The 274,986-nt window shown below is 46.5% G+C and overlaps 3 protein-coding genes across 8 annotated transcripts; 2 read left to right on the top strand and 1 right to left on the bottom strand.

Annotated features, from left to right (window-relative positions):
• The first annotated feature begins 8,736 nt into the window (after nt 1-8,736).
• Nucleotides 8,737-35,473, top strand: KMO (kynurenine 3-monooxygenase). 3 transcript variants are annotated; one of them, XR_016442003.1, is made up of 16 exons: nt 8,737-8,880; nt 10,355-10,424; nt 13,731-13,828; nt 15,097-15,186; nt 16,984-17,032; nt 20,586-20,673; nt 21,769-21,934; nt 23,038-23,109; nt 26,242-26,363; nt 28,389-28,536; nt 29,457-29,514; nt 29,978-30,060; nt 31,917-32,018; nt 32,117-32,176; nt 32,597-32,801; nt 35,399-35,473. XR_016442003.1 is itself a non-coding variant. In XM_090045066.1 (15 exons), exons 1-15 carry the CDS (start codon nt 8,827-8,829, stop codon nt 32,720-32,722), a joined length of 1,386 nt encoding a protein of 461 aa, XP_089901192.1. In that variant the 5' UTR covers nt 8,737-8,826; the 3' UTR covers nt 32,723-35,391. The 3 variants fall into 3 exon arrangements, 2 of the variants coding, with proteins under 2 accessions (XP_089901192.1, XP_089901193.1); XM_090045066.1 differs by lacking the exon at nt 35,399-35,473 and having other exon boundaries at nt 32,597-35,391; XM_090045067.1 differs by lacking the exons at nt 8,737-8,880; nt 10,355-10,424; nt 13,731-13,828; ... (1 more) ...; nt 16,984-17,032; nt 35,399-35,473 and adding an exon at nt 18,278-18,397 and having other exon boundaries at nt 32,597-35,391.
• An 8-nt stretch (nt 35,474-35,481) lies between these two features.
• On the bottom strand, nt 35,482-85,333 carry ITGB2 (integrin subunit beta 2). Of its 3 annotated transcripts, none has more exons than XM_090045064.1 (16): nt 85,198-85,333; nt 62,206-62,269; nt 59,663-59,751; nt 57,561-57,741; nt 56,179-56,349; nt 53,951-54,192; nt 52,656-52,811; nt 49,872-49,967; nt 49,579-49,668; nt 48,183-48,323; nt 46,753-46,937; nt 43,275-43,519; nt 41,532-41,751; nt 40,446-40,651; nt 37,302-37,468; nt 35,482-36,821 (listed from the first exon to the last, which is right to left on the bottom strand). In XM_090045064.1, exons 2-16 carry the CDS (start codon nt 62,264-62,266, stop codon nt 36,756-36,758), a joined length of 2,316 nt encoding a protein of 771 aa, XP_089901190.1. In that variant the 5' UTR covers nt 62,267-62,269; nt 85,198-85,333; the 3' UTR covers nt 35,482-36,755. The 3 variants fall into 3 exon arrangements, with proteins under 3 accessions (XP_089901190.1, XP_089901189.1, XP_089901191.1); XM_090045063.1 differs by lacking the exon at nt 85,198-85,333 and adding an exon at nt 67,391-67,500; XM_090045065.1 differs by lacking the exon at nt 85,198-85,333 and adding an exon at nt 66,825-66,977.
• An 18,614-nt stretch (nt 85,334-103,947) lies between these two features.
• SLX9 (SLX9 ribosome biogenesis factor) lies at nt 103,948-220,537 on the top strand. 2 transcript variants are annotated; one of them, XM_090045060.1, is made up of 6 exons: nt 103,951-104,112; nt 113,091-113,199; nt 201,465-201,533; nt 209,691-209,835; nt 217,419-217,487; nt 219,875-220,537. In XM_090045060.1, exons 1-6 carry the CDS (start codon nt 103,999-104,001, stop codon nt 219,996-219,998), a joined length of 630 nt encoding a protein of 209 aa, XP_089901186.1. In that variant the 5' UTR covers nt 103,951-103,998; the 3' UTR covers nt 219,999-220,537. The 2 variants fall into 2 exon arrangements, with proteins under 2 accessions (XP_089901187.1, XP_089901186.1); XM_090045061.1 differs by lacking the exon at nt 201,465-201,533 and having other exon boundaries at nt 103,948-104,112.
• Nucleotides 220,538-274,986: the final 54,449 nt, after the last annotated feature.

Genomic DNA, 274,986 nt, shown 5'->3' with positions numbered 1-274,986 from the left:
CCCCACAGAAGTTGGCCATCATTTCACTGGAGTAAATGTTCTTTAGGATTCTTTCTTTAAAATCTGGCCAATGGGCAACCTGATGTAGAAATAGCTACATCCCACAGGTGAAAGAAACAGAAACTATGGAAATACAAAAATAATTTATGGAAATGCAAAAAACTTAACATGTACCTTTGGTCAGCTCACAGTGTCCACTGTCTAATCTCACAGTGTTCAACTGTCTAAGCCGTCTCCTCAGAGCCTATCATGCCTACCACTGAGCAGCTACAAATAGTCACCACTTTTAGAAAAAAATTTCAAAATGTTTTCTTCTGCTCCCCACTACATGGAATTTCCATCCGTCCCCTCACTCAAATTCTGTAAGCCTAAATTATCGAGACAGTTCTGGGTCACCAACAGAATTAAAAATCCAGAAACTCCTAATCCACCATGATTAGAATCAGGTGAATTGTTATCTAAACAGGTGCAATATCTTTCTTTCAAAGGCAATTGAGGGAAATGCACATTAGAATACAGAGAGTGGTCCTGCCTGCTAGGAAAAGGACACTGCAAATACAGATCAGAATTAGAAAGGAGACCTAATACACCCTGTTCTTTGCATCTTAAGTATCCTCAAGTTAAAACACCCTCCTTTCAGGTTTCCCTGCTTTACACTCAGCACTCCAGCAGAGGGTAGACAGACACCAAAGTAGCAGCAGTCTTGTAACTTTTAACATAATGGCAAGCAGATGAAATGCATTAAGAAGCAGCCCTTTTAGTGAAGGAGAGGCTTTCACTTGCTTCTGCTCCCACTATCTCCCATTCTCATGTTGACAAAGAGAGTAGAGCTGGGGAAGAGGGACTGGCATTCCCTATTATTGTTCCTTAATGTAAGAACACAGGATTTTCATAATATCCAGTTACAGATAGTGAATAGGTTTTTTTCAGTACACATTTTATTGTGGGCCTTCCATTTCCTTAGCAAAACTGCATACATCTACATACCTTGTGTCCTTTTATTCTTCTTCTAAATCAGTGGTTCTCTTAGTTTGTTATTATCTGTTCAAGCAAAGGAAGAAGAATGAGCAGACCCATCAGTTTTCCCACATGAAACAGCAGTTTGCATATTCTAAATGTTATGGAAGCACTGTAAAAGCTTTTCTTATATTATATACCCATTTTGATCCCCAGTTTCTGGATCCCAGGTTTTTTGTATATACATTTCTGGTATGTATAAACAACTATGTACTCCCAGCACTGCTCCTTTCCTAGCACTACCTCACTCTTCTCATGGATGGTACCACACTCAGCTGAATGAAATGGACTACCAGCTATTTCAAGTATGCTCAGATACCTCCTTTTCTAACCAGATGCAAACAGATGGCTATCATACACAAAGGACTCCAGATGACCAATCAATTCTGTTCTACATAACACACAGCCTAGTTTGACAAACTGTATTTCATTCTCTCTGAGAAACTGAGGAACCACCTTATCAGTGTTTTATACAGCAAACAGGAACAGATCAACCTCAGGCTTGCAGAACTAACAAATAACATACAGAACCACTCTAACATAAAAGCCATTTACCAAGAGGAGATCTCTGCATTCAGCCAAATGAATCTTATCACAAACACCTTCACTCCCTAACAGAAGATGAAAAAAGCAAGTGCTACATAAATAAGACTATATAATTTATAGTGTGGTAAACTACCTAGGACGTAAGTTTATCACTCTATTCACATATTTCTCTAGATATGTGTTTTCTAAATCACTTCTGTCTTCAGGATTGAGGACTTGGCCTATATCCCAGCCCAGAAAGAGCTAATACTACACCCATAAGTCTCTTTAGGGCACAGTTTAATTCCTTAAATACTGAGTCACATAAACAACAGTATTCCTCTAAAGAGATCAGACTATTAGAGCCCAGAGGCTTCCCTCTTGCGTCTCTTTTCTTTACTCCAAGATCAACCACCCTTATTTTCCATGAAGTCTTCCTTCACCTGAGCTATCTCAAACCTTAGAACTCATCTGACTCCCTGCCCAGGTGGACCTGAAAATGCTAGTTTATCTCAGGCCCTCTGGACCAAAAAGTGGCAGACAATCCAGCTATAGTAATGTTCTACAAAAAGATAAGTGGCATCATGCATACAGTACTTTTTCAGATTTGATGGAATAAAATCATAAGGTGGGAATTGCCTCAGTGCTCCAAGCTTATGCATCGCTGGTATAAAATGAAGTTTTGAACATGTCAAGCATCATTGCAGCAGGTTATACATACATTTGGTGAACCACCATCCTTGTGGAAAGAGCTGCTGAAGAGACCAGAATTGCTCTGGAATAAAGTGCTTATCCTGTTGCTTAGGGTGATCCAACTACAACCAATACTGGCACTATAGTTATCCAGATTACACTGAATGAACTGCTAATTTAGAAGATGTCCCTGGGATTCTTTTCAGTGTACCTCCCTGAAGGCTGCACACTGCCCTGGCTGCTGGAGGACAGTGTTTCCCAATTGCAGAATATGCTATTGTGATAGTGTCACAGGAGCACCAAGGTGTCCTGTGCCATGGAAGTAAAAGGAACTGAGCTGCCAATCAACTGGGCAGCTCAGGTGCTGGTTGCCAGGGCAACCAGGCGGGTCAGCTGGCCAGAAGGGGGCAGGGCCGGGCCTTTATAAACAGCCCAGGCCAGAGCTTTGCAAGCAGTTTCCTTCTGGTAGCTGCAGGAGTAGGAGCTTTGTGGCAGAGCTGAGCAGCCTGGGTGGTGGGTGCAGCCTTACATTGCTGACTGGCTGTGGTGATGCTGGGAACAAGAATACCCTGAAGGGAGGTAGGATTGAGAGCCCTGGTGGGGGCTTGGTGTTTATGTGTTATGAGCAGGGGGTTCTGTTGTTTATGTTGTGGCCAGGTGGCTTAAGTTTGGTTGTAGTTACTCTGGAGGACTGGGTGAGGCTGTAGGGGAGTGAGGAGGCCTCACGGGGGCTCCCCAGCAGCTTGGGGGTTCCTGGTGCCCAGCAGGGGCCCTGTGCCAGTAGGGCATAACTGTTTGTGCCGGGGAGGTGCGGTGTGCGGGGTTGCAGACCCTGGCCCATAAGGGCAGTGGGGTTGCCCAGTGGGGCAACTGACCCAGAGAAGGGTCAAGGGGATGGGCACGGCGGTGGTTGCCTGGCCCCCTAGTGTGAGGAGCGCGGTATCAGCCCCAGAGAGGGCAAGGCCCAAGAGCGGGGCAGAGAGAGAGTGCGAGGAGCGTGGTATCGGCCCCCGAGGGGGCAAGGCCCAGAACAGGGTGGCGGCTTTGAGCCCGGCCCGAGAGAGAGAGGGAGCACCAGAGAGGCGAGGGACTGAACAACGTCCCACGGAACAGCTGCGAGGCTTGGGGCATGCTAAAGGGGAGGTTTGGAGGGGCGTACGGAGGTGCCCTACTTGGAGTTGAGGCAAGAACACACTTACCGTTCACTAGGGGAACAAAGGCAGCCTCCCATTTAACCTATTAAACAGCAAAGTCATGGCGGGCGAGATTCTGAGGGTACTGAGTCCACCCTAATGTGACAGTAGGGGGTGCTAGGGAGCTCACAGCTGCTCCTAGGCCCCACTCCCTCACAGATAGTCAGATAGGTGACTGCCGCGCCCCCCCCCCCCCCCAATAGAACCACTGACTTTCCCCAAAAGAGTAGAATTATCTTACACTGTTTTAAAGCAGATACAGATGAAGGAAATGAATCAATCAGTAACTGAAAAATCAAGTACCACATGCATATAGACAACACAACAGACCTCAGCTTTGATGAAACTGTCATAATTGTACTGACCTGGGCACATCCTGGGAACTGCAATTGGTTCCTGGTTTCCCACTGGCTCTGGAGGAAGTGATTTGGACCCATGTGCCAGCTGTTCTGCCCCTTTTCTGGAAAGGCTGTTCCGTTTTGCCCTGCTATGAGCAATACTGGAAGCCAGATACTGGCTTGCAGGTTCTGGACTGACCCAAAAGCAACTTAAGAATGGCAGACACTTTACTACGTCCCAGAGACTTAACAGAAACACTGACTCTTTCATTGCTGTTCAGAGCTGCAGTCATATTCTTCTTTGCCACAGAGAGAAACAAATATGGCTTGTGTGTATCCAGGTAACAAGAATCCTTTATCTCCTCTTCCCTTGGTGCCTGAGCCAGCACACCCTGCAGTCAGTGGGACTCCTTCTGACTTCAGCAATTTAAAGATGACTGGTACATGAATAGAACGTTAAGGGCCTCAACACACAGGAAAGTCTCCCTGTAATGTTCCCAAACTGTAAGTTGCTCCTTCAACTTCCCAGGTTTCAACTGTTATGCTGCACCGGGTTGTAGAAACCAATGACATCAGCAACATTGCTACCGTTACTGATGCCATCTTTTACTGGTGATCTTTGATTGGCATGTGATAGCCAGCCTGGCTTCACCATGTTGCCTGCTGATTGCCAGAGCTGTCAAAAACTGTACCATAATCCATATTAACATCCCACCAAGTATCAAATGGGATAGTGAGCAGAGATGAAAATAGAAGGGTGTGCGTCACACAGAGCTGCTGCTAACACTCCTCATTCTTGAATGAAGAGAATCCTTTTTTCACACACAAGTGTATGAATCAGTACATTCAAGCAACAGAACAGCCTGTCAGGCTCCCCAAATCTGGTCCAGCATCAATGGTGGTGGCAACCGTCAGTCCTCCTGGATTACGGTGTATGCATGAGCCACCCAGACCTTCGATGCATATGCCTGGGCAGGAATTTTTGGAGGAGTGGAAGCTGCCCAGACCTTCCATCATCCTTTTAGGCCACTGAGAAGGAATCCAAAGACCAGACTGAGTCCAGATGTTTGGTGCCTCCATGGCTGCATGTTGTATAAGTGTCTGGGAATTGAGCCCAGGTCTTCTGTGTGATAGACAAGGAGTCTACCACTGAATCACAGAGGACTCCTTCCAGCATCAATAGGAATCTTTTAATTGTCAGGTTTCTTTGGATCAGGAACCAGATCCATAGAAAAATAGTTCTTTGACAGCAAAAACACAGACAAAGTGGTCATGTTATCCACTGAAAGATCTATTTGTCATTACTCCAATGGATGAGCTCTGTGGGTAAGTCTGCACTAAGGCACCCACATGGTCTATGGCCTCTTCTGAGAGTGCACCATGTTATCCACCCTTCTCCTGCGCAGGTTATTTACTGTAATGAATCTGAATTGCCCACGGTTCAGGGAACTTGCTTGTAGTGTTATGATGGATTCTAGGTTCCCCTGAGAGGAGCTCTTCTAGGAATGGGATTTGTCTTTCCTCAGTGGTCCTAAAGATGGAAAGTGTTTGGCCCCCTCATGGTGTTCAGCCTTCATAGTTGGAGGTCATTGACGCTGACCCACCAGCCTGCTACTCGGTTGAAAAGGTATGTAGCAGACCTGGAGCCAGTTTGGAAGCTATTCACAGATGTGGTCCAAGTGCTCATGACATAGGGCAGCTGTTTAGACAAAAACCGGAGGGCTTTTCAGAAAGCAAATACAATGAATCGGCTTAATACACTGTACATCCTCTCCCTTCTAAACTTTGTGTAATTCTTTTGTCACTTTGTACCCTCGTCCTTCAGAGCAGGGGTGGTCAGCCTTTAGCCTCCAAGCTGGATCTGACCTATGGACATTGTGGGCTTCAGCAGTGTTTTATCATCAGGGCGCTGCAGTAGTGGCTGGGCAGTGGGGAGAAGTGGTGGTGGCAGCAGCCAGGTACAGAAGTGCTAGCCTGCCTTTGGACCTAAGCTGGGCAGTTTTGGCCTGGCATTTGTTAACCACTGATAATGGCTGCTTTAGACCATTATTTAGGTCAGCAGAGAAATGCTTCATGCATTAGCTTCATTCCTTGAAAGAGATGTGGATTCATTTGTACTCAGCTGAGAAACATGTTTATCTTGTGCTGGTATTTTCATTCTGCTCATTTGAGATGAGTTTGCTGCACATCCCTGCACAGTCATAGAAAAGCAATGAAGCCTGAGAAAGTTTCAGTACATTTCTCTTTTGCTCAAATATTGTTCTGAGATCTTCTACTACACAATGGTGTGTCTATATGAGATGCTTTACTGCATAGTAAGCATCACCATTTACACATGCTGACCCTTACTGTGCAGTAATTTCCTCTACTCAGCAGTTAATTTGCTACCTGCAAATGCAAGTAGCAAATTAACTGCCGAGTAAGTATACTGTGCAGTACAGCATGTGTAGATGGCCACCCAGGAATAAATTTGTTTCTGGTCAGCCAGGCAGCAGAGGCCAGAAGATTGCTCCCTGCCCACAGGAGGTGCTTGCTGCCCGGGTGTGCTCTGCCACCAGAGCCCGGGCATGGACAATGCCTGCCTGCCTGCCCCAGCAATGGGGAGCTCCCAGCCCCTGCTCTGTAATCAAGCTCCCAGCCCCTGCTCCTTGATTGTGGAGTGGGGGCTGGGAGCTCCCTGCATGGAAAGAGTTCCCTGCCCAGCCTGGAGCTGGCTGAGACCTGCCCCGGGCTGCATGAGGAAGTCTGCACATGCAGTATGGAGGTGGCTGGGGACTGTTCCATTTCAGGCAGTCCCCAGCCAGCTCTAAGCTGCACATGCAGACTTCCCTGTGCAGCCTGTGGCTGGCTGGGAACTGGTCCAGTCAGGGGCAGGTCCCAGCCCCGTGCCCTGATCAGATGATCAAGGCTTGGGAGCTTGGAAAGAACTGCAGGGGAGGGGCAGGTCCCAGCTCCCTACCCTGCCCTGCTGGTGGGGCAGCTAGCTTGGAGTCCCTGGCTGAGTGGGGAATCCCCAGCCAGCTGGGGCTTGTTGCTAGTTACCACACCAGCAGATCAGGCCAGGGGCTGGGATCTGCCCCTTCCCTGCAGTTCTTTCCAAGCCCCCTGTCCTGATCAGGAAGCCAGGGCTGAGAGCTCACTGCTGCCAGGGGGATATTGTCCCTGCCCAGGCTCAGGTAGCGGAGCCCACCCTGGAAGCAGGCAGCTCCTGGGGGTAGGGAGCAATTTCCCAGCCCTCACCAGGAGATGGCTATCTCCTGGCCCAGTGCTCCCTGCCAGCCCCTGGGCAAACACTCTGGGGGAGCCTAGAGCTCCCCCTGGATGCTGCAAGGGGCCAGTGCAGGGCCAGAGGGGGGAGGGAGCAAACTGCTGCCAGGAGCAGTAAATCTGCTCCCGCATCCCTGCATGTGTAGAAGTCTGCCCAGGATAGATTTACTCTAGAGTGATTTGCTCTAGAATAAACCCACCCCACAACATTTGCACATATAGACACACCCAGTGCCTCTTAGTGTTTATATATAGTCTAAATCAGAGGTGGACAATTATCTGGGCTTGGGAACCACATAAGTTTTGATGAGTTGTTGAGGCCATGTCACTCCTTCCCCCCCCCCACCAACCCCACCACACCCCAGTTACTTATGTGGGATGGGACCATGGGCAGGGAGCAATGTTCAGAAGCAGAACAAGTGGGTAAGTCTGGGATCATAGGGCAGGGTTGTGGGATGGTGACAGCATGCTGTGATCTGCTCCCTGCATGCCCCTGCCCTGTGGGGGATGTATGAGGTGGGGGGTGGGGGGGGGCTGCCTGGGTGCTAGGTCCTGGGAGCTGGATGGGAGAGAGAAGAGGGGGAGCATACAGCTGAGCTCATCTGGGTGGTGTGGTCTATGCCTGCTCCTGTGGCACTCCACATGGCGTGGAGCCCTACCCAGGGCAGCCCGCGCCATGCTCATGCCCATGCTTGCTGGTCTAGACCCAGCCGGAGCACACAGTTTACTGGAGGGGCTGCTCCTGCTTGCAGCTGCCTGGGTGCTGTTCAGCTCCTCTCCCTCCAGCAGTGGCTCATCCTGCCATATTGTGCCCACCCCGGTCTAAATAGTTCATAAAGACAGTAGTCTGTGTTCATTTGCTATATAGCAACTTAGCAGTTTGATTATGATAGATGTTGATTTACATACTGGTGAGGTGGCAAAGGGCTTTATTTTGTTCTGGCCTTAAACTTCTATATTCTTAGATAAGAAAACATACTTACTTGTTTTCGGTAAACAAAACTTCTAAGGACACAATTTTATTCCTATATGTCATTTATGAGAGGACACATTGGTAAGAGAGTCAACAAATTTGGTAAGAGAGTCAACAGATTTGTTTCACTCTTTAAAGGTCGCTGCATGCAATTTGTCTTATCTTTTTAGTGTAGCAATCCATTTGATTTAACGGCATGCTAAAAATTGCAGAGGCAGTGAAGGCTTGCTACCGTGTTATTCATGGTGGGGAGGGAGCTTTGCAATTTAGGCATCAGGCTTATGCTCCAGAGCAGAATGACATCCAAAACATTGGCTTCTGTGGAAAGGGAACACTGGGACGGGACCCTTGGGAGAGGAGCAAGTGGTCTGTTCTTCCCCAGAGAAAGGTATCTGTGAAGTTATCACCTAATTGCTGGAAAGGCTTCTTCGTTTTTATGAGCTAGCTGAGTGCTAAGCAAAAACCAAACTGGTGTAAATCCCACTTATTTGAGATACAAACATGAGAAATATTTATACACCAAACACTTGTTTGCCCACACCAGGCACAAAGTATGCAGAGGGAAGCTGCAAACACAAACATGTCCCATCATGCATATCGCATCACATTAGCACTAGGTACTTGAAAGGAGTTGGGCCCTTGGCTTGGTGTAGCTTTGTCACAGGGTCATAACTGATAGCAATGTGTGTTGACTCAGCTGTCTACTGCCCCTCCCCTCTGACTGCTGTATCTTGTGGAGCATAACAGTGAGCAGAGATACTCTTCCCTCTGGGCACAGAAGACGGTGAACGCCATACTTTGGACAGCAACTGCTGCAGTCATGAACTCTACTGATGTTCAGGACACGAAAGTGGCCATCGTTGGCGGGGGTTTGGTAAGAAATGCATGCTTGTCTCAGTTGTGGTTTTATTCTTTTTTGCAGGCCATGTGGGGTGAAGGTGTGGTGCTTTTCATACAAACAGTCTTATTTTTACCAAGGAGTAAAAACAGGAAGAGGTATAACAGAAAGAGCTTTGTTTTGGTTGTACATATGGTCAGTTTTGGCTTGCTCTTAAATGCGCTGATGCTGATCGTTATAGAAGTCAGCCACAGCTGATAAAACTGGACTCCACCACAGAAAGCAAATGTACCATAGACCAGGGAAGTGACTGCTGGGGAGACTATCTAGGCTTATGAAATGCAGCCAAGTTCCCTTGCCTGCTTAATCTTACTCCTTTGCATGGTATTTTCTTGTTTGTGGCCAGCAATTTGATTTGTAAATCAAGATGATAAGAGCTTAACTAGTGAATTTAAATTTCAGTCCTACTTTTTACCTGGCTTTATGTTGCCTGCCTTTTTAGAAGCCTGTGGACAAATATGGGTTTAGCTGAGTTAGGACCAGGGAAGGAAGTGTAATTGTTTGTGCAGCCAGGACTTTGTACCAGCATTACTGTTTTTTGTGGGAAACTTTGTACCAAAAGCATTACTGTTTTTTGTGGGAAACTGGTGTTATGGATAGAGTAGTAGGCTTGGAGTGTTGTTATAGGCATGATAGTCCCAGAAATATGTGAGAAGGAAGAGCTTTTTAGTGATCTCTTCCATTAGCCCAACTGCAGAATTAGGAGAGATGTTAGACAAGCCTTCATAAAATGCCCTTCTTCAGGTCTGGGGAAGAAGGAAATGCAGCTTAAGCTAAATACCAGATTGTTTTCTGTCTACCCTTAACAAAGATGGCAGAGACAGACATCAGGCAAAGGTATGGTATATATACTACATATGGTATATACTTGCCTTTGCATTTCTAGGCAAACTTGTACACTGTGTAGCTTCCCTAGAGTTGATTCAAAAGAGAAGTCTATAACACCCAATTTCCTTCCAGGTAGATAAATAGTCTTCACAATGGATGCAAAATCTTTCCAGTCCTGGTGTATACACAAGGGTCACTGTTAGTGTAGGTACTTCTGATGCTGAGTCAAGGCTCTTCCTGAGCCATGAACAGGCACTAAACTTTGCTGTGATTTAATCTGAGAACTTTGCTGGAGGACTTGGAAAGTCTTGGACTTGAAGGCTTCTTACTCTGCATAGGCATTTTTTAAGAGAAGAGAAGTGGTTAGCCATGTTAGTCCAAAATCAGGCAAAAGGCAGGGTAGGGTGGCACCCTAGAGGCTATCATGCCCAACATTCTGCCTAAAAGAGATCTCCCAGATGCTTTGTCAATGTGTGTTCTTTTTCCTGATGATCTCTGTGTCAAATGATTGTCCCCTTTTGCTTGAGAAGGACCTGTATTTTAGTGGCGCTGTGTGCTTAAAATTAACTATCCAACCTAAATTGTTCTCTAACTGTAGAATACCTTGGTGACTCTTTTGTAGGTGGGTGCTTTAAATGCCTGTTTCTTTGCAAGAAGAGGGTTCCAAGTTGATGTTTTTGAAGCAAGAGAAGGTAAACCCAGATTGACTATATTTATAATATTACTATGCTCATCACTTCATTTCCACCACAGCCAGAGAAGTGTTTAAAAAAAGGAACCGCAGACTGGAACTGAATCGCACACTGTGGGCCTGTCTAGGGGGGGGGAGAACATTTTCACTCTGAACTTTCTTGCCTAAAATGACATTGTTAGAACTTACACGTGCATGTAATACTGTGATCCATGTCATAAAAGGTTAATCACCAAATTAGAAACATATGATTCGATGTAATTCTGTGGAATATTCACTGACTTTCTGTATCTGCAAAAACTGAGCATGTAGCAAGGTTAGAGAACCCAGTACAACATCATCTGTGCCAGGTGGATGACCACAATGATACTGAGAGAAGAAGTTACTGCATACACACAAAAAATTGCATGTTTAACTTTTAAAGGAAACAGGCCCTCTTTTATCAAAGAGTTTGATTTTAGCTTACTTTATTTAGTGGCAAAGGTGAATAAGCTTCATAGTTGGAAAGCAATAGAGAAAATTGGATGTACTTAAGTTAGTGAATGAATTCCTATTGTTGCCAAGGCATTTTCCCAAGTGTAATATTCCCAAGTATAAATACCTACTTGCAGATATATTTACACTTCCAAGATGTACTTATACAAGTTCCTGAGGCTCACATGGGCAAAGTGCATGGGAAGAGACTAATGAATAATACAGGAGTAGGGACAAAATCTTGTTCTCTAATATTCATGGCAATACTGCATCACCTAGTGATACAATTTAATTTCTCCTTCAATAAACAGAGCACTAGCATTCAACCGCTTAGAGCATGTGAAATATAGTTATATAATTTATGAGACCATTATGCAGAGCTCTCTAGACAAACATAACCACTCAGATGGCACTGGATCTGAGCTTCAGCCTGGGACCAAACATGAAGGATGGTGACAAATGTTTTACCAACACCTAATCCAATAGAACATCTGTGCTTACCTTGCTAGAGCAGTAAGTAAAGCTGGTTCACCTCCCAGGACTTCAGGGAGTTGGTTTGCTCTGACACAGCAGGTTGTCCAATTACAAGGTTAAGGATGCTAATGTGTTGGTAAAAGATATGCCTCTTACTGAGTCATACCATTAATTGGTGCCAAACTGCCCTTACCTTCCCTCACTGCCTGAGACAGTCACTGTGGTTCACTGAGAGACTTGGGTGGAAAACTGAAATGCGAATGGCCCCAAAGTCATTCCAAATCTAGCCCCCAACGGTACAAAGTCTATGATAAGTTCTACCCTCAGCCTTGGCTGTTCTGCATAGTGGTCTGGTCGATAGTACAGACTGCAAAGTCGTGTTATTGGCTCAAGAGCTAACTGCTGCCTTGAGCTCCAAGGGCTTTGCTGGAGGTCAATTAAATGCAAGTGCAACCCAATACGGTAGCAAATGCTGAGGTTAGCTTGCTATTCGCTCCAGTGTCCATGACAGTTTGGTCCCGTCACACTCAGTGAAATGCATCAGGCCTGGGCAATTTATGTAGACGATTGTCTGGGTGGCTGGAGAAACAAATGTACTCAGAAAAGTGGTGCAGTATAAGAGTTCCTGGCATGGTGTGAACTATAAAATAGGAACTGCCTGCTAATTCTGTGCAAAATGTTAACCTGCTGAATGCAAATGATGAGAAACTTTCTCTTGGCTTAGGGTAATTTTGAGAGGAATGGCCCATGACTCACCCCGTGATTCTGCGTAATTAACACAGCCTACCATTTCCTGTGCAACACTCAGCTGCAGCTGCTGCTCTGAGCCTGAGGAAACCCCATGAGGAAGTGTCTCTAAAAATCTTCTGTTGTTTGTTGCCTTATTTGTGCTCTTCAGTCAGCCCTCAGAAGAGCTAGTCAGGCTTTTAGAAGCTTGATTTCTTTGCTACACCGGTAGAGGGGCAGATGTGGTTCCTTCCCTGTAGCCTCCACTAGCAAAATACGGCCTTCAGCACTACCTGTGCTCCATGGCTTCTATTCCACTTCATGGTGGAATAGAAAACACACAACACTGGCAGACTCTCCCTGTGCCTGAAGCAGGGTGTTTGTGCTCGCAAGCTTGCAAAGAACAGTTTTTTCCAACTATTTAGTTTGTCTAATAAAAAATATCACATTTACCCAAAGAACTTTGTCTGTACTGTACGAGAGAGCTCTTTTTTTCATAAATGATGTAATGGCCTGAAATTACTCATCTGTGTAGAGGTCTGTGGAAGGAATGTGCTTCAGCTTCTGTAAGAGAAGACAACTCAGAAAAAGGTGATTAATGTGGCCAGCAATTAATATATTACAATTAATGGTTCTAATACATCCAAACCAGTAAGTGGATCTAGTAATGTTTGGGTGGTGTCTAGGAGGGGTCTTTGATACCTCTCTTAGATGCAAAGCACATGGAAGTAATAAAGAAATAATGATCTGTGAGATTACAGAAACAACTACAGTACATGCACTAGGCAAAGCTGATCTGCACTGTGACCCCAAATCTTGGCATTACCTCCTATAGCACTCCAGAGAGTGCTAGTCTGTCTGTCCTCCAGAGAGGTACTATCTGCTGCCATCCAGTGTTACAGGTCTGGTGGAAGAGCCTGTGTTTCTTCAATAGGAGAATCAAGGTTTTGTAAAGCAGGGAGTTGAGCTGCAAGTCACGCTCAGTAGCCTGCCTTTGGGAGCACTTGGAAATTGAGCCTGAACAGGGGCTCAAGGCTGGGTCCACATGTACTAAAGGAAAACTTTCAAGCACTAAGGGCTTGCCCCAAAGCCTATTGAAATCCCCAGGAGTCTTTTCTTTGCCTTAAGTCAAGGCCATAGGGTCCAATTCATCCATCCTTATTAATGGCAAGTAGCTGAGTCTCTCCCCCCATGAGACTAGTCACTGACTGAGGCTGTACTCAGAGAGCAAAAAGGTAGCAGTTGCTCCCCTACTGAAATGCATCCCATTGATCTGTGCTGGGGCAGGGTGAAGAAAAGTGCTCCTTAATGACTTGGAGGGCTAAAATACAGTCTTGGCAAAAGTCCTGGGGCCTCCTGTGGGGGCAAAGCCCCTCAGCTCACATGCAGAATTACAGGCAGGGCAGCTCTAGAGCTAACCCCCGCAGCTGGTTTTAGTGGGGAGCGCTCAAGCTGTGGCAGAAACCTGAGCTTGGTTTTCTTACTTTTATGCAGCTAAAATGGTCTGTCTCGGTGCTGCTGAAAGCTGTGTTTTGAATCTGACCTCTAGAGTATGTTCCATGTGCACAGCCATTGGCTCTTGTGCATGAGCCATCAGTGCCCCAGTAACAAACCAGTCTCTATCTTGTTGCAGATATTCGTGTTGCCAAAGTCACCCGTGGCAGAAGCATTAATTTGGCACTATCTCACAGGGGACGCCAGGCCCTCAAAGCCATTGGAATGGAAGAGCAGGTAGCCACCCTTTCTTTTTAAGCCTGATGGCCTTTCCAGTTAAGTGCTGGTGTATAATGTTGATTGCTCGTTGACTAGAACCAGGCTGAAGTCCCAAGGGGAAGCCATAGCTGTCATCCCTAGGCTGTCTCCATGAGATGTGAAAGATCACCGCAAAAGCAGGGGTAACATCTCCTTTTACGGTATGCTGGGAGCTGACACCTTCCTCTGCTGCCTGGCACTGGAACCAAGGCACAGAAACACCAGCAAGGGTTACACTAATATTATGCGGTTAGGACTCCGCTGGGTTTTTGTCAGATCAGGAGATCTACAGATACACCGTGCTTGTTTTGGAAAACCTTCAGACAGCTATATGGGAGACAGAGCTGCTCCTCATGACATTGCTTTTCCTTATTTTAATTCCTTTCTCCCTTCCAGAAGGAGTAAGGGCAGGAGTGATAGAAGTCAGTAGAAGTGAGCCAGGAGACTAGAGTGGTTATCCAGAAGTTGTACGAGAGGACTGACTTCCATGTCTAGGCCCCAGACATCCAGCTTGAGATCTGGATTCTCCTATAAATGCTCAAGTTTAAGGTGTTCTTTAAAGAGAGACAGTTAGCTGTTGTAGGCTTAAGTCAGGTAGAAGGCAAGGGAGATTTGCACCTCATAGACTAACCAAAGTCTGTTGTCTGTCTATATATAACACAAGGTTTTTGTGGGTTGAAGCTCACAGAATCAACTTACAAAAGCTTGGCTGTATATATAATTTCAACTGTAGTTAGTCTATAAGGTGCATATCTACCCTGCCTTCTGCCTGCTTTAAAGCCCAGTGAAGGTAGATGCTACAGGAGACTTTGGCTCAGGGTATGGACTTGCAAAAAACTCTCAGCCCCTGGCCTGACTCCAAGCCCAGCCCCACTTGAAGGCTGGCTATGGTCTAAACTCCAGACATTCAGATTTATAGAATCACAAAGATTGACAAAAACTGAAAAACAGGACTTTTTGCTGTCCATTCCTCGTTCAGAAACAGACGGGACAAAATGTTTAAAAACTGGATGGTCTGGAATAAAGCAGGGCCAATGGTCACCCTAGTGAAATGTGGTGGTTTTACGTCCGTAACTGTAAATGTTTCCTTAGTAACTCACTAAAGGACAAAATAGTTTCAGAGTGAAAAACCTCACATGTTGCCTGAAGCCAGATAACATATCTCCTGAGCAATCTGTTCCATTGCATTCAATGGGCCTGTTAATGGGAGTTTGAGATACCTAAAACTATTTTCCTTCTGATTGCAGATTGTGTCCAAAGGCATTCCCATGTTTGCAAGGAGGATACACACACCTTCTGGCAAAAAGTATTCCATTCCCTATGGGACAAAACACCAGGTATTTTCCTTCTTAGAACTTTCCCCAGATCTGGCTTTGAGTCAGGTCCTTTACTTGAGATCACCGAGCCTGAAGTAATTGCACACAGATTATGAATTAAAGCAGTGGTTCTCAACCTTTTTGGACTCGAGGCCCCCCTCATTTCTGACCTGCAGCCCTCTGGCCCTGCTGGTGCCCCTCACTCACAACCCACAGCTCCCTGGCCTTGCCAGTGCCCCTCACTCCCAACCTGCAGCCCCACTGCCCCCCAGCTCCCCTTAGGCCACCCATGCTGCCCTCCACCCCATCTCCCATCCTGCAGCAGAAGGAGGTAAGGGCAGCACTGCCCCGCCAATCCATTACTCATTGTACTGCTGGTGGTGCAGCTGGTGTGGGGGTCCCAGCAGTGACGGTGGCAATGAGGCTCACCATCCCGCTCTGCCCTCCAGCACTGGTTCCTGCCCACTGGAACATGAAGGTGGCTTCTGCCCGTGGTGATCCAGCCAGGCTGCAGCCCTGTGCCCACTATGGGTGCAGAAATCTAAGGGGGGTGTTCCCCCTCAAAGCCCCACGTGTTACCTATGCCCCCCCTGCCCCAGGCAGGAGTAAAGTGCAGTGCTGCAGCAGGTGCACACGAGAAAGTGCACTCAAAGAGCGGGCTGAGCTGCTACGCCAACAGCACTGTGCAGCTTGCCACCTGCTTCTGCAGCTCATGCAGTGCCAGGCTCAGCCAGTAGAAGTCCAACGTGAAAAACACCTGGCCCGACTCTCCGCCTGGAAGCAGGTGGCACCCAAATGCTGCTCTCCTGCCTCCTTGGCCCTCAGGCATGATCCCCCTAAAACTGCTTGCAGTCCCTCAGGGGGCCATGGACCCCCTGGTTGAGAACTCATGAGTTAAAGGATTCCCACTAGGAAGAAACTCACAGCATCCTTGGAAAAACTCCAGGTTACCCCTCCCTCCCGCCCATCATGGATTTTCCATTGCTTCTGCTCTTGGCAAAGCCATGCTTTAACAGTGTGAAGTCCTCAGTGGATGGACTCTATTTATTGCATACATTGCACATCATCAACATTAAGTAATTGAACACTTCCCAGATTTTGGGCTGATGGAGCCACTAGTGCAGCCAAGTAACCATGTACTTTCTTTTTTTGTAACTATAAAACAAATATCTTTACTCCCTTAAGCCCTCACAAAAATTGTCCCAATGGTGTAGTTCTGACAGGCCAATCATCTAAATTCAGATTTAATTTCCTGCAGCCCATCACATTCCCTTATTCCAGGGGTGGGCAAAATGCAGCCCGCAGGGCTATTCTATCCAGCCCACAGGGCCCCTAAAAAATTTAGAAAATTATTATTTATCTGCCCCTGGTTGCCTGCCATGTGCCCCTCGATGGCTGGCCAAACTCAGTAAGCAGCCCTCCTCCTGAAATAATTGCCCACCCCGGCCTTATTCTTTCAGCCACCCCTCACCCTCAGTCTCCAAGTCTTTGTCCCACTGCATTTTCCTTTCTTGCTTTCCCCAAATTCAGTCCGCCTCCCTATTCTAATCCTCCCTTCCGTCCAGATTCCTCCTCCCCGTTTCCCCACCATCCCTTCTCCACAGTAGGTAAACCACTGCTGAACTGCTAGGGCCAGATCACATGTTCACACTCTGAAAAGGACACTGTGGAGTAAGAGATGTGTCTTGACTTCAGGGGGACTAAAGTGCTTGCAGTTATGTTTATGTGGAGACTCTTGGAAGAACTAGTGCTTGTCATACCATCTGTTTAATATTTTGTGCAAAAAGTCTTCAGAAACATTCACTATTTTTCTTGCAGTACATTCTGTCCGTGGACAGAGCAAATTTAAACAAAGAGCTGTTAACTGGTAAGTGTTCTAGCCTTTTTTAAATACTCCTAGTCCCTCTTCACTGTCGTACTTTCAAAAATTTAGGGTTTGAGCCAAAAAAAATTAAGTTTTTACCATATTTTTTTTTGAAAGTGTAGTTTCTCCACGGGTTCTGGGTCTACTGTGATACTAAAAACTGACTTCAAGTGTTTGTAAAATGGCCTAATATGTACCTCTGATAACACAAATAAGTATTAAAAATCAGTTAGAGCCTTTTTATCCAAGGACAGTAAAGCATTTGACAAACATTGACTCCATGGCACCCTGGTATGACAAATAAATGTTATGCACACTTTATGGGTGAATAAACTGGGACAAAGAGGAGTAGGATCCAACTTTATAAATGTGGCTGCTGAATGTTGGATGCCTAATATCATCTCAGATTAGGTGCCTGGAATTAGTAGATACTCTTGAAAACTGGGATTTAATTATTTTTCTAAGCTTTTTCTCTAGTTCGATGCTAACTTAAAAAAATACATTCTAGGATTTTATGAAAGAAACCAGCAGCAGCATTTAAAACAAAGGTCTATGGACCTGATATACAAATTTGTTTTAAGAATTATTTTTAAATACAACCTCAAAGGCCTGATATGGCCTCTTTTTCATAGGGAAGCAAAAACTATAGATGAGAAGTTTACTGAATACTGATAATGGGAGATTAAAGAGTATAAGCAACCTTAAACCCCCATCTCCTCAGTGTTTGAACTGTACTGCGTCAAACTAAAATGCAGCATGGAATGCATTTAATACATTTAATAGGAAAGAATTGTTGCTACCTCTTTCTAATTTGAGGGCCATTTAAAACTTGGGGTCGTGTGTGCTGATTAATTTAAGAGGAGGAATTGCTGATGGAGTCAGGCATTTCTCTGATGCATTCCTATTTACATACAAAGAAGATACAAAGTCCTGTTTCCTTGAACACAGGAGGAATCAAACAATGGCAGATAGTGGTTTTGCTCACACCTCCAGAACTAAACCTACTGGCTTGCATCCAGTAGTTAACCCCAAAGCGCAAGTCTTTAGACTTTTCCCAGGATCATGCTAACCAATGTTTCTGTGACCATCTGGTGCTTGATTCCTATTCTGTCTCCTGCTCTGTTTCTCCTGCTTTTATTTCACACACAGCTCCATTAAAATAATGCTCAGAGGAATCGCCTCTCCTTACACAGTTCAGATCCCTGATCTGGTAGGAGATTCTATGGTCTCAGTTACCTGGATCAACAAAAGAGCTCAAGGATTTCTCACAACTATCTTAAATGGGAGAGAACGGACGCAACTACCCTCCAAGTTTCAATTATTGGTGTATTATCAGAGTGAAAAATAAGAACTTGCATGTGTTAAAAGGTATCTGTCCATAATCCATCCAGCTGCATGTCAGGTTCGGCTGGTACGTGCCTGTGTCTCCCACTAGCTGCATGCAGGCCCAGATTTTGGCTGATGATGTTTTTCATGGAATAGTATCCATGAAGTTTGTTTTTGAAAATTATGATTATTATGGTGAATACAAATACTTTGCCAGGATCATTTGATGTGGTCTCACACAACATTCTCGAGGCAAGCTAAGAAAGTACGGGCTAGATCAGTGTTTCTCAACCTGTGCTACGCATATCCCTGTGGGTACATGAGACACAGGCAAGGGGTACACGGGTGCCATGTTTTGAGTTTGGCATACCCTCTCGCCCAGTGGGTTGGAGGTATCTTTGCCTGGTTGGGCCAGAAGTTTTGGCCGCTGTCCCGCCCACCGCATCTGGGTCACTGGGGCTTTCACTCTCCAGCATCAGTGTGCCGGGGGACTGGGAGGGAGGCCCCATGCAGGCTGCTTTGCCTCAGGCCGTGGTCCATGAGGAAGAAGTGGGATTTGGCTTGCGGCGGCAAAATCAGAAGTGCCATGGTGGGACTTCCGGTTTCACTTTTGCCACGTCAATCGGCAGGGGGTACGTAAGCTACCAAAGGTTGAGAACCACTGGGCTCGATGAATGGACTGTAAGGTGGATAGAAAATGGGCTGACGCATCAGACTCGGAGAGTAATAATCAATAGCTCGATGTCTAGCTGGCAGCTGGTATCAAGTGGAGTGCCCCAGGGGTCACTCCTGGGGCTGGTTTTGTGCAACGTCTTCATCAACGACCTGGAAGATGGCATAGACTGCACCCTCAGCAAGCTTGCAGATGATGCTAAGCTGGGGGGAGTAGTAGATACACTGGAGGGTAGGGCTAGGATTCAGAGTGACCTAAACAAATTGCAGGATTGGACCAAAAGAAATCTCATGAGGTTCAACAAGGACACGAGCAATGTCCTGCACTTAGGACGAAACAATCTCAGGCACCAGTACAGGCTAGGGGCTAACTGGCTGGGCAGCAGCTCTGCATAAAAGGACCTGGGGGTTATAGTGTACAATAAGCTGAATATGAGCCAGCAGTGTGCCCTTGTTGCCAAGAAGGCTAACAACATACTGGGCTGCATTGGTAGCTGTGTTGCCTGGAGGTTCAAGGAAGTGACTATTCAGCACTGGTGAGGCCACATCTGGAGCACTGTGTTCAGTTTTGAGACCTCCACTACAGAAAGGATGTGGACAAATTGGAGAGAGTCCAGTGGAGGGCAACAAAAATGTTGAGGGGCCTAGGGCACATGATTTATGAGGACAGACTGGGGCAACTGGGCTTATTTAGTCTAGAAAAGAGAAGGCTGAGTGGAGATTCAAAAGAAGATGGAGCTAGGCTGTTCTCAGTGGTGGCAGATGACAGAACAAAGAGCAACGATCTCAAGTTGCAGTATGGGTGACTGATGCGTCTTGAGTCATGGGGGGCATGTGCCCTCCCTGACATCAGTCAGCGACTGGGGGGGGTCCCCCAGCGGCCAATCCCACTGACCGGGGACAGGGAGGCCCATGGCCGATCTCACTCACCAAAAAAGTGGCTGTGCCACTTCCACGGTCACTTCCAGAACTCCCACAGCCACTTCCAGAAGTGGTGCAGGCGCAGGGGGAGCACTGGTGCTGTGGCCTGCCCCCCTGCCCGCTGGCTAAACAGGGAGAGCGGCCTGACAGGGAGAGCACCGGTCTCACAGGGGGTACACATGCACCCCCTATGCTTCGCCACTGAATTGCAGCAAGGAAGTTTAGGTTAGATATTAGGAAGAACTTTCTCACTAGGATGGTAGTAAAACCCTGGAACAGGTTGCCCAGAGAGCCTGTGGAATCTCCATCCTTGGAGGTTTTTAAGATCCAGCTGGACAAAGCTTTGGCTGGGATGATCTAGCTGTGGATGGTCCTGCTTTGAGCAGGGGGGTGGACTAGATGACCTCCTGAGGTCCCTTCCAACCCTAATTTTCTATGATACTATGATCTGTTGCACTTTTAAATATCTTCTCGCAAGATTAAACCAAAACACAGCTGTCACACCTTGCACCACACTCCTATTAAAAGAGATCTAATTTGTTCTAAAAATGAAAGTCTCAGTATCCTAAATGATTGACTGGGGTTATTTGTGCAGGTGAATTTCACCTTTACCTTTAAACAACTTTTCTTTTTGCAGCTGCTGAGAAGTACCCCAATACTAAGCTGTACTTTGAACACAAGCTTTGCCAGTGCAATGCTGAATCAAGAACATTAACTATACAAAGGTAACCCACAGCATGACCTCCTAGTGCTGTCTTCCTTTAGTTTTTGCTTACTTATTAATGAAAACTCAAACAACTGGGGCAGGCCATTTCAAAACAGTTTTGTTGTTTTTGAACTGACAATTGGCATCAGTTTTAAAAAGAATCAGACATGTCAGCCCTTTCATGAAGAGTTTAAAGAGAGCCAAAGCAACTTCATAAACCAAAATTCAATCAGCAATAAACCAAACACATGTTAGTTATTTCTGCAAGTAACAGATGTTTCTGCCAGGACTGTGCTTGATTTCAAGCTGTCTGGGGTAGACTGTTTTTCCAGAGGCCGATTTGAATTGCAGCCCAACATGATTTGAATAGAACCAGTCCACCTGATTTCTGATGCATTTCCTCTTACAAAATTTTAGTGGCCATTGTGCCAAAGTGTCTGTGAGATTATTCAACTACAGATGGTTCCAGCTGAGATTGGAGTCAGGTGTGTGTAAGCAGACGATGAGCAGGGGTATGTGAAGGAGGAAAATGGGCTGAGCATTCATTACAATTGCAGGCCTTTGCACTAGAAACTCTAACAAGTCTCTGGCATTTCCTGTCATGTCTGAAAATAATGAGGGCTTGTATACAGCTTTTTACCTCCAGAGGGACTCCTTGCTCAGCACTAGTTTCAAGAAAGGCTGATTTGACTTTTAAAAGTGTTGATGAATCCCAAACAAACAGGCTGGACTCCCAAGCCAGTGATGGAGCATGACTGTGTTAAACCAGTGTAGTCCTGTAACAGTGAACACTGTTACACGTAGGGCAGAGTCACCTGCTGGTGTCAGCAACCTCTGTTTCCACTCCACAACTGAGATATTTGATGCAAATCTCTCATTATTTTACATGCACCAATTTTTACAACCTCCGGTACAATTCTGCATCCCAGCCCTGATCTTATTCACTAGCATTGAGCAGGCAGCCAGCTCACACTAGAAAAGATTAAATGGTGCAGAAGGTCCAGTCAAAGAATAGGCGTAGGACTTCAGCAGCAAAGTGCAGGGCCCCTGGGGCTTTCTTGCTAAAAGCCCAAAAGAAACAGCATTATTCCACTAGATTTCTCTGTTTTTTTAGACGTGATGAAACAACTCTGGAAATCACTTGTGGCCTCATAGTGGGATGTGATGGAGCCTTTTCGACAGTCAGGAAGCAGTTCATGAGGCAAACTTGTTTTAACTACAGCCATGAGTATATTCCTCATGGCTACATGGAGCTAACTATCCCCCCCAGGGATGGAGATGTAAGTAAGCTCTGCCCTGTGCTCTGCTATGACGTTAGTGTTCCCTAGCCCCAGTACATAAAATCCCTGCTGCAGCAGCCCTTGGGGAAATCCTTGCTAAAAAATGTGGCTCTCAAGGATGAAAGAGGCTGTTCCTTCCTCTCAGAGCCATTGTTTCAGGCTCCTTGCAAATTCAGGCAGACATGACTGCCATTTTTCTTGTTTTCAAGGCAATGTATATGAACACAAGGGCTAGACTGGTATTTTTAAATCAATTCTAGGCTGCATGTCTGTAGCAGACTGAGCTCTCTAGAAAATATTGGGGCTTTGTGTACACAGAGCTGAAGCAGCAGACAGGCCTTTTCTGTTGAAGATGCATGTCCTTTACTTTTGCACAAAGTAATTACTTGGGTTGAACGTTATGAGCAATGTGGGCTCAAGAAGCAGCTTGTAATTTTGTCCCCATTGTCCTCTGAATACTGACTGCAGTGAAATTTCAATAGATGCCTTCAGTGAATGTACTCTAATCTTCCCATGGGTTAAACCTCTTGAAGGAGCAAACTTTTAACTCCTGGTTGTAGGCAATGGTGATGCACCAGTTTGCCTTTGTTTTACCACTGACTGTATAATAATGCAATTCCTCATTTGCAAAGGGCTAACAGTGCATATAGTGGATACCTCCATTCTGGTCCATGCCTGAAAATTTCTGGAGCATGTGGTATAGCGTTTATGGGACCACAACTGACCACAGACTATCAGCTTTCTTCCTTGCACCCTTCTCTCCCTCCACTGCTTGGGATTAGATGTAGTTTACCCTGAACTGTCAGCTTCTTATATGGGAGGGATCTTGCAATCATCTTATATGCTGAAGGAAAAAGGAAGGAATTGCTGCACTAGCTAAGAAGGCAGGAGGTGATGATTCCAAGGGCTGGTCTAAGGGGGCTGCATGGCTTTTGTACTGGTAGAGAAAGGAGGTAACAGCAGGAGTAAGTGGTTTGGGAATGAAGAAGCAGCCCCTCCTTGCTGAAACTTTACCGTATTCTTCTGCTTGTCCTTCTGCAGTGCTGATTCTTTGGTAATGAGCTTCCTAATGAGGTGCTGAAAAATCTTCCATTCTCTTTCAGTTTGCCCTGGAACCAAATTATCTTCACATCTGGCCCAGAAACACTTTCATGATGATTGCTCTGCCGAACCTGGTAATGACCTAGAACTGCCATTCATTTCAGACTACAGGGGTGACTTTGGTTTAAGGCACTGTATGTACTGGAACTCTTGGTGAGGTTTATTTTGCAGAGCTATATAGTCTCCTGGCGCTCAACCGGGAAGGGCTTTGCCTCGTCTGTGAAGTGGCTAGTGTACCCTTAATCCAGGGAAGTAAAGGCTTGGAACTGCCAGAGCTGGGGCTAAGATACAGGGTGGAGGGTTCCTCATGTCCTCTCCTTATTGGGTACCACTTCATGGGAAAGGGAAGATGTGATCTCATCCTCTGTGCCATAGTGAAAGTACAAACCCTGTTTGAAAAGGCTGTAGTCTTGATTTCCACAATGAAGCCTGGAATGAGGTCATAGAGCACAGTCCAGTGGTAGCAAGTGACCAGATGGTGGGGGGATGGAATAGCAGTGGTAGGTGATAGAAATAAGCCAGGGGCAGGTTTGAATACCCAATCCAGCCCCAGATTGTCTGATAAGTCTTACCTGGCATTCTCTATCTCCCCCAGAAACCCTACAAGTCAAAGGTATCAGTATTAAATGCACCTGCTAGGAAAGCTCACCCTAGCTCAAGGGCGGGCAATTACTTTGGGTGAAGGGCTGTTCACTGAGTTTTGGCAAACTGTTGAGCGCCTCATGGGTAGCCCTGCCCCTTGACAGGTGCCTTGCCCCTAGTTGCTGTCTTGGGACCCGAAGTCCCACTCCCTAATCCCTGACCTTTGCCACCAGAAGTCTCTCTTCTTGTCCCTGGAAATACTCCTTTCAGCAAGGGGTTTTGCCATCTCAGAACCAAAAAAACCCCCAAATAATATTCTAAAAAAAAATCAAACATCTACAACATTAATTCATTTGATTTTTAAAAAAATGTTTGTCCTTATTTACATGTGTTTGTGTAGCTTACATAGAGGTGATCATACAATAGCTTAAAATTAAGTCTTACTCTTGTATACTGTGGAGGAGGTGGGGGCATAGGGGGTGGGTACTGTATAGGTTTGTTGAGGGCTGTGGGGGTGTGGGTATGTTGGGTATGGGTGTGTGTGTGGGTGGATAGGTGTGGGTGGGGTGAGGGAGCATATGGGTGTGTGTGGTTATGTGGGGTGTGGGTGGGTATGGGGTTTGTACAGGGCTATGTTGGGGGGAGGGTGGCTGGGGTGTGTGAGGGGTTCTGGCCGTGGTGGTCTGTATGTATGGCAGTGCAATGGGGGGTGTGAGTGCATGTGTATGGTGGGGTGTGCATGTGGGACTCACCCTGTGAACACACACACACACACACTATGCCTCCCTCACTACACATGCACACACTTTTTCTCTCTCTCTCTCTTCTTCCCTCATTGCTTTCTCTGTCTCTCTCCCCCTCCCTCATTGCAGGGACACACACACTGTCTCTGTCTCTGTCTCTGTCTCTGTCTCTGTCTCTGTCTCTGTCTCTGTCTCTGTCTCTGTCTCTGTCTCTGTCTCTGTCTCTGTCTCTGTCTCTGTCTCTGTCTCTGTCTCTGTCTCTGTCTCTGTCTCTGTCTCTGTCTCTCTTCCCATTCCTGGCCCCAGGGTACTGATGTAGCCCTGTGCTCTTGGTACTGGAGCAGCTGTGCTGAAGCAGGCATTCAGGGAAGCAGTGAAAGCTGCAGCAGGTAGAGGTTTCCAGGCTGGGGGGTAGAGGTGGGAGAGGGATTGGGGGGCAGGGCTGAGCCCGGCTAGACTTTGTCCTGAGTCTTGCCAGCCTCCCCTGGGTCCTACTGCCCCCAGTTCCTGTCATCTTTGACAGGCAGAGAGAAGCAGATAATTATTAATTTTCTAAACATTTTAGGTGCCCTGTGGGCTGGGTAGAATGGCCTAGCAGGCCAGATTCAGCCCACAGGTGATTTTTTTTGCCTGTCCCTGCCCTAGCCTGTGTAGCTCCTGCCCTGCCAAATCATTGCCTTTCACAAGATGACATCATGGTGCAGTGAAAGATTCCAGGATAAATGGCCTAAGCCAGTCAGCCACAGCCTAGTTTGTCCTCTGAGAGGCTGGAAGCAGCAGTGTTATGGGAACACTGTCTATTTATCTCGTTACATCATCCCTGGATGCATCTACGCAAAACACTTAACAAGCAGAATACTAATTCTACTGCACATTAGCACAGTGGGCAAAGACCATGCCACCATGCAGTAGATTTAGTCTAATGCTCATTAATGTCACTTAAAAAGCATTCATCTGTGTTAATGTGCAGTAGTGCCAATTACGGTGCATTAATGAACATGTAGGTACACCCCCTAAGTACTAATAGAAAAGACAAGGCCCAACTCTGCCCACAAGCCAGGCCATGCTCCTTACCTGTCCTATGGCATGCATGAGGTATGTGAGAGTGCTCACGGTGGTACACAGAGCTATTGCTTCAAGAACACTTGTCACCAACAAATACATTGTAGAGATAGAGCTTGACATGGCAATGAATGCTTCGCTGACTCTAAGATTCATGGGAAGAGTGACTGGGTTAGGTTTTCAGCCCAAGACAGGTATTCCCTAGCCGACTAGAACCAATACTCCAAAGTATCAAATTATACTAAGCCTAAAGGCCTTATCCTACCTACCAAAATAAGGATCAGCTCAGCCAGTGGTTTTACTGAGAGCAAGTTAAGACCCATAATTCTGGCAGAGGGCTGGGGGAGCAAGTTGGGCTCTTCACAGCACTTCTTCACTGCTGGTGTGACTTCTACTATGCTGCTGCTGCAGTGAAGAAACATCAGCAGCCTCCTGACAGTCTCACCAAATGATCCCTGCATTACATGTGCTTCTCACTTCCCTTTTCATTTCTCAGTGCCTCCCTCTTTCCATTTCTGCTATTTCTCCACTTTGTCTACCAGGAAACAATCCCTTGCAAATGTGCCTTGTACTGCAGAATAAATAGCCTAACAAGAGGATTAAAGCTATGTGCCCCAACCATATTTTGAACTTTAATTAACATAATAAAAACTAGGAGGAAAAAGGGGCAAGTAGCAGCTTCAGCAATCTTTGTTCTACCACAAGACTGTCAGCGTCACCCTCAGGATATCTCAGGTTGAGCAATATATTGTAGGTCAAAGTGTTCAATGTTCATGTCCATCTTTCAGGGTTGTCTGAAGTCGTCTTTTTAACCTGCAGGATAAGTCATTCACTTGCACTCTCTTCATGCCCTTTGAGGACTTTGAAAAGCTCAGGACTGGTGATCAAGTGCTGAATTTTTTCCAAACCTACTTTCCAGATTCAGTTCCCCTCATTGGAGAGTAAGTGTTACTTTTGGTGTTTCTTTTTTTTTTAAATTGATGTATTTTTCTAAAACACCATGGAGGTGCCTCATACACTAGCATGCAACTGTGGACTGCTGACTTCAAGTTTTAATGATGATCACCATTCTCTCTGCCTACACTGCGAAGCCCAGCATGTTATATATTCTTTGGGAGAAATCTTCATGTTTCTGCAGACACTCGATGCAATTCAAAAGGGTTGGAAAGAGAAAAGACAGAAGTTTTTATTGTCCTTTCACTGGGATAGTATAAGGCAGAAGGTAATAAAGTCCTTCACCAGATCAGTTATAATGAACTGTGCTGTCTGTGACAATTTGGGTGCACATTATCTCCTCAATGAAAATATAGAAGTATGTGGTTTGAAATGCCCCCCTAATCCTGGTCCTTTAAGACAGGGCTTTGCTGGCAACTATGTGTTAGATATCTAGTGGATAAATAAGGTTTAGCCCCCTGCAGGGTCTCTGCCTTAATTTAGCCCTGCTTTGGACATATTTCCTTCTGTATAGGAAATGCATCGCTTGGATTCCTTTGGAATTTGTAATCTTTGCTCTTAGTAAACAGAACACAAGAAACATGAGACATGATGAGCCATGCGATTTTGATATCACATGTTGCATTGCATCAAATGAAGTAACCGTAGCTCAGATGAGCTCCTGCTGACATTGTTGAGCCTATAGAATTTACTTGTCTAGTCAAAATTATTGTGCAAGATCCCCTTGATATCTACATTGGTATGTCGCAGTTAATTTTGTAGCATAATTATAATAATGGAATGGGGCAGACACTCTACTGCTCAGTCAAGTTACCCATATGTATTCTAAACCATGGAGATCTGCTCAAGAATAATGAAGAAGAGTAGGCTGTTCATTGCAGGAAGACTTCCTGCTCCTTTGCTGATCAGTACAACTACCTAGTACTACTGAATGCTGGGACACATGATGGACAAGGAAAGGAAGCTATATTAAGGCTTCAGCTTCTGGAATTTCTAAATGAAAGAGGGGGAAAATAGTGATGTTATCTCAGAGTTCAGATTTGCTAACTAAATGGTTTGCGTCATTCCACAGCTGGAACTAATGTTCCTGTGGATAGTAAATACTGTGTCCATATAAAGGGAGAACTATTTAGAAACTCAGCACACCTGGCTGACAATTACTGTATGTTAATGGTTCTCAACCCTTCTAGACCTGAGGCACCTCTCCTTAGACTCAAGGCACTCATTGGAAAAGGCCAACTCTTAGTTTTCACTCTGCTCTATTTTTTCTGCACTCAAAAAAAAAAAAAAAAAAAAAAGTTTTTGTATTGTAAAGAACTCAGCCCACAACAGACCAGAAGGTTTTTAACACTATGGATTTGTATTTGAATCTCTGGGTTTATCTTGGGAATCATGTTTGCACGACTAACAGTGGTAACATTGTGTGGCACTTCACAGCACCTTTGAAAGGGTCTCAAAGCACCCTAGTTGAGAATCACTGCTGTAGCTGAAGCATTCAGGTAGGTACTTAGTCCATATCCCTATTCATAAAAGACCATAAGCACATGCTTAAGCCTCCTTTAAAGTCAACTGGTTTTAAGTATATGCATAAGTATTTGGGGGAGTAGAGATGGACTGTTAAAGTATGGCCGTTATAATGCAAGGTAAGCCCACAATATCAGGAGGAAGGGGGAACATGGTTAGTAGGACTATTAATAGGAGGCATAATAGGAGTGCTAAATAAATACTCAGATTTAAATATACAGTAAGCCATTGCCTGGTGGGTAACAGAAGATACCTTCCTCTATGAAATCACATGTACCCACTGTGGTATGTGGCTAGTTGAAAGTTAATGGTCTTGTTGTTTTGGTTTCCAACAATTTCCCAAGGAGACAGTTTGATTTTCCATCCTGGGGTTGACATAAGCAATTGCTTTCCTGACCCTGCAATTGCCATAGCTGATTCTCTGGCTGTCTCTGATAGTGACACCTGGTGTTCTGTGCAAACTACTTTATTTACGTTTTTCGGTGCAGGCGAGAGCTGAAGCACGATTTCTTTTTGCTGCCAGCCCAAGCCATGATATCTGTGAAGTGCTCGTCTTACCACATTGGCTCTCATTGTGTCCTGATGGGAGATGCTGCCCATGCAGTTGTACCTTTCTATGGACAAGGCATGAATGCGGTGAGTTCACAGTTCCCCAGGCAGTGCGTCTATCAGGTCTGCCAGCTTTAGGTATGTCTGTAGGGTGTAAGACAGTGCTGCACGGAGATAAAGCCGGTTGTGTGTATCCTAGTTCCAGAGTGGAATGCACTGCCACTCTTGTTACCACTGGGGCTAAAAGCCCTACCTCTGAGCAGCATTAATTAGCCTGAGTGCAGTACTTTGTCAGCATGGCACTGGATTGTATCATATAATTACATCTTTTGTGTTCAAAATACCTTATGTTAGCTTAATACATTTGAAGAAAAGACCTGTACATCACAAGCAAATACATTTCATAGATACCCCTATATGATACCCAATGACTCCTCCTTTTCTCTAATGTGCCATATTGCAAGCAGGCCAATCAAGATGGCCATAATATGCCAGCTCTTTAATTCTCATGTTAGTGAGAGAGAGGCTCCAAGCAATGCTCTACAGGAAATCCAGCCTCAAGCCCTCAGGAAATATCTGACACCATATTGTTCTCCTTGGCCGACTTCCTTCTCTGTGACAGTGCCCACCTCTAGTTGGCTCTTCGTTGCAGGACCATTCCCTTAAACACTGCTGTCAGCCTATCTAGCCACCAGTCAGGTCAGGTACCACAGCTGCTGAGAGTTGCATCTGAGAAGAACACTCAGAGGTGAGCACAACCCAACCTGTTTGTAAGGGTTTGGAGATTAAAGCTAAGAATGAACAGACAGGTTCTTCCCTTCGCCGTGAGAAAAAGATTCAGATCCATCCCCACTGTCCGTAGAATTTGAAGTGGCCGCTCAGACCTGCTGAGCTGTGGCAACACATTCTGGCCCACAACAATGTGCTACAGTCTGCATGTGAAGCCCTGGTTAGGAAACAGTAAGGTTTTCAAATTTTGGTTATTTTCCCCTTGCTGTGTCTTTCAGGGATTTGAAGATTGCCTGGTTTTTGATGAGTTAATGGACCAGTTTCACAACGATCTTAGTGAGTAAAATCCTTGGGAATAGACAATAGGCCCTAGGGTGGGGATTTGGAGCAATTCTACCCATCAGCAGTCACCAAAAACACTGGCGTTCCCAGGGGAGTGCCTGTGAAACCAGAGGGAAGCACCTACTTTAGAAGAAAGTGTGAAATTAACTGATTGTGCATCTTCCTGGACAATTAATTCATCCCCAGGGTTACCAGGACTGCCCCTTCTCTGCACCCCTCTTCAGTACAAGGGGTGTACATGCCATTGCTTTTCTCACATTGTGTATGGGTGTGCCCTGATCTGCAGTCAACAGGATGAGCACTCTCCTCTCCTCTGCAGTGAGGTGCTGCAACAGAATGCTATAGGATACACACTTACTGGCTTCAAGAGAGGGGAGGAAGATCAGAGACTGATGCTAGAGCCCATGAGCAGGCAGGAGAAGCAGTGAACCCTAATGGACTGATTACTCCTCCCCAGGCACCTGCCTCCTGGAGTTCTCCAAGCTGAGAGTCCCTGATGACCATGCAATTTCGGATTTAGCCATGTACAATTACATTGAGGTAAGAGCAATAAGCCAGGTGTAGAGTCTGCACACAAGGGATGGAGGTTCTTCATGTGCAATGCTGGGACCTCAGCTGAGCCAGTGAGGAGCCTGGGGTCAGGCAAAGCCTTTTGGCGAAGGGGAAAAGAAGGAGCAGCATCTATGCTTTTCTACTAGGCTATGCCAGTTCTGCTGAAATGAGGCGTGGGTGTTCAGTTTAAGGGACAGGTTTGTTTTGAACAGTCAGCAGACCAGATCTTCCTGGTCCATGTGTTTTGCCTCTGGGAAGTTAGACCTGAGGCCTATACAGATTTGACCTCTGAGAAGTCCCAGGACAAGAATGTATTACTTGTCACTCTCTTTAACTGACATCGTTGACATCTCCCACTGGAGCAGATATGTTTCATCCTGGCACAACAGAACGAAACCTATTTTATGAGACCTGACCTATTCAGGATTAGTTTACATGACTTTGGAACACTAAACTAAACTCTGAAGTTGCCCTTAACATTCTGGAGTGACAGTGTCTACAGAGGGAGTTTATCTGTGTATCTATGAAGATACTGGCAGAATTGTACCAATAGAATTGTCATGTGTAAGCAAGGTTGTCAACAGGATGAAGGGGAAATAGAGACAGAGAAGTGCCACAATTCATCCAGTCACATAGCAGTCATGTGACAGAGCAAAGACTAGGACCCTGCTCTTCTGATACCCAGTGTAGTACTTACTGGGCCCTGGCACATCTCCCATTACACTTTTACTATACTACCGTGACATATTTTGGCCTGGCACTAAAAGACATTTGCCCCAGAGCTGCTTTCAACAGATTCCCATGCAATCTTACAGGTTAGCAAGTCTCTTTCATCCACAAGTACTGACTCCCAGAGGTAGGAAATAAGAGCTCTGGGCATGAAGGCTAGGGACAGACAGTCAAAAAGCCTGGGCCTGAATTGATTCAATCTTTGCAGATTAGTCTAACCTGGCTAGGCTAAATCAGTTTTGTAACCAGACCAACATCCCAGAAATCCAGGCACATGCCTGCAGTGGATCAGGCTAGAAACCAGGGGGGTTGCTAGAGCAGCCCTTCCTTCACTTCCACAGGGCTGAGCTGAGGGGGGCATAGCCAGGCCCCAGCAGAATGCTCTGATTATTCCCCCTCCCCCTAAGCAGCCCAACAAGGAATGTTAATCACCCCTAACTCAGTGTTTATCAACTGATTAAGAAAACAAAGCCTTTTTCCATTAACTAATAGAGCTCTTTTTAAACAGCTCTTCCAAGGAAGGACATTAAGCTACCTGTTGATTAGCTCCAAAAAGCCCATCCGTCTGTTGTTTCACACAGCATGGGCCGTAGCCAGCATGTGGTCTGCTAGCTAATGCAGAGGTGTCTGTGTAAGGCAGAGGGGCAGGGGAAATAATCCCTGCTTAGCAGGGAGAAGCCAGGCAGATGCTCTGTGCCTGCAAGTCTCTGCCAGAGCTCTGGCCAGGGAGCAGAGGGGAGTGGGCAGCCCTGCTGTGAAGCAGAACCCTACCCAGCCCAGAGAGCATGCTGGGAGAGTCTGGTTTATCTTAAACCAGCAAGGGGTCTGGGACAGACATTGCATAAACTGGTTTGAGCCAAATCAGTTAAGTCTGATACTACATTCAGCCAGGTTTTATCTCAAACCAGTTTCAGCCATCTTCAAAGTGGTTTATGTGCACTGGACACCTGTTCTGTTACAGGTTTAAACCAGTTTCTGATCACTCAAGCTGGTTTGTGTGTAATGTCTGTCCCTAGCCAGAGAGGCTGAGGAGAGCCATCTCAGAACAAGTAGCCACAGTAAGGGAGCATGTACCTGTAACAGCTGTTTTTTGCATGCATGTTGGTTTGTTGCAGATGCGAGCACACGTTAATTCGAAATGGTTTATATTTCGAAAGCATGTGGACAACTTCCTTCACATGCTTATGCCTTCCACCATTATCCCGTTGTACACAATGGTAAGACCCTCTGTTCCTTCCCTGACTGCCGGATCCTCCCTCTCCTATTGGTTGCTGTGTTCACTCCTGAAGAAATGACCTACTTTTGTAATCTCCAGGTCACATTCACAAGAATACGCTACCACAAAGCACTGCAGCATTGGAAATGGCAGAATAAGGTGAGGCTACATCCCAGTTGGCTTCTCTGGAGCCAGATATCCAGTCAGCTTCAGGACCAGCCTGTTCACTTATAACAAAGCAGGCTAGGACTAAAGAGTAATTTGTCCTATTTAGTGGCCTGTGAGGTACTGAAAGAGCTCCTGTTTATAAGTAGGCACCTAGACCCATGAGGATACCTAGAGCCAGCTTGATGTAGTTGGACCACTGATAACCAAGTTCACTTGGGTAACCAAGGCCAGCTGGGAGCTATTTGGCTTGCCTGCTGCCCTGACTCCTGAAACTTTGTTGCTGAAGCGCTTTAATTCCTCAGGGAAAAAAATAATGAGGAGGAGGACGGAGTATTAATAAAAATGAGATTTTTCCTTTGTGGTTTAGCAAAACTTCTGCATCACAAACTGAATTTCTCCTTATCCCTGTAGGTGATTAATCAAGGGCTCTTCATCACTGGGGCAGCAGCTGCACTGAGTAGCACCTACCTACTTATAAAATGGATAACACACAAAACTGACTTCACTTCACCAGCACTGTGGAGCTGGACAATTTAGCTCAAGAAAATTGGAAGCATCTCACCAGAAACATGCCTGTGAAGTGGGAACCCAACCCTGCCCTTGCAGCTGTGAGGAGGTGTGCAGTTCATCAGGCTGCTTTGAGGTTCTCTCCAGGAACCAAGCGTCCTTCATTCTTTAATAAGAATGGCCTTATTTCTGACATGATGTTACACTGCACATATTATTCAAACAAGTCAAGGGGTCACAGTCATTACTAAGTCTTCTCCCTCCTCCCCCACTGCCCATAGTCCAGGATGTAACCACAGTCTTCCCTTATTATCCTCCAAATACACCTTTGGGAGTTGCTCATCTCTACCAGCTTCATAATTTCTTAACACGTACCAGGTCGATTACAATTATATCTGTGAGGTATGACTTAGACTTACTACTTTGAAATGGAACATTGGTTCCTGAAGGCAAGTCCTTCCAGTACACCTGTGCTTATAGTGCTGAACAAATACATAGATTCTTAGGGAGTTACTTTTGGGCGAGACAGTCTAGACTAAGGGTGAGCAAAATGGAGCCTGAAGGCCAGATCTGCCTGCCAAGGGATTCCATCCAGCATGGAAGGGGTCCCTCAGCCCCACCTGGCTCAGTTCTGCTGTGCTCAGGCACATGGCAAGGTGATGGCAGTGCCAGCACTGGATCCAGCCCTGCTGCCCTGAACCCACCACCAGGGGCACTAGAGAATGGGTAGGCAGATAGGGCACACTCAGCTGGGCAGATGGGATGGGGCCATGGGCAGGCAGAGAACTGCATCTGGAAGTAGAGTGGGTAGGCAAATCTGGAGCCAGGACCTGGATTTTAGGCTATATGTCCCTGACCATGATCCTTGCCTCTCAGGCACTTATTGTTTTTCATGGGCTGTAGGTCCTTGACTCTGGTTTGTACCCTGCTTGGGCATTGGGCCTCTGGCCCTTTTTCCATTATTTTTGCTGTTTATTAAACCCCTGGCTGAGCTTGAGGCAGGCAGTCACATGCCTTACAGGCATGGCTGGGACCTCCGCTTCCCCAGTAGTCCCAAATTTAAGGTACTGGTATAAGCTACAACACAATAAGAAAGCCTCCTGGCTATAACAGGGAACTATCCCCATACTAGGACCTAGCATAGACTCTAGCTGCCTGGCTGTAAGAAAGCTTCCCCTCTCTGGGTTATATCATCAGCTCCCTGGCTGAACCCCCACTTCCTCCAATACTGGTTCCTACTTTCCTGCAAGCGGTAAGCATCTTGCTTGCAGATCTCAGGGTCTCTTGCATCAGTCAGACAGTCCCCTTTAGATTCCCTGCTCAAGAACTCCTTCCCTTTCAGCCAGCAGAACCATACTGGCTTACCTGCTCTCATGCCCTAGCTTTATGCACCTCCTAAGCCCTGCCCCATACAGTCATATGGCCCTGCAGCTCCCCACAGCTGTTCCCTCCCTGTGGCTGATGACTTGCCTGCTTTCTCAGATAGGGATTAGCTCAGCAGTCTGCAGCCCCTTGTATCTGGCCTGCTTACCTGTCTGCCTGGTGTAGCGGTCTGTTACTCTGCTTCCACTCCTTGGGTGAGTCACCCTCCCAGTATTAGTCCTTGGCTGTAGCTGGCCTTCTGTCCACTTGCTGGCAGCCAGCTCATCAACAGCTAACTGGTCTCCTGGCTGTCAAGTCTACTACAGCCAGCCTGTTCTGTGCAGTGGGCCCTAAAGTGGCCACGGGTATTCCCCTTTTCTTAACAAGCTGATACCTGCTAGGTGCAGTAATTCTTGGCTGCCCTGCCCTCTATTCCACTGTCCAGGGCCCCAACTGTGGAGCTCTTTCCCCATAAAATGACAATAGCCCCCAGGATTCAGTCATTTTTGCCCCCAGTCTTTGAGATTAAAAATGCTAAATGTTTAATATTTTGCCAATGCTTTTTTTCTGATTTTTCTCCAAAACAGTCTCAAAACTCTGCCTGTCTTTGTCTGCCCAACTGATAAGGTTCCTTCTTTCTCCCTCTCTCCACCCTTTAAATCTCTGCTTTATACTCCAGCAGAGGTTTTTATTAGACAGTGCTCTACTTTGCTGCCTGTAACCTCCCTCAGAATTTGAGGGCAACGTTGCAGATTTAAATACCGAAAAGGCTCAAATTTTGAGCCTGGATCCTAAAACAGACCTTTATAGCATGAGCCTTTCCGCTATACCACTGTTGCCCATTGTCAGCAGTCAATATCAACTTTATAAATATGGCTATTATCCAGGGCGGGGGCATTACTGGCAGGAGACCCTGGATCATTTTAGCTTCCAGGGTGTATTCTCTCCAGGATGCACTTTTTGAATAACTTAATTATGCTTATAACTCTACAATCAAATTCAGGGATGGTATGTCAAAGTGGTGTAACTAACTTAGGCCCTTGTTGACCTGCACTGCTGAAGGAATTTAATGTGAAGCAACACACGTGCTGAAATGGGGAAGTTAGAATAAACCAAACCGATTTGCCTAGCCCCACATGGCACATATAAATGAATTGACTGTAAGTGGTTCTAAGTAAGTTTTGAGCAGTGTATGGGGGGTGGGGTAGGACATGGGGTCTGGCTTGCACCGTGTTGTGAGTCATTTATGAAAATGGTCTTGTCTTCATGGGAATGGATATTAGGTCCTGTTCTAAAGATCTGTGTGAAATGAACTTGGTTGAAAGCTTCAGTTTCTCTCTACAGGTGTCAGCTGCTGGACAAACTGATAACAATAACTGAAAACTATCACGTGATACAGATTTCTGCTACTGCCCTTACACTGACTGCAGATCAGATGGTTGTGGTTTTCTTTATATTACTTTTTATTAGTTTTAAACAGAGAAGGGTAGAGATGTGACATGATAACAGGTACAGACCAATTAATCCTGTATAGAAAACATGTACAAGGGTCATGCAGACATTTTACAGAAGCCAACAAAATAAGAATGAACCACTGGAACAAACTGCTTCTCAATAGCACTGTGTGGAGAGAAACTCCTTAAGAACTGCTGTCCTGCTTTACCAGCCTCCTTCTTCCATGAGTATGTGATGGATTCGTCATATAGGACAGGGAGGTCATTTGAGGGGGGAACAAGTTAGGACAGAAATCTATGCTGTGGGGTTATAGTCAGAGCTCTTTGTTGCACTGCTTCCTGCTGTGTTTACCATTTTCAATAACGTCTCCCTTCCCACTAACCCCACACTCAGAATAGCTGGAGTTTACAACCTTTATGTGTGTTCGAGGCGTAGAGCAGGCTGTGTTGTGTGGTGCTCCAGACACAAACAAAAAATAAACAGTTAAGAGCCCTGATTTAGGCTTGAAAAAGACTTAGTCGCTGAGGAGGGGCTGATGATTTGGCAGGAAAACAGTTCACTGCACATTCCAGGACTGCTCCCTGTTTCTAGCCAGAGGCATAGGCAAGCATGGCCCCACAGTTCACTGCAACCTTCAGTATCCTCCCCTGAGAGGTCCTTTAGCCTGAGTAGCTTAGCCTGTGGGTTTAGACTAGATTAAATTTAGCACCGAGTGGTTTAGAGCTGAGCTGTTACTGAGAAAGCAAGATACAACAGAGAAAGGCATTAAAGTCACCAACGCCTTTTTGAGCAGGGAGCATTAAAATAGAAAGGTGATGACATTTAGTAAAAGCTTAACTCAAGATCCATCTTGGGAGCAACGTGGAGACTAAATCTTCCCTGTTGTATTCTGGAAGGTCAAGATCTTTTCATGTTCCAGTGGTAGAAGCTCCCATCACATGGCAAATATGAGCATTGAGAACTGGTGGGACTGTGATCCTAACACACGTCGCACATCGACAATAATGCTCCATCACTGCTTATGCTGCTTCATTCTCACATCTCTGTCAACAAAGCTTGTAAGCTGTGAAAAGGGAAATTCATGACACTGAATGTTGGGTGAAGCCTGACCTGTCCCTGTGGCTTATTGGAAGAAGCACAAGTCCCAAGAAGCCTTTTGGGAGAGAATAAAACAGGAGAGCCCTGAGGCTGGTATTTCCTTGTCTATCAGTTGTTCCTTCCCAGTGCTGGTCACAGCTGCTCTGCCTCATTCTCCATTGAACCTGGGGTTGACAACAGTGGTAGTAGCACTCTTGAACAGAGGATTGTCAGCCTGGGAAGACATATCAGACATGTTACCTTCTTAGTCCTGTCTATGAAGCTTCAGTTCATATTGCTGGCTAAAGAAACATTAAAGTGACCACAGAAAACAGGACCAGCAGGACTTGATCTGGGTACCATTCACTTGAGCTTGGTGCCTAGTTGTTACCTCCAGCTATGCTTCTACAAGAGGGCACTGAGACCTTGTCACCAGATACCACAAGCTAATTGTGACGAAATGGATCAGCCACCTACCTCCCACCCCTACCAGTGAAGAAAGCTTGTGCCAGCAGAAAGCTGGGTTGCCAGGCCTTGGAGTCACTTTGTCATACCCAATTCAGTGCGGTCTCTGTGGCAGTCAAGGCAAATGGAGCAGATCAACTCCAAGAGCTGGGCTAATGACTCTGCTGTATGTTGTAGGCAAGGCAGAAGAAGGACCAGACCCTCCCTCCTCCCATCGCCCCCCCCCCTTTATGGAGCAGAGCCACCTTACATCGTTCCACTTGGCCTTCGACTTCTCCTTCTCAAATCGGAGGTACTCCCTGCGGTCAACCAGCTCCGTCACCAGCCGCCAGATCACCAACAGCATCAGCCCAATGAGGGCAACTCCTGCAATAGTACCACCCACAATCGCTGCAATGCTAGGAGGCTGTGGACACTCTAAGAAGGACAGAAACAGGAGTCACTTCACCTGGTTCTCAGCAGCCCGGTTTTAGTGGACAGCTCAACTGACAATAAGCTGTATGGAGTAATTTTGTGTCTGCTCCATCCAGCAGCACTTGTACAGGTCTGGACACGTTGTCTGGGAACATGAAACACCAAAAAGCAACAGGAGAGAAAATGCCAGGCTCTCAGGAACTGGCAGGACTTTTACAGCTGTTAGGTTTAGTTCAACGATACCAGAAGACTGTTTAGTGCAGGCACTAAACATTATTTTGTTACAATTGAGGGAAAAGGCTTTGGTTTATAGCAGAGGTGGCCTGTGGAGCCTTATGATCTGGTCTATGGGTCTGTGGCCTGAGTCCATGCTGTACTGCAGCCAGGGCACAGGGCCATTCTGGTGGCATGCTGCACAAAGTACATGCCCCATGCTGGCTCGTGCTGCATGCAGTGTGCACAGCCAGTCCAGTCTACATGCTGCATGTAGCATGTGCCATCCTTAGGGCTTATGCAGTGCATGGGGTGGACCCAGCATTGATCACAGCATGGGGTCTGTGGTATTGTCTGCATGTGGTGCCCTGCCAGACTGATCTCAGCACACACAGGTGGTCTGGAGCCCCATGTGTGCCTCCTGCCTTCAGGAGGCACACCTGGGCCAGGGGATAGTGAGGATTTAGTTAGGGAGCTTCTGGAGGGGTTGGACATATTCAAGTCAGCCGGCCTGGATGATCTCCACCCTAGAGTCCTAAAGGAACTGGCCAAGGTCATTGCCAGTCCCCTGGCACAACTTTACGAGCGCTCGTGGTGCTCTGGTGAGGTACCAGAGGACTGGAAGAGGGCCAACGTGGTCACCATCTTCAAAAAAGGCAGGAAGGAGGACCCAGGAAACTATAGGCTGGTTAATCTTACCTCGATCCTAGGCAAGCTGTTTGAGAAAATTATGCTGGCACACATCCAGGAGGGGACTGCATGCTTAGGGGCAACCAACATGGGTTCATCAGTGGCAGGTCCTCTCAGACCAACCTGGTGGCCTTCTATGATCAAATTACCAGATCATTAGATGCAGGGGTAGCAGTGGATATAATTTTCCTGGACTTCCGGAAGGCTTTTGACACTGTCTCTCACCCTGTTCTCATTAAGAAACTGGGGGGCTGTGGCGTAGACACCCACACAGTCAAATGGGTCGCCAACTGGCTGGAGGGCGCACCCAGAGGGTGGTAGTGGATGGGTCCTTCTCAACCTGGAAGGACGTGGGCAGTGGGGTTCCGCAGGGCTCGGTCCTCGGGCCTGCGCTGTTCAACATCTTCATCAGTGATTTGGACGAGGGAGTAAAAAGCACCCTGTTCAAATTTGCTGATGACACTGTGATGTCGGGGGATGTGGGCACACTGGAAGGATGCAACAGGCTACAATCAGACCTAGACAGGTTACAAGGGTGGGCAGATGAGAATAGGATGGGTTTCAACACAGACAAGTGCAAGGTGATTCACCTCGGGAGGAACAACCGGCACCATACCTACAGGCTAGGGAACTCCCCTCTTGTCAGCACAGAGGTGGAAAGGGATCTGGGGGTCATCACTGACTCCAAGATGAACATGGGCTGGCAGTGTGGGGAGGCAGTTAGGAAGGCCAACCGCACCTTGGCATGCATCCACAGATGCATCTCGAGCAGGTCCAAAGAGGTGATCCTCCCCCTCTATGTGGCACTGGTCAGGCCGCAGCTGGAGTACTGCATCCAGTTCTGGGCGCCGCACTTCAAGAGGGATGTGGACAGCATGGAGAGGGTCCAGAGGAGGGCCACTCGCATGATCAGGGGACAGCAGGGCAGGCCCTATGAGGACAGGATGCGGGACCTGAACCTGTTCAGCCTCCACAAGAGAAGGCTGAGGGGGGATCTTGTGGCCTGTTATAAACTAGTCAGGGGGGATCAGCAGGCATTGGGGGAGTCACTGTTCCCACGAGCACTGCCAGGAGTGACCAGGAATAACGGTCACAAGCTGGCAGAGGGTAGGTTTAGGTTAGACATTAGGAGGCGCTACTTCACTGTCAGGGCGGCAAGGATCTGGAACCAACTTCCAAGAGAAGTGGTGCAGGTTTCTACCCTGGGGGTGTTTAAGAGGAGGTTAGATGAACATCTTGCTGGGGTTGTTTGACCCCAGTACTCTTTCCTGCCATGGCAGGGGGTTGGACTAGATGATCTGCTCAGGTCCCTTCCGACCCTAGAAACTATGAAACTATGAGCCCCAGCTCAGGACTGGTCCACTGTGGTGCTATATGGAGGTCACCCCCTGGACCCTCCTGTGCTTCATGTGACACTGGGTCCAGATGATGTACTATGTACAAAGTGAGCCCCAGAACAGGGCTGCTGCATGTGGTGCTGCAAGAGTGCCACATAGCACAGAGGGGTTGGTCCTGATCCAACCCACAGACTGGCCCAGCAACCCTCCCCTGACAAGAGCTGTCTGAGGTGGGGGAAGGCATTGAGTTTTGAATCAGGAGAGGACCAGAACCTGAGGAAGTAATGGCCAGGGTAGTGGGATGAGGGTGGGGTGAGGGAGGTTTCTGCACCTAATAGAAGAAAAGGAAGGACCAGACCCACGGAGACCTGTCTGCACTCAGAGCTGTATCCAGTGCTGCCCTTGGCTCTGGGCCATGAGGTCCTTTCCATGTATTAGACATGTTCATCTCCAGCATGTTTCCTCTTCACCCTAGTGAGGGAGTTGCTCTAAATGGCTGCAGGGGATTCTCTACTACTAAGGAAGAGACATGCATCTGTTGACATCTCTACCTCTATCATACTCAAGAAACAAAATTCCAAGTACACTTATTCCACTTAAAAGCTGACTTCCTTCTGTGCCTGTAAAAGGCCCTGAAACTTCTCATGTGTGGTTTTTGCACCAATATGCAGGCTTTGGTGGGGAGGATAAAAAAAACCCTTATTTAGTTCACAGTGGGATATAGAACAAGACCTAGGTACCTCTTTCTTTTTTCACTTTGACTAAGTACTGCTCCTCTCCATCATCCTGCACCATCTGGTAGGAAATCCAGCAATTCTCAGAGTCCTTTTCTCTGCAGGACTTGATAGTTCCTTTCAGTTCTTCTTGAACCTTGATATTGGGGCAAGTTTCAGTGCAGTTCTTCTGATATGGACCACTCCCAAATGCCTGGCATTCCACACAGGAGCTAGAAAACAAATACTATATTAACTCACATACTAGTAGCACCTTTTTCCCAAAAATCAGCCCTCCAAAATTGGGAGGACATGTCTTAAGCAGTGACACTGATTTTCTTGGCTGGAATAGCAGCACTGAAATGCTGTGCTATAATGGCTGCCACTTCTCTCTGCACCAGCAAGCAGCAGGGGCACGGTTCAGTTGTAATCCTCCCACAGCTGCTGCTGAATTGGCAGCAATTTTTGGCTGAGCCACCAAAGCCGCTACCAACTTGGTGGCAGCTGTAAACACTGGTTAACACCGTGGCTTTTGCCCAAAGCAGCTAGTGAACAGGCTAAGAGTGAGTGAGCTGCCACATGCAGTCAGCTCTCAGCCTTAACGTTGTCTTCCAAAAACAAAGTGCATGTCTTTTTGGGGCAGGTGCTACTTGAGAAAATACTGTATAAAAGGAGCTTGAGATAATGATGTGATCTTAACTTCAGGAGCATAAGGACCAACACTGGCAGTGTTTGGTGACATACCAAGTAACCAGGCCTAATGCTGTGGTACTTGTTATATGAACCACATGGGAATAGAGGCAGCAGGGAGGTGGACTGTTGGTAAGCAATAGAAAAAACTGTCTGGAACTGGGAACCCATCAACCTCAGGAGCACAGTTACTGCAGCATCAGGGAAACATTGAACCAGCTTCTTCTCCTCTATACTCAGAACTCAGGGGCCACAGTCACTGTTAGCCTTCCTCTGTCAGCACAAGGGCAATCTTCTGTGAGACAGGGGCTGATCATCCCCATGCTGGCTCTTTTGCTTCCCACTGAGTGAGACTAGCACACAGGAAGCTGGCAGGGCTTTGCAAAATACCCTTCCCTCCCCATGCACCCACACATCACTTACACATGTTTGGCACATGGAGACGGGCAGCCAGGGCACACTTCACACAAGGGAGGTTGGTAGCCTAAATTACACTGGCACCGGTTGCACTTGCACTTTCCCCGGTTACTGCATTCCTTTCCCTGGGCGTTCATGCAGCCATCTGTTGTTTTCTGGCACTGACAGGCACTGCCTTCAAAGCCATCTTGGCATTTGCATACACCACAGTCGCATACCCCTCGTTCTGGGAAGAAAGCAGAGTGATTTAGAGCTGAGATCCTTGCTCTTCGACAAATCCTGTGTGTGCAAACCTGTTACAGCAAATCTACAAACCCTTCACTATATCTCACCATTGTATGGATCAGCATCAATCCTGACATATTTATGGTTTGCTACACCAGCTTGGATTTTTGTCTGCACTAGTCTCAGCACAGATGGGTTCAGACCACCTCCGTCCCTTTCACAAGGGGAATTTCCTTCCTCAAAACCATTATGCTTTATCTACAAGGGCTGATTTACTCAACCAGGTTTAGCTGACCTGTGGCTGAGGAAGAAAGTCTTTCAAGTACAAGTCCTGAGTATTCCAAGAGCGAAGGGGACTTTCAGGTAGGAGCTCTACCCACCTGCTTTTCCCTCCGTACAGTATCAGGCATGTTTCAAGGGCATATCAGTGAACTGAGAAGCATGTGATAGATGAAGACAATAGATGAATTCTCTAGAGGAGGCAGTTTCCTCCTCCAATCAAGCTTTCCAATACAGCTAAGTCCTTTGGGTATACAAGGGAGGTTGAGTAGTTGAAAAAGAAGAGAAGCTAGAAACTAGGTCTCTCTCTTCCCTTGCCTGAGTGCACCAGTTCTCTGGTGTTTGATGAAAGGCTACTCTCCAGGGTAGCCTATATGTCCAGCTGAAGAAGCCAATTAAAAGAGACTAGACAGTCATCTTGCTGGGGTCATCTAACCCTCAGTTATATTTCCTGCTTGGTGCAGGGATCTGGACCTGGTGATCTTCCGAGGTCCCTTCCAGCCTTACAATGTATGAATCTATGAACTCTGGGGGACCAAAATTCAGGACACAGAGCTTATGCCCAATACAGCCTTTTGGAACTAGAAGTGGTTTATATGACTTCCATTTTCAGACAGCACATTACACTACCCTCAGTGGTTGCACTATCTCCCAGCAGATGCAGCACAGTGCTATCTGCCCCATGGGACTACTTGGGGTTGACTGGTTCCAAGCCAATTTTTCATACTTGGGACACAATTCACGTTTCAGGAATTCTGTAGTGGGAGATAGCTCCAAGTCTAGGATTGCTTTGTGACATTAATTACACATAGTTGCTTTATTACCAACAGGAGTTCCAAAAAACACACTCTATTTGGACAATGAGGGAACATGCTTCTCTGTCTGCATCCTGAAATCAGTGTTTGAATAATGATCTCTATGCAAATGTAATTCATAACCCAAGGGGAAGCTGGCCATGCCTGCAATGCAGCTACACACCTCTACCTGTCCACTAGATGGCATCACGGGACATCACAGGCTACACAACCTAGCTGTGAAATGGACCTGAATGGATGTTTTTTTCTGGATGACAGAGGCATGGCTTTAACTCAAGATTAGTTACTCAGGACTAATACGCTGCAGCTAAAATTCAGCAAGAGGTGCTAATATTTCAGTGTCATGTGTAGGTTTCCAGGCAGAGCCCCCAGGAGGACCACTGCCTTGACAATGGCCAGAGGGCAGGCAGACCTTGAGGATGTCACTCACCTTTGCCCCCGCACACTTGGCCGTTGTAGACCTCACAATTCATGTTGTCACATTGACAGAAGGTTCCATAGATCTGCTTGTCGGGCACATTGCTGGCGTGGCAGGTGCACTGCCCGCACACACACTCCCCCAGGCCTGAGCAGATGATGGAGGTATTGTCCTTCCTGCAGCTGCCTTCTAGCTCTTTGCTGCTTTTGCCTTTTGTTTCACACTCACAGTTCTTGCCAATATAGCCTTCACTGCAGCTGGTGGGGGCAGACAGAAGTACAGGTATCAGCATCAATAGCAGCAGGAAGAGGTAACAGGGACAGGAAAACATTCAAGCCAGGCCACTGCATTCTCAGATTAATCACAATACTATCACTGGCTGGCACTAAGGAGCTGTTCCTCAGGGATGGGATGGGCCAGCATCCCCTTGTCGTTTTCCATTATTTCACACCACATAGGATTAGGCCTAGAGAAAATACCGTTCACTTCATAGGACACAGGATCAGTTGCAAGCTGTAGCTTTCTCTGTCTCATCTGTTATTTGCTCTCCTTCCCTGTTAAGTATCTCTGCTTTTCTTTTTGTCTTCCTTCCTTTTATTCCCGGGGTAATTCATTCTGTTCCTTAGCCATTCTTATTTTATCCCTACATGCTTGTGCTGTTCCTTTATATTCATTCTTTGTGTTTTGCCTTTGTTTCCACCCTTCCTGCTGCTGCTGCTGCCACTGCTCTTGAGCTGATTGAAGTGATAGAGCAGTGATCTGGGGGTGGAGAGGCCAAATGGGGTGCAGAAGAGGCAATCCAGAGATTTGGGGGCTGATGGGGGCCACAGTGATTTGTGAGGCAGAGGGAGTGATTCAGGGCAATCTGGCCCCTGCAAGCACTTAACAGCAGTGACCTAACACTTATGCATGACTGCAGAGTGCTTCTAAAATGTCTGATGGTGAAAAAAATGAACTCTCGTCTAATCAGGTAAGGGTGCAAGCAGAAGTAACAATTTTTGCATGCTCTTGCCACAGAAGGCAGTTTGTAGCTGTGACCAAACACAAGTGCATGGCTGCAATCAGCTTAAAAATGTCCAGTTGGGTGAATATCTGACCCCTCATTGCATGAGGCATCAGATAAAGGTGTTACAAACTATAGTGACTTTTGCAACTTGTGTCTGCTGAGCTCCCAGCCCATGGCTGTTTTTAGAATGGGAGGGGGGAAAGAGAGCAGAGGGACTTCAGTCTGGGGGTTTGTTCAGCCCTCCCCCCACCCCAGAGGGTGGGGCAGCTATACAACAGCCCCCCAAGGTAGGGGGGGGTGACAATTCAACACCAACTGGGGAGCCCCAAGATAAAGTTCCTGCCGCTGCCTTTCTTCACCTTCCATTCTGAAAACAGGGAGCACTGGCAGAGAGCTTGGCTCTTGCTATGGGAACCTGGCTGAAGGGTCCCAGCCTGCAGCTAGATTCCTTCCTGCCCCCCCTGCCCCAGCAGTGAACTTCTGTTTGGTTGGGGGTATAACGGTGTAACTCAAAATGCTTTGCAAAAATTGTTCTGAGTTTTAGGCTCTCTAAGGTGCTCTCTGCTTTTGAGCACCTTAAGGACTTGGGTTTGCTCAAGGGTTAATTTTTCATGCGGGGGCTGGGCTGTCAGCAGAGAGGAAGGGAAGGGAGCAACAGCAGCTGCTGTGCTGCTACACAGGGCCTGAACTGGAGGGGGTGGGAGGAAGGGAGCTCCCTTGCCTGTGGGCCAGACCCAGCTCTCGCCAGCTGGGGTAGCTGACAGGTGCCTTGAAGTGAGGGACTGTGTTCCACCCTCCCACCCCAGCTCAGGCGAGGTATAGCAGCCTAGAAAGGACTAGCTGCTGCTCCTTTTACTTCCTCTCCACCAAGCTGGGGGGCAGGAGATGGGGCTGGGGAGAGCAGCAGTTCAGCAGCCTCCTCAGAAGCTGCTGGAGGGCCCCTGCCTGCTGGCTAGGAGGGCTGGTGCAGGCAGGCTCAATTCCTCCCACCCAACAGGCGAATGTCGGGTGTGGGGGGGGGCGCGTTCTAACTCATGACGCTTTAAGTAAAGTGCAGTGTGTTAGAGCAAGGTAAGGTCCCTAACGTCTGTCAGTGTCCTCAAGCAGCATGGGGATGGGGGAGCTTCTGCCCCTCCTCCCTGGCATATTCTGTAGCTATAGAGCTGATGAGCAGGGCAAGTAAGGAGCAGACTCTCAGCCCCTAGCCATGCCCCTGCCAGTGCTCACCAGTCTTCTAGCAGCAGGTCTGAGCAGTGCATGTTAGAGTGGGTATTAACCCTGAATATGTGACTGGTCACTAGCACTAGTGAACCTTAATACAGACTAGCGTTCTTTAGAATAAGCACTTGCTAACTCTAACGTGTAATCTCACCCCGAGTGTAATTGCCTTTGTTAAAACCTGTGTAAGAACATTGGGTCAGAATATATGGGGCTGGAGTCTGATCTCTGATCAACTGGTATAAATCCAGAGCAACTTCACTGAAGTGTCACTGTGAATGGGCTCCAGTGAGAGCCTAATATGGGGCTGAGCCTGGTTGCTAATAAACAGAAGAATTCTGACAACTGGGCTGATCAAGTTTTTTCCTCTGAGTCTATGACCACCTTCTCAACTGGTTACATTTCTTACACCGTGATTTCCAAACACCTTAGCATCTGACCTACTAGCTTCCTGGAGAAACCCAGACTCTCTTCCTCCATCTTCCAGCATGGGAGGGGCCATCCAGTGATGACTACCTTCAAGAACTGCCTGAATTGACCTCTCTTTAATATAGATTTACTGAGACAGATTCTATTTGCCCTTAAACCACTGAAAATCAAGAGCCAATATACTGAAGTTAACAGAATGCAACTGGTGTAAAACAGGTGAGAGTGAGAGGAGGGTTTGTTGGTGGGCCCTCACTCTTACTGCCTGCTGTACACATAGAGAGGTCTAGAAATGGCTACATGAAATGGAAGGGGCAGAGGAAACATGATGATATGTATGGGTGATGGTGCTCCTGCCCTAGTGGTGTGGCAGTAAACTGGTGGGAGGATTCTTCTTTCTCATGACACTCTATAAGAATGAACAAGTGGAGACTGGCACTGAGAGCTGAGTCTGTGCAGCCCCAGGGTCACTCTAGGGAGACAAAGCTTGCATGAAGATTAATATCATTGAGCACTGGGGATGGGTGGTCTTTGGAGAAGCAGCAGGTGCTTCAGCCCTGGTGACTCTGCCTCCTGAACAGCATCTCTGTCTGCAAAATTAACCAGCCGTTACAAAAGAAACTAAGTAGGACAAAAGTTCAAAACCTGGCTGCATTAGATTACTTAAGACAAAAGTCCGTACCACACGCCTTCCGGATACCCACTCCCATAGGCTGAAATTCTGCCCCAAGTATTACAAGGAACAAGTGGACAGTCTTGGCTTTGTGCAGCTGTCCACTCCCCAAGGTTCCCAAGATCCCAGTATTACTAGGGAGGATATCACTAGAGTAGCTTGCTTACCTGCAGATCCCACAAACAATGTTGCCCTTCCCATTGCACGCACTGGAGTCGGTTTGTTCTCCGCAGTTGCAGTTGCACTGACTGGTTAAATGTACAGTGAGCGTGTCTGTGAACCCCAGAGGCCGGATGGTAAAGGACTGGTCTTTAATGCAATCCTTTGCAGTAACCTTCACCCGGAAGGTAACCTGGAAGGAGAGACATGACTGGGTTGGAGATTTATTTTCTAGGAAAGCACTGTAGTAGGGATGTGCTATCCACGCTTTACCTAAATTTGTCTCAGCCTTGAAAACTCTTTTTCAAGTGACAGGAATTGTATTAACTGCACACTGCTGTTAAAAACAGCAGGAGGAAGACAGGGGAACACAATAACCGGGAGAGGCTCAGGATGCCTCGATCTGAGAGGCTGGCCAAAAACTGGAAATTTTATCCTATGGGAAATTCTCGTCTTTCTGTTTTTGGGTATAAAACTACATCATCATCTTGAAGCAGCTGCAGTTTTTTCACAAAATATTCAGACTGAATTTCCCATGATGTACTGCAGTCATGGTAGTCCCCATAGTAGGTCAATGGGGATACCCAGTAGTATCACGGAAAATATATGCTGCTCGGGGATCCTGGTCTACTGGGGAGAGCGGAGACATGAAGCACCCAAACAATAGTTTCAGTGATGCATTGCATTGGCTCAAGTGCTGGTATATTGACCACAAATGAAATGTTTTCTTTCAGGTCAATAGTACCCAACAGGATGTATTTTACTTCAATTTTATGATGAAACGAGATATATATATGAGGAAAATGTTGATTTGGCTGACGTATGTGTATATATGCGCATGTGTGTGTGTGTGTGTGTATGTATGTATGTATGTATACACACACGTCAGCCAAATCAACATTTTCCTCAGAGATAGATAGATAGATATCTATCTATCTAGATAGATAGATAGATAGATAGATATCTCTGAGGAAAATGTTGATAGATAGATAGATAGATATATAGATATATCTCATTCCATCATAAAATAGAAGTAAAATACATCCTGTTGGGTACCATTGACCTGAAAGAAAACATTTCATATATACACATACATTAGCCAAATCAACATTTTCCTCAGTGAAAATCTGAGTTTTGTTGAGATGACATTTTCCATTAAAAAAAAAAAAGTATGTGGATGATAAATTCCTGACTGGCACTGGACTCACTCCTGAGAGACAGGGGGGAATCCCTACTATTAATACAATAAGTACCCTCAGCTGTCATAGGTCCTCACAGCTTTAGCTTCCCCTGAGCAAATATTCTGAGGCAGTGAATTGGGCTTCTGCTATAAGAAGACTGTACAAAGATTCAGGCTGAACTTTGAAATGGTAATCTTGTTGCTAAACTTCCTGCAGAAAGTAAAATTACAGAAATAACTGAGCCAGGGATCTCGTACTTTGTCATTGGTCTTGACATTATCACATTCTCCTCTTGGCTTATCCACAGATATTTTTTTATTATTGCAGAAGGAATCATATGTGACTTTCAGATTATCTGGAACAGTACCGTGGTCCACGATCACTTTGGAGGACAAGCTCTGTTAGAAAACAAGAAGAGAAAAGACACAGAAAACAGAGATCTTCCTCAAAAATGAACAGTCAGAAAGACCCTCAAGGATAGCCCATCCATGTCATGCTTCACTGCAGCTCCTATGAGTTGCAGGTTACTGGTTACAATCATCTTCATATAATATATGATTGAAAAGGAACATGAGGAGGTAACATCTCTGCTCTCTGGTGAATGCCACAGAAATGGGTAGCAGCCAGGATTTGGGACAAGAAATCCTTTATTTTTTGGAATAGGGGAAGGAGAGAGTAAATCAGCATTTCTCTTTTTGCTATCCCAGATCCATCACCTCTGCTCTGTGATAAGGCATGACTGGGACTGCGACTGGAAATCTGTAGTGCTCCAGGGTCTGCCCAGACAGGAAAAAATTAACTTTAGTCTAAATGAAAGTGTTCAACAGAATGCCAAGGAGAGGAATTTGGTTCCTGGGCTGGCACTGACCTGTCTTTAACCTAATAGTTTCACCTAGCACTGTCTGTATAAGAGAAAACAGGTATTTTGCATCATAGATTTTCTGTTTACAAAGTAAGTAACCAACAAGTAATGATTCTTTTTCTGCAGAAACACAGATTGCACAAAATTTGAGTTTAACTAGAAACCCTCGTCACTTTCTATTACCTTGAAAGTTCACAACAGGTTTTTGACATGTTGAAGATAGCTTCCGATTTCTTCTGAGCTAGTATTGATGCATTTATTTCTATTTATCTGTACAATGCATGACGGACTTTTCAGAGAAAATCAAAGGCATGTCTGAGCAGCTGTTGAATTAAAACAGGGGTATCATGCTTGTTTGGCACCATCAGCCAGATCTATAGCATGGTGGTCTGTGCAACTAGATCTGGATTTACCACTCGTGGCAGGGTGAGTGGCAGTGCTGTGTCAGCTCAGGGACCTGTGAGGATTAATGTAGCTCTCATTCATCCCACTGCTGCTGAAACAAGTCCCCAGTAAGGCTCCACACCCCAGAATCCAGTAACGGGCTCCATGGGCCAGATATTGGCCTATGAGCCTTCTGTCAGACACCCGTAGCTAAAAATAAATAAAGCATGGTACAAACTTGTGCTAACAAAGTATAACCAATATGTGTAGTACTATGCTGGATGGGCAAACTGCTCTTTCTTTTCCATCCCACCCATCTGAGGAAGTACTGGACGCATATGGTTCATGCTGTGAACAAGCAGGTAATCTCCATACAAGATATATGTGAAGTTTGATATACAACTTACATTGTAGGCTTCCTGGATGAGTTGGATGACATTGCTGGAATCCTTATTCAGCTCCCCCACTGCAGATTTTGGGATCATGTCACTGAGCTTCTACCAATGGAAAGCAGAAGTGTTAGAAGTGTCCTCTATGTCACACCTATGGAGAACATGAATGCTGACCTGTGTTCATGTACTCTGTTTAAGTTATCAATACTGAAAGACTACATTTGGGCTCCCAGTCATTTTGCATCCTCTGGAATTGAATGTGTTAAGTCCCTGGATACTGTTTCTGATACTTTCCAAGTTCTACTTACTTTGTATATGTTAACCACTTTGCTAGTAACAGCAAAAATGGGTTGAATATTATTTTCAGCAAGCTTTTGGATCAGCTGGCCAACAGATGGATAGTCCTGTGGAAGAAAAGAAAGAAAGCAGTGAGTCTGCATGTTCAAATCTTCACCGGCAGAAAGATAAATACCCCTGTTTTTTAGAACCATTTGTGGCCTTATCTGCTATTCTGCTGGAGTGAGATCAATTAGGACCTTCACTCTTGAGCCAAATTGCAGCAGTGGATTAGCTTTTCCTTTTCTTTGTGATCCCAGCACCAGATTTTAACCAACAAGTTTCCTTCATGGGGATATTCCCAACTGTAAAAGAGTGAAAGAGGTGCAGCTCTCAAAATTAGGCATTACAGTGTCTCTGGTTTGCTTTTCTTGCTTAATAAATTTGTAAAAGGATTTTTTTTTCATGGTCAATATTGGAAAAGCCAGCCAGAGCTTGTAGAATAAGGTTCTAACCAAGGGGCAGGCAATTATTTTGGGCAGAGGGCCACTTACTGAGTTTTGGAAAGCCATCAGAGGCCTCATGACAGGCAGCCCAGGGCAGATAAATATTAATTTTCTACACGTTTTGGGGGCCCTGTGGGCTGGATAGAATGGCCTGGCGGGCCGCATCTGCCCCTCCGGCTGCATTTTGCCCACCCCTGTTCTAACCCCCAAATCACTGCTTCATGACCTCATGGCTTAATAAAGGTTTTAGTAGCATAAATCTCTCAGAGACTTTCCACTCCTTCAATCAGAAGGCTCCTGCCTATGCCAGAAATCATAACCTCTGTGATAAAGTAAATGCCTCTGTCGATGAGCTCAGAAATACTGGTTTTAATTGCACATTTCACATTCAAATGCAGTCTGGAGGTGTCAGAGCAGCCCCTTGAAAATGGCCTGGTGCTCAGGTGGAATGAGGAGAACTATCCTGGCACACAGAAGAGCCCCAGGCCTGGGATGGGCCAGGGGAGTGGGACTAGCCAGGCATGGGAGGGGAAGGCCAGCTGCTGGAGTGGAAGTGGCTAGGGAACTTTGGTTGCCTATACATGTGCTTGGGAGGAGAAGGGTGGGGGAGAGGTATTTTAATTGTAGTGGTTCCTGGACAGCCACTCTGATTTAAATGGCTCACTATCATGTGTATTAAGTCTCCCACTCCTCTGTGTTTCAAAATGGCTGTGGGGGTGCTTTAACTAAAGCTCATTCAATGAGGTTTATTTAAAGCACCCTTATGGCTATTTTGAAACATAGTGGGGTTTAATACATATGATGGTGAGGTGATGCTGGAGCATTTGAATTAGAACATGGGGTAGAACTGATGAATCAAGTCTGCTCCAACCCAGTGAGCAAGCACATCTGTAGGCAGCCTTTAGTTCCAGCTCTTGTAACAGAGGACCCTGACCTGTTACTGAGAGCAAGGAATTGAGGACTGTGCCTTTGAGGCAAGCTTCTGGGGGCAGGAAGAGGCAGGCTGTGGGTTATACAAGCCCCGCAATCGAGGCAGAGAGGAAAGTCTGACCTGGGCAGAGCTGAAGGAAGGAGCTCACTGCTGGGAGCTCTCTAAAGTACTGTGAGGAATTGGAGAGAAGAGCCAAGATGAGAGAAGCCAGCAAAGGTGAATATAAGCAGGGGAGAGCTTAGCGCAGGGGTGAGCAATTATTTCAACTGGAGGGCCATTTAATGATTTTTGATGAAATGTCAAGGCCCACAAGGGTAGCCCCGCCCCCTGACAAGTGCCCCGCCCCCGATCATCATCTTGGAACTAGAATTCCCACCCCTGGCCCCGACCCCTGACTTCTGCCACTGGAAGTCCTGCTCCTTGCTCCCAGAAGTACTCCTTTGGGGGGTAAGGGGAGGGGGAGGGGGAGGGGTTTACCATCTTGGAACTGAAAAAGAAACAAAGCATATACTATATTTTAATTTTATTTTTAAAAGATTTTTGTCCTGATTTATGTGTTTGCATAATCGCTCAAATTAAAGTCTTACTCTTGTATCTTGTGTGTAGGGGGTGTGGCTGGGGGGCGAGTGTGGGTGTGTGTATAGGATTTGTAGGGAAATGGGTGTGGGGTTTGTTGTTTTGCTGTCCAGTCATACGCCATTGTCCTCAATGCAGCCACATGGGGCTCCACTCTGGCCTGCCAGCAGCACCACAGAGGTGGAAGCACAGAGCCCACCCAATCTCATGGCATGTGACCTCTGAAGGCCTGCCTCCCACTGGCTTTTAGAGGGGCAGCTGCAGGCCAGTAATAATTGTCTGTGGAGGTCGGACAGAATGGCCTGGTGGGCCAGATCTGGCCTGCAGGCTGTACTTTGCCTGCTCTGGCTTAGAGGAAGGCACACCAGCTGCACTTGATTGCACTTGCATTTGGCTTTATGTTTGCTGTTCAGGCTGTATAGCATGGGGGTGGCTGAAGGGGAGGAAAAGAGGCCACTGAAGATGCCCCACAGAGGGGCCTAACTTATTGCTGAATTGGCAGGCTGGCTGAGGACCACTGAATGGCAGGCCAACTGTCAGAGCCCTGAGAGACAGGCTGGAGGGATGAAAGCCCCAAGAAGCAATGCAGAGCAGGGCACCTAGGCAACCTCCCAGAGTATAACAACAACATCAAAGGCATTGCAGGAAAGGATAGTGGGGTACACGGAGATAGACCAGAGTTTAAGGAATGCGTTTAAAGTGGCCACAAGGAGATGCCGCTGTCAATGCTAGCAGTGCATCCCATTACATCCCATACTTCCACTCTGGAAGTGTTGAGTCTGACTTCTGCCCAGGACACTTACAAACTCATTGCTCTTCTTATACATGTTTTCTTCCAAGTGGCAACGGCCATCATTAGGAGTCAGAATGGCTGCGAGTTTACCATCTCCAGCAAAATGGAAACCATCATCTGTGGCATACACCAGCAAACGAGTTACGTTGTGCCATCCGATCCTGTCCTGAAAACAGAAAAGAAAGAAATTTACCACATGCAGCTCCCACTCCCTAGAAACAGCTGAGAGTGCAGGGCAGTAGGAATAAATAAATGTTCACAAAGCTGGTTACCCATTCATGGGTGTGGCATTGCCAGAGACAGAAACATAGTCCTGCACTTTGTAGCATCTCAAGACCAAAGAGACTCATGCCTGCCTACTGGACATGCATGGAGATGGACCTATCTGAAAGAGAGACAGGGAGAGACCAACAGTAGTGTAATGATGGATGGGTGAGTGGAACACAAACCTTGGGTGCTACCTTTGTGGGGGGAGGGAAGGGGAGAAGAACAGAGCTAGGGGATGCCTTACCCTCCTGTCCTCTCTCCCCACACCCTGCACCTTCCCTGCAGCAGCTCCAGCTCCAGCAGCAGGGAGGACACAGCAATGGTGGCAGTGCATAGTGAAGGAGCAGTGACTAGAGGCTCAGCACTACAGAGTTGGGAAGGGGAGGGGGAATATGTTGCCTCCATTTTTAAATCAGTGTTTAAATGGTTTCTCAACACACATATCTGTAGGAAAGAATGGTTGCCTTCTCCTCTCTGGCAGCCAGGAGTGAACCTTCACCTGATGCTCCTGTCCAGAGCACAGTTCTGGCCAGTTATGCCTCTGGAGACAGAGACAAATTCACTCCAGTTGCCATCTCAGAAAGCTGAACTCATAGGGGCAGAGAGGAAACGTTTCATGGCCAGCTAATGGAGAGAAGAGTGAAGAGGAGTAAGAACATGCATGTGCCCCAAGAAAAGAGTGGACATGGAGATGAACAGCCATCTAAGCCTTGAGGCAGTATGCACATTGGGAAACTGAGGAAAGGAACTAGAGGTACTGTATGGGATTTCACATTGCATGGTGGCTCTTCAGTGCTTTTCTGAACTGCAATTGGGAACCACATGCTAGGTTTCTATGGTGTATTATAAAGGCTCAGGCCCCCTTCTGAGAGATTCTGCTTAAAACTTGAATTAATACAGTTTCTTCTATCTAAGAAAATTCCCTTTCCTTTCTGGTTTTAAGCCTCCTCCCCCTGCCCCCGCCTTCTCTATCTCAACCATGCAGTTGATCCAATGAAAACTATCACCTTCAAATATCTTGGTTATGAAGAGACTTACCCCACACACTGCCACCTGCATCATGGCATCCAACCCCCCTTCTGGAGCATCGAGGTTCCCAGAGATGTACTGTTGGCCAACCTTGTCCTCAAATGTTTTTACATTATCAGTGAGGGAGAGAACATGCTTGAAAGCAAAAGGGGGCTGGCATTGGGTGTCCTTGTTTGGGCAGGGATTCTTCAGCTTCTCTGGGTGTGTGTTCACAAAGGGCAGCACTGTCTTATCCACAAAGGAGCCAAAACCTGGGGAGCACACAGCAAGCAACATGAAGAGGAAAAACCAAAACACATCACAGAAATAACCCCCAAAAGAGGCTTGAGGATTCGAGTGCACATGGGAATCTGGCCCTGCAGCATGGAGCCAAGAATCAGAGTGGGAATCTGCTCATGGCCCTGGATGACTACTGCCTCTGACCTTTCCCTTCCTTCATGGTGGATGTGACTGCCATCTTCCTACTCATTTGGAAGCTTTCCATTTCCTCCTCTTCCCTTAGACATCACTGACTCTTTGTCCTGTTTGCTTCTTTCTGGCAGCTCACTTTTTCTCTTACAACCACTGATGGACCAGCCCTTTTTGCCTCTGCCTGGTAGAAGTCTCTAGCTGCCATAAAGAGGAATGAGGTTCCCAAATTTCTTTCTAAGCCATCCACTCTGGCTAACCACCCACAGCACCACACTAATTCAATCAGTTTCCAGTCAGACTGTTTTCTTTGTGGCCATCAAATCTAAGTGGACTGGAAATCTCAACTTGTTTAAATGAAAGCTTAAATCTGATGGACTCTTAGGCTAGGGACAGACATTATGCATAAACCAGTGTAAGTGATCAGAAACTGGTTTAAACATGTAACAGAACAGATGTTCAGTGCACATAAACCAGCTTGAAAATGCCTGAAACCAGTTTGACATACTACATTCAACCAGGTTTATCAGACTTGACTGATTTGGGACAAACCAGCTTATGTAAAGTCTCTCCTACAGCCCTTGCTGGTTTAAGATAAACCAGACTTCCACAGGATCCTAGCATGCTGTCTGAGCTGGGAAGGGCTCTCTGCTCCACAGCAGGACTGGCCTCTCCCCTCTGCTCCCTGGCTGCAGCTCTCTCTGGCAGAGACTTGCAGGCACAGAGCCTCTGCCTGGCTTCTCCCTGCAAAGCAGGGATTATTCCCCCTGCCCCTCTGCCTTATGCAGACACCTCAGCATTAGCTAACAGACCACATGCTGGCTACAGTCTGTGCTGTGGAAGACAAAAAAGGCAGACAGGCTTTTTGGAGCTAGTCAACAGGTAGCTTAATGTCCTTCCTTGGAAAAGCTGTTTAAGAGGAGCTTGGAGAGAGGCTTTGTTTTCTTAATGGGTTACTAAGCACTGAGTTAGGGGTGATAAACATTCTCTGCTGGGCTGCTGGGGGTGGAGGGAGGGAGAGCGGGAAATACGCTCCACTCAGCTCAGCCCTGTGGAAGGGAAGGGAGGGCTGTTCTAACGCCCCCCAGCTTCTAGCCTGAGCCACTTCAGGTATGTGCCCGCATTTCTACAATTAAAAGGGTATGTCTATCCACCTCCAAATCAGTTCAAGCTTTGCAGGTTAGACTGACCTGCAAAGTTTGAATCAATTCAGGCTTAGGATTTTTGAATGTGTGTCCCTAGCCATAGAGGATCAGGGAATAGTTTACCTGCTCCAGTGAGACCAGAATCATTCCTGAAGACAGCAGAAGCATCTGAACCAAATATATTCAAAAGAAATGCTTCTCCCATTTGTAACCCATTGCCTTCTCTGGACTTTCAACAGAAAATATTGCTGTCAGGTTAGTTTGCAAGGCAGAGCAAGGCTAGGAAGAGAGATACATGTGACCAGGCTCTGGAATAGACTCCCAGCAGGGGTGGTAGAGGCACCTACCCTGGAGATCTTCAAAAGCAGACTAGATGCACACCTTGCTATTTAACCCCAGCAGTCTTTCCTGCCCAATGCTCTCACAAGGTCCCTTCCAGCCCTCAGCTTCTGTGAATCTATGTGAACCCAGGCCCACATTGCCCCAAGTCCTGATGCGTCTCCCTGCCCTCGGTCAAGTACACACAGTCCTGCCCTAGAGGACTGTTTGTGCTTTCTGCAGACCATGCCATTACCTGCATTCTCCAACATTGTTGCTCATATTGGCTTTAACTAGTGGCTCTTCAATGCAGCACAAAGAATGGTAAAGTCAGGGATCACTACCAAATACCAAAGGAATACTCACCTATCCGACCAGTTTTGGTAAGAGTCTTTAGAACTGCAAGCAGATCCCCTCCCAGCTTCTTCACTTTCTCCAAGTCATCATGCATGGAGTAGGAGAGATCCATCAGATAGTACAGGTCAATGGGGAACCCCTCAGCACGGTGGAACGTGACATTGAACTCAGCCGGCTGACCTGCCAGGGGGGACAGAATGACTTAATGGAATTGGACCTTCCCTGTTGTATCAGGTCTCACTTGGCCTCTCAGATTTTAACTCTCATTAGCATTCCCTTTTGACTGAGTGATAAGAGGGCTTGGCACAACAAAAATGTAACAGGAACACTTCCCTGCCCCAAAGTACTTGTAAATACAGTGCATGACCTGCTTATGGCTCCAGCATGGCTGGGAAGGGAACACGAAGTGGGGGAGAGAATGTGGAAGGGAACTGAAAGGGGGTAGGTGTCCTAGGGAAAGGGACTTCGCAGCATTAAGCCGAGTTATCCTGGAGTGGGATTCTGGGGCCAGTACAAAGAGGAGCTATAGGAAGCTGCTACTAGGAATAGCCTCCAGAGCCTAAAGAATATAAAGCAATTAGGCTTTATTTTGGGATCTGTGAGATGAGCAGTGTGACATGGAGCATCAGGGCCATGTGCAGACTCCCGGAGGGGTGTTCAAGCCATTCCTTTCAGGAGAGCAGCTGCCCCCAGAAGCATGGCACTGGCTTCTCAAAGTGTGTTCTGAATCTAAGTCCCTTGTCAGCGCAACACCAGCCTTTCCCACTGGAGCTAAAGTAGCACCTACTGTCCAGTGTAACTGCCCAAGATCTTGGTCTTTTCAGGTGCACCAGCCACCAGTCAGTTAGCTTAGTTTGACCCCCATAAGCAACCTTCTGGCTTCAGTAAAGTCAATTTAATTTGCCAATTTGTTATGTGTGAGGGAACTGAAGTCCCTCAAGACTCCACAAGCTCCCCTGCAACCTAACTGAGAGCAGACTGCAGGGCCTAGAGAGCAGCACGTGTTCCTTGCCAGGCTGCTCTGCAGAAACAGCTGGCTAGATAGGTGTGCTAGGCTATGCACAGAGGCCAATCCTCTGCACACTAACTTCTGAGAACCACACATGACACCTTGGTTTATGACACCTTGCCCAGTGGACAGCTGCTGATGTGGGCATTGCTGTTCAAATTTCTGATTTCGCTTCTTTTCCAGCAGCCTTGCCCATTGCCCCTTGAACCATGGCTCTCACCACACTTTCTTGCACTGCAGTCAGGTTTCCCAAACTGCATTTTTGCCCATGCAAACTCTTTGTCAGAAGCAGTTTGTTCACACATTTTGCCATGACTTTCTTCCCCAGGCTGGGATTCTAACTGTAAACATACCAGGTCCAGGGTTTCACAGCAAACTATACCTTTTCTTAGTTGCAGATTCACTGTTTGAAGATCCAGCTGTGATTTTTCATCTAGCCCATTTCTTTGTAGAGAGGCTTTGCTGTTTGGAAACACAATGTCTATCTCTTCGCATCCCCTCAGCTTCAACGCCAGGATGGTGTCACAGCGAATAGAATCTGGTTCTCCTGGTTTGCTGAAAATCTGCATTTTGCCAAATCAAAATAGGACAAGGCAGGTAAGTTTAAACAAACCCTTCTAAGTGAGCTAAGAACTGAGGGCTACCAATACAGAAAATAAAGTTAGTGAGCTCACTGTCACCTGCTTATCCCAGTCTTAGCTCCAGGAACAGAAGAGAAATATAGGCTCTGGCCATTAATGTGCTAGATTTACCATCAATATGGAGGGACAGATCTATCAAGGAGCCAAGAAATTACCTACATCAGTGACTGTGGCTCCCCACTCCTTAGGCTCCCTGTCTGCCCCAGTGAACTCTTCAGCTGCATATCTTTACTAAAGAAACCCACTGGATTTTGTACTCATTCAGATACTTTTTTCAGAGGCCACACTCGTCAGCTGGTTTCTGGGAACACCTCTGCTTGCATTATGCATGAAACTTTTATTTCCTGATGTCTGGAGCATAATGAGAACCTAGATCACCCCTTCTTGCAGTAGAGCCCCTGGCTGCAAGCTGTGTAAGATAATTATTCTATTTAGAAGTAGGTATTTTTTCAGCTGAGTTGCATCAATGCAAGTAGAGCTAGCTGGCTACATACCTAACTCAACATCATCCTGGACACAATGTAACACCTATAGCAGCTCAAGTGTCAGCCTAAGGAGCCTCAGTGAACCTCAGCTGAGAAAAACACCTCCCTTCCTAAACCAGATCAGGTCCGAATGTGGTGCTTCTAGTGCTGTGGAAAATACAGTAGCACTGATAGTTGAATGAGTGGGACACAAACCATGGGGGCTTTCTAGGGGGATGGGGGCTACAAGAATGGAGCTCAGGATGCTCCTCATTTTCTAGTCCCCCCCGCCCCCATACACCTTCCATGTAGTGGCTCTGGTTTCAGCAGGGGAAGGGCAGAACAACGGTTGCTGTGGGGGAGATGTCACCTTTTTTGCTGCTGAAAACCAGTGTTTAAATAGCGGCTTGACACAAATAGCAGCAGCAAAAAAGGAGGTAACTTTGCTCCCAAACAGCAGGGAACCTCCACCAGCCTTTCCTGCACTATGCACCACCAACACCCAGGGTGTCATACTGGCCAGTTATACCTCTGTGGCTTTTGTCAGGAACCCTAACAGTAGCCCAACTTGGGCTAATGGTCTAGCTAGCCACATCTGCCTTCAGTCTCTAACTGACAAGCTGTACCCCAGCTAATTAACTAGCTGGCTTCCTACTATTTAATCCCAGCAGTGGCAGCAGAAATCCAGGCCAGCCAACAGTTCTAACCAAAGTTTCCTTTGGTAAACCTCCATGATGTGGTAGTCCTAGTTCCTGAGCCTGGTTTGCCTCTGTTCTTGGACACCGGCTTTGAATTTCCTCTTGGATCTGTTTCCTGAACCTGCTTAACTCTGTTCTTGGGCTCTGGCTTGTTTACTGTCCCTTGGATCTTGCAACTCGGCATCCAGCTTCTGGACTCTGACCCTGGCTTGTGTTTTGGACCCTTCCTCTGGATTTCCCTCTGGTTCTCATAATTTGGCTCCCGAGCCCTAACTTAGCCCCTGCCTCCTCTCAGTAGCCTAAACATTAGGCAAGACAGCCTGTCACCCTTACACTGGTTAGCAAACAATAACAGAGGCAGCAAGAGGAAACAACAGAGTTTGCGGGGCATGGTCAGGGGAGACCTGAAGGTACTTGCCTCCCTGAGTCTGCAGATGTTCACCTCCCCAGCTAGAGGAACATGGGGACGTTATTCCCTGCAGCACAGCTTGTTGCAGCCCGACTGTCTGCTGTCCATCCAGGACAGAAAGAATCCTTCCTGGGACCTCCCAGCAGTCCAGTCTTTTCACCCGACAGTAGAAAATCGTCTAATGACCAGAATGTGTGGCCAAGCTCCTGCTAAGGGGTGGGGGCTTAGCAAACCCTGACAGGTGATTGTAAGTGGAAGGCTGGCTGACCTACCGGCTTCTTGCACCAGGCACAATCAGGGCTGGACTGGATGCAGTCCTCGCAGCTGTTCACTTTGGTTTTGAGGCATTCCAGGGAAAGAGCTGAAATAGAGAATGGAGGGAAAAATGCAGTGAGAAGGGTGCTTGGAAAGCTGGTGAGAGAGATACCTAGGCTTCAGTTAGGTTAGCATCACTCACCACAGCAGGGAGCCACCAGTCGGTTATGCTGGTTTTCCTAGTTCAGTTATTTAACCAGAAAGCATGCTCTGTTGCAGAACTTCTAATAACCTGGGGTGAGCTGGAAAGGAGCTTTACTTCCTGTCTGTGCAGCAGCTCAACACAAACCCTCCCTCCGCACCTGGCTGAAATAAGTCATCCTGCACAGGTCAAACACAGACTGCAGTAGAGGGAAATAGTCCTGATAGGGCTTGCTTTGGGACTGGTTGCATGAACTGAGAGAGGAAAACCCAAGTGATGTACCCCAAGTAAAGAAACACAGATCCCTCACACCGATGACTCTTCACATTCAACACATAGCCAGTCCCTGCCAGTCTATATGTGGGAGCACTCATTACTTGGTTTAAGGGTGGCTTATTACTATTTAATTTAATCTAGTCAATAATGTATTCAACCATGTACACCCAAGTGAAATAACGTCCACTAACAAAGTATACCTGGTTCAATGAATCGGTTTTAAAAGCCATTCAGTTAAATCAGTGCCCAGCTACAGGGTGAGGAGGAAGTGCTGTTGCTAGCCCAAAATGGGCTTTAGTGCTCTTTCATATGACTAGGACCCAAAAGCACATAAAAAAAAAGTGCCAGGCTTTTCATTTTGAAATTCAGGTCACCTTAATTTGAGTTCTTGCAGTTTCTGTCTTTGTAAGATCAATGCTACTCACCAGTTCCTGCCTACCCGCCCAGCTAACATCCCCATCAGCTCATCTAAATCTGAGGACAGAAATGGCACATCCCCCTGGATGCAGAACCAAAGTCTCCCATAAGCATGCTCCAGCAAGGCAGTGAACAAATATGCTTTGTACTGGAGTGTAAGCACTGTAGTGGTATAGCTGTCATAGGAAGTGGGCTGGGTTGTGGTAGCAGACTAGCAGATTTGCTCTCTAGTTAACCAAAGCATAACCTGAGTGACTCAAATCAAAGCCATTTAATTCAGTATTCTGCTGCTTACTTCATGAGGTCAAGGCTGCCCCTGCCATCCACATCCCTTGCCTATATCCAACACTCATGACACCTGCCCTTTCTGTCGGAGGGAGACCCTGGTGCAACTCACCTCAAGCCTGCAGACCCTCTACCATCTCCTCAGAAACCTCTTATTAAGGTTCTGGATGCATTTTCCCCACACCTTTTATTTTGTACACACCCAATATGTAGCCCAACTAAGTCCACATTGTTCATTGGTTATGCATGGCAGCTGTTGAGCAGCTGTTGAGTCAGATCCTGGTAATGTTGAAAGTAATCCCAGCAGGAGGCTAAGAAAGGAGCCTGATGAAAGCAATTCATACATTGGTCTGTAATTTATTGCATTGGGCACTGTTGCCACATGTGACATACCTCAAGTCAGGCGGACTGAAATGCCTATGTCAATCAGGTTGTGTATCACTGGCAGGCTTTGCCATCCCAATGCTAGAAGAGGCCGACTGATCAGGAGCCTACAGCAATGCTGTATCCACATAGCAGACAAAGAGCAGAACCAGCTGGAGAACTGACTCTAACATCCAAGTAAATAAAGTGCTTCCAAGAGGCCTCCATTTTCATTGAGTTCTTTCCCTCAGCCATTGTTTTGTTAATAATGTTTTACACTCACAAACAAACAGCATTTTTTTTTTAATTTTGTGTCATGGACCAAATCAGCTAAATTAGGTCCGAATTCTATAGACTGAGCAGAGCTCAATTGTTCAAGTCTGTGTGACACAACCACCAGCAAGTATCCTACATCCCAGACTCTTCAGCCTGGGACTTCAGATTGTGAATGATGCGTGCCCCCAGAGGCTGGGGGCACAGCGACCACCCACACGTGGCCACAGTGGTGTCAGTGGTGAGGGGGGTTTGGTGAGTGCCAACCAGTGGTTGGCAACCACCCACACATGCTGCCAGCAGCATTGGTGATGGCCCGTGGTGTTTGGTAACAATCCACAGACACCACTGGTAGTGTCCCCCGCCCCCATGCACCCTGGCATGTGCCCCCTATGCGTCACCAGTGCTTCAGATACTCCCAAATCTATGAAAGGCATCCTACGTGCAGGTTCCCAGCCTGGAGGCCTTAGAGTTCAATTGTCTCCTAGTCTTGCTTATCCCTAGCCAAAAGGCTGCAGGAGCAAGATTGAGGGAAAGCTTAAGAACAATCTCCCATCACCATAAACTGTGTAGCCAAGATCCTTACAGTTGGAAGCATTTGTAGTGCAAGGGACAGGCCTTCACCCTTTAACTATACCAAGTCATTCAAAGCTGAGAGAAGGTATCTCCCTTACTGGGTAAGTAAAACCACTTGAGCTGAAAACCACCTCTTGGCATCAGCACTAGAGGAAAATCCTAGCTTACCTGTTGCTGTCAAAAGCAGCAGCCCAGCCAGAGCTGGCAGAAGGAAGCAATCACGAATCATTTCCTGTAAGACAAAACACGCCATAATTACATTTCAGTGCTCTGTAATCATCCGGGAACTGCAGAGAAAAGGCCCCTTGGAACAATTTACGAAAAAGCTGCAACTGAAACAGGCCACAGTTGCATTGATATCTGAAAGTGCATCCCGTATTCCACATGTCCCTCCCCAAGCCCCATGCTGGGACCCTCTATCCAGACCATGACTATCCATAGACACAAAAAATATGTAGGGAGATAGATCTTAGACCCACAGCAAATTTAAGGGGAAACTTTAGTATCCAGCAGATTAGGAATTGTATCAGTGAGAGGAATAATCATGGGCACATGCACATGACATTTATGCTCCTGGCCTATTATGGAAATTCTATCAAACCTACCCAGACAGACTGCAGTGGAGGCTGCCAGGAAGCAGACTCCCTGCAGGGAGGAAGGGGTAGTTGGTGTTGTTGGGAGCTGTAATAGGCAACTCTGCCTGGCTGATTGGCTAGCTGAACTGTGCCAAGCTGACAACGCCACCTCCCAATTGACTCTTATTCCCCAAGGGATGGGTGACTGGTCATTCCCAAAATGATTTAAATTAACAGTTCTATGTGTGATTTAAAAAGGCAAACAGATTTACCTCTTCAATTTTATTTGTACTTTTCAATTATTATAGCTAAAGAATGGTTGAGTTTCATTAGCTGGCAACTGTGCAAAGTTGTTCTTCACGGTACGGGTGGCCAAAATTTGGAATGGCTTTCCAAGGGAGGTGGTGCTCTCCCCTACCTTGCTGGTCTTTAAGAGAAGGTTGGATAGGCATCTGGCTGGGGTCATCTGACCCCAGCACTCTTTCCTGCCCAGGGCAGGGGGTTGGGCTCAATGATCTGTTGAGGTCCCTTCCGCCCCCCTAACATCTATGAATCTATGTTGATATGCAACTACATGTAAGCTTTATACCAAATATGAACTTTTTGTTAAACTGGAGTATGCAGTTATCTATGCACATTTATTTAATCATTCATACTTTCACAAATATCTGTCCAGATTCTTAAAATGTACTTTGTTATTACATTTGTAAAAAATGATGAAGGATCCACTTTTCAGTATGATCATTACATTCTTACACTTGATTTGTGTACTAAAATTCAAGCAAAATACACAAAAACCCAGTATTTTAATACATCTACCTTAAATATTCTGGATACATAAAGGGGGAAAAAAAAGAAAATTTATTCAAACGTGGCTTATGTTTACAACTAACTGATATATTAAACAAAGAAAGCATTCACATCTGTGGTGACTTGTTTGCAGTCAATTTGTCTTTGTAGATTTTTGACCTAGTAGATTTCAGTATCTTATGCTCAACTTTTATTTGCAGGGTCAAAACAGACATTGTGCAATAAAGAGTATCAAGCTGTGGTGGGATGTATCCCACCACAGCCGATCTGCTTTGTTGGGCAAAACATTCATTGCCTATTGTCCCCAATGTGAGACAATTGGTGATGTATTTCCCTTGCCTGGAGATTCTCTGAATCCCTCGCTGCCCAGTACCTCCTGGCTGGGATCCAAGTCCTGTGCCAACCCATGCCTCACATGGAAATATGAGCCAGCACTGGTCCTAGTACAGGACAGGAGAGAGGTGCAAGGTCACCTGGGATCTGGGGAATCCCTGATGTCCTGTGCCCCCAAACTGGGACCTGCATGGCCCTGTGACTCCACACTGTGACCTGTGCCAGGTCCCACACCTACCCATGCAGGCACAGGTCAGAACAGGTCCTGGCGTGGAGGCATATGATGCTGGGGATTCCCTGGGTCCCATGCCTCCACACTGGGACCTGAGCAGGCTTACAGAGAGAGACATGCCTCTGAAGATCCCGGGTGGGTCTCCACAAGTAGGGAACACCGACTTTCCCAGCATTTAGGGAGGTGCCCTCAGATTCTAGGACATGTCTCTACAAATGAGGAAAGCTGGGCAGGTGCTCTGAGAGCTCAAGGGGCCTGATCCTGCATGGGAATTCCCGGGGTGCGCAGGATCAGGGCTCTTCAGCCCCCAGAGCACCTGCCTAGGGTGGCTGGAGACTGTAGGCAGCTCTGGGCTGCCTTCATGCTCCCAACACAGAGCAACCAGACATCAGACACAATAAAGTTACCCAGTTTAAAACTACCTTTTGTCCTGGCCACTAAGGCAGTGCAACAGAAGGTAGGCTTGTTTACTTGCTCACCATTTGTGCCTCCATAAAAAAAAATTTGTATGGCCACACAAATGCAACATCAGGCAACGTCTATTTCTACCCATAGTTTGGAGGAAGGGGGAAAAAAGCAGTTATGGGTTTTCTGCTTTGTGCTTAACTTTGAAGGGGTTCAGTCACTGAGCTGAACTAACTGAAATGAAGAAACCACTCTCACCGCACCTGCACAACCAGCTGAAACATAGTTTAGCACTTCAGTGAACTCTGTTGTCAAGGGTGTTGCTTGTGACTTTTACTAACGCAGTTGCTTTACTTTCTTTAGGGTAGCAGCAGCACACATACAACTTAAATATTATTGTTGAAGTTAGCTAATTGCCCTATGCTTAGACCTTAACACAAGTTATTGGGCTTTCAAATTTAACTGCAATATGTTTCTCTTAAATGAGGAAAAATGCATTTTTAATCCAATTTAAATAAATAAAAATGCAATTTTAAGTTCTACATAGTCAAGTTAAGTTCTAAATCATTTATTTGAGGGCTAGAAACTGAAATTGCTAGATGAAGTGATTCAGCTGTGCTGCGATGTGCCGAAAACACTGGGTGACATGCACTTCACCCCTTGTCCTCCACTTGATGGAGGTGATATGATCTCCCTGTTCTCCTCCTTGCAGTGAGGAAAAGTGCTTCCCTACTCAGCCAGCCCCATGAATGGCTGGGTAGGAGAAAACTGCACTTTCCCCACTGATTGGTGAAACACTTTTCCCTGCTGCCCCAGACCCATGGTGTGGGTTTGGGGCACCATGGAAAGCAGGGATTCCTCCTGCCCAGACTGTCCCATGGGGATCTGGGGCAGTGGGGCAAGCACCACAAGGTAACAAATGGTCATTGTAATAAAGCGGGAAAATCTATTGCTACCTTCAGTTGCACAACTGATTTTCCTGTCACGTGGCACAGCAAAGGGGAAGGACACCTATTTGTTCAGCATTTGTGCCACCTCAAATTTTTTAGGTGTTAGATGTCTGTTTCGGCCTTGAGAAAGGCTTCAGTCCTCATGCCAGGAGCACTGAGAAGTAAGTGCTATCAGCCTGCCAGTGGAGAAATGTGCCTCTGATACAACTATTTAATTTAAAGGACCCTTTTCATGCATAATAGTCAGGGCTAGGCTGCATTGGCCCTGTTGTGGGCCATGGTTTTCAGACAGCGCGCAACACAGAGGGGAACTTCCTTGTGGCACAGAGTTCTTAATGATGTGCCGCTGACACTGAACAGCCCTAGGGAAGTCTGCGTGGTGTGAGCTGACAGCTAGAGCTTTTAGGGAGCCATTAGGTGTTCAGAGGCAAAGGGACAGGAAGGATCAATTGGCCAGGATACTGGAGGTGACGGGGACTCAGAGATGTTCAGAGAGAGCCTAGACAGACGGCTCATATTAGTCTGAAGTCAGTCAGACAGCAGGGTAGATATGCACTTTACAGACTAACTAAATAAGATCTTTATAGAGACAGAGAACAAGCTTTCAAGAACCCAAGTTTATTTCATCAGAAGCTGCAAAAGGTCGAGCAGAAAGCGGAGTATAAGAAGGAGATATACATCAGAATACAAAAGGCAAGGGAGGGGGCATACAGAGAGAGAGAAAGAGAGAGAGCAGGGAGGAGCTTGACTCCAAAAGCACATCACTCAGGGGCAGGGTGATCTGAGGCTGAGCAACATTTCCAGGAGGAGACCTGGGTCTCACTGGGTCAAGAGAGATCCTCTTAGACTCAGGCCCAGATCAGGGCATTTTCCTCTATTTTGCTGAAGCCTCCTTTTCCTGACTGGCAACAGGAGTTCTGCAGTGCAGGCTCCAGCCAGTGTCAGCATCTCACTACTTCCTGCCTGGCCCTACTCCTCCCCATTATCTCCTCCATTCCCTCACCCACCCCTTACCCTATTCTGGGTGCTCTGCTCCTTTCTGAGTACAGCCTACCCAACATCAGCCACTGTGGTAAGTCTGTCCGTAGGGAGGAAGGGACAACCCTGCCCCGGTACCCTCTTTATTCAGGATGCATTTACAGCCAAGCAGTCAAAAAGGGCACGTTGATCAAACTTATTACCCTGTGCCTCTGGGTGTAGCTGTGAGCCTGACAAAGCTCACATTTGAGTACCCTGAGTGCATATTAGAGCCCTTCTGAAAGTGTTGCCACACCACACTCCAGTCCTGAGATGGCCCCATTGATGGGTATAACAGTACACCAGAGATGAGACCATGCTGCACTCCAGCTTCAGGATAGCCCTGTCACTAGGTGGGGAACCAGAGACCAGCACCGACCCCACGCACACTCTCCATCTCCTCTTGGTTCTGTCCCTCAGTGCAACCCAGGCCCTGTCTTCAAAAATAGAAAAGTGAATCCATACCAAAAAGCCTGACCTGAGCCCGTTACTCTTGCCCTTATGCCACCATGGGACTGCGCTCAGTACCAAGGAGATGTTGTTCCATCAGCCACAGGTTCCTGCACTTGCTGAACGCGCCAATACGAGGAGATTACCCTGTCCTTCCGTTTGCAGAGGTGGGGTTGATGTGGCTCTCTATCTTTGAAGCGCTGAAGGAAGTCTTTCACTTTGCAGAAGTGTTTTTAACTCACATTGCTTTGCACTGCCCAGAAACTGAAACTTCCGGCTATGAATTTACACTGAGTTTAGAAATTAGACTTCAGTAAACTGCATCAAGCCTAACCACAAAGTACGATACCAAACTTCAAATTCATTTGCTGGATTCAACATCTATCAGCACTTCCTTGTAAGAAGGAGAAACATGGCTCCAGTCCCAAGCTGATTTAGCTGACCAACAACACACCCATGATCCCAGCTCCAGGCAGGATGCTGAAGTTAATTTACATGGCTTTCAGCAGAAGGAAGCTCTGGTGCCAAAGGGAATAGGTTTCCAGGGCATGTTATGATGAAATAAATCCACTACCACTTACAGATGTTGTAGATCTCTCAGGAGGACCCCTGAGGAGTCTTGAAGAGCTCTGTCTCCTAATCATCCCCTTTTCCTGTGTAAATTCATTCAGCTGAAGCTATTCACAGTCTCATGGGCAGTTTACTCACAGCTATAAGGAGAGCTTGTAGAGTGGGGCAGCAGAGGGGAAGTAACTGGGTGGTGTTCCTGTAGGTTGGGCAAGTTGGGCTGAATGTTAGGTCCAGTTACATCAGGAAGAAGACAATTTGCTGGCAGTAGGGAGGGGTAGAGTGAGATTGTTGAAATATTTTAACTGAAAGTTTGATGATATTTTTTTTATTTCTTGAGGGGGAAGGCAGATTGGGGTGACTTAAAAACTATTGTTTCAAATAAACACTTAAATGCTAAATGGGCTCTTTTATATCGTTCTAACCAAGTGGTGTTTTGTTCAGATTTTTTGGAAATGGAATATGGTGATTTTCACCACCTAACTTTTTTGGGGGGTGTGGGGGTATCTTCTCTTTTCCTTCTTTCTCCATTACTTCTTTCTCTCTCTCTATTATTTTCAGAATGTAAAAGGGGGAGAAAGGAAGTAGTCGAGAACAGGGGTAAAGAACTCAGGAAGCTTAGTTAAAAAAATCACTATTGAGGCTAGAAACAGAAGTTGCTAGATGGAGTGATTCAGCTGTGCTGCAATGTGCCGAAAACACTGGGTGACTTGCATGTCTCCCCTTGTCACCCCTTGTCCCTCACCATCAAGTGCAGGACATGATCTCCCTGTTCTCCTCCCCACAAGGGGGGAAAAGTGCTTCCCTACTCGGCCAGCCCCATGAATGGCCGGGTGGGATTGGTGAAACACTTTTCCCTGCTGCCCCAGACCCATGGTGTGGGTTTGGGGCACCACGGAAAGCAGGGATTCCTCTTGCCCAGACTGCCCCATGGGGATCTGGGGCAGTGGGGCAAGTGCTGCAAGGTAATAGATGGTCATTGTAATAAAGCGGGAAAATCTATTTCTACCTTCGGTTGTGCCACTGATTTTCCTGTCATGTGGCACAATAAAGGGTAAGGACACCTATTTGCTCAGCGTTTGTGCTACCTCAACTTTTTTAGGTGTTAGATGTCTGTTTTGGCCTTGAGAGAGGCTTCAGCCTTCATGCTAGGAGCACTGAGAAGTAAGTGCTGTCAGCCTGCCAGTGGAGAAGCATGCTGCTGATACAATTGTTTAATTTAAAGGGCCCCTCTCATGCATAACAGTCACCATGTCTCTGACAAAAGTTACAGGAGGAATTTAAAATGTCTGCTATCCACTTGTTTTGAATTGCCAAGTACTATCCACTTGTCTTTAATTGCCAGCCTGATCCAGCTGTTTTCTGAGCCCACCCAGGGAGCAGCGCCCAGCAGGTTTCCAGAGGGTGAGATCAGGGAACAGCTGGATCAGGCTGGGTGTTGCCTCCACCCAGGCAGCCCTGAGAGGCACTGCCACTGTAAAGGGAAGGACTGGGGCCCCATTCAGCAAGGCTGCTAAGCCCACCAGTAGTTCACCCTCCAGCTCCAAGCAGGCTCTGGCTCCAAACAAAAAAAACAAAAACAAAAAAACCCAGAATCAGGCCCCTTGCTGTAACATGACAAAAAATTGAAATGACATGTTTCAATTAAAAACCTATCGTTTCAATTTAGGGCACATAAAATAAAACCTTGGGGATTAAACCCCCATTACATGTACAAGCACCCTTTGATGGTCAGTTTTGACCCAATAAATAATTTAAGTAACTAACCTCCTGCCAGCCTGGAGGGGGAACCCCAAAGTTTCCCATGTTCTTCTCCTTTAGAGGAGAAAACCTGTGATTTTCCATGTTTTCTTGTAATTGTTCATAATCCTTTCATATATTCTTGCAACCTACTTCTGGGTTGAAACCTATGGGTTGAGGAAACCTTGGCCTGGAGACTGAAACTTGGTAAGAATAGAGCAGCTTCTCTGTGAGACGCCAGGGTTGGGGGAGGACCAGGTTTCTATGCAGAACTTGTGTCTGCTGTTTTCTTTTGAATAAATAAACCTCAAAGCTGCAGAGGAGAGACAAATCCTGATGCAACTGGGAGTGGTCTTTGACTTGGTAGTTGGTGAGCTGGCTCACTGGTTTATGTTTTTCCTTTCAAATATGAGGAAAACTACTCATACACTTAAGGTGTATTAAAGTCCATTTTAAGTGAAGGAGTGAACAGATCCAGTTAAGCTGTGCTACCTCCTCCAGCTAACTTCTATTAAAGTGACTGCTTTCCAGATACCTGAGCATTTTTAAATGTTAGTCATTTGTTTTTAAAAGACATTTTTACCTTTATCATTATCCTTAATGGTGGTATTGAACTGTTCAGGCGTTAAAATCTATGAATTTCAAGTCTATAGACTTGTCCTAGTCTATACTGGATGCATCAACACGTTCATTAATGAGCTTTTAATACTGCATATTAAATTTTGTACCTCTACTGTGAGGTACTAACTAAATGCGCATTAGGCTGCCATAATGTGCAGTAGCAAAAGTGCATGCTTTTTTTAGTGACACGTAATGCTCAGTAGCCTAATTGTACTTCACATTAGTGTATTAGCACAGTTTTTGTTGTTGCATACTAGTGCACCATAAAATAAGCTACTGCATTTAAGCTCACATATAGATGCACCCACTGATGGCTAAATTTGTGTTCATCAGCATTTAAATTAAAATGACAGTTTATAAAAAAATATGAATGTCATGGGCCATATCTGAAAAAATGTATTGTGGCTAAAAAATGATGCTAACCTAAAGTTAATTAGGCTTAGTTGATATTTAGAGCAGGTGCAAATTGTATTGTAAAACCTTGTAAACTGGGACCCTGGGTTATTTTTTGCAGCTTCTAATTTGACTGCCGTTGTCCATACTGACATCAAAATGGTGTTTAACATTGTGTTAGTTCAGGCGTGTTGAAGCTATGGCCATGGGTTATAGCCAACCTGCAGATCTGTATCTTCTGGCCCACCGTGCTGCCTGCTACATGCAGCATATACTGGTCCCAGCCCTGCACACTGCATACAGCATATAGAGTTCACCTGGCATGGGCTGTACGTGACATGGGGTCAGTCTGGGGTGTGTATTACAAGTGACACCCATACTGGACCAGCCCTGCATGCTGGATCCAAGGCCAGTCCAAATTGGGCCCACAGGCAGGCTTTCTGTGCTAAATCCAGTACACAGGGCTTATCTGGCATGACACCACAGGCAGCATGCACCTCAGAGAAGCTCCATGAGCTGCATGCTCTGCCAAGCTGGAGCCAGAGGTATCACAAGCAACATGTGGGACCAGTCTAGGGTGTGTGCTGTACATGGTACCCATACCAACTCAATCTTGTGTGCTAGATCTGGGGCCAGTCCAATTTGGGTTCACAGACCCAAAGTTGCTTGTGACTGGGACAGTCCCTATTCCCATTCACTTTGGGTTGCCTCCCTTAATGCTTGGCCACCATGCCTTGAAATTTGAAAAAAGCGTAAAGAAGAGAAAAAAGGGAGGTGAGATCTTCTTGTATCCTTAGTGGTTAGGACAGAAGTGTAGATTTTCTTCACAGAGCTCCCCTGCCTGTACACCCTGCCCTTACCACGCCTATTCAGGCACTGACCCGTGTTCTGCTTTGGGGTTGCCCTTACAATGAGTGTGATTGTAACAGGTTGTTAGCCAGTTATTCTAGTCTCTGGTTCACAAGAAGCAACCACTATTGGCCCATTCTTTATGGGTTCACAACACCCAGTAAGTTTTTACTTCATTACCCAGGGAGTTGGCCATCACTGGATCCTTCCCTAATCTGCCCTTATTTTCCTTTAAAAGTTTCAATTGAATTGTTTTCCCTCACTCATCAGTTAATGAGTTAATCCATACTCAACTCTAGCCATATTCTTGATCTATCAGTCATTAAACATTATACATTATTTAATTCCAATTAACAAACCCTTTACTGTCTGATGTAGCATCTATTAGTTGGGAAGCACTGTACATTAACTAATATTTACAGTCCATCCACTATCAGACACAATATCATTATTCATATTTTTCCAATTAGCAAATTTCCCTATACCTTGTCAATGCATCCTCTTCCATTACTTAAACTCAGTCATTGATGAGTTACTACATCCACTAATTAATCCATTCCTATATATTTCATACCTGAGCCAGCCAGACAATGAACCAGCTCCTCAGCCTTCACCCTAATTAATTCTTCCACATTTCACCAAATTGATTAAGTCCAATTTGCTTCACTGGTTTCAGTTGCTCCCTTGCCCTGATGCAGATCTCTACACCACCTGACCTGTAGAAGCACTCACTCTCTCCTTTCCTGCCTCTGGCTCTGGCTCTGGCTTATTGGTTCTATTGCTTTTAGTAGGTTCGCGCCTCCATGCAGCATGCGCAAACTTTCGCTTTTTTGTGCCTCCCCTCTCCGAGGAAATATCCTTTCAGCTAGTCAAACTTTATCTTCTAGCCTTGCCTTCCTCAGCCAACAGGAGCCAGCTCTGGGACTCACGTGTCTGCTTCATCCTGCACGGGATACTTAAGCTACCAAGTTTGCCCTGGGCACCATCAGCACGTCCCTCTGCCATTTAATCAGTCCAGTGCTCCCTGGTAAGTCTCCTTTGTCTCTGGGCCCAGAGAAGTGCTCTGGACTATAACAGAGCCCAGGGCTGGTGCCCTGTTACAGCTACATATGGTGCATGGGGCTGGAGCTGGTATACACCCTGCAAGCAGTATATACAGCCAATCCACGGATCATACTGCATGTGGCACCCACGCTGGACCTCATCTTCAGGCTAGATCCACCATGTGGGACCAGTCTATGGGTGCAGCCCAGTCTGGCTCCACCCCCCTAATCTGGTCACAGGGCCAGATGAATTTGACACTCCTGAATTCCTTGCCCCCTATATTAATTTAATTGCAATGTTTGTTAATCTATTTTCTAACACAGCGGTCCTTCTCCAATGCTGGCATAGCCAAACTATAGCTCTGGCCTTATAGGCTGACACCTGTAGGGAAGTATGCATGTAGAAGTAAAGAAAGGGGAAATCAAAAAAGAAAAAGGAAGAAGGAAAATAAAGGAACATTAGTGGTACCCTTCTGAGCTCATGTTCAGTTGATTATCTACCCTCAGTTCAGGTCCTCCTCTGAGTCAGTTCACTAAATTCCAAAATATAATGTTGTCCATCCTTGGCTCCTGGATGTGTGAGCTTGCCTTTAGCTATACTGAAATGCATGTTGTTCAAGTAAGTTGAAATGAAATTATTATTTAGTGCTCCTTTGTCCTTGTCTTTATTTGCCAGACCAACAACTGTCATGCTGTCTGCAAAATTTACCAGCAGATGCTTTATATTTTCGTATAGATCAGGGGACAGCAACATATGGCCCAGAGACCAGATTCAGCCTGCATTGGAGCAGAGGTGGGTTGTTTTAGCACCCGGCTTGAAAAAATTGCAAGCCCCTATTATAGATCATTCTATTACTGAACGGCATCAGGCCAAGAGTTCTCTGTAAAACTCCACCAGCAACAACTACCTCAGAAATGATTTCTCATTTATAATGACCTTTTTTTAGGATTATCAGCTAGAAAGTTTCAGTTCCCTTATGTGCCACATTAATTTTGTATAGTGCTTATTTATTATCCACAATTTCACATGATACTAAGTCAAATGCCTTACAGAATTCTAGACATATCATATAAGCAGTCATTTCTATCATAAAAATCAGCACTCTCATGAAAGCACATTGTAACATGCATTTGACAAGGCTTATTTACCGTAAGAGCATATGAGTGTTATAACTTATGCTGACTTTCTTTAATCCACTACTGATTGCACCCCACATCAGCCTTTCTTTGGTTTTCTCTAGGATGGATATCAGACCAATGGGCTTATAGTTTTGCAGGGGATTTAACTGGGCCTTTTGAAAGGTGGATATGTTAGGTTTTTATCCACTCCTTTGGAATTTCCCTAGTATTCTAAGCACCAAAACCTCAGAGAAGTTATTACCAAATACTTTTAAAACTATTGGGTACAAATTATTCAGTCCCACTGACTTAAGACGTTTTAACCTTAGCAGTTGCCAGTGAACATCTCTAGTTCCTGCAGAAATAGGAAATAGTTCATTTTCACTGTAAGCTGTGGATACACCATTTAGCTTCTTTCAAAAACAGAACAAAAAATTTATTAAATGCCATGACATTGAGAGATTTATCTTCACTATCTAATAAGGGAACTATGCTATTGCCAGCAGTCCTCTTGTTGCTGATATAAGGGTCAGCCAGAAGGTAACGCCTCCTAATCTTTGTCTCCTAAGCAAGCCATAGACATAGAGGGTGTTTTTCTTGATCTCTTGCTGAACGGGTCACAGTAAACTCTGAGGCCTATGTCAAAATCCTGAAGAAACTGAAACATTGCATGCAAAGGGCCTGTTGTAACAGAGACATGTCTGAGGTGCTGCTTCTGCACAACAACATTCACCCAGGCACAAGCACAGAGGAAATCTTATCATTTAAATGGACTGTGCTGCCCTGTCCTCTGTAGAGCCCAGAAGATGAAGGGCAGACTAAGGGAACAACACTTTCTGGGATGACAGCAAAGTGAGAGAGACTACACAATAGTGGCTGCACAACAAAAACGAGGACTTTTACAGTGTCAGGACTGATGCCCTTGTTCACCAGTGGAAAAAGCAACTGATAGAAAGGAAGACTATGTTAAAAAGCAGCTGTGTATTCAGTGATGATATACAGACTTTAAGTTTAAGTTTAATATTCTAATACAATACAGGGCTTAGTCCGTCTGTCTGTCTGTCCATAATGCTCTTTGAGCACTCTTGTTGGTTACTGAAACAACCAATCAGAATGCTCCAAGAGCGTTACAGACAGGAGATGGTGGCATGGCAGAGTGCCGCCATGACAGCAGGGGCAGAGGGGATGGAGCACCACTGGCCTCGACCCCACCCCCCCGCCCCCGGGCCCTGCTGCTTGTAGGCAACAGCATTGCGGGGTGCTGGCGGAGGGGGGCAGAAGGTATGTGGAGGGGCAAGCCCCCGTCCCCCCCATCCTGGGAGGCAGCAGCAGCAGCATGGGGGGGGGGTTAGGGTTAGAGTTAGGGTTAGGGTTAGCAAGCTTCCCCCCACCCTCCATCCCCCCATCATTCTTAATGGGCAAGTCACTAGTTTTTTCAATAATACTTGCCTGAAGGAAAAGAAAAAAGAGGCATTACTTTCTGACTGAGCCTTGTATCTTAAGAGAGTGAGCTAAGATGTTATCCATCAAGCATGTTCAACCACAGTGAAGTAGCTGGAGATGACACTGAGCCTGCATATGGCTGTAGGACTTGTACTTCTACAACAAAAGAGGAGAAATCACAACAAAAGGAAAAAAAATCCTTGTTAAGGAAAAGCTACTGATAGACATGAAGGCTAGAGTCCACTATCTAGTCCCCTATCTCCATTACTGTGTATGATGCTCAGATGGAAGTCCTGGATGCTTTAATGCTCTCAATTAGATCTCAAGTTCTTACAGGCCACTTGCTGTTGGCCTGCCAAGAGCTATCTGCCTACATGGAGCTGATTCTTGTCTTTGTTTCTGGCTGCTAAAAGTGGCATTTCAAAAATGGTATGAAGCAGACTTTACAGGCTCCCTTAATATTTGGTTTTCCAATAAATACAGCTGTTACATGACTGTGTGTGGTTGCAAAAGAGAGGCATGTGACTTCTGACATGAGGGAACCTGGTTCAGGGGTACCAGGCTGAACCACACTATTTTTTTGATTAAAACAAAAGGAAGGGAGAGAGAGGAGCATTGAAATTGATGGTGTCCTGAAAGGGTAAGTATATAGTCATGAAGCCAGGATTGCAAAACTGAGGGTTCAGTGATTCTGCAGAAATGCGTAATAGTTGCAAAAAGAAAAAAAATCCAGTATGATTTCACAATAGGTTAAAGACCTCACCTCTTTCTTCCTACTGTGTTCCATGTTGGTGCGTCTCTGGGAAGGAGGGTAAAGTGGTTGTATGCATTAGGAAGACCACTTCAGCCCTTATCTAGATAGAAGTTTGCAGAGGCCATGACCCTTCCATATATAGGCAAAGTTAAACTGCCAAGCCTGTGTGGTTCCAGCCCCTTAACCATGCAACTTGCTTCTTCTTTTTATGAAATTCACCTTTCCCTTTAGGTACTTTGAATTTAAAACCAGCAGACATTGAATAGCATGTCTGTCCGAAAAGAGAAAAGATGTCTTCCATTTTTCAGTGTCTGAGGATCAGCACCTTTGTGAATTTAGGATGGAGCATCACTAACGTGGATATTTTAGAGGAGTCTTCTCCCTTTGGCCTTTGACTTTCACAGACTGGGAGCTATGAATATGGAAAAGGTAGCTGGTATTTCTAGAACCTCATTCATGTCATTCCCTGAGAGGCAATCCTGCCCATACAGCAAAATGGAAGTGGTTGTCCTGCACTACTCTTTCTGAAATGTACTTTATAGAGTGTGTTATATGCAGGATTTAGAAGCCTGTGAAATCTTAATGGTAATTTACTTTTTTCTCTAAAATGGAAGGAAGTTTCTCTTAGTAGTGACCTGGTGCAACCAGAGGGACAGGGAAATGCCTTGTGCTTTTCATTATGAATTCTCACTTCAGCATGATTAACTGCTGTAAGAACAGGGCCCTTAGTTTAGGGTTTTGGAGTGCAGATTATGTAGAGGATGGATTGCTGCTAGTAGGCAATGAGAGAGTAGTGACGGAAAGTTTCACTGCTTTGGTGTGAAATACACAACTTTGCATGGTGCCAGAACCACAGAGACACACAAAGGAAACAAAATGGAGCTGGTTTCCTCCTTCAACGCAGAATGGGGCAGAAGGCTGATGGCAGTCTTGTTCTCTCCTCATTCTTTGTGTTGAAGGGTCACGTCCATTCCATGTTCGAGGACCCTAAGGTTTCTTGAGAGAGTGTGCTATGAGAAATTCCTAAATGCCACTTGTGTGCTAGCTCCCCAAGGGTAAAGGGGGAAGGAATTCTAGTGCAAGCTATTTAAAACTCTCTCTCTTTTTTTGTTCTTTCAGCACTTCAGAAAACTTCAATGATTAATCAACAGTTTGGTTAAAGGAAGTCTTTATTAACGATTCAACACCCACACTCCTTCTGCTGAGGTGTTAGCAGCTCACAGTATCTCGGAGGTGTTACAAAAGTCTTTACATTCACATTCCAGGCATCTCCAAGGTTAACTCCCTTCCCCATTTCCCCATACAAAAATACCCCACAAAACATACAAAGGTGGGGTTTGATCTTAGTAGAAAAGAAGGAAAAAAAGGTGCCAAGTCTAATTTATTTAATCTCTTTGATGGCTGCACAGCTCTGAGGGTGCAAGTGGGAGCCAGAGTGAGTATAGGCTAGGTTCCAGGCCCTCAACACACCAGTGTAAACATCTTTTCTTTAATCTTCTTGAAGTTTCTCTGAATTCCTCCCTCCACTTTTCTGGAAGATTAGCTGTTCTTCTGGCAGCCATTTCTAATAAAAAACAAAATCTTCATTTTACTTACTTTAACAACTAGGCCTGGCATAACGAACAGCCGTCTGCTGAGTGTTCCCTGTGTAGAGGGTGTTGGCATCCACCCACTGCCATGAAGGAAGGGGCAATTTAGGATAGCCACTCTTCTCCAGATTCTTCTCTCCTCCTCTTCCACCACTATCTCTGCTTCCCTTTTTCTACCCCTAGGACATCTTTACTAATGTTCTCTTGCCTGCTCCTTGCTTTAGGAGAGGCAATTATTTTCCCCACTGTGTTCTGTCAGGAATTGGTGCAGTAGTGATGACTTTGGCATTATCCTTTCTAAAGTGGCATTGGTGTAGGACCTCATGGTCTTTGCAACTACCTTACCTAATCCCAGGGAAGTGCCCCCAGCAGCAGCAGAGCTCTCATAAAGGCCATAGTGCTAGTGGCATGAGGACCCCGCCTATATGGTAGTTAATATCTGTGTGAAGAGATCCATCCCACTGTCTACTCAGCAGACAGCAAGTCTTTAGTTTAGGCTCAGTCTGTTCTTGGGCCAGCTCCATTTCACAGCCACAGACCTTGCACTAAAAATGTTCTGCTGCCTGGGCTTGCAAGGTATACCTTGGGGTCCAGCAGCAGAATTTAGCTGTTGCCCCAGTGTCACCAAACGAGCAAGAGCCTACTTCAGAGGGCTGCATAAATGAGGAACAGGGCACAGGATTTATTGTTAATATGACTGTCATTGCAGAATCTCCAGCATGCTTGACTGCACATGACCCACAGCAACTCCTACCCTGTAAGGCTCTGCAGTATCTGGGTACCAGCACATGGAAGGCATGGTGTGAGGCATTCCCTGTGGTGTTGCCCTGCTTGAGAGACAGACCTGATGCAAGCTAGGCCAACTCTACCCTGACCTTTGTGGTTAGCCAGAGGGTATTGAGGTTAGCCAGCTTATTATATGCATCAGCCAGGGCTGGGCACTCCCTCAAAAGAACAGGATGTAGTCCAGGAAAAATAACCAGGGAAGGTGTTGACAGCTGCTGCTGCTGTTTGCAAATGCAGGAGACGAGCTAGGCCCAGTAAGGCCCCAGTGATGCACCATTTTACCATGACACATATTCCTGACCACTGAATGGAGCCAGTTCCTTGAAATGTTTCACCCAGCCAACAATCTCCAGCCCTGTTTTGCTCAGGTGGAAGCAGAACCAGCTCCACTCCATCCATGTACACCATAAGCACACTGGAACATCTGGGGACTATTGTCCACTCTTAATGCAAAGGAGATGAGGATTGGAATGTCACCATTCAATTGGTGATATCATAGCCCACAGCTTCCTAGGATCACAGAAATATTGAATAAAAGAAGTGACAGCAATGGCCACTCCAGACAGGGCAGGTGACAGTCTTTAGGGAGGCTAGCAGCTGCCCATCACCTTAACTTGGCTTCTCTCAGAGGTGAGAGGGGTGGTTCCCTCTACTCCATGCTGATAGGTAGCAGAACATCCTTACCTACTGTGGAAGGAGGTCAGCTGATGTACCCCACTAAGTTAACAAAGATGTGGCCCCTGCCCACAAGCAAGAAGAGACCAACCACCAGTGCTATCTTTGTCCCAGAGCATGGATCCTAGTTGGTAGGGACATAGAATGGTGGAGAAAGCTAGCCCCTGATGGCGGCTTGTCCCCACCTTCTCAATCCCTTTCCCAGGATAAGGCGGTTGGAGGCAGGGGGGCAACACAAAGCCATGTTTCTTGAGCAAAGGTTGGCAATAGCTTGGCCACTTTTAAGGAGGCACTTGCCTTATCTGTTGGCAGTAAATCAAGGCACCCACTTCCCTTTCACCAAGCTGTTCTCTTGTCTTCATGGGGGCTTTCCTATGAACCATTAATGTTCCTCTATAACAGTGGCCTGGACTTTGTCAGAGGAATGATGATATGTGATTCTGATTTCAGTGGTCCAGATGAGGGCCATTCTTTTTGCAAAGTAAGACATAAGCTCCTCATAACTGGAATTAAGCTCTGAGAGCAGGTGAATTCTTTACAACTTGGGAAAAAGATAGAATAGATCCACTGCCTGTGCTTTTGTATTGGACCATGGCAAGGAATCCATCTTGAAGCACTTGGAGGAGAAGAGGGTGATCAGGAACAGTCAGCATGGATTCACCAAGGGCAAGTCATATATGACCAACCTGATTGCCTTCTGTGATGAGGTGATTGGCTCTGTGGATGTGGAGAGACCAGTGGATGTGATATACCTTGATTTTAGCAAATTTTTGATACAGTTTCCCACAACATTCTCACAGGCAAGCTAAGAAAGTATGCTCTGGATGAATGAACTGTAAGATGGATAGAAAATGGGCTGGAGCACTAGACTCAGACGGTAATAATCAATAGCTCGATGTCTAGTTGGCAGCTGGTATCAAGTGGAGTGCCCCAAGGGTCACTCCTGGGGCTGGTTTTGTCTTCATCAACCGCCTGGAAGATGGCATAGACTGCACCCTCAGCAAGTTTGCAGATGACGCCAAGCTGATGGGAGTAGTAGATACACTGGAGGGTAGGGATAGGATTCACAGTGACCTAGACAAATTGGAGGATTAGACCAAAATAAATCTCATGAGGTTCAACAAGGACAAATGCAAAGACCTGTACTTAAGACGAGACAATCCCAGGCACCAGTACAGGCTGGGGGCTGACTGGCTAGGCAGCAGCTCTGCAGAAAAGGACCTGAGGGTTACAATGGACAGCAAGTTGAATATAAGTCAACAGTGTGCCCTTGTTACCAAGAAGGCTAATGTCATACCGGGCTGCATTGGTAGCTGTGTTGTCAGGAGATCCAGGGAAGTGATTATTTCCCTCTATTCAGCACTGGTGAGGCCACACCTAGAGTACTTATGTTCCGTTTTGGGCCTCCTGCCACAGAAAGGATGTGGACAAATTGGATAGAGTCAAGCAGAGGACAACAAAAATGGTGAGGAAAGACTGAAGGATCTGAGCTTATTGAGTCTGGAGAAGAGGAGACTGGCAGGAGATTTGATAGCAGCTTTCAGCTATTTGAAAGGGGGTTTGAAAGAGGATGGAGCTAGACTGCTGTCAGTGGTGGGAGATGACAGAACAAGGAGCAATGGTCTCAAGTTGCACCAAGGGAAGTTTAGGTTAGATTTTAGTAAGAATTTTCTTTCTGAGAGAGTAGTAAAACACTGGAACAGATTACCCAGAGAGGAGGTGAAAGCTCCATCTTTGGAGGTTTTTAAACCCGGGTAGACAAAACTTTGGCTGGGATGACCTAGCTGGGGATGGTCCTTCCTTGAGCAGGGGGTTGGACTAGATGACCTCCTGAGGTCATTTCCAACCCTAATTTTCTATGATTCTATAAAGGGAGGGAGAGTTCTTGATCTCCTACTAAGAAGTAAAACAGAGTACAGCCAAAGGAGCCTCTGCCTCATGACTCACAATGCTGTTGAAAATAGCTTTGTGGTTAATAACTTTCCAAAGAGCAGCAGTTTCCTTCTCTCTCAGCCAAGCTCCTATATCTCTTCTTCACAGCAGAGTTCTCTCAGTCTGGGCTCCTCAGTCACAGATCCTTAAAGCTGCTCATAACGTGTACATCTGTGCTGCCTCCATCAGTCAGCAGAGTTAGTAACCTCTGAGCTGCCCATCAGGAGAGCTCTGAGTTCGCAAGCTAACACAAAGAAATGAGCAGCACCAAAGAACTGCCCTTCTTGCAGGGGGGATTTGTCAGTGTAGGCACATTTTTAGCTCCCCCATGAAAAATCTAGAGGATGTGTAATGCATAAGTAGGCCTGGGAACTTGCAAAAGCATCCACCACCTGTTACAAACACCTTCATACCACAGAGTATCTGAGCTCCAGAACGAACAGGAAGGGTTCAGCTCTTAGGTATTGAGAGCTATGTGCAAAGTGAGCTGCATCCACAACCACTGCTGCACCTATGTGGGAATTCCCAACCGGGGCAAGCAGGCTGGGTTTTCACATTGCACTTCTTTAGGGGATTCTGTCGAACAAAGGCAGGTTTGCTCTTCTATGGGAGATAGTGAAGCTGCATTGGGAATGCATTGAATCAGTGCACCACTAGACTCCAGCCATTAACTCTCCAGAGGTGGGTTGAAGGCCCTTGACACCTGTGGTAGTTTGGGGGAATTGTGTCTGTCATATGGATCGTGAGTAATAATGGGAACTCTGTGACAGACTACGCACTTCATTTTAGATAGGGCCTTATCTGCCTTCTCTGACATCCTTTTACCTCTGTGTTGGACTGAAATTCTGAGGGCCTAGTAATGGAGAATCATTAAGCCTTGAAGATCCTATAATAACATGGAAGCCCTCTTTCACGTGGAGATGGCTGCTGCCAAGGGCTAAGTAGATTTTGAAGTTTGAACTTCAGGGAGGAGGAAACAAAGCAAAAGATCATTTGGTAGGAAATCATGATCACTTAACAAAGCTAATAATTGGACCACCTGACAAAAAGGACTAGCTATTTTTTTTAAGTGAAAGGGTGTTTCACTAACTTAGGGGGAGGAGTATAGCATAGACTTGACCAGGGAGCAGAAAGAAAGAAACTGGCTGCATAGGACAGAGGCTTGGATTTGGAGTCAGACTATATTCCAGATGAGAAGCAATATGTAGAAGGGCAAGGACTGAGGAAAGATCCAGGACTTCTTAGTGGAATCCTACCTGAACCAACAGGGTGTTCAAGAATGGTATGTGTGTAGACATTTGTTGTGTGGGTGTTTACACTAACTAAAGTAAAATTGTGAATATTTTTTCAAACACTTACAAAATGTGTGCGCCTGTTTTTTGCTTCCACTATCAGGTGTCACTGAAGAGGTAAATTGTAACATGCAGCGTTCACAAGACTGGACCTCTGGGATAAAGTGGGCTAAACTATTGTGAGTTTGGGTTTACCACTGTCCTAGATAAGTGAGCTGCAAAGTCCCACTTCTGGAAAGATGTAGCAAACAAACTCTGTACCCAGGAAAGACACTGTGGTGGCCAAGAAAAGAAGTCAATGCTACAGCCTTCTTAAGCCAAAAGAGACTTAAGAGCATAGAGATTTGATGTTTTGGGACCCAAACTCAGTAGCCTGTTAAGTAGCCAGAAAGGGCGCTTTTCCAGGGCTGTGACAACACCACTGTGCACATTCTCAGAGCCTGTTTCATCACCATAGGCCAGCCGGAAATTTAATTTCTGTATATAAACTTGCAAAACCACGAGTATTTGAAGCTTCAAATGCACTAAATCCTAAAAAACTTTGTTCCAGAATACATTCACCACAACCACAAAAATCCATTTTCTATACTTGAATGTAAGTACACTCACTGAGCAAAATGTGAGTGCATCTGAGCTATTTAACCAGTGGAGCAAGCAGAGGGGGGCCTTTGTCATACATGCAGTTCTGATGGGCACAAGAAGGGCAGGAGGGAGGACCCAGGTAACTATAGGCCAATCAGCCTAACTTCCATCCTAGGGAAAATCCTAGAAAAGTTCATCAAGGAGTCTATCTGCGATAAGCTTGCAAAAGGTTCTGAATGACAGCCAGCATGGCTTCATCACAGGCAGGTCTTTCCTTACCAACCTCATCTCTTTCTATGACCAGGTAACTTGCAACCTGGATATGAAAGCAGGCTGACAGCGAGTCCAAAGAGGAGCCACCCAATTGATCACAGTCTTAAAAGGCAAGCCATACGCAGAAAGGCTGAGGGATCTGAGAATCTTTAGTCTGAGGAAAAGAAGGCTGAGAGGAGACCTGGTAACAACTTACACTTCACTAGGGGAATACATCAAGGGCTCGGTGAGCAACTGTTCAACAGAGCACCAGAGGGGAAAACCAGGAGTAATGGCCGCAAACTCCTGGAAGATCAATTCGGACTCAACATTAGGAAAAACTTCTTCACAGTCAGGGTATCCAGACTGGAATAAGCTCCCTCCAGAGGGGGTGCAATCACCTACCCTGGAAATCTTTAAGAGGAGACTAGACAGTAACCTTGCTGGGGCCACCTGATCATAGCAGCACACCGCCTATGATGAAGACCATTTTTTGTCCATTTTTTCAAAACTCAGATCTCATCTTTAGCTGCATGACTAAATATGTTTCTTCTTCTGTAAAAAGACAAGATATAATCTTTCTCCCCATATTCCGGAAGATTTCCTTTACAGCTTTCCTTTCACTTGCATATAATATATAGATTTCCTGTATTACAGTGTCTCTTAACCTTTTTAAACTCCAGGTACCCCTCACTAAATGCCAGCTTGGTTTTAACTTTTTGACTACAGAAAAATAATAGAGCAATTCTTCTGCTGCAGAGAACTCAGGAAGAGCAATGGGTCAGAATGCTTTTAACACTAAAAAATCCTATTTTAAAAACTCTGGATTTATCTTGTGGATCATGTTTTTGCACACCTAACAGTGCTAACACTGTGTGGGACCTCACGGCATCTGTAAAAGAACTCAAGGTACCCCAGGATGCCACACCACCTGGGTTGAATAACACTTCTCTGTTACAGCTCTAGCACATCAGGTATTCAAAGGACAAATCCTTGGTCATTGCTGAGGTTCCATATATCACCAAGTAGGTTATTGCTGTGTATTATTTCTCTTTCCTGAGTGGGACTTACAAAGCGCAAGCAATACGTGCTCTTGTTTTCTTATTCATGGAAGGATTACAGATTCAATTTCTGGTAGGAATATAAAAATAAAAGTTGTCTGATGTGTAACATAGCAAGGAAAACTGGTGTCATTTCTCCTTCTGCATAATTGTGCAATACTGAAAATTCATATTAATCCTTTAACGAAAGAGCACAGTGGCTTTGTCTGTTAGGTACATATACGGTCTCCTAAATTCGGTTTCAGATCTCAGGCTGCTTTACAAACAGATTAAACCTCATTGCTCCTCCCCCAGAATGCATCATACAGAAAAAAAAAAACAAAAAAACACAACAACAGAGGGCTCCTCCTGGGTCTGAGGTCAGTCCTGGGCCACTTAAGACAACAGTCACAGAATCCCTTTTACAAAAATGCATTATATATAATGATAGTAAATCATATGTAAAAATGGAGCTGGAACAAATGTGACATGCAAAGAGCAAAAACAAGTGATTTTATGACTAAGGCAGGATGTGACATCCATGGCAAAACCCATAACCTTCAGGCTTTTTTCAATCTTATGTTTCTGCCTTCTGACTTGTGAATGAATGCATTTCTGCATGAATATTCACACATTTTGCTCTGTATCTCAGAGGCCTCAAAAGGTCTGAGGGTTTGTTTGTTTTTTTAATTGGATTCAACTATTAATTTAATATTATTCATATGATCAAACCATTCTGACTGCAAAATAAAGCAAATCCTACTTTAATGCTAAGCCCTGTATAGCTTTCTGACAACTTAAATGTTAATCCTCAGCTGCACTGTGGTTCATTATTGGCCGTGTTGGCTATTAATATCAGCATTATGTGTTTCTAAGCAATGTGAGGGCAAGTACGGGGGGAAGATGCTCAGTTATTATTCCTGGAAACATTAGACAATATTAAGCCAGATTACCCTGTACCAAGAAAAAAAAAAACAATTTAGAAGTGTGCTCATGGAAACTAAAAGCGTATAGTCCAGGCAGGAAGCTGATTTCATTGTTTAGCTTCTAGGTATAGCCATAGTAATGTCTGTACTGAAATAAGATCAGACCCTCAACTATTACAGATCGGTCCTACACAGCAAGGAACACAGAGCACTGCAAATTATCTTCTTCTGCATCTGGTCCACCTTCTCATAAAATCCAACCCAGTCTTTTGATATGGTCAATAGCAGCTGAATTTCCCCATCCTTACATATATTAGATGAAACAGAATACATGTGGAAGGGTAAAATTTTCCACTGCCATGTTCCTTGTGCATCCATTTAAACTGCTGCAGAAAGTGCAAAGAGATCAGATCAATGTGGTAGTATTTAAAATGCATGTTATACTCATTTGTCTTACAGCAGTGCAATGATGTGCTGGGTCCTAAGTTTCTGTACATTACACATCAGCGGTCCCATGCTTGTTTCCACCTTCAGAAGCAACTCAATTAAAAAAAATTGAGTGCCCATCTTCTATAAAAGGCTATTCTAACCCACTAGGCAATTAAAGATAGAATGGAAGAGGAACTTGCTGACCGAATGTTCTCAAGTTCCTGGAGCACAATTCAGGCCACAGCTGGTCATTTCTGAAAGGAGCAGAGCAAAACTCAAGTAATACAATAATAGGCACCTATGAGGACATTAAGTTAATAAGCAGCAAATCCACAGATAGAGCAGATGTTGCTCACCCCTCCAAAGGAACAGGATCACCATGCATCTACTCCTCTGGCTGGCTTTCCCACAGCTGTTTTCAGGCAGTGGTGAAGCTGTGCTTCAGCTGGCTATGAAGTTCCTCCAGTGTAGGATCTTTGCAGCATACTACTGCTTTCTTCTTCCTATTTCTGTTATATAGTCACCCTGTGTGAGACAAGGAGGAAGTCAAGAGAATGAGGTGCGAGTGTATACGTTTCCTTAAAAAGGAAGAACCCCCCCCCAAATCAATACAAACAGATCTCTGATAGCAAAGACTACACTCTTACCATACGGTAGTCCCCCTGGTAGCCTCAGTGGAGAGAACAATGGAGCCTCGGTCTCTTGAAGAGTCTGGGACATATTTTTATCCTTTGGGATTTTTTTACCAGGGTATCTGCAGGGCTGGCATGGAAGGGCAGAGCCTCTTGTGCCTATTTGAGCTGTCACATCTTCATGGAAGAACTCATTCCCCTTGGCTCATAAAGAATATGTAGTCCCTTTCAGAAGGCAAAATTGTAGGGAAGTGCTCTTTCTTCAGTGTCTCTTGTTACAGACATATGTCAAATGAAGCAATAAAGGGGGTGGTAGATCTGTCACTGGCTCCATAATCAAGGTGAGCTCCAGTCAAGTGTGATAATTAATATTGCATATCTACTCTTGACTCTGTACTGGCTCTTGATGACTTCCAGGGGATGGTGCAAGCATTGGGATTCACATCTGTAGCCCTGATTAATTTAGGTCCTGGGCTTTGAAGAGCCTCCTGTTGTGAAAGCTAAAGATACACAAGGCACTTGAGTTACCATTCCCATCCTGCTAGCATAAGAGAAAGCTGGGAATAGGAACTTCTCAGGACAAATTTGAATATACTGCAGCACCCATGCAGAGGTAGCTCACAGCTTCGCAGTCCTGGGGCAATCAGGACCTCCAGGACCTGGAGTAGGTTGGAGCAGTTTGGGAGCTTCCTGAACTTGTATTACAGCTCCACAGGTTTCTAAGACCTTGAATCATACAGAACAGCCTGGACCACACCTCACTTCCTGGCTAGGATGTCCCTGAAATGTACCTACTATAACTGCTGCTCTGCAGCTCCAGCTTAAATGTTTGCAGTAAGGCCCTTGTGTTGAGTGTATTGCCAGGAGGCCTCAGCAGCTTAGCTAGTGCTACAGATCATGCTAGCCATCACACTTGGTGAAGGATCCTTGGTTACATTCCCCCTCCCTGATAAACAATGCTCAGATGTGGTAACCTGCAGGCCATGCTGCAAAGTGGACGTTTCTGCTGGCTTTCCTTATGGAAGGTGCAGTATGCATGAGGTAGGAAACAGCACTGGGTGCTCAAGGGAGGGGCAGAGAGCTGTATTGGGAAGGTGGGGGGACCAGGCCTGGGTGCTCTGAGCTCTATTTAAATACTTCTGTTTTAAAGGCATTTAAAGGGCTGGCCTAACACTGCAAAAGGGGTGGAGTTCTCAGTTCAAATTCACTAGAGCCCCTCCCTTCCCAGAACAGGGAGTGGTAAAGCTAGTTGTGTAAACAGGGACAGAAAGGAGGTTGTGGTGGGGCAGGAAGGAAGGAACTGTCCACGGATTGGGCTGAGATATGAAAGAATCTTCTTGGGATTCTGCCAGGTGAAGAACCAGGAGACAAGCCTGGATCCCTCTTCCCCCCAAAAAAGTGGAGCAAGAATGGCCTGAGAGGCCTGCGTGAAAGAGAGAAGGCTTCTGTGCTTTCCGGAAGAAGGAAGAAGATTACCACAAGCACTAGCTTGCAGTAAAATATCGCTAAGTCACCGTGAGATCACACCCTAACCCTCCACTGCAGCCTGCCTGCAATCATCTTGAAACCGAAGAACACTCTTCAGAAGAGAAAGCAATAATTCTCTGAATCAAGAGATAAATGTGGAAAATGGCACTTTGATGTGGGTGCATTGAAACATCAGCCACTGTTTGACCGATGGGGGAATTTCAAAGGCAGGTAGTGATACTCCTCGTCTTCCATTTCCCTGCAGCCAAATCATCCTTGATTACTTAATATCATACATCATTTCTGGTATAGACAAAGTCCTTCTGCTGCTCATTGTCTTAGGAATTTGTAAGTTTGGTATCAGATTGCCAAGACAATCAATTACAGGCCTTTAATTTCCCCAGAACCATGTCAGCCAGCACACATACAATCTGCTTTAGCATGCTAGTGCTGAAAATTTGCCAGTTTTACTGGGTCATTATCTTTTATTTCCAGTACACACACACACACAAAAATACACACATGTGCTCACATGTGTGTATATGTATGTATATATAAACATGTCTACATGTCACCCTATGGTGATGTAGTGACACACTGCACAGAGAGAAGCACCAGCCCCACCCCACTGCTGGAGAGGCAGAGACTGCTCCACCCACTGGCAGCTCACCCTCCCCTTCCCACTGCAAGAGAGGCAGGTAAGTTCAGATGTGTGCATGACACAGGGGCTTAAAGGGCCCTAAATTGAAGCAGTGGGTTTTTAAAAACCCACTGCTTCAATTTAGGGTCCCTATTTTGTTTACACACGCCCTTAGTGCTTAAATACTATAGCGATAAGGGGGATACAAGAATCAACATAGACCAAAACATACCATAGTCCCCCTACAAAAACCCAACCCCTCTAACAGATTTAACCCTAAGAGACTTCTTCTTCTAGCAACTTATGCTAATAATAGCTACACCTTGCAATGCCCCATAACAAACATAACTATTCTGAACTGAGAACGCTATTTCATAGTTTCATAGTTTCTAGGGTCGGAAGGGACCTGAGTAGATCATCTAGTCCGACCCCCTGCCATGACAGGACATAACACTGGGGTCAGAGCCGGGGCAGAGTTGCGATCCGCTATCTACGTGCCCCCAGCCCTTCTCTACGGAAACCAGCCACAGCAACGCAGGCAGGAGCTGCTGGGAAATGGAGTTTACCATGAGCTGGATGGGTTCACAGGGTGGATTTTGCCCGTCTAGACTGCATTTTCTTAGCTTACAAATGAGTATATCACAGGAAACAATGCTGAAAGTCTTGCTGAAGTCAAGAAATACCATATCCACTGCTCTCCCCTATGGAGTCTATCACCATCTTATGGAAGGAAATCAGTTTAATCAAGCATGACTTTTAACAAATCTATGTTGACTGTTCCTGATTACTTTGTTATATCTGAAATGCTAAGAAATGGATTCCTTGATTTATATGATCTGTGATATTTATAGGTGTCCAGGACAAACTGACCATTTGTCGTTCCCAGATCCTCTTTTTCCTATTTTTTAAAGATAGGCACTTTTTTTTTGCGCTTTTTAAAAAATCCATGATCTTATTTGACTGCCACAAATTCTTAAATATGATGGAAAATGGCTCTGTTGGTCAGTGGGGCTGAGAGGAGCCAAGAATGAAAGAAAAAATTCTTGTCTTAAGATGTCTTGTAATGACAAGATTTGATTCCATCCATCCTGACCCTGTGCCCAGTGCAGATTTGCACCAGCTATATAGCTTTGCTGGTGCAGTCTCCTACCTGCTTAAGGCTTTGTTATCTGTTACACTGCAAGCTGCACAAATGTTGATCAGCTTAGTGCTAGCTTGCAGTCACACCTTCAACTTGAGTGGCATATCTGTGGGGAGTGGCCAGACCTTAATGGAACAGGAGCTGGTGGTAGTGTGGATCAAGAGATAATCCTGCCCTGGAGTGGCATAACTTTGAGCCACATAATGAGTGCTTAACAGCAGGGTTTCTCAACCCATGGGTTGCAACCCAAAAGAGGGATGCAAGAATATATGAAAGGGTTGCAAACAAACTTGAAAATGGATTCTCCTTTACAGCAGAAGAGCATGGGAAACTGTGGCTTTTCCCTCGCAGGCTGGTAGAGTTCCAGCCTGCAAGGGGCTGCTTGGGACCCATCTTGCCCCACATACCCACCCCCTACCCCACAAACTGGGGGGGCTGGGGCCTGGGGAAGGGGGACAGTGGTCGGGAGTGAAGGCCACTGACTTGAGACTGGCCATTGATGTTTACAAATGGGTCCTGGTACAAAAAAGGTTGAGAACCACTGCTTTAAGCTACTTAAAGGTTTTAATATGTGGCAAATCCAGGGGTTAAGACTAGAGTTCCAGGAGCTGCCCAAAATTAACGCCTAACAAGGTAGCTTTAGGTTTTTCTGGAATGAGTTTGAACCAAAGCTGTTTCTCCACTGACTTGCTTAAGTGGTTCCCTATGCAGCCACAGCCTCACATGAGGTAACATTTTGCACTGCTTGTCTGGGATTCACTTTCATTCTTTTTGTTTCAGTAAACACTGCTTTTAAAGGACTCTTGCTGCTGCTATTGGGAAAACCATGCTGGGTCATTCTTTGCCTTCATGTCAGCAGAGCACTTAAGCATAGGCTTAAAATCCATCACTGAATGGCAGCCAGCGAAAAGGAAGAGAAACTTCTGATTTATGAGAAGTATGCGAGTACACATCTCCTTGAGTAAGAAACTTGTTACAAAGAAACAAGGAATTACTCAGTTATGAGCTTCAATTTGTAATAAAAGAGTAAAAAAAAGAGTGACTAGGAACAAGACCAGGGGACTCGGTGCAGCAGCCGATAAGATCCTTCCCTTCTGCTTTCCTAATAATAGCCATACTTCCTCTTACTGTTTTTGTGACACACTTTTTTTGGGAAACTGTACAATTATACCAACAAAATAAGAATATGATGAGTCTTTCCCTTATCAACTCCCACATGACCGCCCTGTTGTTCAACTTGATCTTGCATAAATCTTCTTGCTTGGAAGATTTGTTTGGGAGCCAGAGTATCTTTAGGCTGTTTTGTTGCTGAAGGATATTTGTTCCAGTTTAGGAACTGGCACTGGTTTCAAGCAACTTCATGTTACTAAGAAGAGAATTTCAAACCTGCTCAAGATACATATATACAGGCTTCAGAAACAAAGTCTGTAGTCCTTCTTTCAATACATTTCCCCTTAAGAACATGATGTGTTTAGCTCAGGTGGGCTACAATTTCCAAAAGTACCAAATGTCTTAGGAAAGATCCCCTAGGATGGCAGTGGGATTTATCTTCCTATGTAACTGAGACCCATTGAAAAATACAAGGGATTTGCTTTCTTCCATGAATATAGTTGGCCTGTCCCCAGGCCAGTTTCCCTTCCTATTTAAATTATGTAAAACCTTTTCTGCTATAGAAGGTAAAAAGATCTATTTTTTTAGGCTGTACTATGAAGTTCCCTTTCCCCTTTCCTCCCATTTTTCTTTAAGAGAACGGGGAAAAGAAAACACTTAATAAACTGCTTCTATTAATTCTGCGTTGAAGCATTGTGATCTTCTGACAGAGAAATCACAGCTGACTGTTGGCTGTCCTGCCCGCCCCAGAAAGCCTGTGGTGCCTCAGCTTCCTGTAAGGGAGGCCAAGGATCCAGCTCTGTACTAGCAGCGAGACGGCATGCATCTATATTTTGGCCCATTTTGACCCAAGCTGTTAGCCAATATCTGGTGTCTTTTAAATTGCTTCTGTTAGGAAGAGAAATTTCTGATAGAGTCAGGGATTTCTTCATGTGATCCTGTTTCTTTAGAGAGAATTTACAAACTTGTGTTTCATGGAACACTGTAGGAATCAAGCAGCAGGAAGCACTTTCTTTCCTTGTAATTCAAAGTCCTTTACTGGCCAGTTCTTTGCCTAAAATGTTTATTTTTTTTTTTGCCTCCTTTCATGGTCATTTTTCCAATATTTCTCTTACCATCTCCTTGGCTTTGGGGCTGGTTCTCTCTCTCTCTCTCCCTTTTTTTTTTTTTGGCTTCTCGTGGGTGTTTCTGTCCCCCTGCTCCCTTCAGTCTCATCAAACAATATCCTGAAAAAACACCATGTCCTCATAGCCCATTTTCTGACCAGCTTGACACATAGCCTCTGTTCTGGATGACAGTTCCTACAAGTTCAACTGTTCAAATGAAGGGCAGTAGTTATGTCCTCCTGTCTTCATGTTGTGTTCAACTTCCCTATTATTTGGCCAACAGAAAGGGGCCTCAAAACCATATATATATATAAACTATGTAAAACCCTTGCTCTGAACTTCCTCCAGAATTGTTTGCATCTCAAATGCTATTCTTCTGTGAAACCTCTATCCCTTCTGCCTCAGAAGGAGACACAAATCCTTGAACAGGAGAACGAGCCCTACCTGGTCTAGCTAGCAGCACAAAATAGCAGAACAGCATTGTAGCTCTATGCAGGGACTTGGAATTTGACCTCTGTACCAAATCCATAATAAATTAGCTTTGTCCTTGCCTTTGCAGTTAAAATGAGAATCTGTGGAGCTGAATTAGTCTCCAGCCAAAGAGTTTCCTGCTTTCATGGATGTTAGTATTGTGAGGTGCTGTGTTGCTCCTGCAAGTGCTTGGAGTCTTGACTAAAGAAGCATGCTGCACTGTTGATGCTGAGGTATTCTGTAATCCCAGCCCAAACAGTAATGGCTGGTCTCCTGGGCTAGGAACAGACATTACACATAAACCGGTTTAAGTGATCAGCAACTGGTTTAAACCTGTAACAGAACAGATGTTCAGTGCACATAAAACAGTTTGAAAATGGCTGAAACTAGTTTGAGATAAGCCTGGATGAATGTAGTATATCAGACTTAACTGATTTGGGTCAAACCCATTTATACAATGTCTGTCCCAGACCCCTTGCTGGTTTAAGATAAACCAGACTCCCGCAGCATCCTAGCATGCTCTCTGGGCTGGGCAAGGCTCTCTGCTCTGCAGCTGGGCTGGCCCCTCCGCTCTGCTCCCTGGCTGGAGCTCGGCACAGAATGCAGTTATCTGCCTGGCTTCCTCCTGCTCCCCACACTCCCCTCTACCTTACACAGACACGTCTCAGAATTAGATAGAAGATCACATGCTGGCTATGCTGTGGCAGATGGATAAAGGCAGAATCTGTAGGTAGTTGGTGATGTCCCTTTGTTGTTCTTAATGGGGTGAGAAACGCTGTGTTAAGGGTGATAAACACTATGCTATCAATTCTCTGCTGATCTGGTCAGAAGGGGGTGCCCTCCATAATCGGTGTGTCCTGCCAGGGCTTGGCCACACTCCCCTCAGCTCAGCACTGTAGAGGGAATGGAGGGCCGTTCTAGCACCCCCTGGCTTCTAGCCTGAGCCACTGCAGGCATGTGCCTGCTTTTCTGGGATGTCTGTGCATTTGCAAATTTTAATAGCCTAGTCAGGTTAAATTAACCTGCAAAGATTGAATTAATTCAGGCTCAGGCTTTTGGAATATCTGTCCCTAACCCCGGAATCAACTGTGCCCCAAAGTTAGGGAGATGAACAATGAAAGCAAACTCTCTTTCTGTTTTTAACAGCCCCCCACAAAGAAAAGGAATCAGCAAGATTTTTTCAAAGAATGTACAGCAGTTTGGAAGAGCACATGTGCTATCTGGTAACTTATGCTACCAGAATAAGAAATAACTTAATGTTGCTCTTCCCTTTCTGTTTCCACACACTCTATTAGCCTGTGGCTTTGGCTGGCCATCTCTAACATCAAATATATGAGTTCTTACTCAAGTAAAAGACTTCACAATCTTTGTATAAAGCAGGTCCCAATGTTTCTGTATTTTGCATGAAAGAGTCATTGGATAAAACCAATAGACAGTACTAGGGGCATGAGCAAGGGCTTGAACCCAAGGCATGTCCTCTTCTGAGGTAGTACACAGATCAGTCAACTAGTTAGATGCCTTCTGGCTGGCTTTTTTTCTCTTTAAGTCTTTTTCCTCTTGGCTGCCCAATGGGATGGCTTCAGCAAGAGGTATAGAGGGTCCTTATGGCTTTGCCTAGCACAAGGTCTGCAAATTAGGGCACTTTGTTGGGAGGTAAGTGGAGTAGGTTCAAATGTATTCAGGATGAAGGGCACCTAGAATACATTCCTTGGGGAAGTGCCTTAGGCACTATGTTATTGGGCTAAAGGGTAGGAAGGACCTATTCCTCAAATACTTCCTCCTCCTGGATTGTCTTCTCCTCATCTTTCAAAGTCTTACCGGGGTTACATGTCTTCCTAGATGGAACAGAAATGTCTTAGAATATAAAGACAAATCAAGTTGTGAAGGGGCCAGTAGGATCTAAAAACTAGCCCTACATATCACTTACATGTCTCTACTTAGACACATAAGATAACCTAAGCTGCTTATGGGAGAAGTTGGATTTGGGCCTCAGTTTCACTGAACTCCTCTTTGTTGATTTTTCCCCTTATTGTGTACATCTAGTAGTAAAGGACAGGAACTGCCAAACTGGATCATTCCTGAGTCTTGTTTTGTTTTCCAGCTCTGACATTGACCATCACTAGATGCTTCATAATAAAATGCAAAAAAACCTGCTGTGCAGTAGTCTATCCACTGCATGGGTTTCTTCTTGTGTGCTGATAAAGATAGACTTGAAGCAGGAGGCTTAATATCACTTTTAAAGTGGTTGATGGTGTTAATTATAGGTCAGGATATTCTTGTTAAAGACATAAATGTTTGCTCCCCATGGGAAACTTGCTGCATTCAGCTTCAGTGACTTCCTGTGGCACTGAGTAACTTAGCTGATTACACTCTGTGTGAACATATATTTCCTTTTGTTTGTTTTGCATTGGTTACCTTTCATTCCCATTTAAGGTCCTTTTGTTTTTGTGTTTGACACAATGAGACATTCAGCAAGGCATGTAGAGCCATTAGTGCTGCCTCTATTTAAAGTTGCCCGACACACTGTATGTTAAAATTCTACTTGCAGGGTATGACTACACATGCATATTAATGCGAAGCAATAAACTCTGGAACATATTGCACCAGAGTTTATTGCTCCTTGGTGTGCTTTTTGAACATGTGCTTGGGAATGCAGCATGTTGAGCTGGGTTGGAGCAGTGCTGGCTGCAAGATGTCGGGGGCTAGCTGGTGGGCAGCCCATGCACTGAAGCACCCTCATGCCCCAAGCAGCTAGGTCAACAGCTCAGTGAAGGGTTTATTTTAAAAACTCCACAGCAGAATAGTGCTTATATTTAAAAGTACTAACCTGCTGCAGAGTTTGTTTCCTGTGGCCTAATAGGAAGTGTATAGATGTTGTGTGTGGACACTCATTCATTAGTTTAAATGCATCTTATAGACATTTGGTTTGTATGGGTGAATTATGAGCACAAACTAAAGTAATACTACCAGTTTTAAGATGATAAGAAGGTCTACATAGGGATTTGAATTAGTTCTGCATTGTCATTTTTTACAGAATTTTAAGAAGTGCAACATCTCTATATAGGCAAGCTCTAAGGATGACTGCATAGAGGCTGCTGTGACAGACTAGCAAGATTCACATCCCAGGGGCAGGTGTGACAGCCTGTATTGGCCTTATGCCACCTGCCCTGCTCCAGCTCTGGGATCCTCCCCTTCCTTCTTATCTGTCGCACCTTGGAGTGATTGCTTGAAAGGGAGGCTCCCTAATAGGTACTAGAGTGAGCCCCGGTCCTTGTGACAGCAAGCAGGTCCCTCCTGGACCCTGCTACTCAGTTTTGCCCTTGTGCTAAGTGGGTCCTCTCAATCCATCCCCTCAGGGCAACTGTAGCCTTAAGGGCTTAGTCACAGCCTCTGACCTCCCCTAGTCATGTCTATGCCTCCAAAAGCAATACTGTCTAAACCCTCCCCTGTTGGGGTCTTGACCCATTTCCTTTTGCTGGGGTCTCTAGGAACAGTTCACTGTGCCAGACTGAACTTTTGGGTTCCAGCTCCTGTCTCTCCTACTTGGATTATGGGCTCCTTGCCATCAGTCCTTCTCAGACACTGGGTCTTCTGGCCCTGTCCTTGTCCTGCTCTGGGCAGTGACCCTGCTCTGGCCCCATCTGGGATCTTGGGCCTGTTTCCACCCGTTCTAGACACTGAGTCTACTTTGGCTCTGTATGGATTCCCTAGCCCTCCCCCTGCCATCTCTCTCTTTCCTGCTCTGGGTGCTGAGCTTGCTTTGGCTCAGATGCTAGGGCCAGGGGGCCCAGGCATTTAGTCTTTCCTGGACACTGGGCTTTGGCTCTGTCCTTGCCCAGCTCTGGGAAACAAGCCCTGGGCCCCTGGCCCCATCTGTCCTAGGCAATGAGCCTGGTTTTGTGTTCCTGGTGGGCTCAGGATGCCTGTGGGCCCTCATGCACTATTGGGAGTTCCACCAACCCCCAACAGTCCCAGACCACCAGATTAAATTGTAACAAAGGAATAAGCAGAGTAGCTAAAACATAAACTTAACCCACTCTGGATATAAACAGCAACAGTAATCCATTGCCTTGCAACAAATCTTCCCCTTATCTTGAATTGCATTCCTCAGTAAGATATCAGCATCTTACTGGTAGTCCCCATAAGGCAGCTCAGAAGTGAACTTAGTATCCTCCTGCAGCCTTCCAAACCAGGAGCTCCTAACTCTGCAGTTAGCTGGGTCAGACTACCTGAGCTGACCCAGGCTCTAGACTTAAATGCTGCTTAAGCCTTGCCCCTTCCAGTCAAGTGGCACTCATCCCACAGGGATTTCTCAGTGGGGCCTGAAGACTGATTGTGGCAGCTTATGACTGTTGTCCTGGGAGACCTTTGTTGACAACATTAGTTTCTGCCCTATTGCCTCACAGCTAGTTCTGCAATAGACAGTCATAGCCTCTTGCATCAACCTGCTTATTCCCCTGCAAGCTCACCCTAGGCAGAGGTCTCCTGACTGTCTGCAGATGTGCCCTTTTTCTCTCCCTAGGCAGCTCCTTGCCAAAGGAGCAGTGTTTCTTTGTTACCTTCTTCCAGGCAGCTGGTCTGGGGTCACCTGTCTGAGCTCTATCAGCTGCGTTTTCTTTCTTTAAAGTAACAGGGAGTCCTAGGCACTCTGTCACACAGGCACAGAGCTTCTATGCAATACTTGAACATGACTGATCTGAGGAGGCAGACTGCATTAGGTACACGGGGTAGAATAGTTACTATATATGTCTTTTACTTTAATTCAGTAGGAACCAATGGACAGTAATACAATAACTCCCCAGATAAAACTATAGCTCCTGCTACACACTTGAAAGACAAATAAAACTATTGGCTTTTAAGGTTTTGCCTCCTGGCTTCAGCAACATGCAAGTTGTTTTGCTACAATGAGAATCTAGAGATCAAGAGGAAACTTACTGTATCAAATTTCTCCCAGGATCAAAGTGGTCAGCTAGGAGAGAATCAGGTTTTTCCCAGGCAACTGGTATGTCTTAGACATGGGGAGGCATGTTTATGGGCTGATGTATTGTTTTTAGTATGTTTTTCCCAAAAAACCCAACAAAATTTGTTCTACATAAATATTTATTTGCTTTCAGAAGCCTGTAGGGCTATACTGTCACTGCTTTTGGAGGGAATAGAACTGGAGGCACCGGAGAGGTCAAGCCTTTTGAGGTAACCGTCATTGATCACAGGTTGCTGTATTCCCATGCCTGGCCTGCAAACAGGACAACTATGCAGTTTCTTGCCTACAGTGTATACTAACATGAAACACGCGCTCTACTCCTGGCCCTGTCACTGGCCGGCTAAATGATCCTGGCCAAATCCAAGCTCATTTCCATGTCTCAGTTTTTCCACCTGTAAAATGGAGACAGTGACACTGATTCCTTTTATAAAGTGCATTAAGAGCTGATTAAAAAGTCATATAAGGGATGGGCATCTGGTGTTTATCAACAGATATGCAAGTTAGTTACTTTTGGTTCTGAGAGGAGGCATGCCATCTAGTGGTTACTGAGTCTGCCAAATTCCATACAGATTAGCTTAAAGGCTGTCAGTTATCTCTTTGAGCATAGAAAAGAACAGGCAGGCTTTTAGCATGCTCCCTAAAAATGTGCTTTGCAATTAATAGAACATATGTGGAAATGTTGGACTAGAGAAAACTGGTCCAAAAAGATGAGATCAGTTGTTTACAAACCTTTTTTCAGCAACATTTTTAATTGAGCCTCACAAAATTTCAACCATCACTGTAAGCTATACAGAAAAAGGAACAATGGCCCAAAATTTCATTGCAAAGATGTACCACTTGCTGTTGAAATACCAAATAATATCAAACAACTCTAGAAAGCATCCCCCAGGACAGAACAGGAGCTGGCTTCATAGATTTCAGAGGCATAGATTTCATAGACATTAGGGCTGGAAGAGACCTCGGAAGATCATCGAGTCCAGCCCCCTGCCCAAAGGGCAGGAAGTCAGCTGGGGTCATAGGATCCCAGCAAGATAAGCATCCAATTTACTCTTGAAGGTGTTCAATGTAGGTGCTTGAACCACCTCCGCTGGCAGACTGTTCCAGACCTTGGGGGCTCGGACAGTAAAGAAATTCTTCCTTATGTCCAGCCTGAAACAGTCTTGTAGTAGTTTATAACCATTCGACCTCGTCATCCCTTGGGGCGCTCTGGTGAACAAACGTTCCCCCAGATACTGGTGGTCACCCTGATAAACTTATAGGTGGCCATCAGATCACCCCTGAGCCTGCACTTTTCCAGGCTAAAGAGCCCCATGGCTCTCAGCCTGTCATCGTAAGATCTGTTTTCTTGACCTCTGATCATGCGCGTGGCTCTTCCCTGGGCTCTCTCAAGCTTCTCCACATCCTTTTTGAATAGTGGAGCCCAGAACTGGATGCAGTACTCCAGCTGCGGCCTCACCAAGGCCGAGTACAAGGGGATTTGCTTGAGAAGCATCTATGGATGCAAGCCACCGTTTTGGTCACTTTAGTAGCCGCAGCATCACATTGAAGACTCACGTTCATCTTGTGGTCAATGATGACCCCCAAGTCTCTTTCTTCCATAGTGCTAGCCAGCGTAGCACTGCCAAGCCTATAAGGATGCTGCAGGTTTTTCTTCCCAAGGTGGAGAACTTTGCATTTTTTGGTGTTAAACACCATGAGGTTCTCGTCCGCCCATTTGCTGAGCCTGTCCAGGTCAGCCTGGATCACCCACCTGTCTTCTAGAGTGGATGCTTTGCCCCAAAGTTTGGTGTCATCGGCAAACTTGGCCAGTCCGCTTCTGACTCCAATGTCCACATCATTGATGAAGATGTTGAACAATATGGGTCCAAGGACAGAGCCTTGGGGGACCCCACTGGTCACAGGATACCATGATGAGTGACTTTCATCAATTACTACCCTCTGGGTCCAACCAGGGAGCCAATTCCCCAGCCAGCGGATCATGGTGGACCCAAGGCCACAATTGTCCAGTTTGGCCAAGAGGTGATCATGGGATACCAGATCGAAGGCTTTTTTGAAGTCAAGATATACAACACCAATCTCCTCTCCCTTGTCCAGGTGATAGGTCACCTGGTCGTAGAAGGAAATGAAATTGGTCAAGTAAGACCTACCTGCAACAAGCTCATGCTGGCTATCCCTTAGGTTGTTGGTGTTGGCCAGTCCATTAAGGATGGCCTCTTTAATAAACTTTTCTAAGATCTTCCACAGGATAGAAGTCAGGCTGATGGGCCTATAGTTAGCCAGATCCACTTTCCTCCCTTTCTTGAAGATAGGCAGCACATTGGCCTTCTTCCAGTCTTTGGGCACTACACCAGAGTGCCAGGAGTTTTCAAAGATCTGTGCCAGGGGCTGAGCTATGATGCTTGCCAGCTCCTTGAGTACCCTGGAGTGTAGATTGTCAGGGCCGGCTGACTTGAAGGTATCCAGCTTCTCAGGATGTTCCTTCATGAGAAGTCTATGGGCCAACGAGAGGCAAAGCGCTGCTTGACCTGGTACTGGCTACGGGGGACGACCTAATCGGCGACCTAGTGATTGATGGGAAGTTGGGTGACAGCGACCACGAGCTGATCACCTTCACCATCCGCAAGTCAGTCAGCAACACAGAAGTCCTTGACTTCAGAAAAGCCGACTTTGACAAGCTCAAGAGGCTAGTCAGTCAGGCCCTCAGGGACCATGACCCCAGGGAGTTGGGAGTTCAAGAAGAGTGGTTGCTTCTCAAGGAAGCGATCCTCAGTGCACAAGCTAAATCTATTCCAACACGGAGGAAAGGCAGCAAGAAGGCACAGCAGCCCCCCTGGCTCTCCAGAGACCTAGCGGACCTACTGTGGCTAAAAAGGAAAGCCTACAAAGGATGGAGGACGGGATTCACCTCAAGGAGGATTACTCCGCGCTGGTCCGGTCCTGCAGGGAGCAAACCAGGAAAGCCAAGGCTGCAACTGAACTCCAACTAGCTTCAGGCATCAAGGACAACAAAAAGTCCTTTTTCAGATATGTGGGGAGCCGGAGGAAAAGCAAGCGCAATGTTGGACCCCTGCTAAACCAGATGGGGCAACTGACAACTGACACCCACGAAAAAGCCAACCTATTAAATAGGTACTTTGCGTCAGTCTTTCATCAGTCACACGGGATGCCCATGCCTGCTATGGGACAGGGAAATCTGGGTGAGGGGGATCCCCTACCCTCCATCAATGCTGACCTCGTGAAGGAACACCTTGAGAAGCTGGATACCTTCAAGTCAGCTGGCCCTGACAACCTGCACCCCAGGGTACTCAAGGAGCTGGCAAGCGTCATAGCCCAGCCCCTGGCACGGATCTTTGAAAACTCCTGGCGCTCTGGTGTAGTGCCCGAAGACTGGAAGAAGGCCAATGTGGTGCCGATCTTCAAGAAAGGGAGGAGAGTGGATCCGGCTAACTACAGGCCCATTAGCCTGACTTCTATCCTGGGGAAGATCTTAGAAAAATTTATTAAGGAGGCCATCCTTGAGGGACTGGCCCAGGCTAACATTCTAAGGGACAGCCAGCACGGGTTTGTTGCGGGTAGGTCTTGTTTGACCAATCTCATTTCCTTCTATGACCAGGTGACCTATCACCTGGACAAGGGAGAAGAGATTGATGTCATATATCTTGACTTCAAAAGAGCTTTTGCTCTGGTATCCCATGATCACCTCTTGGCCAAACTGCCCAGTTGTGGCCTTGGCTCCACCACGATCCGCTGGCTGGGAAATTGGCTTCGTGGTCGGACCCAGAGGGTTGTGATTGATGGCAGTCACTCATCGTGGTGCCCTGTGACCAGTGGGGTCCCTCAAGGCTCTGTCCTGGGACCCATACTGTTCAACATCTTCATTAACGATGTGGACATTGGAGTCAGGAGCAGACTGGCCAAGTTCGCCAATGACACCAAACTTTGGGGCAAAGCATCCACGCCAGAAGATAGGCGGGTGATCCAGGCTGACCTGGACAAGCTCAGCAAATGGGCAGACGAGAACCTCATGGTGTTTAACACCGAAAAATGCAAGGTTCCCCACCTTGGGAGGAAAAACCTGCAGCACCCTTATAGGCTCGGCAGTGCTACGTTGGTTAGCACTACAGAAGAAAAAGACTTGGGGGTCATCATTGACCACAAGATGAACACGAGCCTGCAATGCGATGCTGTGGCTAGTAAAGCGACCAAAATGCTGGCGTGCATCCATAGGTGCTTCTCGAGCAGATCCCGGGACGTCATTCTCCCCTTGTACTCGGCCTTGGTGAGGCCGCAGCTAGAGTACTGCGTCCAGTTTTGGGCTCCACTATTCAAAAAGGATGTGGAGAAGCTTGAGAGAGTCCAGAGGAGAGCCACACGCATGATCAGAGGTCAGGAAAACAGATCTTATGATGACAGGCTGAGAGCCACGGGACTCTTTAGCCTGGAAAAGCGCAGGCTCAGGGGTGATCTGATGGCCACCTACAAGTTTATCAGGGGTGACCACCAGGATCTGGGGGAACATCTGTTCACCAGAGCGGCCCAAGGGATGACGAGGTCGAACGGTCACAAACTCCTGCAAGACCGTTTCAGGCTGGACATAAGGAAGAATTTCTTTACTGTCCAAGCCCCCAAGGTCTGGAACAGTCTGCCAGCAGAGGTGGTTCAAGCGCCTACATTGAACACCTTCAAGAGTAAATTGGATGCTTATCTTGCTGGGATCCTATGACCCCAGCTGACTTCCTGCCCTTTGGGCAGGGGGCTGGACTCAATGATCTCCCGAGGTCCCTTCCAGCCCTAATGTCTATGAAATCTATGAAATCTATGAAATGAGGTCAGCATTTATGAAGGGCAGGGGATCTCCCTCACCCAGACCTCCCTGTCCCTGTCTCCCTGACTTTTGTGTTGCTGACTGACTTGCAGGCTTTATGGTGGATGGTGAAGGTGATCAGCTTGTGGTCCCTGTCACCCAGCTTCCCATCGATCACTAGGTCGCTGATTAGCTCATCCCCAGTAGCCAGTACCAGGTCGAGCAGCGCTTTGCCTCTTATTGGCCCATAGACTTCTTGAGTCAGGTAGAGGTCATCCACGCATGAGAGGAAGCTTTGTGACCGCTCGGATTTTGCTGAGTAATCTTCCCACAAGATGTCTGGGTAATTGAAGTCACCCATGGCAACCATGGTCCTGGAGCATGCGGCCTCAGCCAGTTCCCGGGTGAACTCCTGGTCAAGCTCAGGACTTTGGGTGGGAGGTTTGTAGTAGACTCCCACTGTTGTGCCCCTTGTGCCGTGTTCCCCATGGATTTTAACCCAGAGGGTCTCCAGTCATCCACCCTGGTTGCCAATATCCGCTTGCAGGGACATGTAGCTTTCCTTAACATAGAGCTACACCCCCGCCCCTTTTATCTCCTGTACAGAGTACCTATACCTAAGGTCCAGTCATGGGTGGAGTCCCACCAGGTCTCCGTTATCCCTATGACATCATAATTATTTGCATTGAGCAGGAGGATGAGCTCCTCTTGCTTATTCCCCAAGCTCCTGGCAGTTGTGTACAGGCAGGCAAGGGTTGCTCAGGGGGCCAGAAGTGGCGGTAGTCCCCTCCACGAGCTTATTTTACAGCCCAGTGGAGCAGGTCAGCCAGTCTGGCTGAGAAGAGCCTCCTCTCCAGGGGAGAGGTGAAGGCCATCTCTTCCCAGCAGCTTGCTGCCTCTCTCGCCAAAGAGCAGGCTGTGGTCATGGAAGCCAAAGCTTTCCCGATGACACCAGCGTCACAGTCTTTGGTTGACTACATGGATCCTCCTCTCCCTCCTCAGCCCATAGCCTGAGACTGGTAGGATCGACGAGAACACCACCTTTGCCCCCAGACCCTTTAGCCCCACTCCCAAATCTCTATAGTGCCTCATGACCCAGCTGGGAGCGCTCTGAGCCATGTCATTGGAGCCCACATGACTAAGGAGCATAGGATAGTGGTCTGTGGGCTGGAAGAGCTTTGGGATCTTCTCCGCAATGTCGCGGATGCAGGCCCCCAGAAAGCAGCAGACTTCCTGGACTAAGGGGCTCACTGATTCTGTCTTGTATTTATTAAGTGATTGGGTTGCCTGGTCATCCTGCTGCAATGGCTGAATTCATGCAGCCCCAGCTGAGAGAAGCCTAGTCAGCTACTACATGTAGGCCTGTTCAGTCATGCAGTGAAAACTGGGAACAGATGAAAATGTGTCTGGTGCAGAAGAACCAGTAGGAGAGCAGAAAGATTGGGCTTGAAGAGATTGCACTGGTGCAGGGGAAAGTAAGTGGTTTTATATTTCATCCTCTCACATAGCCACAGATAAATAGGACTGAATATTTATGCGTTTCATCAGTGGTCTCCATCAGTGCCTGCAAAGCAGGTCATTACAAACTGGAGTATGTGCTTAGACTGTAGTATTATCTCTTAGTGACTGTAGTATTATCTCATGCTCATACATCAATAACTAAAGCATAGTGCCCCCCTTTATTGGGGTGGGTGGAAGGAAGAAAATTGTGTAATAACTCCTCAGTGAAGGTTTAACTTGGAAAGAAATGCAGATCTCCTGCAAGGCACTCTAGCACATCTATTTCAGATTTTGCTGCATATTCCATTTTCTGTCTATAAAATATATACACTGCCTAGCAAATTCCCTGGGAGACCTGACATGCCAAGAATAACAAACATGTTTTGACTTAATGTGTTTCTGCTTTCTTAATTCCCTAGAGTGCAGGAAGTAACAAACAATTTTTCCCCACCCCCTTATTTAAAAAACAAACAAACCAAAACTCCAGAAATGCAGCTTTCCCTTTGCTTGCAATAATCATATTTTGCCTAATTTCTCTATTTCCCTTTTTCAGCATTACTCTCTCAGGTATCAGCACATATATGGATTTAATTCGCTGTCATGTTTTCCTCTAAGCACAGGGTCCTAGGAACCCTCTTCTTTACAATGAATAAGAAATTTAATTTTAGGGCAGTGATACTCATCCCTTCTAGATTCAAGGCACCCAGGACAGACTCACAGCAACCCCCAACAGCCCTGAGGCGGAAAAGGCCGGCTCTCCGTTTTCACTCCACTGTGGAGTGCAGGAAGGGAACAGAGCCATCCCTCTGGTTTCAAGTGGTCAGAAAGGCCACCACCTGTCAGAGTGTTTCTGACTGCCCTGGGGGACCGCAGCACCTGGGTCAATTTCTATTTCAAACCTCTGGGTTGATCTTGGGAACTCAGGTCTGCACCCCTAACGGTGCGAACACTGTGCGGTGCCCCGGGGCTCCTTTCAGTGGATCACAAGGCACCCTGGGGACTGTGACACCTGGGTGGGACTCTCTGCCCATGGGTACAGCCCCCCTCAGTGCGCACCCTGGGGGCATGTCACTCTCAGCAGCACTGATGGCTGCAGCGCTCTGGCCCCTGCCGGGCCCCTCCAGGCACTTCTACCCTGCACCATCGCTGCTCTCGGACCCGGCTGGTGCGTGCGGCCCTTTGTGCGGGGGGACCCCGTAGCGGCGCCGTGTTCCCGGGGGGAAGGTTTAATTGCTGACACGCACAGGCACATACGCTCCTCCTCTCCCCCCGCCCAGACACTGCAGGTTCTAGCCCGGCCCGGCCATGGTGGGGAAAGTGAGACGGCCGCGGCTGCACCAGGCAGCCCCGAGGGGCCCGGAGCCCCTGGGCCAAGACGCAGTGAACGGGGCCGGCGGCTGGAGTGCGCCGCCCGGAAAGGTAAGCGAGGAGCACGGGCCGGGCGGTACCATTCCGCAGGGAGGGTGGGCAGGCAGGGCCTGGTGGGAGGTACCATCGTGCATCGAGGGGCGTGTGTAGCCCGGCGGTCTGTGCCACGCCGGATGTCTGGGGGGAAGGCAAAATGGGCTGCACCATGTCACCCGATGGGGAGGGCAGTGCGCAGGGCTGTGGCCCTGGAAAGTCATATCACGGCTGCCCTGCTATGGGTGTTGTGGGGGGGTTGAACTCAGGAGTCCGGGGAGCTGAGAGCTGGACAAGCGTTGTCGAGGGTGACTGGGGTAGAGCCTGGGAAACGGCTGGACTGGAAGGGACCCCCAGAGCTCATCCAGGTCAACCCCCTGTGTGCGGCAGGAGCTTTCCTATTCACCCACGCCCACCCTCTAGGGTTGTTCTGGAGGCACCAGGAATTGGATATAAATCTCCAGGAGACCGCTGAAAGTTACCCAGGAGATAAATGATCAGGCATTCGTTAAGATAAATATTAAATGTTGAATCCGACTTATACGGTAGTCCCATGGATTTTTTAAATGTAATAGTAATGTGCATTTGCCTTCCTGACATAAAGTCTTTTACTGTTTCTGACAACTGCTAAAGGCCTGCCATTAGCAACCCTGACCAGGAGGGAAGCTACTCAGATTCAGGGCTGCTACTATATTGTCAGTGCCAGAGTAATAAACACATCTTGTTGAGTACAAGTGCCCTCCTCTTTGCCATGGTACCAGCATCCCTGAAACTGGTTAGCTCCTCTTATTTCCAAGGCTTCCAGTAGTCAGTTTTGAAACAGATTATTCCAAACTTTTGGAGCTGGGCTGTTTTCAGGGCAAGATAGTGCTAGAGTGCTGATGGTTCTTGCATTTAGTAAGCATTGTTTGCATCTTTATGGGGCAAGCCCATGGCATTTTTTTCAGTCCCAGTGCTAGGCTTTTAAACAGAGTATATTATATATCACAAATAGCTGTTGCAGTCACCTTCTTGGATTGTAAGCCCATCACTCAAGAGTTTTACACTTCTGAGAAAAGCACTGAGAAACAATCTTGGGGGCCAGAACCACTAGTGGTGCAATAATCACTGAAAAATATTTGACATCAATCATCTCTCCAAAACTTCCCCCCCCCCCCCCCCCCCCCCCCCCCCCAGGAAATGTAGAAAATGTTCCCTTTTCAGCTTTGTCAAACTCTGCATATAAGCAAAGTATAATGAATGTGGGCTCTGTAAATAAGTATTCACTCTTTCCAACAATAGTCAGTAAGTCTACACTCTCTGTTGTTCTTCTGTTCTCTGTGATTCCTTTACCAGTGGACCTGTCCTGTTCCCGTTCCTCTTTAGCCTCCAACTTTGTTTTAAGGTGTTTTTCTAACTTTCCTAGTAATATGCATCATGGCTTAATTAACCTTTTTTTGGCTGTATTCTGTGCTCTACTGAAAGCATCCCTGCCCCTGGAAGACTTTCTTAAACACCTTTCTCAGTAGTTTGGGTCCCCAGTCCTCCAGGAAGCACATCCAATTGATGAGGTCAAGGGCTTGACATGTTTTTAGCCTAACACTAGCTTCAACTTTTTTTTTCTTTTGGTACTGTTACAAATTGCTTTTTTCCAGTTAATTTAGCCAGATGTTTATTACGTTTGTTCCTTTAATGGAAATAATGTCGCTGGTGAAGCCTGGAGTTTATCCATTAACTTTTAACTGCCTGCGGCTTTTCTTTTTGTGCTAATATCACTGTTTCTGGTTCCACAATGAGTTCTGCACCTGCATCCAGCTTAAAGTAAATGGGATGTCTATTAGCTTTCAGGCTGGCAGTCCTTTCTTCTGCTACAGTGTTGCCCATTGCCCCATCAATAATACCTTTGAGCTAATAGTGTTTTTTGTCATCCTTTTGGTTTTTTATGGGGATGGACAAACATACCTTTTAACAACTTTAAAGGGAATGGAGAGCTGTTGGCTGGGCGCGTAGGCTGCTATTTGCATAATCCTGTGGTAATACAAAATAGCTAAATCATACTAACTTTGTCCCTGAATGTATGTTGCAATAGCTTTGCTACTCTTGTATCACATGTCTATTAGTGTCCTTTTTTACTGATACAATTATACCTCTGTCTATCCCTGGGTGGGCAAAATACAGCCCCCGGGCCTGATCCACCCACAGAGGGACTTGGTCTGGCCTGCGGCAGGCTCCCTTGATCCTACCTGGCCCAGGTACTGTCCAGCCTGTGGCACATCCTGCCGCCCCCCTGGGCATGAAGCAAGGCTGGCGCAGCTCCATAGCTGGACTGCCTTTCTAGGCAGCCCAGGTGGCAGTGGCTCCTTCCGGCTGCTGCTGCCTTTGGCCCTAGCCCCATGGTACTGTCGGGGACCCACATACACAGCCCCGTACCCCCTCCAGACTTGGCCCAGCAGAGCGGACCAGTCTGGACCAGATGGAACCCATGTGTACAGCTCTGACCTTGGCCTGCCCAGTTCCTGCTTTGGACTTGCCCACCCACACTGAGTAGCAGTGGCAGCTGAACAGAAGCTGATGTTTGGCGCAAGGCAAAAGCAGCCCCTCCTCTTCACTGCTGCCAGACCCTTCTTGCTACAGCCCCTTGGAGCCCATGCCTGGGCTGCCCTGTGGCTCCCCTGCACTGCCACTGCTGTCCTCCTGGGTGGCCTGCAGGTGGCAGTAATGGCAGTGGAGAGTTGCTGCAGGCTCCAGGCCATGGGCTCTAGGCAGCTGCAGGGAGAAGGGCACAGCAGCAGTGAGGGAGAGGGGCCACTTTTTCCCCTGCGCAGAGCACCAGCTTCTGCCTGGCCACCAGTGCTGCTCAGCATGGGTGTGTGGTCTGAAGCAGGTGTAGGGCAGGTTGGGGCTGGGGCTGGGGCTGGGGCCAGGGCTGTGCACTGTTGGCAGTGATGGGAGGAGCCGCAGGATGCATGGGTTCTGGGCTGTTGTGGGTTGATGGGGGTGCTGACCGGCCTGCAGCAGCTCCCCAGAATTGCTTATGTGGTCTGTGGGCCCAAATAATTGCCCATCCCTTGTCTGTCCTCTGTACTCTACTTGACCACTCTCATAATCAGAAGGTTCTTCTTAATCTTCTACCTAAATTTTCTCTGCTGCAGCATGAGGCCATTGTGGCTGTAGGGGACAGGACTAGGAGCAGAGAAAAAGTTCTCTTCATCCTCTGGGTAATCAACTTTTCAGGTATTTAAAGACTTATACACCCCACCCCCAGCCACCCCTGCATCTTCTCTTCTCCAGGCTAAATAATCCTATAGGTTATACTGGAATTGCCCAGAGCCAGGTAGTCAGAATCAGAAAGGTCTGCTTTTTTCAAAGTCTGACTTATAAATGAGCACCACTGTGTACTGTGAACCTCTGCATACCATAAACAGTTACTGGTGGCTCATGCTAGAGCTGCATAAAGGTATAGTTCATTATACAGGTGGAAGAATTCTGAACCAGTTGCAGGAAATCAATGTGAGGCACACTAGAAATTTACCTCAATAAATAAAGTTAAAATAAAAAAAGAGCAGATAAGTCTGGACACATTCTTCAGACACTCAGGTTAAATGATTTCTGAGTAGCAGAAACATCTGTGCAAGCAGGTCTGTTTGTTGTAAATATTATATTATGTGTGTAAAATATATGCATTGCACAATCGGCAAGAAGGAAAGAGATATAGATATACAATTTCCTTCCTGCTGATTGTGCCTGAAAGTGATCAGAATCTGTAGGCTTGAGGTTTGGAAGAGACTTTCTAGCTGAAATGGTATGTAAACCTTAGCAGGTGAAGATGTAGAAGCAGCCATGCCAGCATCTGAAAAATATTGCAGGTGTAATCTGGGCCTTGGTAGATTGCAGAGAGGAGGCTGCAGGTATCCTGCACCACCAAAGGTGTTGTGAATCACTTTCTGCTCATTAGCATTCTTCAGCGCACTCCTGTAAGAGACATTGGAGCCCAGCCAAAGAGACTTGTCTTCCCAGCATGTGTGTGCACATGAATAATAGGCAAAATCCAATGCCCTTGACTTTGTCCTCCTAGTAGAGGTAATCACAGCTGGTATTCTTGCTAAGGCAGAATGTATGATTGTTTGAGGAAAAGAGTTTTAGGGGTATTGGTTTAGGGCAAGGGTGCTCAATGCCTGGCCTGTGGGCCAGCTGTGGCCCATGGAACCATGGCGCTGGCCCACAGGACTCCCCACAGGTTGGGAATTATTTTGTGGTGAGGGAGCAGTGGCAATTAACACCACTACCTCTTCCCCACTACCAAATTTCCCAAGCCCTATGCAGCCAGATCAGGGCTGGACTATGCCTCTCCCCCCATGCAGCTGGACTAGGGTCATGCCCGCCCTCCAGTTTGTATTGCTGGATCTGGCCCTACAGCACCTGACTTGCACCCAGGATTGGGCTACTGGCCAGATCCAGTCTGCAGATGGACAACCTGTGGTCTGAGGCCTGGATGCAACTCATGGCAGGGGGAGAAGCAGCAATTTGTAGCAGCAGGGGTGCCTTCCTCGCCCTGCTCTGAGCATTCTTCTGCCACTGATTCCCTCTGCAGCATCCAGCCAGTGGCTATGCTTGTGTGCTCTGGGCTGAGGGCTGCTCTGTTGCTCCACTACTGCAGCTTCTTGTTACCCCATTGGTGGTAAGGGTTAGCGGAAGCTGCAGTGGGGTGGGGCATGTGCAAGAGTGAGAGTGCAGCCCTTGGCACAGAGCTGAGGCACTGTAGAGAGGATCAGCAGCCCATGGTCACAGCTGGCTCACAAGCAGCAGTACCTGTTGTACTTAAATGGTGCTGACCCCCTGCTTTCTAGTCTAGTCCAAGTGATGGCAGTGTTCTAGTTTTCATTCAGTATGTGGAAGTTGTGATACAGTTCCCAAAGCAGCAGCATACTTGGGGAGTTTTCTTGTTTATTGATAGACATGTTATTGTGGCCTCTAAAATGCAAGGATTGACTGTTGAACACTCCTTCCTTCCTGGTCATCAATGTGTATAATGCTGTGCACTTGCAGTGATGTGCTCTCCTCTTACTGTATTAGCTCTCATGTTTTTATGATTTTATCGTGGCATCACTGAGTAGTACAGGCTCAATAAAAATCCAGTTTCTGCATTAACCAACCACTTCCATGTGATCTAGACCGTGTGAGTTTAACATGTATGTTGGGAGGAAGGGAGAAGTGTCCTGCTGTTATCTTTCAACCTCCAGTCATCTCTTTCCCACACTTTCATCCCTGAATGAGTCAGGACTGTTGTTTTTTTTTTTTTTCATTTAACAAAAGTAATTTTATTGTGTAATGCATAATTAATGCCATGGACCCCTCCAGGACACATCTGGTAATCTTCTTACTGTCTCCCTTTATACCCCAGACTTTAAATATTTGCCATATGGAGACTTTAAAAAATAGCCAAATGCAGAATTCTAGTGTGTTTGTCCGTGTCCATGTCTATTTGTGTGTCTGTGTGTCCCTTTTAACTGAGGCCCTGAACTGACCTGACCCTGCAGTTAAACTGATTTTTTTTTTGGTATAGGTGAAATCATACAATACAGCTCCCTTTTCTTTCTCCTTGTCTCCACTGTACAGAGTAGGGACTGAACAGTGCTGGAAGAATTGTATAGGAAGAATTAAGACAGTAAAAAAAGAAAAAGGGTGGAGATACAACTGCAATGTTGGCTCTTCCATGTAGTACTATACTTAGTGTAATATAAGATAACCCCCCCAATAATTAGATATATTATGTGGAAAATTCTATAAATCTACTATAACTGTCTAGGTATAGAATCTAAGTATTGGAAGGTTGTCTTGAAATCCCCTGCTCCTCCACTGCTACAGCAGAGTAAGCTGTGGTTGGTGAGGGGGTGGGAATTAGGTGTCCCCATTGCCCTCAGCCCTACCTACTTCTTCCCCCTGCAGCCTTCCTGCCGCCCTTGCTGTCTGATGCTGCTCCAGAGCACAGCACCTGGAAGCTCAGCCCTTGCCTGGCCCTGCAGCACTGTTGCTGCCGCTGCTGGACCCATTAGGTGGAGGGGTTTCTATGTTGGGGAGAGACTCCAGCTGGAGCCCAGCTATGCCTTACACTAAGGGGGTAGGTGGGGGGAGTGGGCAGAACCTGGGAGGATGTGGGTGCTGTGGGTCTGACTCTGGCCCCATCCTGGGCTCCAGGTCATGGGCAGAGTCAGAGCCTCAGCAGCTGCCAGCCCCCCTCTCTATTTCATATGTCAATACCAGATGAGCCCTCCCACCCAAGCTGACTGGGGGGAGGAAAACAAACCTCATATTATATTTGAGTAAATACAGTAGCTCAAAATCCTCTATGAGATTGAAGAAAACATGTTTGTTTTAAAAAAAAATGTTATTTTATGTTCTTTTTATTTGCTGCCTGTTTTTTTAACCTTTTGGGTTCATGTTTTTGAAACTCCCTCTTCCCTCCTCCCCCTCACAATCCTGTGAGTTAGGAAATGTATATACATATATCATTTTTAATGAAAACATGTGGTTCTTGCAGTTATTACTCCCTGCTGTTTCACACACCTGTCACATTACTGATTGATTATTCAGCAGTCATGCCACATGCTTCATTGTTGTCCCATTGCATGTAGGCTTGTGTAAGGCTTACACAAGGTCACAAGCCTACAAGTCTTTCACAAGTGTCCCTTAGCTTGAGAGTAGGAGTGTGTGTATCCCTGACTGTTGATGAGCTGCTGCAATGTTTTGTAGACTCTTCCTCTCTAGCTGTTCAGAATGGTGAGCAAGTCTGCCAGCTCCTCTTCCCATCTGCCTGTCAGGCACCCTCCCTTACTCTCAAGGTACTCAGTTTCTCCATTTGTATTTGTTCAGTCTGCAGAGAGCATGCTCTAGCATCATTCTGCAGCTGCTCAGGGTATCATCAAACAGTCCCTTCTGTCATCAGTGTTTGGTACACCAGGAAAGCAGAGGGTAGGTGAGCTGAGTGTCCCAGAATAACTGGAGAAGTCACAGTGATGGCAGGATCTGTGGGAATCATGGGAGCAAATGTTTTATGAACCAGGCTGATTCCAATATGGAAAAATGGATCTTTCCAGACTCTTCCATATGAATATTGGAGGTTCTCCAGTGGTGACTGAGTAAGCCTTGCAGTACCAGGGAGAAATGCCCATTTCTGTTTAGCTGTAAATTTACAAAACACCTTTCACAGACGAGCCTATGAACTTCATTCCATCAACCTACTGGATACAAAAACTCATGGACTAAAATATATACACTGGAAGTATGACACACAACTTCCCTAACATCTGACTTCCTGGATACCTTTCTACTATCTACCAGTTACTTTCATTCCCCTTACCACCTCCCACCACCCCCAGCCTCTCTCTCACCTACTGACTTCTCAGTCTACATCTTCACTGACTGCCTGTCTTGCATGCATACCAGCCCAGCCTCTGGCTTCTTTACAATTCATTCCATCCAGGAAGAGCCTGGAAAGAAAAAATTCCCTGGAACAAAACCTGATGGATAGCGACTTGGACATGAGAGATCCTGGGAACTGCTCAGTTTAGCCTTAAGTTCCAGAATTCCCATCTAGGAGTAGGAAACACGACATGCAGCTTGGAAAAATCCCCAAATGCTAAAGGGGGAGCAGGGCACTATGCAACATTTGCCCAGAATGAAGAGTGGTTAATTCAGAGCTTTTCTGTGCTGTGTGTCTGAGGCAAAAATACCTTGAGCACAGAATAACAATGTAGCATCTCTGCAGATGTTGCCATCTACCACAGTTTTTGTATGAAGCTTCAGCTATAGATATGCTTATAGTAGGGACCTACTGCAATTGTGGTGGAAGTGCACTGTGCAGCAGTTCCTTTTCAGCCTTGCTCTTTTTGCTGTATGCTGCCCACTGTTGATTGGCTGAGTGGCCTTGGCAGCCTCGACACTTGTTGCTGATTGGCCAGGAGGTTTTAATACTGATTGCAGTTTTAAATGTGAGCAGGTCAAATTGCAAAACTATATTTGTGCTTCCTTTGCTTGCTAAGTGATGGCCTACTGTGTGGACTGTCACTTGTTAATGCTGGATGAATACAGTGTTTTCTTCTTGGATCACTAGATTATATAGTAGCTGAGATTTGTTCGGAAAGTATTGGATATCCTTTTTGAGGGGGGCGGGCAGTACTGCACACAGCTGTCCACATGAGGGCAAACCATTCCTTTTTATATTTTAGAGAAATCTAGGCCTTGTCTAAACATATGAATTGGATTGCTTGATCTATATGGGTGCAGTGGAAGCTGGACCACTTCCCTGTCTTTTCTATGGATACAGACCTCTTGGTATAAAGGTGTCTATATGGGCATAGCTGTTCTCAAGAGAAGGGCAATAAGGTATCTCAGTATAAAGACATATTTATACCAATATAACTGTAAACTTTCTGGGTGCTGTACCTGTAATGATTTATAAATAGTCCTCCTAACGGCTCTAAGTATGCTAGCATAAAACTGTGTAGTCCAGGGATTGGTTTTACAAAACTACATAGGTGCCAAAGTTCCAGATAGATACTTAATCTGCTTATTTGTTGTTTTAAATGCTATTCAACTCTTAACTCCCTACAGCAATGAGAACTTGATAACTGACTTGCTTAACTAAGAGTGACTTGGATGTCTGATCCACTCGTTAATGTGTGTAGGTCCCCCTAAGTGTCTGAATACCTCTTGTAAATCTGGGCTAAGCTAATGGGGCTTGGATACCCAGGCCAGCTCATGGTGCTGGTGGCAATCAGTATCTATACTTAGTCCCATGCATGCTTAGTAATTGTTTAATGATAAGCTGAAGACTAGTTGCTTGGCCTTGTCCTCATACATGCTATGGGTCACATGCCAGACCTGGATAAAGAATTACTGGGAAGTGACTGTAGAGAATAGGGCTCTGCCTGCCAGTTTACTTTATTAATGGTATCAGTACTAACATGTCTGGTCTTCTTTCTTTCTTTCTTTTTTTTAATTCTGCTTGTTTGGCTAAGGACTGGGCTTTCCTGACCTCTGACATCTTTACTGGGATGAAGATTGATCCAAATACTCTGGTCAAGAAACTGGATTTGGATTCAAGGAGTGTGGTCTCCACCAAGACTGGTAAGTAGTGTGGGGTGATGTCATTTGGGGGCTTACAGTGGTAAACTGGTGCTCAGCCCTCCTGCAGGGGAGGGCAGTACTTATGTCTGCTCTGGAGTCTGACTATGGCTGCCATCTCATTGGGATTTGAAGGCTGAGATTCTGTAGACTGTTGGGACCCCTTTTTGTATCCAAGGTTAATCCTGTAGCACTAGAATGAACCTCAGCTTGTACACATTTATTCAAGTGACTACCAGAAAGTACAGCTAGGCAATCAATTCTGTGTCGTATCTCTACACTTTCAAATGGCCAGTTTACATCTGATGGGTGTCAGGAGGAAGAGTGTGTGTAGTTAATGGAACATAAATACGTGCCTTGAGCTGAGCAGGGGTTACTGTCCAAGCCCTCACTACAGTGAGTTGTAGGCCAGTACTCCTGCAAGTAACCTGAATTGTGTTTTGGATACTGCCTTCAGCATCTGGCTTTGCACTGGTGGTATAAACGTAGGCTGGTACTTGGACTGCTTTGGGTCCTGAACAGCAAGTATTAAAATGGGTTCCAAATGGGAGCAGGAGGAAGTGTAATTCAAAGAGCAGGGGACAGGTTCTGTATTGCATTTTAGCCTTACCTGTGCCTCTTGGAGTCTGTCAGAAAGCGTCTTCAGAGCAAAGTGTGTGTGTGTTAAGGGGATGGGGGAGACTGGGAAGAAGCAGTATGGGTCCCTATCTCCATATCAACAGTTAATGAAGACTAAATTGTGAAGCTATGAACAGCAAGCCAAGCTTTTTGTGTCGAACTGATTCCCTACTCTATGTGGAAGAGTGCAGTTGTAACTTTTTATTTATTTATTCAGTTTTTCCTGGTGTTGGAGACTATTTCAGAATGTCTGTTGTGATTCCCATAAGTATTTTCTTCTCTTAATTTGCACGATGAAGATAAACTATTACTGATACAAAGGCTCTGCCTTCCTTTATCATAAGAGCCTGTCCTACCCTCTCACATCGACTGGGCTGCAAGTGAAACCAGCAAATATCCTAGGGCTGTGTTTGGCGAGTTGTAACAGCCATAGCCCATCGATTGCATCTGTACTTCAGCCAGCAGAAAGTTTGTATGAGGACATAATTGCTTAGGAAGCCAGTCTTTTGTGTGGAAATCGCAGTGAAATTCTGTTTTCAGAGCATTTGGGTCCATGGTTCTGTGACTAGCTGGGCAGAGGGATGAGTGTGCATGTTCTTGCTCATCTTTTTTTTAATTGGACCAGACAGTGTATGGTGGAAAGCTGACAGCCTGCAATCCTAGTCTCTCGCTGCAAACTACAGCTGCCCGTTCAATGCCATGTCTGGTTTATAAATAGACCTGAGCTGCTGGTCTCTGTGCAGTGCTGATGATGCAGATGTGCAGTGCCTGGCAGCATTTCAACTCTCTTTACGCTCTTCTTCCATCCCCTCCCCTCCCCAACTACAACATCCTGATCCCGCTGCAGTCTGCCTCTTCAAGTGCTTTCTCACTGATGCCTCTTGGGGGCGGGGGGAAGGTTGAGCCCTGAAATTAAGTGGGGCGGAAAGAAATTTCTTTCCCTTTCTTTAGCTGTTGTGCTTTGTTTGGAAAGCCTGTAGGTTTCCTTATTGCAGAAATCAGTGCATGTGCTTTTGTGTCAGTTCAGCGATTTCAGGTTGGGCCTTGCATACCACAACTGATGACCCAGGGACAGAAAAGAAACTGACCAATTGTAGAGAAATGTGCATTGCCTTCAGGCATCTCTGTGCCTGGGTGGACAGCATCCTCAGCAGGGAATTACTGGCTCAGAGCGTAGGGAGGGAGGGCAGGCTGAGTAGGAATTCTCCTACACACTTGGTTATTTTAAGCCCTAATAGAAAAGCACAGATGTTTCTCTCCCACCTACTGTTGCAGCCCTGAGAAGGCCAAGTTCAGATTCTGCCATTACCCCTCCTGCAGGCCCTTGGAGAGCATAGGCAATGCAGGGTCTTGCTCCCTTTGTAAGACATTGTCTCATTTAAGAAGACTTTGCTATCGGATGCTGTTGCCATGTTGAACATGATGTGCTCTGTCTGAAACCTAGGGTGGCTGATAATGCCCTGCACTGTGTTTTTAAAAGCAACACCCTGCCAGCAGAGTGACCTAAAGGGATTTTACTGGTCCCAGCGATATGCCAGCCTTTGCTGAAAGGGGACAGTTGGAGGACAATGGATTCCCGTAAGCCCCAGTCCTTGCCTCTTGGGAACGGAGTCTGATTCCCTGCCATCATAGGCACCATGGCATAATGTCCTTTCTGGGTCACTGGGTTGTTTTTTGTTAAGCTTTCAAAGCATTTGTGAGCACCAGCTATAGCTTGGGGTTCCCTTGAGGATATGAACAGCAGGGAGTGGAGGTGTTTTGGGGCTCCAGACACTGGCTCTAGTGCTCTGTAGCCAGTAAAGGACAGGCTAAAGTCCCTGGCAATATCTGCCAGCAGCCAGGATGATTAGCTACACTGCTGAGCTACACTGCATGTGCACCCCCTGAGCGTGGCAGTGCACCCCCTACAAAAAGGTGCTGCTCGCCACTGTCGGTGTCTGTGGGTGGTCCACAATCCCTGCTGGGGGCAGGGGGCATGAATCGTTCATGGGTGTCAATACTCTTGCTGGGATCAAACGTGGCAGTTCCTTGCTAGAGCAAGGGACCTTGATCGGAGTCAGACCAATTACCATATTTTAGATCAGGAAGAAATGTTACCCCCTGGTCAGATTGGTATAGACTGTTTGGAGCTGGGGGTGGGGGTGGTTTGGATAGGGATGATCCTGCCTTAGGCAGGGAGTTGGCCTAGATAACCTCTGGAGATCCCTTCCAGGCCTGCTTCTGTATGATTCTATGAAACTGCACAGCCTGCCAAATTCTCCGAGCCCTGGAGGGAGTGACGCTGTTGTGGGGGGGAGAGAATGGTCCAGGAAATGTGCAGTACTTGGGGGAGATCTTGGCCATCCTTTCTAAGGGCCTGGCACCAGGAGTCTGTAGTGTATGGGGGACAAATCTCTCTTCTTTCCCAGCACACCAGGGTGAGTGCAGGGGAAGTGATTCCAGTCTTCCGCCTCTACCCTCATCACAGGGGCCAGCAGAGGAAGCACTGCTACCTTCATCCAGCCCCAGGAGAAAAAGGCAAAGCTATGGAGAGAGTAGCTGGGATAAAGTGGCTTAAGACTGAATCAGCATGGGCTGTACAAGGTGGGCAGCTGAACTTGTGTGCCACAGTTCAGAGAGGTGTCTCCTCAATCACAGCCTCAGCATAGAGGGCTGTGAGACTGCAGCTTAGGGATGAATGATCACCCAGGCCCCAGGAGGAGGGCTGTGGAATTCCCCCCAAAAGGAGTGTATTTGGATCTGAGGTTGAGCTGGAAAAAATCTAAGTCTTGGGAGAGAAATGAACAAGGCCTCACAAAGGTTGGTGTGGGGTAGCTTCCTCTTACGCTGAGAGCAGGGCACTTGCATCGTTGCACAGATGGAAGGAGGAATTGAGGGCAGGGTGCTTGCAGGGCTGTCCCAGGCCACTAAGGGGCACTCTGAGATTAACACCCTTCCACCTAATGCCAGGCCACAGAAAAGTTTTGCTTCCTTCCCCCTTCCCATGGCCATTCACAAACACTTCCCTATCCCCAGGGAATAGCGGGCTCCCTGCAACAGCCCGGAGCCCTGCTGAGAGTGCATGAGTGTCAGGGATGAGGTTATCCTGGAGAAGAAACAAACACTGTAAAGGCACAAGGAAGCAGCAGGCTATAGCCATTGTAGTGCAGAGGCCAGCATGGGCTGAGGACAAATTCTTGCCCAGTTTTGAGAAAAAGTACTGGCTTTTGGTTAATACACGTGCTTGAGTTTGGGTTTGTTGTTTTTTCCTCCACTTTGTATTTAGTTTTATTTTTATTAAATTTTTTTATGATTTTATCCTGCCTGGAATCTCACTCAGCCATCTGAAAGCACCTCTTTTCAAGCAAACTATGTATATAAAGGGCTTGGTTTGTCTGCCTGTGTATCTGTCTGTCCATAGTGCTCTTTAAATGTGAATAGCTTGAAAACTGTAAGAGAGAGAACATTTATATCTTCAGAGAAATGTTTTTGCTATAACTTAGCAAATAATTTGTTTAGTGACCATGTCAGGATGATCCCGACTTCCAGAATTGGGGAAAAAAGTCAGGGGCCGGGGTTGTTTCTACTGAGCTCCTTCCAGGAGGGAGCCAGGAGCCTGGCACAGCGGGGAGGGCAAAGGAAGGGGGCAGCTGAGGAAAAGCAGGAGCTGGGCAGAGGCATGAGGCAGTGGAGGTGCGGTGGTGGCCCCGTCCCAACCCCCAAGCAGGGAAGGAGGCACCCGGGGGCAGTGCAAAGGAAGCCCCGGGATGTGGGTGGCTGTTATGAGGCACAGAGCTCACCTGCCTTTGCCCTTGCCCTTGCCCAGAAAAGAGGCGTGCAGGCAGTGACTGGGTGGCAGCATGCATGGACAAGTGCACCTTCAGCCTGCTGAAGAAGAGCGAGTGCAGGAATGTTCGAATGTTCAGCCTATTTTATTTAAGTTTTATAAATATTTAATTTATTTCGTAAAATATAAAAAGTAAAACCTATCTATTTTGTTTTTCCTACTTGAAATTCATCCATCGTTCTTGATGGGCAGTTCACTAGTAAGAAAATAAAGGCCGTAGGCAAGGAAGAAGTTGAAAAACTAATTAAAACTTTGACTAGCCATGGCTGTCCCTCAGCTGATTGTTGTTCTAGCAGCCAAACAATGGGGAGGAGTGGGGTAACAAGCTATCTCATTTCTACGACCCATTCCATGGGAAGCCTGGAGAGGGTAGTGTGGGATATGTCATACCTAGTTGCGGAGACCTTGGTATTTTTAGGTCTCCTGGCAAACAAAGACCCACTGTGGGCTGAATGGTGACTCAGCCACGAATTCACTCCCACTGAGGGACAGTACTGACTTATATTACTTAGGTTCATAGATGTAGGATTGGAAGGGACCTGAGCAGATCAAAGGTGTAATCTGACCCCCTGCCCTGGGCAGGAAAGAATACTGGGCTCATATGGCCCCTGGTAAATTTTAAGTTCATATGACTCCAGTGAGGTAATTATCAAGCCTCCCTTTTAAAGACCCCTAAGGTCAGCATCACTTCCCTTGGAAGCTGGTTCCAGATCCTGGCTGCCCTGACTGTGAAGTAGTGCCTTCTGATGTCTAGCCTGACCCTACTCTCAATCAACTTGTGGATGTTATTCCTTGTTACTCTGGGAGGTGCTCAGGAGAACAGGGCCTCTCCCATTCCCCACTGGTCCCCCCTGGTAAGTTTATAGATGGCCACCAGATCCCCTCTCAGCCTTCTCTTGGGGAGGCTGAACAGGTTCAGGTCCCGTAGTCTGTCCTCATAGGGCCTGCCCTGCTGCCCCCTGATCATGCAAATGGCCCTGCTCTGGACCCTCTCAACGCTGGCCACATCCTTACTGAAATGCAGAGCCCAGAACTGGACTCAGTACTCCAACTACAGCCCGACTAGTGTTGCATAGAGGGGGAGGATCACCTCCTTGGACCTGCTCGTGATGCATCTGTGGATGCATGACTAGGTGCGGTTGGCCTTCCTGACCATGTCCTCACGTTGGTGGCCCATGTTCATTCTGGAATTGAGAATGACTCCAAGATTTCTTTCTGCCACCGTACTTTCAAGAAGGGAGTTCCCCAGCCTATAGGTACGCTGCTTGTTCTTACTGCCCAAGTTCAGTACCCTGCACTTGTCAGTATTGAATCCCATCCTATTCACGTTTGCCTACCCCTGTAACCTGTCCAGGTCCAGTTGTATCCTGTCCCTTCCTTCTAGCGTGCCCACCTTGCCCCAGCTCTTGGTGTCATCAGTGAATTTGAACAAGCTGCTTTTCACCCCTTAGTCCAAGTCGCTAATAAAGAAATTGAATAGTATGAGCCCGAGGACTTAGCCCTGGGGGACTCTACTGTTCACATCCTTCCAAGTTGAATATGACCATTCACCACCACTCTCTGGGTACAGTCCCCTAGCCAATTTATGACCCGTCTGACTGTGTAAGCATCGATGCCGCTGTCACCTAACATTTTAATGAGAATGGGGTGGGAGACAGTGTCAAAGGCCTTCCTGAAGTCCAGAAAGACAACATCCACTGTGATACCTGCCCTGTCCAATGATTTTGTGACCTGATCATAGAAGGCTATCAGGTTGGTCTGACAGGACCTGCCCTTAATGAACCCATGCTGGTTGCCCTTGATTTCATAGATTTCATAGACATCAGGGCTGGAAGGGACCTCGGGAGATCGAGTCCAGCCCCCTGCCCAAAGGGCAGGAAGTCAGCTGGGGTCATAGGATCCCAGCAAGATAAGCATCCAATTTACTCTTGAAGGTGTTCAATGTAGGTGCTTGAACCACCTCCACTGGGAGACTGTTCCAGACCTTGGGGGCTCGGACAGTAAAGAAATTCTTCCTTATGTCCAGCCTGAAACGGTCTTGCAGGAGTTTGTGACCATTCGACCTAGTCATCCCTTGGGGTGCTCTGGTGAACAAATGCTTCCCCAGATCCTGGCGGTCACCCCTGATAAACTTATAGGTGGCCATCAGATCACCCCTGAGCCTACGCTTTTCCAGGCTAAAGAGTCCCATGGCTCTCAGCCTGTCATCGTAAGATCTGTTTTCCTGACCTCTGATCATGCGCGTGGCTCTCCTTTGGACTCTCTCAAGCTTCTCCACATCCTTTTTGAATTGTGGAGCCCAAAACTGGACGCAGTACTCCAGCTGCGGCCTCACCAAGGCCGAGTACAAGGGGAGAATGACGTCCTGGGATTTGCTCAAGAAGCATCTATGGATGCAAGCCAGTGTTTTGGTCGCTTTATTAGCCGCAGCATCGCATTGCAGGCTCCCTCCTGCTGGTCTCTTACAGATGTGCTCCTGGATAATTTTCTCAAAGAGCTTCCACAGGACCAAAGTAAGACTAATGGGTCTATAATTGCCTGGGTCCTCCCTCTTCCCTTTTTCGAAAATGGGGACCACATTGGCCTTCTTCCAGTCTTCTGGCACCTGGCCAGAACACCACGAGTGCTCGTAAAGCCGTGCCAGGGGCCCCATGATGACCCCTGTCAATTCCCTCAGCATCCTAGGGTGGAGAGCATGTGGATGTGCTGATTTGAACATGTCCAGCCCCTCCAGAAGTTCCCTAACTCGGTCCTCCCTGATCCTAGGCCTGGCGGAGTCTCTTCCAAGTCCATCCTGAATCCTGGTGAGGGAGATATCCTGGACCCTGCTCAGAAAAATGGAGGCAAAGAATTTGTTAAGAAGGTCTGCTTTTTCATCTGGTGCAACCACCAGATTGCCAGGCGTATCTTGCAGGGGCCTCACATTGCCTGGTGCCTTCTTTTTACTCCCTGTATATTTAAAAAAAGGACTTTTTGGTATGTCCTTGATCCTTGTTTGCTAGTCCTAGTTCCATCTCCGCGTTAACCTTCCTAACAGCCTCTCTACAGACTCGAGCGATGGAGGTATAATCCTCTTTGGCGATAGCCCTTCCTTTCCACTGGATGTATGCCTCCTTTTTGGTTTTCAGGCATTCCTGAATGCCTCTGGCGAGCCAAGGGGGCTTTTGAGCACTCTTGCCCCCTTTGACTCGCGTTGGGACTGTCACCCCTTGGGCTCAGAGGATTGTCTCCTTAAGGAACGACCACTAATCTTGGACACCTAGTTCCCCTACTCTCTGGACCCGCAATGCCTCTCCTACCAATCTCCTCAAGTTGTTGAAGTTGCCCTGCAGTCAAGGGCTACTCCCTTGCTGCAGGCCTTTGACACCCTGCGCTGGATGGTGAATTCCAGTAGGCAATGATTGCTATCACCCAGGTGGTCGAGGACCTGGAGTCCTCCCACCAGGTCATTGCGTGTGGCAAGGACCAGGACCAGGTCCAGCAGGGCATTCCCCCTGGTGGGACTGTGCACCTCCTGGGTTAGGTGGAGGTCTTGTATCTCAGCTACGTTAGTGGTCAGACCTGGCTGACTGCTCCTCGCAGCAAATGTCCAGGTAGTTTAAATCACCCATGGCTATCACATCCCTTGACTTAACTGCCTCCGCGAGCTGACCCAAGAATTCCTGGTCCAGCTCTTCCCCCTGGTTGGATGGTCTGTAGTAGACCCCCACTGTTAAGTCCCTTTCTCCACGACCCCCTTGTATTCTGACCCAGAGCGCTTCAGTCTGCCCCTCCTCTGATCACATCCTGTTTGTTGAGGACGTGTACTGCTTTTTGACAGAGCGCCACACCCCTGCCTCTCCTCCCTGTTCTGTCCCACCTGTACAGTCTGTAGCCCCTAATGTTCACGGCCCAAATGTGGGTTGAATCCCACTAGGTTTCAGTGAGCCCCACTATGTCTGGGTTTGCATTAGTTCCTCCCACTTATTCCCCATACTTTGAGCATTAGTGTAAAGGCATTTAAGGCTTCCTATCGGTGCATGCACCCCTTCTCCCCCCTCCCTCTCCCTCCTCCTGATTCCTAGGACTATCCGGACCCTTGTCACTTACCTGGGTACTTCTTGTGCCCATCGCTGGTCTTAGCTGGGAGGTGTCCTCATGTCCTCCTGTGGCTCATTCCCCGGAGAAGCTAGTTTAAAGCATGCCATACGAGATCAGCCAACCTGGAAGAAAAGATGTACTTGCCTTTAGGGGAGAGGTGAAGCCCATCCCACCTGAGCATGCCCCCTGTGCAAAAATGTGGGTTGTTGTCCAGGAACCCGAGGCCTGTCTGGTAGCACCAACTCTAAAGCTGCCTGTTGACCTCACTGATGCAGGCCTCATGTCGCTGTCTGTGTTTACTTACCGGGAGAGTAGAGGAGAATACCACCTGTGCCCCCCGTCTCCTTGAGCTTGGTCCCCAAGGCCTTGTAGTCCTTCGTGATGCAGTCTTGGATGCTCCTGGCCGCGTCATTCATTCCCACGTGGATTAGGACCATGGGGTACTGGCCCGAGGGTCGAATGAAGGCCAGGATTCTCTCTGTGACATCCTGAATCTGAGCCCCAGGCAGGTAGCAGACCTCCTGTGCTGTGGGGTTGTGTTGGCAGATGGGATCCTCCATTCCCCTTGGGATGGACTCTCCGATGACAAGGACTCAGCATGTCTTCCTCCTGGTGCTCTCTCTCTGCGCAGTCTGTCGTGTGTGGAGTGGCCCCCGTCCCCCCCCAGAGACATCCTCTTTGTCCTTCTCCTCCAAGGCTGCCAGGGCTCTTCCTGTTCAGTACTGGCTATATCTTTATGTATATAATAATTCCCCCTTCCCACAGTTCTGATGATTATTACTGCTAGGTGGTCGTAGACAAATTCATGCCCTTTATGTTCCGGAAGGCAAATTCATTAATTTGCCTGCTGTCTTTTGCTAGCATCCTCAGACAGAATATTAATTCAAAGTGCTTTCTTTGTCTGCCTCTGGTTTTGTGCATTGGAGATTTTGGATCAAAATGGTGAACAGTGTCATTTTATGTTGTCTTGGCGCTAATGGTGTTTTTGCAGGGGCAGGCAAGAGAAGCTTGGGAACTTGTCCAGCCCTTGTTAAAATCACTAGGACACTATGAGACAAAGAGAAAATTCCAGTTAAGATAATCCTTGAGGTAGCAAGTCAGTGGTCTAAAACTGAAAGTCTGTTTTCATGTGTGGAGCTCTGTTATGCCCTCACTTGGAAGGCATATTCTCTACCAAATATTTTCACCTTGATGTGCATGTCCTAATGCAGGGGTGGCACGTAAGGGGTGCATGCAGGTGCATGTGCACCCTGAGCGTGGCAGTGCACCCCCTACAAAAAGGCGCTGCTGACACTGTCGGCAGTGCCTGTGGGCAGTCACTGCTTGCCACCCCACCATGGACACTGCCAGCAGTGTCTGCAGGTGGACAGTGATCCCTGCTGGCCACTGCTGACATTGCTGGCGGCGTCTGCGGGTAGTCACCGACCCCTGGTGGGTCTGAATGACGCTTGCTAAGAGCATGCATCGTTCATAGCCAAATGACTTCCCTATTGTGTAGATGGCCACTACGTTGCTGGCCCTTTTAGCAGCTGAGCTAAGATCTTGAGCTAGTCACCCTTTGAGTTATCACTTCCTGTCAGTGTGATTTAGTTTAGACACTGATGTAATGTAAATCAAATGCCTTACTCTAGTATGATCCATGCAAAGTCCTTTTCTAGTAGCGAAGTGAGTAATCCTCAGCTGTCTGGACCTTTGGCGTGGGAACTGAACATTTCCAACTCAGGCTGGGATGATGCAGGGTTTGCAGTGTTTGCTCTGGCATTTTGCTGCTTGAAGTGGAGGTATCTGGTCCAGTCTGGTCTGGATCTGACCGACTGCTTGTCTGGCAACCCTCCTTTTTTTAACACCAGACGATGAGCCAGTAGTGTAATATTGAAAATCTGGGCATCTTATAGTATGAGAAATTTCCCTCCTATATTTCCAGCTGGTGAAGGAAGGGAGTAGCCAAAAGAAGTGTGGAAGAGGAGGACCAGCAGCAACAAGTACAGCTGGCTAGGATGAGAATGGCATGTTGCACATTTGATTCTCAGTTTGGCTTCTGACCGGTGGGAAGAATTGGAATTCCTCTGGGAGTTTTCCTTGTAGTGATAATGGGCAGGCAAATGCTACAGCTAGCCTCTTCCTTTTTTTTCTCAATCCAGTATCTTGTCCTGATTAGTCCTGTTTCCCAAAGGGCTTTTGACCTTCTCAGGTTCATCCCAACTGATCAGAACATCTTTGCTGTAGGCTGCATATGTGCTCTATGGTTTTTGTTCTCTAGCAAAGACTGCATTAAAGAAAGCTTTCCTCTACTCTGCTTAGGTTATTGAGGCCCAGGCTTTTCACCCCGCAGGCTGAGCACTGCTGACTTGGTCTATGGGCCCTGTCTGGCTAGGGCCCAATCCTGCTGTGCAGGGCTTGGAAACTTAGCAGTGGGGGAGCAGTGGCAGTGTTAATTGCCACTCATCTACCACAGCCAAATTTTTCCAAACCCACAGAGAAGCTCATGGGTGAGAAGACATGATCCTGTGGGCTGGATCTGGCCTGTAGGCTCAGGGTTGAGCCCATCTGACTTAGGCTGTAACCCCACCAACTTTCTTTGAAACTGCTCAGACATTTTTCAGTCCTCCCCGCTCCCATCCCCCCAGTGCATACACTTACTGTGTTGCTTATGGGCTACTCCTTTACAGGAGTGTCAGGTTAAATGTTTGTCTTCTTTCAGTAAAAGTAGTTCTCTGGCATATGAGCAGAAGTAGAAAATACCTGTCCACCTGGCACCTGAGCCTCCAGAATAGCCTGTTTCTCAAACTATAAAGTTTATGTGGTCGGATTTTTATTTTCCTTAAGTTGATGGCATGGGTTGCACTTGCAGTTGGCAAACACACAGGTAGCTGTGGCCTCTGCCTTTGATTTCCTACCTCTTCACACCCCTTCTAATGCAAATGATAAAGGCTCAAGTTAGAAAAGGGCTCATATGAGGTGCTGTAGTGGCAACACTGAGCATATGGTCCAAAGCACATGCAAGTGGGTGCCGCCCACTTGAGGAAGGCAGAACAAAACAATAGTAGGGGGAACCTTCTTTTGCAGCTGTGAGCCACGTGCATAGTCAACTGGTACAAGGAACGGGTAGGAAAGGAATGTGTTGGTAACTTGTTGCTTTACAGCTGTGCATGGGGAGGTGCTGAGTGTCTTATTTGTAGCTGATGAACACCCTGCATGGCTAAATTGGTGTTTCCTGAAGGAAAGGAAAGGAAAGTGTTCAGGAGGTTGAAATAATGCTTTCTACCTTTAAAAGGGAAAGCTTGCTTCAAGCCAAGACTGAGCAGGAGGGAGGAAGGGACCTTGGCACAGGAGGAATTTGTCCTTCGTACCTGAGCTAAAATTGTTGGTGCTGCTGTCAGTGAATTCTTTAGAGCTGGTAGAATCCGAGTTGGCCAGAACATTTTTGCCTTTTGAAGTTCCCTTCTGATCCTGAACCCCCAATTCCTGCCTTCATTTCCTCCCACAAGGGTGGATGTATATGTTAGCATCTAACAGGCTTTTCTTCTGTGCCATGCTTGCCCTGCGTATGAGACAAAAGTTGAATACCTCATCCCTGCACATCTTCCTTAGCTTCCGTATCTGCCTCCATGATGGGCTAACAGATCTCTGTGGAAGCTCGAGTTCAGGAGCAGGCAATTAGTTCAGCTGGAGGGCCGCTTAATGAGTTTTGGTGAAGCATGGAGGGTCACAAGGATAGCCCCACCACTTGACAGGTGCCCCGCCCCTAGTTGCCATCCTGCCCCCTAACCCCTGACTGTTGCCACTGCAAGTCTCTACCCTTGTCCAGGAAGCACTTCTTCTAGAGGTGGGGGTTTGCTTTTGTATATTGTGTGTGGAGGGGTCGGAGTGGGGTATGGTTGGGGGTGTGTGTGGGGTGTGGGTATGGTGTAGGGGCAGTGTGTGGGGGTGTAGGAGGGGTGGGTGTGGGGTGTATGGGACTGCTGGGGGTGTGTGTGGGTATGGTGTGTTTGGGGTGTATATGTGAATGTGTGCGGGGTGTGGGACTTGTGGTTGGGGTGCGAGGAAAATGACTGTTTTGGTGTCAATGTGGGAGTGTTGGATGGGTGTGAGGGGGTGTGGGTGCATATGTGCAGAGGTGTAGGTGTGTGTATGGGATGAGGCTATACATGTGTAGGGCAGGGGCAGGCAGTTATTTCAGTCAGAGGGCCGTTTACTGAGTTTTGGCAAGCCATCAAGGGCTGCATGACGGGCAGCCAGGGGCAGATAAATATTAATTTTCTAAATTTTTCAGGGGCCCCATGGGCCAGACGGAATAGCCTGGTGGGCTGCATCTGGCCCACAGGCCGCATATTACCCACCCCGGTGTAGGGGTTGTGGGATGTGTGTGGTTGAGGTATGGGGTGTGTTTGTTGGTATGGTGGTATGTGTGTGTATATGTGGGGTGTGCATATGGTAGGGGCCAGGGTGTGGGTGTATGTGTGTGGGATGTGTGGCTGGAGTGTGTGGGACAGTGTTGGGTGTGAGTGTGGGCAAGGGGGTGGGGTGCATGAGGGGGTGAGAGTGCATGCATGGGTGGGTTGGGTGCGTACATGTGGGGCCTTCCTCCCTGCTGGGTCTTTGCAATGCGGCTGAGCCCAGCCCCTCCACAGGCGGGGAAGGGGATCGGCACTGTCTGCATGACTCGCAGCATGCTACAAAGGGCAGGAAAGCAGCTGCTGGCAGCACCAGGAGCCCCTGCAAGGGGTGAGTGGTGGGGTGCAGGGAGCCAAGCCTGGCATCACCAGCTTTCTTAGTCTGTGTCCCACGCCCGCCTGGCAGGGTTGCAGCTGAGCCTGCAGTGGCTCCTGCTGCTGTTGCTTCTCTCTCACATGCCTGCCTGGTGGAGCTGCACCAAGTACACACTGGTTTCTGCTGCTGCTCTCCCCCTCCTGTCTGTCCCTTCCTGCCCATCAGGGCTTTGTGAGCAGCCAAGCTCCTTCATGCCCTCCTCACTCCATTCACAGACCCTCCCCTGCCTGGCACGAGTAGGACCAGAGTGACCTGCAGGCAGAGCCCACCCCTGTTCGCCTCAATGCCAAAGCTTCCCCTTCCTACCTGCTGCCCAGAGCAATGCAGCAGGGACAGGAAAATAGTTGCCGGAAGCTGGGGGAGCCCCACAGTTCCCTAGGCAGTAGCAGCAGCAACAGCAGGAGCCCTGCTCTGAAGCTTTGTCTGCTGGCAGAAGAGGCTGGAAGCGCAGCATGCTCTGCCCCAGGCAGGACTTGACCACAGCAGAACACAGCAAGGGCAGCCTCGGGAGAGGCCGGATACAATTAATGGGTGAGACGAATCCAATCAGCTGGTGGGCTGGATCCAGTCTGTGGACTATATATTGCCCACCGCTGCTCTAGTTAGTTTTTAGTTGGTCATGGGTAATTTCCTTTCATTCAGGGGTTAGGAAAAGTCTACAAGGGCTCTCTCTCTCCCCTACATGAATCCCTGATCTCCCTGTGAAACTGGATTTGGAATTCACCAAAGTGTCAGATGCCCCCTTTAATTTGGCACTGACTCCTCTGTTATCCTGGGTTCATGTGGTGCAGCTCACTGACCTGCTTAAGGTCGGTCTGGCTCCTTTGCCAGAGGGAAAGCCATGTGTCCCGGGACCCGAAGAAGCTGGGAAGACCTACCTGAAAGGGGGGACGAGAGGGACGCTGCAGTGTAGAGAGAACCTGCACGGCTCGTTAGCCGCGTCTATGTACAGCTGTGGCCAGCAGCTGACAATGACGTCAGACGCCGGCCGGCGGATTTAAAAATGGCGGCCACCACTTTGGAGGTGGTGGATGGTGAGGGGAACGAACGGCTGTCCAAGCCGTTCCCGACCCTAGTCCAGCGGGACAGACGGCAAAGAGCCAGTGTGCCAGGGAGGATGGTGGCATGGAGAGAAGGAACAATGACAGGATCACCAGTGGATAGACCCCAAGGGGCCAGATCGGGTGAGACAAGGAACATTGAGACTGCCCAAGACGATTCAGCGCACCACGAAGTAAGTGCCGAGGCGGTGGGTGCGGGGATCGCTGAAGAGGGGTGAGAGACTGAAGGATCACCTGGTGGGAGAGAGAGATCGGGGCGGGATCTCCACCGAGAATAGAGGACATCAAGTGAAGGATAAGGGGGCAGCACTAAATATCCAGGAGACATTCCTCCCAGGCACGATTATAGGGTGCTGGTGGTGGGTCAGTGAGGTAGTTGCCACAGAAGAACCCCTTGGAAGAAGCATGTAGATCAGGGTGTATAGGGTGACGGTTCAGTGGTGGTATCTATTGCAGTAGAGTTAAGGCATCTATACAGGTGGGTGTGAAGGGCCCGACGACAGGGCCGGACTGACCCAAGGGCTTTGGGTAAAACCCAAAGACACAGGCTGCCAGAGAAGTCTGCAGGATCATAGCAGAGCAGGCACGGGGAAGTGGAGGCCACAGGTGGTGTGAGGCCGGGGTGTAGGGGTGGCAGGAGCCCCGTGTGTAACCGATGAGGCAGACCCAGGCCACCGAAGGACCCGTGAACTAGCCCCGCCCCACTAGTGTAACAGCAAGTCGTGGCAGGAAAGAGGTGGGGTCGGCGACGTGGGAAGACGAACGACGACGGTAACACCCACGCCCGGTGAAGAGGGTGGTCACCGACACGAATAGCCAGACTCCTAGTAGTGATACTCGAAGGCCCGTTGGGGACACCATGTTATAGGGCAAAACGTGGCTTCTCCTCTGGCACCTGCATCTTACTGAATTCCATACCTTAGGGCGTCTTCACACTTGCTTGGGGAGGGAGGGGTGCTTTCATTACAGTGGCTCTGAGAGCCACTTTAATTAAAGTGCCTGCAGCCTCTCATGTATTCAGCATCCCTGTGCTTCAAAATGGCAGTGGGGGGTACTTTTAACTAAAACATGTTCGAGGTTTAGTTAAAGTGCCCCTGTCACAATTTTGAACCACGGGGATACTGAATACACAAGACATGGAGTCTGCTGGAATGCACTAATTAGCACTCTCCAGCAGACTTGATTAATCAAGTCTGTTCTGACACACTGTAATTACAGCACATTGGAGCAACATCCCCGCATGTCTATGGCACCATTGGTGTCCAGCTCCTTTCTCCTTGTACTTTGCATGAGTGTGGGCATGCTCTTTTCTTCCTAGCAAGGGGAGATATTCAGGATATAAGACTTTTTTTTTTTATATATAAGCATTGGTTTCTTCATCTTGGGCAAGCAATGGCTTCTTTATCTTCTTCATCTTCCAGCTCCTGGGCATCCAGGGAGGCTAGGTTCCAGGTGACTCATGGAAACAGCTTGACTTACAGGGAGGAGCTCAAAAAGGAGATGCTGCCTGCCAAATGCTTGTCCAAGCAGATAGTTGCTACTCAGTTCAGGCAAATTGGATCTCTGCTGGCTGGAACCCTAATTTTCTTTAGGACTATGCCAGCTCAAACAACACGGGCTGCTTCTCGTAACTGCTAAATGAAGCTCTGACCACACTTCTCCAGATAGCTTGAGATGCATCTTCTGGTGGAAATGGCTGCTTAGCCAGTGTAGTCCTGTAGTGGCTTCCTCAGTAGCTCTTTTCAGTCCTTTTCCTTGGATTGGGTTCTGTTTCAAGTCCTGAAGACTTGAACTGTTGGCTGAAGGAGATCACCAGGGCATTTACTGGTAACTGAATGACTTGGTAAACATTGACCCTCCCTTACCTCCTGTGCATTATTTTGCTTCATTCTGCAGTTATCAGACAGGCAAGAGAGGAGCCTCTGAGCCTCCCCTTATAGGCAGAATCCCTTTGGACCAGACTCCTGAGTTTCCCCTGCTTGTGCTGAGCAGCGCCTTAGTCCATGAGCAGTCCATTTAAAATCTGGACTTTGCAGACTAAGGCACCACTCTGCTTGCAGGTCTGGGTTGTGCTGTACCAAGCCAAGGCACAGCAGCCTGCTTTGTCTATAAAGGCTGTTATGTGCCAGAGGCTGCATGCACCTGGGCATGGCTGTGAGGTGCTGACCTGTGCAAGTGATGCTGTGAAAAGCCAGTTACTTCTAATTCTGTGGGTCTCTTAGCCCTTTCCTAAGTGCTGCAGCCATTGCTCACAAGAGAATGCAACCTCCCCTGGCCCCCATAGCACTGGGTAACTCTATTTGGATTACTATGCCAGGGAGTGGAAGGGATCCTCTGAGTCTTTTCAAAGGCCAGCCTTTTTACCACAGTGAAGAATAATGTGGTGAGTGCTGACAAGAGTAGCTGAGAGCAGACCTGCAAGGGGCATGCTGACAACCCTCTGTCTGTTTATGCACCGTCTGTCTCCAAGTCCTTTGAGTAAATGACGTGTTCCCACTGCCTTGGCTTCTTTCATCAGCACTCCCTTTGCTCCATGTTCTGTGGCCTGCTTCCTGTCTGCTGAGATTTGCTGTTAGTGAGGTCATTTACTATCCCTCCTGTCCATGTCTGAGCATGTCTGTTCTTTTGGTTTGGATCTGCTCCATTTAGCAAGCACTCATTTCCTCATCCAGGGGCTTTGTTATTGCTTTTCTATCAGTCTTCTTCCTCACTGTTCTCTTTGTAGGTCCCTATGCCATCACCACTGTCCCCAGCCTGCTGCCAGTAAGCCTCAAGGTCCTGCTATGGGTCCGTTTATCTTTTATTTCCAAGCATCCTTGTTTGCCTTCTTGATTTTGGCTGCAGTCTCTCTGGTGATGAATGATGCCCAACCTCTTCTCCTGCTCTGCTATCTTCAGCGGTCTGTCTGATGCATTCTCAATGCTTTCTCAATGCTTGTATGTCTACCTGCTCAAAGTATCTTGGCTCCCTCAATTACAGTGATTTCTCAGTCAGGATGTAATGGCATCCTGGAGTGCCTTGAGGTCATTTTAAGAGCAACGTTAGCACTATTACATGCGCAGTCACCTACACGATTTACCTACGTGATTCACAAGATAAACCCAGGGATTTCAAATAGGAATCCATAGTGTAAAACCATGGTCTAAATTCTTAGCAGTGAAGAATTGCTCATTTTTATCATTACTTGAGTAGTAGTAGTACAGGTTTCCCTTGCTTTATGCTGTACATGCATTCCTGGAAAATGGCGCATAACTTGAATTCACATAAAGGGAATCCACTTTACAATGTAGCAAATAGGGATACATTCCAAGACCTCAACTATACTGACTCCCTGACCCATTTCTACTACTTCTACAAGGCATTTTGGGTACTCAGTCACACAATGTACCGCACAGAGTAGCTGACTGTGAGCTTCCACCATGCTGACCGCACAAGAGTGAATTTACCTTGCATAAAATGAATTTTGGGTATAAAAAGGGTCATTGCATAAGAGTGAATTTGCACATATAGAACCCACATAAAGTGAGGGAAACCTGTAGTCAAAAAGCAAGTGGAAACTAAGAACTGGCATTTTCTGAGAGAGATCTTGGGTCTAAAACTTGAGAGTCGCTGCTCTGTTACCATGACAGTTCCACTCCTTTCCAACATCCATGATTGCAGTGCGCAGGTGTTAGCTGACTTTCCTTGGTTTCCCCACTGTCTATGGATCCCTCTACAGTTCCTCCTGGGCATGGAACATCACTTTTTCTCCTCAAACTACTTCTTAGCTTCCAACCTTCTTTTTGGGTTATAATCACAGTTTTTTTTTCCCTTGGAGTCTTTCACTAATGCTCTGCTCTAAAAACAAACCCTGAGGGGGGGAACAACATTTCCACCACCTTCAGCTGTTCTCTAGCTCACTGGTGCTGTTTGGCATGGTATGCATTACTACAGCCTGTAATTCCCTAGTGGGTAGGAACCAGGTTCCCTGTGTGCAGTGTGTGACCTCTTGCAGCTAGAGGCAGGGTTTCTGTGGCTGGCTGGTTTGCTCCAGCCTTCAGAACTCATTTTCATACAATTTCTTAATATTGTTTTGATCCACTTTTGTTGCGAGTGAAGATATCCCTCCTGAAGATCAGCGTATCCCGATTTAAATCATTGCTGGTTTTTATTACAGCTTGGGTTGTTTTTAAAGCCTGTGTTGCTTTGTGCCAGTCTCTCTTGCTGCCGTTGGCAGAGGGCTGTCAGTTTTGGGAGTTTGCTGCTGCCAGTTTCCTTCAGTAGTTCAATGTCTGTTAGCAGGTTCCCTGCTTGTCCACTATTTGCTTTGGATTGTGTTCTCTCAAGCTGTTTCCTATTGTAATGATCTTTAAAATGAAAAGGGATGGAAAACTGCTTTTGTGCAAGACCTTGAATCAAAAATTCACGTGTTGACCCTAAATAGCCTCAGTCAGCCTTTGATTTCATATGTCCATATGCAGCACAACAAGCTATAACACATATGCCTCATAGAGCAGAGTAGCCCAGAGCAAGAAGCACTTTCTAGCCTGTTTCTCAGGTGTTACAACTGCTTGAACATTGTTCCCAAGTTTCATGTGGAGACTGAAATTATCTCCATTCAGCCATTTAATTTTTTTCCCTTTCACATATGTGCAATATTGGGGGTTTTGTTTTGTGTGTTTTCTTGATCTTTCAACTGGTGGTTTTTCCAGTAAAATGACTTTTAGGCCCTTTAAAGTGTTCCACTTGGGATGTGGCTGGTTCTGAAGGAGTAGCTGTTTAAATCTAACATTTTGGCTAGAAATTTCAGGGGTATTTGATGCCTGTTTATAACTGGGCATCGAAAAGGCAGAAGAAACTTGGAAAATTAACCATGGGCAAAACTTTCTGAACTGCGAAGGCTGGCAAGCAGTGCATTTGAAAATGTGCAGAACCTGTTTTAATGTTAGAGGCATAGCATGCATTCACTCATTGGCCCTGCTTATGCAATGAAACAGATTCCCTGCTGAGAGTGTCAGCAGTGCATGCATGTGAGGTACTGAATGGGGGATCAGCATCAGATGGCTTCTGCAATCAAGAACACAAATGCCTGGCACTTTACAGAGCTGTCCTAGTTGATTACAGCAGTCTATGGGACACTTACTGCAATAGACTCAGAGGCATTTGCTGCAGCATTGGCATCCTGTCCTTAAGCATATATTCAGTCCATCCTGTTATCTTGAATTGAGAGGTAAGAATCACATAAAGATCAGCTGAAGGTCCTCTGGAATCTAGACAAAACGTGGGTCATGCTGCAGAGTGGCTGGCTGGCTGGCAAAAGACTCTTATCCTCTGTGCCTTCCTCGGCTCCTTTCTGCACTCTTCCTGCACAGGCAGGGTAGGGGTTCTTAGAGCGATTTGCAGGGAGGTAATGCAGGAAGAGCTGGCATTGCAAGAAGGGGTAGATAAATGCTTGCCATCCTCTCCAAGTACAACTAAGGCTGCAAGAAAGACAGCTAGAAGTGTAGCAGGGTCTGTGAGGGAAATGAGGATAGAAGATCCAGGGAGCAGTACCAATAACTCAGAGAGGCTTGCTCGTAGAAGGTGTGGGGCTCCGTAGCTTCCTCATTGTTAGCTTATTGGCTTATGTTGCTTCTTCCTTAGGGTGTGAATGTGACCCTTCAACCCTCCTCTTCTTTCACCTCCCAGCATACTTGGAGAAACACCCTTGCAAAACTCATTGTACTACCCAAGCCATGTTTGCTGAGGGGTGTCTGCATGGGAGACAAAAGCTAAGCAGCCTGTTGTCCAGTGAGCAAGAAATGATCTTGAGCTGTGGACAGTGTCATTTCAGATGGGACGTCATTCTCCCCTTGTACTCGGCCTTGGTGAGGCCGCAGCTGGAGTACTGCGTCCAGTTTTGGGCTCCACAATTCAAAAAGGATGTGGAGAAGCTTGAGAGAGTCCAGAGGAGAGCCACGCGCATGATCAGAGGTCAGGAAAACAGATCTTACGATGACAGGCTGAGAGCCACGGGACTCTTTAGCCTGGAAAAGCACAGGCTCAGGGGTGATCTTATGGCCACCTACAAGTTTATCGGGGTGACCACCAGGATCTGGGGGAACGTTTGTTCACCAGAGCACCCCAAGGGATGACGAGGTCGAACGGTCACAAACTCCTGCAAGACCGTTTCAGGCTGGACATAAGGAAGAATTTCTTTACTGTCCGAGCCCCCAAGGTCTGGAACAGTCTGCCAGCAGAGGGGGTTCAAGCACCTACATTGAACACCTTCAAGAGTAAATTGGATGCTTATCTTGCTGGGATCCTATGACCCCAGCTGACTTCCTGCCCTTTGGGCAGGGGGCTGGACTCGATGATCTCCCGAGGTACCTTCCAGCCCTAATGTCTATGAAATCTATGATGTATACGGTCAATTGCTAGGTTAGAGAAGGTCAGATTCCTCTGAGTTACAGCATTCCTTTATTCGGGCTTTGCTGTCTTACTGTTTTGCAAGGGTTGGTGCTGCTTTGTCTTCAAGCCATGGAGCAGTGTAATGCTGTGCAACAGTCAGTTAAATGCACTTTGTTCAGCAAATGCATACAGCCCCACTAGCAGAACTGCTTGTGTAGCAAGAGTAGAATGGCACTCCCTGTGTTGTGGCTGTGAGCTCCTGTGCACACCTAGAGCCTCAGGGGGCCACCTCCTCCTCTGCAAGATATGGACCACTGTATGACAAAGTTGTTTTTCTTTTCAACCCAATCAGTTGAAGGTTTCCATACAATCTATGGGCAGAAGAGGGGGATGCTGACTGTAAGCGATAGTAATAAGGTGCTTACACATGCATGGATAACTAATAAGCTGAATATGAGCCAACAGTATGCCCTAATTGCCAAGAAGGCTAACAGCATACTGGGCTGCATTTGTAGAAGTGTTGCCAGATGTTCAAGGGAAGTGATTCTTCTCTATTCAGCACTAGTGAGGCCACATCTGGAGCACTGTGTTCAGTTTTGGGCTTCCCACTACGGAAAGAATGTGGACAAGTTGGAGAGAATCTAGCGGAGGTCAATGAAAAGGTGGGAGGCCTAGAGAACATGACTTAAGGGGGAACTGGGTTTATTTAGTCTGAGAACAGGAGACTGAGAGGGGATTTAATAACATCCTTCAACTACCTGAAGTGGGGTTTGAAAGAGGATGGAGCTGGACTGTTCTCAGTGGTGGCAGATGACAGAACAAGGAGCAACAGTCTCAAGTTGCAGCAAGGGAGGTTTAGGTTAGATATTGGGGAAAAACCTTACTAGGAGGGTAGTAAAACCCTGGAACAGGTTACCCAGAGAGGTGGTGGACTCCCTATCCTTGGAGATTTTTAAGACCCGGTTAGACAAAGCCTTGGATGGGGTGGTCTAATTGGGGATCATCCTGCTTTGAGCAGGGGGCTGGACTAGATGATCTCCTAAGCTCTCTTCCAAACCTCATTTTCTGTGATTCTACCACGTAGCTAGGAATGGAGCATATGTTGTGCATACACATGTCTCTTATCTACTGTGTGAAAAGCTGTCCTCCATCTGTCTATGGCATATTCCAAATGTAGTAAATTAAATCTTTTTGTTAGCCTTGTCTCTCTTGATGCCAGGTGTAAGTGTAACTTGTTTACAGCCGTCGTGTGATATATCCTCCTTTTTGCTTTTGCTGACTGACTTAACTGGGATTAAAATACCAAATATGCCTTGGGAAGTAACACCCCGTAGTGCTAGTGCTTGCCTGCAGAGCCAAGGTGTTCTTAGCAATGTATTTTCATAGCCAGTGCCCTGCATTGGAGCTGAGATCACCAGCTGTCTCAATTCTCAGCATAGTGCTTAATGGCTTTGCCCTTAACTGATTCTCTCAGCACTTTCTTCCACAGCCTGAAGGAGGACCCTGTGCCCAGATGTCACCTCCTGTCTACTTCTCAGTTGTGCTAAATTGGCTGGTGTTTTCAGAGATACACACCAGTTTAGTTTACACTGTGTCCTAGGAACTCTCCCTGCAATGATAATGCCTAACTATTCTGTTTGTTTGCCCCCTGTCTTGTTGAGATTTATACTGTCCATCTAAAACACCATTGTGGAGCACTTCAGTGCTATTTACAATTGCAGCCTCCCCCCCTTACTTCACCTGTCAGTCAGGTGGTAGAATAACTCCACCTGAACTCGCTGGATGAACTCGCTGTAGGGGTGATTTTTATAGAAGCAAATCTCCAGAGCTCTGTCAGTGAGTTGGAATTTGCTTTGGCTGTTAGCACTCATTTAAGGAATGGCTATTTGGATGTCCAAAGGTGACTTGGGAGCGTATCAGAGGCAGGGTGTGAGTGGTGACCTGGGCAGCAGGGTATGAATGCTGACCTAACACCATGCATACCAAGCTGCCTTGTCCCCTCTCCCTGCTGTCTGAGCATTCAGGATCTTGGGGGTAGCTACTGCCTCATACCATGTAAATATTGGAAGCTGAGCACCCCTTGCTTGGTAGGAACGGTATCTGTGGGACAAACTGGCAACAAGGACTCTTGGAACAGGTGGGCAGGCAATGCACTGCGAAACTCTGAGCACAGTAAAATTTTAAAAACACTTATTTTGCAGCAGGGCTGTCCAACTGTCATCTACTAGGGTTTGCAGTCTCTCTAGGCTGTGCAGGTCCCCCTCTTCTTTTCTTCCCTCCCCCCACTTTTGCTGCCCTGTACCATGCTATATGGTGGCCCTGGGCTTGCCCCAACTGCGAGTTCCTTGGGCTGCCCTGTCCCCAGGGGTGGATACAGAAAGCTGAAGCTGGAGGATAGAGGGAGAGCCTGGTGGCAGCCACAGCTGATATGGTGGGGGGGAAGAATATTTTGTATTGCATTTTGTATATTATAAACCTGTAACTAAAAAGTTCAGCTCTCGTGCCTTTAGTTTGGGTTTAGCAATCTGACTGTCTCCTGTATGGAAATGACAAGGTCTTCAATGAGGCTAAATACAGAGCTGTCACAGATGCCCAGTGCAATCAAGGTAGTCTCTGCTTGGATCCCTCAAGGAGCCCAGTTTTCAGCCTCTTGCTTAAGAACTTGGCCAAAATGCCTCCTTTCTTCATCCTCACCATAACCCCTAAGCAGGAAACTATTTAAATCAGAGGCCTCTGGTTGTATTCCCCCTCCCTGTAGTGGGGGTGGTGCAGCAGCTGTTATTTCTGCTAATTCAGAATTCAGCCTGACTTCATACTGCAGGCTGACTGCTCCCTGGTATTAGGACCAAACAGGAATGCAAGGAAAATTCCTGTAAATAAAGTGGTGGTCCAGAGGGGTTTTGGCTTTTATGAAGCAGGGAAGGGCCACTTACCCCCTCTAGACAGAGGTGCATTGGATTTAGGACCCAGCCCTTACCTTCGTTCTGGGCACAGCACAACCCTCAGACTGACCACAACCTTTCCATTGGATAATAGGCAAGTTTATTTTGATACAGAGCAATAACAAAAAAGCAACAATACAAACAATCAAGCAATTCTGTATCGACCAATCCTAGGGCTGTCATCAGAGTCAAAGTACATCTGGTGAGGATGCAGGCTCCACTCTGAGGCTCTTTCTCTTAGGTGTCAGCAGTCTGGAGGTGGGATGTTGAAGCCCATAGCACCCCTCCAGTGGGGTGTTTGAGATGGGCTGCTGGTATGTCCTCAGTCCATAGTGGCCTTGGGGACTCTTCCCAAAGGATGGGGAGGGGAATGAGGACTCCTTTCAGGGAGCAAGATGGGGAGGGACAGGAAGGAAGAGAAGGAGGGGGAAGAAGGAACAGGGAGGGACCCTTTGTTACTCTCAAGTCTCTGCTTTTGTATACTTCTTTCCCCCCGATGACTCCTCATTCGTGGCTATCTCTGGTTGTTTGTCTCTCTGTGGTAACGCATTCACGTAGCCTTGCTTCTGATTTGGTCTGTTCCCCCAAAACCGGGACTCGGGTCCCCCTGCTCCAGGGCCTTGTAAGCTGGTGTCACTTATCTTGTGGTATGGGCCAGTATGGTACATACTTCCTTGGGTCACAGGCTGTGTCTCCTTGTTGGCCTTGTTGTGCCAGACAACCTGTCTGCTTCCAGGACTATGAGAAGCTTTGTGTGTGTAAGACCCAAGCTTCCTAGAAATCCAATTAACCCCCGCTGCCCATCTTGACCCCTTCTAATGCATATACCTATACCTATAAGTCAATTCCCAAAAATAGACCTTTTAAATACTGCTTCAAAGCCAACACTGGGGTCCACCAATGCAGTTGTTCTCATACTTGTTAGACATGAGGCACCCCTTGGAAAACCCCAACTCTTAGTTTTCACCTTTTTCTGTAGTCAAAAAGAAAAAAATTAATAAAGCATCTTTTCTGTTGCAAAGAACTCAGAAAGACTTCATTTATGGATTTCAAATGTCTTTGATTTGGTGGAAGTGCTTTTGAACTTCACAATAGCAAATTTGAAAATAATGACTCCTCAGGAAAGCTGTTAGACCATCTTTTGACAACTCTTCATGCTGATGTTTATGGAGAGAAAATTCTGTAAAATTTTGGACTAAAGAAGTGTGCAGAAGTCTAGGAGCAGAATGTGAGCCATACTTGCAGGAGGGAGGATTGTGTCAGAAAGTAGTAACTCTGAAAATAGTCAGTCTACCCTGAGTTCCCAGGGCAGTTCTGTGGCAGGAAGGGATAAGGCCATGTTTGGCTGCACACATGGGCATATTGAACGGGTGGTAAGTGGGATGTGGTATTGCCACCCCACAGTAGTGGTGGGACTACAATAACAGAAAATGGTTCTAGAGTTCATGCTTCTTAAGAGATGTTTCAGAATTGGGGAAGGATCAGAAAAAAGCAGGAGAAAATACTCTGTTTTGAAAATTATCTTTCTTTATAGTGGAAGACTAAGGACACTCAGTCTGTGTAGTTTCTCAAAGATTGAGATATCTGGGGGCCTTTTACAAAGTGGACAAAGTTGTTATGAAATCTAGTATCTGGAAGTAGAAGTTGGAGAACTTCAGATTGGAAATGAAGTGCAAGGTCTTTAGCAAAGGTAACCCACCTTTGAAACAGCTTCCACAGGACAGTGACAATATTCTATTATATGAAGATTAATGGCCCTCTTTCATCTCAGACTCAGTGGTTTCAGGTACCTTGATTTCCCCTTTGGGAAAGAGAGACTGCTTTCCTGCTGCACAGCGACCTACCTCAGTTCTTGTGCCAGGCTGCAGAAATGGGTTCAGCAAAATTTAAACTACATGAAAGCAGTTACTTGAACTCTTCTCTAGTATCAGGTAAAGTATTGGATTTTAAAATTAGCTATAGAAATTCTTCAATTGTCTGGTAGCCGCTGATGTATTTTGGAAACTACATACATCTCATATTTGGGCAATGAGATGTCTTGGCTGAAAAGAGCTTGAGTCCTTTTAGGGAGCTCAGGCTGTATCTATAGCCATGAAACTGCCTCCCTCAGCCAGATTTCTCATCCTTTGAATTCCAAGCGTGGCAACCAGTTGTGTGTGCATGTGTGTGTGCATGCATGTGTGTGCTTTGGGGGTTTTTTGTTTGTTTGTTTTTGGGTAAACTACTTGATGTATTCTTACTGGAGCTGTTACTCCAGCAGTATGGTCTGCTGTGTAAAATCACCTGCTATATAAGGCTGATTGCAGGTCCTGTAACAGTTACCCAGCTGCTGGGTTAGTCATCCACCCTAATAGTTACCAAGGCAAAAATCTGTACTCCAGTAGAAGCAGCCTTTATAAGGTGATTTAACTTTGTTCCCCAAGGGAGGGGTGAAATCTCTCAAGCACTTTGGAGAGTGAGGGGTGGCGCGGGTATGGAAAAGATGGCTTTCGTCTGTTGATGTTACAAGTCTGGACTTCACTTGGTTAAGTTTTGTTCTCTGAGACTTTTGTTGGTTCTTGATTCTTGAAAGGCTTTGTTCTACTCTGGCCTAGATCCAGGGAACCACTTATGGTCCTTTTAAATTTAAGCACATGCCAGTTCCCCTGACTGCTTAAATGGTTTGCTGAATTGGGGCCAGGGTGCTCAGCACCTTTGTTTAGGATCAGGCTCTTGATAGAGCCTGCCAGCTGTCATAGGACTCACTATCTTGCTGTCTGATTATGATTTCAAAAGATTTAGTAGAAAACTGATCTAGCATGATTTTGTATTTCAAAATGAGCTTACTTGCACACGAATAAATTGGTCCTGCTTTGGAGTGCCACAACTGTTGTACAAGAAAAGAGGGCTATAACTTGGAATTTCCTTGCTTATTTTTCCAGTACACTGTAGCTCTGGCAAAATTAAACCGTTAAAGTATTTCAAGCACTGTGAAGAAAGAAAGGCAACCTTGCTTTGCACTCAACAGCTAAGATGTTGCACAACACAAATTCCAATAAGAAACCTCACTCCCAGGGCATGAAGGAAAAGAACAGCCAGAGACTCCAAGGCAAGGGTCCCTTGAGGCAGAGCAAAGTACATGCAGAAGGGACCAGATTGACAGCTCTGCAGGTGAGCCCTTTCTGTACTGGCAGAGCAGGTAGAGAGCCTAAACAGAGGCATGTCAGACTGTCAAGTGCATTCCTCAAATCTGCATCCTGGGAGTTTAATGTTTAATGTAAAGTCTCCTTAGGAAATTGGCAGACTGATGGAGCAGATAAAGCTCTCTGTGAGCACGTGCCTGCAAAAGAGCATGCTCCTTCTCACTTCTGGTGTATTCTGCTCATCTGGGTAGAACGGCCCTTTTGGGTTGAGAAAATTGGTCAGTCTTCTCCCTCCTTTGGCAGTGCCAGTGGGGGGGATCCCCAATGGAGGAGTGTGTAGCTGGGTGAAAGTCTTCAATTGGCAATGGGACTGAGATCCTTAGTGTCTTGGCAAGGGTATTCTAGCACCTGTAGTGTGTTTTACAGGGTTGTTTTAACTTATTGACAACCTAGACCTGCTTTGAACCTGCAACCCAAGTCTGTGTATCTGAGTACAGGCCCCTCAACAGCCATTGCCTATGATCATCTTGTACAATTGAAACTAAGCATGATCTATACTTTTGTGTCTAAATTTTCTTCTAGTACAGTAGTGCTCAACCTTTTGGCCCCACAGGTCAGAGTAAGATGTGGCCAAAAGTTGATCTGGTCTATGGGCCTGATCAAGCCCCTAGCACTGGCATTTGGGGTCCAGGGGCCCAGTACCGTGGAATTCCCTGCATGCTGGAATAGGACACCTTGTCCAGCATGCAGGGCCTGCTCCCCAGAAGTCTGGAAGTCTGGCAGTGGGGAGCAATGTTGCTGTTCTCCTGCCACCCAATTTTTTAGATCCATGGGGAGCCCTGTAGGCCGAATGGTGTGGCGATATGGGCCAGACTTGGTTCATGGGTTGAGGATTGAACACTTCTTGATCCTAGTGGAGTAGTAGGAGGGTTGCTTGACGTTTGCTATAAGTAGAGACTTACCAAATTCAGGATTTTATGTTTTTTTCCAGAAATTACAAATTTGGTAGGTCCCCTGTGAAAAAGTGGGGAAAATGGCAGCGAGCCAACAAGAAAAGAAAAAAGGGAGCTGCAAACAGAAAAGGGTGGGAAGCCCTGATGTCCTGGAGCATGGTGGCCAGGAGAGTGGCCAACAGAAGTCCTGCCCCTGGAAGTCCCATCCCTCCCCAGAGATTGACAGGTGGCCACCTGTCAATCTCCAGGGAAGGGTAGGACTTCCAGGGCCCTCGGCCAATCAGAGGCACAGGGGCAGACCCAGTTGTACTCTGCCATAAAATTGGCACCTGATGCCACGCCGCACTGGGAGGTACAGCGGTAATCCTGGTGAATTAGGTAGGTCCCTAGCTATAAGTACAGATAGAGCCTTTTAATAGGGGCCTCGTAATCCTTCAAAAATATATATAAAAAATAAAATAAAATCAAGGATTAAATAATATAAAAATATTTCTTAGGGAAATATATTATTCTCTAGAAACTGGTGCTGTCTCTCACTATCAACCCTCCCACCACCTTTCTTTCCCCTCCCCCTCCATTTATGCTGTGTGGCATTTCATAATGAGCATTGCTGGCTCATCTCGGTGTAGAGTCCTGTTCTGTTCTAGGGATCTGTAACATAGCAGAGAGGCATTGCAAGTACTTTGTGCACACTGCAGAGACTTTGTTTCTTATTACTCTTGGGCAGAAATGTGTGGCAACAGAGGCTGCTGAAATCCAGATCATCTCACTTCTCCCTTACTTGTTATACAGTATGACTGGTGACCATGGATAATTTGTCTTTTAATGATGCAACCAAGAAGTTAAAAAAGAACAGTACAGAGGAAAAGGATAGGAAGCATCTCTTTTCTTCTTTTTATTTTTTAAAATAGAAAGTACATTAAATATTAAACCTCTGTGACTTGTATTCCAGAAATATATTTGACAGCTGTATATCATGGGTATAAACAGATACTATCTAAATTGAATTATGGGAAACTTTAAGAGAAGGTAATACAGCAGAAATTAAATGGTCAGTGTTTTCAAGTGCTCAAGATGCATTAAAATTGCAACTTGCCCAGATTTAAAGTTGTTTACAAGGCTGCACAGCACAGTCTATATAGACTCCCATGAAAAGGAGAAAACAGTCTGTTCCAGCAGGTATTTAAGCATTGGGTAGGGGTAGACCCGAAGGTAAACAGTTGCCAAATGCAACTGAAATACCTGATCTGACCTCAGAGGTTAATGAAATGAGTGGCAATCCTAGGCGTCTGGTAGGAGGAGGGCGTTGGCAGCAGGCAGGAGAAATGAAGTTGACTATAAATCCATTTTGTGTTTCTGTCTTTTTCTCTTTCAATCTCTCAGAGAAATTGATGGTCTTGATTACTCTTCTTGTGGGGGGGAAAAACAGAAAGCAAAGTAGTATTTCTAAACGTGGTAAACCTGAACATCTGATAATGGAGTTTACAGGAAATCATGGCTGGAAGGGACCTCATGAGGTCATTTAGTCCTGACCTCTGCTTAAGGCAGGATTACCCCTGATTAAACCATCCCTCTTAATTGTCTGTCTAACCTGCTCTTGAAAATGTACAGGGATGGTGAATGCACAACTTCTCTAGGTTGTCTGTTCCAACTCTTGGCCATCCCAGTGTGAGAGAGTTCTTCCTAAAATGGCTAAATAACTTGCAAGTCCTTTGTTGCAAAGATCTCAGTATACTCAGGCCAAATGTAATCTCAACAGTGTGCTATTCTAACTTCATTTCTAGCACTTTTAATTTTAGAATGCGTATGTTGTGTGGCTTCCGTCTGTTTTTTCCTTTTTGTCCTTGTCAGTTGCAGGTTATTTATAAGCATTTTGTCGTGGATGGCTTTATGTAATTATTTGTGGGCTTTTATAACATTTGTAAATATGCTTCTAGCTGCTATGGATACAAAATGTGCCTCTAAATGTAGTAGTCATTTGGTAAAGTAGAGGGAGAATTCTTAAGCAGGGGAGATGAAGGAATTCTAGCAGAGAGACATGAAGGCTGTTCCAGACTGGAGGAGCCATTGCACTAAAAATAGAAACCAAATTTTCAAATTCAAGTCGCTTGTTCCTCCAGTGGATTTACTTCATTTGGAACATCAGCAGTGTATGGGTTTGTTTTTTTTTCTACTGTGTCTTGCTTTTCATTGATACTAAAGTATCACAATTTGCTCTGTGCATGTGGAACCAACTTGCTTTGAGCCCAATTTGTGACTGAATACACTGGTGGCATTACTGTCCATTTATCTGTGTCTGTCTTTCACTGCTTTTCTTTTCTCCAGATCTTTGAGTGTGCATATTTGCTTTAGTATCTTTGTCTGCACTGCTGTTTGCTGAAGGCAGATAGTATGCGCTCATTTGCATGCTGATATGCTCACTGTTCTATGTCCACTGGTGTATAATTTCTTCATTTTCTATCTTAATTTCTTGCTAAAAAAGAGGATGCTGGCAGCTTTCTTGATCATTAAAACCAAGACAGAATTTACAGTGACTACATTTGTTTCCAAATAGGATTACATGCACAGCAACACCATTGTGTGCATAACAGCCAGTGTCTGGAGAAGGCAGTCTGCTTCCCATGAGTAATGTCCAAACTAGGGAGGCCCGTGTCTGAGAAATGAATTAGTTGCTTTATTTATAAGGTTGCTTCCTCATTATAGAGGCCATCCATCAATCTGGGTCAGCCATGCCTGTATGTCAAACGTTCAGTCCATGGGATTTATTTTATTACTACTTTTATTACTGTATTTCCTTGACTCTTCTAAGACTAGAGTTCATTTTTTTCCTCATTTTTTTTATCATGGGGTGGGTGGGGAGCAGGATACTTCTGTGGTTCAGGCATCAGCCCTTACCTGAATTGAGGCCATGGGTGCAGCTGCTGCCGGCCCCCTGCCACTCCCCACCCCAATACAGCCTCCTTGCTTCCTTCCTGGCTCTGTGCAAGCTGCAGCCTGGGGCACTGCGCATGGCCCTAGCCTGGCCCCATAGAAGTGATGCATAGCCCACATGTATGCTGTGGGGGCTGGGGCTGGGGCTGGGGCTGTGCTGTGGGCCCCGGGCTAGTACAGGAATAGAGCCTGCCAGCATAGAGAAAGTGTAAGGGGCAGGGGGAGCGGGGAGGAGAGGCAGGAGGGGGAGTACAGCTGAGGGCACTGCTTGCCCCATCTGCAGTGGGGGGGAGTGTGGTGGCAGGGGAGATAAATTTTAAGTGACCCTCTAATTAGATTCTGTACATAGGGAAACATACGTTTTCCATGTATAGTATCTAATTATTGGGGGAGGTCATCTTTAAATTCAGGGTTGTCTTAAATTTGAGTAAACGCAGTATGTTATGGTGTCCTTTAGGAAGCCCATTTGTTGGGGTCTATGCCACACTGTAAATGTGCAGCAAGAGAGTCAGACCTAGAGGGAGACAACATTGGGTTGACTCAGCTAGATTGTTATGGTTTGCGGGGGGGGGCGTTTCTGGTTTCCATGTTTTAAAGAAGAGGTAAAAAAACTGGAGAGGATCCACAGGTGTGTGGCAAAGATAAAGGAGTTGGAACAAAAGCTGTACAAGGAAAGGTTAAAGGAACTAGATGCTCTTTTTTTCCTTTGGAAAGGATGAGATTAAGGAGGAACGCGATAGCGGTTTTCAAATATTTGAAAGGCTGCCATAAAGCAGATGAAGAAAGTGTTCTCTCTTGCCACAAAAGGCAGGGCACGTGGCAATGGGCTTAAATTGCAGCAAAACAGATTAAGGTCCAAGTCTCAGGAAAAACTTCCTAATGCCAAGGACAGTAAGACAGTGGAACATGCTGCTTAGGGAAGGTGTGGAGTCTCTCTCCTTCCTTGGAGGATTTCAGGAAAAGGCTGGATGGCTTGGGAATCCTGCATCTGTGCAAGGGGCTGGACGTAGCTGATCCTTAAAGTCGCTTTCAACACAGTGGTTGTGACGGCCTCTGTTGTGATGGAATGGAGCATACGAACAGTTAGACTTGATCAGAGCTGCAGTCCATCTCTATCCTTCTGTCATGGGCAGTGGCCAGGACCAGATACTTTGCAGGAAGATGGAGAACCCTGGAACTGGCAAATGTGGAATACCTGCTTACCTGGTAGGGCTCATCCTGCTCATTAACAGTTAAAGACCGGCTTCAGCCTTGAAACAAGAATTTAAAGCTCCCTTGATATCATTGGCATATTGGGTATTATGATCCTAGATATTCTCGCTTACCTACATAAATACTGTGTCCCTTTCAAACATTGTTAAGCTTTTTTGGCCTCGGTGAATTTTCTTTTTTTGGCAGTGAAATATACAGTGTAACTTGTGTAGGAGGATTATGTTTTCTGTGCAAGAGAATGCTTGTGGGTCAGAACTTCTCAAAGTCCAGGCCCGCATCCTCCAGAACGGGATTTCAGGCGTTTGCTATATGCAGTAAACACTCGTGTGGCCTTACTGGCTTCGAGGCACCCGGGAAGCCAGCAGGGAGATTCTGCTCATTTCACATCTCGACACACAGACTCTGCCCTGGGAAAGCAATTTCAGGGTGGTGGATGCTATGGTATAAGGCCAGAGAACACAAACAGTTTGCATGCTCTTCCCTGCATGCCCTTGTGCATGAAAACTGCTCCCTCTCCCTTTGTGACTGACTTGGGGTGGTGGGCACCTGGTTGTCATTCCTGTACAGATAGAGCAGAACATCCCTGCTTTCTATTTAAAGCACAGGCAACGTAGATGTTAGCTGTGCTCTCTCTTTCTAGGTCAGTTCTTTTTCTGAAAGATGGTTCCTACTCTGCAGGACATGAACAATAATGTTCAAATTTCTTTTTAGATTTCTCCTTATTTGCCACATTTTTTTACAGCCAGGCCACAGAGCTGTGGCATTTGAGCAGAGCATTTGTCTCAACCTGAATGGTTAAGGGATTTATCTGATGGTAAAAACCTGCTTCCACTGGATAGTGGTAACGTATGTTATAGGGGTCTCCTGAACTTCAGGTGGCTGCCAGCCAATTTTGTGGGCAAACTGCAGGGCCAGCAGCCATTTTTACAGGCCGAGTGCCCCCCACCCCATGCCTCTGATTGGCTGAGGGTCCCTGGTGGTCCTGCCCCATCACCACTGATTGACTGCAAGGGTTGTCTGTCATGTGGCCCCACCCCTTGCTGCCCTTGGTAAAGGGCGGAGCTATATGATGGACATCCCTTGCAACCAGTCAGCTATGGGAGTGGCAGCCATTTTGCTGTGCCAACAGCCCAGCCCCCTCCCTTGTGGGCTGCATGGCCAGGCCACAGTGACCGTGAGGACTGCTGGCTCTCCAGAGGGAGCTGGGATTTTAAATTTGGTATTTTTAATTCCTCACCCAGAGAGCCTGCCAAAAGTGTGGAGCCTGCACTTTTTTGCACAGCCCACCCAAAATTGTGGTTTCTGCTAAAATCGTGACATTGCAATTTTGGTTGGTTCCTAATCATACAATGTCAGGATTACTTGGCTCTGCTATTGTAGATAGCAAAGCACCATCGGTCAAGGCAAGAACTGGAGGGAAGCCTAGCTAGATGTTACTAGCGCCAGCATGATTTTTATTTGTTAATGTTTCTCAGCCTGTGACCATGACCTCCCTGGTGGCATGCAGTCCCAAGGAAGTTGCAGTGGGTGGGAAAACAGATCTTCCTTGTCTTCTCTTGGGGTAGGCAAAATCAGCTGTTGATACTTGATAGACAGCTGTGTTTGTGGTGGATCCTCAATGGAAATGAATGTCAACAGTGAAGAAGGCCAGGTATTTCCAAATGTACAGAAGGAAGAAAGACCGCCACTTGCCTAAACTTGTTGCACTTGCCTAAACTTGACCAAGGGCAGATGGGATGTTGGGTCTAGTTTCTCTACATGGGGAGTGTTAGGGGTGGGAGGGAAATTCAGGAGCTACTTTGCATTGCAGCTGCCCTCCTAGCAGGAGTGTTTTTGTTGTGGGGGTCAGGTGGCTATTTCCTTATTGCATGTTATAGTGCTGTCTGGGTATCACACTTGTTTCTTGACATGTTAGTTGGGGAAGCTGGAGCAGTGGGGGACTGTTGAATTACTTTTTCCCACAGCACTTCATCCATGCAGAACATTATTGAAATCCCTGAGCTGTGGAAGCAGAGCTACGTTCTCTAGTGGCATGTGCCAGCCCTCTTTGGAGGCCTTTGCCTCTCCTTGTGTTGGTCCAACACCTAGTATAATGAAGATCTGCTCCTAGTTCCACTTTCCACCATCATCATTCTTCAGCCTCAGTTGAGAAGTAAGCATTTAATTACCTGTGCTCATCTTTTTCTAATAGAAAATATCCAGTGACATGGTGGGGCCAGGGGAGACCTCTTTTTTGGAATAGTCTTTTTTTTTTTTTTTTTTAAACAAGAAGTGTATAAAGTAGTTACTAACTGGAATCATGGAGGCAAGCTGTCTTGTCCTTGTCCTTAACTGTAGTGAAGCAGATGGGGAAGAACCAAGAGCAGCCCAGCATCAGCTGAATAGGGTGAGCAGGCCTGATAAAGTATACAGGGGAAGTGGTACAAGGCTTTGAAAACAAAAGGTGCTACATTTGACTGTTTGACTTAATCACAAAGGCCTGTTCTGAAAATTATTGTGGATTTTTTTTACAGGGTTTATCCATATTCAGTAAAGAGAGATTTTGATACTGAAAGCTAAATGGGTTTAACTTGTTCTGAACCAATAAAGCTGTGGGGTGTGCTGATATTAGCTATGCAGAGGTGCTGCAATAGGATCCAAACACAGAACAAAATGTATGTGGCCTGGGGAGTGAGTGGTGTTTTATGAAGTGGTTCAGGGGCAGCTGCAAAGGAAAAGGCATCGTGTTAATGTCTCTAGTGTAACTTTTAGTGTAACTTTTAATATCTCTTCCAAGGCTGACTCATTTCTCCTGAACAGAAGGGTCTGCTTTTCTGGCAATCAGTTTTAAAAGTGTTGTTCTTTTGGAGGAATATAGGGGTGGAAGTGGGTGTTGTTTTTTTTTTAAAGGCATATTTTAGACACAAAGAAACACAAATATTAATGTTGCTGCATAAGAAAAGGTCTTGTTTAAAAGAACACTGTCAAGTGGTCAAACCCTGAACTGTTAACAATACTCACCCAGCATCCCTCATCCCCAGATCCAAAGGAGGGTAAGTAGCATTATTCCCTGTTCTACAGCTGGAGCAACTGAAAGAGAAGGGATGGAGGGAGCTTCCTGAGGTCACACAGCAGATGAGAATTGGGTCCAAGATATTTTGAGTCAGGTTGTGATTGTCCCATGGTCCCCCTGGGCCTTGTAATGGCTCATCAACCTGTGTATATCCAGGGAATACACAGTGCACAGAACAGTTTCAGATGTGGCTATTAAACCTTCAACAGTTCAAGCGTACCTGGAAAATGAAGTATTGTATTTATCCAAATCCAAGGCCACTTTGAATTTAAAACAAACCCCCAATAATTAGATTCTATACATGGAAAATTAGAATGGAATTATAAAAAATGTCCATGTATAGAATCTAATAATGGGGGGGGGGGGGTTGCAGTAAATTTGACCCTTCCGCACCATCGCTGCAGCCAGAAAAGGAATGGTGGGGAGGGGAACCACCAGGTGGCCTGAATCCTGCACCTTGTTTTTCCCCCAGACAACTATCTGCCCCCTCTGACACCACATACCTTATGTGGCAACTCTGGCTATGTCCTTGACCTGGGGTATGGAGCACCCAGTGGCCCCAGGTCCAGACTGGAGCCACAGTAGCCACCTGTACTTGCTGGTACTTGGCTTCAAGATGAGCTCCCCCCACAATGTTCAGTGGTGGGGACAAGCTTACTCTTGGATTCAAGTATGTACGGTACTATTTTGAACTGTTTCAGTGTATGTTGGAAATCTCCCACCACTTGCCTTGAGGTTCTTAGTGGGACCAGCATACAGTGGTGAGAAGTTGTCTTTAGGCAACTGTGGCCACAGTTCTATTATCCTGCCAAGAACCTTGCCCACTGCAAGTTGTATTACAAACAGTGGGAAATAACAGAATTTGAGCAGGAAACTCTTTTATATATACACAACTGAAGGCTTAAAGGGTGTAGTCCCCACCTGGATGCCTTCTGTTTGTATTCTGGTAGTGCCAGGGCCCTGCCTTCTTAGAGCTTGCTAGCTAAATAGAGAAAACAGTCAGAGGTTAGGAGGAAGGAAACTTTTTACTTCCATTTTACTGATGGGCAGACTGAGACATTCAGAGAAATTTGACTTGCCTGAGGTCACTTGGGAAAAGACCTCTAAATCTCCTCAGTTGCTCAATAGCACTGAAAGCACAAGTTCATATATTCTTCTAGCCATGTTCAAGGGTAGGTGGCAGCAGAGATGTAGGGTTGGCGATTTCTCTGTTCAGTGAGGAGAAGCTATTAATTGTCAGAGGTTAGAGTACATCATGAGGGTCAGTGTCACTGCTGCAGCACAAATTGCAGTATTGTTGATACACGAACCTCCGTCACTGATGGAACAGAAGTTGGAGTATTTCTCTTTGTCCTGTAATCCTGGTAAGGAGAAAGAGCTATAGTTCTGGGGTTGTCTTGGGGCATTTGCTGATGATGATCTTTCTAGGGAAAATAGCAAGTTTATAGAGGATTATTAACAGTAGGTTCTGTTCCCAAGGCCATCTCTGGATAATTTTGTACCATCTGAATCTTCTTTATTGGCAGAAAGTGTCATGCCTCATTATGCAGAAGCATTCCAAGTCCCACATGGGCTGCTGAGTCTTATTTTTGGTTTTTGCTGAGCATGCTGCTGTTGCTATCTCACCTAGCAGGAGGAAACGTGAGGGTGCACACTATGGGTGCAGCACCAGGTCCCTCTTTGAGGTGCTTTTACTTTAAGCTATGTTGTAATGCTGAGAACCAGTTCTTGACTAAGTAAATGGCTTCTCCCAGCAAACTGAAGGAAGGAACAAACCTTGGCATGGCAAAAAAGTTTGGACGCTACCTCTCTAGACAGAGGCCAAAATTTGGAAGGGTGCTCAAGGTTTTTTCTTTTTTTTTTTCTCTCTACTCAGTGATCCAAATGCGTGTATTGGTGTAAAGCTACAAGTTTAAGTTAGCAGAATAGTTCAGAAGCAAAGAAAGCTGTCTCAGTAGATATCATCCTGGGAAAGGTTAAGGATCTCTGACAAGGTCACAGAGACTGGCTTTTGGCAGAAGATGAAAAACTGCTCTTCTGTGTGAACTCTGGAATGATCATCATGACTTGGTGTTTATACAGTGTCCTTCAGACCAATGGTCCCTAAATGCCTTTCAGGGCCAGGTGGAAAAGGAGTGTGACCTCAGTGAATTGCCTGCAGTGTCTGGGTATGCTCTAGTTAGTTCTGTTTAGCCTGGGCAAGGGTAAGGCCAGGACTTGCTGGGTGACATTCTCTGGCCCAGTTTATGCAGGATGTCAGTACAGATGATCATAATGGTCCTTGCTGGCCTTAAGTCTATATATAAATTGTTTGTTCAGACAGAAGTGGAGCTGAAGATGACTAAAGGCAACAGTAATGAAGGACACCAAAGTAACCAAGTATTACTGGGAATTAAATTCCACTCAGGAGGTAATCTGTATATACACATGGATTTGGAAGGGGGAAAGACAAATGAGGTAAATGTTAGTCACTTGCTGTCTCTGGAATAAATGTAGTTTTGTCTGCAAATCAAACTCTTTGGGAGATTTTCCTTATGGAAAAACTGAGAGGAATGCTGAGTTTAACAGACTGCATTTTCTCTTTGATTCTTTTAAATAATTTACTGTATGATGTTTCACTAATCAGATTACTCAAAGTTTTCTTTTAAGTATGTGTATTTATTTTAGAAAGGAAACTAGCTTAGACTCAGTGACAGAATTTGTAGGATTACTTCACTGGGGGGAAAAATGGCACCTGGTTTCTGATCTGAATTAGTCTCGTTCCTCCTTCCAGCCAGGATCCTGTTGCATCTTTTGTTTGCTAGATTAGAGCCCTCTCATACTGGGCATCTTCTCCCCTTAAGCACTTTTAAGCCTATGATCAAGTTACCTCTTGAACTTTTCTCTCTGAAAAGCTAAATAGCTTGAGCTTCTTTAGTCTCTCCTTATAAGCCTTTGCTTTTTAGACCTTGTATAATTCCTAGTATAACTTTTCCTGAGCTCTCTCCAATTTCTCAAGATTCTCCTTAAAGTAGTCACTAAAATTGGATGTGGTTTTAGTAGCATTGTGTTATCACCAGAGTTGTTTGCCCACCCTGCCCTGCTCCCTGCTTGCCCTGGAAATAATTTTTTTCTTCGAAGGCTTAACTACTGGAAGATCAATCATTTCTTAGTGGGCTGGTGACAGTGTTCAGCACTGGAGACCCTTACTTCCCAGATGCATTTATTCTTTATACTCTGTCTTTTTTTGCAGCCCATTACCCCATTGCAGGTGTCTACTAGGGGTGTGGAAAATGGGCCGTATTCAATTCTGTTTCTGCCTGAATTGGGGACAGTAATTTGGTTTGGCTGAATATGAATCTGAAGATTCAATGCTGATTCAGAGACTCAGTAATTCAGCCATAGATACAGCTTGAAATGTTTTTTCTACATACCTCGAGGTACCAGGTGTGGCTCATGAATGATGCAATGCTGGAGCGGATGCAATGTCCCACTGGAGCACTGTGCGCTCCACACTGGACCTGGAAGTGGACTGGAAGTGCTTCTGGTCCACGTCTGGGTCTGCTGCCAAGCATACTGGGGAGCACCCTGTGTTCCTGTGGGACACTTCTTCCGCCCCAGCATCTCAGTATTCATGAGCCACCTGCTACCTTGAGGTATGTAGAAAAAGCATTTAAAGCTGTCTGTCTGGACCACTGAATCTCTCTGAATTGATTCGGAGGGTTCTGATTCGATTCAGAGAGATTAAAGGGTCTCCTGATTTGATTCGGAGATTTGGCCACCAAATTGGCCTGAGTTGAATCGGGGACCAAAGCTTTGCACAGCCCTAGTGTCTACTTCATCTCTTAACATTTTAGGTGTGGCGTTATAAGAACTGGCCTTATGAAAAGCGACCAGCATCCGACCATATAAATCACAAATGTATGCTGAGACTAGGTGATGTATTACGGTGTGCCTTTGCATGTGTAGAGATTTTTTTAAATTGCTCTTTTGCATACAGTGATGAAGCAGGTGATTGGATAAGAGGGAAATGAACCTGTTTTAAAATGTCAGCTATGGTTCCCAGGTCTGGGAAAATGTCAGTTCTACATACCTCGAGGTACCAGGTGTGGCTCATGAATGATGCAATGCTGGAGCGGATGCAATGTCCCACTGGAGCACTGTGCGCCCCCCCCGTTCTAAAACTCACTTGGTCTTTGGATTTCCTGACACTTGGTAACACCAACAGCTGCAGATTGCTGGATTAACTCTTGACGTATAGTTGTGTAGTAGATAGATTAGTGTACTGCTTCCTCCCACTCCCTCTCTGTCTTATCTATTGCAAAGACTTTAAAAATCAAGGGCAAGCTCTGTGCCATTAATTTTTTTTCTTATGTTCCTTTTAATGCATGGTGTGCTAGTAGCACAGAGAATGACAATATAGGGAAATGTCAAATGGACATGCTAAAGGACCCAAGGAAATTTGCCAGAAAAAATAGAATTAATCAGTTCTTCCAAAAAAACTGGTAGAATTTTTTTCCCCAGGTTTTAATTAACTCTAAAGCTCTGAGTAATTATTTTATTCAACTTTTAATTAGTGTCTGAGAGCTCTGTTAAGAACTTTTCTGTCTCCTTTTGTTATTTGCACTGATTTATGCTTCACTTTACTTGCTGTCATGGCTTCAGACATATGGAATGCCATGAGTGGGACTTCTGAATTATTGCTTAATAGACTTCCTTATAAACCTCAGGCTGATTGTGCTTATAGAAATTATTTTGGTCTTCAGCCTGACTAGGACATAGCAACACATTTTTGGAAGAAAAGTAGACCTTCTTTAGCAGCTTATTTCCACTGTAGATAACAGAACTCCCTGATAGTAGATAATCACTGTTCTCACCATACTCTCAAGGGAGAAAATTGGGCACTTGGTTTGAGGTCCAGGCTTTTCAAAATGACCTCTTAACTTAAGGTCCTTAATCTTCAGTAGGCAGCACTGGATAACAAGGACATGACCTGGGCAAAAACCTGCAGCTCTTACATGTGGTTGCTCATCAGGTAGTGTCTGTGTCAGCTGAAAAGAGCAACTGTGCCTTCCTTCCCAGCCCCTTCCCTACTATGCCAGTCTTTAATGTAGTTAAGTCTCTTGGGTTGCCTCATCTGTTGCTTTAGTTGTAACCCTTTTTTCCTGTTGCAAGTGATGATTGATTAGCCTCCCATTGGCTAGGGACAGACTTTCAAAAAGCCTGAGCCTGAATTGATTCAATCTTTGCAGGTTAGTCTAGTATGGCTAGGCTAAATCACTTTGGAACTCCACAGACATCCCCTCTGGACTGAAAACATGCTGGCACATGCCTGCACTGGGTCAAGCTAAAAGCTGGGGGCCCTATAGCAGCCCTCCCTTCCTTTTCTCAGGGCTGAGCTGAGGGGGGGAAGTGGCCAGGCCCTGGCAGGACCCTGTGATTAAGGATGGGTCCCCCCTCCTCCTTGATATCAGAGCATTTATCAGCTCTGTTATCAGCATTTAGCACTCCGTCGGAAAACAAAGTCTCGCTCATTAGTTCAATCTCTTCTTAAACAGCTTTTTTTGAAAAGGAAGGAATGCACGGACATTACCAGCTAAGCTGTTGATTAGCTCCAAAAAGCCCTAAGCAGACACTGTCCTATCTGCCTTGCACAGCATTAGCTATCCTACCACATGCTGACTGTGGCCCATGCTGTGGGAGAGAGGAGGAAGGGATCTCTGCTTAAGCAGTGGGTGGTGGGAGGGGTCCAAGAGGCATGGACCCTGCTGTGCATGCAAGTCTCAGCTGGAGCTGCAGCTGGGGAGCAGAGGGTCAGGGCCAGTCCTGTTTTGGAGCAAAGAGCCCCACCCAGCCCAGAGAGTATGTAGGGATGCTGGGGGAGCCTGGTTTAACTTAAACCAGGAAGGGATCTGGGGCTGATATTGCATACACCAGTTTGACCCAAATCAGTTAAGTCTGATGCTACTACATTCATTCAACCAGGTTTATCTCAAACTGGTTTCAGCCATTTTCAAACTAGTTTATGTGCATGGAATGTCTGTTCTGTTATAAGTTTAAACTAGTTTTTGATCACTTAAGCTGGTTTATGTGTAATGTCTGTCCCTAGCCATCATGTCCATAGCTATTGCAAATCAGCACCATTACTGCACGATTGAAAAATGTTTGAATGCTTTCTAGGTGCTTTTTTCTGTTGAGAAACATAGGCTGGTAATATCCTGAACCATTACAATGCTGATCAATTTTTGCTGGGCCATCGGGAATAAAACATCAGGCGAGCATCTGGACAGCCTTGTGAAAGGCTAGCAGAGATCTTCAAATAGAAACAGACAGAAGGAACAGGGAGGGCAGCTCCCTGGCAACATAATGTAGAGACCCTTTCTAGACTCAAGGTTCCTTTCTGTCAGTTTGACAATGTCTCTGGTCAATATTCTCTCTCAGACCCATGTCCTGCTTCAGTATAGCAGTCACTTGCACTGTTGTGAGCTGCCTGACATGCCTCGTGGATGTTCCTGGCAGCTGGAATTTCTGTAGGTAGCAGCTCACCTCTCTCAGGATGGGGAAAAGAAAGAACCTGTAAGTAGCTCAGCTTGGGGGATGCAACTTGGCAATTCCAAAGTGAGACTGAAAATTCTGGGCCGCAGTGACAGGTCTTGGATAGCCCTGCTGTCTGGGTATTCTGTGGGCTAGACTGACATCTGAGGCCACTGACTGATTTAGTTTCATAGTTGTTAGGGGTTGGAAGGGACCTTACAGATCATCAGGTCAAGCCCCCCCTGCACTTGTGCTTGAAAGACTGCTGGGATCAGATGACCGCAGCAAGATGGTGGTCAAGATGCTTTTTGAAGATCACCAGGGTGGATAATGGGAGATCTTGAAATTTGTAATCGGAACGATAATTGTCATGCCAAGCACTGTCCATTATGTTACTATTAACAGTCTTACATGGTTGCCCAAATATGATTTCCATGCAGTATCTTGATGAAGGCTGCAAGTTTTAGCTTGGTTGAAAGCTGATGATTTAAAGGACTGTGACATGTACAAATAAAGGCCTCAATTTTTCTCTCTCTGTGTTGTTCAGAGATCTCTTAAATGACCAAAAATGTTAAATCCTTGCCAATTTGACAGTTTGTTCTGCCTCTTTACCCCTCCCCCCACCTCTTGTTTTACAAGGCTTGAAATTGGCTATCCCTGCCTCTTTCTGCACCAGCATAGCACGAGCTCATTGCTGCTGCAGTTGGCAAAGAAAGCACTAAGGTGAAAAATGTGTCTCCTTTTAATAGGATATGTATGAATGCTGCCACTTCACTTTAAACTTCTGGTCAGCAACATGAAGGATCCCAGGAGAACAATGGATTTTTAGATGAGGGTTGATATTGTAGCCTGCTTTTAAGGTGGCAAGTGTTCGCATGGGTAAAATCGGAGTTTTCTACTGACTTCTATGGGACTAGAATTTGGCCCGTTTGTCATCTTGCCAATTTTGAGAATATCAGTTGAGTGAATGGTACAAAATGTGCTAGAAAATGTGCCAAAGGGTCCTAGTATCAGAAGCTAAATGAAATAGAGCAAATCCTGAGTCCTCAAGCAGACTCCTTGATCTTCCTCCGCCCCCCCCAGCAGCAAGGACATTGAAAAGTTCATATTCTGAGTAAAATGTGGACCTGAGCAAGTGCCAGCCCCTGCTTCAGAAGCTACGACCTGATTACTGACTCATTTCCTAATGCACAAGCTTTTAGTTACGCTTTGGGGAAGGGATTAGTTTAGTCCAGATTTTTTGCCTCAAGATGGATTGTGCAGATTTTGTCTGGAAAGTTAGCAGGTTGGCAGTATGGTGAACCTTTGAAGCATTCAGGCACAAAAAAACCCTTTTCTGAACAGTGGGATGTCAAATTATTGACCCCTGGGTATGTAAGGAAATAGTAGGGTATGTAAGGAAATGGTATCCTAGAGCCTTGGGTTGACCCACTACAGACCAACAGAAGGTCAAGTAATAAGTGGATACAAAAGTCACCAGAATAGGAGTGAAATCAATTGAATTAATTGCCATGGAACCAACAACCAAAACCTGTCATGAATTATTCGCACTCCCATCAAGAGGGAACCACAAGAAATACAAAATGTTCCAATTTTCCTTTCCTGCTGTTGTTCAGCCCCATCAGAGAAGCAACCGCCAGGGACCGCTGATCTTAAGCTGGAAAACCTTACACGAGGGATTCAGTTTGTAACTGCTTTCAGCCTCTCAGCCTAGCAAAGGGATTGAGTTGGCTTCTATATGTGGCCTCTCTTGGTGCCTGGGATTACTTAATGCCATCATGTTTGTGAACATAATATTTGGGAAAACAGGCAGCTTGTTTAGTAGTATCTAACGAGGGTGATTCCACTGACATGGGTGACCTTGCTCTGGGTTTGTGTTGTGATCACTGAACAAGTTCCTCTCCCTTTTCTGTGACACACATGTGCAGACCTCCTTACATCGAGGCTCCCCCAACCCATCAGTCTGACGGAGAGACTTCCATGCGAGGTGCACCTGGGTTTAAATTAGGCCCATTGTTCTGGGACATGAACTTTTCAGGATCTTTCAAGACCTGTGCAAGAATGCGGATTCAAATAAGGCTTGACTAGGATGCAAGTCAGCAAAATTTCAAATACCATAATGCTTAAATCTCACTCTTTAGTGTACTGCTTTGTCACCTGAGGCTGGGGGCAGGGACAGGATAGTGTTATCAAGATAATCCAGTAAAAATTGAATACATTTTGGGCACTAATGTCCTCAAACCCACTGCACTGTCTGTTTCTGCTTGTTCCTTTGGCTTCTTTGCAGTATTCACTCGGAGGAGCAGCATGTCCGGTACCAGCCTGTTTGTTTCTGACTAGTGTGAAGCTCCTGGTCTTTCTTCTTTTTTCTTTGCCTCTCTTGTTATGCTTTACTATTTGTGCAGAACCCACATGTGAACCATGCCCCGTTAGCAAGTTAGAGCTTTCTTTCTGCATTGGACAGCTCTGCTTCTGCAATAGGGGCTGTGTGAGAGGACCAGACTCTTCCTTATGGCTTTTGCAGCCCTAGGTAAGACCCCAATGACATTGGTCAGGTAGCTGGATACCTCAGGTGCAGTTGATTCTGCTGCTGCTGTCTGAGCTGAGATAGAAACCCTCTGTCTTCCTCCCAGCTGCTCTGGAGTGCGTGGTGATAATAGGAGCGGATGATGGCAAATCTCCCTTTATCATGAAAGGGAGCAGTAACTACTTCGGTACCGCCAGGGAGCCAGCTTGTGAGCAAGTGGATGTTTGACTCCAGTCCCTCTCTAGCAGCAGTTTTTTTTTATTTTTTTGGCCATGGGGCACCATGACTAACTGGGATTCAGCCTATGGTCCAGGTTCTTTCTTCCTCAGTTGTTCAAAGCCTGCTGTTCTGAGCTTGTCTTAAAGCCACCAGAGCCATTGCAGGAAGAGATTAGTCAGTGGCCCTCTTACTATATGTTGCTGGTAGTCTTGGAGGTGTAGGCACGGTTTACTGACCAGGCTAATATAATCTGGAGTCCTGGTGGCTACAAGCTAGGGAGCACAAGAACCCCTGCCATTGCATTCCTGGCTCTTAGTTGAGCTGCCCCATGGCCATAGCTGAGGGTGTAACCCTCCATGCATCATGGCTGGGCATGTTTCCAGTGCCAGAGGAGCAAACTACCCAGACCCACTCCCAGATATCCAAATTATGACTACCTGGGCCACCATCTTCTCTCTCTTTTAACAGCCCATCACAGCTCCTTGGGATCTAGAGGAGAGAAGGTTTGGGTTTCTGTCTGTTGGATCATAAAATCTAGGCCTAATTATGAGGTGTGTTGGGTCCTGCAGAGGTTGAGTACCATTGGTCTAATCCAGGGGTGGGCAATTATTTTGGCTGGAGGGCCGCTTAATAACTTCTGTTAAGGGCCATAAGAGTAGCCCTGGCCCTTGACAGGTGCCCCACCCCGATTGCAATCTCAGGACTGGAGGTCCTGCCCCTTGGCCCTGACCTTCTCCACTGGAAGTCTTCCACCGTGCCTCCTGCCGGCTTTTGGAGGGCCAGCCACAGGCCAGTAGTAATTATCTTTTGGAGGGGCCCCGCAGGCTGGATACAATGGACTAGTGGGCCGGATTTAGCCTGCAAGCCAGATTTTCCCTGCCCAGGTCTAATTTCTTGCTTGTCTACATGTGCTGCATCTCACTCCAGACTTGTTGGGTGAAACTAGCCAACCCCATGTCTCATCCTCCTATATCTGGATGGCCAGACAAAGGAGAAGCTTTTTAGGTTAGACCAGTGGTTTCTGTTTTTGCTGTCCCATGAACAGCCACACTATATGCCAATTATAAACAGAGGGCAACATCATATTTTGATCTTGCTGTCAACCTGATGAAGCATGTGTCTGTCTAGTCTGCTCAAGGCCACAGGACGTTTGCCTTGCACACGTGTCAGAAGGTCTTGCAGACCTAGCTAAATTGGGGGGGTGAGGAGAAAAGCTTTATACCTCACTGGTGATAAAACAGCCTGGAAACTGCTGACCTGATGTGTGGCCATGGACTGCCACTGACAGCTTCTGTCCATTTCACACCAGGCTGCCATTCACAGTAAAGGGCACTGTAGAATTATTAAGCTTTTTTTTCAATCACCTTCATAGTTGGTTAGATCGTGAGAATTTTGTCCTATATTTAGCAAAGGACTCTGCCTGGCTAGGTGATGAGGCAGCTTTGGCATACTGAAGCTGTCAAGAGCTTGCTTTAACTTGTGGCATACTTTCACTGATGAGTAAGACGCTGAACTTAAGAAGTGGGGCTTTAAGTTCAACCACCTGTGACTGTGGCACAGAGCCTCAGACTATGCAATGCTTGCTACAGTGCTTGCTGGCTGAAGACACGTTGTGCAATGAAAGACCTCGCAAAAGCGCCACAGACAAGCACAAGCATGTGTAACAAAATGGTCATATGTGGTGTAGAGACATGAGAAGAAATATTAGTGGAGAACCTGGCCCTCCAGAACATATTGATGACCCGACATTTTGAAAAGTAGATTAGAAAGCACCACAGATTGAGCATTGAAACTGAATACATTTTAGGACCTCTGTTGCTTCTTAGAGTTAACCTTAAATGCCCTTGTCTTCTCTACCACTGAGCAGAAATGGCAGTCTTACACGTAGGCCAGTGATAACCCTTTGTAATAGGAAGGAAGGGGTTGGACTACTACAGTAGGAACGGATTTGTCATGCCATGACAGTTCTTCTAATCTATTTAGAGTAATTTAGGCAGGCACAGTATTCCTAAATTACACCCTTTCATCCCTTCATTATTATTTTAGTGTGAATTGAATGGATTACTGATGTTTTCTTTTTTGTTTGTTCTGTAGCTTTTTTTTATCTGGAGGATTTTGTGTGAAGTATGTATCTTTTTCCTAAATCTTTACTAATCAAACTGCTGAAATTGTATGCAAGGTTGCTTGAAGCAGTTAAACACTCATCATATTCTCATCCTTTTTGCAAAGTCGAAGCATTTTTCCGTTTCCAGGGGCACACCCTTCCTTGGAATTTGCCTCTGGCTGAGCCTTACAGCCAAGGGCTCTATGGAAAGGCTGGAAGTGTTAAAGGCAGTTCTCTTGTCTCTCTGGATTTGGCTCGAAAAGATGCCAGAGGCTCCCTCCCCTCCCCCCCGTGGAAACAGTTGTTGCTGATGCTTCTGTTTTAACTCCTTTTAATCATGATAGAATGCTTCTAGCACCTCCCTAGCCTGTTTCTTTTGACTGTCCCAGCCTATGCTTATGCCTTTGGGACTGTAAAAATAAATAAATAAAATAAAATAAATGAAAAAATAAAAACCTAGGCAGACAAGGTTAACGGCTACAACCGACAACCCTAAATCTAGATATTAGTCAGGTTTTCAGATGGACCCTGTTACCAAAACATGGTCCTATTTGGATTTTTGAGAGAGAAGACTACAGCCCATCCATGACCAAGACTTCTTTGTAAGCTTAGACACAGAATACACTGTTATTTCATAGTTTCATAGTTTTTAGGGGCTGGAAGGAACCTTACAGATCTTTGGGTCCAGCCCCCCTGCACTTGAGCAGGAAAGCCTGCTGGGATCAGAAAATCCCAGCAAGATAGGTGTCAAGATGCTTTTTGAAGATCGCCAGGGTGGGTGACTGTACCACCTTTTGGGGGAAGCTTGTTCCAAACCCTTGGCACTTGCCTTGTAAAGCAGTTTTTCCTTATGTCTTGTCTGAAGTGATCCTTAATCGGCTCATGCCTGTTATTTCTTGTCCTCCCCTGGGGGGCCTTGGTGAACAGATACTCCCTCAGGCCCTGATGCCATATGCACCCTTGATATACTTATAGGCTGCCACCTTCAGTCCCTTCTGAGTCTTCTTTTCTCCAGCCTGAACAGTTCCAAGTCTTTCAGCTTCTCCTCATATGACCTGGTCTCTAGGCCTCTAGTCATGCATGTGGCTCTCCTTTGGACTCTCTCAAGCTTCTCCACATCCTTCCTGAAGTGCGGTCTCCAGAACTAGATGCAGAACTCCAGCTGTGGTCTCACCAAGGCCAAGTAGAGCGGGAGGATGACATCCTTAGCCTTGCTCGAGATCCCTCAGTAGATGCTTGTAGTGTTGGATTAGCTCTGCCAGCTATGGCCTCACTTTGGTGGCTCATGTTCATTTTGTTGTCTGTCACGACACTCGGGTCTTGTTCAGGTATGATGCTAGCAACCATAGCATGGCCAAGCCTGTAAGTGTGTTGTGGATTATTTCTCCCCAGATGGAGCACTTTACATTTCTCCTTATTAAACAACATCTGGTTGAGGCCCACCTCACAAGCCTATTCAGGTCAGCCTGTATTACCAGCCTATCTTCAAGTGTGACCACACTCCCCCATAGTTTAGTGTCATCAGGGAACTTTGCTGGCTCACTTTTAATACCCGAATCCAAATTGCTGATGAACATGTTGAAAAGCAGCGGTCTGACTACTGAACCCTGAGGGACACCACCGAGTCATCACGGCGGAGGGTGACCAGTTCCATCAATCCATACTCTCTTGGTCCTACCATGGAGCCAGTTACCTAGCCACTGGACCATAAAGTAGTCGCGGCCACATTTTCTCAATTTTTTCATGAGGACTTCATGGGAGACCAGGTCAAAGGCCTTCTTGAAGTCCAGTTATATGACATCAACCTTCTTTTCCTAAATCGAGGTGGCAAGTAACCTGATCATAGAAGGAAATGAGGTTGGTCTAGCACAGGGGCAGGCAATTATTTTGGGCAGAGGGCCACTTACTGAGTTCTGGCAAGCCATCGAGGGCCGCATGACAGGCAGCCCAGGGCAGATAAATATTAATTTTCTAAATTTTTTAGGGACCCCACAGGCTGGATAGAATGGCATGGAGGGCTGCATCCAGTCCCCGGCCTGCATTTTGCCTGCCCCTGGTCTAGCAAAGACATGCCCTAACAAAGCCATCCTTCAGAATATTGTCTTCTGCTAACCTGTCTGTAAATTATCAAAGAATCTATTTCTCCAGGATTTTACCAAGAATTAAGGTCACACTAATGGGCCTGTAATTTCCTGGTCTTCCTTTCTCCCTTTCCTAAAGATGGGCACCACGCTGACCTTCTTCCAACCTTCTAGGACCACTCCTGAGCGCCACAAGTCTTCAAGTAACTTTGCCATCGGTTGCACGATGACATTGGCTGGTTCTTTTGGCACCCTCGAGTGTAGTTCATCTGGTCTTGCTGACTTGTAGATATTTAGCCTTTGTAGGTGCTCCCCCACAAATCTGCTCCAACTATGGGGGGTAGATCCCCCCAACCTTGATCATCCTGTATCCTGTGAAGCAGGCTAACGCCCTTGGACTGATGGAATACGAATGTGAAGTATTCATTCAGGAGTTCGGTTTTGTCCTGAGTGCTGGTTATCAGCCATCCTATTTCATTCATCAGGGGCCCTATGCTTCCCCCTTTTTTCCTTCCTTCGACTTCCTACATATCTAAAGAAGGAATTCTTTTGTCCTTGATTCCAGCTGCTAATTTGTATTCCGTTTATGCTTTTGCTGTCCTGATCCACTCCCTGCAGGTGTGGGCTGTTGCGACATACTCCTCTTTGGTAGTTATTCCTAACTTCCATCCTTTGTAGGCTTCTCGTTTTAATTTCAGGAGGTCCATGACTTCCCTGTTGAGCCAAAGGGCTCTCCCAGCCCTTTTGCTACCTTTCTCATGAAAGGCAATGGACTCTCTTTGAGCTTTTTAGGATCGCTTCTGTGAGGAACAATTATCCTTCTTGTACCTGCTTCCTCATCAGACCATGATCCTGCAGCACCTTGCCAACCAATCCCCTAAGCTTATAACCCAACATATTATTGGTTACACCCCAAAGTGTATGAATAAGCGCTTGTCTGTTATGCTTATCTAGCCATGTGCAGCAGCACAATACAGATTCTCACATATACTGGCTGGGAGTGATGCAGGAGGGAAGAGGAAGCAGGCCAGCAGCAGGTTGTCTTGAATTTGCAAAGGTCTTCCTGAAGATTGCCCCAGCTGACACAACATTTGTATGTGGATTATTTTAAATAAATATTTTGGTTGGCAGTGTTCACATTTCTTGGTTTCACTGAAACTTTGGGAACTGTACTGAAGAGTTTTCCTGTGGACTTGGAAGATACCAATTAGCAGGTGTCTGTGTCCTTGAAGTCCAGTTTTGGGAGGGAGAACTTAACTCTTTCCCTCACCATCTGGGAATACTACTTGCCATGTTTTGTTTCTTTTAATTTGCCGATTAAACAATTCAGCAAACAAAACATTGATCGCTATTTCTAGCTGCTGTTGCACACTTTTCCAAAACACGATAGGCCAGTTATTAATTTTTGGTTTAATCGAATAGTAATCTTGATTAAATAGGTTTTTATTCTACTTTCCTAGGCTACTGCTTGTGATTTGTAAGTGCAAGAGTATTGATTATATATCAGTTTAAGCAATTATCATTGATAACTTTGGCTTTTCATAGGTGCATAGTCTGCACTGGTCAGTGTTGTCTGCCAGTCACTGGCCATGTCTACAGCCTACATCCCCTTTCCAAGCAGACATTAAAAAAACCGAACAAAAACAAGTTGCTTGTACATAGCTACTGAGATTTTAATTCTGCAGAAACCAGGTGATTCAAACTTTTTTTTTTTTTTTTTTGGCTTTGTATGTGGGAATCTGTGGTTGGGAAATCCATACTTTTAAACATCTTCCAAATGTCTGTGCACCCGCTTGCAACTGAGTTTTCTCTTCATCTTATCTGTGGCTCATCTTTATACACTCCTGACCTACACAACCATCAGCTGTCACAGATTGGTGACAGTTAAATTAGAAACATGGGCCCTTCCCTATTCCAGGATCAGGAACAGATCAGTAGCAGCTTTCAGGTAATGGTAACTGCCTTAAAACCACTGGTGGGGAAGGAGGTTAGCACAGACCTCAGCATAGTCACCAGTACCATCACAAGTGGTAGTACATCCTGTACAAATTGTTCTGGATTCAGGGGGCCTTTGACAGGGAAGCAAGTACACTTGTTAGGCCTCCTGCAATGCCCAATGCAGTGGGACCTTACTCCTGAATTGAGGCTTCTGGGTACTACAGTAATATTTAAATAATTCTTACTCTTCCCTCGCCCTTTCCACTGACGCTGCTGGGATGGAGGTGTATCTTTAATAAATGCCTGTCTTCTTAGAAACTGGTAAACACGATCAGCAATGCAAACACTAGCCTGACCTCACAAAAACACTTCTTGTGTCCCCAAGAGTCAAATGTCTTGCCTGGCACTGCCCTGTAGTCAGATGCTTGTGATCTTCAGTCACTAGTGACTATTTTAAGACTTCAGACCCATGGCCTAGGTGTGAAAGGTATTACTCAGTTCATGTGGGTCCTTTATTTCTGGCTTGGGTTAGTTTCAGGTTCACCTCCAGGAAGAGTTCTCAGGCCCAGTTCTCAGCATTAGTGTTAATAAACCTGTATGGGCCTAGAATTGACCTGTAAATTCACATCAGGGTGGAAAAAGCAGAGAACTCATCAGCTTAGAAGCAAATTGATGTTAATATTTGTTCCTAACTACAGTGAAAAGGATGGAAAATTAGAAATTTCAGGACTTGGGAGTTTCTTTTAAGTTAAGTCTGTGATAACTGTCTTTTTCTTTCTAGAGGGAAGTCTGATATGGGTTGCCATATAAAGTTCTCTGGGCCTCACTCATTCCATCATACCATCGGTATTAACACTGTTCCACACGCATGTTGATCTTTCCAGATGAAAGGAGGAACCCTGTTTTTTGATGTCATTAACAGAGAAATCAATTAGGATTGACTTTTATTTGCCTGGTTCCATTAGAGAGAGGTAATACAATATTCCACTCGTCCTGCCCGTCAGCAATTGAATGCCTATGTGACCCATTCTTTCCCTGTCCTAAATTGCCACTGCTGTAAATGCAGGGCATTTGGGCTGCGCATGTCTTCTCTTCATCATTATATAGCGTTTTTTGCTCTCGGCAAAGCTGCTGGGGTGAACTATGTTCAAATTGCATCAATTAAATCTTTACACCAACAAGATGCTTTAGTTTTGAGTGCAAGTGGTGTGGTCTTGACTTTGGGGTGGGGGGTTGTATTTTATTTACTGAGAGTCCTATAACAACAGCATTTTTCCTGTGTGCGCATGTTCATATGTCAGAAGGTCAGCATATGATAAACTTATTGGCCATGTCTACATGATATGCTGCTTGCTTATATAAGTACTAAATAAATGTGCAGTAACCTGAGTTACTGCATAGTAGCACAAGCAAGTGCCTTTTTTGCCACGTGACACTACTGCACAGTAGTATTGGGCTACTACACAGTCGGCGTCTTATGTAGATGCAACCACTGTTCAAAAAAGCAAGCCTTATTCTCTAAAATGCAACTTTTTAGTTGAACAGGGATTAAGCATTCTGGGACATAGTTAAGGCATTTCAAGACCTAGCTAATGCACTTTAGAGCCTCCTACCTATTGGCCCTAATGGTTTTTCAGTTTGAAATCAGGGACAGCTTAGTAGGAGCTTAAAATGTATTCTCGTGCAATGCATGTTAGGGTGTCAGTTTCAGCTGTCATTATATTTTCCACTACACTGGGTGCATCTACATGTAACGCTACATATGGCGATGTAGCATCAGTGGACACAAACCATGACGCCACAGTTATGTCGCTGTAGCAACATGCTCCCTTGGTGTAGGCTGTCACTACGGTGATGTAACCGCTAAAAATAACTGTGCACTGTTGGCATTTAGTACTTCCTTACAAAGGTAGCTTTATCTCCTTGGCCATGCAGTTCTCAGAGTCCCTCTTGAATCTGCCAGTTAGTGCACTGTGGGTGCGTGCCCCTACTGTGCTGTTGTTTAGTACTTCCTCGGTGGGTGCATCTACACATGTCCCTACAGCGCCATTGTTACTGTACTGACGGGACAGTAACAACGGCACTGTAGGGGCACCTGTGGATGCGCCTACTGTGCACTAACTGGCAGGTTCAGGAGGGACTTTAAGAACCGCATAGCCAAGGAGACAAAGCTACCTTTCTAAGTCCCTAGTCTACCAGGTTAAGCTTGAGACTGCTGGCAATGGTGCTGTAAAACACTTGCCATGTTGATAAATAACTGACTTTGTGTGCAAGGGCCATCCAACGGACACCGCTCGCCAGTACTAAACCCACACAATGTATGGTTCTATGCAAATTTTCACTGAATATGCAAATTATCTTTTATATTTGCGTAGACTGTCACATGGCCTGGTATAGACTGCTGCAGCTCAGAAGACTGAGTAGATCTCAGATGACTTTCCAAGCGTGTTCATAGTTTCATAGTAGCTAGGGACAGGAGGGACCTGATCAGATCATGTAGCCTGACCCCCTGCCACAGGCAGGAACAAATGAATGCTGGGTTCACAAGACCCCGGACAGGTGCTCATCTAACCTCTTTTTGAATTTGCTCAAGGTAGGGGTAAGGACCACTTCCCTGGGAAGTTGGTTCCAGATTCTGGCCACCCTAATTGTAAAATATTGCCTTCTGATCTCTAACCTAAACCTGTTCTCCATCAGCTTATTACCATTGTTCCTAGTCACCCCAGGTGGTGCTGGGGAGAATAGGGCTCTTCCTATTTGCTGTTGATCTCCCCTGATGAGTTTGTAGGCAGCCACCAGGTCCCCCCTCTTGCCAAGGCTGAATAGGTTCAGGTCCCTCAGTCTCTCCTCGTAGGGCCTGTCCTGCTGCCCTCTCACCAAACAGGTGGCCCTCCTCTGAACTCTCTCCAAGCTAGCCACACACTTTTTAAAGTGCGGTGCTTAGTACTGGACGCAGTACTACAGCTGCAGCCTGACCTATGTCGTACAGAGGGGGAGTGTCACCTCTCTGGACCGGCTTGAGATGCACCTTTTCGATGCATGACAAGGTATGGCTGGCCTCACCGTCTGCGGTTTGGCATTGGTGGCTCACGTTCATCTTGGAGTCAATAATGACTCCAAGATCCCTTTCCGCCTCTGTGCTTTCAAGAGGGGAACTCCCCAGCCTGTATGTATGCTGCTGGTTCTTCCTCCCTAGGTGCAGTGCCTTGCACTTGTCAGTATTGAATCCCATCCCTGTTCTCATCCACCCATGCCTATAGCCTGTTTAGATCTAGTTGCAGCCTCTCTCTCCCTTCAAGTGTGTCCACCTCACCCCACATCTTAGTGTCATCAGCAAACTTTGACAACGTGCTTTCAATCCCCTCATCCAAGTTGCTGATGAAGATGTTAAACAGTGCGGGCCCAAGGACCGAACCCTGGGGGACCCCTCTGCCCACATCTCGCCAGGTTGAGTACATCTCGTCCACCACTACTCTCTGGGTGTACCCCATCGGCCAATTTTTTACCCATCCAACTGTGTAGGATGACCTGATGTCTTGTGGCAGCCAGAAGAAAGGGTACAAGGACACCGAAGACGTTTCTCTAGAAAACAGATAACAACGTCAAGAGCTGGGAGGAGCTGGCCGCTGATCCAATGGTACCATAACCTCAACCAAGTTTATCACAGCATGCTTTGATGTAAAGGGTCTCATCCTCGAATGGAGGAAGGAAAAGGAGAGAATTCCTGGCCTCCTACATACTCACTACTGTGGAAAGACCTGCAACTTTGTCTTTCCTTCTCTCTCCCTCCCGTGATATTTTCTGCTTAATTCCGATGCTGAGAACATGATTGTGTTTAACGATCATTTGCAAAGATTTATCTTAAATGTTTCTGAAATAACAAATACAGCACTAAGGCCTTTAAAGACATGTTTCAGTCAGTTGTTTCCTGGAAAACTCTAAACTGCAGGCACTCCTATGCCTCTTGTTTAAATGAAGTAATCTAGCCTTCAATGTAAATGCAAGGTGCCTTAGGGAATCTTTTTAGCTTTTGATTTAAAGCATGCAGGGTGCCTCCACACGAGCACACATGTTCACTTTGTGGGATCTCAAAGGCTTTTGAGGAGCTGTAAAATGTATCCCATGCTTGTGATTTTGTGCGGAGCCAGATTTCAATACTGGGAAATCCCAGTATCAAAAAAAAAAGAAAAAAAATGTGCAGAGAAAAAAGCAGTGTGGTGCACATGGCAGCAGCATGTGCTGCCTGAAACTGGACCCTGGCCAGCCAGACCCATGCTCCGACTGCCAGCCAGGCTGTGTGCACCCAGATCGCTGCAGCTGCAGTCCTGGGAGGCCCCCAGGACCCAAGGTAAGGCTGTTGGGGCCAGCCCAGGTGCTTGCCCCAGTCTCCCATGCCCCACCTGGGGAATTTTGCCCTGCACAAGAGCCCAGATGCAGGGGCATTCCCTGGGGCGACTAGCAGTGGGACAAACGTGCTGCTGCGAGTTGTCCTCAGGGAAACGCATGTGCACGCTTGTTTGGATGCACCTGTAGAGTTGATCTGAGAAGCAACAGAATTCCTGACAGCAGAACCTCAGTTTGGTGCGAGTATGGTGAGTCTTGAGAGAGACAAGGGCTTGCAGACTCCAGTTGCTCCTGGATTGAACGGTGTAATCTGGTTGCCAAGGAGATGGGCTAAACTCCCCCTTTTTGCCCTTTTCACGGTGTGGTTTGCTATTAGCAGCAGGGAGTCATGACCTCAGCCTGCTTTAACTGTGGTATGAGGCAAGAGAATAGCCACCAAGGGCAACATACTCCACGTTGGGGAAGGACCCACTGGGGAACAGTAATCCTGTAGAGGCACAAAAATAAAAGTAAGTTGGCCTCTTACTTTTCAACTGACTGCTACTGTGAAACTCTGTTTCTTTGCTCTTTGTGCCCAGTGGAAAGGCATCTGCCTTGGGCATCTTCCAGTCAGGATTTTGGGAGAGTAATGTCTGCCTCATAGAGGTGTTGGTATTGATTCTGCAGTTAAAGCTGGGATGAGTTTTGCATTTAACCAGCCACTCCAGCTGCATTTTGAAGGATACTTCTAAAAGCTCATGCATGGGTTACATTGTGTTGTTTAGGGGAAGCTGCCTTGTCTTTTCTGCCTGTCTGTTTTTTTTCAGGGGGGTCTCTAGCAACTCTTCTGCGCTTCTCTTCTACTGAGGCACTAAATAATATTTTTTTAAAGGCACAAACTGGACCTGGGCATCTGTCAAGCCTTCTGCCTTTGCAAGTCTCTCTTTCTCCTTCCTATGTACTGGGTTGATCTTAACTGCAGAGTTAGGTTTAAATAGTCTCTCAAGGCCAGTGGTTGTCAACCTGGGGATCCCGATCAAGAGGTAGATCCCAGAGCCTCTTTGGGTTGATTCTGTGCTAGGGGAACGTCTAGGCACACATGGCATGCACACACCCGCCACCCCCAGCCCTTGTAGGTCAGTCTGTGGGAGAGGGAAGGGACGGGGGCCAGATCGAGGCCCTCACTGTGAGCAACTGTGCGGCCCAGCCAGGAGCAGGGGAAGGTAAGTAGGGCCCCAGCCTGGCTGGGTGGTGGGAGGATTGGAGCCCAAGGGGCTCCTCCAGGGATGTAGGGGGGCTTCCTCCCCATCTCTGCAGGGGTGGAGGAGGCAGAGGCAGCTGCTGCTGTGGGCTGCGCCCAGAGCAGAGGTAGGGGTGGGGAATGGACCCCCAAGGCCTCCGCCGGGCTGCACCCAGCGGTGGGAGCTCCCCCCATTTGCCCCTGTGCCACAGTGTCCCAGAGCCAGCTGAACCCTGATCCCACTTCTGTGCCGTGGCTGCGCTATGCCATGCCCACCTGGCAACCAGATGAACGTGATGTTGGGCCCTGGCTTGGCTGGGTCTGGAAGTCTCCACAGTCCCAGGGGTGTGTGTGTGTAAATGGGAGAGCACTGCCAGCCTTCCTTTCCCTTAAACCTACAATCTCAACTTCAGTTTTGAATACTTTCTTTTGGCTCACACATCCAAATCCTGGTGCCACTTCTGTGGTCCTGTCTTTCCTCTTTGTTGAAGCTGCTGAAACTCTTGTCCAAGTCTTCACCAACATGACATCCTTATGCTGGTTTCCATCCTTAAATTACTGATATGTACTGTTGCCTCAATCCAATGCCAGTTTAATTTTGCTTGTTGTCTGGAATATAACCGAGTATTGATCTCTCTAAACTGAACTGAAAGCAGAGGGATTGCTCTGCAATCTGATTGGCTAGTGCATTCACTCTAACTCTCCTGTTGTTACTCAAGAAAGGTCTGTGCATATTAGTTCACATGGCTGCTTTGTCATGTGCGGGGAAGGCCTTGGGGGAATCTGTGCCTGTGGGTGATTTTATAATCTGCTCTGACTTCCATCTTTTAATCATAATAATTGTCTTGGCTAGGAAACTTCCTGGGGATTAATGATCTGCTGATACAACTGGTCCTTAGCTGTTTCTGGTGTGATCTGGACTAAATCAACTATTCATTCTCAGGAAAGGCTCCATGCTTCCTTGCTCTATTTTGGTAGATATTTTTTTCCAGTAAGTCTGAATACTTCTGTAGTCATGATCTAGCCATTTGGGTATCTCCTTTCAAAATGCCAACTCTTTTTCCAGATCAAATGAACAGAATATACTGTGTTTCTCTGGTTGAGTTGCAAGGAACTGTTGTGTTTAGTGATGGATTGGCAGTTACAGCCATGTGAGACCTTTCTCTACTAATCTGCCTTGTTGAAGAAAGCTGAATTAATGAGACTTGCCCTTTTACTTGTTACTGTAACATCACTCAAAGTCTTGAGCCTATACTGTCTGTTGCAGAAGTTGCTGTGAGTCTTGCTCATTCAAGGAGCATGAATTAAACTGCTTTTTTTGCTGGAGAAGTCTTGGTGGTGGGTTATACTGGATTCTGTCTAGCAAGCAGCTATGGAAACCACTGTAGAGAATATGCATTAAAAATGAGCTCCATACATGACCTGAAATTGTGCTTTCATTGAGTTATTTTTAAGCAGCACATTATTTACTAGCGCACTGGGTCTGATGAAGGTTCAGAATAGAGGGAAATCCAAAGCTTTCCCCTCTATCTTTTTGTCAGCCCTTTTGTGTAGCTGATTATAATGCATTTGGGGAATGAAACCAGTGTTTGGCTTGGAAGGATTTAATATATTTGTAAGACAGATATGTGATTATTTAAACTATAAAGCAGTAAGCACTTTGCTGAACCACAAAGGAAGCTATTTGTTTTAAAAACATCGCCCTCTGGTCTTACTCCAGTCTACTTCTGATTTCAATAACAGCACAGATGCTCGTTGTCCTTTGAAATGGAGACACCCAACTCTTGCCCAAATGGAGTCTACCCTGGCAATTTGCCCTGCACCTAAGGCCTGCAGTTATTTTGTCATTAAGTGGAGTAGACAGAATACAGAATTAGAGCCAGTAGATAGTGGTCCTAAAATCTAACCTCCTAGTTTGTGTCGTGGCCTTGAGTTTGGCTTAAACTGAATACAGCATCTGCTTTTTGGAGAGTGCAAGTAGAATTCTTTGAAAGAGCTGTGCAGCCATCAGAAGTCTTTTAGACTCTCATGGCCTGGGGTTAAGCCACCCTTCCTTTATATTCTTGTTTGTTGCTGTCAGTATGTTGGAGCACAGAGTGATGACAAATAGGTGGTGATTTATGGGTTAGTGAAATAGGAAGTGTTCAGCCCTAGATGCATCTTGTGAAACTTCTCCATTCCCAGGACATCTTAGGATTCAGCTTGGACACTCCATTGCTTTGTTAGCAGGAAGTCTGAGAACGTGTAGAACTGAGTAAATGCTATGCGAGTCGTAGGGAGGAAAAGGTCAGAGAACAGCCTGGGCATAATAATCTGGATCTCAGTGAAAACTGACTCTGGGACCTGCTTCTGGAGATGTCTGTTACCTTGAAAGCCCTTCCTCTACTTTTGCTTTGTTTTTGTTACAAAACCTCACCCTAAGAATGTTATTATTGAGCCTGGAAGTACCATAATAGTTGGCCTGCAAAATCTGAACGGTTTGTTAAAAATTAAATTACATATTTAGAATAGGCCTAGATTCTGTCCTGATTCAGGGCAGGGGGGAAAAATCCTAGTATGGAGAAAATATTTCTTCCCACCTCTTTCATTAATAATGGGAGCGAGGTACCAAACAGTTTTCTTTTCATCCAGCAACTGTTCCAAAGTCCAATTCAAACATGCTGTCACCTACTTGGTAGCATACTTTTTCATATTTAGTATGCTTTGACAGTAAACTTCAGTAAGTGGCTTTTATTGGGAGGTAGTAGAATACGGTGCAATTATAGTTCAAACTTATAGGAGAAAACCTCTGTCTTGGTGTCGATTCCTAATTTAAAAAAAACCAGAAACATTCCAGGAGCAAAGTTGAGCTGAAATATGCAAAGTTTCCAGTTGGCTGGTATGCATATGTTGTGTAGTTTTTTTCATTCTCTTAATGTTGCTACTTGTATAGAGTACTATACACCTCTAAGAAAAAAGGATGGGAGAATGTGAAGAGAAACAGGATTTCCAAGCACTGCTGGCAGTATAACACATGGATTTGTAGTGCTGGAGTAATACGTTTCTGGGATGCCCAAGGAGAGCCCTGAAAAACCTGGAAGGATGCTCAAACTGCAGAGTGCTTCAGGCCCACCACAGCAGAGCTTCCTCTTGCACCCTGCCAAAGAAAGTAGCAACTTTATATTTAGATTAAGGGAGGCTCTTGCCAGAACCCTTGGTCAGTGCCATCCTGCAGCACGCATTTTTCCTTACAGCACAGTTGTGTGCACTTGGCTATGCTCTGCAACAGCTACATGCCTTACACATTTGGGCCATGTGACAGTCTGATGCAGTCAAATGGAGTACAGGTTTTCCTGAAATAGTCATGCTGCTTCTCAGTGAAAGGGCTGCCTCACTGTAAGTCTTGTTGTCTCTCCCTGGCCATCTTAACCAGAGAGGCTTTTACTTTTTTTTAAGTATGGGAAAATATTTTACATCAGATCACTCTTCCCCTTTTTTCTTAGCCTGAGTTGTTGTTTTTTTTTAATTGATTTCTCCAAAAGCGGGAAAGTCTGTTTCAGGCTCTAAGCCTGCAATATTTTTGGAAAGAAGAGGTAATGTTTCAAAAACTGCACGTGCCACTGGGAAATGGGAGAGCTAAGGTGTAAATGGGATCTAATGGATAATCTAAATCATAGCATTTGCTATAATTACTAGGTAATGCGTTTGCATTTCGCCCTCAGGAAGGAATCAATATCCTTCCTTCTGTTGTTACCCTGCTGTGCCTTTATTGCTGTAACAGCAAGCAAATTTTAAATATTTACCTTTTCTGTCTCTAACATCCTATCCTATGTGCGGTTAAAGGAATAAAGTATTGTTTTCTGCTAGCGTTACTGCTAACAGGCAGAATTTCAGTGTCACAAGTTCTTTTGCTATGTATCATGCTCTGTTCCCTCTCTATCTTCTTTAGCACTGACGTACTTGTAAGATGCAAGAAGGGTCTTTTCTCTGCCTTTCTGAGATCCCTTTCTCATCCAATCCTTGCTCCAGCCAGTTAATCTAAACTTGGCTTGCATGCAACTCATGTGAATTCAAAAATATTTTGAGATAGTAGGAAACATACTTCTTTATTATTAGAAACAAACCTTATGCACCCAAGTAGCTGGCATAAAGCAAACTCAAATTTGTGGAACTGGAGTAGGGAAATGTAAAGATGGGGAATCTATTGGCGTCCTTCCTTCCAGCCTCAAATGCAGGCAAAATTCCTTTTAAATCCGAAGTGTGGGGTTCTCAGTATGTGTAATCTGTGTGTTCGGAGAGGACTGCAGGTTTCTTTTAAGGAGCTGAATGAGATGGTGCAATATGGTAACAGTAGATAAATATTTTCATGAAGAGGAAACAGTAGGCAGCAAAGCAAAGTTCAGTTTTGAAAATGGGAGGCCTTATGAGAAGCAGCTTCTAGAAATGGAAACTAGGAAACAAGTTGAAAAGAGCATCAACTCTCCCCTTCCTTCCTCTCTCCCGCATTTGAAGAAACGATCAAGAGAAATGGGGGAGACTCCATCGATTTAAGGTTTTCATATTGAGACTGGACACTTTTTTTATGGAAGGTGCCTTAATATGAAGAAGAAATTAAGCTTGGTATCCAGGTAACTGGGCAAAATTCTCTGCCTTTTTTCACACTGGAGGCTGGATTGGATGATTTAATGGTCCATTCTGACTTTCCACACTTTACCCATGGAGTTTAAGTTCCCAAAAACTATCCTTGTAGGACTATTTAGTATTTGCACTAAGATACATTAATGTAAGAGCTCCAACTACCTCTTCTCTATTATCTTCATGCTTGGATTCATATTTTTTTCTTTTAAGTGGATTTGGATGAAGGCATAAAAAATGCCACTTATGATCTTGGTTACATCTTCCTGGAGGTAGAAATCAAAACTCTTTTCCTCCTCCTCTCTTACCATCATGATCCATTCCAGAAAGCTCCTGGAGCCAATTAAGATCCAAGTAAAAGTACCTAGGTCTACCTAGAAGAACTTTTACAGTGTCTGCTCTCTCCTATACCTAATGAAGGGCAAGTGTGCCTGAAAGCTTGAAAATAAATACAGTAATTTGTTTGCAAGTATCTAATTGGTCTAATAAAAGAGATTACCTCTTCCACATGTTTTGATTCTTTTTCCTCTTTCCTGTGAACTTTTACACCACTTGACTGTTGTTGGGGTGCAGCAGTGACATGCTAATTAAGTTGGTAGCACTTTCCACTAAAAGAATGGCTTTAATTTCTGGATCCATCTGCACTGTAGCCATTGTGATTACAGCTTGTACAGCCATATTTGAGTTGGCCTCAGACTGGCTAGTTTGGTTCTGAGAGCAGGGTTGATAGCCACAGCTGCATGGAAGTTAGTATTCACTCAGCTTCTCTAGCAGGTTTTTCTGCCTGTGTGAAGGTCCATGCTGCTATGACTGTCTTGCTACCATTTCCTGATCTATCTGGGCTAACGTGGTGTCAAGTGTGTCTACATAAGCTGGAGTCATGCGGTAGCTACAATCTAAAGGCGCCCCCTCTGCTCCTTGCCTCCCCCAAAAAGTTCCTACCTGTTTCTTGTGTTCTAGGTCAGCCTTCACTGTCCCTCCTTATGCCATCTTTCTTTTCTCTGTTGCTTTCTTTGAAAAATCTTCTTGTAAGGTGCACTTAAGATTCCCCCCCCCCTTGGTGTCATCAACATTGTTGGACATTGTGACAGGAGAAGGGGCAGTGATGGGCATAGCAAGCACACCTCTGACTATATTTAGCTGGGTGGACCCCTTGGTAGGGGGAAGGCTGAGAACTTTTGAACTAAGGTAGGTCTCTTTGGCATTGGGCCCTGCTCTGCTGGCCTGATTTGCATTTCATAGCACTTTGTTCTGGAAATAGCTCTAGTGAATTCAGTGAAACCACTTGAGAGATGTGGGGGTACTAGTCTCAATATATGGAAGTGTACCAGAATATATGCCCTCTAGCTAGTGTATACTGAGAGAGCGAGAGAGAGAGAGTGTGTGTGTGTGTATATAACTGCATTCCAGAGTATACCAGATCTCTGGATTTTCCAAAGGACTTGCACACTGGTATTTCCCCTTTTCTAGAAGTTTGTCACTGGGGTGGGGGGCAGCCTTTTTTTAGTGGGCTCTTATTTCAGTTAAACAAACAAACAAACAAAAACCAGCATAGGAGGCTTTTACTTTTAAGGCTACTAATGGCAGCCAAGTGAAAACAGATGAACTTTCCTTTTGCAACCCTTCCTGTATCTTTTTTTCCACCCTTCCTCCAAATAAGACGTGTTGCTGACACCTTTTTCTTTCCCATAGCATCTCGGCTCCATCCACTGTCTTGCTCCTTTTGCCAGCATGAACAGCCATAACCACCAACATTGACTAAAAGTTTTTTCCAGAGGAATTCAAGTTTAAGCTGTCTTAATTGCATTACTACCGCTGCTGTTGCTGCCTTTCATTCTAGCTTTTGTGTCCAGTGCAACAAAATACTCTGCAGGCTTCCTCTCACCTGCCAAAGAATTCACCTGTTAGCCATTCATATGGCTAACAAGACCCACAATGCCATTCTAAGCTTAAGAGGTTTTTTGGGTTTTTTTCTTTCTTTCACACTGTTAGGCTAGTGAGTTTCTGAGAGAGCTTTGTCTATCCTGTGGACATTTGGGGACACTGGTCCATCCATGCGTGTCACTGCAAATGGAATATCTTTGTCAAGTGTCCAGCTACAGGTGGTTGTGTGCACACTATAAAGCTTACAAAAGTATTTGTCAGATGGGCCTTATCTGCTCAGTCTGTTGTGGCTTCTGTGTCCTTTGCCCAGTGGTTTGTCTAAGGCTGGTTCCTCGCTAATGTCTTCTATGACTGTTTTCATAGAGTTTTAGTTGTAGTCATTGTGGCGGATAAAGTCTGGAGTACAAATTCCACCCTTAGTCCCCCATGAAGGCTAATTCATATAGGAATACAGACATAGGCCACTCACCCTTCTCAGCTCCCTTTGTTCTTGATGAAATAAAGCAGTAAAATCATAGGGGCATAAGGATTATAAAAGCTAGCCCAGGTAAATAGGATAAGAATCTGTAGTCTGTCCCTTGTATTTAAATACAGAGAGGATAGTGTGGTCTAAGGTGCCACTGTCCTGCCTTCTGCCTGACTTATGACTTAAGTGGCTAACTACTCTTTACTTGCATGCAGTTATAGAAGGAAACATAAAAGTGAATATGGAAGATGCAGAAATGTGTTGCATGGAACACAATGAAAGGTGGTGCTGGGGCAAAGGACTGATTTAAAGATGAACTTGACTTTCTGTGGGGTATGCTTGTGTAAATTTGCTGCCAGCTGGTTTAGGGATCAAAGGGTACCTTCTCACACAAGCTCTTACTGTGGGGCACAGGCTGTGCATGCCACTATAAATATTTCTAGGGGAAACCTTACCCAAATCAAGTGATGCTTGGACTCCGACTGTTTAGCTTGGGGAAAAACTGACCTTGTATGGGACCCAGGCTGTAGGCAGAGGAGCTGAAATTGTTTGCATGAATTATATAGCCCTGCCTTGGATTCCTGCTGGGAGTTTAGTGTTACTCTTTTGCTTGCAGACTGGAAACAGTCTTGTGCCTGTTCCTGTAAATCAGTGATTCTCAGTCTCATTAGACTTGAAGTCCCCCCTTGGAAAATGCCAGTTTTTAGTTTTCACTTTTTTGACTGCATAAAATTAATAGAGCAATTCTTCTCTTACAAAGAACTCAGAAATACTGTAGCAGCTTAGAATGTTTCTATGAATTCCTATTTGAAATCCCTGGGTTCTTCCTGTGAATCATGTTAGTACACCCAACAGTGCTAACGTGGCATGGCACTCTTGAAAGGAAGTCAAGGCACCCTGGGTGCTGCTTGAGAATTGCTGCCATAAGTGAAGGGCAGAAATCCAGAAACTGCAACAGGAACACAATCTAGCCTTTAATTGCTATGTTCTAGATTCAGTACATGGGGTAATAAAAGATAATGTAACCATTTCAGTAACAAGAAAAAATTAAATTGTTGTACAGTCCCTACTCTCTCAGGTAGAGGAACGCTAAGAATTACGTGGTGGGGAGGGACACAGGAAAGTGGTGTCTTGCCAAAGAGACCTTCTCATCGCATTTGGGTCTAGTTTCAGATTGGCTGACTAGAAGAACTGCAGCTTTTCTGCAGTGAATTGAAGCCTTGCATTTTAAATTGCATTTTATTGAATCTTTGGATTTTTCCCTTTGCCTTGAAGTTGTAGGAGCTGCGGGTTTTTTTTTAATAGGATTAAATCTATGAACAGGAATTAGTCTCTCTGCTCACACAGAGACACCGATGATCTCTTCTGTTCGAAAAGGCTATTAGTTCTGAAAATCCTCTAGCAAGTAGGCTGTTACAGGGAAGAAGTGACTTTACTAATGCAGGGGCCCTGGTGTCATCAGTATTTAGTCAGTATTGTCTGGCTTGGGCAATATCTGTCTTCTCTGGACTGTCCTGAGGACAATTCCACTTTCTCTCCTATTTGCTTTCCTTCCCATGCTTACCTGGTACTAGGTCAGCAACAACCATCCTTCTGGTGGATGGTATAGGATCTGTTTCCCTTTCATCACTCCACTGTCATCTCCTGAACAGTAGGCGGACAAGCTAGAGTCCTTTTCCTTTTCCCTGTCAGTTAGTCAGCATGCTGACTTTGCTTCGCTGAGGGAAACGGAGGCTCACAGATCTCGTACAAGTGGCATGTGTATCTACTGCTGTGGTGCTCAGCTGTCCTGAACTGAATCTTGTTAACTGCCTGTCACTTTGCTGTTTGATCAGAAGCCCATCTCCCTACATCCTAGCAAGAAGTTTTTCCATAGTTCTCTTGCTTTTTTTCCCTGTTCTCTTGCTACTAAGACGTGTGTGTGTGTATAATGTGTCACAACCCTCATGAATGCAAAGTGATAGCCCCCTTGCTTCCCAGAGGAGAAGTTGGCTGATATAAATACTGCCATCCAACAGCATAAAATGATTTTGGCTAGACTTCCTTTAAAGGGGTTGTTATAGGTTTGGAAAATGACACTTTTCTCCTTGTAACTGTAGTAGGTTCAAGATATTCAATCCATCACTGCAAAGGAAAAAATAGTAAAGATAAATTGTGAAAAAATCTGTAATATATCATAATACATATAGCGTGTATATTTTGTCAGATGTACCAGAGGTTGACCACCCCTGCTCTAGGTGTATGTTAGGTGTTTACAGAGCCTACAAAGGGTCTTTTTAGTAAGTGAGAAAGCACAGGGTTAAGAGCGACACTGACTATAACAGGCAAGTACCATGAATGGTATGTATTCAGGCAAGGCAGGAAGAAGAAAGCAGAACAGTCGAATGGGTAAGGGAAGGGGCTCAGAGTGGCACTCAGGGAGGATGCAGCCCTAATTTATGCCTGCCCAAAAAGTTGGCTGCAACTGAGCTAGAGCATCCACTAGGCATAGAACCAGCATACTGGCTCCAAAAAAGCTGCATCAGATTTCCATTGTGCCCAGTAGTAAGTTGTAGCCATCAAACTTACTACAGCATCTGATTATTTACAGGTTGTTTGTAATGGCAGCAGGTAGCGAAAAGTGGAATCCCAACATTTTCCCTCTAGACCGCAAAGGAACACTTGGTCTGTGAGTTGCCTTATTCTTAGCAAGTTTTTGAAATCAGGTTTCCCTCTGAGGTATTAAACCAGCATTTCTCAACCTCTGGATCACGACCTAAAAGTGGGTCAAACGAATATTTCAAAGGGTTGCAAGCTGTGGCAGGGCAGAGGGGTGGTGGGAAAGCAACTGCCCCTTCCAGTTGGGGGAGGGGCGGGGGGACTGCGTGGCTGGGTTGGTGGCACTGGGGCCAGTGCCTATGCTCATGGGGGTGGGTTGGCTGAGAGACTCTGCTTGGGGGTGCTGGAGGGGCCATGACCAGGCTGGCATGAAAGCCCCAGCCCAGTTAAGGAAGGGGAAGGGTGCCATAGGCCTCTCCTCCTCTTCCCTCCAGCCCATGCTGGTGCTGGACTCAATCCACTGCCACCCGCATGAGCTGGAGCCATGGCAGTCCTGCCCGAGCAGGACTGGGGCAACTAGGGTCCCTCCAGTGTTGCGGGGGGGGAGGGTTGCAGGTCAGGAGTGAGGGACAGCAGCATGGCCCAAGGGGTAGGGGACTGAGTGTCAGGCCATGGGTCTTTGCAAATGGGTCCCAGTAGGAAAAAAATGGTTGAGAACCACTGTACTAAACCATTGGTGCTGAATAGGCTTCCTAGATCAAGCTTTGCTGCTTAGGCAGGTAGGTGCCCTCACCTGACCTCTTCTGCATGTCAGTGTGATCAGAGAGGGTTGTGCTGGCAGAACAGATGGCTTATCAGGAGGTTGGATGAATGTATTCAGCATGTAAAGAACTTATAGGAACTGGGTGATATTCAGGAACTTATAGGAACTTGGAGGGGTGCTAAAATGCCTCTGAATAATTCTGTCTTGAGCTCACAGGGCTTGATCTCAGTGAAGGTGCCACAGCTATTGGCAGCTTCCATGCCAGTGCAACCTGGAGAGCTGAATGGACTGCCACAAAGGCATAGAAGAAAATCTACAAATACAGATAATTCATTTCTGGTAAAAACAGAAACTGTTTGTCTTCACACATTCCACATTTTCTAAAAAATTCAGGGTGTGTTTGAGGAAATTCAGTCTTTCTAGTGAGATGAAGGGGCATGTGTGTAGGGAGGGGATTATGCATGATTTTAATCATTTTGATTGAAACTTGCTCTTGTCTTTCTTGAGGCCCACTCTTCTCAGTCAAATTTGACTAGCTCCTAGTAGGGGCTAAGGAGCTACATGGCACTAGGAGTCCTTGGGCACGTCCGCACAAGATGCTACGGCACAGCAGCAACAAGCTACTGCACTGTAGCGTCACTAGGCATGAACTGTGATGGCAACAGTAGTGTGCAGTAGTAAACAGATACTGTGCAGTAGCTTCTGAAAAATCCCATGTGGGGATGGTACTGCATCATAATGCTGGGTACTTCACAATCATTGCAAGTACTAAATAACCGCACAATAACAACTGTGCAGTCTGCTGCTCGTGTAGACACAGCCCTTGACTCCTTTTGCTATATTGCAGGCAGCAACAAGGTGCTGCGGAGACTCGGGTCATAGCTGCTGTGAGTAAGGGCAGATCCCTTGAACCTGGCTGTAGCTCAGCTGAATGATTGCTGAGCTTCTGCAGCTACTGGTATCAAGTGACCTTTTTAAATCAGTTTTGGTCTTTCCCTCTTTCTTCCTTCCCACATCTCTTGCACTTGCACAATCTGAGATATAAATGCAACCTTTCCTTTAAAAGCAGAGCAGACTTGAGGGGGAATGAGGCAAAAATAATAAAGTGGTTATTTCTCATAAGAAGACAGAGGCAGTAGGAAGATTTTTTTGCAGAGGTCTAGATTCCATCTGATCTTGTTTCCACCCATTTCTTAACACTCCATTTCATGCTCCCTGTTTATGCTGGCAAGAATAGTTGTGCATGGATGATAACAAGTTAACGGCACTGTCAGTGTGCATATGGTCCAGGGTAGTTAGGACTGGCTCAAATGTGCCCAGTGAGTAGATGACGTGATTAAGGAGTCCTTGGCTTTTGCTTCTCCATGTTCTCTTCTGCTTTGTGAAGATGCATCAGTGAGCAACAAGACTGTGTTTCACTTCAGGATGCAGCCTGTGTAGAGCATTATGCAGCTATATTCAGATTTTGTTCCACTGCACTTTGGTTATCCCTGTGTGTGTGTCCATTAGAAAAAACTCAGTTAAATTCTAAATTTGTTTTTCTTGGATTAAGCATGGGGTCTGTCTATCTTCATGTCGCGTGAAATCATCTCTGAAAAATGGAGGCATATATTTAACTGCCGAAATCTAGATTTAGATTCCTAACTACAGTGACCTGGAAGACAGAAGTGTATCAGGTGGTGTGAAAGTGCACATCAGCTGTGTTGTGCCACCCTGTAGGCAAGGACATGAACAAAGCCTGGTGCCGAAGAGCATGAAGATATGTGCAGAGACCTGAGCCCTGGCATATTGTGCAATGCAGAGGGTGGTCTGGGAGTATGGACACCAGGTGACTGTATATAATCTATATAAAAAACACATTGCTGTGTATAGTGCTGGCAGTTGAAGGGTTCATTTCTTATCTGTAAGCAAGCATAAATTGAGACCATCTTGATGAGCTTCTTTCTACCTGCTAATGTGGTAAAAAGTGGTTAATCACTATTTAATCGCCATCTAAGAATTACTGGCGTTCCATCCTACTTGTTGCCATTAGGCTTATTTGGATCTTCCTTACTTGTCCTTCTGTCATGCTCTGTCCTCCCCAGCTCTAGCTCTACTTTGTATCTATAATGGATGGAATTTGGTGGGAGTCCTGAAAACTAGTGTTCTTTTCTGCCCTATTCCTCCCCCCCCTCCCCATGTCAGGGTGGCTTAAATATCTTTTGGTGTCACCACTGGAAAGTGCAGTGTGCTTTTTTGAAGGCTTATTAGTCATTAGTCGCGTGTGTTCATACAGCATTGCATCCTCCCGGTCTGCTCCTTAAACAGAACTCGGTGTGGTCTGTCCCTTCCCACAGTAGGTAACAGCATGCAATCACAACTACCTTGTTTCACTTCTGTAGTCACCTTTAAACAAGCATGTGACAGGGTGCCTGAAACACCCTACCATGAGCCGTCAGGAAGGGCTAAAGGAGGGAAACTTAACTCACAGAGGCGGAAGAGCCACGGCAAACCCCGTTGCAATCCGGATGAACGGAGTAGCCGGCTGGGCCCGCGGCAGATCAAAGGCTGCCATGGCAGACCCAGCCACTAAAATCCAAACACGAAGAAAAAAAAACGGTGCGGGAAAGGAACAAAGCGAAAGAAAGAAGAACCAGCCAGTGAGCCAAAAAAAGGGAACAGCTGGGTCAGGCAGGCAGCCAATGGGGAACTGCTCCAGGGAACCCAGCTGAAAAGAGGGAGATTTAAACGATGTGGAGGGAGCATCCCAAGGGAAGAGGAAGAAGAAAGAAAACAAAGGAGAGAAGGAGAGTGATCCAGCAAGTGAAGGTGAATGAGTAGAGGGCCAAAGGATGAGCCCCGACCCTGCTACTTCCCACACAAGATCCAGACGAGAATGGGAGCTGGTGAAGAAGCTTGAGCAACCAGTGAGTCTGATCCCAGGGGGTGAAGGGAACCGCTCTGGGGACCTAAAAGAAGAGGAAGGCAAAGGTGACCTTACTTTCCCAAGAGGGGAAGACGAAGGGAGGACCCCAGTCACAAGAGAGTGATGAGGGGAGCACCAGAGAAAGGTAGCTGTCTTGGGACCCGTGCAGGGAAGAATGGGGCAAGCAGCCAATTAGCCAAGGACCTTAGTCGAGATCCTTCAAGTAAAGATGGTAACAAATCTTAGAGGCAATCAATAGCGCCCTGCGAAGAACCGCAGATGTTCCGAGTCCATAACCAATCTCAGTTGCCTCCCAGTAGTGTCTAGGCACATCTCCCCTAACATCGAAAGCATGGCAGGCGATCTATTACATCGAGACACTGCTGTTCCAGCCGGGAGGTGGCGTGACTCAGGGCGATGCAGTAAGTCCCCATACAAAGCAGGACCCCGCTGGCTGTTTCTTCTTTTGTCTTTGGCCAAAGAGAGGCTGTCAGAACATGTATAGAAATTGTTTGTAAAAATGTTTCACACATTTCTGTGAGACATGTGAAATGGCTGGGGTCTGGGCTAGAGTCTCAGCTGTGGCCAGCTAGGTATATCAAGTTCTGAAAAAATTAGATCACCTTCCTAGTCTCTATGCCCTGATCTCAGGTTCAGGACCTCCTAGCCATTGCGGTGCTCTCTGAGTGGTATCTGAGCTGTCCTGGGGTTTGCTTACTGGCTGTATTTACATGGTGGCTGTAATCAGAGATGAGCTCTCAGCCACAGCTCAAAATGCATTATGCTCTATGCCAAGTTTTTCACAACTGCATTTACCTCTCTACAAATACAGGGATTTGTGGTTTGTCACTCCTGACACCTTGCTGTCTTTTGAAACAGCAGCCATCTGGGTTCTGATGTGCTTGGACACAGCAAAACACTTCAGGTTTGGTGGTTCATCCTACTGGTTGGTAAGGTGTTTGGTCTCCTCATAGTCTGTTACTGCCTCCATCGACACAGCAGCATCTTGCACATGGGCTTATGAGAGATCAAACTGCTAGATGTGAAGCCTTACAGAAATGTTTTCTTAGCCTATGCACCAAATGGATCCTCAGAGCATCAGATAGCTGTATTCCAACTTCATGCTGCATGCGGACCTCCTTCAGCTTTGCCACATCAGCAGTTTGGGCCTTTGCAAACTGCTGAAAGTGTTCCTCTTTTAAGACATTTTTGGAAACAAATGCTACAGATCTCTGTATAACTGTTGTTGCTTTGGTGCTGTGAGTTCATGTAATACTCCAGGTGCTGTAGTTTTACACAAAGCTCTACTGTGTTGGTTTCCTGTGAGCTTTCGAAGCTGTGCATGAGCAGGTGCCTTTCCCAGCATGTTCCACAGTTGTTCCACAGATGGGTAAAGCCCCAAGTCGGCCTGTCTCAGCATGCAACTTTTGTTTAAAAAGTGATTGACAAAAAATTAAATGTTCAGCTCCTGCTAACCTCTGCCATGTATATCAACTTCCGTGGTCCGCCTCTTAAAATTGCTCAGCCCCATATCTCATATACAGCTGGGATAGCAAAATGCACATTTCAGCAACTGAACTTGATTTTCCTAGCAGGGTCAGCACTTACCAGGCAAATGTTCCCAGGTAACAGCAGGATGGTACTGTTTTATCTCGTGTTCAGTGGAGCAGTTTTTTTGTTTAGAGTTGACTGCCAACCTACAGCATTCTCGGTTCTTGAAGAACGTACCCTAAGGTATAGATGTCCCCACACTCAGTCGCTCTGGCAAGGCCTAGCAGGTTGCAGACTTTCTGCCTGCCTCTTCCATACTATCAGAGCTGCTCTTTTAGCCCTTGGTGAGAAGCAGCCATGAGAGATGATGCGTTGCGCCTCATACAAAGAGAGTACCCAGCTCTTTGATGTGGCAGTCCTCATAGACCTGGAGTAACAGAATGGGTATGGAAGGAAGGGAGCTCCCCGCTTCTCTCCTCACTCCCCTTTGCAGCCTTGGAGGAGAAGCAGCATGAGGAGATCACAGGCCTTTCTTTCCCAAAATAACTGGAAAAACTCCTTGGTCCCCACTAGCAGCAAAGAGGAGGAAGACTAGAGACCTGGTTTTCTTTGGAGATCAAAAGAGCAGCAGAATCCTGTTCCGAGGAGGGGCCCCTGCCTTGGGAGATCCCAATATTTGAGGCATGTGGCAAGAGATGAAGATATCCTTGAATGCTCTGTAGCTCACTGTAAAAGGCATCCTCATGCCCTGGTCATTCTTCCCTGCTTACATTTGGGGCAGAGTAAGGCCAACAGCTGAGTACTCTTCTTTTCTCTGTGAAAGTGTCAGAGTATGCAGGATGTTGCTTGATGCAGTACGTGAGATTTCCAGGGTTGGACTGGGTAGGGACAATGGCTGCCACCCATTTAGCAGGCAAAGGAGAAGCTTGATTAGGGTAGGAGAAGTTTTGCTTGATTTGGGGGTTGTGGTGGAGCCCCAGGTCAGTTTTGTTCTTGCTGTCCCTGTTTTCTGCTGTTGGCATGCTCAGATCTGTGCTCTGAGTTGAGGGCAGTTCTTTCCTGTCTCCTAGATGGCTTGAAGAGACAGCTGCTATTCCACATGGTAGCAGGTAAAGGGGAATTGCAGTAACCCCAGGCCTAATGTGGCCTGAGTGAGCCCATTATGAAAAGGAGGACCTGTTTATATCTGTGTATGTGACCCCTTGGGTCTGTAGTGTGTGTCCTTCAACTTGGTCCTTAAGAAGTGCTGATACTTGCAGAATATGTTCCCCTCTTCAGCCTTTCATCTCCTTGGGCCTGAGTGAGTTTGTGTAAAGATAGGCACAACCAAAGTTGGCTGGAGCAGGCTGTGGTGTGTGTGGAGGTAGTCAGTCAGGCAAATCATAGCAGCACGTGGTAGAATTGCATTGCTAGTGACAGCGTTCTGCTTTCTACATGGCACTGAAGTAAGAGACTGATAGTGAGTAGCAGTGCTTGTAGGCTGCACACATGCGTGTTCATGTCTGTAGTCTAATGGGGCCAAGCTGAAGCTGTTTAAAGAAAATAAACTCATGGCAAGCCCCCAAGAGGTAGCAAGTAATAAATAGCTGCTGCTCACCCCTTCAGGAATTGCTGCAAGGCTCTCAGCCAAACTAATTCAACATTTGGCCAGTTCTGTCTACCATAAACTTTTACAGTGCTTGTATCACTCTACATATGTGTGGAGGATGCCCCGCGGCCCTCTTGTCCTGGTGACCCCATTTTGTTTCACATCACACTTTGGGGGAGAGTGGAGACATCTGGAACCTCGTGTCTAAGTCCACTGGTGACATCGTGCACTTCCAGCTCCCTTCCTGGAGTCTTGCCGCCTACCCGGTGACTCAAAATCCCTCTCTCTTTTCTTTCAGCAGAATGTGCTGATACTAAACTGTGATTCAACCCTACAGTTTTTTAATCTCCATCTTCTTCAGGAATTGTTCCAAGACTGGGGAAATATAAGATTTTTTTTTCACTCTCTCAGGCGGGATCTTGCATAACTTGTAGCCCTCTCCAGGTGTTAGTAACAGAACAGATCATATACAAATCCTCGTGTAAATAAGATTAAGGATGATAAAAATCGACAAAGAAGAGTAACTGAAAGCAAAGAGGTTCTCTTTCTTCCTTCTCTCTCCTATACATTTAGGCTGAATGCTGCAGGCTCTCAGATGTGTCTTGTAGAAATTGGTCTATAAATTGCCAAGAATTCAAATGCTGAATTTTCCAGATCTGGGTCTCTTGCCAGCAGACTGTAAGATCTGCCCTGTGACTACAGCAACCCTGGCTTCTTGGGGTCTGCCTTTGCCAAAATTGTCTGTGGCTCTTGTGCTATTCTTGTCTGTGCTGCAAAACAGTGATGTGAATGAAACATGTTGCCCACATGCCCGTTTTTGTGATTCTTTTGGACATATTTTTACTCTGCAGGATGTAAGCTTCCATTTGAAAAATAGCATCTCTCTGACCATTCTGGAAAGATAACCTTGGACTGTGCTGCAAGTGTGAACCAGTTGTTATGCTATCTTTGAGTCAGCAAACCTCTGGAGACAAATCTGAGAATTGGGACTTAGTCCCTCACTAGCAAGAAATCCCCATTAGACTAGTGAGGGACTAAGAGCAAGAGTTAATATTTAGACTAGTGAGGGACTAAGAGCAAGAGTTAATATTTAACTCTTTAAATATTAGCATTAGCTATTTAAATGTTGATCCTTACAGCACAGGATGGGTTCAGGACAGCATGACCTGCCTGCATATGAGAGAGAGAAACTAGGATTAAGAGTTGCTGCAAGTAGGGAAAGGTAAAGGAAGGAGAAGAGCCAGAGATCAGTAAAGGGTCAGAAATAGCATTACCCTCAAAGGAGTGGGAGGAGGTTTTCCTAAGTGAAGCTGTGTGTTGCAGTGAGGCCCAGAATAAACTAATGCTTATTTGAAGTGGGGAGTATTGTTTGTCATGTTTAGTCATGCCTTATGGATTCCAGTGGCTGATGTCCTTGGGACATCTGCAGATTCAAAATAGTATGTTTCCTTCCTTTTGTACCCCGGGAGCTAACTAAAGCTGGACTATCAGATCTGCTCACAGAAAGTTTGTCCATGCTGTAACTGGCTAGAGCCCAACATGGGACTCTTTAACAGAGCATTTGTCTGTGATCTGAGAGATGACTTCAGTGGAAAGGGACACAGGGTCATGCATGCCCCTCCTGTGCCTAGAAGGACTTTGAAAAGGAGGCTTTATTTTTAAGAGGCATGGGGGTTTTCAAGAAGGAGATCAGCTTACAGATTTCATTTTTAAAATAGGACCTTGTCCTGCTTGGGACTTTGAGTGCTGCTGTAGTATAAAGTATTAGTAGTAATAATAGTCAGCGTGACACACAACTCTGATAGCTTTCTTAACGTGGAGCTCTTGGCCTAACCAGCAGGCAGTGGCTACCAGTTTCTCCTCCAGTCCCACCCCAAGGCTGTTTCAGGAGCTGGAAGGCACCTTGTGAGATTGAGTCCTGATAGAGGAAGGAAGTCTGCGGGGATCAGATGATCCCAGCAAGATAAACATACAAATGCCTTGGAATGAGTCCAGAGTAGGTGCTTGCACCACCTTTTGGGGAGAGTCTTTTCAAACCTTGGACACTTGGACTGTAAAGAAGTTTTTCCTTATAGTTTCATAGTTGTTTAGGGTCAGAAGGGGCCTGAGCAGATCATCAAGTCTGACCCCCTGCCATGGGCAGGAATGAATGCTGGGATCATATGACCCCAGCTAGGTGATTATCTAGCCTCCTTTTGAAGACCCCCAAGGTAGAAGTGAGCACCACTTCCCCTGGAAGTTGGTTCCAGATCCTAGCCATCCTGACTGTGAAGTAGTGCCTCCTGATGTCTAGCCTGAACCTACTCTCAGTTAACTTGTGGCCATTATTCCTAGTTACTTCTGGTAGTGCTTGGGGAAACAGGGCCTCTCCCAATCCCCTCTGGTCCCCCCTGGTAAGTTTTATAGATGGCCACCAGATCCCCTCTCAGCCTTCTCTTGTGGGGGCTGAACAGGTTCAGGTCCCATAACCTCTCCTTGTAGGGCCTGCCCTGCTGCCCCCTGACTATGGGATTGGCCCTCCTCTGGACCCTCTCAATGTTGTCCACATCTCTCCTGAAGTGCGGCATCCAGAACTGGACATAGTACTCCAACTGCAGCCTGACCAGTGCCGCACAGAGGAGGAGGATCACCTCCTTGGACCTGCTTGTCATGCATCTGTGGATGCATGACAAGATGTGGTTAGCCTTACTGACTGTGTCCTCACATTGGCGGCCCATGTTCATTTTGGAATCAATAAGGACTCCAAGATCCTTTTCTGCCTCTGCGCTGACAAGAAAGGAGTTCCCCAGCCTGTAGGTATGGTGCTGGTTCTTCCTCCCCAGGTGCAGTACCCTGCACTTGTCAGTGTTGAAGCCCATCCTGTTCTCATCTGCCCATCCCTGTAGCCTGTCCCTCCCTTCTAGCATGCCCACCTCGCCCCAGATTTTGGTGTTACAAATTTGAACAAGGTGCATTTCACCCCCTTGTCCAAGTCACTGATCAAGATGTTCTCCGAGCCCTGGGAGACCCCACTGCCCACATCCCTCCATGCCAAAAATGACCCATCCACTACCACTCTCTGGGTGCAGCCCTCCAGCCAATTTGTGACCCATCTGACTGTAGGCATCAATGGCACTGTCGCCTAGTTTTTTAATGAGAACAGGGTGAGAAACAGTGTCAAAGACCTTCCTAAAGTCCAGAAAGACTATGTCCACTGTGACACCTGCATCCAAGGATTTTGTGACCTGGTCATAGAAGGCAACCAGGTTGGTCTGACAGGACCTGCCTCTAATGAATCCATGTTGATTGTCCCTGAGTATAATCTCTTCTGCTAGTCCCTTGCAGATGTGCTCCTGGATAATTTTCTCAAAGAGCTTCGCCAGGACCGAGGTAAGAGTAATGGGCCTATAGTTATTTGGGTCCTCTTTCCTCCCTCGTTTGAAAATGGGGACCACATTGGCCCTTTTCCAGTCCTCTGGCACCTTGCCAGAGCACCACGAGTGCTCGTAAAACCGTGCGAGGGGCCCCACAATGACCCCTGCCAATTCCCACCACACTCTGGGGTGGAGAGCATTCGGACCTGCTGATCTGAGCATGTCCAGACCTACCAGAAGTTCCCTAACTAGGTCCTCCCTGGCCCTAGGCCTGACGATGCCTCTTCTGAGTCTGTCCTGAATCCCAGTGGGGGAGAAGTCCCAGTTCCTGCTTATATCAAGTCTGAATCGGCCTTCTAGAAGTTTGTGGCTGTTAGACCTACCTATCTCTTGGGAAGCCCTGGTGAACAACAGTTCTCCAAGATCCTGATGCACCCCCCTTATATACTTACAGGGAGCCACTAAGTCCCCCTGAGCCTTCTCTTCTTCAAGCTGAAGAGTCCCATGTCCCTCAGCCTCTCCTTCTAAGGCTTGCTTTCTTGGCCTTTGATCATATGGGTGGCTCCCCTCTGGACTTTCTCAAGCTTATCCACATCCCTCCTGAAGTGGGGGGCCCAAAACTGGATGCAGTACTCCGGCTGAGGCCTCACTAAGGCCGAGTCAAATTGGAGGATGATGTCCCTGGTTTTGCTCGAGATGCATCGGTGGATGCATGCCAGAGTTTGGTTTGCTCTGCCAGCCATGGCATTGCACTGGGAGCTCATGTTCATTTTGTGATCAACTAAGACCCCCAAGTCTCTTTCAGCTGCGGTGCTAGCAAGTGTAGCATCGCCAAGCCTGTAAGTATGATGCTGGGGTTTTTCTTCTCCCAAGGTGGAGTACCATGCGTTTCTGTACATTGAATGCCATCAGGTCTATGCCTACCCACTTTGCAAGCATGTCCAGGTCAGTCTGTATCCCCAGTCTGTCCTCCAGTGTGACCACCTTCCCACATAGTTTAGTGTCGTTTGCAAAATTTGCCAGTCTGCTGCATCTGATGCCCAAATCCAGATGTGTTTAATGAAGATATTGAAGAGTACTGGCCCAAGCACTGAGCCCTGGGGGACTCCACTGGTCACATTGCACCACTTTGATTTGTTCCCATCAACTAGTACTCTTTGGGTCCCACCCCAGAGCCAGTTTCCCAGCCATTGGACTGAGAGATGGTTGAGGCCACAGTTCCCCAACTTGGTCATGAGGACATCGTGGGAGACCGAGTCAAAGGCCTTCCTGAAGTCTGGATAAATGACATCAACCTCATCTCCCTTGGTCTGCTTCTGTATCCAAGTATGAATAGGTCAAATGATCATACTTGCCTCCTGAGAGCAGCATGGTCCGCATGGTATAGATTAGAGATGCCAGATGTGAGATTCTAGTTAGTCACTCAATCACTAGTGGTTAGTGCCACCCATCCTAGGGACTCAAGGGCTCCCTGGTTCTGTGTAGGTGGCATACCATTCTTGCTGTCACTGCTGCGGTGGCTTATTTTGAGGATGTAGGGGTGGAGCAGACTTCCTGTTCCAGATGTAGCTGTTTAAAAATGGCCAAGCAGATTACTGTAAAATGCTTTGCCCTAGAAAATGGGTGGCTGCAGTTCTTAGCTATCTCCTCAGAGTGGCAATATTTTAAATAATTGGTAGAAGAGAGATTGTTAGTGGTAAAGAGAAGATCACCATTTATTAGTATGTCTGTGGTACAGCTCTCATTGGGACATGGAGGTAGGAGGCAGTATAGCAGTCACTGCCAGGCCCCTCTGCCTAACAATTCAGCATGCTTTCAGTTACAGAAATACTAAACAATTTTTAAAGTTTTTGTTGTTGTTGGGTTTTTTAGTAATAAAAATCCTTTGTTCAGCCCCTTTTCAACACTTTAGAAGTGAACATGCTTGTCTACAAAATTTATAGGGGAAATATATTGGGTTTTCTTTTCTTGTGTTCAACCCGTCATACAAATCTGTTATTATTTAACTTCATTTTATATGGTACCCTGGTGTGCCAAGATCCTGTGTTTGTTTAGCAGGAGCCCCACTGATGTTACAGCATCTAGGTCCTGGGAATAACATTTTAGGATGATGCTTCTGCACAAAATGATTTTATTAATTTCTCAAAAAGGGGCACTGAGCTGCTTTTATACTTTGCAAGACCCTGCCCCATCAGACTGTGGTGTTGTGAACTTCATTGTTTTATTGTGAGTGTTATACTCTTGGGCTGTTTCTTCAAGTGTCAGTATCTGAAGTAATACCACTACATTAACCCTATTTTTAAAAATAATAGTAAAACCAGGTTCTTGTGACGGTAATATTTTTTACAAAACAAATGCATTTACTTAGGAGTGGGGAAGGAAGGAAAAGCTCTCTCTATTTGTCATGAAAACAGGGTCCTGAGAATTGCTAAGAGTCATAGGCAGGTAGTTTGCAGGAGGGAGAAGCCTTTTTTTGTGTGTTTGTATTTAGGGGTTTGTACTGTATAGATCAAAAGATCACAACTCTCACTCACTAGAAGAGTAATTGTCAAGTTTACACAAAGTAAACTACACATAACTAATAACTGGGCGTCCACCAACCTTTTTGCTCCAAACCAAGTTTTCTAAAGCTAATTTCACTAAATTGCATCTAGAATGGGGGAAAAAAATTTAAAACCCTCTGGATTTTAATCCAATTAAAATATATATATGCAGTGGAGCTAATCTCATGATCTCTGAGGTACGTGCAACCCAAATAAATAGAAGCTATTGGAACAGCACAGGCAGTGATTAATCAGGAGGGGGGATTTAAAATGTTCTCCAGTGACTTCTTTATTTTTTCCAGTTGCTTTTTGTATGTTTGAAAAGCTTCAACCCATTTGGAGGCTTGTCTTTCAGATAAAGAGAAGTGAGACCTGTTGTGCTGTGTACCAGTTCAGAAGTTCAATATGCCGTGTACTTGGAACATAGCACAGCATTTTGTGGGGAGGGGGAATGTTGGCAGCTACCCAGAAACCTGAGGTGTAACCTGGGTACTGGAGAACATGTGGGAGCAGTTTGTTTTTAATATGAAGACAGATCCCATGACCATGGGGACCATGCTGGGCCTTTGGGGCTCTGGTAACAGTAATTTGTCGGGGAAAACCGAATGATCGGGCCCCAAGGTCACGGTGGGCCGGGGTGGCAATTAGATACAGACAGGTGGGATTAGCGGCGTAGAGTCTGGAGTTAGGGACTCGGAGCGGATTGAGGAAAACAGGTGAATTTATTTGACTTACGCTTCAGGCGTAGGCAGAAAGGTCTTCAGTTACAGCTGGAACACAAACAAACAATTAACAACAAAGGGGTCTGTTGGCCCACGAGGTTCAGTCCGAAGACCTAGTCCCAGGGCTGGTCAACAGCTCATAAATGGGGATTACAAACAACGAAACAAACAATAAAACGAACTGTAACACGGTAATGATGAACCGCGTGACGCCAGTCCACAGCAATGGACGAATCGGGTGGTCGTATGAGAAAAGCCGAGGTCAGTAGCCAGAAGGTGATGCAGCGGAGACGTCAGTTGGAGGGATGAGCAGAGTCGTAGGTGGTGAAGAAAGCCGAGGTCGGTGATCCGGAACCGAGTTAAACAAAGTCCATAGGGTGATCCGAAATCGTAAGCCGTTAATCAGTTCGCAAAGGTAAGTCAGGAAGCCAGATGAACGTAGTCAAAACCGTAATACAACGAGTAATATGAAATACTAAGCGAAGGAGGCAAAGGAGGAGATCAATAGGCCCTAAAGCCTGACTCAGAGAGCAGTCCCTGCAGCAGCAGCCTCTGTCTCTGGTCCGCGCAATTTCCCCTCACACACCACCACCCCGAGGGAGGGGCTCACAGAACTTTTATATCAATTTAGTAGCCAATCAACGTGCTCTCCGCAGAGAAATTTCTAGTCCGATTACCTCATGTCAGGTTCTGACTGAGCATGCTCTCAGTCAGGAGCTGACACAATCTGAGCATGCGTCTGTGGGGAAAGTAGGTCAACAATGATTGACAGCTCCGCAGGTCACCCAGGGGGCAAGGACTGGGTGAGCCTTGGAAATTTCCACTCACAGCTTCAAACTGCGCATGTCAGTTTAACCTCTTCTGTACTGGCAGCACACACTTAAAAATTTCCATGACATAATTCATGTGGGTCTTTGTTCCCATGCTGCAGAGTAGGGCAGTGTTGCTCACTCCATAGACTGCATGCAGTGCTAGGGCTGCTCCTAACATCTGCTGAGGCTGGGCTGAGTTGCTAAATCTGCTTATGTGCATACCTTTAGGGAGGAAAGATGCCTGATAGCTTCCACTACCTTTGAGGTATGAACGTACTTTTCCTTTGGTCCCAGTTTTCATCTCTCTAACTCTCCATGGTGCTGTCTTGGGCTGAAGTTTCTAGGCTTGGCTGGAAACTGGTGGGTTTTTTCTGGCAATCTTCCTGATTTAGGTGAAGGTGGAGGCTGACCTTTTTGTTTCCAAGGGAAGAATTGGGAACAGAAGTGGAAGATTCTTCAGAAATTAGGATGGAAGAAGACACAGGAATAATTAATCTGGTGTGCGTTGGAGGCAGGGAGGGGAGAAGAGTAAAGCAAGAGATTTGAGGAGAGATGGGACCTTCCATGGGGGTGCGGGAAAAAGAAGAGGAAGAGCTCCAGAGCAGTTTGGACGCTGGGGAGACTAGGTTGATTGTTATGTTGGTGAGGGAAATCTCTTCCCCACTTTCTATTACTGAAAAAGAGAACAGCCAGAGTATGGCTTTCTTCCTTACTGACCTTTCTGTACAAGACCATTGCTGATGAGATGTGCTTCATAGGTGGGAATGAGTAGGAAGGAAGTTCATAGGGCCTTATCAGAGCCACTATGTCTTTGCATACTTTCTGAACCCCTAGATGTCATCCAAACCCAACCTGGATTTTAGTGATACGTAGGCATGTACTTGCAGCTCTAGAGGGTTGTGTGGCTGAGGTGAAGAACTGTCCTGAATACTTCTGTCACTTGCCATGCCCTTGGCTGGTTGCAGACCTTGGTGGTGAGCCTGGTGGGGATAGAGGTGAATAGAGCCCTGGTTTACTTCTGGAGCCCGACTGGCTTACTGGGGGAGAGGAGAGAGTGGCATGAAATCTTTGCTAAGTGCTTGAATTTGCTTCTGAGATGGCTTATCTGCCAAGATTTTGGCAAATGTGATGAAGATGTATGGACTTTGTGCTACTCCCCATCTGTTCTGCTTTTACCCAGGAGGTTGCAATACCCACTTTCTATGAAGGAGGTAAGCTTTGGAGTGGTGGGAGTGCGTTAGTGCTTGCAGAAACAGGATGGGGACATCTTCCTCTTCCTTTTCATCTTCCTTTACAGCAATTGGGTGGGGCTGGAACTAAGGCAAAGGAGTTGCTTGAGTGAAGAAATGTGCAGAGAAATGTTCTTTCACCCCAAAAAACTGCTGTAACATTTGGAACAAGAAAACCCTGATGTATAATAGCCAGCCTTCTTCCCTGTTTGTATACATAAATGATTCTCCTGGGCTCCAGCATGCACAAATTAGCATATAGTAATCGAAGATGCTGTGGTTAATTGATGGTTACAGAAATAATATGTTATTTCATGATGTAATTATGGGTAGCATTCAGTTCAGGACTCTACCATAATTGGGAGAATCCCCAAAATGTTTGCTTTTAAAACTCTTTTTTTAATCCCTTCCCCCCCTGCCCCCCAAGATCAAAAGGTTGGAGAGGATGTGAATGACAACTGTTTGTTCATGAAAATATTGCTTGGTATTTACATGTTAAATATTATGGGGAAAGATTTTGCCTAGACCCTGATTTTCAGGGTTTACTCAGAGGAGCAAAGTGAAACCTGCTCATGAAGCCTTAACATTGGCAATTCTGGATTTAAGTACTCTGTTGCAGAGCTTTGGCATTCCTTTAACATAGCCTTATGGATGGGATGTGTTTGTAAATGGCTCAGCATTGTATGAGACAGACATGTTCTCTGCTCGGAGAAGCACAGTCTAAACAGAAACAGCACAAATCTGGCAATTGGCACGTGTATGACTAGCAGGATGCTGTTAGGGCCGAGCCTGCAGATGGCTCAGCCAAAAACTAAATGGTTTTACCTGTACAGTATTCCAGTAACATCACTGGGTCCATGTGGACTCCATGGGCCACCTGCCTTGATTCCACACCTGCTGGCTGTGTCCTTAGAGTATAAATTCCCACTAATCATAAGAAAGTGCAGTGTGTATAATGTGATGGAACAGACTCTGCTGCTGTGACCTGACCTGTTGTATTAGCATTGGAGGGTTGGGAAGCAGGGGTTGTTCTATCTAAATCAGACATTTTAAATTTTCAGGATCCTTGAATACTTTAAAGACTTTGATCTTTGCCCATAGGATCATTTGAGAGAAAATAATCCCCAAAGTAATTCCTTTTTGGGACTAGCTGTAGGGATTTCTGTCTTGCTTGCCTGACTGAAGGCTGTACCATTGCCAAAAAGGCAGCTTTTGTGTTTCCTTAAATATTCTGTTGCTGTTTTTGGGAAGAGGGGGGGCATAAATAACTGAATTGTTATTGCTAGAAGTGGCCAGCTGGTTAACATGTTTTTTCATTAACAGATCATTCCAGGCACTGTTTTCCCAGTGAAGTAATGAACATGTTTTCAGTGGGGGAAGGTTGAGGGTAGAGGGGCAGGGAATAAAAAACATAGAGAAATAGAAACACTCACTCAGTGTTAGCCAGAAATTGAGTGAGTGTCGTCAAGTCTGGGCAGTTGTTCAGATCCTTAGGGTCTGTTTTATGATTTGCATTCCATCCGCTTCTGGTGATTCACTCTTGCTTCCCTGGTGCTGAAATCACAGGAATTTGGGGGGAAAAAGCACTGTCTTGAAGTTTAAGGTAGTGGTTCTCAACCTTATTAAACTAAAGGTACCTTTCACTTGTACTCAAGGCACCCCTTAAGAAATGACAGCTCTTATTTTTGTCTGTAGTCAAAAAAGTGAAAACCAAGAGGGCAGTTTTTCTGTTGCAAAGAACTCAAAGCCCATAACAGGTCAGTGTTTTTGAAACTGGATTCCTATTTGAAATCTTTGGGTTCATCATGTTTGTATACCTAACAGTGCTACCCCTGTGTGGTACTCAGTGGCACCCTAGAGAGGCTTTTGCGGCACCCTGGTTGACAATCGCTGGATTAAGATTTTGATTTGGGGTCTGCATACGTGGTGGGCATGTGCTGGACTGTCGTACTTGCGGTTCTAGAAGCAGAAGTGTCTCCATCTGGGAAGTGTGTGTTCTTGAATGCCTGGTCTTCATTCTAGAGACCAAGATGTTGATAGGAACTTCTTCAGTCACTACAAATGCTACCTTACAATGCTGAATATGGGGAATATATGTTAGAGTTCCCAGGGAAGGATTTACTTCCGCTCTCTCTTGTTACTGTGGTAAATAAATCTCCTAGTGGAACCACAAGAAAATAAAATTTGAATACCAAGAACCTGTTTTGTTTCAAGCCAGAATTAAGTTGTCAGATTAGTTTAATATTTTCAGTTTTGTCCACCCTTTCCTGTACAAGCCCGGCTTTGTTTAAGTCTAGCTCCTGTTAAAAGGTCTTATGCCTTTTTCTTCTCAGGTAAGCAACAGAAAAAAAAAAAAGAGAATGTTATATTGAATGATACCCCTGCATTATAACGCTACAGAGCAATTTAAACAGCATTAGAGAAAACGTTGTCTTCGGTTGGCCAAAAACTCATGCAATTCAGTAGTTTCCAGAACCTCATTGAATTGCCAATATCCATCATTGGTTGGATATTTCTTTGGATGAGGGGGTAGAGCTTTTACTCTCCCACGTCTTTTCCATGTTTGTTGATAGTATTTTGTCCTGAATGGGAGAAGCAAGTAATTAGTCATAACTTGAGTTCTTCCTCTGTCAATATTGCTTAGTCCATATTTCATCCAGAGACAAGCCAACAGAATTGGATCTTTCTTAGGAAGACGATTATGATCACATTTTTCTTCTGTTTTTCCAGAAGATAAAATATTAGCCGTGGTAATATAAAGTGCTTGAGAGGTCTTTATTTTATAAGGCACTCGATTTCAGCAATTACCCAGTGGCCTCTGACAGCCAGCTGAAACCTAAATTTGGCACTCTGTCTAGCTCTTAACTGTGCAGTTTATTATTAATAGTAGAGTTACAGTAATGTCTAATTTTCATAATTAAGAAGAGGACCCCATTAGGTCAGAGATTAAGTAAGGAGGCCACCCTTTTCCCAAAGAGCTTACAATCTCCACAGGGGAGAGACAGATATGGTAGAAGGGGAAATGAGCAAGGTAGGAAGAGGGGGAGAGGGGGCTGACAAATTGACATGTTCAACATGCAGTAGGTCAGTGAAAGAGCAGGAAGCAGAAGTCTGATCTTAAGCCTTCCAGCCTAGTATATTTTTTCACATATGGATCTTCTCTACAGTGTGCACTTGCTCCATTTCTCATGCCTTGATGTTTCAAGTAATTGCATTTCTGAGGAGTGGGGGTAAATTCTTGTTCACAATGCAGGTCTGCACCTGCAGCTGCAACACATGGGGCAGTGCTGGCTCCTGTGATGCCAGTTAGCAGCAGTACATTCAGCTTACAGGCAACCCCTGCTTAACGCTGTTTCACTTAGTGCTATTTCACTATAATGCTCATTTTAAATTGATGCCTGATTTCACTTAGCACTCAGTGATTTCATAGATTTCATAGACATTAGGGCTGGAAGGGACCTCGGGAGATCATCGAGTCCAGCCCCCTGCCCAAAGGGCAGGAAGTCAGCTGGGGTCATAGGATCCCAGCAAGATAAGCATCCAATTTACTCTTGAAGGTGTTCAATGTAGGTGCTTGAACCACCTCCGCTGGCAGACTGTTCCAGACCTTGGGGGCTCGGACAGTAAAGAAATTCTTCCTTATGTCCAGCCTGAAACGGTCTTGCAGGAGTTTGTGACCGTTCGACCTCGTCATCCCTTGGGGCGCTCTGGTGAACAGACGTTCCCCCAGATCCTGGTGGTCACCCCTGATAAACTTATAGGTGGCCATCAGATCACCCCTGAGCCTGTGCTTTTCCAGGCTAAAGAGTCCCATGGCTCTCAGCCTGTCATCATAAGATCTGTTTTCCTGACCTCTGATCATGCGCGTGGCTCTCCTGGACTCTCTCAAGCTTCTCCACATCCTTTTTGAATTGTGGAGCCCAAAACTGGATGCAGTACTCCAGCTGCGGCCTCACCAAGGCCGAGTACAAGGGGAGAATGACGTCCCGGGATTTGCTCGAGAAGCATCTATGGATGCATGCCAGCATTTTGGTCGCTTTACTGGCCGCAGCATCGCATTGCAGGCTCATGTTCATCTTGTGGTCAATGATGACCCCCAAGTCTTTTTCTTCTGTAGTGCTAACCAACGTAGCACTGCCGAGCCTATAAGGGTGCTGCAGGTTTTTCCTCCCAAGGTGGAGAACCTTGCATTTTTCGGTGTTAAACACCATGAGGTTCTCGTCTGCCCATTTGCTGAGCTTGTCCAGGTCAGCCTGGATCACCCGCCTATCTTCTGGCGTGGATGCTTTGCCCCAAAGTTTGGTGTCATCGGCGAACTTGGCCAGTCCACTCCTGACTCCAATGTCCACATCATTAATGAAGATATTGAACAGGATGGGTCCCAGGACAGAGCCTTGAGGGACCCCACTGGTCACAGGGCACCACGATGAGTGACTTGCATCAATCACAACCCTCTGGGTCCGATCACGAAGCCAATTTCCCAGCCAGCGGATCGTGGTGGAGCCAAGGCCACAACTGGGCAGTTTGGCCAAGAGGTGATCATGGGATACCAGATCAAAAGCTTTTTTGAAGTCAAGATATATGACATCAATCTCTTCTCCCTTGTCCAGGTGATAGGTCACCTGGTCATAGAAGGAAATGAGATTGGTCAAACAAGACCTACCCGCAACAAACCCGTGCTGGCTGTCCCTTAGAATGTTAGCCTGGGCCAGTCCCTCAAGGATGGCCTCCCTAATAAACTTTTCCAAGATCTTCCCCAGGATAGAAGTCAGGCTAATGGGCCTGTAGTTAGCCGGATCCACTCTCCTCCCTTTCTTGAAGATCGGCACCACATTGGCCTTCTTCCAGTCTTCGGGCACTACACCAGAGCGCCAGGAGTTTTCAAAGATCCGTGCCAGGGGCTGGGCTATGACGCTCGCCAGCTCCTTGAGTACCCTGGGGTGCAGGTTGTCAGGGCTAGCTGACTTGAAGGTATCCAGCTCCTCAAGGTGTTCCTTCACGAGGTCAGCATTGATGGAGGGTAGGGGATTCCCCTCACCCAGATTTCCCTGTCCCATAGCAGGCATGGGCATCCCGTGTGACTGATGAAAGACTGACGCAAAGTACCTATTTAATAGGTTGGCTTTTTCCTGGGCGTCAGTTGTCAGTTGCCCCATCTGGTTTAGCAGGGGTCCAACATTGCCCTTGCTATTCCTCTGGCTCCCCACATACCTAAAAAAGAACTTTTTGTTGTCCTTGATGCCTGAAGCTAGTTGGAGTTCAGTTGCAGCCTTGGCTTTCCTGGTTTGCTCCCTGCAGGACCGGACCAGCGCGGAGTAATCCTCCTTGAGGTGAATCCCGTCCTCCATCCTTTGCAGGCTTTCCTTTTTAGCCACAGTAGGTCCGCTAGGTCTCTGGAGAGCCAGGGGGGCTGCTGTGCCTTCTTGCTGCCTTTCCTCCGTGTTGGAATAGATTTAGCTTGTGCACTGAGGATCGCTTCCTTGAGAAGCAACCACTCTTCTTGAACTCCCATCTCCCTGGGGTCATGGTCCCTGAGGGCCTGACCGACTAGCCTCTTGAGCTTGTCAAAGTCGGCTTTTCAGAAGTCAAGGACTTCTGTGTTGCTGACTGACTTGCCAGCTTTACGGCGGATGGTGAAGGTGATCAGCTCGTGGTCGCTGTCACCCAACTTCCCATCAATCACTAGGTCGCCGATTTAGGTCATCCCCCGTAGCCAGTACCAGGTCAAGCAGCGCTTTGCCTCTCGTTGGCCCATAGACTTCTTGGGTCAGGTAGAGGTCATTCACGCACGAGAGAAAGCTTTGCGCCGGCTCAGATTTAGCTGAGTGATCTTCCCACGAGATGTCCGGGTAATTGAAGTCACCCATGACAACCGAGGTCCTGGAGCGAGCGGCCTCAGTCAGTTCCCGGGCGAACTCCTGGTCAAGCTCGGGACTTTGAGTGGGAGGTCTGTAGTAGACTCCCACTATTGTGTCCCCTGTGCCGAATTCCCCACGAATTTTTACCCAGAGGGTCTCTAGCTGTCCATGCCAGTTGCCAACATCAGCCGTGTCATTGGTGCCCACATAAATAAGGAGCATGGGGTAGTGGTCTGTGGGCCGGAGGAGCTGCGGGATCCTCTCCGCAATGTCTCGGATGCGGGCCCCCGGGAAGCAGCAGACTTCCCGGGCTAAGGGGTTGGGGTGGCAGATTGCCCCCTCAGTGCCCCGCAGGATGGAGTCTCCCACAACAAACACCTTACGCTTTGTCTTGGGGAGAGCGGGGCCAGTAGCTGCGGTCGAGCCTGGGTTGCCTGCGGGAGCTGGCAACTGCGTGGGCTCTGCTGGGGCTGCAAGAGGTGCGAACCTGTTGCTAAGCTCCGGCGGGGCAGCGGCCTTGGTGCGGCGGGCCTTGGGGCCCTTGACCACCTTGGTCCATGCCCCTGACTGGGCAGAGCGGGAGGTCCCAGAGTCCTCCTTAGTCGCAGAAGGAGACGGAGCTCTCCCCTGCGGCTCCCGGGGGAGAAGGGCCTGGCAGTAGGAGTCTATCTCCTGCTCGCAGTCCCTGATGGCACGCAGTCTCTGGACTGTGGCCTGGAGCTCCTCCAGCTGGCGCGCCAGAGACCCCAGTAGGGAGCAGACCCTGCAAGGGGAGGGGGCCATGCTCCCAGGCCCCAGAGCCTGAAAAAGGGACAGGCAGCCCCCGCAGCCAAGAGCCAGGGGCTCCGTCTGCATGGAGCCCGGAACCATGGCCTCCGTCTGGGTGGCTGTCTCTGAGGTGCCCAGTGGAGGGGCCGCAGAGCCCAAGGGGACCCTCGGGGTGCGGCGCGTGCCCATCCGTGTCATGCCTCTCATAGGCTGGCTATGGCTGGGGCTGACTACTGTGGGGGGGTCACAGGCAGGGTCTCGTGCCCTCCCACGCCCTCCCCTGCGCAAACTCCGCGCTAACTCAAGCGCCTGTTTACGCAGCCTGTTCACGCGGCTCCGGTGGCGGGGCTCCCTGGGGGGCTGGGCCAAGTAGGGGCCTGGGCGGGGGTTGACCCGGCCCGGCACCAGGCAGCGGCCTCCTCCCAGCAAGCGAGGAGTTAACCCCTTCCCACCACGAGCCCGCTTACCTCCGGCTGTGCTGGGGGTCGGCAGGGGGCTCGGCGGCTGCTGAGGGGGTGTCTTTTTGTTAAACACCACCATAAACCCTCTCCAGGTTTCAGAACGCTGAAAAAAAAGTGAGTTTTGCTCTAATGCTCGTGGTCGCCATCTTGAGTCATTAAAAACAATTGTGGTCACCATCTTGGGTCATCAATACTTTCAGTTTCACTTAACGCTCGTTTTTTCAGGATCCAATTAAGAGCACTAAGCAGGGGCGTTGGGGTGTGGGAATTGCCTGTATAAGTTTCTAGTGCTGATTATGAGTAACTGGTTGAGTGGAGCTGAGGGGAGAAGGGTGGTGGAAAAGCCAGAAGTGGAAGTACTGCTCACAGTTCTTTTATGTTCTGTTTTTCAGATGTAGAGGAAAAAACACTTTTGTCAAAGAAAGAAAAAATGAAGTTGAGAAAAGAGAGATGGCTGCAGAGTAAGTACCCTCTTGATGAGAGGATGGTTTTCTCATGGGCTCTTCCACACAGCCCCTAGAAGCCCCCTTCTGCTCTCTGTGCTAGACCAAGCACATTCCAAGTCTGTGGCATGTAGTGACCCTTGAGGGATTTAAGTGAGAACTTGTGGGGTAGTATGAACCCATTTCAGGAGCCGGAGCCAGAGGAAAGGGGAGTGTACTTGCAGGAAGAAAGGGAATGGACTTGGGAAGGGGCTATGTGGCTTTGGAAACACCCATTCTGCTGACTTTGGTTTTGAGGCCTGAAAGTGGAGTTCATTAGCAGGTGAGCTGGGAAGTCAGCACCAGGGCATCTAGACTGGCTGTAGCCAAGTCTTGGTGATTCTCTCCCTGTCCAGGAGCCCAGGGAACGCTGACAAATGTAGTTTCATATGGAGCCCTGCAGGACAGGTGGGGAAAATGGAACTCTAAAACCTGGAGAGGGTTTGTGGTGGTGTTTAACAAAAAGTTGCCTATATGGTAGAATTACTGTAACGGCAGCCCTTTCAGATGTTCCTGAGCTAGCTTCAGACTAGGAAGATCAGATGCTGCCAGCTGAGTAGCTGTGGAAGCAAGGAGCAAAATGTGTACTCTCAAACCTGCTTGAGAAGCTATGTAAATCTCAGAGCAGTTAGTTCTTACTACTAATTGAAGCCAAATTGGGCACATGAGCAGTGGTCACAGCAGTAATTGTGCTGCAAGATGCATACCCCAAATGCGGGGAGGCCTGCAAAGTGGCAGGTTATGGTGCTGATCTGCCCCAGAAGCTATGGATCAGCCAACTTGTTGACGTGCTTTTGTAGGGCTGGACTCTGCCTCTGAATTGGACAAAACCAAGCCCTTGGCAAGGGAAGTAATTGGGCCTTGTGCATATGGAGATGTATTTTTGTTTAGTTTAGTCTGTGACATTTAAGGTGCTTTGAACTCCAAGCCACAGTGCTCAGTTAACATTCCTTAGCCCTCTTCTGATTGCTTTTATGTGCTTCCCAGTAGCCCAGCCTCAAATACTCAGTGGGATCTCCTCTTCTTCTATTTTGTAGAATCACAGAAGATTAGGGTTGGAAGGGACCTCAGGAGGTCATTTAGTTCAAGCCTCTGCTCAAAGCAGAACCATCCCCAATTATCATCCCAGCCAAGGGTTTGTCTAACCAGGCCTTTAGAAACCTCCAAGAATGGAGATTCCACAACCTCTCTGGGTAACCCGTTCCAGTGCTTTACTACCCTCCTAGTAAGAAGGCTTTTCCTAATATCTAACCTAAACTTCCCTTGCTGCAACTTGAGACCATTGCTCCTTGTTCTGTCACCTGCCACCACTAAGAACAGTCCAGCTGCATCCTCTCTGGTACCACCCTTCAAGTAGCTGAAGGCTTCTTCCACCTCCCCGCCCAGGTCTTCTCTTCTCTAGGCTCCCTCAATCTGTTCTCTGAAGTCATGTGTCCCAGCCCCCTAACCATTTTTGCTGCCCTCTGCTGGACTCTAATTTGTCTACGTCTTTTTTGTAGCATGTGTTGGGGGAGGGGGGTGGGGGTGTCCAGAACTGGTTACAGTACTCCAGATGTGGCCTCATCAGTGCCAAAAAGGGGGAATAATCACCCTCCTCAATCTGCTGGCAACACTTCTACTGATGCAGCCCAGTATGTCATTGGCTTTCTTGGCAACAAGGGCACACTGCTGGCTCATATTCAGCTTATTGTCCACTATAACCCCCAGGTCCTTCTCTGCAGAGCTGCTGCTTCACCAGTCGGTGCTCAGCCTGTGCATGGGATTGTTCTGTCCTAAATGAACGACTTTACACTTCTCTTTATTGAGCCTCATGAGATTTCTTTCGGTTCAATGCACCAATTTTTCGAGGTCTTTCTGAATCCTGGCCCTAACCTTCAGTATATACCTACTGCTCCCCCTAGCTTGGTGCCATCTGCAAACTAGCTGAGGGTGCACTCCATCCAGTCTTCCAGGTTGTTGATGAAAGTATTGAACAAAACCAGCCCCAGGACTGACCCCTGTGGCACTCCACTTGATACCAGCTGCCAGCTAGACATTGAGCCATTGATTACTGCCCTTTGAGTCCAGTGATCCAGCCAGTTTGCTGCCTGCCTTACAGTCCATTTATCCAACCCATACTTCCATAGCTTGATTGCAAGAATGTTGTGGGAGACTGTATGAAAAGCCTTGCTGAATTTAAGGTATATCATGTCCCCTGCCCTCCCTGCATCCATGGAACCAGTCTTGTCGTAGAAAACGATTAGGTTGGTCAGGTGTGACTAGCCCGTGGTGAATCCATGCTGACTGTTCCTAATCACCTTCTCCCCAAGTGCTTAGAAATGGATTCCTTGTGGAAACCCATGCGCACCCATGACTTCATACCCACGCACCTGGGACTGAGAATATGCAATAGCAGATGAAAGTAGGAGACTCCACTGCAATGTGCAACTCCAGCCCTGGACAGCCTTGTCAGCCAGTTCCATCTGATATCAGCAGGTCAGGACAGTTCACTCTAAGCATTAAAGCTTTGTCAGTGTCTTTCCACTATTGAACTGTTCCCCCCCTCATTAGGAAAGTTTCATCAATCTGCACTTGTGCTTCCCACCTGCTGTCTATAATTTCAGTCCAGTAGGTCACAATTTTCCTGGGTCCTGCTGTAGCCTGATCTTGACAAAGTAAGCACTAGAATAGCCCTGGCTCCTTTGTTGCATAACATCTACCATGTTTTGCTGTGGTTATTAAGAAAAGCCAGAAAGTAACACTACCTAGCTCCAGCAACATATCACGTGTGCCAGCAACTTCAGTGCCTTAGTATTGGGTTACAACACGGGGATAGTCCCAGGAGTCCCAGCATCTGGCCTGTCAGTTGCAATTTCAATGCTTGTGCAACTCAACATGTCCATAGCACCTGTAACTCTTATAGGTGTTTTGGAATCATCTAGGTTGTGTCAGACTGGGTCCATTTAGTTCAGTCTCCTGTCTCTGACAGTGGCCAACAATGGACTTCAGTGGAGGGTGCAAGAACCCTTGATGGTAAGGAGTTAATCCTTATACCTGCATGTTAAATACTGGCTTAAACCCTGGAGCATATGATTTTTAAATCCCTTACAACATTTGTAAGAATTTCTTAGGAACCTGGATATTTTATATGCAACACTAATATCCAGTCTGTCTGTCAGTCTCCTTAAGCTCTTGCTCTCAACAGTATCCTGCAGCAGTGAGTTCCACAATCTCAGTATGTATTATGTGAAAAGGGAAAGCCCAGCATCTCTTATTTCTCCTAGAAACATGGTGGGCTCCTCCAGACTAGTGTGGCAACCACTTCCTAGAGGTTTGGTACCATAAAATTAAGCATTTAGAGTGATAAAATGCTAGGACTAAGTGTGTGTGGTGACATTTTTTCCCAAGCAGATCCTTTGCACATGCATGTTACAAGAAGTCTTGCCCAAGATGATATGGCAGCCTAGGGCTGAGCTAAGAATACATGTTTCTTGCTCACTATCGGATAAATGTTTGCTTGCTTGCTTTAACTTGGACTTTCCAGAAAACTATAATTGGGGGCAGCATGTAGAAGTAGAAATTTCAGCCCCAAAAGTGAATGTTTGAGAGGGTTTATAAGCAATAGAAAAAGACTTGAATGGAAACATTTAGGCAGCCTTAAAATGTCTAAATCCCCAGACCTTCCTATTGCTTTACCAAGCTTTTAAAGGGACATTGCTGGACTGTAAATCAATTTGCTTGAAAATTGACTACCTATTAATCTTACCAGAACCCCCTCAGATCACTGTAACTGGAAAGTCAGCAAAAGTTAGCACCTGGACCATGGTCATGTAACAAGAGAAAAGCTGACTAACTGAAAAGACTTTACAAAACAGCATAAAAGCAGAAAAAATCCTCCATTAAAAGTAGTATGGAATTTTTAAAAAATCAGCTAATCAATTTTCTGCTAACAGTGCCGTTTTTGCACTTTTAAGATAACACTAAGTTTAATGAGGTACTTCACCTACCAGTGATTCAAAATGTTCCATTGTTGCCACCTCTTAAGATTTTTTTAATGAGTTCTGCAATATTCCTACTTTTTCATGAAGTCATGCCTGCTGCAATCAGCCAGTCACCTGAAATTGCTACTGCTGCTATTTTTTTAAAACTTAGATTGTAGTTCTAGTTGCAGAGTGACTTGAGTATGATCGATTTGAACATGATAGTCACCTCAGCCCTGGGCATAAATATAGGCAACTCCACCCTTTAAATTGTCATTTGTTAAGCCAGTTTCATGTTTTGTAATGCTGGGGAGCTGGCAATATGCATAGGAGTGCCCAGCTTTGGTTTAGCATATATCCATAATCTTAAAGCACTGTACAGTGGAGCCCGTCATAATCACTGTCTCTTTTTTTAGATGGGCAGAGGGGAGGAACCTGAGACAGAAAGAAGGGAAGAAACTCAGTAGGCCAGTAGCAGAGCCAGAAAAGGAAAAGCCTGTGCCACCTTGCCTGTTAACTCTTCAGTACAGCCAATACTGAAGTTTAAATCCCCATTTTGCTGCTGTTTCTGATTTTTAGATTTCAATTATTCTTTAAATTGGTGCAAAGTTAATGTATGTCTTGTGATCTAAGCAAAATCTGAGAAGTGCTTGTAAAAGTTCCCTCTGTGTCAGAAGCCAGTCCAAGCTGTTGGGTCAGCATTTGTGCTATGGCTGGTCGCCAGACTTCCCGAAGTAGTGATTTTGTGGGTGTGGGTTGAAAAATAACTGTCTGGCTGTTTCAGGACTTCTCTGGGTTCCATGTTATCTTTTAACTCCCTCCCTGGCTATTTCCATTATTTCTGAATTCACTGGCTGCTTTTGTATCCATCTTGCTGCCTGTAATTTGCCCTTAGCTTGATTAACTCCCTTAACTGTGTGAAGTCCTTATTGCATAGGCATGTTGATTTGTTTTAGGAGTACTAATTCTGTAACTTCCAGCACCAATTAAGGCCCTTATTCAGGAAAGTGATTATGCTCGGGTTCAGTTTTAAGTGTGTTCAGTATTACTCCCCTTCTTTATATGTATAATATTCTTAACTGCATAACCACTCCCAGGTTATCTGTTGCTTTCATTGTAACAAACATCAGTTATCTGCATATGGGTGAATTGTATATGCCACTTAAGCGTATAGCATCTTTCTGAATGTACTCTCTCCTTAACTCCATAGAAGTAAACTGTTGTAAAAGAGCTGCTATTAGAAGCCTTGAAAATAATAGGACCTAATTCATTTCAGTGCTGCTGCCTTCTATCATGTTCAAGGTTGCTAACAGCATGGCATTGACCATTTTATGTGCACTTAATGAGCATTGCTTACATTAAGTTTGGATGAGTGCATATTCTAGGTATGTAGCCTTTTTTCCATTCCTAAGGCTATGCACTTAAATGGAGAACATCATACATAGAAATTGACTTATATGGGACCTAAATAAGCAATTAAGTGCTTTCCTGAATTAAGGTCTCGAAGGAGAAATTCATAGGATCACATCTCTATAACTCTTGCTTTGCTAGCTAGACTGATGACCTGAACTGATGCATCACTTCTTCCCTTTTGACAGAAGACTCAAAATCAGCATTCATTATGTCAGTCAGGTTGGCTTTTGTGTTTTTAATCAGAGCCCCAAGTGGAAACTCCAAGGAAATGCACAGCACTCTGCTTTCTAAACAAGCCTAAAGAAAAAAATTATTATGCATTGTGTTCAGTCTTGTCACAGAACAACAAGAATTTCCATGCTGCTCGCAATACACTGGCTTGAAGCTGTGGTAAATGCCTGTTTTCAAATGGAGGAAATTCATCTCTGCCTGTCCTATTGTTACAAAGTAGTCACAATCATATCCTTTATCTCTCCCCCCTCCCCCCACGCCCCTCCCAATACTAAATGTTATTTGGACCATTTTGTTGCTTGCTCTTTCCCTTGGTCTTTCCTTCTTTTTTAATGCCAAGATATTTTTCTTTAGGTTATCCCTTGTTTTCTTGGGCGTCTGATCCTTATACCCTGGAAACTTAAGTTCAGCCCAATAACGTAATCCAAAACTTGTACAAGCATGTTCCATTCCAAGCAAAAATAAATCATCCTGGGGAAGCGACTAAAGGAAAACTGATCCAAGCCTTTAGCCATTAGAAGCATGCACTGGGGTGGGGAGGAGGGTGGGAAGAAACTGCATGGCTCCTTGGATGAAGAAGACATCATAGAAAAAGAATCTGGGATGTTTGCTGGAAATCAGGTGTTTGTAAACTTTTGGGTACGTAACTTTTAGGCAGTCTGTGAAGTAGTAGCCAAACTCTATAAGGCTAAAGTAAAAAAAGAACTGATGCAGGACAGAAAGCCGGGCTCTTGGCAGGCGCCTGGAAGGAGAATTGCTTACTGTCCAGATTAGTCACAAACATCCATGTGTTGTAGAATCACAGTTCATCAGAAGCTCAAGCAATTGAGAGGGTAGCAAACAAACTGATTTAAAGGAGCTGCCTGCAAATATGAAGTGAACAGGACAGACAGCTGCTTGCAGGGTGGGTAGCACAGTGCTGATGAACTAACTAGCTAGTAATGCTCCAGAGCAGAGAGGACCAAGCTTTCTAGCCTGGGACCAGGATCCATTGATTCTGAGGCCAAGGGGCCACAATCAATAGAGCAGGCTCTCTGGTCTGTTCAACTGCTGCAGTATTACTCAGACACCACAAAGGAAGCAGAATTGCCCACCATCCCTCCGTCAAGTTAGCATAGTTGGTGTCAAGTTAGCATAGTTGGCTTTCAGGCCACCTTCTGTGGCCTGGATGGAACTAGGGAGTACCTGAAACACATTGCACTCTGGACCCTCAATGGTGTATTGCCCCTGAGTGTTGTATCTAGCTGGGGCATGTTAGATTAACCCAGGGCTAGTTATAGACTTGGAAGACTAACTGGTTTTCAGGGTTTTGTAGGCTGCCCTGGGGCCATCCAGATCAAGGGAATCTTTTAGATTGAGGCTCCCTGCCATGGGTGCTGCTGCTGTGTAGGGGGGATGTAGAAGCTCTGATTGCTCCAGTGCCTGCTTCCCTGTTGGCTTGCAGGAGCCCCAGAGGGGAACAAGATCAGGTGCTACTTACTGAAGGCAGTATACCTAGTTCCATCACTGTTATCTGTTTGGATCCTACATACTGGCCAGTTACTCTGTCCTCTTACAGTACAGCAGGTAGCCAGTGGGAGAGCTGCTGAGCAGTTGTGGTAGGGAAGGAATGACAGAAACTGAGATTTACTTTCCAGTCCATCTCACATAGGGTTGTCGGGAGACAGCACTCCCGATCCTCCCTGCACTGATTGGCTCTGCTCATACCCAGCAATATTTAATGGATGCAGAATGGAGTCTGGGGACATGCTTTCTTAATAGTGCTGTCTTCAAGGATCCTAGCTTGGATGCTCCCGTACAGCATGTTAAATGTGTGTATGCTCCCTTGTTTTGAGCAAACTGAAGCAGAAACAACTGAAGCTCAAAGAACCGAAGTCCCTAGTGTAGATGAGGCCCAAGTGACTTCTGCAAAATCATGAAGGGGAGTCTGTGGCACAGTTGGGAACTGCATCCAACCCAGTGCTTGTGCCATAGGACCATTTTACCTTTGAGTACAGCAGATGCAAGTCGGCTCTTCACAATATTGCATGGTCTTGAAGCTGAAAGGCTGCAAGAGCACCTCTGCCCCTTCCCCTCTCCCACTTCTCCTTGTGGAGCCTATGCAATTAATAATCCATTCCAGCCATCCACCCTGCTGCTCCAAGTCTTCAATGCTCCTTTTCCCCATTTGGGTGAGTTTTTCCCTCCTGCCATCTGTAGCCCAACAATTGTGATACAAGCAGTCATACAAATGTGTGACTAGGCATGGGAGAGAAATAGTCCACTGGCAAACCATTCTGGGAGTCACACTCCCAGTCTGCTAAAATAAACAAGAAGGGAGATGTCCAGTGGACTGGCTGGAGTTTTCTGATTAACTAAGTTTAGAAATAAAGGGGTCAAATAGAGTTTTAAGAGAGGGAAAGCACCATATAAGTGTGTTTAATGTAAGAAGGTTTTTATCACATCTATACTCTGTTTTTTTAAAGCCATCCCTCAGAGGTTTTTGGGTGCTGGGAAACTGACAGCCTTTGTCACTTCTCTTTTTCTTTGTCAGAAATAGCAAGTGTGAAGCTTGCCAAACAGAAGCAGAAAGCCGAAGCAAAGCGGAAGGCAACCCCAGTGGTGGGAGACATGCAGCCTTTGATGGAAGCCCTGCCTGAGCTCTCTGAACTGACCAAGGGCAGGAAACAGCCCAAGGCGTGCGTATTCCTTCATGACTGTTTATTTTCATATTTGCAGGGCAGTCTGGTACTCAGCTACACTCCTAACTTATTTCTGTGGCCAGTGCAGCTTAAGGAGCCTCAAAGTGGGTGGAAGAGACCTCCTGAGAATTTTGTGCACTCTGCTTGCTTCCCCCCAGCCCTGATCCCAGCTCTGATATAGAGTGCGACAAGGATGGAGTGCCCTGTAACTGCTCTCCTCAGAGGCTAGGGGAAAAGAGAACACGAGTTACGGTAGACCTGGATCTACTCTTGGTTACACTGGGTCCCTTGTGTAGTTTTGTGACCCAGTACACAAGTGATTTAAAGCTGCCTTTGCTCCAGAGCACTGTCCCTACCCCAAGTGCAGGCCAAGAGTAACTGTGAACTAGGCCCTTTATCTCCTAATGCAAGTCAGTATAGAATTGCACTTGCTGGAATCCCATAAAGGGATTTTTTTCATGAAAAGAAGAGTTCTCTGGAGCACGAATGGCATATGGCTGAGAAAAAGTAGCTTTAACCAAAACATGAGAGCAGTTTTCACACTGGGGAGCAAGCTTTGAGCAACCAGGTTTTTCTTAATCTAACACAGGGTGAAAGCAGGATGGGTATTGTGCATGCAGCCAGCATTGCAACACAGCCTGATAAGGCTCCCACTAGGTGTGAGTGACCATTTCAGAGGAGGGCATCAATTTTGGGGAGGGGGTTCTAATGGAAAGCCTGTATGGAACAGACCGTCAAAGTAAGACTGGTGCTGGTGCTCTTAGGTGCAGTGGTTCTCAACCTTTTTGGACAAGAGGCACCCCTCTATAACTTTTGCAAATTGAGTGACACCCAGTGTTAAAAACAAATGCACATACCACAGTTCTTACTTCCTTGCAGAGGAGCTGGCCAGTGGGGGCAGGGAAGCATCCAGCTAGGAACAAGCCTGAGCCTGTGCTTATTTGCTCATGCCTCACTTAACTCCTCACACCTTACATTACCCTTCAAAGGATCTTGCAGCATCCCAAGGTGCCATGGCACTCTGAGAATCACCACTTGTGTTTTCCACCCATAGGTCTCAAAATACTTTCTAAAATAGGAAGCCAGTATCCAGTTTACCTGTTTTACAGATGGGGACATTTTGAGGAACAGGCAGGAGAAATGATGTGTCCAACAGGCCAACGGCAGAACTGCAAGTAGAGCTCGGTTCTCTGGAGTCCCAAGTCCAGTGCTCTGTTCTCTGAAACTGGAGTTCCTCTGTGGTGCACTCTGCCCAGATCCATTTGATAGCAATTCTGTGGTTTGTAAGATGCTTGCTTTTGTACTTGGTAGGTGAGCATTAGAGTAGAGAGCTCAAAATGGAAGGCATTGTTAAACTGCCTCATTTCCTTGAGGCCTTGGCCAAGCCAAGCTGCCTTAGGTTCCCTGCTGGTTTGGGATCAGGCTTTATACAACTGAAAAGTAGTGTTTCCTGTCAGTGCCTTTCACTTAGCCTCCTAAGCAGGAAGTACTGCTACTTCTGGTCCCTGGACACACAACAGGGCCCTGGGGCCACTGCTTTTCAATCACTGTAGTTACCAGCTAATTTTGGTCTGAGGTGAACCATGCCTGGGCTTTGCTGAGCAGTGCTGAGGCAGAAAGGGAAGAAGGCAACCTTTGTAGATCACTGCCTCCCTGGGAAGGACTGTGTTTGTTCCCCAGTTTTTAGAATTATTCCTGTGTTTATTCTCTGTAACCTGGGTATCTCCATGTTAGTGCCCCCCTCTCAGCAATAGAGGGGGGAAGCCAGCCAGGTACCCATGCTGGGGATGGTAACTGCAGTCTACTCGCAGTTCCTTCCCACCTGTCGTGTCTCAATAGAAGAGGAACAGAAAACAATGTCTTAACCAGGTACAGATTTAATATATATGAACTAAGGTTAGTAGTTACAGGTTACAAATATATATATCTATAATTATGTACATACCCATATACAAGTAGGTAAGCATAATGGTCCAACTGATATGAACAGGGAAGTGCCACAATAAATGACAGTCTAAAACACAAGGCATACAGTTAATAGTAAACACTCCAAAGATACATGCGTATGTCAAGCAATCAATAAAACACTCCAAAATGTGAGGCGCAAAAGTTCTCTAGGGGGTCCCTTCCTTCTGCCTCTCCTAGTGAGGCTGCCTCCCCCTGAGTGTCACTCCCCAGTAGGAGACCCGCTGCCCCACTGACTCGCGTGTCCCAAGGAGCCAGGTGGGGGGGTTGTCCATAAGCTGTCCTGGCCTAACTAATGTTTCTCCAGGGGGGAGCTCAGTTCCAGGCCTTGGGGGGGGCATGACTTGCTCACATGTCCCAGTGTCTCAGTCCTTCTCAGGAGGAGTTGCAGGCCTGGGCTGCCTCATGCATGCCCAGGGCTGTCACTCCGAATACTGCTCCCCATGCTCGGGAACTGCTCCATTCTTGGGGTCCTGGGGGACTGACTGTGGGGAATGGGTCTCAGACTACCTGGCCCCTCCTTCTCCACCCCTTATGCCCTGCAATGACTCACCCTGTGGTAGCACTGGCTCCCATGGCTGGCCTTGTGCCGGGGTTGGAGACCTGAGCCACCTCGCTGTGGCTCCCAGGGTCCCGGTCCCTTGTGGACCTTGTGCAGCGATGCCTGCAACCCCTGCTGCTTCTGCTCAGCAGCGGAATCTTTCAGGCTCTTCTGGGCAGTCGGGTACACCCACTGGGAAGCTCTCTCAGCTATTTTTGGCCCTAGGACCTCATCCTTCTTCTTAGTCCCTTACTGACTGTGCCACATGCTCGCCATGCAGCTGCTTATATCCCCTTCGTGGGGCTCCGCCCCCAGATTGAAAAGGAACCAATCAGGAGGCTGGAACTGTAGTTCCCAATTAAATCCACTCCTGCCCTCCCCTTTAGAGTAGAGGCGAAGTGGACTGTCTTCTGGGCTCCCCCCTGCCTGTCTCTGATTGCTGGGTTTTGCCCCACGAATCGCATTCGTGGTTTCCTAAGCCTAGAGAGCCAGGCAAAACCTGGCAAGCCCGCCATGTCTCTAATACAGTGCTGTTCTCCCTACCAGCTGTGACCTCTGATTGGTGATTTGTCTTCTTACTAGGTCCCTGATGCTGCGTGTGTTTTTCTTAGGAGTATCCAACCAGGAGAGGGAAGTATACATGATGTATGCTGCAAACATCCCCATCTCCAAACCATCAGCTTTGACTGGAACTAAAAGCTTACTTTTACCATAACTAGGAAAGATTAAGGACTGGGGCGGGGCTGATTTTATATGAAGTTGTTTGGCGAGGCACCCAGATTTAGCTAGAGGGGTCCTGAATATTGGCTGTGTGCTGGGCTCGTGCTGTGTGCTGGGCTTCCAGCTCTAGTCAGGGGGGAACACTGACTCAGACCAGGCCCCTATCTGAGCAGATGAAGGGAGCTGCTGTTCCTTGTCTTAAGGGGACTCTTTTCAGAGGCTCAAATATCTAACTTACACTTGTACGTTTGAAAATCTCCCTACTTCAGCTTGATCCCCAGTTCGTTGAATGATTTTTTTTCTTATTACTTTTCTGAAATACTGGCTTCCGGGCTTAACTACAGTGAAGGGCAGATGTGTCCAGTGTTGCTTCAGATCTCCCAAAGGGTTTTAATTTGGTCTATTTGGATTCTGAGCCAGGATTTGGAGTTGTATGAGTCTCTTGGATGAAATCACATGTTCCAAATAGTGACAAAGCAGGCCTACAGATGGGGCACGTGGGGCTTGAAATTCCCCGTCTGGAGTGGTTTCTGGGAGGCAGCACAAACCCACCCATGCATTCTGGCAGCACTGTGTGTAATGTTCACTGTATTTCTGCTGGAGGATTTTCCCCAGGACTCCTGTAGACAAGGTATTTACCTTGGGCTGTTCTTTCCTATGACATGCTGCCAGTGAAGAATAATGGCTTACATAATTTAAATCTCCTGTGGCCTGGCATTCTCAGAGCAGTGCCATCAGCTACAAGGCAGAGCCACTGTAATGTGAGCACTTCTCTTCCTTTTCTTCATCACTAGAGAATTCCAGCAACATAGTACTTTGAACCCAGTTCTTCGCCAGACTGTCAGTGGAGTCCCGGCTCTGGGGTTCTGATGTTGGAGAGCTCAGTTGAGGGAGCAGCCTAGCATAGAGAAGTTCCACTCTGATGGGCAAATCCAGCCAGTGTAGCCCACATCAGTATGTGACTGATGCAGGAGGGGCAAGACTGGCCCAGATAGGGAATGGGCCCCTATCAGAGTGTACAATCCTGCTCCTCACACAAGTCACTGGGCTGGAGGAACCGCATCAGTACCTGCACCCCATGGAGCTAAATCCCTTCTCTGGCTTATGCAAGGGTGACTTTAGTCTCCCATTTTCTCTGTGTGTGTGCATGTGCATCTTAAATAATTGGAAGAAGCTTTTGTAGGATTTGAATCGTTGCATAAGTGAAGGATAATACTCCAGTGATTTGTCAGCGTTATTAATAAAAGATTAGATTCTCCAGAAATTTGATCTCTTGCTGGGTAACAGAGCATTACAGTAAGGGTTTTATTCTGATTTATAATGAATGAAGGCAACAAAGCAGAATGAAACGAGGCTGCCATTCACAACCAGAGCTGCCATGCTACTGGAGATTCACACACTAACTTTTCCAAGCACCACAGCTGGTTGAGTCATCAGCACAGACCTATTTCATAAGGCTGGCTAGGGGTCAGAACTAGAGTATGCCTGAAAATAGAACTGCAGCAATTTCTGAACACAAACTTGGACTTGCTGTTTCTAAAGGAATGTTGAATCCTCATGGAAAGCTACAAAGGATTTAGTGTTGGGGACAGTTCTGCCTGTGATATATGCTGCTTTTTTCAGGGGCTGATGATTTTTATTTCTAGGAATGCTTGCCTGTAAATAGGATCTGTTTTCTAGAGATGCTGACTTTGAAATCTCACCCCTTTCAGAAACGTGTTTAAAGTATGACTAGGCATAGCCCCTGTCCGATAGCCTCCTTGCCAGTGACTGTGGCTTCACAATTGCCTTTTCTCCTTGTTGCTGTGGACAGCCTGTGCAGGCAGGGCAGTAGCATAAGAGAGCCGTGAAGCTGAGTGCACATGAATGCATAGTATGAGCGCCCTAAGGAAAAGATGTTCTCCTCAGTGTCAGTAACTGTAGGTGCCGCTTGTAGATAGTGGAGCAGAGTGATTGAGGGAGACTCGAAAATTATTCTTCTTTTTGAAGCCGACTTTGTCTCGTAGGAGTTAATCTGTTCTTGTTGCTTTTCCCCGCCCCGTGTGCTCTTAGTCCCATGTTATGCAGTGACACAGTTGATCGTTGTGTTACAAAAATTCTGGCCTGTGGCTGTCAGCAGTCACTTAGGGGGGAAGTTGTCAGCATAGCGTTAGAGATCTATCTACATAACCCCTGCTTTCTGCTAATTGGAGGAGCATGTTAAACGCCCTACACTGCTCCTCTTTTTTGCTGATTGACATGCTCCTGTGTTGTTCAGGCTTCAGTGGTCTGGCAGGGAAAAGTACATTCTGGAGGATTTGTCCATGAGATGAGGGTAAGTGAAGATTCAGCTGTCCTGGACAGGTGGCAGATGTGGGGAGAATGGCTTGGACAGCCCTTATTTTCTAAAAACTAGGGAGCATGGTAGTGGCTGTGTAGTTATGTAATCGGTGAAGCTTGGGGAAAAAGGTCTCCCTGCTAGCAAATGGGGAGAGCGAATGTTTCTGCTCAGGCAGAAAATAGGGAAGGCTGTTTTTGGTCAGTGACTGCTGTTGGGATAGACCCAGCTGAAGCTGTGGTACCTTCTGTCTGCCATGCAGGGAAAGGCTGTTGCTGGACAGGTCTTAAGGAGACTGCTGCTCTCACTGGCATCCAGTGCAGATGGTGTTTGGGGGAATCTTCCCAAGGACCCATGTTTCACAGTGGTTTTTGGGCCAAAATTAAGCAGACCCCTCCCCCTAGCTTCTCATGGCACATCTGAGCCATCTGCTGCCTGTACCATACTGCCAGTGTTCTGCAGCTAAGCCCCATGTAGAAGCGGGGCTCACAAATTGTCTGCATTGCTCGCAGAGTGTTTGCTGGGCCCTGTGCTGTCCCAGACTGTGGGTAACTACTTGAACAAAGTACACCTTTGACCCTGAAATCAAGGACCTGGAGAGGGAGCCTTTTGGCTGTCCTGCTGCCCTATAGTCCTTGCCCATGCACTCTTATAACCTCTATGTAAAGAGAGCTGGTCACAAAACAGGGCATGCACACTATAAAAAATGTGCAGCATTTAAAAAATGTTCTTGTTCTGCATTAAGGTGAAACAGAGCTCTCTGGAAGATTTCTGTGGAAAGACTACATCTACCGTCAAACAACTGTTAGCCCTGCGATCACGGCATGTGCCTGTGATTTGGACCAGGAAACCCATATGTGCCTGTGCCCCTTGCGAGTGCCCTAATCATCCAGCTCAGTTCCCATTTTTTTCTGTTGGAGTTGTAACATTTCACATCACTACTTAAATGCTCATTGAGCATGAGTAAGTCAGGCTGACTCTCTAGACCAGTAGATAGGGCACCTGCTTGGGAATTTGGAACCTGAGGTTGAAAGCCCTGCTGCAATTTGATTTTTTTTATATTTACAAACAATAGAACAGAAGAGTCAGAGAGAGACTCACCTCAGACCCCATACACTGACTGTTCAAGGCACTCATTTGTTATGGGAAAGGGCCAGGTTGAGGTTCCTGATCTAAAGTAAGCAGAGCAGGGACTCGAGCAGGAATCTCCCATGTCACAGGGCAACGTCCTGATGAGTGGACTTGGAGTTTGTCTGGGATGGGTGTGTCTCTAGCTTGGTTTTGACCAGAAACTTCATCCAGGAACTAAGGCCTCTAGCACATTCATGATGAGACTTAATTTCATAGACATTAGGGCTGTATTTATGCTGAGAGAGAAAGGGAGATGGGTGCTGCATCCCATAGCTTCAAAGCCAGTGGCATTCTGCCAAAAAGGGGGAAATGAAAGAAGGACCACATAATTAAAAAAAAAAAAAAAGAATCCCTAGAAACACTCAGAGTAGATGGCAACAGTGAGGCAGGCAATGGCCTCTTCATCAGTCTTAAAACTGTGGATCACCTTGGGTGTTCCAGCACCCGTCCCACTGCACTATTGGCAAAACTTCCCTGCCTGCCTCATGAAGGAACACTGGGGTTCAGACAGGAGCTTGGCACAGTTAACAGTGAAGTGTAATTCCAGGATTAGTAGGAAAGGTAAGTGAAGGAATCCCTTTTCTCTAAGGGAAAAAAATCACACAGAACACTTGGGGAGACGCCCTATAAGTTTGTCCTGAACAGAAAGTGACTGATCATTTAGAGATGATGATGATGATGGAGTGCTCTGATGGTGAATGTACACACACTCAAGCCACTGTTATGCACTGTTGCTGGCTGGCTGCATGCATGGTTGTTTTTTTGTCTTTTGTTCATATAGTTAGATGTTAATCAGATTCCCTAGGAGGTACAGATTTAGAATGCTGAACTCTTTTCCTTGCCTCGCCATATGGCATAGTGTCTCCCTTCTATAAAACTGTTATCTATTTTTATTTCCCTCTACAGGCACTCAAAAGCAAAGGCAGAGCCAACAAACTTCAGTCAAATGAAGCCAGTCCAGAAGCACAGGCTCTTGTAAGTACCCAGCTACCAGAAAGTGCCTTAGCTGAATCCCTCTTGGCACTGGGACTATTCTTCTTATAGTTGAGTTCATTCAGCTGGGTGAGGGGAGGCTAGCATAGTTTCACATATTTAAACTGAAGCTGAAGATGTTGCTGCTAGGACTATGCGAACCTTCAGTAGCTGATTCGATTTGGAGGAGATTCGGCCCAATTTGGTAGCCAAATCTCCGAATCAAGTCGGGAGAACCATTAATCTCCCTGAATCAAATCAGAAGCCTCCAAATCAATTCAGAGATTCAGCTGTAGACTGTACAGGCAGGCACTAGGCGGTACCTGTGGAAGCAGCTGGGGGAGCAGCCAGACAAGCCCCACCTTGAGCCAGCAGCCCCAGGAGAAGCCGCAGCTCATCCAGCTGCCCTCTGTGCTGGCAGCCCCAGGAGAAGCTGCAGGGAGCTGGGGGGAATGATTAGGGGTTGGGGGAATGAGCAGGGGCTTCCCCGTGCTCCCGGTTCCATTCCCCAGCCCCCGCAGCTTCTCCTGGGGTTGCCAGCACTGCCTGCCTCACCCCAGAGGGGGAGTAGCTGGATGAGCCACAGCTTCTCTCAGGGCTGCTGGCTCAAGCCAGGGCTCGTCCGGCTGCTCCCCCAGCCACTCCTGCCAGCACTGCCTGCCTGTACAGTTTATGGCCGAATAAGATTCGGCACTGAATATCTTCGGATTTGGCTGAATTGAATTGGAACAGTGATTCGAATCGCCAAATTCTGGTAATGACTGATGCAAACGTAATGGAACCTTGTTGCATTGTTTGATATTGGTAGGAGTCTGGATATGATGAGCAGTGGTTACATATGTTCTGCAGAGCAGAAGGTGCATTTAAGCAGCAGAAGTTGATAGGAAAAGCAACAAGGCAGGAAAAAAACCCAGTGGCCACAATGGAAAACCATTAGCATTGAAAACTCAGGCTCGTTTACTTTCGTTCTGCTTATTCTACTCTGTGGTGATGCAGTCATTTCCACAGCAACCAACTGTAACCCCTCTTTACAGAGGGATTCCTTGTATGTTCCTCTCCTTTTTGCCACAGACAGGATTTTTAAAAGTAGATGAAGTTATAATAGACAAGGAATCTACTTTTTTGCTGATGTATTTTAGAGGTATGTGCAGCTCTGGGTTCCTAGGTTCAGAGTTCCCCATGAAGTGGTAGCACTCTAACCACATGTTTGTACCCTCAGTATGACACTGGGTCCATCTTTTGAAAACCAGTATTGTGAGGGTCCTGGATTTCAGCCCTGGATCTGGATGAAATAAGCCAGTTCATAGATTCATAGAGGTTAGGGTCAGAAGACACCTCAATAGATCATTGAGTCCGACCCCCTGCATAGTCTCTGCTAGCTTATGGCCATTATTTCTTGTAACCCCCAGGGACACCTTGGTGAGTAGAGCCTCACCAATTTATTGGCAGTCACAAGGTTGCCTCTCAATGTTCTCTTGCGGGTGCTGATGAGGTCCAGGTGCCCTAGTCTCTCCTCGTAGGGCTTGGCCTGCAAGCCCTTACCCATATGAGTGGCCCTTCTCTGGACCCTCTTGAAGTGTGGCGCCCAAAACTGCACACAGTATTCCAACTGCGGTCTGACCAGTGCCTGATAGAGGGGAAATATCACCTCCTTGGTTCTGTTTGTCATGCATCTGCTGCATGCTAAAGTGCAGTTAGCTTTGCTGATGACTTTCGCCACACTGACGACTCATGTTCATCTTGGAGTTCACTAGGACTCCAAGATCCCTTTCTGCTTCTGTGCTACCGAGCAGAAGGTGTGCTGAACATTTTTCCTCCCTAGGTGCAGCACTTTGCATTTCTCCTTGTTAAATCGTATTCTGTTGTTTTTTGCTCATTTGTCCAACCTGTCCAAGTCTGCCTGTAGTTGTTCCCTGCCTCTGGTGTGTCCACTTCTCCCCACAGTTTTGTATCTGCAGACTTAGACAGAGTACACTTCACTCCCTTGTCCAAGTCACTGATAAAGACATAGAAGAGTATCGGTCCAAGGACTGAGCTCTGTGGGACCCCACTACCCACGCCCTTCCAGGTTGATACCGACCCATCCACTACCACTCTCTAGGTACAACCCTCTAGCCAATTTGCCACCCACCGGACTGTGTAATCATCCAAGTCGCAGCCTCTTAATTTGTTCACCAGTAGGGGGTGGGATACTGTATTGAAGGCCTTCCTGAAGTCTAAGTAAACTTATGCAGCACCTTTTATTTGGCTTTGTAGACTTGGAGCAGAGTAATTCCTGTTCTTGTAGAAGGAGCTACTGCCTTATGGGCTGGTCCACCCTGTCACTGTGCTGGTGGTTTGCTGGTACAATGTCTACTCACCCTTCCCTTGTTTTGTGTTGTTTTTTTCAGAGAGGAGGAGATGGCCCGGTTTCATGAGGTCATCACAAACCCCTTGTACAAAGCTAACCCCCTGCTGGCCATCAGTGAACATCTGTCCAAGAGGATGAAACAGGAGGAGGGAAGCCCCCTGTAAGACTTCATGGGGGATGGAACAAACACAGTGGCAATGGCCAAAGAGTCCCTAAAACTGAGCGAGCCTCTCCTGGATTGTACACTTCTTGGAAACAGTCCAGCAGGTTATTAAATTCGGTGGCCCTGTTTTCTGTCTACAGGAGTAATGTGATCTTCTCCGGACACTGGCAGCTGCTCCTTTTGCAAGTATCCCACAGGGCAGAGTGCTCTGTGGCATTTTTGTGTACAGATCAGACTTGCAGCAATGGGTCCCAATACCTTTTCTTTCCTTCCTGAAAGCACACTTCTTAAAAGATTGTTGTTTCTGCTGCTTAGTGGAGGTATACCTGCTTTCCTTTACTTTCTGTTATGACAGGCCTTTATAGAAATCCTCCAGTATTCTTCCATGATGATCTGAAACACCTTCCTTACTGTTATGTTCTGCTGCATATGGATTAAAGAACAGGAAACTGCTGTAGATTTGTATAAGGGTCAACACTGCTCAAAGAGGTACTATTTGTATGAAAATAATCTTTAAAATAAACTGCGACATTTTTCTTACTGAGTTTGTCTATCTGGGTTCTGTTTTGGCAAATACTGGTGTAAGTATAAAGTAATGCTCATCACTGTGTCCAATTGCAAAGAAGAGAGCATGTCCTATTTTTTTAAAAAGAGGACCCTAAGCCTATCTTATACTGTTAAAATTAATGCTCCGCAGTAGGACCAAAAGCATTCACTCCAGTGCGATAGCATTACAAATCAGGCTCTAAACAAGCTAGAGAACTTGTCTTTCAGGCACTTGAGGTCACTTGTATGGCAATGCTAATTCTTTCAGGTCTGTCCTGCATCCTTGGACTGGCCTGTCATTTGGGAAGCACTGCTAAGATGCTATCGTAGGACACACTGAGCATGAACCATTCTTGCTCAATGGAGATAAAGAAAGGATGGCAAATAGCTTTTATATATAAAAGGACTCTTCTGATTTCTCATTCCTACCATATTTAGCTATATTAATTGGCAGCCAAGGAGAATGGAGGTCAATACTAGAATTCTTTGAAGTGCTGGGGCTTTCCAGCAGATAACTAGGAAACTATCTCTACCAAGGTCAAATTTTTCACTTAGTTGAGGTTAGATCCACAGCTGACAAATGTGGGGTGACTGAGTTTGTACAGTTTCTGAATTTGTACAGTTCCTGAAAACTGAATTTTGATTTCTATGCTTATTTTCTTTTCCTCACTTTGTCTCATGTGGATAAAAGATCTGGTCCATGTCTGTGGTATCTCTATCAGAATTGTTAATGGAATACCTAAATGTTCAAATAGGTACAATTGGATCATTTAATTCAAAGAGCGTGACTTGGGTCTCCAAGGCTCCTAATGAGGTCATAGGACGACATGGTGTTGAGCACAGGGAGCTAGAAGGAAATGTTCAGGTGGACTCACTGGAAGCATGTTCTACTTTAGGCTGGGTTGTGATAATGGGAGGAGATGGCCGCCCCTTCTGGGCATCCTATTTTGCTTGTCAGTGGGGAGGGAGGTGGGGAAATACAGGGAGGTAATACTGAACAACTCTAGGAGGGGCCAGTTTAAGAGACTTACTGTTCCTTCAGCTCTACCTGTTCATTTCTTCCCCTCCCTACTCCCCAAAGGAAAAGAACAGGGGCCCTGGGATCCCTCTGGGCCTTCACTGTCTTGATCTTGAGAGATGTCCAGGCTAGAGTGAGAAGCTTGGATGACCACACTGTCTTGAACAGCAGGGCCATTTAGCTCCTGAACACCTGGGCTATAAGCCTTGGGTTTCTACTCCTTTCACTTCTCTTCCTGGGGATGTCACTTCCATTTTCTTGTTTCTCCTTTTGACTTGTGTTCAACAAGAAGGCAATTGGCAGATTTAGTCATGATCAGGGATCCAGGTTTTCAGTTTCCCATGAAAAAAATGTGGATTTTCCCCTGTTGAAGAGAAAAACATGGATTTTTTCCCTTTTTGCAAGCAGCTCTCTGCAGGTTGGCAGAGCTACCGCCTGTAAGACCTGCTTGAAACAGGGTGGGAAACCCTAAGCCGTGTCTGGCAGAGATAGGGCCTGAGAGGCTGTCAGCCAGGGCTGACCCAGACTCGCTTTCCATCCTGCGGTGTTTGCAGTAAGCACAGCTTTTGGGGGCAGGGACAGGTGGGCAGGGTCTCTTACCTAGCCACTTGGTGCCCTTGGGGCAGAGTTGGGGGCTGGGGGTGCTGGGGTGAGCATTGCCTGTCCTCTGCACTGGCAGCTGCTGCCCTGCTGCTCGCTGCACCAGATCCTGCCAGCCTGTGGCTGTGGTGCTGCTAGCGGCTCTGCCAGGACTAGTGCTGGGGTCGTGAGGTGGGGCACAGAGAGGGGAGGAGCAACATGCATGCTGCCCTGCCCCACCCAGGGCCCTGCCAGCCTCACCAGCCTTGGGTGCATTGTGGCCCCTGCCTGCCCAGCCACCAAACAGGACAGGACCTGCCGGAGGGAGCTGCAGCCACACAGGTAGCAACTGCACTGCACCCAGGCCCTGCACTGGTGCCAGGACACGCAGCCCTGGCCTGCAGGGGCTCCTTGTCCCGGGAACCACTCAAGGCAGTGTGATGGGGGGTCATGGGCAGGGGAGTGTGTGTGTGGGGGGGAAAATTGAGGTGGCAGCAGGGGGGTGGGTGTGTGTGTGATGGGCTGGGGGTGGCAGTGGGGAAGAGGGTGTGTGTGTATGTGAGAGACAGGGGGAGAGATTGGGGTGGGTGAGGTGCTCCAGGTAGAAGCCAGAGCTGGGCCTGGAGCCCCCTTGCCCCCCCTAGAGCAGCCTGTGCAGGGGGTGGTTGTCCTAGTGCAGAAGAGACTTGATCAGCCAGAGGCAACCCAGCCCAGCCCAGTCCAGTCCCTGAGCCCCAGTCAGGACTTCCCAGGAAGGGCATGGGCATCGCTGCGGCCTGGGCACATATGAAAGGAGTAGAACAGCAGGGACTGGCACCGCTCGAAGCCACAAAGCAGGAGGGCGGGATGGGGGAATGGATAACAGTTGCAGCTGCACCCGTGTCCTGATGCTGGGAAGGAGCAACTGGGGGCTGGGCAGGGACTGCAGGGCAGGAGTGAGGGGTACTGGCAGGACTGCAGGGCTGTAGCTTGGGAGTGAAGGGCACGAGCCTGGGCAGGGAAAGAGCACTGGCATGTCAGGGCTGCTCAACACCACAAAGCAAATGGGGCAGACAGCTGCAGGTGGACCTGTGTCCTGGTGCAGGGGGAGGTGCTGCCTGGAGGGACCAAATAGGGGGTAGGCTGGGGTTGTGGGTGAGGGGCACCAGCAGTCCTAAAAGGGCTATGGCTTGGGAGTGAGGGGCCACAGCAGTATATTGGGGCTGCTCAGTATCACAAAGCAGTGGGGATACAGTTGGAGCTGGACTCATGTCCTGGTGAGCAAAGGGGACAGGGGGACCTCTGATTTTCTATGATAAACCAAAATCAAACACCAAAATTTAGAAGGTATTTAGAATTTATTTTATTATAATTACTGAGGCACTGGTAGGCTTACAGATTTGCTTTAAAATTGTAAATATATCAGTAAAACTTTGTGTTCAACTAATACCTATACATATAGTGATATTTTAATCATGAAAACACAGATTTTGGGGGTTTTAACCAGAGAATTTGAGATTTGTTTTAAACAGAGCAAAGCAGGATCCCTGGTCACAATGAATCCACTCATGCGATGCTGCTGGGAGCCCGTCCTGAGAGACAATTGAGAGCAATGCCTTGAACAGCTGTATGCAGCCATGCTTGTCAGTCCTGATGGGCTGATCAAACCACGTGGTGTGCCAGGTGCCAGAAGGAAAAGAAGGTCCTAGGAAGAAGCTCTCTTTCTTTTCCTTTAAGATTTCATAGATTTCATAGACATTAGGGCTGGAAGGGACCTCGGGAGATCATCGAGTCCAGCCCCCTGCCCAAAGGGCAGGAAGTCAGCTGGGGTCATAGGATTCCAGCAAGATAAGCATCCAATTTACTCTTGAAGGTGTTCAATGTAGGCGCTTGAACCACCTCCGCTGGCAGACTGTTCCAGACCTTGGGGGCTCGGACAGTAAAGAAATTCTTCCTTATGTCCAGCCTGAAACGGTCTTGCAGGAGTTTGTGACCGTTCGACCTCGTCATCCCATGGGGCGCTCTGGTGAACAGATGTTCCCCCAGATCCTGGTGGTCACCCCTGATAAACTTGTAGGTGGCCATCAGATCACCCCTGAGCCTGTGCTTTTCCAGGCTAAAGAGTCCCATGGCTCTCAGCCTGTCATCGTAAGATCTGTTTTCCTGACCTCTGATCATGCGCGTGGCTCTCCTCTGGACTCTCTCAAGCTTCTCCACATCCTTTTTGAATTGTGGAGCCCAAAACTGGACGCAGTACTCCAGCTGCGGCCTCACTAAGGCCGAGTACAAGGGGAGAATGACGTCCCGGGATTTGCTCGAGAAGCATCTATGGATGCACGCCAGCATTTTGGTCGCTTTACTAGCCGCAGCATCGCATTGGAGGCTCATGTTCATCTTGTGGTCAATGATGACCCCCAAGTCTTTTTCTTCTGTAGTGCTAACCAACGTAGCACTGCCGAGCCTATAAGGGTGCTGCAGGTTTTTCCTCCCAAGGTGGAGAACTTTGCATTTTTCGGTATTAAACACCATGAGGTTCTCATCTGCCCATTTGCTGAGCTTGTCCAGGTCAGCCTGGATCACCCGCCTATCTTCTGGCGTGGATGCTTTGCCCCAAAGTTTGGTGTCATCGGCGAACTTGGCCAGTCCACGCCTGACTCCAATGTCCACATCGTTAATGAAGATGTTGAACAGGATGGGTCCCAGGACAGAGCCTTGAGGGACCCCACTGGTCACAGGGCACCACGATGAGTGACTGCCATCAATCACAACCCTCTGGGTCCGACCACAAAGCCAATTTCCCAGCCAGCGGATCGTGGTGGAGCCAAAGCCACAACCGGCCAGTTTGGCCAAGAGGTGATCATGGGATACCAGAGCATAAGCTTTTTTGAAGTCAAGATATATGACATCAATCTCTTCTCCCTTGTCCAGGTGATAGGTCACCTGGTCATAGAAGGAAATGAGATTGGTCAAACAAGACCTACCCGCAACAAACCCGTGCTGGCTGTCCCTTAGAATGTTAGCCTGGGCCAGTCCCTCAAGGATGGCCTCCTTAATAAACTTTTCTAAGATCTTCCCCAGGATAGAAGTCAGGCTAATGGGCCTGTAGTTAGCCGGATCCACTCTCCTCCCTTTCTTGAAGATCGGCACCACATTGGCCTTCTTCCAGTCTTCGGGCACTACACCAGAGCGCCAGGAGTTTTCAAAGATCCGTGCCAGGGGCTGGGCTATGACGCTCGCCAGCTCCTTGAGTACCCTGGGGTGCAGGTTGTCAGGGCCAGCTGACTTGAAGGTATCCAGCTTCTCAAGGTGTTCCTTCACGAGGTCAGCATTGATGGAGGGTAGGGGATCCCCCTCACCCAGATTTCCCTGTCCCATAGCAGGCATGGGCATCCCGTGTGACTGATGAAAGACTGACGCAAAGTACCTATTTAATAGGTTGGCTTTTTCCTGGGTGTCAGTTGTCAGTTGCCCCATCTGGTTTAGCAGGGGTCCAACATTGCCCTTGCTTTTCCTCCGGCTCCCCACATATCTGAAAAAGGACTTTTTGTTGTCCTTGATGCCTGAAGCTAGTTGGAGTTCAGTTGCAGCCTTGGCTTTCCTGGTTTGCTCCCTGCAGGACCGGACCAGCGCGGAGTAATCCTCCTTGGAGGTGAATCCCATCCTCCATCCTTTGTAGGCTTTCCTTTTTAGCCACAGTAGGTCCGCTAGGTCCCTGGAGAGCCAGGGGGGCTGCTGTGCCTTCTTGCTGCCTTTCCTCCGTGTTGGAATAGATTTAGCTTGTGCACTGAGGATCGCTTCCTTGAGGAGCAACCACTCTTCTTGAACTCCCATCTCCCTGGGGTCATGGTCCCTGAGGGCCTGACTGACTAGCCTCTTGAGCTTGTCAAAGTCGGCTTTTCAGAAGTCAAGGACTTCTGTGTTGCTGACTGACTTGCCAGCTTTACGGTGGATGGTGAAGGTGATCAGCTCGTGGTCGCTGTCACCCAACTTCCCATCAATCACTAGGTCGCCGATTAGGTCGTCCCCTGTAGCCAGTACCAGGTCAAGCAGCGCTTTGCCTCTCGTTGGCCCATAGACTTCTTGAGTCAGGTAGAGGTCATCCACGCACGAGAGAAAGCTTTGCGCCCGCTCAGATTTAGCTGAGTGATCTTCCCACGAGATGTCTGGGTAATTGAAGTCACCCATGACAACCAAGGTCCTGGAGCAAGCGGCCTCAGTCAGTTCCTGGGCGAACTCCTGGTCAAGCTCGGGACTTTGAGTGGGAGGTCTGTAGTAGACTCCCACCGTTGTCCCCTGTGCCGAATTCCCCACGAATTTTTACCCAGAGGGTCTCTAGCTGTCCATGCCGGTCGCCAACATCAGCTTGCAGGGACATGTAGCTTTCCTTCACATAGAGAGCTACACCCCCGCCCCTTTTGTCAACACGATCCCTCCTGTACAGGGTATAGCCCTCTATCCCCGTGGTCCAGTCATGGGTGGAGTCCCACCAGGTCTCCGTTATCCCAATGACATCATATTTCTTTGCACTGAGCAGGAGGATGAGATGGTACTGTCTGGCTTCTTAACTACAGGGGCTCCACCCGTGAGGGCCAAACACCCCTTCACATCCTTGCTTACAGGCTCCCCACCACTGTGCAGGCAGATGGGCTCCCTCCTGCCCTCCCTTCACCTGCTTGGCTTTGGGTTCTCCTGACACTGCATCAAGTTGTATCTCTGCCCTACCCTGCTCCCTGGGATGGGAGCAGGAAATAAAAGCCAGAGAAAGGAGGGTTGGGAAGCCTGAAGACCGTGGTTGCAACAGCAGCTGGAGCAATGAGGGGGATGCAGTTGGGGAAGGCAGTCTGGGGGCTGCAGGTTTAACCCCTAATGGGCTGCCAGTTGGACAGCCCTGGTTTAAGACCAAACAAGCCCCTGTTTCTCCCAGCACACCTACTTTTACTCATTTAAATGCAAAAGAGGGCGGGGGGGGAAAGAAGCAGGGGGCAGCTTCAACTTCAATTACAGCAGCAGAAGTGCCCATTAAAATAACTTCCTCTTAGAAGACAGAAGAGTGGATACCATAGAAGGAATAAAGGGAATGTTGTTTCTGGCTGAAGAAGGGGCATGTGGGTCGAGGTCAGGGCAGCTGAAGGGCAGGGTGGGTGCGTGGGTGAAACATGACTGTTATTACAAACAAGGGCTCTATTCTCTGCCCTATTTGAAGAGGCCCCATGCAGCCTCAGGTTTCTCAGCTCTAAAATGAGGCAATGACATTCTCCAGGGTAGACCACGATACTTTTCTGAATAATAAGGTTTCTGTGGTATATATGCCATAATTCAGCACTGAGGCACTCCTATTCATGAGAAACGTTGTGTGCTTCGGAGAAGCTAATGCTAATACTCACGTACTTTACAGCCCATATTTCCTAAACCGCCATTACACAGAGAACAGTCGGTTGCAGACCAGCCCCTGAGAAAGTTTGCCCATGTTGCAGAGTGTTTCTTTGCTAAAGGAATGTATCTGTTTAATACAATTCTTGTCTGGAACTCCGGGCCCCCTAGGTGCATTGGACCCAGCTACTGAGCCCTTTCAAGGAAAAGAGCAAGACTTTCAGCTTGACTAAATATTTTATCTGAAGCTAGGAGGATCTCATACATAAGCATTGTGCAGTATAGACAGACAATGACGGCATGTGTAACTGAGACATGCCTTGCCCCCTGTTAGGAGGGGACGGACTGCTAGGTGATGGATTAAACTTTAAGGAACAGGAGTACTACTAAAATGAGAACTGAACTGACCAATTGTATGTGCGCTGCAAGCTCTTCAAAATGCTTTCCTTTGCGCAACCCCATAGCCTGTCTTGATCTAGGTCTGCTGTGCCTCCAAGAGCAGATCTATTCCAAGCCCTTGGCATTGGTGGTAGTGGCATAGACGGAGGGAGAAAATATTATTTGGGGAGGCTAGTGCATGTGTCGGCACGAGAGCTACAACTCCCATCGTGCTTTGTGTGGTGCAACACATACATGGTTAGCCTCTTCCTCAGCTTCATGGAGCTGAGCACGCATGGGGTCCTGGCGTGACTGCGCACTGAGCAGCGCCATGGTATTGCTGCTGTCACCTGCTGCTGTGAAATTAGTTGGGCTGAGCCCCCTAAGCCGGAGCCTCCCGCTGCCTATGGGTAGTGGTGGAGTAGTTGTGTGCTGTGAAGGACAGTCAGTGTTGTCACCTGCACACTGCTGGCAGTGGAGGTTGTCATCTGACTAGTTCTCCCTATTGCTGCTTGTAGATATTGAACAGGACCAGAATGGGACTCCACAGGTGGTGGGGTTATGGGGGAGATGCACCCTCCTTCACTGTCCTTTGGGCATCTCTTTCTGGGAAGGATTCAGGCCCTTTAAGCTCAATCATATAGGGCTGCACCATCTCTCTTAAGGTGGACCAGGTGAAGCAGCTGGCTTCTGCTGCCCCGTGGAAGGTCCTACAGAATTAATTTTCACTTGAGGCCTGGATAGGACTCATGATCCCTTCTCCTCAGCTGTGTCCTGCACAGGTGACACTTCCTCATGACAACAAGACTGCACAGCCCTCATAGTTTAGATGAGTTGCACGCATTTTTTTCTTTGTGGAGTGCTGACCCTATGTTTTATGTATGTAGCTTTGTCCTATCAGAGCCCTAAGGAGACTGCCTGCCTTTCTACCTTTCACCTCAATGCAGCTGAGCCCTAAAGACAAGGACTCTGATTTGAAGAGGTAGACACTCCAGCATATGTTCTCTGGGAGAGAGGGAGGGAGAGAGAGATCATCTGTGTTTGAACTGGCTGCCTCTTTCTTGAGATCTTTCCCTTTTCTCCTTCTAGTGAAAGGGTAAAGGGAAGGGGCAGGGGCTCCCAGCCCAGTTCCCTTCTTGCACCGTGGAGGCGATTTTCCCTTTTCCAGGCAGTGGAAGAGTTAGGCTCTTGAAACTTTTTCTTATTTTTTTCAGCAGCTTGTTGAGAAGGAAATGGAGACCCTAGAAACAAGAGAAGGAAAGAGATCCTGTAACAATGCTGATTTCTGCTCCCTTTTTCACAGACGAGAGACGCTTCCCTGTCCTTAGGACTTCAGTGCCTTCAAGTGTCATGGTCTTACTCAAAGCCCCTGGAAACAGTCCACTGTGGCATACGCTAGCAAACCTACCAGTGTATTTAGCCTCATCGTCAGAACGTTGGAAACCTTCCTAAAAAAAAAAATATCGAGCTAAGGCCCAGACAAGCATGAAGAATTTCAGCCTAGACCATTTATCAAAGTTAAAGTCAACTGAAATGAGGGGTCTGTAATAGCAGGCAACTTTAATTATGCATGTCATTATTGCTCTGGCTATAATTCTACCTTTCCCTCTTACTTTATACTGGCAGTGGCTTTAATGAAAGGAATTCTAAAATCTTTGACCTCCCATCACCACAGAGAGCGCTGAATTTAATCATTAACGCTGCTCGCTGTTAAAACTGTAGCAATACCCACCCATCTGATCGATAGGTCTGTCAGTGCAGACTCTCTCATCCTCCCTGACTCTGCCTGGAGCCCTGGCCCTGTTCCAGAAATCTCATCACCCGACAATATTGCTGAGTTTTTATTTTCACATTAGGAGAAGATTCATTAGCGCTCTTTGTGCTTTAGGAAGATGTCTGATTCCTCTTTTCTAATGCTGTGGGATGAGTGACATTTGGATTGTGCTTTCTCCACACTCTGGTGCTGTAGTAACTGCCAGCAATGAGGTATTTCGAGGCAACCTGTATGGGAATTGCACTTTGCTTGTGGGTGGCCCCAGTATACTCCTGGGCTCCAGGAAAACCTTCTTGAAAGTCATGCCTGTTGAGAGCTCCATGACTGGTGCTTAATGCCCCTGGCTGTTTACTTTGCTTCCTTCCAATAGGTGGAGGAACATACAGCCATACCAGACCTGCTCTCTCTTGCTCGTGCTTTCTCACTCTTACCTACTGTCAATAATTAATTTTAGGTAATTTTAGGTTTTACCCCTCTGTCCTTACTGTTACCCTCTGAACATTTATTTTTTAGTTTGGGGAGCCAAAAAAGAGGGTTCTTCCCAACCACAGAGCTCCCTTCTTCATGCTTATGAATGGCCCCTGGCCTGTGTTTTAGATGGCAGTTTCCCCCCAGTTTATCTGTGCTGTGTGTATATGCATAAACAATGAATGCATGAGACCAAGCCATGGGAGTTTCCTTCCGGGTGTGGACAGTGCTGTTCTATTTCTCTTGCTTTCTTTTCCCTTCTTTGCCCTTCTGTGTTCTGCTGAAGAGGGTGAGCTGATCCCACATGAACAGTGCAGGCAGTTGCTTTCTGTGGTTGGCATCTAGTGAAATAGCTTTGAAAACAGAAAATGCACAAAGCCAAGCTGTGGTTCCCCACAGGTCTGTCTGCTGAGCTATAGGCATGAGAGTTAGGATTGGCATCTGACATGAGAAAGGAACTGGACAAGAACAGCACACGGCATGGATGGAGGCAGTAGCACAAAGGTAGGACCAGAATAAGAGCACACAGAGAGCTACATGCCTCCCAGTGTCTTCCCGTGTCTTCTCATCTCTTTTGCCCCTTACAGTGGAAGGGATGAGGGACGTGCCTAGAGCAGTGACATGCAGGGGAAACGGTCCATTACTGTTTGAGTGAGACTACCTGTGGACTCAAACAGCCTTCCCCATTGTGCGGCATTTGTGTTGACCTTCATGACAGCAAGGTCTAGAAACTTATTCTGTGTCAATGTAATCGCATGACTTCTGGGGCCTGGAGCCCTCAGCATGGTCTTGAATGTCTAAATCAGGTCCTCAGTGATGAAGACAGTCTCTGGAAGACAGAAGAAATAGTCAAGTGAATGTGGATGCATAGAGAGGGGAATAGTAGAAGTGAATGGGTGTTTGAACATTAATGTAGCACTTTTTTTTAATTGGGCTTTGGTCCTACTTTAGGCAGCCTGCTCATGTAATCTGTCAGCCAGCAGGAAAACTGGGGCGCTCTGGAGTCCTTTCAGGTCAGGAGAGATGTTGCACCACCATGTCCTTGTCTCCCTGCATTGTCATGATATGTCAGTACAGATATGATAATAAGGCTGCAGCACAGCAACTCACTGCTCATGCTGCCACACATGCTGCCTTTCGCATGAGAGGCATGGAAGAGCGCCCTTGAAACTGGGAACGTTCCCTAAGCAAACGCAATCCAAGCAGAAAGGATGAAATGAAACAACCCTGCACGCCCCTAGCTTGGTTGGCTGTAGTTGCTTGAGCAGCAATAAGCCAAGTGGCTTCCCTGGGCTGGCTCCTCCCTTTTGTGCAGGGTCCAGTCTGGCAAGTGCAGATTACATTTTGCTGTCTGGCTTCAAGCAGTCCTAAAAGGGGGTCTGTCTGCAATACTGTGTCTTCTGGGGCTAGAAAGCAGCTCTCTTCTGAGCAAATTGCTGCATGTGGCCTACCTGCCTCTCTCCCTTCCTGCCTCAGACAGGCAGGATCCATCCTTCAGCTGGATTGCTGCTTCCCTTGTCTGGTGGGTAAGTAAAGTTGTATGTGCTATGCCTCATGCCTCAGGATTGGGCCTCGGTCCTGCAGTGTAGGCAGGCACGCAGGTCAGGGAGTGTAAGCCACTTCTTGTATTTCCGAGCCCCTAATGCTGTTCACCTAGCTCTGCTTTAGAATAGATGCAGGGGGCTGGAAGGGGCCTCACGAGATCATCGGGTCCAGCCCTGCTGCACTCGAGCAGGAATGATGGCTGTGGGACTGTAACCTGTTGTTCTCTACTTGTCTGCAACCATCACCCTTTCCGCTGCATGTTGTGCATCATGCTCTGTGCTTATACAACTGTTAGTTTGCTAGGATGAAACAGAAAGGCATTTGTTTGCAATGAGCAGACTGGACAGGCCTTGTCTATTCACCAGTGTGGCTTCCACAGGCTGAGCAGACAGGGACCTTTGTGGCTTTACCACAAGGCTGTTTGAGGGAATGCAGCAATTCTCAAAGACTTGTAGCAGTTACCTCCCATTCACTGCCAATGGCCTAGCTGCCTTTTGGGCCTTCAAAACTCTCGTCTGCAAAAGCCAGGATCTTAAATGGCATGTGTCCCACATTTTCCCATGAGAGCACAGAGGATCAGTGTCCTCTCGCAGCTGCTTCAGCTGAGTTCTGCAGCCTGGGAAGGGTTGAGGCTGTAGCAGTCAGCCCTGTGGTGTCTGCTGTGCGGCCGGAGCCCAGACGTGCTGTCGGTCCAGAGCCATTCCGGGATAACAGGTTCTTTAAAGAGAGGGACAAGAAGGTGCTTTTCCACCATCAGATTTGGGGATGTTTATTCTTAGCTCTGCTAATGGAGGTTGTCTAGATACTGTCCCTGACAGCATCTGTTAATCTCTGCTCCACAGATATCACACAAGCCTAAAAATGTGTAAATCCCTATAGTGTCTATAGCCTCCTGGTCGTATGTGGTTCCAAGTAATGTCAAGTTGAATGCACGTTTCTTAAATCATCCCACCTAAACAAAGTGCTAGGGCGATTATTCCCAAATCTCTCAGATCAGTGGAAGAGCTGATTAAAATCAAGTGGCTTGGGCAGGCCAGGGATCTAGCAGCACTGTGTTGTTCATGTACCAGACAGAGGGGCTGCAAGAGATGGTGCTGAGATGTAGCTATGTTGCTGCAAGCTGCTGGGGGCAGTCATTTTCTGCTGCATTTTTGTCATGAAAAGTGAGATGTGGATAAAAAAAAAAGGCCAGGAGTGTTTCAGCAATAGCCCTCTGCTTGGAGCTGAGGCCAACTGAGCCCCTTCAGGGAAGGTCTGAAGGGGGAAGATTTTTAAAGCTGCAAACAGGAATTAGACACCTCAGGCAGGATTATCAAAAGGGTTAAGTGTACAGCTCACCTTGGCTGTCAAGTGTCAGCTGGGCACCTCCCTGTCATTTATATTTCTGGAAATCTTCCAGCTACCGGGGCCAGAAGGCTAGGCTTGCAGTTCAGGCCCCAGGCTGGGAAACCCATGCCAAAAGCAGGAATGATTTGGGGGTTCAGAGTGTCTCATACACAGATATTTGTCCCTAGGTTGGTTTAATTAACCTTGTGGACCAGCCCTGCACCCCTCATCTGGCCAAAAAATTGAGCACCCCTGACGTGGGTTACTGTAGTCTCTGAGGCCTGAGGGGCTTCTTCAACTATGTCCTGGATTTTGCTATTTTGTATATTTGTGATCTATACAGGAGGGATTCTTCTGTCGAGTCACTGGTTTCTGATCCAACTTAAGTGTTTTGTCGCTGGGGCTAGGATGGCTTGGTGCATGCCCAGAAGCAGAATTCTGTGTGCCAAGACAATGTTTTGTCGAACAAGGAGGTATCTAGTGGCTTCCTCACATTCGTGTCAAAGTGGACACGTTATAACATAATGGAAAAGTCCCATGATCTTGATTGGCTCAGGGAAAGCAGGGGGAGGGTGCAAGGATTCACACAAACGAGACACTGTAGGCTCTGCAAAGCATCTACACTGTGGCCTAGGAGTTGCAGAGGCGCCTGCTGATTCCAGGACTGGCCCATGTACTTTGAAGTACAAGATACCATTTGGCAACATTAGATACAAGATGGAATAGAAACCCATCCTGCTCTGTCATGGAAATTCACTGAGTCGTCAAGAATTTTAAAAAGCAAGAGAAAGCTAAAGAGAAATCAAACATTTTCATTCCCCCTTCTATTTCCTGTTAGAGGTGGGCCCTGGACTAAAAGCTCCGAAGTCTGAGAAACGTCAGCGCCGGAGCTGAACTTGGCAGTGGGGCCCTTCCAAAAGGAGCCAAGTCAGTCTGATGCATCTCCTGCTTTATTCCACACAAGCTTGTGGCTTCTTTAGTCTGCAGAGCCGCAGGAGGATGTGGCTGTGGATGTAGCAATCCCATTTTATTCTTCAGAGTGAATCTGAATGGGTCTATGAACACTTTCCAGGTGTTTCTGCTGTAAGAATCATTCACAGCATGCATTTCTAAAACCTATAATTCTTTTGTGCCTTCCATTTCAAACCATACGTAAGGGCAAAAAGCCCCTTGCATGTAATTGTGAAAGCTTCACTTTCTGATTGCATGGAGATCTGCTCCCAATTGTACACCCAACCCACTAGATACGAGCTATCCAAATCTCACCCAAGGCCTGCTCCACAAGTGAGTTGCCTCCATGGACTTACCCACCCAACTGCAATCTTACTTGGCTCTGCTTGTGTCCTTGAAAACCTGTTCTTATAAAAGCTGGGTGGGTCCTCCTCCTCCTCGCTGCTTTTTGTGGTTCCATTACAAGGCGAAGATGACAGCATGTTAGAAAAACAGATGAATTAATAGACTTTCAGGGACTCGGAGAAGACCAGGAACATACTTAGGTGCTTACATCCACTTAGGTGCCTAATAGATGGAGTGGGATTTGGCCTTCAGTGTGTGCTCTACTTCACAGATGTTCCAGGGAGGTGGGAATAGCACTCACTAGGCAATTAGAGCTCCACACTTGATGGGATTCACTGGATGCCTTCTCCTAGCTGAGATTCTCCCCAGCAGTCGCTGGCTGAGGACCTGAGGCTCTCAGTTGTATAATGCAAGTATGTGCTTAGGAAAAGTAGGGTTGCTTGAATTCAACTCTGGCCCCTATGGCATATCTGGTAAATAATGAGTCCCTGCTTTTGTTCTTCAGCTATGCAAGTAAACATCCCTTCTCACCCTGAGCTAAGGCAAGTGCAAGCTTAGACTTTATTAAAGAGCTCATCTTTCCTTGGCAAACACAGATCCTGTTTCTGTTCTGCCCCCAGCGAGGTAGAAACATTTGTTGAGAGGGAGACCATTTTCCCGGAAAATGGCTATTTTATCTGCATTTTCCACTCTTTGGTTCATCGCTTCTTATCATAAGCTCCAACCCCAAAGCAAAACCAGATCTTCTTCTTCCCTCTCTTTCTACTTCCCTGACCAACTCTGCCACGCGCGGCAGTGAAGGGAGGATCTGGAGCATTTTTGTCTGTTTAGCAGCATCGCTTAAGTTGCTCCTTCTCGATACCCCTCCCTGTATCCCAGGGGCAGATCCTTTCCTGCATAGGCGGTGCCCTCTGCAGCAGCCTGTGTGCCCTTCTCCCCATCAGACATTCACTTCCAAGCCAATCCCTCTCTCTGACTTCTTCCCATAGGCAACATGTAGGGGGGGCACGTGCTCCCCCCTCCGTGCCCTCCCCTTACAGAGCTATCCCTGCCTCCACTGCCCGTGTCTGTGGGTGCTTGCGATCTCTGTCCCTGCCGCCAGCATCTGTGGGTGCTCATAAGCTCTAAGCCCACTGCCGATGCTGATGCCAGTGTTTGTGGGTGCTTGAGAGCTCTGTTCCTGCCACTGCCGCCATCTGCGGGTGTTCACAAGCTCTGTCCCCGCCGCTGGTGTCTGGAGGTGTCCATGAGCTGTGTCCCCGTCACTGCCACCAGCTTCTGTGGGTGCCCCCACAGACTCGGAGGAGGCACCAGTTGCACATACTTCTTCCCTTCTCTCTAATAAAGTCTTGGCCAGCTCAAGGCCATTATTTGGGAGGAATGTGCCCATGTCACACTGCTGCATCAACCAGATAGACAGCAATGCTGTGCACAGAGGGATGTCTGCTTCCCAATTATCTTCCAGCTGAGTGAATCAGACTGCAAACTCCTGACCCTTGCAGTCTGGTTACCCACAGTCAAACATACACTGTGGCCTCCGCTGTAGTAAGATGGTGAGTTACAACTTGTGTCAATCCTGTAATAAGGAAGTTGTCTGGGTGCAGGGCTTTTGGTGGTTCAGTGAGAGAGCGGGACTATTTCCAAACAAACCAGAGCCTTCACTCTGGGCAGTTATGTACTGAGAGGCTGCAAACCTCATGGGATGAGGATCTATTATGATAAGTGCGTAGCCAGTAGAAACCCTACAGAGCAGCCATCTCCTCCTTTTACCTTCATATGCAGTATTAGAGACTTCAGGACTCTAGGAATCCCCCAGCCCATGGTGATACAGTAACAATGCCAGTTCCCCAGCAGCCCTGGCTAGGGACAGACATTCAAAAAGCCAGAGCCTGAACTGATTCAATCTGTACAGGTTAGTCTAACCTGGCTAAGCTAAATCAATTTTGTAATCAGACAGACATCCCAGAAATGCAGGCACATGCCTGCAGTGGCTCAGGCTAGAAGCCAGGGGGCACTAGAGCAGCCCTCCCTTTCTTTCTATAGTGAGTGCTGAGCTGAGGGTGTGCATGGCCAGCCCCCCCCCCCCCCCCCCCCCCCGATGCTGATGGGGGGGTGTTCCCCACCCCCAATAGCTCAGCAGGGACTGTTTATCACCCCATTAAGAAAACAGAGGGACATTACCAACTATCTGTGTATTCTGCCTTTGTCCCATGTGCCATAGCATCTGGTCTGCTAGCTAATGCTGAGAGGTGTCTTTGAGGGGGCATGGGGAAGCCAGCAGACTCTGCTGTGCCTGCAGCTCTCTGCAAAAGCTGCAGCCAGGGCGCAGAGGGGAGAGGCCAGCCCTGCTGTACATCGGAGGGGGCCCAGTCCAGAGAGTATGCTGGGATGCTGGGGGAATCTGGTTTATCTTAAAACAGGTTGATCTCAAACCAGTTTCAGCCATTTTCAAACTGGTTTATGTGCACTGAACATCTGTTCTGTTACAGATTTAAACCAGTTTCTCATCACTTAAACCGGTTTATGTGTAATGCCTGTCCCTAGCCCCTAAGCCCTGGAGAGTGAAGCCTTGGGAATGTCCCTTGGCTGGCTTCTCAGGGGTTCCTTCTGTTCTCCTCTGCTGCCTTGAGTGGCATTTCCTGCCCAGCACAGTCTCTGTGTTTAGTGCCTGAGTGATGAGGTATCTGTGGAGAGAAGTTTGGTTTGTGGTTGAGAGCATGGCTTCGAACCCTCACTGGGTTGTAACGCTCGCACGTTAGTCACCTGGGGAGCAGGGCTTTTAATAAAGCTGAGGGCCTTGGGGCAGTAGGTAATGAATTGTCTACTTTAAATATAAAGTTGTATCTAATTTCCTTCCTTCCTTCTGCAGGTCTAGGAGCCCAGTGGGCATCTGACCTGCTGCAGCTCTGAAATGTGCAAGGGGGCAGAAGCAAAGAGAAAGGCCGTGGCTGGAAGGGCAGATGTTTCTGCTGTTTATAAAGGGGGGGGTGATGAAGAGAGTGAGTCAGGACAGGAGGCAGCCAGGAATTCTCCTCTGCTCTTTTCTTGACCAGGGTTAACAGACTGACAGTTAGTCTGCTCTTCTGAACAGTCCCAGGAGTGCAAGCAGCAGTGTCCTATTCCAGCCCTCCACCCTGCCACTATTGTCTGTCAACCCAACCCAGTCTTTGGAAGAGGGGCCCATTGGTGTCTTTTGCAGGTGTGTTTTACATGCATCTGAGGAAACATAGCCTCTAATGACCCTTCCCTTTGTTTAAATAGGGTCAGCCAGCCAGGGCTGTACCATGTGACTTTAAGCAATTTGCAGATGCTCTGGGTAAGACTTGCACTATGATTTTGTTACCTTCAGGGTGGTTAAAAAAAAGTCCAGATCATGGCTCAAAGAATTTTGAAGGCTGAGTATTTCCACAAGTTTCAGGAACTTAAAGTAGGGTCAGTTTTGGAGTTCTGACTTTCACAAAGAAACTGTCAAACAAATGATGTAGTTAAGTATTTTTTACATAATTTTTAAAGTAGCTTTTTCATAGTTGAGTAACTATAATTTTCCTATTAAAAAGGGTGCTAAATAGTTTTAAGCAAAAACAGAATATCAAATGTCTCCAGAAGTGTTAAAAGTTGCTAAGAATGGATTTAGTTTGCTGCTTCTGTGGACTTGATGATTGTTCTACTCTTGAGTAAGGTAGGATATATAAAAATATAATCCAAAGATTTGCCTCTGTTTAAATAACCATCATGTGAATTCAACAATGGGTGTTTCTGTATCCCAGGTATGTTCCCGCTATGATATGTGTGGTGTGAAGGGATGATGTTACCTTCATCTAAAAGGCCATACTCATCTATTCTGTGTGACAGATCTCTCAACACAGAGATAGATTGCTTTTACTGTCTGATTATTTGATTGTTATATTAATGTAAGGTAGAGGTGGAGATCAATAATAATGAGAACAGGTCACTATCACACAGCAAACTGAATTCTTCACTATACTTAGTGTAGTCAAATTACATGCAATTTAATAAAATCAAATGCAGGGTTTAACATTTATGAGCAAAAAATGTAGGCCACATTTACAGGATACTAACTGTACCCTGGAAAGCAGTGACTGAAAAGTATGCAGAGATGATGGTAGATAAGTATTTGAATAAGTGCTCTCTGTGCGCTGCTTTGGTTGTAAAGGTTGGCAGAAAACTGATTATAAACCAGGAAATAGCAAGTAGGAGGAGGGAGGTGGAATTGCCCCTGTATATGGAATAGATAAGACTGGAATATTGCATCTGCTTTCGTTGTCTACTTGCTAGAAAGGATTTTAAACAATGGCAGCTGGCAAATATGCTTGGCCATAATATGTGGGATGTGTTTCATTCTCCAGGAGGTAAGAGTCTTGAACTGTGGCTTGCTGAGGCTTGATTGCCCTAGATGCCCATAACAGTTTACATGACCAAACTCTTTTAATTCAACAGCACAGGAAGCAGTAACAAAGAAAATAACTAAAACAGGAAGTTCCTCTAAATTAAACAAATGCCATCATGTAAGGAAAGTTAGTTAAGTGAAGGCAAGTGATGCCAGTGTATTCTTCTACAGTAAAATAATTGGAGGAAGAGATAACTGTTTCAGTTTGCATATTTCTTTGTTCAGCACTAAATTACAATAATAGCAAAAAATTCACAGACAGGTTTATGAGGATATACTGTTCTTATTGTTGGGTTTTGTTCCCCTGAGAGCTATTTTCAGAAAAAATATTTTTATTTAAAAATGCAGTTCATCCTTTTTTGCCATATATTATTTCACTGCATCTAAGGAATAGGAGTTAACAAGCACAATCGGGGCGGAAAAGGCACTAGCGCCATAGATACATGGAAAACGCTGACCTTCATACTTGCCCTTCTGTCAGTCTGCAGAGAGCAGGAAGTATGAAAGGTAGTTTGTTGCGTTTGCCTGACACTTAAAAAAATGAAGCATAGTGTGCTCCATTCTTACTTTCATTCACAGGCACCATATTGCCACTGTAGCAGGACACTAGGGTGCCTGCTACTGAGTGGTAGTAAAAGGGCTCAGCTGCCAATCACCAGGGCAGCTCAGGTGCTGGTTGCTGGGGCAACCAGGCAGGTCACATGGCCAAAAAGGGGGCAGGGCCAGACCTTTATAAACAGCCCAGGCCAGAGCCTGGGAGGCGGTTCTCTCCAGATAGTTGCAGGAGTGGGAGCTGAGCTGAGCTGAGCTGAGCTGAGCTGAGCTGAGCTGAGCTGAGCTGAGCTGAGCTGAGCTGAGCTGAGCTGAGCTGAGCTGAGCTGAGCTGAGCTGAGCTGAGCTGATGGTTGCTGCCTGACCCCGCAGACCGGCTGCAATGATGCAGGGAAGAGAGAACCCTAAGGGAGGTATGGCTAAGAGTTTGTTGTGAGCCAGAAGGTTCCTTGTGGTTATGTTATAGCCATTTGGCTCTGGGTTTAGTTATTGTTATACCGGAGGACCAGTTGAGGCTGTAGGGGTGTGAGGAGGCCTCACGGGGGCTCCCCAGTAGCTTGGGGGTTCCCGGTGCCCAGTGGGGGCACAACGAGCAGTGCCACAGTGTTTTAGAGTGCTGGAGAGGCGCTTGGTGTGTGGGGGTTGGGACCCCAGCCCAGCACGACCCGGAGGAAGGGTCAGGGGACCAGGCACGGCTACGGGCCACCTGAGCCCCGGGCGCGAGCGGCGCAGTACAGGCCCCGAGAGCGATCGGTCTCCTACTGACACTAAGCCCCGGAGAGGGGCGGGTGCGCGGCATAAGCCCCGGAGAGGGGCTGACATGCGGATTGGGGCCGGACTGATAAGAGCTCGACAGAGCCAACAGAAGCCCAGGGGAGCGAATAGGCCCGGGAGAGGGCGAGAGGGGAACAGAAGCCCAGGAGGGGCGAGTGTATGACATTAGCACGCCCCAAGCCTCGCAGCTGTACTGGACGTTCTCAAGGGGAGGTTTGGAGGCATGGTGCACCCCAGCCTTAAGGGCTATGCAAGTCACCCTATAAGGGACGGGGAATAGTGCCAGCATATTACCATGGACAAGGGAATCATAGGCAGCCTCCCTTACAGAACCATAACAGCGAAGACGTGGTGGGCGAGACGAGGGTGCTAGGTCGTCCATGTGACACGGTAAGGGGGCACAAGGGGGATCACGGCTCTGCCCCATGACAGCCATCTTCCATGATTTTATTGTGAGTCTTACATCAGTGTTTACCCTGACACCCCAGCTCCAAGGGTCATGGGATAATGCAAGTTGAGTCGCACATAATTATTATTATTATTAGTAGTAGTAGTAGTATAATAGTATATGTAATTATGTATGGAATATATAATTGGTTACTATTCTTATTAAGTAATAAGTTTGTGGAGAAAGGTCTGAAATTATGAAATAAGCACCCTAAAACCTCAGAAAGCAAAAAAAATTAACCTAAAATATAAATAAGAAAAAGCCTCATGATAAAAACACATGACCACCTCCCCTCCAACTTCCCCCTACCATTCCCATAGAGTTCAGGCCTGACTAACTGCTGAATACTGTAAAGGCATCTATTGCGTCTTTGCCACAAACCCTGGTCATGGGAAAGCACTGAGTTGCTTAACTAGTTTTGAAGGGTTGCTGCCTAGGTGATGGTATTAAGTGCACAGCTGAAAGACTGTGGTACAGATGAACGTAATGCCCTTGAGACTTCTTTTTAATTTATATTTATTTGACAATGAATTATGTTAAGGTGTTAATGTACCCTTGTTATTTTAAAAGAATATATACTGTCATTATCATGGGGGCAGGTGGATCACAACTCGCAGCCGGCTTCCCCCTGCCCAAGCGTGGAGGAAGCAAAAAGTCCTTCCCTCCCTGCATGTATATGGTGGTGGTGGAATGCAGTAGTCCTGCTGAAACTTATGGGTTCATGGCAGGGGAGTCCAAGCAGGCCTTACAACCTCTTATTCCTTTATATGGGCATTCAGGAGAGGTCTGACATCAGTGTCTCCTGCATAATCTCTGGGGAAGTTTTTTCTTTCAGGTTGCTCTGAAATGCACCTTATATGCTCACTAACATCTCAGTGCCTGGGTTTTCCCATTGGCTTTCAGAACTCACCAGGGAGAGCTGTGGCCTTCCTCCCCTTTCAGTGTAAGCCTGGGCCCCACGTTCCCACTGCAGAGTTTACAGTGTGTATAATTTATTCTTATTCATGTGCATAAAAATGTTTAATTAATAAGTGATATCCTAACAGTTTGCTGTGAGGATAAGATATTTCCCACTGTGACCTATTATAGGCATACACATGCTCTCTTCTTCCCTCACACACAGGAGAGGGGAGGAATCCTCCAACTTGTAACTATGATGGATTTATGGTAGTCTCACTGCTGAGTCAGAGTATCTTGCGCTGCCCCTGTGGAGCTGAGATTTAGTGCTGTGAACTGAGAGGAATGTTTCAAGGGAACAAACCCTCCAAGAGCCAGATGTATAACAATATACTGGTATAGTCAGTGCCTGTTTAGAATTGGAGGGCGTGCGAGGTCTGCTTAGGCAATGCCATGGAACAGAGGTGCTCCTGTCGATGCCCAGGCTGGGATTTAAAAAAGTGACTTCCCCAAGTTAGGATTCAAAAATCCTTATTTTAGGCACATAAGTGACTTTGCCTAATTTTGGTTGCCCATTTTTGAAAAACCTTGATGCTAGGCAGGGCTCAGCATTGTCAGATAGGTGCTTGCACATCATCTGTGCCTCTTTCTCGGGCTGTTCTTCTCTTCTCAGGCCTGCTTCTGAACAGGCATTTCTACTGGCAGATGTCCTGTTAAGACTGTCAAGAGAGCTCTTTCCCCGGAATGTGTTCACAGTCAGCTGCTTCTGCCAGTGGAGCTTGCCATCACAGCAACAGGCTGTATTAGCAGAAGGCATGTGGTATACCTCTGTCCACTGCCTCAGGTATTACCTTTTTGGGAAATGTTGGTATTAAATTGTAGGCTACTGTCACTCTCTCTTGGAGAGTGGTGAGGATGTGAGGGTCAAAATGTCCTCAGACCCATCTGTTATATTTTTGGTGCTTTTTTTTCCTGTTTGTCACTGTAAACACAGATGCTGCACTAGTCAGCAGAACTATCCAGTCCATTTGAAAGATGGGGCAAGAAATTCTTTTGTACTTGTGGACCTGCAGCAAACATATTGAGGATGAGACACAGAAGGAAGCAGACCTGCTGAAATATGTACAGGCATTCACTGAGCAAATGCATACAGATGAATAGCTGGACCTGAATCGAGAGCTAGGACTGGTCAATGGTGCAAGCACGGGATGATGAGCAGCAGTTCCAGGATGTACTGATGCAGAAGACCATGTTCCTGGGGGTGTTTGCTGAACTTGCCCCAGCCCTGCAGCATATAGGCACCAAGAATAATTTTGGTGCTGCAGAAACAGGCAACGATCTTTGTCTGCCACCTTGCAACCTCAGATTGCTATTGGCCAAGGGGTAATCAGGTTGAGCTTTAACAAATCTACAATGGGGGTGCTTAACATCCATGTGTGTGAGGTGGTTCAGGGTGTCCTATTGTGTTGGGTTGTTTCACTGGGCAATGTGCAGGAAATAATGCATGGATTTGATGCATCTTGCCATGACCAAATCCATTTAAGGAGCCCAGTGCATGTCCATGTTCTGGTGCTCCTCCCATTTTGACTTGAGTTTATGGTGGACAGGATATATCTCCATAGCATTGCAAGCATGGCAGAAGTACACCCTGAATGCTGGTCAGTCAGAGAAGATTCATGATATTTGCATCAGGGGAAATATAGGACTCTTCAAATAACTGAAATCAGAGACATTTTTCCCAGACTGGCACTTGGTATTGAAATCCCATGGATGCCAAATATGATTCCAGGAGACCCAGCAAAATTTTTCTTTCCTGGCTAAGGAAGTCTTTCAGTGGCCACCTAGCACCTAAGAGCTACAGAGTTAGCCCTGTGAAAAACAAAGGGCAGGTGGAGATGCCTCATGGTAAGGGTGGAGGTCAGTGAGGGAAGTCCTTCTATTGTCACTGCTACACATTGTACTTTGCCTAGTATCTACGAGGCCATCCATGTGGGCACCAGGCACGGTCAGTGAAGTTTCCAGTTACTGTGCATTAGGTTTGAAAGCTGTGCATAATAATGCCACCAGGGGCAAGGCCACGCTCATGGCTACAACCAGAAGGTATTATTTACCACACCCTGTGGTAGATGCTGCAGTGCTCACTTGTGGGCCCAAGATCAATTAAGTGATCTCACATCTGGGTCTGTTTCTGTTTGCTTCCATGATGTTACCCTTTTTTTGGTTAGCAGCTCACATTTCAATGCACTACTTCATAGGACAATGTTCTTGCATTACACTGTAGCTTAAAAATCCTTGCAATTACTTTAATTTTGATACCGTGATATTGCATTTTATCGCCTCAAAGCAAGAAAGTTTTCCAAAGCTATGAAATTGCTCACTTGGGTTTTGCTACGGTTTAGAGCCAGTGCTTGTGAGTGTTTTGCTACTATTCTGCAAAATTTCTGCTGCTTTGGCTGACTGCCTAGCACTGCTATTTCATGCTCTTAAAAGAAAGCAACTAGTTCCAAGCAGAATTCCTTTGTCACCATGTTCAGACAGCTTCCATTTTGAAAGTGTGGAATGGGTGAGAAGGGGTTTCAGAAACCCTAAAGAAAGTAAAATATACAGCCTGCATTAGTAGGCCAACCTGATGCATTTACACCCGCCTGAGTCTCCTGCTTGTGACAGCACTTGGGTTTTCCTTCTTAGTACTCCTCTTGTCTTTGTACTTGGCCATCTTCACCTTTGTCAGTTTGAGGGTGCTTTGCCGTCCAGGTCATCAGGTGCCCGCTGTCACTGGTGGGATGGCTATGGGAACTGGCTCTTTATTGCAGTTAATGTTTTAAAGATAATGCCAGACTTGAGCATGTGCTTCTCAGGGCTATGGTAAGCCTGCTGCAGCTGCTTTCCCTTTGCTCAGCCCTGACCTTTTTTCATGCTGTATCCCCAAGCCCTCCATAGCATTTTCAGTACCATTATGCATCTTTATTCCTATGGGATTCCCACAGTTTCCATTGCACGAGTTACCCCTTCCACAAGTCAAGTTAAAACAAGAACTTTTTCCTTAGAAGAGCACAACTAAAGCAGAAGCAGGTCTGCAGACCACCTAGAACAGCTGTGTGACTAGCTCAATTCATCCCAGGGAGGAATTAATTTGGGCCCTGGTGCTGAAATGTACTGAGAGTGATGACTCCCAAGGGGGGGAATTTGGGGAGATGCCCTCACCTTTCCCAAGGCACAAAGCCAAGCCAAGGGAAGCTGGCAAAGACTGTGGGCATTCATTTCATCCACCCACGTAATTACTTCATCGAGGAAGGAGATCAAATTTGCTTGACATGATTTGTTTTTCATAAATTAATGCTGGCTGCTTGTGATCAGCCTTCTTTCCTCCAGATGCTTACAAATGACCTTCCTTAGGATATGCTCCAGTAACCTCCAAGGTATTGAGGTGAGGCTAACCAGTCTGTAGTTCCTTTTGCATTTTTTAAAGAGGGGCACTATGTTGGCCCTTTTCCAGTCCCCTGGTACCTAACCTGTCTCCCACAGTGTCATGAAGATCATTGCCAAGGGCTCCGAGATCTTCTCTGCCAGTTCCTTCAGTACCCTGGGATGAAGTTCGTCTGGCCCCATTGACTTGAATTCATTCAGACCCAACAAAAGTTCTCCGATCATGTCTTTTATTATCTTCTCCCTCAGCTTGCCCCCTTCCTTAGCCAGATAAACTGTATCAGGTGTCTAGCTGCAGCTTAATAATTTTTTTGTGAAGATTGAGGCAAAGTAGTTGTAGAGTAGATCCACTTTCTTTGCATCTTTGGTTAGGCATTTCCCCTGGCTTGTTAACAGAGGACCCATAGCTTCCCTTGTTCCTTTTTTTTCTGGCCAACATGCTGATAGAACCTCTTCTTGTTGTCCTTAGTCTCCTTTGCCAGGTGCAGCTAGTTCTTTATCTTTGCTTTCCTGATGATTTTTTTTTGTCCCTGTGGGTTGTTGCTGTTTCATGGTATGTTTCCTTGGTGACATGCCCATTCTTTCATTGCTGTACGTTTTCCTTTTGCATTTGAGGCATTTTAGAAGCTCCTTGTGCAGCCACATTGGTGTCCTGCCATTCTTTTTTGGGCTTCCATTGTGTCAAGACAGTTTGTTGGGCTTCGAGGACTATGCCCTTCAGAAGCTCCCACAACTTCTGGGCACCTTTATCCTTTAGTCTATCCTCTCTCCCATGCCTAAGTGTTCCTTACCTGTTCACACTTGAGAGAAATAATCGTTGAGAAATAGCATCTGCTATGAATATGTTTAATGGTCTGAGACTCTTGAGCTAGGCCTTTCCAGGCAATGATGAATTTTCATTTTAAGAGAGATCCATTAGAACAAGGGTAGGCAGCCCCAGCACAAATGTTGGAGCGTGGCATGCGAAGGCGTTTTGCATGATGCACATCTTGAGGAAGGGGCTGGTGCTGCTCTGTCACACCAAGGATCAGGCCCCTCACAGGTCTTCTGCCATCTGCCCCAGGCATGCCAACATTGTACAAGTCAAGGTTGTGGATGTTTTTGGCACTATGCCCAAAAACATTGCCAATCCCTGCATTAGGCTAGTACCTGAGAACAGGCTATTCAGGGAAGGACATTTCTCACAGTGGAAAAATTAAGTAAGACGCAATATGTTTAGGATATTGGATTATTAATTTTATATCTGAAAGGATACTAATGTTCTCCTGGTCATACTTAGCTCAGGAAAGACTTCTGGTCTGGTAAACAAATGCATTCCATGGGCACAGAAAATGATGAATAGTATGGGCCCTCCAAGAATCTATTGAGTGATGTATGTAAATGGCCAGGTAAGACACCATACTTAAGATTTGCCTTGAAAGCAGGTGTTGGTCTTCAGCTGTTTTCCAGGCATAGGGAATGACTAGGCCCCTTGCCAGTGGGCTGAGTGAAATGGGCTGACAGGAAGTTGCAGAGAGCCTGCACAGGAAGGGCAGAGGCAAGAGCTGCTTCCTAATCTGTGGAGCAGGTGCTACATTCTTAGATTTAAGATGCTGGGTAAGATTAGGTTTCAGATTATTGTTCTGATGTTTTGTTTTATTTGTATATTCTTATATCTCTGTATCTTGACACATAGTTACTGACTTGGTATGTTTGACATTTGTTTTTCTAATGCATCTTTCGGTTCTCTTTTGTAACTTACTGTTGTCAGTGTAAGTGATGTGTGATTTCAGAGCATTTGACCATATGGGAAGGAGGAATCTATCATTTCTGAGAGCATAACTAGACAAATATGTGATTTTTCTAGTTGGCAAAATCCCCTGTGTTAAGAGTTGACAAGACCGAGGTGAGGTGGGTAAAGCTGAGGTCGGGGAGGTCACCTTTGGAGCATCTTGGTGATTGAGTAGCAGATGACAGAGGAGTTTGGGGCTGCAGCATACCCCAGAGGTGTGAGAGTGCCTCTGAAGTGTGTCTCAAAGGTGTACCTGACCGAATCTGGGGTCAGGATGCATCATGGGTTCCTCCAGGGGAATAAGGCTATCAGTTCATTTAGGTATGACTGTTGCATCTCCATGATTAATAGACAGAAATAAATGCTGTCCTTCTGGCTTGCCCAGTTGCTATCTTTACTTATAATGGAACCTGGGTCCTTAGAAGTACCATTCTTCCTCATTATGTGTCTCTAATAAATATTTACTCCTGTTACTTCTAATAGGTCAGTTGATGAGGTCAATGTAGAAAAAGCTAACAGTGTAAATCCCCTAGATGCCCACAAGAGATTCTTTGCATCCTCCTTATTTATAAGATTTCATGGGCTGTAGTAATGTACAGGAATGGGCTGGTGTCTTATTAAATATCACAGAGCATGGCTGGCTTCATCAGTGCTTGAATGGGAGAGCATGGAAATTTGTGGGTGCTGCCAGCAGTTAAGAAAGTAGCACTTGGCTCGGGGTCTGTACTGAACTAATGCTCCACAGTTTGGGATACACTATATTCTGAATAAGTATGATGCAGAAATGATGGTTGAAATTCTGTCCAGTGGTATGATCCCAGTGGTTTTTTCTGGCTTTAGGATCTATTAATCCAAGTCAGAAGTAAACTAGTGGTCATAACTTCCATGAAACCATTGAAGATACTAACTGGGAGAATACCGGTCTTAACTCTCTGGTTCTGAGAAACTCCTCCTGGGGTAATTACATTGGGCTCACCTGAGATCTACACTACAACTTGGTGAATGTTGTGTTATGATCCCCTCCTCATCCTAAACTGTTGTGCAGTGAGTGTGTGTTTGACTAAAAAGAGCTGTTGCTCTCTATCGTCAAGATGGCTTCATCCTGAGGAGAGAGAAGATTGTGAATACCCCATAGTACTTATCAGAGGAGGGTGTTGTCACATATCTTCTCATTAATAAAAGGCCATGAGATGAAAGGTGGTGCATGCCCTAAAAACAGGTCATTAGTAAGGAAGTCCAGATGGTAGGGGACCTATGTTCATATCAGTCATGCAGTGAGTAAAGTGGAACTATGTGCTGGGGTAACAGTATTGCATTGTAAGACTTTCAGCATGCACCAAGGTTTCTAGGTCAACTTAGTTTTAGTGGACCCCAAAGCAGCTATTTGTTAATAATGACTAAATAAAAACAATGCTTTCTACTACCCAGCTAGAGGCAGGGAGCGCTTCTTCTACAGGGTCAAACCTGTGCAAAGTGTTCATGGAAACAAAGTGTTAGATCATGGCAATATGGAGCAACTCTGTTTATAGTTATTTCAGATGTATTTAATCACAGCTCTCAAAATATGAAGGTTAATCTAAACACCTTCCACTTTACTTACTAAAACAACTGTAGTCTGTCTCATAAACCCATTCATTCTGAAGAGTTGGTAAGAGGGGAGCAGAAAAGGATTTCTATGGAAAAAGGAACTAGGGATTGGATGGCCTTACAAAGCAATTCAGCATTCTCTCTGTCCCCTGAGACGCACTCCTGGGGCTGGACTGTATAAAAAGAAAGGGATTTGAATGTTTCTGGAGGGAAAGATGTTTAATAGAGTGTGTTGAATAGTGGCTTATCCAATAGAAAACGCTTTAAAGTCTGTAGCATACAGTAGCATCTTGACAGGGTGTGGTTGCAGACTGCTTGACAGCAGCTTTCACTTGTCCATTTACTGGCACTGATGTTTGGTTTCCTTTGACTATATGAGGTGGCCTGGGTCATTCAGAGCTCAATATCAGTTCTTTCAAACAAGCAGAGGAAGCATCATGCTCAGTCACTGTTTACTTTTCCATGCTGTGCTGCTTTTGGTAGAAGTCACTTTAATTGGAACTGGATTTAGTGTCATTTGAACTTGGAGGCTGGGTAAGCTTGGGGCAGTTATGGCATAGACCCCTTGGTCTCTTCCAAAAGGGAAGGACCCACCAATAAGTTGTACACACACCCCCAGTGCTCTTCTGGCAGCTCATAGAGAGTGTCTCCTTTGCCCTGTGACTGCCATTCATTTTGGTGGGGGAAAAGATGCTGCAGGGAGACTTTAACTTAGCACTTGTGAATGGACTCATTACCCAGGAAGGCTTTTGCCTCCTACTGCCTCTGGGTTTACTGCTGCTCATCACTGTCATACCTGTGCACCTATCCAGCACAATCAACTGTCGACAGCATTTGCAGTCACTGCAATTTGCTGTCACACCAAAGTACTATCTTTGGTACCTGGTTGTTCAAGCCAAGCTGGGTCCAACTCTCTGTTTGAGAGTGTCCCTCCTGACTCCACAGGAAGCTGTGGTCAAGTCTCACTTTGGGCACCAGAATGGCCTGAAGCCATCATCTTGCGTCTTGTCCTGGCTAATGCATTGTCAGTGAGAACTAGGGGGTGAGCCAGTAATGTCAGACTAGACCATAGGCTAGAGAGTCTGGCCTGTAGTTGATGTGGAGCAGGAATGTGCCTTTGCAGGCAGAAGCGCTGCAGTAGATGATGCTCCCGAGAGCTAAGCTGTATAGCTCCCCAGCTTGGGCCCTCTGAGAGTCTCTTTCCATCTGTAGGCTGTTGTTTGCCTGCTGGGTTGATTTCACCCCCTGCTACCCATGAACATCTGGTCTTACTACTGGTATTTCATAGATTTCATAGACATCGGGGCTGGAAAGGACCTCGGGAGATCGAGTCCAGCCCCCACCCAAAGGGCAGGAAGTCAGCTGGGGTCATAGGATCCCACCAAGATAAGCATCCAATTTACTCTTGAAGGTGTTCAATGTAGGTGCTTGAACCACCTCCAATGGCAGACTGTTCCAGACCTTGGGGGCTTGGACAGTAAAGAAATTCTTCCTTATGTCCAGCCTGAAACGGTCTTGTAGCAGTTTGACCATTCAACCTCATCTTCCCTTGGGGCGCTCTGGTGAACAAACGTTCCCCCAGATCCTGGTGGTCACCCCTGATAAACTTATAGGTGGCCATCAGATCACCCCTGAGCTTGCACTTTTCCAGGCTAAAGAGCCCCATGGCTCTCAGCCTGCCATCGTAAGGTCTGCTTTCCTGACCTCTGATCATGTGCGTGGCTCTTCTCTGGACTCTCTCAAGCTGCTCCACATCCTTTTTGAATAGTGGAGCCCAAAACTGGATGCAGTACTCCAGTTGCGGCCTCACCAAGGCCAAGTACAGGAGGAGAATGACGTCCCAGGATTTGCTTGAGAAGCATTTGTGGATGCAAGCCAGCATTTTGGTCGCTTTAGTAGCTGCAGCATCGCATTGGAGGCTCATGTTCATCTTGTGGTCAATGATGACCCCCAAGTCTCTTTCTTCCGTAGTGCTAGCCAGCGTAGGCCAAGCCTATAAGGATGCTGCAAGTTTTTCTTCCCAAGGTGGAGAACCTTGCATTTTTTTTAGTGTTAGCCACCATCAGGTTCTTGTCCACCCATTTGCTGAGCCTGTCCAGGTCAACCTGGATCACCCACCTGTCTTGTGGCGTGGAAGCTTTGCCCCAAAGTTTGGTGTCATCGGCGAACTTGGCCAGTCCGCTCCTGACTCCAGTGTCCACATCATTAATGAAGATGTTGAACAATATGGGTCCAAGGACAGAGCCTTGGGGGACCCCACTAGTCAAAGGACACCATGAGACTGACTGACTGCCATCAATTACTACCCTCTGGGTCCAACCCGGAGCCAATTTCTCAGCCAGTGGATCATGGTGGACTCAAGGCCACAATTGTCCAGTTTTGCCAAGAAGTTATTATGGGATACCAGATCAAAGGTGTTTTTTTTGAAGTCCAAGATGTATGACATCAGTCTCTTCTCCCTTGTCCAGGTGATCCTTTCCATCCAAAGGATCAGCACACTAACTGGTGCAATGGACAGATCAGAGGTTAGCAACCTAGGACCTGTGAGCCAGATCCAGTGTGGTGCACACCCAGGAAGCCTAGGTATCAGTAGCATTGCAGTAATGAGAGAACTCTAAAGTGGGCATCACATACATCAATGTCAAGCAGTGGTGATGGGGGGAAGTGGTGGCAGAAGTACCAGCCCATCTCAGACTGAGCTGCATTATTTCAGCCTGCCACCCCCAAAAATGTTGCCCACCCTTGACACCGGATCCCAGTGATGCCCAGTGCCAAAGCTACAATGGCCACAGAGAAACAGCCTGGTAAGAGAGTTGGAGTGCCTCCCAGAGTCCCAAAGCATTGCTGCAATTGGTTTATGCTGCTGGAATTCAATTCAGACTAATTTGGGAATCTACAGAGGTCATTACAGCTCTGAGTCACAGATGGCTGTGGCAGGTGGGAAACTACCCATGCTTGTGACATTGCAGCCCAACGCACACAGCTGGAAAGCTGGTGGGAAGACACAAAGCTCCCTAGCCTGTCCCCAGGAAAGAGCAAGAGGGCTGTCATGCAGGAGAAGGCAGAAAGGACCCATTTTGAAGACCAGGAGAAAGCAGAGAGGCTGACGGATGCTGGGTGCCTATCCATAATGCAGAGAGACCAGGAACACGTCTTAACAACCTTTGGGGCTTGAGGCAGTTGTTTTATCATTAGTTCCTGTGAGGGAAGAGCACTTGGATCTCTGTGAATACCACATCCTCCTGGCTGCAGGGCTGGACGAGGGCAAGAACTTGCCTCTTGGTATAGGGAAACTGTCTATGACTGCACGGAAAGTGCCCAGCCACTCTGCAAGGACAGAACTGTGTTACAGCAGACAACATCAGCACTGTGATAGCTGCCTTGGAGCCTTCAGAGCTAAAAATAGGGAGCCATCCCAGAACAGCCCTGGTTTCTATAGAGACAGCCTGTAGCTATGCTCCATGCTGAAAGATCACTTAGTCTGGCAGATGCTCCCATAAGGAAGTGCCATGAGATGTTTCATTTTGCCAGGCACAAAGAAATGCTGGAGATGGTTGTGCCATGGTGGCCTCTCTGCACCTGCTAATGAGCACTCTAGACTCATTTCCTGAGGAGGTGTATAATTTGGTTTGCACTAAACACAGCAACATATATGTGCACTATGACGGCTAGAAAGAGAGTCAGTGGCATCCCAGTGTGACGGAATGAAGCCCCAGGCAGGTTGAGTGACTGGGGATGTTCACTCTCTGCAGTGAGAGAGGGTACACATTCATACATTGCTCCATGGTTTCTGGCCTTCCCTGCCTGCATCTTGATGTGCTATTGCAAAAAGAGCATATCTAATCTTCCCAGGCAGGCTTTCTTCTCTTCACAGTGCTCAGGATGGGCACAGGAAGTGGAAATGACCATCTACATGACCAGCTGCAATTCCCGGTGAGTGCAGAATCAGCTTGGGTAACCCCTGCAGCTTCGAGCACTAGAGAGTGGAGCAAGGAACTACAGATTTCCCTTGCTTTATGCAGGTTCTGTACATGCAAATTTGCTCTTATGTGATGACCCTTTTAATACCAAAAATTCATTATATGCAGGGTAATTTCACTCTTATGTGATCTGTGTGGTGCATTGTTGGAGTGACAAGCACCAAAATATATATACCTATATATATCCTGTGTGGATCTGTGCTCCTTGCTCGTTGCCTGCAACATGTGTTCTGTAGTTGCCATCCCCATTATGATGGTGCCCTGTACTTGTGTGTACTGTCTGCTGTTAGAGAGTACCAAAACTGTCTTGTAAAAGTGGTAGAAATGGGTCTGGGGGTAAGTACAGTTGAGGTCTTGGAACATATCCCTGTTTGTTATATTGTAAAGTGGGTTCACTTTATGAGAATTCGAGTTATTCCAGGAATGCATGTACAGCATAAAGCAAGGGGAAACCTGCATAGCAAAGAACCAGGGACCTGTAACTGTTTGGTGGCTCTCAGTGTCTTGTCATTCCCTGGCAGACATATTATGTATCCATATGGGGGAGGGAAAACATCCTTTCTAGAGGCCTTCCTTGGGTCCAGAGTCTACTGAGTTTGGTTCCTAGTTTCCCTGGGGCTCCCACAGACTGGCAGGGAAACAAGCTGTGAAGCAGACATAACTTCACAAGGGTCAGGGAAAGGGCTGTGGCTCACAGTATACTCTAAATATACTCCAGTATACAACAGAACTGCTTTTGTGGCTGCAGGGGTGGTACTTCCCATTCCTGCTTTCCTGCAGTGATGAGGTCTGTCCAGACACCATGGTTTACAGAGATGCTTTTACTCCATCACAAAACTTCCATTTTCTTAATAGTTGTAGCCATTACAGCTGCGGTATTGATCCTTCAGAGCCTCACTCTGGAAACACCTGGCATTGCTACTGGGAACCAAAGCTGAAAGAGTAGAATTAAAAAATGCAGAACTTGGGGCATTCTCACCCAGTACATGAGCAACTGTGGAACTCCCTGCCACAAGATGCTGGTGAGGCCAAGAACTCAGCAAAGTTCAAAGAAAGACTGAATCCTCAGGTAGCTAACAAGGTGGTTCACCCAGGGTTAGTGTAGTTAGTTGATGCCAGTGTAACTCTTTAGTAGAGGCACAATGACCTCATTCTGCACCGGGGGCGGGGGGGAAGGCACAATAAGGGGAAAAGAAGTCTTACCTGCCCAAGCTTTCTGCACAGGGAATATTGCTACTATTGCTGAAGCCACTGCTGCCTTCCCTAGGCAGTAGTAGCAGCAGTGGAGAGAGAAAATCCAGCAGATCAGTCTTGTGGGGCAGGCTCCATGTCAGCATTTCCAGGGGACTTGTTCACTCCCCCCACCTCCCTAGATATGCTACTAGGCACAGGTCTGCACCTGTTATGAGAGCAACTCCTTGGTGGGGGGAGGTTGGGGGACAACACAACACTTGCCCCCCATGCCCCTAGATGCACTGCTGGGTGAGGGGCTGTTCTTATTGTTGGGCAGGATCAGCACTGGGCTGCTCCTGCTGTGGAAAAGACTGGGGAGGCAGTGTGGGGGGAGAAGGGAGGGATTCTGGTCAGCACTTGGGGTTAATGCCCTGCTTGCCTCCCCCAGTTTTTTTTTTCCTCTGGAGACTGTCATTCCTGCAAGGAAGAGCTGGACAGGAGAGTGACCAACTTACCAACACATCTCTGAACTAATACTTGTTGAAAGGGAGCTAACACCTTCAGAGCTTTAGCCAACCTCTACCTCTTAAGATGAAACTTTAATGGGGGTAGATTGTCCTATGCTTGCTACTAGGATCTTGCATTTCTTCTGATCTGAGTCACGTTTTTGGCTACTGTCACAGACGGTATATTAGACCAGATGGACAATTGGCCCAATCCAACAGGGCCATTCCTATGATCTTATATATGTTCTGATGTGTGCAACTTCTGCCCTTCACTTTGTCATCAATCACTCATCATCATCATCATCATCATCATCATCATCATCATCACCACACTGATTCTGTATTGTCTTCTGCAGACTATGTGGCCCCAACCAGGAAGAACACTCTGTGACATTCAGCCCAAAGTGGGCCCAGCAGTGGTTGGGTACCATAGCCTCATGACCCATGGGATCATGCCGGGATCGCGCACCACAGTTTCAAACAGTGATGCTATCCAGTATCACTTTTGACAATTAGAACGGTTGAAAGAGTGCCCAAAGGTGCACACGTCCTTCTGAGCCGGAGCTCCCTCTTTGAGACTGCAACCCCAGGTCTCATAACATATCTGGAAAGTACATTGTTTCCATCTCAGTCTAGAAACAATCTTGTTGTCCAAACCAGCAAATGGCTTCAGATAACAAATTCATTTTCTTTGGAGACAATCATTCCTGTAAGGTGGAGCTGGACAGGAGGAGAGCGACCAACTTATCAACATCTCTCTGAACCAAGTAGAATAGTAACAATGAATTCCTACTTTCTCTTAGCTTTTGCTCTTTTCATACAGCTGAATAATGTGTCATTGCCCTATAGTCAGCACTGCCTTAGCAAAATCCTCCATAAACTCAACTTAACATTTGAGGTCACTGAGTGCTCCAGTAGGCGCAGGCAGGCCTCACTAGAGAAATCAGAATCAGCCTTTGCTCAACCCTCTTCCTGCAGAAATCTCCAAAGACCGAGGCAAGCAGGCAGAAATATTGCTGCTGGCATGAAATCATGCTGACAGAATCCGCCCTCTTCCTGGCAGAGGGCCAGGAGGCTATGAGCTGTGAACTTGACAAGCTTTCCCTACTGATTCCTCCCACGCCCCAGTTCATAAATTTGTGTTTCCCCTTGTTTACATTAGCCAGGGACTGGACGTCTGAGAATAAATAAATACGGTCAGTGAGCGCCAGAAACACTGTGAGCAGCAGAACTCCACCCGCCATTGCTTCTGCTGTGGGTGGAAACCAGCTCTGGCTGCCGACTGAGGACTTGCTCTGCTCTGGACACCAGGCATCCTCACAGCAGCTGTCACTAAAGGCTGTTTGCTGAGGAGTGCACTGCGCACTGTGTTTTTAGCCATGCAGATGAACATCATGCAAATAAAGGTTTCCAAATGGGTGAATGCGGAGAAGAGGCTCACGCATGTGCACAGTCACCTGTGTGTGTCTGTACCTCCCATAACACCCCTCACTGAGCACACCTGTTTTTAATTAAAGTAATGTGTGCAGGCAGCTATTTCTGGGAGTGTTTGGGAGTTGTATACCCTGGCTCCTTCCTTTTGATTGTGCCACTGTTGGACTTCATTGCTCCTTTTCCCACCCACCTTGGCACTCAAGTCCCACTTGAAACAGTTGCGAAAGATTAGAAAGAATGAAATAGTCTCAGCACAGGCACAGATTGGAAGGACCTGCTCCAAATTGTACTGGAGTGAGTTATACCGATGGTGGCTGCTAGTAATGTATGATTCAACTAAGGGTGAACCGAGGTAGGACTGAGCTGAGCTATCCTCTCTGGCAGTCCCATCAACTTCTATGGAATCTAAATTTTTGTTAAGAAAAGTTTCCAGGCTTATAGCTGTAAGGAAAGATTCCTGCATATGATACAACACTGTATTACTTTCTTGAGCTGTGACAAGGTAATGTGAGCCAGAGCTTTTGGAGAAAGGTGCACTGCCCCATCCCATGTAATTTGTACCCAATTCTTTGCAGCCTGATAATGACAATACAAATACCAAGCTGCTTCACTGTTGATCCCAGATGAAGGACCCACTTACCCTTCCATTACTTTCTCAATGAGGGACTAAGTGCTACAGTGGCCCATCGGGAGTAGCTAGGGAGCCCCTCAACATGATTTAATGGAGGAGACTGCATTTCACTGTGACGAGTGCCCAGACCTCTGTCTGAGATGCTGTTCTCACATTGAATGTTCTGCAGCTTCTCTCCCTGATCAGATCACTGCCCCGTCCCAGGTGGCAGGCCATGCCATGTAGCCTCCCAAACCCTTGTGAGGAATGGTGTTCCTGCTGCCAGTGAGCAGGCCAGTGTTGTCCTGATGTAACTCCAGCCCTACCCACTGTGCATTAGCCCTCTCAGAGCCCTCTCATCTTTCCTCCCCTTTTTTTTCTTTTGCGTGAGTTTGATTGTTTAGCAAAAGCCCAGCTCTGCCAGCAGGCAAAAGGTAGTGTTGCTGTGATGCAGTTGCTATTGCTGCCATCGTTAATGTATTAATGTTTCTATCAGAGCTTTGGAAGGCTGCAGAGCAATGAGCTGTGTCTCTGAGAAGTTCCTTGAAGCCATTGTAAATGTTTATACCTGGCATGGTTGCCTAAAGTGAGGTCTAGGACCACTTTCAAAGAAGCCTTAAGCACTACTGTATTGCAAACCGTACCTTCAAACCAGCCCAGGACTCTGGCAGAGGGGGAGGGTTGCTTTCTGCAAGCCTATGTGATGGCTCCTTCTCATGCTGTTGCTGCTGGTCAGAGGAAAAGGCTCAGGCCATACTTCTAGCACCTGCATGATAACAATCCCAGCAATACAGGCCATGGCTCGTCTAGCTGCAGGGTCCTTGCTGCACTTCCTAGCTGTGTCCTTGCATCCCTGGTCCAGGACAACTTTAGGTACCAGGCTTCTTGAGGTTGTGCTGAGGGACAGATGTCTGGGCTTCCTTTTATGCCTGTTCTGGGAGGTGGGCTCCATTTTCTGGCCAGACTAGCGCTTTCTAAACATCCTAATTCATGGTGGGGATGGAAAAAATCTCTGCCAGAGGCTGAAATACAAGACCTTTATGCTTTGGGATGGTATTCTGATTAGTTGTACCACATTTAAGCTGTCCAAAAAAGTGTCCTCCTTGGTCACTTTGTCTCTACTACTCAGAGCTTGATACTTCATAGTTGGTTGGGTCAGAAGGGACCTGAGCATATCATCAAGTCTGACCCCCTGCCATGGCAGGAAAAAGTACTGGGGTCAAACAACCCCAGCAAGGTGTTCATCTAACCTCCTCTTAAAGACCCCCAGGATAGGAGCCAGCACCACTTCTCTTGGAAGTTGGTTCCAGATCCTAGCCGCCCTGACTGAAGTAGCACCTCCTGATATCTAATCTAAATCTACCCTCTGCCAGCTTGTGACTGTTATTCCTAGTCAGTCCTGGCGGTGCTCGGGGGAACAGGGACTCCCCCAATGCCTGCTGGTCTCCCTGACTAGTTTGTACCAGGCCACTAGATTCCCCCCTCAGCCTTCTCTTGTGGAGGCTGAACAGGTTCAGGTCCCTTAGCCTCTCCTCATACGGCCTGCCCTGCTGCCCCCCGATCATGCGAGTGGCCCTCCTCTGGACCCTCTCCATGCTGTCCACATCCATCCTGTTACAATGATACTTCCTTTCTTAGAAAGCGAAGCAAATAAAATAGCTAAATTTTGCAATATTGCCATTACTATTTTCAGTAGTGGGGAACTGAATCCAAAAATCTTCTAAACTGCAGAATTGCATCAATTATTATATTATATGTAACTGTGCACTGTACCAATAGTATGCACCTGTTTATACATGTATTGTATGAATGTTTGTGTGCAGGTATTGAATTGTTAGACTTGTTAGCCTTTGTGCGTGCTGTTCATGCAAACTTAGAAGCCTTTAATTAAGCATAGACTTCTATGAAGTACAAGAATGATAGTGTATAAATAAGTCTGTGTTAATATATTTGTGCATTATAGAACAAGACTGTATTTTTATGGTATTCTGTTGCAGTACATCCAGTTCACATGTGGTAAATAATTAAATGCCACGCTCCAGTAAAGAAACCAGGAACTCATTTGCTAGAAGTTATGGTTTATATTTTCCACATGTCTGTCCTTGCAGTCAACATCGTTTAAATGGCAAAAATTTGATACCCACAATAACATGGAAACAGCAGCATGCAAGCTGGAGCAGCTGTGGGAGGGTGTTGAAAAATTAAGGTATTGACTATTTTTATGAGAGAGTGAAATTACATGCTTCCTAATGAACTCTGGTTATAGATTTACCTCAGTGCTTACTCAACCCTTGAGTGAGGATTTGGTGTAGTTTTGTAAAGGGCTGTTGAGAGCTCTGCAGAATTGCTGCATATTATTATTTGTGTTAAAACAGTGCCTAAGAGCTTCAGTCAGGGACCAGGAGCTTATTATGCTACATGCTGTATAATGCAGATCAGGCACACAGGCCCTCCTCTAATAGCCTCATTGTCTTTGCAACTTGTCCTGTGACAGGTGCTTGGTTCAAGCACAGAAGCGGTGGTTTAGAAGAACTGAGTTTCACTGCATATAGGCAGCTAAGCAGGCTTGTATACTGGAAAATCCAGGCTCAGAGGGGTCTGTTTCTGCCATCTTACAATCCTGTCAGTGGATTAGAAGTTTTTCTGCTATAGTTTACTGTCAGTTTGTTCTCAATAACAAGAAATATAGAGTATCACTCCCTGCTTCCAAATGCATGAGTTATGAAATGAACAAACAGCTCCTACCAGCTCCCTCAATTTCATAGATTTCACAGATTTCATAGACATTAGGGCTGGAAGGGACCTCAGAAGATCATCAAGTCCAGCCTCCTGCCCCAGGGGCAGGAAGGCAGCAGGCGTCATAGGATCCTAGCAAATTAAGTGTCCAAATTTCTCTTGAAGGCATTCAAAATAGGTGCTTGAACCACCTCCTTTTGCAGTGTATTCCAGACCTTGTGAGCTTGGATAATAAAGAAGTTCTTCCTTATGTCCAGTCTGAAACGGTCATGGAGGAGTTTTGTGACTGTTTGACCTTGTTGTCCCTTGGGGCGCTCTGGTGAACACCCCTGATAAACTTGTAAGCAGCCAGCAGATTACCCCTGAGCCTATGCTTTTCCAGGCTGAAGAGCCCCATGGCTTTCAGCCTCTCTTCATAAGATCTGTTTTCCTGGCCTCTGATCATGTGTGTGTGGCTCTCCTCTGGACTCTCTCAAGCTTCTCCACATCCTTTTTGAATTGTGGAGCCCAAAACTGGACACAGTACTCCATCTGCAGCCTCACCAAAGCTGAGTACAAGGGGAGAATGACACTGGTCCCAGGGCACCACAACAATTGACTTCCATCAACCATCGCCCGCTCGGTCCGACCATGGAGCCAATTCCCCAGCCAGCGGATCATGGTGAAGCCAAGGCTGCAGTCTGCCAGTTTTGCTAAGAGGTGATCATGGGATACGAGATGGAAGACTTTTTTTTAAAGTCAAGATATATGACATCAATCTCTCTTCCTTGTCCAGGGGTAAGTCTGGCCAAATAAGATTGGTCAAGCAAGACCTACCCACAACAAACCCGTGGTGGTTATCGCTCAGGATGCTGTCATCAGTCAGTCTGTTAAGAATGGCCTTTTTGATAATCTTTTCCAAGACCTTCCCCAGGATACAGGTCAGGCTGGGCCTGTAGCTTGCTGGATCCACTCTCCTCCCTTTCTTGAAGATTGGCACCACATTGGTCTTCTTCCAGTCTTCGGGCACTTCACCAGAGCGCCAGGGTTCCCAAAGATCTGTGCCAGCTATGAAGCTCGCTAGCTCCTTGAATACCCTGGGGTGTAAACTGTCAGGGCTGGTGTGTCCAGCCTCTCAAGGTTTTCCTTCATGAGGTCAACATTGATGGAGGGTAAAGAATCGCCCTCACCCAGGCATTCCCATCCCATAATGGGCAGGGGTGTCCCTTGGGTCTGGTAGGGGAAAAAAATGATGCAAAGTACCCATTTATGATCCAATTCTCTTCCTGCAGAGAAACTTCCAAGCATATTTGCTTGTGTCTTTACCACCAAAACCTCACTGCAAAATTTAGAGGCAGGGAATTTCAAAGGCAAGATCAGCAAGAGCCTCCAATCCAGCATGTTTGGTTACACATCTGCATAGCCACTAAAGGCATTCAAGTGTTGTATGCTGTCTGGTAGTGCTGTATTTTTTTCAAAATAAATTGGACATAATAGTCCTAATGTGTTTTATTGCATTCTTTTCCCCTAAAGGAAGAAATACACACCTGTGCACGTTTGCTCTCTTTTATATGCACGCACACACTTTAGAATACAGGCAGAAACCCATTGTCCACACTTCCTGATATACATTTGATCATCATATCTAGAAGACTCAGGCCTCTGCTGTGCCTAGCACAGAAGTACTAAAGGAACAGTCCTATTATCTTGACGGCTAATAGTTGTTTTGGCCTGTGGCATAATGCAAAGAAGTGTTACAGACAGGAAGTAAGGTGGCATATGCCGTGCTATGTCATGCAGTGCAGTACTGCCAGCATAAGAATTTTGTCAGTAAATTTAGGATTTCTAGACACAAAAATGTATATTCTAAAGCTCTTTTATAACTTTACTATGTTTTATATTTGTAACCCAGGCACACCTCAAAATGTGCATTCTCCCTCTTTAATTGGAGGGGATAAAGTAATCAGGCAGGAGTGCTGTGAGAAGGGTCTGCTGTGCAGACCAGCCCATCCTCTCCCCCCTGCCTTCTTATTCTCTGTAGAGTCGGGCCAGGATAGCTTAGCTATTTACAGGTTTATTAATATACAGGTAACAATATTTACAGATTTAAAGTATTAGTAAATATATACAGTATAAATATCACTCAAATACCATTTAAGCTCTACAAGCAAAGACCCAAGTAACCACCACCTCAAGGGAGCTTGGGTCCCTATGCAGGTAAGCAGCTGTCAGCAACCAGTAAGTATAACAAAGACAGATGAACACAGGTATCAGCAGGTAAGTTTAGACAAGAACAGCAACAATAAGTAAATACAGGCGTATGTTAAATAGATAACATAACCTAAGTCATATTAAAAGATAACAATACATAAATAACTATCTACAAATATGAGTTGCAAGTCCTGCCCCCTTCCAGGTACCCATGTGGCCAGATCCACTGGGCATTCCCTATGGTGCCTAACCCTGGCACCTCTCCTAGGGGGACTAATGGGAGGGTTTGGGTACCTTCAACTATGAAACTAAGATTTTTCTGAGCCCATTTGAGCCAGCCTGAATTGGTAAGTCCACCATATATTAGTAAATTGTTTAGTAAAAACCTGTGATGACTTTAGAAAGTCTCCCTCATGGCATCTAGCAACTTTTTGAGGGTTAGGTGGCAAATTTCTACTTGTAGCAAGTTGGCAGTACTGGTACAGTGCCCAGGTGAGTTGTAAACTCTGTGGGGAGTGAGGAAGGCTAAGAGAAAGCTCAGGCTCAACTTCTGCTGTTCAGCAGAGCTTCATGGGTTGTGCTGGATGGTGCTGGAAGGAGCTTAAGGATTTGTAATATGGATGGTCAGTGGCTTTGGGCTAACGGACAGGTTGTGGAGCATGTTTGCCAGCATAAACATACCCAAAATAATCTGCTTGGATCCAACTCTATGCCTTTTCTTCCCTTCAGAGAAGGAGTAGGGCATTGTGAGAGTGCCTAGGAATAAATGGATTGAGAAGACCATAGGGGGAGCCTATTCAGTACAGAGTAACCATGTGCACCTGTGTCCTAAAAAGCCCTGTTCCACCCCTTTACATACATGTATTTACACTCTAATAGAATTTCCTGCGTCTGCACTTCATTGGAGAGTGTATCTAAGGGTCCTACAGTTCTGCTGGATTATATTTTCTCCCATAAAGCATTACTCTGGCTGGGGCTCCTTTTTCATTATCTGGAAGACAGCTCAATTCATGTTATGCATATTTTTAAGGATGTATTTTGCTTTTCAGAATCTGATTAGTCCTGAAAGCCAAACCACAGGTTAGCTGTTGGACAAGGATAATGGCTGCCCAGATCTGGAAGACATTGATCATAGATAGCTAAATTAGTAACACCGGAAGCTAGTTCATTATCTGGGCCCAGTTTTGGTGTGTTACAACAGGGGTTTTCAACCTTTTTTGGTCAGGATACCCCCAGCAACTGAGCGAGAAACAGGGAGTCCCCTGGTGGCTGGTCAGCGAGTGGGAGGGTTCCTCTGCGCGGCAGTGAAACTGGAAGTGCTGCCGGTTTCTCTGTGCCATTGCTGTGTACCCCCTGAGGCCTTCCAAAGTGCCCCCAGGGTACATGTACCCCTGGTTGAAAACCCCTGTATTACAATACTACAATGTGTTCTAGTCTAGCTTTAGGCCTTGACTGAAAAAAGCATCCTTATTCCTTAAGTGCATGTTCAAGTATGGTCTTTGGTTGAGGCCATGTGGCAGTGTAAAAGAAATCAGAATCAGGTCTTTTGTGTAATGAGTTTAGTCATTTTTTCCTTGCTTTTAGATTGATTACTGATGAAGGCGTAAGATGATTTAGGACAAGTAAAGAGATGGCAGACCATTTTAGCTAATCAGGTCAAGCTTAGTGCAATAATTATTAATTTTTCATGTCTGTCTGGATCAGAGTTGTCTCTTGATCAGCTACAGGCCTACCACTTTCACTTTGTTCTCCTTGCTTTCTGCAACATAATAGTTATGGTCATTGGGTTTTGACTCCCATCAGTAAGAATGAAAACTTTGCAGTAACGCTATTTGAAAGAGATTGGGCCAGATTTGCTGGTACTCCTGTACCCACTATAGCCTGAGACAGCAGAACACACCATTCAAGTAAGGACAGAAAAACTATCTGAGCCACATCTCCTGAAACAGGATGACAAAGGTTTCCTTAGTGACTAGTAAATGGTGTTTTGTTAATGTACAATGAAGAGACCTAATTTTGCTGTAAGGCAAAAAATAAGATAGTCTCTCCTTCAAGATTGTGTTAGAAGAGATTTTGGAACCAACACAGTGTTTCTGACAGTACTGTAATCTGAAAACCCCATTATCTATCTGATTATCTGTGTTAAGGATAACAGAGAAACTCCCTTATGAGACTATTTAGGAACCAGTTAATTTTTTGCCTCGTATTCTGGAGTTGCTCATATGTTGGGTCAAATTCTGCTTTGATTTATACACAGTGGGAGTGTCTACATGTGACCATATGGTGCCATTGTTACTGTACCATCATTACAGCCTGTACTGCGCTGTGCCAGCCACACATGGTTATATGGTTATTTTTAGCTGCTACATCGCCATACCAGTGCACTATTATGAGGGTGTGCATTGCTACAGAGATGTAGATGTGGCATCATGGTTTTTGCTCATCAAAGCTATGCCGCCGTAGCACATTGCTATGGTGACAGTGTCATGGGTACACTTGCCTAGTGTAGATTTCGTTTATATCAATGGCTTTGACAGGATAAATCGGGGCATTTTGGGTAGGGTGAAATATTCAACCCCACTAACTGACCATGGAGCTGAAGTCCCATTTTCAAAGATAGTTTAAATGTTTAAGGCCTGGATGCTCAAAGGCACTTACACATCCAATGTCTATTGATTGTACAGGCTTCCAATACTTACTCATTTTCAGTGAAACTATGGCTTCTAAGAGCTAAACTTAAAAGGTATGTTGGGGGAAGTGGCAGGGTTAGGCTCCTAAGAAGGCCACGTATTGAGATTCACAAACCCAAGAGCTAGCTTTGTATACACAAACCATTGAGATGCCTAAGTTTTCCAGATGTCCAGAACCACCTAAATTCTGACAGTGATGAGCAGCTGTTTCCCTGCTTCACATCTAGAGCCAGCAGATGTGCTACAAATTAGTCTCACACTCACCTGGAGTGCTACTCCTGTCTCTTTCCCCTATGCAATCTGTTGCTCTGCTTTTTGCTCCTTGTCTTGTGAACCCTGCCTGATCTGATGCTCTGCTTTCTGCACCCTGCCCTATCTGCCACTGTGCTGCTTGTCACACAGCAGACTGGGGAATGGACATTTGTGGCACCCATTCCACAGGTTGGCCACCCCAGAATAGTGTCTTTTTGCTTACCAGAAAAGAGCAACATCTATGAGTATATGCAACATTTGCAGGTTTACCATCTCTGGACTAGGCGTTTCCTCACCTGTATCACCTGCAATGCCTGATCCAATGGGCATACTGGGAGCTTGTCTCTCCACAAAAGATAATCAGGTGGTGTGGGTGCCAGTGCACTGTTACTTAGTAGTTGATGCACTTAGTACTTTGTAAATCACTGGTGGTCTGCAAGGTCATGGAAAGTAGCACGCAGGCTGCAAGGAAGGGGGTCCACCCTCATTGGTCTTGTCGTCTTAACAATCTCTAATCTCAAATGCCAGAACTCTATTCTTCAAAGCTAGACCCTATTTAAGATGTGCCCCTGGAAATGTTAAAAATACAATGCCCCCCCAGGAATCTCTAGCATTTATCTTTGTAAAGGGGTCCCCTTTCCCCATTACTAAAGAGACAGATAGAACTGAGGAGGCTTCCCCTTTTAAGGGCAGGAGAATGGCTACTTCTGGTTCCTCCCATTTTAGGAGTATATAAGGAACAGGCTGGGCAAGCCACAGTAGTTGGCTTCAGGCCAGAAAGGAGCAGGAGTTTCGGGGCTAATGTTAGATAGCTTCCAAGTAGGTAGTTGCAGGTCAGGTCAACTGCAGATCAGCGAGCCAAATTGGCAACCTCATGCTGCTGAATAAAGCAATGACCCAAGTAGATGGGTCTGTCCAGTGGTAACTGTCTTGGGGGTACAACAGATATCTCTATATCGACCAAGGAAATGTTAGCATAGAGAGCATAGCTGGGAGGGTGTAACTGTACAGCTGGCCAGGTGCAGTATGGAGTGCCCACTACAGAACTGTTGAGGTAATGCTGAAGGTTCAGGTAGGTCTCTCCAATTAGAGAAGGGGTTACAGAAGGCTTGAACTGTTAACTAGCCATTCCCTGCCCTGTAGGTTAGGAAGGAGGAAGGCTGTGTTAAGTTGCCCAGAAACGAATGACAGATGTGAGGTACATAATAAATTCAAGTACCCAGTTCAATCTGCCCAGAGACTGACAGGTTAGCTGCATCCTTGAAGATCCATCCAGAGAGAGAGATTTGTAAGTCCTATTGCAGTCTTAAGAAACACCACCTTTGCCCCCTCCAAAAAATGTGCTCCCTTCCTCATTTCAGCTCCTGGGCATACCATTTTGCTTCACTTAGATCTCCTACTGTCAACATTGGTGTAACAATGAGAGACAGAAAAGCAGAAAATAAATAATTTTCTTGAACTCCTTCCAAAGACGCATTCCACTGAGATTTGCTCCAACTACCAAAGCTCTCCTTCCTCCTGATATACAGGTGTTACCCCTCCCATTTCCTTGCCTATCAACTTGAACATTAACACCAAAGTGAAAGTTTGGCTGTCTGGACCTTGCATGTGATAGCTCTTTAAAATTAATATTTTTGAAACAAAACACAGCAGAGTTTTGGCCTTGGTTAGGCATCTGGTCCAAGTACCCAGATCTTCTGAGTACACCTCTGTGAAAGTGGATTTGCTGCCCTTGTTGAGCTCAAGATAAAGTACCACAATAAACTGGATGTATTGCCAGATGTGAGGTCATAACTTCTGTGAAGTCAATGTGACTTTAATGCACTCTTTTTTTGCTGATGCAGCTACATCCATCTCCTCAATATTTCTCAATGAAAAGTAAGTGACAAATTTACAAACCTGGAACTTTCTTCTCATTGCTTTTCTAGTGTTTTCCTTTTAAAAGTTTGATGCTCAAAGTAGATTGTTGGCCATTGGTCTGCTGCAGGCTATTTTGGGTTGAAGCATTCTGTACTTCTCTTGGGGAAGCTGTTCTGCCTTGTGTGGCAGTAGTAAAGATTCACTGAACCAGGGAGAAGAAGCACAAGGTTGTATGCAAGTCTCTGTGCACATTCACTGTGTGTGAGCTGAGGAATAGAAGGGAAGCTCTGGGTTCTAGCCCTGGTCCAGCAAGTTACGCAAGTATTTAAAGTATTCATTAGAGCAGATGCTGGAACCCCTAAGTGCCCTAACCACTAGACTAGCAACACATGCTTGCATGTAATTGCTTTTCTCCCTTCTCCTCTGGTCTGCATGCCATCTCAGGTAGCCCCAGCATGTGTGTAACAATGGCAGGGTCTGGAGCAATATAGGTAGATGGATAAGATGGGAACACATGTGGTCAAATACACTTATCCACAATCTGGAGAAAGGATTCTGCCAAGGGTTGCATATGGCCTGAATGTGTCCTCTGAGGCCAGAGTCATTCTTTCACTCCAAAGGGAATCCATTAGATATGGCCCTTTGAACAAGATGGGAGTTTTGAGTGCTCCGTAGTCCCTGTGTGTGAGAGAGTAGCTGTGGGTGTGAGAGGGTGCCCTTTGGAACCAGACCTCTGGATCCCCTCTCCCTTCCATGCCATGAGAGCAAGCCCAGAGCAGAATCAGGCTGCAGTGTGAGCTGAGTCAGCATGGTGTAGGCCCACTTATATCTGAAGAGTTGTCAGAACCAAAGTCAAAGGAACAGCTTGTTCAAAGGGAGCATCAATTCTCTCTTGGCCTCAAGGCTAAGATTAAGTTCAGTGCCTGAATGTCATCCTTCTCCTGACTTACTTTACACCTGCCTTCTGGAGTGTTTTACCTGCCTGGTTATACCATGGGAAGGATAGCAGTGGCTATCCACTGATCCAGCACAGCTCCTGATCCACCACTGCAGTGCTGCTCTGAGCATGGAAGACAAGCTAGCAAGGCTGCTGGGCTAGGGACAGACGTACAAAAAGCCTGAATTGATTCAATCTTTGCAGATTAGTCTAACCTGGCTAGGCTGAATCACTTTGTAACTGCACTGACATCCCAGAAATACAGGCACATGCCTTCAGCGGCTCAGGCTAGAAGCTGGGGGCACTAGAGCAGCCCTCCCTTCCTTCCACACTGCTGAGCTCAGTGGGGTGTGGCCCGGCACACTCCCGCATGTGGTCTGCTAGCTAATGCTGAGGTGTCTATGTAACGCAGAGGGGATGGGGATCCTAGCTTAGCAGGAAGTGGGGAGGGGAGGGGGAAAGCAGGAGGAAACCAGGTAGATGTTGCTGTGCCTGCAAGTCTCTGCCGGAGCTGCAACCAAGGAGCAGAGGGGAGGGGCCAGCCCTGCTGTGGAGCAGAGAGCCCCGTCCAGCCCAGAGCATCCTGGGATGCTGAGGGAATCTGGTTTATCTTAAATCAGGAAGGGGTCTGGGACAGACATTGTATAAACTGGTTTGACCCAAATCAGTTAAGTCTGATTACTATTTTCAATCAGGTTTATCTCAAACCAGTTTCAGCCACTTTCAAACCAGTTTATGTGCACTGAACATCTGTTCTGTTACAGGTTTAAACTAGTTTCTGATCACTTAAACTGGTTTATGTGTAGTGTCTGTCCCTAGCCCTGGTGACCCAGCAGTCCAGACCCCAGCAGTGAGGTGGAGGTCCAGAAATGGAAATCTGGGGGTGGAAATCTAGTGGGGGGTGTCCAACTGCATCCAGGGAAAATGAACCAATGCAGTGGAATCTTGCTAAGACGATTTCAGATGTCCTACACAGTTCTTAGCCTGGCAGGGTAATTATTTGGTGAATAATTTCAATAAAAGATATAGTCAAAAAAGCCATAAGCTGCTTCTGAGAAATTCATGAGCAGAAAAGAAGCAAACTCCGTTGAATAAATCATTCTCTGCAGATTATTCACTCATATCTAAATATAACTCAGCTCTCTCGGCGAAGCTCCCTTTCTGTAATACACAGCTCTAATTACTGTACTTTTTTTATAATATGTATGTCATGCCTTGGTGTCATCAGCTCTACACAAAACAAAGGTTACACACATCGCCCCTCCGAATGGCTAATCTTGTAGAGGTGGCCAGCGAGTCAGTCATGGGCAAGCAGCTCAAAAGCAGGAGCTTGATAATTATTGCTGACGAGAAGGCGGATTGTCTGAAGATGCTAGGTTCAGGCGGGCTCTGGAGGAAGGGATCGAACTGTTGAATGCAGGCAGGCTGTTCCAGCATTAGGGGAGGCATACAGGCAGGGAGCAGGTGAGGCAGCCATGTGAGCCAGAGCGGAGGGAAATCACAGTGGAGAGAGTAAAAGCAGGAGTTGGGTAAGGGAGAGTGGGAGTGGGAAGTGGTGAAGGGCAGGAGCCCAGCTGAGATTTTTGGGGAGCAGGGGGAAAAACCCCAGCAGCCGCACGTTGGCCAGGCTGGACAGATGCCAAGGTGGTGAGCCCAGGGTGGCAGTGACAATGAGGCCAAGAAGCTATTGCAGTCCATGCTAGTCTGGTCTGTGAGGAGAAAGGCAGCCCAGATTCAGCAGGTTGCACATCATCTGGGGCAGGGATGCTGCAGAGATATAACAAGGCAGCCCAGGGGCAGCAGGATACATGACGTAGTGATTTCTGGCTGCCATGATGTAGCCAGTGCAATTATATGGCTGTGATGGCAGTTACAGTTTTTCCACACCCCTTCCCTCTCTTCCCTGCCACAAATGGCACCTAGGGCTGCTGCCCCCATTACCCTAGCGAGCAATGCTGCTGTTGCAGAGGGTGCACTCAAGGTGCTTGGGTTCCTCATGCTCTTAGTTTGGCCATTCAGGTGCAGTGTTATTGTTTCCCTTCAGGTTGAGCCAGCTTGTTTCCTCCTGAGTACAGGCTGCAATATGCTCCCCTGGCCTGCCTGTCTGCGGGGGGTATTCCTCTTAGGGAACATGATAGAACAAAGTTGTGACACCTGCATTCATGGCCTCCTTAACCCCAAGTCTGGTCTAAGGTGCTGACTTTATATTTAAGGCCGTGATTGAGTTGGGCCCTGTTTACCTCAGGGACCACCTCTTTATATGAGATTCGGTGGGAGCCGAGACCATGAGAATGTGCTGGAGTTGCACTGTCCTGGGAAGGTGCATGACACCAATACACATGTGGACTCCCAGCTCTCTCCTTTTCCCTTCTAGGGTCTGGACTCCTGTACCTCAGAGCTTATATCCCTCTTTGCCTGAACCTGAACCTGTGGACTCTTGAAACACCAGGTGAAGCCTTCCTGCCCTGCCGGAGGATGAGGAGGCAGAAGAAGGGAGAGGTGAGAGAGCCTTCGTTGGGGGGGGGGGAAGGATCTATTGGACCTTGGGACATGCTGGATTGGGGCAGAAAATAATTAATGGGGCTGCTGCCCTATCATGGGGATCTTTGATCTGAGAAGGGATGTGGGCCATCCTAGGAGCAAAGGAAGTTCACTTCCTTTGAATAGCTTCATGGAAAACAGTGTACCGTTTCAGCCAGCTCTGGTCTTGGTGATCAAGACTTTGAAGCAGAAACTTCTGAGAATGAGCTGGTACATTGCCAGCCCCTGTTGGTTCAGTCGAAGAAATCCTCCATGTTGTTTTTCTATGCAGCTTTTAAAAAGAAATGTGAGACTTACTTTATCCAGAATATTTACAAGAACCAGAGACTGTTGCAAAAGCAAAAGTCAAATCATGTTAATTTTCATTGTATTTCTCAGTATGCGGATTTAAGTAGCCAGGAAGAGTAGGGTGAGACAGCCTTAGCAATATGCCCCCTTCAGGAGAGAGAAACAAGAGGATTGTGGCTACTATCATTGGCACAAGGAGCAAAATTTCAAACCCCCCTCTCATAAGGGCCAGATTCTGGCATTCTTCATGCTGAGCCATGCCAGCGTGTGAGCAGTTAGCTCTGAGTATTGGCTATATGAGGAGCAAACTCTAACCAGTTCTTTGCAAGGGAAGAGACAGAACTGGGCACAAATTCATGCAGCTCCAGATTTGGGCTGGGGTGACTCTGATTTCAAGGGAGCAGCTCTAGTAAAGAGTCAAATCCTGGATGTTTATGGGGAGGCCTAAAGTTTATCCTAACACAACTAGCAACTGTAAAACAGTGCTGAGAAATATGAGGTGGAAGACAGGCTTTCCAAGGATTTAAGAACAAAATTTCACAACAAGGGGAACAAACAAAGTTTTCCAGACATAAGTGTTGTGCAGGAATAAAACGTCCTGGCAGTGGCTTGCACTTGGCATTTGAAGCAGTAAAAACACTCATACTTCACAAAAATAGACTCTGGTATGGCCTTAAAAGCTTCCCAAGTATGCCTTTAAAGTGGCTTTTGTAACAGTTACTGTGTATTGCTATGAGCGCAGTATCCATGTCTGAGTGCAGGATCATAGCCATTGTTCAGCCCTGACTTGTGCTTGCCACACCAGTAGGACTGACTGGTGTACAGCAAAAGGGGTAGGAAAACAGAAGTGCTCCCTGACTGCAGCCTCATCTCCTCCCCTGCTAAGTCCCATCAATCAGTGTGCCTGTGCCTTACCACCCTATTCTTTCTTTCCCCAGTTACTCCAAGGAAGCAGCTTTTCTATTGGAGTTTCTGCCAATAGCTGTGCTTACTTTGGTCTCCATCAGAGGGATACCAGAGCGCTGCACATTCACAGTGGACTTTATCTTCACAGCACCTAGGGGAAGGAGAGCAAAACTATCCTGAGTTTTGTAAAGCTGAAGCATAGGGCGGATTAAATGATTTACCCAAGTTCACGTAGGGAGTCTGTGGTAGAGTCAGAAAGTAGCCACACATCATTTGATGCCTGCTTAAGTGCCTGGCCTCTGAAAGTACTGGCTGGACCTGGCCCATGCTATGTATTTATGTGGCTTCCATACCAGACCCCAGAATCTGAGCTTTTATTTTAATGTAGCATTTCTCTACCATCCCTGGCTACTGGGATGGCCTTCCAAATGTAGTGAAGTGTGAAGTCTGCTTGACAGAGCGGGAGGCAAAATGGGAAGAACTTATCCATCCTTTGTTCATCTGACTGATGCATCATTTTCAACATTAACTGTTTAATTGCTTGCCATTTTCAAGGGTGGAACAAGGGAGGGGTGGCAGACGAGAGTAGAACCTGGGCTCGTGAAAGTCACTGGGAGTGACTTGTATCCTGTAGTGAAGGACAGTAATCCTGAGCAGGCAGGAATGGAGGGCTCAGAGCAGAGTCTGCCTGAAAAAGCATTCAACTTCCTCCCTCTTGGCAGTATGCAAAATTAAGCAGTCAGGAAGAGTAGGGTGAGACGGTCCTAGCAAAATGCGTCTTGTCCATGTTTCCTTTCAGAGTTAATGTGTCAAGTCTGTGGGTTTCATACCTCCGTTGGCAATCTTTAGAGCATCTCCTCTGTTCCTTGAGCCAAGAATTGAACCTTGCATTCCTGATGCTCCTCATTTCACTGCTGCTGACAAGAAGTGTGTAACCTAATGGCAAATTTTGCATTTGGCCATTGGAGATGTTGGTCTGTGTGGAGAATAATAAACCATTTCTACTACCAGTCACCCCATTAATGCTAGTGGAAGAAATCTGTTCTGGAATCTGAAGGTCATGCTATGCAAGAAGGCAATTGTATTTAAGCATGATGCAAGCAGAAGGGGTGGGCAGGAGTAAGATGACAGGGAGACTTAAAACTGTTTCCCCCCTAATATTTAGTGTTTGACCTTGCAACTTGATTTCTTTTAACAAAGTATTTTGTATTCAGCATATGGTAACTATTTCAGGTTCTTCATAATAGCTGATGGGGATACCAACAGTGAACATACTTTCTATTGCAAACATTGATTTTAGAAATGGAGTTGAGAGTGGTGTAAATATTGGACTTACGGTTTGTGTGTTTGATTAATGGGACCTGTTCCTTTAGAAACAGAAAGGGGGAATTTAATTATAAGGTACTTTTGCATGAGACTGAGAATTATGTGCAAGTTCTGTCCAAGGATCTCATGCTACTGCCACAAGTTATGAAAAATAAGCTGAAGCAGCCAGCCAAGCATACTACCCTCCCCATGTGGACCTAATCTACATCAAAGCATCTTCTGCAGCAGCTGTGCAGAGAGAAGCACCTTGCAGTAGGTGCTAAGTTAAAGAACAGCAGAGTGAGGTACACTTGGTGCTCAATGCCATGTATATACCTACAAAAAGGGAGCTGTTGTACTTTGGAGGCTTGCTGAAGTTGGTGATTACCTGAGGAGTTCCCTCTGCCAGAGCAGTAAGCATTACATCCTTCCACTACAGATCAACCGGAGATGTCGGACATACCACAGGATATTAGTAGAGAAGCATGTATTAGCCTTCTGCTCTTTGCAGACACGGGAGAGCCTAAGGGATTTTTGTTCCACCTTTTCAATCAGCAGGGTGTCAATACTTGCCATTTTCAAGTGAGGGGGGAGATCATGTGCTTTTTCAGACTGACTATGCTCTAAGCCCTCCATTCCTGCCTGCTCAGGATTACCTTCCTTCACCACAGGATACGAGTAACTCCAGTGACTGCCAGGGTACTTACTCACATCCTGTGGTGGGGGAGCTGGGCTCCAGGAAAGTGCCAAGACCATCTCATTTAACTCTTTGGTGCCTGTGGTTCTGGCAAGTCTTCTGATGGAAATGAGCATTGCCCTGGTAAGCCATGAATACCTGGATGAAAAGAGCTGGATTTGACACTTTCCTGTGGTGCGACATTATGTTTATCGAAGAACAAGCTAGGGAAATGAAGGATTAGTCTTGGTCTGAATGGCTCTGATTAATATTAGAATCACTACGCTTCAATCCCCATCTGTCTCTCAGAGGCCAATGAACACAGACAAAAGCCAAAACTAAGTCTGGTGTGCCAAGCAAGTCACCAATGAAACAGAAATCACAGTGGTAGGAATGCGCTCATCCAACAACATATCAAGACAAAAGGGAGAGACATGAGCAGAGATGGGGACAGGTGGGAAATGGAAAAGGGAAAGAGAGAGAGGGGAAGAAAGGAAGAAAGTAGTAATGATCAAGAGTCCAGTAATAAAAAAGCTCAGGATAAAGAATTGAGGAATAGAAACCAAAACAGAAACCCAGGAAACCAAAAATAAGAGAAGAGAAGCAGTGGGAGCAGGACTGAAGGGGACCCCCCCTGTACCTGGTATTTTTCCAGAAATGGGTCCATACTGTGTTGCCCATTGACTAATGCCATCATTGTCACTAGGTGCTGTTGCTGGTCCCATGTGATATGCCTCTGGCCACAACTGCTGTGGAGCCCAGGGAAAAAAGAATTTCATATAGTTTCCTTGGGAGCTCTATGCGCTATTTGCCTTTCTAATGTCCGGTCAAGAGAAGACTGCACAGGTTCTGTCCTATGGCTTAACCACCTTTTTGCCTTGGTGCCAGGGGCGATGTGTAGGGAGTGCACGCAAGGGCACGTGCACCCCCTGAGTGTGGCGGTGCACCCCCTACAAAAAGGCGCTGCCAGCGGCGCCTATGGGTAGTCGTTGCTTGCCACCCCACTGCTGATACTGCTAGCGCTCCCCCACTTACTGCTGTCGCTGCGCTCCCACCACCGCCATGCCACCCCAGCCACCGGGTGCACATGCCATTCATGCTTGGCATAGTATTACCCAGTGGCTGTCACCGTCCCTTCATGCAAAAGGAGCACTTTTATGCAGCCTTCACTCCTTTTGCTAGCACACAAATATGCCTCTTCCTTCACTAGGACCAAATATCCATGGGAAAATGGGCAAACATCCACTGTATCAAACTGTTTTGCCCCTGCTGTCACTTGTACCCTGTTCTGGCACCAGTGTTGCCTCTCTGCCAAGTGGTAGCAGATGTCTAAGGCAGCGGTTCCCAAACTCTGACAGATTGCACACCACCCATTTAAAACAATACAACCTTAAGTACCACCAGCAAATTTTTGTCATATAAAGTAATTATAATAAATCTGTTAACGTGTACCACTGACAGGTTGTCTGCACACCACTGGTGGTACTTGTACCACAGATTGGGAACCACTAGTCTAGGGATTTGCAGATGGGCTTTGCAGCTGGTTTTAAATCAGTGGTGTGGTGTCTTGGACTGTTCTAACTCACTTTATTATACATGCAAGAGTCTCCTGGTATACAGAGCAATCCCAACTTCCCAGAACCTTAGCCCCATATCAGTGGTGGGTTGACAGGGACCAACCTGCCTCCAGAGTTTATGCGAATCAGAGACTCCTGCTGCTCACACAGCTCCCTCTCACTCGCAAGATCTTACCTGACTGAAAGCTAACACCACAGTATGTCTTCCCAAGACTGACAACTTGCTCACACATTAAGAAAAAGAAGTTGAAGGATTATGAGTAACAGTGCCACCTAGTGACACCTGCCATAATAGCCAGATGAAATAAAACACCAAGGTGTTGGCAGGGAAGAAAGAGGAAAGACAACCAAACTTTTGATGTGGCAGATGAAAGAAGAAACACACACACACATGCATGCGTGCATGCACACACACGCACACACACACTGTTCCAGGAGAATAGAACTGGAAGGGGCTTCTTGGTTAAATGAGGCCAGTCTCCTGCTATTACAAGCACCCATGTTACAGCCCCCACATATGAATGGGCCAAGCCCTGTCTCAGACCCAGTTAGAAGTTTTGTTCTCACTTCACCTACTGGAAGACTGTTCCAAGATCCTCTGTCCTCTGATGATTCAAAACCTTCCAATTTCCAGCCTATATTTAGGCATGTCCACTTCTTAAGCCAGCTTTCTCTCTTCGTTTAAATACTTTTTTCTCCTCCCTGGTGCTTGCTCCCCCGATGTATTTATAGACAACAATCACATCTCCTCTCCGCCGTTATCTTGCTAGGCTAAACAAACCAATCTTTTACTCTCTTCTCATATGGTGAACTCCTCATCCCCCGATTGTCCTAGTTTATAGATTTGTATTTATAGAAATAGATTCCTTAAGGACTTTAACTCAGTTCCTTTCACGCAGCGCTTCTCCACCCTCACAATTCACTGAGCATTTCCTTTGCAGTCTAACACCAATTAATTCCTCCTCATCAGCAGAAATCATCCCTTCTTCTGAATGTCACTGGGCATTTCATTTGCCTGCTGGGTTTGGTTTGGCTTTTGTGGGAGGAAACAAGTAGAACTCCAAATTTTAAATATTCTTTAGGAGAGGATAAAAAGGCTCCAGTTTTGACCAGACCCTCCCAGCAGCCAAGAAGCTAGTAGCTCAGTTGTTATCCCTTGCAGTTCTATCCAGTAAAAGATTTCTGA

This window comes from Crocodylus siamensis, chromosome 4, assembly GCF_052110815.1.
Source record: "Crocodylus siamensis isolate JL-2025a chromosome 4, ASM5211081v1, whole genome shotgun sequence".
Classification (NCBI taxonomy): Eukaryota; Metazoa; Chordata; order Crocodylia; family Crocodylidae; genus Crocodylus; species Crocodylus siamensis.
Note: the sequence above shows the minus strand (reverse complement) of the source record. Positions and strands in the feature narration are given on the sequence as shown.

Coding starts and splice junctions, on each gene's coding strand:
- KMO (XM_090045066.1), top strand. CDS start 8,827: ATGAACTCTACTGATGTTCAGGACACGAAAGTGGCCATCGTTGGCGGG. Junction 15,187..16,983: donor CCTATGGGACAAAACACCAG/GTATTTTCCTTC, acceptor TTTTTCTTGCAG/TACATTCTGTCCGTGGACAG. Junction 20,674..21,768: donor AGAACATTAACTATACAAAG/GTAACCCACAGC, acceptor CTGTTTTTTTAG/ACGTGATGAAACAACTCTGG.
- SLX9 (XM_090045060.1), top strand. CDS start 103,999: ATGGTGGGGAAAGTGAGACGGCCGCGGCTGCACCAGGCAGCCCCGAGG. Junction 104,113..113,090: donor GGAGTGCGCCGCCCGGAAAG/GTAAGCGAGGAG, acceptor TGTTTGGCTAAG/GACTGGGCTTTCCTGACCTC. Junction 209,836..217,418: donor GGCAGGAAACAGCCCAAGGC/GTGCGTATTCCT, acceptor TTCCCTCTACAG/GCACTCAAAAGCAAAGGCAG.
- ITGB2 (XM_090045063.1), bottom strand. CDS start 67,453: ATGATTAGGAGACAGAGCTCTTCAAGACTCCTCAGGGGTCCTCCTGAG. Junction 54,193..56,178: donor TACCAAAACTGGTCGGATAG/GTGAGTATTCCT, acceptor TGTGCTCCCCAG/GTTTTGGCTCCTTTGTGGAT. Junction 36,822..37,301: donor CGAAGGCCAAGTGGAACGAT/GTAAGGTGGCTC, acceptor ATGTCTTCCCAG/GCTGACAATCCTCTGTTCAA.